This window comes from Bos mutus, chromosome 22, assembly GCF_027580195.1.
Source record: "Bos mutus isolate GX-2022 chromosome 22, NWIPB_WYAK_1.1, whole genome shotgun sequence".
NCBI classification, from domain to species: Eukaryota; Metazoa; Chordata; class Mammalia; order Artiodactyla; family Bovidae; genus Bos; species Bos mutus.
The window spans coordinates 25137839-25426196 of NC_091638.1; the positions used below are offsets into that span (position 1 = coordinate 25137839).

The 288358-nt window shown below is 36.9% G+C and overlaps 1 protein-coding gene and 1 pseudogene across 1 annotated transcript; one reads left to right on the top strand and one right to left on the bottom strand.

The window, feature by feature from the left end:
* Positions 1–46049: 46049 nt before the first annotated feature.
* CNTN6 (contactin 6) lies at positions 46050–227373 on the bottom strand. The gene is given in 22 exon segments (XM_070359703.1): positions 46050–46078; positions 46081–46149; positions 47004–47172; positions 47947–48059; positions 61002–61188; positions 62998–63113; positions 63226–63460; positions 70219–70289; positions 73036–73185; positions 73308–73466; positions 74075–74192; positions 74549–74724; positions 95740–95867; positions 126983–127133; positions 129230–129359; positions 130961–131097; positions 137304–137488; positions 160897–160999; positions 162625–162828; positions 179954–180049; positions 221069–221244; positions 227255–227373. Coding segments are annotated over 21 exon segments (2868 nt in total). The 5' UTR covers positions 221211–221244; positions 227255–227373.
* A 32708-nt stretch (positions 227374–260081) lies between these two features.
* On the top strand, positions 260082–260182 carry LOC138984832 (U6 spliceosomal RNA; annotated as a pseudogene).
* The last annotated feature ends 28176 nt before the right edge of the window (positions 260183–288358 follow it).

Consider the following 288358-nt stretch of genomic DNA (forward strand, 5'->3'; position numbering starts at 1 on the left):
TGAAATCTCAGTTTTTCCTGAAATTCAGTGTGTCTTATGAAAATCCTTAGAATATGATTATAAAATTTGTCAATTCTCAGAGATTTCAGATGAAATATTGTCTGCTCAAGTAACATTTCAATAAGGTAATTGTTCCACATACATGCATTAATATATAATATTTGTTTTTCACTTTCTGATTTATTCATGCTGTATGACAGTCTCTAGATCCATCCATGTCTCTGCGAATGGTACATCGTGAAATCTAGAAAAATGATACAGAGGAGTCAGTTTGCAAAGTAGAAATAGAGACACAAATAGAGAACAAATGCATGGTAGAAGGGGAGGTGGGATGAATTGGGAGATTGGGATTGACATATACACACTACTGGTGGCTCAGACGGTAAAGCGTCTGTCTGCAATGCTGGAGACCGGGGTTCGATCCCTGGGTCCGATCCCTGGGTTGGGAAGATCCCCTGGAGAAGGAAATGGCAACCCACTCCAGTACTCTTGCCTGGAAAATCCCATGGACAGAGGAGCCTGGTAGGCCACAGTCCATGGGGTCGCAAAGAGTCGGACAAGACTGAGCAACTTTACTACTTACTACTGTGTATAAAATAGATAACCAATGAGAAATTACTATTTAGTACAAGGACCTCAACTCAGTGTTCTGTGGTGACCCAAATGGAAGGAAATCCAAAAAAAGAGGGCATATATGTATACATGGAGCTGACTCACTTTGCTGTACAGCAGAAACTAATACAACATTGCAAAGTTCAGTTCAGTTGCTCAGTCATGTCCGACTCTTTGCAACCCCATGGACTGCAGCACACCTGTCCATCACCAACTCCCAGAGTTTACCCAAACTCATGTCCATTGAGTCAGTGATGCCATCCATCTTCTGTCGTTTCCTTCTTCTCCCACCTTCAGTCTTTCCCAGCATCAGGGTCTTTTCAAATGAATCAGTTCTTTGCATCAGGTGGCCAAAATAATGGTATATCCCAATAAAATTTTTTTAAAGTAAGTTTACTTAGTTTATTTTCTTGGGCTCCAAAATCACTGCAGATAGCGACTGCAGCTAAAATTAAAAGATGCTTGCTCCTTGGAAGAAAAGCTATGACAAACCTAGACAGCATATTAAACAGCAGAGATATCACTTTGCTGATAAAGCTATGGTTTTCCAGTAGTCATGTATGGATGTTGAGAGTTGGATGATAAAGAAGGCTGAATGTCAAAGAATTGATGGTTTTGAGCTGTGGTGATGGAGAAGTCTCTTGAGGGTCCCTTGGACTGCAAGGAGATCAAACCAGTCAATCCTAGAGGAAATCAGTCCTGAATATTCATTGGAAGGACTAATGCTGAAGCTCCAATATTTTGGCCACCTGATGCGAGAGCCGACTCATTGGAAGACCCTGATCCTGGGCAAGATTGAAGGCAGGAGGAGAAGGGACAACAGAGGACGAGGTGATTGGATAGTATCATTGACTCTATGGACATGAGTTTGAGCAAGCTCTGGGAGATGGTGAAGGACAGGGAAGCCTGGCGTGCTACAGTCCATAGGGTTGGAAAGAGTCAGACACGACTGAGTGACTGAACAACAGTTGAGTTCACATGATCTCAGTTTACACCACTGATGATTTTATTGTCTTCCTTCTCTTCAACCCTATACATTAAATTCTTTCTTTAGATCTTGCTGAAAAATAGGGTTTAAAATATAAGCATTGCACAATGTCAAAGAAGTTTTTATTGAAGTATACTTGATTTCCATTACTGTGTTAGTTTCAGAAGTAGAGCAAAATAGTTCAGTTACATATATGTATATTTTTCAGATTATTTTCCTTTATTGCTTATTTTGCTTATTACAAGATATTGAATATATTTTCCTGTGCTATACAGTAAATCCTTGTTGCTTATCTATTTTATGTGTAGTAGTTGGTATCTGTTAATTCCATTCTCCTAATTTATCTCTACCCCTTGCTTTTGCCTTTTGGTAACCATATGTTTGTTTTTTCATGCCTATAAGTTTGTTCCTGTTTTGTATATAGATTTGTTTGTATTAGGTTTTAGATTCCACATATAATTGATATAATATTTGTCATTCTATCTCTGATTTAACTTCACTTAGTATGGTATACTCTAGGTCCATCCATATTGCTGCAAATGGCAATATATCATACTTTTTGTGGCTGAGTAATATTTCAGTGTGTGTGTGTGTGTGTGTGTGTGTGAGACATTTCCTTAAACTGATCATCTGTTGATGAGCACTTGGGTTGTTTCCATGTCTTGGCTATTGTAAATAGTGCTGCTATAAAATTTGGGGTGCATATATCTTTTAGAATTAGAGTTTTCATCTCAAAGCAACTTCTTTATGGTAATGACAATTTGAAAGGAATTCTAGAAGATCGATGTGGACCACTAAAAGTGCATCTACAATGCTAATTGTTCACCCTGAAAGAGGACTAAAGAAAAATCTCATTATTAATCTTGAAATGTCAGCAATTTTGAAATACCTTGAAAATTCCAGTTTTGTGAAATTTCTGTGATTAAAAAAATCGTACTATTTTGTGAAAGTGTTAACGATGTGAATGGCCTCTTTTAAAACTCTGAGCACTTTTAGCTTTTGGCTGTCCACCCTAGTGTCCTCTAATGTCCTGTGCACATTTTAGAGGATACTTTTTCCAGTCAGTTTGGTCTTCAGTGTGATTAACTGACCTTTGTTATAAAACCTACAGCAAATCTCTGCCATCCATCTATTAAAAGACTTAAAAACAGAGAGAGAGTCCAGAAGTGAGCACATTTAGCCATTGATAGTTTCTCCTGCTGTTTAACTACTGTTAACATTACCTCAGCTCCAGGGCTGCATGGCAGCTAATTGCCTAATTTTAATTTATGCACCTGTTTATTCACCAGCTCCATGGTGATGTAGAGGGGAAGACAGGTATGATGACTAGAAATGTGCCAGCAGTACATTTTCCCTTTTGGCTTACTCTCCTGCTTTTCTTTCCTGCTGTTAGCTACTTTCATTGTCAACCTGGATCTCAGGCCACCCCACTTAGCAGGCATTCACTTAACATTTGGCCCTTGCTTGATTCAGGGTTGGCCGCGTGGGCTCAACTGTGGGAAATTATGGCCAAGACATGAATCAAAGTTGATTTTCAGCTACTTAAAACAAAAATGTTAATCATGCTACCTGTTGAAATTTTCTGACCTTGAAAATAGGGATTCTCTACCACTACATGGACAACGTATTAAAAAGCAGAGACATGACTTTTCCAACAAAGGTCTGTCTAGTCAAGGCTATGGTTTTTCCAGTGGTCATGTATGGATGTGAGAGTTGGACTATAAAGAAAGTTGAGCACTGAAGAATTGATGCTTTTGAACTGTGGTGTTGGAGAAGACTCTTGAGAGTCCCTTGGACTGCAAGGAGATCCAACCAGTCCATTCTGAAGGAGATCAGCCCTGGGTGTTCATTGGAAGGACTGATGTTGAAGCTGAAACTCCAATACTTTGGTCACCTGATGTGAAGAGCTGATTCATTTGAAAAGACCCTGATGCTGGGAAAGATTGAAGGCAGGAGGAGAAGTGGATGACAGAGGATGAGATGGTTGGATGGCATCACTGACTCAATGGACATGAGTTTGGGTAAACTCCGGGAGTTGGTGATGGACAGGGAGGCCTGGTGTGCTGCAGTTCATGGGGTCACAAGGAGCTGGACACGACTGAGCGACTGAACTGACTGACCACTACATTATACACTTTGGGCCACAGGGTTCTGCTAAGTGTCCCGGAGTTTTTTCTGGGACTGAATAGAGGCTACTGAGAGGCGAGAAAGGCAATGCGTTAATCCCACAAACAAAAGACAGACGAATAACTGAAACCTGGCTAATTTCCTAATGACAAAAGAGAAATGAAGTTTCTGGGAGTGTGAAAGTGGGCACACAGATCCACCGAGGCTGCATTTCCCACAGTCTCAGAACACAGGTTAGCCAGAGACCCACGACAAACATTCACGACACATACAGTTGTACAGGACCCGCAATCAGAAAGGCCCTGCACTTGGTTTAATGTCCTGCTGGATTCACCTTAAAATTCTTATTAATTTTTAATATTTTATTATTGGAGAATAGTTGCTTTACAATGTTGTGTTATGTTTTTTTTTTTTTGTACAACAAAGTGAATCAGCTATAAATGTACGTGTATCTCCTCCCTCTCAAGCCTCCCTCCCACCCACTCCCTTCACCCAGCCCTCTAGGTCATCACAAAGCACTGAGCTGAGCTCCTTGTGCTATGCAGCAGCTTCCCACTAGCTAGCTATCATTTTTGAACAAGCATTTTTGCTTTTTCGATTAGCCCTTGGCTCCACAAATTAAATAGCTAAATACAAAGCATGCTAAAATATCTCCAGAATGATTTAAAAAATCAGTGCTAGTTCACTCAGGTTTCCACACTGTTAGACCTTATGTAGTGGAGGGAACAGATGGCACCTGGAGGTGAAAAGACAATAAAAACAGGAACAAATACTTCCTTGCTAGCACTGACCTATGGAATTTTATGCTTATATTGGATTCCTATGAGTTGAATAGTGATATTATCTAGTGCAACACCACAAATGCGTCAAGCTTGAAGTTATGTCAGTAGAGATTTAGAAACTGAATGATGTTGAACAGTGTATTGTCCACTGAGAGGAGTCATGCCCTGCCATGTTCTCCTAATTTTTAAAATATGCCTAGACTCCATCAAGTTCTGTCATACTCTCCCAGGACCCTTTCTCCAATGACCCAATGCTCCTGCAGTAATTTCAGAACTTCCAGATACCATTTTATTCCTCACAGATTCCCTCAAGTTCCCGAAGACACATTCAAAACCCCTCAGTTCCCTCACTTTCACTTTTCACTTTCATGCATTGAAGAAGGAAATGGCAACCCACTCCAGTGTTCTTGCCTGGAGAATCCCAGGGATGGGGGAGCCGGTGGGCTGCTGTCTATGGGGTCACACAGAGTTGGACACGACTGAAGCAACTTAGCAGCAGCAGCAGCAGCAGAGGACCTCAGCTTCCCACAGGTTATGCTAAGATTCCTAAAGATCTGAAAAATTCCCTCAGTCTTCTCTGGACTCCTAGGCTCCTCTAGTCCCTTAGCATCTCCTGCCCCAAGGAACTCCCTTCCTGGACAAGCCTTGGGAAGATTCACCCCAGGTGAGGAGCCCTAGGTAGGCAACAAAATCCTCTAGCTTGTCACCAAGAGGAATTACTGCTGGAGGCCTCCTGCTGCCTCCAGAAAATGATGAGGGAGAAACTATCACTATTCCTTAGTGCCTCTTTGGTCCTGGGCTGTGGAAAGGAAAAGGTTAAGCAGCTGCTGAGTACCTGTGTGTTCTTGGAGGCTCTGTGGGCACAATGTTGGGACGTGTGTTTTTTCTGAATCTCTGAAAAATTCATTTCCATCAAGGAGTTGGAGTCAGAAGGGACTTTGGTCAGAAAATCTTTTTAGATTTTTGAGATTTCCTCCCAATATTTTGTCAATTAGGGGTATGTTAATATGTCAAAAGTAAACATTTAAAAGGCAATTTTTCTTTTGTGACTCATTTTTGTCATTCTTCATTCATAAACCTCTACTTAGAATCTCAAAGCACAGAATTCTGGGGCCCTTCTTCACCTCTGAGTGATGCCACCAGCAAATTCCAGGGCTTAATTACCTCCGATTCACCCTTAAAAGGGCCAGTTTCTATAGATCTACTCACTTGTTCAGTATTCCTTTCAACAGAGATGTTCTGAGAGCAGAGTTAGCAGCAGGAAGAAGCACTAGCAAGGGTGCCGGCACTGTCCATGGCGGCCTGGTGGTTGAGACATACCGTAGCGGTGGGCTGTGTTATCTTTCACTGAAGAGGGGCACACACAGTTAAGTGAGAACATTTAGAAGGGAAACTCAACCCAAACTGGGGGCATTTGTCTCAGTAGAGAAAGAGATGCTGAATCTGAGATTCAAAGCCTGGGAAGGAAGTCTCCCATGGAACTGAGTGGGATTGTTACAGCAGAGGGAAAGGCAACAGAAGATTCAGACTCCAGAAAGAACACAGCACCTTCATGAAACACATTATTTGTTATGTCTGGACCTTGGATGTTGGCTGGTAGGTTAGAAAAAAAAAATCGGCATGGGGTCTTTTATGTCAGTTTAAGGAAGTGTAGCTTTATGTAAAGGCAATGTGGAGAATACCAAGCACATTGCATTTTAAACCTGGGATAGAAAATATTCTCAACTCTTAAGGGACCAACTCTGAACCCAGAGTTATAATTGTAAAGATGATCAACTATAAAATAATACAGTGGACTATTTTACTCAATAATTTTCAACGTTGTACCACATGCCTCCTCTGGGACAGGGGCAATGCTAAACGTTGGGGATTACAACAGCGAACAACAGTTCTATTTCCTGTCCTTGTGTTGTCGCAATGCAGGTAGCTTCTGGACCTAGCAGGAATGGAAGAAAAATGAAGCCCTCTCAATGTCTTGGTGCTGATTGACCCAGCTGGCTGCCAGTAGCCAATTTAGCTATTCTGTATTGCACAGATCAATGGGAACCAGGGGCCCCTCTGCCTTAGTTACCATAGCTCAGAATAAAGCGAAGGACAAACGACATTCCCTGCTGCCTTTTTTCATTCTGGAGAAAAATTTCCAGTGCTGAAGAACAGCTAAATGCTTCCTTTTGTGTTTGTCTGATTGTGGACAGCAGTAACCAAAGCTGTGAAGTCAAGTCACAGAGAAACAGGTAGGTTCACCAGTGAACTAACAAAACATTCACAATGGGAGCAGGTGACATAGCACGTTTTCAACTCTAACTGCAATCTTTACATTTCACCCAATAGGAGGTCTTATCTATTCCCTGAAGTGTTCTGTCTCTTATTTCCTTTGATTTGACTTTGGAACTCAACTTCAGTGCAAGATCCATGCTACTTTCTTAATTTTCTCAGAAGATACTTCTGGGCTTACCAGAAAAACAGAACCAACAGATATATTGCAAACCAAGAGTTCTACATGTGTACGGATTTCCACTTTTGTTGTAATAGTCATAGAAATACACCAACTTTAAAAAGAGATCTCTACTTATCTAATATTGAGAAAATAATTCTAGGCATATACAGTATAATGATGCATGATATAATATCAGAGCCCTGGATTTCAAAGAAACCTTTTCAGACTTTTAAAAGAGAGAAAAATCATTACATGAATATGTAAATAGGTAGTAACTAAATCATAAATACAAAAGAGTTTCAAGACTCTGAGTTTCAAAATACTATTTTTTTATTATGCTTTTGGTGATTCCCCCAGAGCAGTCTGGATATGTGTCTAAGCGGCTGCCTTTGTGTATGTAAGACTGTGTGTGTTCTGAGTACAACCGTTTTTCAAATTCCAAAGTACTCAGCCTTTTCATTCTAAGCAGTGAGAACAGTGGGGGAAATTGTCTGACAAATTGAAGGAGAAATTTATTTCTTCTAAAAAAAAGACAGGTTACTATCCTTATACACAGAGTATATAAACTTGGATTTCAAAAACAAATTATCCACAGTTTTTTCTGCTTGAGTTACCAGGATATTGTGACAGGGAAAAAAATTGAATTGGATCTTACTGCTATTTATTAACATTCCAGATATTGAGAGAAGCACATTTTCATTCGAACCTTACTGCTCTATCTTGATTTTCTAGGGAGTGAACTTAATGTTGCATTGATAAAGGGCTTAAGTTTTCCATTTATTAAGCTGCATTTTTCCTATAGAGCAGACACATCATTATTTCAAGGAATGATTCTTTTAATAATAAGTAATACAATGATATTAATAATAATTGATATCGACTTCTGTAAAGTTAGTAATCATTTTAATTCTAATGTATCAGTCACCCAAAGTATTGAATCTTAGTTTCTGTAAAATAGGATTCTTTAAAAAATGTACTCTGAGAACATTTATATACATGTCATATAGTCCAGAGAAGTCAACTCTTTAAAAGCCATATATAAAAATATGAGCTGTTTATTATTATAAGTTAGATTCATCTCACTAAAACTTTCTATCCTTTGTTTTATTATGTCTCTTTAATAAAGACCTTTATTAAGAGAGTGTTTTCATATTGTTTATGGCTTTAACAAAAATGATTTCATAACCTACAAATATATTTTATGTCTCTCTCTTTTTATATCTGCTTTTTATTCCTATACTTTTTACTTTGTATTGGAGTATAGCCAATTAACAATATTGTGATAGTTTCAAGTAAACAGCAAGAGACTCAGCCAGACATATACATGTATCCATTCTCTCCCAAACTCCCCTCCCATCCAGTCTTCCAAATAACAGTGAACAGAGTTCCCTGTGCTATACCACAGTATCTGCTCTTTTTTTGTCTAGTGCGGTCATTTGTCATACATAAAGACATGTAGATGTTAATAGTTTATTTCATTGAGTTTTGATAGGTAGATATATGTGGCTTTACTGTCACTGAAATCAAGATACAGAGCATTTTCATTTTTCTACAAAGTTTTTTGATGATTCTTATTGGTTAGCCCTGCCACCTGCTGAGTTAACCTATAATCTAGTTTCTATTACTGTAGATTGATTTAGCTTATTCTTTAAATGTTTATATGTGGAATCATAGTGTATATACTTATTTATGTCTGGGTACTTTTTCTCAGTGTAGTGTTTAAAAAATTAATCCATATTTCATGACTGTGGCTGAGGAATTTGTTCCTTTTATTCTTGGGTAGCATCCCATTTTATGAATACAGAGCAATATTAATCTATTGTATTCATGGAAATTAGGGAAGTTTCAAACAGGGGCTCTTATAAATAATCTTCATCAACATTCTTGTACATATGCTTTCAATTTTCTTTGGTATTATTGGATCATAAGGTATTTTGCTTTTAACTATTTTAGAAACTTCCGAATGGTTTTCTAATTTGGTTGTATCATTTTACATTCCACCTTCCTTCCTTACCTAAGAGGATCAGTTCTCCACATCCTTGTCAGTTCTTATATGTCAGACTTTTTACTGTTAACCATTGTAGCGGATGTGAAGCAGCACCTCCTTTTAGTTTTAATTTGTTTATCTGTTATAGCTAGTATTGCCAAGCATCATATGAAGTGCTCATTGACAGCTCATAATCTTCTATAAAATATTTATTCACAACTGGTTTTTACCACTTTTTAAACTGGATTATTTTCTTATTATGATTGGTCTGTATCCTGGATAATAGTCCTTTGTCAGATAACTATTACAAACATTTTCCACAGTTCGGGGTTTGCTCATTTGTTTTGTTATCTGAAACATGAGCAAAGATTTTTATTTGGAAAAAGTCTGATTTATCAACACTTTTTCATTATTATAGTTTAAACAATTCTTTAAATAATCTTTGCCTGTATCACAGTTATAAAGATATTCTATATTTTCCTATAGCAGATTTATAGATTTAGCTTTTATATTTAGGTCTGTGATAAATCTAAAGTTATTTTTTCTGCAAGGGGTAAAGTAAGATTCAACTTTGGCATCAACTGCTGAAAAACATCTTTATTAATCTGTAAAATTTCAGTAACATATTAATATCAATTTACCATTTTATGTGTGTTTACTTTAGTACTCTGAATTATGTATCCTTGATTTTTTGTTTATCCTTATATGAACACCACACTCTCTAATTATTGTAGATTCACAGTGAATAATGAAATCAGCTATAATAAGTCCTTCAAGCTTGTAATATTTTTTCAAGATTGCCTTTACATTCTAGCTTTGAATTTTCATGTAATTGTTATTATAAGCTCATGCATGCCTAAAGCCTTCTGGGATTTTTATTGGGCTATCTTGATATTGTAAATCAACTTGAGGAGAATCACTATCTTCATATTGAATCTTCAAACTCATGTCCCGTAAAATCTGTATTTGTTTTGTTTGTCTATCAGTAATATTTTATATATTTTCATATAATATTTTCTATATACTTGCCTTCTTGCATGTTTCATTATATTTATTCCCAGTATTTTTGTTTCTTTTTTGATGCTATTTTAAGTAAATGGTATTTTGAAAATTTTATTCTCCAATTGTTTGCTGACTGTGTGTGTGTTTGTGTGTATGTGTGTGTATATTTTATTGACTTTGTATTCTGTGCCCATGCCAAAATTACTTACTAGTTCAATTAGTTTCTTTCTAAATTCCTTTGGATTTTTAAATGTACACTATCATGTTGTCTTCTTTCCATTGTTTATGGTTTTTATTTCTTTATCCTCTTTGTTATATTAACCAGGACCTCCAGCATGGTGTTGAATAGATGTTTCTGAGAAAACTTATGTATTTATTTATTTGATTCCTGATCTTTTTAGGAAAAAAAAATCGATTTTAAAATTGTCTATGATGTTAGATTTAGAATATTTGCAGATGTGTGCATGCTGAGTCATTTCAGACTCTTTGAATCTCTGTGGACTGTAGCCTGCCAGGCTCCTCTGTCCATGACAGGAATGAACAGGCAAGCATACTGGAGTGGATTGTCATCCCCTCCTCCAAGGGATCTTCCTGATGCAGGGATCAAACCTGCATCTCTTATGTCTCCTGCATTGGCAGGAGGGTTCTTTAACATGAGCACATCTGGGGAAGTCCATTTGCAGATGCACGATATCCTAAAGATGTTCTATTTCTTGTTTGCTGAATATTTTTATTTAGTGTGAAGAGGTACTGAATTTCATCAGTTGCTTTTCTGCATCTCTTGTAATGAGAATCTTTTCTCCTCTACTCTGTTAATGGGATGATTTCCATTGACTGACTTTTTAATACTAATTCAATTCTGCATTCCTCAGCTATAGTTTATTATCCAATGTATGTATCACAAGACTTGGCATGTTTATATTTTAAAAGATTTTTGTGTCTATGTTCATGAGTTGTATTGGATTTTTCTTTTAACATCTATATATGTTATTATAGTATGCAAAAATTTGCATATATTTATAAATTTTAGATATTTTACCTATATATTATATTAATTATATAGTAAATATAAATTATTTTATATATAAATTTCCTTTAATCCTTTATTATTATATATAATTCCCTTACCAAATGAGTGGGGAAATTTTACTCTATTGTCTGAATAAAGTTACAACTGGTATTTTGTCTTCTGTAAGTAGTTGATGAATTCACCAGTGGAGACATCTGGACTCACAGAAAAAAAAGAAGTGAAAAGTAAGCAAATGAAGTGACAGAAAGGATAATAACCAAAGAAGTTCAGGAGTTCAGAATTAAGGTCTTAGTTGCAGAAAGTTGGGGCAATCTCAAATCTCAAAATAACTTTCCATTCATTTTTAAAATTTCTGTGTCACTTTGCTCAATATCTACCTTTTAGGGAAAACAAGTATGATCACCCATGTTTAGGTCACGTGATAGTCTTTTGCCCAACCTTTAGGATCAGGAAGACAGTGACAAATCGGTGTCCCCAAAAGGAATACATTAAAAGATGGAAGGTCAGTTAGCCAAATAAATTAAAGCATTTTTACAAGGAGAAGTGGATGAAAAAGAGACACAGAGAGAGAGAGATGGTCTTTTCCAAAAGCAACTTCTGATGAGGGATAGTTTTGGGTCCCTGAAAAAGGTATACTGGCAGTAGCTGTATACCTTGAAAAGATAAGCTCCTCTTAACAACCTGTAATTTTTTTAAACCTCAAAGGAACCTACAAGAGTTTTAATTGCTTGAGTTACTGGAGTTAATCCTCCAATCACTTTCTGGCCATTGTTGTAAATAATAATCTTCATTAATGCACTGACATGGAACACTAATCTTCTAAATCACAGTATGAGGTACAAGGAAAGCATAAAGATAGTTACTCAGTAGAGAAAAAAAAAATCTCCTGACAGTTTAATACCTCATAGCAAAGATGAACCTCACACATTAAGATACTTAATTTTCACAATATGCATTGATGTTAATCTTTAAAAAAATCTTACACACTAAATGGAATTTTTAACTTTCCTTCTTAGTTCTTTCTCTCTGGGACTGTAAATTAACTTTTCCACCAAGAAACAGAACAGAGACATTTATATTCTTAGGCAATTTGGGTTGTTCAGCTTTATATGCAATGCAAATTAATGGCCCTTGTATGATGAATTAAAAAAAAACTGATGGTAATTAGAAAGGCTGTTGGTGATGTCAGCAAAGAGTGTTCTGATGTTGGAATGTAAATGTTTGAAGCTCAGATGTTACAGAAGTCATAGACTTAACTAGCCCTAAGTCCAGAATTCAGAGAAAATTCTCTCTAGCTGAGGTATTGTGGGCAAACATTGATGAATAAAGCATCAGTTAATGTCCCAGGATCATAGAATTTATGAGTGAAAGTGGGTCCTAGTGATCATTCTATGTTAAACCTCTCATATCATCAATGAGAAAATAGGTACTATAATATTAAATGATTTTTCCATTTTACTCCATTAGCTACTGGGTTGAGAACCACGAATTTCAGATGCTCTCTTCAGTATTCTTCCAACCGTACCTCTGTATGGATCATTAATTAAATAATATCCATTGAATGTTTTCAACATGATAGGCAATGTGCTGAATGGTTTATATGAATCCCTAAGCTTATCTTCCTATTAACTCTAGGAGGTGGAAGTCCTACGTCCTCCTAAATGCAGTTCTTCTCTCGGGGCCTTGTATCCACCACAAAGTCTCTCGTTCTCATTCCAGCTGACATATTTCTCTTTTTTTATTCTGACCTGTGGATGACTTCCAAGAAACTGTTGTCTGTCTGAGGATGTCATATGAGAATAGCATCCTATTTTATCCTTTTATGGGAGGATTCCTCTTTCCACCAGCCAGAGTGTCAGCTTCCTCAGGAAGGTTATTATACCTCTTGTGGTCTCCCTGATTTGATTGACAAATATCTCTTGTATAATTGATTTAGAATTTAGCATTGATCAGAAAGCCAGTTAATATCTTTCACATATTTCATATTTGGTTTAATGTGAGAGGGGTTGACCTCCCGATCAACCTCCCATTATTCCCCAGCATCCTTCCCAAGGACAGATCAGATCAGATCAGTCGCTCAGTCGTGTCCGACTCTTTGCGACCCCATGAATTGCAGCACGCCAGGCCTCCCTGTCCATCACCAACTCCCGGAGTTCATTCAGAATCCCATCCATCGAGTCAGTGATGCCATCCAACCATCTCATCCTCTGTCGTCCCCTTCTCCTCTTGCCCCCAATCCCTCCCAGCATCAGAGTCTTTTCCAATGAGTCAACTCTTTGCATGAGGTGGCCAAAGTACTGGAGTTTCAGCTTTAGCACCATTCCTTCCAAAGAAATCCCAGGGCTGATCTCCTTCAGAATGGACTGGTTGGATCTCCTTGCAGTCCAAGGCACTCTCAAGAGTCTTCTCCAACACCACAGTTCAAAAGCGTCAACAAGGAACTGACAACTCGAGGAACTTGAGGTGGTGTGGGATGAGGAAGAGGCTTCCTAGTGATAAGGATAATAGTCAAAATAAAATGTAATGGTATGATTCAAAAAAATTTGTCTAGAGATCTGGGTTATGTTGTACAAATCTCTTAATCCCTATTACCTATTTCCTCCTACAGGGACTGGGAAAGAACAGATTCTTAAGTCTAGTTTTTGTCTTACCACCAATTTTTTGTCACCTTGAAGAATTTACTTATATCACTGAATTTTTTTTGTTTTTAGATGAGAAATGAGAACAGTTGAGTTCAGCCTAGTATAGCTTTTTCTATACTGCCTGCCTCCACAAATCCAACCAGACAATACACTGAATGGCAGTCCTGGGATCATGCTGTTTTTAAATTTTTCTCTGCATCTTCACGCCTGATCCTACACTGCTTCCAACCCCACTGGCTAAGCATCACTGCTCTTTATTTTTTCATCTTGAAACACAAAGTTGAAGCAAGTTCAGTGGTCACTGGCACGGTAAGATGAAATTTTACAGGATAAGTGATTATGTTGCAGGATATTATTGGAACTTTAGATGTGAAAGCTAGAATTTAAGTAGTATTTCTTTGACAGCCATGTACTCTCATTTAATCTGTAAAATCTCTTCTGAATTGAAGCTTCTTTCAAATATCACCTTTAGATGAACTTGTGATAATCAGCACTTCATAGGAATAAGTGGCTTACCATGTGAACTTATATACATCCTAGAGCCATCAGGGAGATATAATTTGCCAAGTATATAGGAGTTCTGTTTCTAGTATAATTAAAAGCCCTTTCATTATTTTAATATATCAGAGCACAATGATCTCAGGACACAATGCAAATCTGAATCATTCTTCATGCAATGATTTGAACTGTGACAAGACAATATCTCTGTCCCATCTCTATCCCACTGTATAGAATTATACAAGTTTTAATGTCTTTTTGTTCTTTCTTTGTGATATTTAGAAAAAAATATTATGCTTGGACTTTAGTTTTGAAACTTTAAACTCCTTAGACACATGAACATTTGAACAATGAGACATTTGGTAAGCAAAGATGCTGCTAGCCAGGAAATCACCATGGAAACCACCAAAGACATGGAATATGAAGATGATCAACTTCAACTCTGAGTTAATTTTTTCTCAAGGTTGTGGCATTTTGGTTCATTGATTCATATGTTGAAGTGTCTTTTAGAGGAAATGCTGTCAGAGACAAAGTAGAATCTCCCAAGATTCATTATACAGTAAAATTTGGAACAAGTCAGACTCAAGTTCTCCAAAGTAAAATAAGATAACAAACAAAATATCCCAAGGAATCATAAATTCTTGCTAAAGCATAGTCATATAGAACCTGGAAACTGAACCACTAGGTATATCCCAAATAAACTATTGTCATAAGACTATGGTGGTTCTTTCATTTCAGGTGTTGTATTATGACAATCTAACATATAATGAATTATCAGAGTCCTCTCTACTCATTAAACAGCAGTTCATGCTTAATGTAAGCTCTAGTTTAAATTCAGCTATAGAACATTATATCTATTTTGTTTTTAAAGTAAATGAAACATAATTGGGGCAATAATTTTAAAGTTTAGAAATGAGCTATACCTTAGGAAATATAGTGAGTCCCTTTTAAAAACTGAGAAGTTGGCAGATGGAATATAATTGATGACTAAGAACATGATTGAGCTGGAAGGGACCTTGAAAAATCGTCTGGTCCAGCTGGAAGTCTTTAATTTGCCCTCCAGTAGCTAAATGTCTCAGGCTTCTAGAACAGATAGATGCCTGTTCCTTCTCAAAGTTCTCCAGGGAAGGAGTCTCAACAACTTAATTTGATAATCCGTGCCAGGATTTTATCACCTTGACAGTCTAGAAGTTCTTCTTTATATCCCATAGAAATCTCTCTTGTAGCCTGTTTTCTCTAGGTAGATTTTCAGTGAACAGAAAAACATAAAATGTTCTGTGCCCTTCTCGGAAACATTCCTCACATACCCAAGTTGTTGCATCTTAATAGTATCTCCTCTGGGCTAAATTACAACTGTCCTCTCCTGTTTTGAACACATAGGACACATTCCTGGGTCCTTTGGAATTACTTTTTCCCTGATCATGAATTTTTGAAATACGAAGTAGCTTCTACCTGTCATATGTTAAGCTCTAGGGAAAATAGTAACAGCTATGTTTTCACAGTACTGCACAGTACTTTGCAATTTCATGTGCTTTATTTCATTAGATCTACAACATCAACTGTGTTAATTAGGCAGAGAATGAAATCCTCATTTATATTTTCAGGATTATGTAAACTTAAGTGTTCATGTGGAATAAAGTACTAGTAAATAAACCCAACTGAATATATTGGGCCCGTGATGCATGCTACACACAGCTCTCTACTTTGCCATATTATTTTAGGTGTTTTCACAAGCTATTTCACATACCCATCGGGGACTATTTGTAGTTAGAAAAATTGATTTTATTGTGTTTATAGTACATGTTTTTCCTATGGCTGTGTAGCTGGTCAGTAGCAGAGTTTGTATTTAAACTCATGTCTCCTCAATTAAGGGAAGAAATATTCCTCCTTCTAAATAACTGCCTCTTCCTTGGCATTTTAATTTTTTTTTTTTTGTAGCAAGATATAAAATGCAACAAAGTAAAAATTTGCTATGATGATTATATTAGGTAATATTTCAATCAGTGATTAACAAGAACATGTTAGCCTTAGGGTTAGGGTAAGTGCTCAGTTAATGCTAGTTTTTGTTATTACTGTTATCAGCATTATATGCACAATAGAGGAATAGAACAGCTGAGTTGAAATCACTAAAAGCAATAGAAAGTGATCACATCTAAGTTCAATAACTCCACAAAAACTTTTTACAAAAAAAATACTTGCACTGCAATTCATGTTACTTTGAAAAAACTTCAGATTGACTTACAAATCTAAAAGTCAACAATGCAATATGAGATTTTCCAGAAGTTAGAGAAATCTTGATATTAAGAGTAACCAAAAGTCTGAGTGTAGTGCTGCACATAAGTTAGATAAATTATTATAGTGGACTTCAGATGCAAATGTCTACTGCTGTGAAATGTCTAATATTTCAAAATCGGTTCTTTGATTTTCTCTCAGAGAAGAGAAGAGTGAATAATTTATTCATCTCTTGACTATGAACATCGCTATGTGATGCTTTTGAATTAAAGACTTCTCACATTTAAGCCCCTTGCTTGTTAAAGTACTCAACCTAATGCCATAAGAAATTCTTGTCATTAAAGACCTGAAAAGGTATTATTTCTTTCTATTTTCCAAATGTACAACAAAGCTTTCTTTCTTAGTGTTAAAATAGATGTCATTTGTTTATGCTAAAACTACTCAGAGCAGTGAATTAATGTTTAAGTGTTCTGTATTTTAGGTCAGTTTTACTAATTGGTTGTTTTATAATCAAATCATTTAAATAGTTTTCAGTTCCCTTGGTGCTATGGACGGTTTGTGTCCACCAAATTCATATGTTGAAACCTAACACTAATTGTGATGGTTTTGGGAGATAAGGCCATTAGGACAGTGCTGGTTCCTGTCCTCCTAAAAGGGAACCTAGAGAGCTCCCTTGCCCCCTCCATTGTGTGAGGACACACTTAGAAGCCTATGAGGAAGAGAGTTCTCATGAGACATCAGGTCTCCTGGTGCCTGGACTTTGAACTCAGCTTTCAGAACTGTAAAAAATAAATTTCAACTGTTTATAAGCTATCCAAATGAAAGTATTTTATAGCAACCCAATGGACTCAAACATTTGCCAAACACCAATCCCTTCTATTCATTCCATTGTGTGAATTAGATGAGATGTTACAAATGAAAGAACTTTGAATATTCAGGCATTATCCCCACCGTATATGGAGTTTCAACAAATACAAAGCACTTTCTTACTGTGTCTTTTATCTACAGGTTCCCTATAGTTCTTAAATGTGCATATTAATTGATTGATCAGCCCTATACCCTCTTTTTTCTACCTTTTCCTTCGTTCAACATCTCTTTCTCCAAAACTCGTACACAGTTTTTAAGTCCTGAGCCAAATGTTGCCTTCTCTGAAGATCCTTACCTTTCCCAGACTGAGACAGTCACTTCTTCAATCTGTGATCTCATCCAGATGTAACAATTGCCATGCTGGAGTCCAAGTCATGGGCTTAAATATTTTTTTGTTTACTAGACTGAGTTCATTACACAGATCAAAGTACATTCCCCTCAAATGTACTCCCCAAACAGACTCGCAAATTATGAGAGCTTCTAAGGAGTCATTATAAGCTCTTACTACTGTACTGATTAATCTTCAGGAACATACATGTGAATTATTTACTTCACTGTCACTCTTTCAGTAGAGATTTTGCAAGGGGGATTGATACTCTCCTGAACTGAGTCAACTACCAATCAAAAGAAAGTAGCCAGCAATCCTCCCACCGCCCCATTCACCTCACCTCCAAGCCCTGTGCCTGCTTAGGGATCTCCTAGTACTTCCCCCGACCCTTCAGACCCACCACCCAATGCTCTTAATCACTAGGCACCAGCAAGGCTCACATGGGTTCCAGAGGTTGAGAAGGGCACAGCTTTGGTGGTCAGATGGACTTAGATTTGACTTTTGACTGCCAAATGCTTTAGGAAAAGCCTTAAACAAGTTAACCACTTCAAGTGTTTTTCCATATCTAGAAAGTGAGGATAAGAACACCAGTATGTTGAGGGAAAAAAGTGTGTGTGTGTTTGTGTGAATGAACCATTTGTAGAGGACTTGGCACGTAATAAGTTCACTAATTATTATGGGCTTTGGAATTTGAGACATAAGAAATTAAATCCTCATTCTGACTCACCCAATGATCAGCTGACTAGATAAATTTCAAGTTTTGTGTCTGTGTGCCTCTTTCTCTTAAACATACGCAGATAGACACATGCACGCATACACATGCGTTCTACGCTATGACATAAAGAGGAATGGTATCACTATACTTAAAGAATTTATTTTCTAGTGTAGACTACACTTTCAAAGGCAGCAAGGTACACCTCCTTCAATGTTTTTGCCCCACTAAAAGTAATCTATTCTAAATCCATTGAGTCTAGGCCTACTATGTAGAGATGTTTGATTAATAGGAATCAGGAGTTTCATTTATTGCAGATAAAAATAGACTTTGTTTTTACTTCTTAAATGGCTTCCAATCCTGGGTAAATATTTATTTTTACCTTTAAATGCCTTCCAATTGTGTAAGGTGTTTGTTTATTTCTTTTGAGGCTCACAACCACTAGCAAGGTAAATTTTAAAAAGCAGTAAATGTATGTTTATTTAAATTATGAAGTTCCCATAGCTCTGGTGGTTTAATAAGTTGTCTAGAGTCACAGAGCTAATAACAAAATAATAGCAGTTTTAGTTGTCATTTATTGAGATTTTGACATGAGCTAAGTAGCATCCTGAGTGTTTTATATGTATTAGTTCAGTGGTAGGAGACAGGTGTTATCTACATTTTAAAGCTAGAGGAAGTGAGGCTAATAATTGTGAAGGGTTTTTCCAAAAGAACCAGAAACAGAATTGGAAACAAAAACCAACCCCCATACCTGTGCTGCACTCTGCATCCTAATAAGCAGAGACATCCAATGGTCAGACATGTGGACTTTGGAAGGTTAGTTACCCTGGTTTGAGTCATGACTCTATTATATTACCTGAATGACTTTCACAAAGTTTATCTAATTGTCTAAACATCTGTAAGTTAAGTATATCATAATAGTCTCAATCTTGGGATCTTGGAATGATTTGACTACTAAAGGTAAAACTTTTGGTGAAGTGCATACTCTGTTCTATTCTATGACAAACCTAGATACCATATTAAAAAGCAGAGACATTACTTTGCCAAAAAAGGTCTGTCTAGTCAAAGCTGTGGTTTTCCCAGTAGTCATGTATGGATGTGAGAGTTGAACCATAAAGAAAGCTGAGTGCCAAAGAACTGATGCTTTTGAACTGTGGTGTTGGAGAAAACTCTTGAGAGTCCCTTGGACTGCAAGGAGATCCAACCAGTCCATCCTAAAGGAAGTCAGTCCTGAATATTCATTGGAAGGACTAATGCTGAAGCTGAAACTCCATCCAATACTTTGGCCACCTGATACAAAGAACTGACTCATTACAAAAGACCCTGATGTTGGGCAAGATTGAAGGCAGGAGGAGATGGGGACGGCAGAGGATGAGATGGTTGGATGGTATCACCAACTGGATGGATATGAGTTTGAGCAAGCTCCAGGAGTTGGTGATGGACAGGGAAGCCTGGTGTGCTGCAGTCCATGGGGTCACAAAGAGTTGGACACAACTGCATGACTGAACTGAACTGATACTGTGTTCTGAATAATGCTTTTATTATTAGTTCTATCTGTTGCTGCACTAGTTCACCTTCCACATTTCTTGTTCATTTTCCTTCTTAGTAGACTTTTCAATTCTTTAAATAAATAAGACAGAAAACTTGGAGTAAGAGAGACAAATGTGATGTCGTATTTCTCAAGGATGAGAGGGTGTGCTACTTTTATGCATATTTTCTTTCCGGCCCACCCAAAAGACCATTCCTTCTCTCTACAATTTCTCTAATTCTATACAGACTTAATGGACCATTAAAGCTACCTTCCTCTGAGAAACCTTACTTCTCCTGAAATAGAAAAGTGAAAGTCTGTGACAATGATAACAAATATGGAAAAGATTATGGACCATGTCTCAAAGGAAAATAACCCTTTTATTAGAAACATATTAAGGCAAAGGAAATCAATCTTGTGAGATCATGAAAATCTGGAAGAGTCTAAAGTTGATTTATTTATTTAAGATTTATACCCAGTCCACTTCCATAAAGGATTCAAAGTGGCAGCAGACTGGGCTAAACTCATTTTCTTGTAATATGTCTCAGACTGGAATTAGAAGTTTGTTTTCTAGCAGATGAAGTTAAGCTGATTATAGCAAATGAGCTATTGAAAATCAATACCATAAAACTGTTCCATTAGTACCTGTACAATCATCCCAGGATTATAAGTAATATTTATACTCTCAGACACTGACATTTTCAGGAAATGAGATGCAGAACATTTACACGGGCCACAGCCACCTGTGGTTACTTGGCTTTGATGATTAAAGCATGTTGCTAATGAGGCCAAGGTCATGGGCTCGCTCTCTCCATAGCCCAATTATCTCCTTTCTGTTCTGCAACTATGAATGGAATCATATTCCTTCAGCAGCTGCTTTACTATAATGTGCAAGGGGGTCATTGAAGTTAGAGAACACTCTTGGGTGACGACATATGCATCCCCACTGTTAGAAGGACACCACCAAAAATGTGGCACGTTGTCTGTGCCTTTTCTTTGGACAAGATTGACTGGGAGAAATGTTCTCTCTTAAATATACGCACACAGTGCACTTACAACACACACCCACATTCACATACATACACACACCTCTTTGGGTAAGGGAGGGTAATTCAGAGCAACAGTAACAAGGAGGAAACTTTTCAACTTTGCAGTCAAAAGGAGTTAAATCAAGTCCCAGTTTTCACATATAGTAGCAGCAAGGTCTTAGATAAAGTCCCTCACTTTTCAAAATGATTTTTAAAAAGTACAATATGTTTACCTTACAGAGATGGGGGAGTACTGATGATATAATATGTGTATAGCACTTGGAAGAGACACACCAATGATTTTAAAAAATCATCATTATTTAGGCATTAGTATGTACCAGGTATTTTAGTAAGTTCTTTACACATATTATCTCATTTAATCTTCATAGTTCCTTATGGCATGGGTGTCATTGTTATCCTTTTTATTCATGATGAATTAAAGTGAGATTTAGAGATTCTAAGTAATTTTCCCAGTTCCACACAATGAGAAGACAACTAATATAGAAGCTTAAGCTGATCTCACTCCAGGGTCCGCGTGTTCTTGTACTGTGCTGTATTCTTGCTGCTTTTCCTAAAACACAAGCTGCTGTGGTTATTCTAGCCTCTGTTAACTGGCCTTTAATAATGTGGTCCATTCTCTAACACAGAAATACGATTTCATCTCCTGTGGGCTGCCTGCTCCTTTAGCACAAATCCTTCAGTTGGCATCATTGCCGTCATACTTCAGGAGCCTGCTAGAGTCATTTTAGATTGTGTATTCCCTCAGGGACCTATGTGAACATAAATTCTCTATCTCCGGAGACCCTTACAAGAAATCTAATGTTAAGTATATAAAGCAAAGCAAACAAGGACCACAAATTACTTACCTCTCTATTTGTATGCATCTATTTTTACCCCTGAGGGTCCTACAAGATGGATTTCTAAAGCAGATATTCTGGGAAGCCACATAAACTCTAGGCCCTGGTTCATTATACAGCAATACCAGTGACTCGAAATTTCCACTCTTGAAGGCTAAATAAGTTACATCCATTTGATAATGTTGAAATATGCTTCCACTATTATAACCTTCATCTTTTATTCTCTGGAAGAAGAAATTATATCTTCAGAAAACCTTTTATAGAGTGGAAATCCAGAGATTACCAAGTTAACAGTGTCTGTGCTTGAGGTCTATTATTGCTGGCTTTTAAACTAAAATTTCAATTTCTGAGACAGTTTGATGAAGTGGAAAGAGCATGAATGTTGGAGGAAGTGAATACCTAAGTTTAATTCTGCTATTTACTAGCAATATACTGAAGCAATTATTCTACCTTTTTTTATTTTCTCCTTTCTTGCCTGTAAAATGAGGCTAAAAATACCTAATTCTAGTTTTGCAATGACAGTTATTACAAGTAATACAAGCAATATAATTGCTACCAAGTATCTATTGCATGTAACTATTAATTATTTTAATTAGGAATTCCTAGAGAAATATTTCTATTGATTCAGGAGCATGGGGAGATAGAACCTAGGTTAGTTTTCTCCCAAAGCAGTCTTTCATTGAACTGTAATGGTAGGAGCATCAGCCAGGGTCTGTACTCAAAATGGGAAGAATATGTCCATGGCATACTCAAAATCAGATAATTTGAGGAGGGCTTGTAAGAGGATATCCATAAAGGCATGGGGAAGTTCAGTTACTTTATCAGCTATCTATTGCTATAACCTAAACAGCATATTAAAAAGCAGAGACATTACTTTGCCAACAAAGGTCCATCTAGTCAAGGCTATGGTTTTCCCAGTAGTCATGTATGGATGTGAGAGTTGGACTATAAAGAAAGCTGAGCACCAAAGAATTGATGCTTTTGAGCTGTGATGTTGGAGAAGACTCTTGAGAGTCCTTTGGACTGCAAGGAGATCCAACCAGTCCATCCTAAAGGAGATCAGTCCTGGGTGTTCATTGGAAGGACTGATGTTGAAGCTGAAACTCCAATATTTTGGCCACCTGATGCGAAGAGCTGACTCATTGGAAAAGACCCTGATGCTGGAAAAGATTGAGGGCAGGAGGAGAAAGGGACGATAGAGGACGAGATGGTTGGCTGGCATCACTGACTCAATGGACATGAGTTTGAGTAGGCTCTGGGAGTTGGTGATGGACAGGGAGGCCTGTCGTGCTGTGGTTCATGGGGTTGCAAAGAGTCAGACACAACTGAGCGACTGAACCAAACTGAATTGAACAAAAATACCCCCAAATTTAGTGTTTATAACAACTCTCTGTTTGCTTATAACTCTGTGGGTTAGCTACTTAGGTTAGGGTAAGCTGAAAAGTCCTTCTTCTTTTCGTGCCTGAGAGTACACATTTAAGTGCAGTGATCCAGCAGACTGGATGGAATTTAAATGGTCCCAGATGACCTAATCCATGTTTCTGAAGATCAGTTCTGGTTGCTGGCTGGGTCAGGCTCTCTTTGGTCATTCATTGTCAAGAAGCCAAACTGGGCTTCCTTACATGAGCATGTCACAGATCCAGGAGGGAAAGGGCAGACTCTATAAAGCCTCTTGAAGCCACTGCTCTAGAACTTAAATAAAATCTATCTCTTATTCTGCACTCTCTTGCTTAAAGCAAGGGGAAAATCAACACGCATTAACAGGGCAGGAAAATAGATTGCAATTCTACACTGGAGTGGAGAAAAGGTCATGTTGCAAAGGGACATTTCTACAAGGACAAGAGGAAGAGTTGCAGCCGTCTCTGCATGCAATCCAACATGCCAGCTCTTGGCTGGAAGTGAAGAGGAAAGGAAGGGGTTATCAAAATTCTGAGACAGAAAAATACATAGAATCAGCTCCCTGCAGAAAAAACAGTAATGATAGAAAAAGACCTGTTTAAAGCATCTTCCTCTAATTTTCTGCCAATTTACCTGTTTGCCAGATCGAAACAGTAGCCAGAGAAAAAGAAACTCATTAACATAATTCTTATACATCATCTTCATGGAACAAAGAAAACATGGAAAACTGTGGAGAATGGATCTAGAGAAGCAAGCAGAAGATAACCTACACAGGAAGGGAAGCGATATGCCATAACAGACATAGAATATAGGTTTTGTAGTTGGCTAAATCTTTTTGAATTCTTGGTCTGACCCTTTCCCACAGGGCATTTAGGAAGCCATTTCTTCCGTCTCAGCTTTAGTTTTCAATTTGTAAAACCATTATAGGAAATCCCTTCACTGGAAGATTATTGTGAGGGATAAATTAGGTTATGTAGATAGATAGATAGGTGTGTGTGTGTGTGTGTGTGTGTGTGTGTGTGTGTGTGTTACTTAGCACAGTAAACAGTCAAAGCATGGTAAGCCACGGAAGAGTCATGTGTCAATAGTCATTAGAAAAAGCCAATGTATATTCTTTCTTGTTGCTTAGAGTTTGGGTCTTAATTTTATGGTTAATTGTTTCATTTCTCTCTTGCACTTTGCCTGAGTAGGCAAAGCCTGACTACCAGATTCCAGGGTCCATTTCAAGCCTAACAACCTACAGAACCCTTCTAGGTTGCTCACTACTGGAGTGCTGAGGGAGGAAACGATACCGCTGCAATGGTGAGGGAAGCTAGGAAGCCAGGGCCTTGTATAATCATGCTTATACAAAGTGTCACAGGTGTCTCATTTACCAGCAATTTCTTGTCTCAGCCCTTTGCTCCACATGAAGTAAATGCATAATCCCTCTGGAGTGGCAAATGCAGATACCACAGCTGACTAGAAGAATTGGCATGTGCTGAGATAGAGAATGGAATGACTTCCTTGTGAAAATTGATCCGCTAGAAGCAGCCTCTCTCCTCCAATCTATTCATCCTGCACTCCTGTCCCATGCTCTAAGGGTCTAGCCTGTACTAGATACAGATTTACTCTGTGGGGCCTGAATAGTGCTCTCAGAAAAGAAGGTCTCGACCCTGAAGATACTGAGGCAATAAGCCATTTCTGCATCCTCCCAGGGAATCATACACAATCCAGGAATTATAAAGCTCTTGGGAACTTGAATATTATCCCATCAAGAATTCCCCACATGAGTTTGGAGTGATTTTATTCAGTACCATTTTGTAGATTTCTTGCATATAATGTTTATTGTGATAAATCATTTTGGAAACATTGAATTAGACTAAGTATGTTTCTTTATTGCAAGACTTCAAGGATTCTTTAGATTGATAAAGTACCTTGTGGAACAACTAGAAGGGAAATGGTAGTTTTATGATTTACCCTAGACAATTCCTTTTGGGGAAGGGTCTCCTGGGTTTAAATACTTCACAGATCAAACTTGGAGGAATTTTTTAAAATAAAAAATCAATTGATCTCTCTCTCTCTCTGTCTTTATCTCTCCTCCTTCAATATTGTGTTCCAGATAGAAGGGACCTGTCAACAAGATATGAGTGGATTATGAGACAGATAATCTTATAGTTAATTTTGGACTATCATAGTGGGTTAAAATTCAATGAAAATTTTAAAAGAGCTTGTGGCCCTTATGCACTGAACTTGGCCAGCTCTCCAAATACAAGACATTTGTTTCAAATTGAATTATTTCCTCACAGGGATAATTGTGTCTGTTCATCCACAACCTCTCACCTTGTAGCCTCTGAGCCCAGTGATGTGTACTTTTTCTTTACATTTACTTTTTCTTTAGAAACCATCAGCTCCATTCCTATCACATGGTGGAACAAATGGCAGATCAAATGATGCAGCAGTATAATTCTAATTCTCAAGCTTATGTGGCAGTTTTAACTCTACATAGTTCTTTGTGTACAGTTTACAATTTTATTCTTTCAACACTCTGTAGAGAAGAAAGTACAACCAGAACAAAGTTCTTTAAATGCTAAATATTTATGTTAAAGTAAATACAACTATGCAACAACAAAGACATACCCCTAAGTTCCTTTGTCCTACTGATTTATTCCAATTTTTCCCTCTAAATGTGCAGTTTCTACAGTATGTTTCATTGAACTTGTCTCCTATGATTCTCTATAACACATGTCCCTCAAAAAATCACAATATACAATGACTAAAGCTCTACAAAGCCTGACAATAAAGGAACATAATTAAATTTATTTGACTGCTTATTTAAAATTGGACTTAGAACCCTATGTTGCATATCATTTAAAGGCAGTTTATTTGACAGATTTTAGAATTTATCTCTCTAAAGAATGCAGAAAAGTATCAGTGGAGACTGCAGAGAGGAAGAAAGGAAATAATACTTGCTGAACAACTACCCTCTCCTAAGTGATTTACATGCATTGGCTGATTTCATCATCATGACAGGCTTGGTGGTAGATATTAGTGTGCTTTTCTATGAGATGAGACGCAGGTTCAAGAGGTTAAGTGAACGGTTCAATATCAGCCAGCTGGAAAATGATGGAGTTGCAAATTGATCTCTCTTCTTCCTGGTTCTAGGAAGTGCATCTGATCCTCTCTAAAATAATTTTAAAGTTTCTTGCAAATTATTTCAAAGCCTGGTTTTTAGGAGATATTCCCCATTTCTCCAATTACCTAAGCTCATTATTGTACTAGCAACTACTTCTCTTATTTGTTTACACATTCCTAAGTACCTGGTTATCACTTCTTGTCTGCTGTGGCTGGTTTTGCATTCAGGATTCCTTGTATCTAAATCATGAAGAATTGATGAGCAATCGTTAGCAACAATTACAGTTATAAACATTTCCAGGGCTTTATTTATTTATTTTTTTTCATCCAACAACAGCAGAATACTCTTTGTTTTCAAATGTACAGGGGATGTTTCCAGGGCTTTAAAAGGAAATAGATACACACACATAGTAAAATCCATAATCCACAATCAATTTATAACCTGAGAATAATGCTGGTAGAACTATAATTTCTTTTGATTATCACTGTGTACAGTATATTTTCAGTATCCCATGAAACAGGTTGTATAAACTGTATTTAGCAGAACTTTGAAACCAAGTTTTTCTCTGTACTTTCATTATCATAAAGATAGCTATTTTAAAATAATAAAAATTAATGAGACAGTACTGTCTGGTGTGTGTGTATTTGTGTATAAAACATATGTATGCATGTGCATATTCAGTTGCTCACTCGTGTCAGACTTTTTGTGACCGCATGGACTGTAGCCCCCCCAGGCTCCTCCTGTTCATAGGATTTTCCCAGCAAGAATACTGAAGTGGGTTGCCATTTCCTCCATCAGGGGATCTTTCTGACCCAGGGATTGAATCCACGTCTCCTGCATTGCAGGTAGGAAATTCTTTATCACTTAGTCACTGGGAAACCCCTGTGTATGCATATATATAATTACATAATCATTTATACTTGTTCTATGTCTATATATTCATCTTTGTGTGTGTGTGTGCAGTTTTGAGTTGTTTCTACATTACCAGTTACATATAATGGATTTTGTTGTCAGGTTGTGTGAGTTTATTTCTGACTCTCCATTCACTGTATGAGCTCGGCAAATCTCTTAAACTCACGATGAGTGCTTCTGATCACTGCTCTACCACAAACTTTATGACTTACAAAAGCACAAAATAGATTCCAATGGACTAAAATCAAAGTTTTGGCAGAGCTATGCTCCTAAAGGCTCTGGAGGAAAAAAAAATTTTTTTTTGCCTTCACTGCTTTTAAAGGATACCTGCATCCATTCAGTTGTGGCTGTTTTCATTGTCAATATCAGAAATGGCCCATCAAGTTTTTCTTATGTCAAATCACTTCAAACCTGATTCTCCTTCTGCCTCTAGCTTTCATGTATAAGAATTCTTTTGATACTCTCTCTACCATACTGACTGTTCTAAGATAGCCTATCACCTAAATGATGGAGCCCACATTTCAGGATTCATGTTTGAGATCTGAGATAACAAGAGAAAATGTCTGATACGCATTGTGAGAAGGAAGAGATTAAATTTAATGTATATTATATAAAAACCTTTTATGACAAAGTTTTAGGGGAAAAAAATACATAAAGCTATTCTTAATATATGGTCAGAACCAGAGTAGTGTGGGTAATTAGAAAGTGTGTTCTTCTTATCATAATTCCCGAGAAAAGTTTATCTTGCTGGTTACAGAAGAAAAGAGACATTTTTCTTTACTTTTCTGGAAGGTGCGAGTCAATTTCATTTCATGATGCCAAAAACCATCAGTTGCATGTGGCAAAAAAAAAAAAAAAAAACGTCATAGTTGCCTGTGACAATATATTTACAAGAATTCTGAAGGTCAGCAGGAAGGATTGTCTTGGTTATGGTGGTAGAATTATGAATGTCACATATTGTCACCTTTTTTCCACTAGGTTGGTATGTTTTAAATGTAGGTATATATGAGATCACTTCATGGGAAATAGATGGGGAAACAGTTGGAAACAGTGTCAGACTTTATTTTTTTGGGCTCCAAAATCACTGCAGATGGTGACTGCAGCCATGAAATTAAAAGACGCTTACTCCTTGGAAAGAAAGTTATGATCAACCTAGATAGCATCTTGAAAAGCAGAGACATTCCTTTGCCAACAAAGGTCTGTCTAGTCAAGGCTATAGTTTTTCCTGTGGTCATGTATGGATGTGAGAGTTGGACTGTGAAGAAGGCTGAGCGCCGAAGAATTGATGCTTTTGAACCCTGGTGTTGGAGAAGACTCTTGAGAGTCCCTTGGACTGCAAGGAGATCCAACCAGTCCATCCTAAAGGAGATCAGTCCTGGGTGTTCATTGGAAGGACTGATGTTGAAGCTGAAACTCCAATATTTTGGCCACCTCATGCGAAGAGTTGACTCATTGGAAAAGACTCTGATGCTGGGAGGGATTGTGGGCAGAGGAGAAAGGGACGACAGAGGATGAGATGGCTGGCTGGCATCACCGACTCAATGGACATGAGTTTGAGTGAACTCTGGGAGTTGGTGGTGGACAGGGAGGCCTGGCATGCTGCGATTCATGGGGTTGCAAAGAGTTGGACACGACTGAGTGACTGAACTGAACTGAACTGAGATGTGAGATAAAAATAGGCATTACAAATGTAATTTAATGAAAGCTATCTAGTTTCACATTATTTTCTCTTCCATAAAAAAATGATGATGATAACTGTCTACTTGTTTTAAGGAATAAGTAGCACAGCAAAAACTCTAAGTTATGTTCTAGGAACAGAAAAATCTTTCAGGAAATATATAAGTTATAGTCATTAATTCATGATTAATTCCTTCTTTTGTAATTAAATAATATTTGTTTACTTTATTAGATACTTATTAAAATTTATTATTTGTTAACTTATTTGTTTCTAAAGAAGTCCCATTTATTGTGAGCTTCCTGAGTGCCAGCACCATGTTAGGTATTGCAGATGTAATGATTAGCCAAAAACAAGATTTCTGTCCTCGTGGAGCTTGGGTTTATTGGAAAGTATAGGAATAATTCAAAGTGACACAAATAAATTTAAGAAAAATTAAAAGCTCTAGCTAGGATGAGTGTTAGGAAAGAGTTCCATTGTTACAATGGAGAAATTTAAGAGGGTGGGTTTAACCTAATCAGAGTTAATAGAAACTAACTAGATGAAAGGAGCAAGAGCAGATGAGTAATGGCAGAAGGAAACTCCAGGAAACGATAACGACATGTGCAAAGGTCCTGAGGTGAGATGAGTACAGCTCATGGGTGAAGAGGAAATGAAGTTCCATTGTGCTAGAACACTGAACCCAAGGCTAGAGTAGCAACAAATGAGTTTAAAGAAGTTATTAGAAGTGGAGATAATTAGAAGGAAATAAGGAAGGGAAATATCTGATAAGAGTGGAAAAGCAATATATGATGGAGAAGTATTTATATGATAAAAAGGACTTCACTAACAGAAAGCTGTATCCCTACAGTCCTTTAAATTCCTGTAAGTGGATCTCCTGTTTCTACTGTTCCTCTTTTTTACTGTGGTTCCTTTCCCACACCATGAGAAATACCATGTGTCATGTGGTGTCCTGGAATCCCTATTTCTACCATGAAGTTGAGAATATGGAACGAGGAAGATATGTTGACCCATCATGAAGTAATTTTTTTGTGAACTCTGGAAAGGACCATCTTTAGCAATATTTATATGGAAAAAAAAGTGAACATTATGTCTAAACAACCAGATGATAGATTTCCTGCTGCTGCTGCTGCTAAGTCACTTCAGTCGTGTCCGACTCTGTGTGGTCCCACAGACGGCAGCCACCAGGCTCCCCGTCCCTGGGATTCTCCAGGCAAGAACACTGGAGTGGGTTGCCATTTCCTTCTCCAATGCATAAAAGTGAAAAATGAAAGTGAAGTCGCTCAGTCGTGTCCGACTCCCAGCCTGGTAGGACCGCAGCCTACCAGGCTCCTCCATCCATGGGATTCTCCAGGCAAAGTACTGGAGTGGGGTTCCATTGCCTTCTCCGGATAGATTTCCTAGACCAATGCAATTTGTTCATAAATTGGTGAATGTATGACCTTAAAAGTGCCCTTATTTCATCCTGTTTGGGAATGGCAAGAATTATCTCTCACTAAAATCTCACCTGCAGACTTTCTCAGTGGCTCAGCAGTAAAATATCTCCCTGCCAATACAGGAGGCAAGGGTTTGGTCCCTGGGTTGGGAAGAACCCCTGGAAAAGGAAATGGCAACCCACTCCAGTATTCATGCCTGGAGGAGGAGGAGGAGGCTGGCAAGCTGCAGTCTAGGGGGGCTCACAAAAGTCTGACAGAACTGAGCACACAAATACAAACAAGAACTCACCTAACTATGATTCTAGGGGTGGTGACTGCTAAGATGTAGGTGAGTTAAAAAAAAAAAATAAAGAGGAATCAATTTAAAAGAATAAATTAAACATTGATCTTGGTGATGAAGATGTCCAAATCATTTTACTTTTTGATATTAACCTGTCTTCTGGACAAAAGAGGCAAGAGTGCTTGAATTTTGTTCTTCTTGAAATGTAAGTTTACAGAAAAGTCCTGCTTATTTAATTGTCATAAAGCTAACCAAATTGTCTTAAAATTCAAATTCTAGAAAATGATTCATGTAGAACATAATTGTCATGATATCTTTAAAATGCTTGTTTATCAGCTTTTCTGAGATGAACTAATAAAAGATTCATGTTGCTAATAGACTTTTTTTTCCTTCTTATTTCAAGATGCTCTTATAAATATTAGAAAAAAAATTTACAGACAAACTAGAGTATTTAATATTATCATTCCATATTCTTGTATTTAGCTTCCTTTTAGTTCTGAAATTGGTATCTGGCAAAATGCATTCAGACTGATTCTTAAAAAAAAATAAAATAAAACTTTCTTGATTTCTTCCCTAACTCTTGTCTTCCTTGTGCTCAGCATAATACTAAGTGCTGGAGAATTCATAGTCTTCAAATAGACCGATAATTTAAAATCAAGTGCCAAATGTTGAGATAGAGATGTATGCAAGAAGCTATGCATCCACTTCTCCATAAGTGCACACACAGTCTGAGGAGGAGGAGGATGGATTATGCAGAGAGGTATCCAAGGTGGCAGTGGCTGTCACTAGAGCTGCCTACTGAAGATGCTGTTCCCCAAAGAGAGCAAGGTGTTCCATGCAGAGAATGCAGCATAAGCAAAAGTCTAAAAAAACAAACAAAAAATGTTGCCAACAGCATTTTGTTACCCTAAACTTACTAATTCAGGATTCAAAGACTCTTTTGGAATTAAATCAAAGGAAAAAAAATTAGAAGTCTATTGATTTCTCTTTGGAATTTCTTTAAACCTAAAAAATCTTTTGATTTCAATCAGTAATCAACATGTATTTTTAATTTTTTAATTGAAGTAATCAATCTTAATTGACAGAAGTGTTCTGCAAATGCAGTTCTCTAGTTAATTTTGAATCATAGTTAATGTTTCTTCTGTGTATTTTAGGGGTAAAAAAATTAAGCTTAGTAAAGTCAAGATGGTAATCTAAACAAACCTGTTTAAATGGTTGACTCAAGATCTTTTGGGGTTTAGGGTTCTTGTTGTAAAGCATCAATTATGTATCATTCATAATACTTGAGAACCACTACATTATTTAAGAATTTCTGGACATAGCAGTGCATTTTAAAGAAGAAAAATGTGAGCCTTGGGGAGTGAAGTAGCCCATTTCAAAAATAACCACAGAGGTCAAGGATTACTACAGCCTGTTAATGAAAGTGCTGACCAAGATCTCCTTAACCCTAATTTCATTGATGTGTTCTGTTGACCCAGATGTGTTCCACCCAGATGTGTCATCAGTTCAGTTCAGTCGCTCAGTCGTGTCCAACTCTTTGCCACCCCATGAACTGCAGCACGCCAGGCCTCCCTGTCCATCACCAACTCCCGGAGTTCACTCAAACTCATGTCCATCGAGTCAGTGATACCATCCAGCCATCTCATCCTCTGTCGTCCCCTTCTCCTCTGGCCCCCAATCCCTCCCAGCATCAGGGTCTTTTCCAATGAGTCAACTCTTCACATGAGATGGCCGAAGAATTGGAGTTTCAGCTTCAGCATCAGTCCTTCCAATGAACACCCAGGACTGATCTCCCTTAGGATGGACTGGTTGGATCTCCTTGCAGTCCAAGGGACTCTCAAGAGTCTTCTCCAACACCACAGTTCAAAAGCATCAATTCTTCAGTGCTCAGCTTTCTTCACAGTCCAATTCTCACATCCATACATGACCAGATGTGTCATTCAGTTCAGTTCAGTTCAGTCGCTCAGTCGTGTCTGACTCTTTGCAACCTCATGAATTACAGTATCTCTAAATTACCAAGTCCAAAGTAGAAATCTTGATATCTCCCTAACTTCTGTATTCTTAGAAATGCTCCTTCCCTAGGCTTCTCCATCTGATAAAATAACAACAACAACAAAATCCAAATCAATTACCCAATTATAGCTTGCCTACTGGTAGTTCTTGACAAGTCCATCCCCAACTGCCAACTCAGTCTAAGCCACTAGTACCCATCACAGGGGCTACTATTAGAACTTCTAGTTCTGCTCTTGACTCCTGACCATTCATTTATCACACAGTAGACAGAGTAATCTTCTTAAAGCATTTTGTTTGTTGTTCAGTCACTCAATCATGTCCAACTCTTTGTGACCCCATGGACTGAACACACCAGGCTTCCCTGTCCTCCATTACCTCCCCGAGTTTGCTCAACTTCATGTCCATTGAGTTGGTGATGCTATCTATCTCATCCTCTGCCATTCTCTTGTCCTTTCACCTTCAATCTTTCCCAGCATCAGGGTCTTTTCCAATGAGTCAACTGTTCACAACAAATGGCTAAAATATTGGAGCTTTAGCTTTAGCATCAGTCCTTTCAATAAATATTCAGGGTTGATTTCCTTTAGGATTGACTGGTTTGATCTCCTTGCAATCCAGGGGACTCTCAAGAGTCTTCTCCAATACCACAGTTCAAAAGCATCAGTTCATCAGTGCTCAGCCTTCTTTATGGTCCACTTATCACAACTGTACATGACTACTGGAGAAACCACAGCTTTGACTAGACAGACCTTTATTGGCAAAGTGATGTCTCTGCTTTTTAATATGCTGTCTTGGTTTGTCATAGCTTTTCTTTCAAGGAGCTAACCTCTTTAAATTTAATGCTTGCAGTTGCTATCCACAACGATTTTAGAGCCCAAGAAAATCAAATCTGTCACTGTTTCTACTTTTTTCCGTTTTATTTACTATGAAGTGATGGGACCAGATGCCATAATCTTAGTGGGTTTTTTTTTCTGTTGTTGTTGTTTTGTTTTCTTTTAATGTTGAGTCTCAAGCCAGTTTCAGTTCAGTTCAGTTCAGGTCATTTGCTCCATCATAAATGACCGTTTGTGACCCCATGGACTGCAGCATGCCGGACTTCCCTGTCCATCACCAACTCCAGCTTGAGCAACCAGCTTGCTCAAACTCGTGTCCATCCAGTCAGTGATACCATCCAACCATGTCATCCTCTGTAATCCCCTTCTCCTCCTGCTTTCAGTTTTTTCCAGCATCAGGGTCTTTTGGAACGAGTCAGTTATTTGCATCAGGTGGCCAAAGTATTAGAGCTTCAGCTTCAGCATCAGTCCTTCCAATGAATAGTCAGGAATGATTTCCTTTAGGATGGACTGTTTGGATCTCCTTGCAGTCCAAGGGACTCTCAAGACTCTTCTCCAACACCACAGTTCCAAAGTATCAATTTAAACCTACATATTATTTAAAACTTAAAACCAAATCCTTTCTCATGACCTGAGAAGTCCAGGATAAAGGGATTCCAGCTTATCTCTGCACATTCATGCCACTGTACACTTCTGGCTCCATCCTCAGTGGCCTTCCTTGGGCCCACTATAACACACTGAGGTCTACCCTGCTTAAAGCATTTGTAAATTTCTTTTTCAGGTTTCATTGTAAATGGAACTTTTTCTAAGTTGTTGGTCCTTGTGTCGCTCTCTATCACAGCCCCTTCTTTATTTCCTCTTAGCATTCATCTCAACTTGTAAATATTATTATTATAATTATTATTATTTGGTGGTGTATAGTGGGTGGGTGGGAAATTGGTTGGCTTATACCTGCTGCCCTCTTGTAGCACATTTATCCTTCACTATTTTTCTGCAGAGCAAAGCACAATGCATAAAACATAATAAACAGTAAGTGTTTCTTGAATGATTTGATGTATCATAAATATAGATCTAGTCAATGATTAGCTGCAAGTTTTCTGACAACAATATGAATAGCAGGGAGTATTTTTTTAATTGATAACATAATTATAAAATTTTCTTTTCACTTCATGTAAATGTTCATTTTTCTTACATTACATACATCATTCACTTGAGAGTTAAAATAGTTAATTTAAATAAGGATAATGCAATATTCTATAAAATTATATTTATTACTAAGGTCTCAAAAACAAAGAGGAAAAATTAGAAATTAACATAATTAAAATAACACAAACATAAATAAAACAGAAAGAGGCTGTTCTCATTTCTGGTACTACTTACACTTCATCTAAAACAATAAGTTCAAAGAGAGTCTTGGCCAATCAGTACCCCTTAAAATTATTTAATTTTTCAAAATTTATAGCTCTCTTATTTTGTGTATTCCTTAGAAAACACAATTCCTTGTATATTCCATTATGTATACGGAGAAGCTATTTAATTTTCATTTGACAGATATTGAAATTGAAGTTCAGAACAAATAAGAATCTTGCTTGAGGGTATCCAACTAGGGATTGCTAGTTCAATGGTGTTTCCATGATAAAATCTTATTTTCTGAGTACTTTTTTGTCACATATAACCCAAATCAAACTCAAATGCCTAAAACGTTGGACTAACCAGTTTGGAGCTGTGAGGGGGAACATGGTGAAGGAAAGAGTAGTGCTTCTCAATGAGATGACCCTATTCAGCAGCCCACTAAGTTGGCACCATATGAGAAAGTGGCATGACATCTGACTTCTAAACACTGATAACTGTTTCAGACTTTGAAGAAACTGACACTCATGACATCTAATCTGTCTGTAGATGGCTTTGATCTTGAGCTGAAGGTTAGCAACCTCTTTAAAAATGCCAAACACATTTTTAAAAAACTTCAAGTATTCAGAGATTTTGGCAACAAAGTGGGTTTAAACTTACATTGTCGCCAGAGCAGAACCTTAGAACCTATAATTTTGTGTGTGTTATTTTCTGCCAACTAAAAATACTTTCCAGGCTAGATATATAGAATTAATATTGCAGCATGACAAGATGAATACATTTCATTATAGTGTGTGGTTAAGTGTATGGACTTTCATTAATTTGGCCTCAGGGAAATAGTTACAACTTAGACCTTGGAATGATGCATAAGGCTTCTTCATACGTGAAGAACTTGACTCCTGAACTTGACTCTACACTTTTGAGAGTCACGTTTAAATAGACAAACTTATGGCATCCCACTCCAGTACTCTTGCCTGGAAAATCCCATGGACAGAGGAGCCTGGTAGGCTGCAGTCCATGGGGTCGCTAAGAGTCGGGCACAACTGAACGACTTTTCTTTGACTTTTCACTTTCATGCATTGGAGAAGGAAATGGCAACCCACTCCAGTGTTCTTGCCTGGAGAATCCCAGGGACGGGGGAGCCTGGTGGGCTGCCGTCTCTGGGGTCACACAGAGTTGGACACGGCTGAAGTGACTTAGCAGCAGCAGTAGCAGTAAGGTGCTTTTAAAACTCTATTAAAGTCTATTAAAAATCTTGTAGTAGAAGAAGAAGCTTTTGTGTAACTCCATGGTATTTTCTATGAAGTTTGCCCTTAAAATTTTATTTTAGAATAATTGTAAAAAATTAAAATATTTTATATGCAGTAAGAGGAATAAACCTATCTAGGGAAAAAAAACCTACCTAAGGAGACAAAAGAATTGTATACAGAAAATTATGACACTGATGAAAGAAATCAAAGACAACATAAACAGATGGAGAGATATTCCATGCTCCTGAGTAGGAAGAATCAAAACTGTGAAAATGACTAAACTACCAAATGCAATCTACAGGTTCAATGTGATACCTATCAAATTACCAATGGCATTTTTCACAAAACTAGATAAAAAATTTCACAATTCATATGGAAACACAAAAGACCCCGAATAGCCAAAGCAGCCTTGAGAAAGAACAATGGGGCTTGAGGACTCAACCTTCCTGACTTCAGATTATATAACAAAGCTACAGTCATCAAGATAGCATGGTACTGGCACAAAAACAGAAATATAGACCAAAGAAACATGATAGAAAGCCAAGAAATAAACGCATGGATAGGGTACCTACGGGTACCTTATTTTGACAAAGGAGGCAAGAATATACAATGGGGCAAAGACAGCTTTTTCAATAAATGATGCTGGGAAAACTGGACAGCTACATGTAAAAGAATGATATTAGAACACTTCCTAACACCATACATAGAGTTAAACTCAAAATGGATTGAAGACCTAAATGTAAGACCAGAAACTCTAAAACTCTTAGAGAAAAACATAAGCAGAACACTCGATGACGTAAATTAAAGCAAGATTTTCTATGACCCACCTCCTAGAGTAATGGAAATAAAAACAAAAGTAAACAAGTGGGACTTGATTAAACTTAAAAAGCTTTTGCACAGCAAATGAAACTATAAGCAATGTGAAAGTATAACCCTCAGAATGGGAGAAAATAATATCAAATGAAACAACTGACAAAGGATTAATTTCCAAAATATACAAACTGCTTATACATTGTAATACAGAAAAACAAACAACCCAATCAAAAAGTGGGGAAAAAACCTAAACAGACATTTCTCCAAAGAAGACATACAGATGGCTAACAAACATGTGAAAAGATGCTCAATATTGTTCATTATTAGAGAAATGCAAATCAAAACTACAATATCACCTCACACCAGTCAGAATGGCCCTCATCAAAAAGTCTACAAATAATAAATGCTGGAGAGGGTGTGGAGAAAAGGGAATGTTCTTGCACTGTTGGTGAGAATGTAAATTTATATAGCCACTATAGAAGATGGTATGAAGATTCTTAAAAAAAAAAACAAAACTAAGAATAAAACCACCATATGACCCAGTAATCCCACTCCTAGGCATATACCCCAAGGAAACCAAAATTGAAAAATACACATGTACCCCAATGTTCATTGAGCACTATTTACAATAGCTAGAACATGGAAGCGAATTATATGTCCTTCTCAGATGAATGGATAAAGAAGTGTGGTACATATATGCAATGGAATATTACTCAGCCATAAAACAGACACATTTGAATCAGTTCTAAAGAGGTGGATGAACCTACAGCATATTATACAGAGTGAAGTGAGCCCAAAAGAGAAAGGTACATGTTGTATATTAATGCATATATACGTATTCTAGAAAGATGGTACCGAAAAATTTATTTGCAGGGCAGCAATGGAGAAACAGACATAAAGAACAGACTTACGAACACGGGAAGACAGGAGGATAGGGTGAGATGTATGGAGAGAGTAACATGGACACTTACACTACCATATGTAAAATAAATAGCCAACAGGAATTTGCTGTAGGTCTCAGGGAATTCAAACAGGGTCTCTATATCAACCTAAAGGGGTGGGATAGGGAGGGAATGGGAAGGAGGTTCAAGAGGGAGGGGACATATGTACACTTCTGGTTAATTCATGTTCACAGAAAACAACAAAATTCTGTAAAGCAATTATCCTTCAAATAAAAAATAAATTTTTAAAAAATTAAAATATTTTTATACAGTCAGAGCTACATCAGCTACACGTCTTGCCAAATCATATTAATTTAACACAGAGGGCTTACTGAAAAAAGACATTCTCAAGGTAAACTTTTCCACTTGTTTAGTAGTGGTGATCTGAGTCTATTGAGCAATCTATGTTCGATTTATATACAATTTATACTCAGAAATGTATGCTTCCTTTTGATTATTCATTCAGAAATTTTTTTTTTTAAAGTAACTACTGGAGTTTAGAAATTTCCGTTGGCATGCTGGTTGTAAGAGGAATAAAAAGATAACATCCAACACTTCTGGGACTCATTTCTCAGACAGACAAATAAATTGGTATAATATAATATACACTTACCATATAGTATAGTTGGCCTTCCCTATCTGCAGGTTCCACATCCGTGGGTGTGTGTGCCACATGTGTTCATTTGCTCAGTCATGTCCAATTCTTTGCGACACCGCAGACTGTAGCCCACCAGGCTCCTCTGTCCATGGAATTTTCCAGGCAAGAATACTGAGGAGGGTTGCCATTTCCTCCTGCAGGGGATCTTCCTAACCAGGGATTGAACCCATGTCTCTTGTGTCTCCTGCATGGGCAGGTGGACTCTTTACCACTGCACCACCTGGGGAGCCCCCATCCATTGGATACGGAGGGCCAGTTTGAAAGAACTGGAGTGTTTGTGGGTTTTGGCATCCGAAGGGCATCCTAGAACCAAACAATCCTTCATTAATACTGAGAGATGACTCTACTATAATGTAACATAAAACATCCCCTAATAACATCATCCAACATAACATAATGTAATGTAATAAAAACCATTATAAGTTTTCTGAGGATATCAATTTCAGACACACAAATCCAGTATCTCAATTCTTATCAACAGATATGAAGTAAATTAATTTCTCCCCTGTCTATTGACAATGGTTTGTAGGTTCTTCAAATTGTCTTAACTAGTTACAACTCATACTTCGACACACATCTAACTTGAAATAATAAATGAGTCCAAACATTTCTGAAAATAGCTTGAGTAATGTCCATTTATTTAAGAGATTTTTAAAATAAACTTCTAAGGGCTGTACTCCATTAAGAATTTAAAAGGATAAAAATAGCTTTGTATGAGTTTGCAAGCCTGAAGATTTAGGATGACAGCACTTTCACTTTTAAATAGATAAGGAAAATGATCTGACTTAGAAAGCCAGTAATATATTCAATTATTCTTTGCTGTCAATAAAAATAGGCTGGAATTTATCTGCTCAGAGTTGGTTTAGGAGATTTTATAATTACTGCACTTAAAGGTAATAAAGATTGCCCACACCCATTATTGTTACTACCAGAAGCCCTGGAGAATATACTTGAAGTTTATTATGAGTAAATATCAGGAATAAATTCTCTTGTTATGACATTTACTTCACAAGCTGGCAACTCAAATAGATGTAGATTACCTTATGTTTGAAGTAAAATTACCTTGTCCATGCAGGCTTTTGGGCTTCCCTTATCGCTCACTTGGTAAAGAATCCGTCTGCAATGTAGGAGACCCCGGTTCGATCCCTGGGTCGGGAAGATCGGCTGGCGAAGGGATAGGCTACCCACTCCAATATTCTTGTGCTCCCTTTGTGGCTCAGCTGGTAAAGAATCTGTCTACAGTGTGGGAGACCTGGGTTTGATCCCTGGGTTGGGAAGATCCTCTGGAGAAGGGAAAGGCTACCCACTCTAGTATTGGGACCTGGATAATTCACAGAGTTGGCCATGACTGAGTGATTTTCACTTTCACTTTTCATGCAGGCTATTATGAATGCACCTAAAATTTAAGTGTTACCTTTCATATTTCTGAATTGCTGTTTTCCCCCAGGCATGGATCTGGACTCAGTCACTAATGTATGCTTTTTCAAAGTGTCATTGCAAAAAGTCATTATATTTCTTGGAAAAAAATATCTTAAACCAATTTTTAGAACTTATGAAGTGCTGTTATTTTCAAAGTCATTTATGAACATTAATTAATCAGTGTCCAGGACAGATATCTAACAAATATAGCATTTAGTTCCAGGAATAACATAAGAAACTTGCAAAGATTTCAGCTTAGCATACTGCCTAGTCTTTGACAGGGATGGGGAGCAAAACAATTTATTACATCAAGACTTATTTTCTCTCTCATTGAGCTCCAACTTACTACTTTTATTTAGAGTCATCACATTTACTTCTCTTCTGAATTTACCTTGGACAAGATATTTATCTCCCAAGATATGCCTTACTAGACTAAAAACTATGTTTTGAAAAATAGGAAAGCAATCTGACATTTCTGATATGTTTTCAAAAACTACTATATTCCAAAAATTTTACTTTATTATATTTCTTTCAGGAATATGTTATTTACCCACAAAAATCTGGAGTTCAGTTTAGCATATTATTTTAGTCAAACTTATACAAGAAAAATACTTATTTTCCTGAGGAAACTAAGAAAAAACAAATCTCCCTGACAGTTGGCTGTTTAATTCAGTCCAGAAAGCAAGCTACATGTTTCAGGCATCATTCATTCTCTCTGTCGAGGACTATACCAAGAACTATGAAGTACAAAACTATTAAAAATAATGAGAGAAACAACTTTGCCTTTCTGTAAAAGTTATGTTACTGTGTCAAGACATTAGAGAAATAGCTACTATTTATAATTTCATAAAGAAAATGAATTTTAGTATGGAAAATTAGAAACATATAGTCAACAAATGTTAAGACAACAAAACAATACAGGATTTTGATATTTTTTGTTGTTAATTCTTTCAATAACTTGTTTTAAAAGGTCCACCAGATTTCCTAGACCTGTAATTGCACTTGTATATATAAACAATAATTCCATAGAACTCAGAACATTGATGTTCAAGAAATACAGATGAAGATCTTGGCACACAATCTTTGGTCAATGGACTAAGTTAAACTTAATTTTATGGTAGTGAGATAAAGAAATATAAATATTTTAAAAAGATATAAAGAACACCCATGATTTTCAGATTTTTATTTTTTCAAAACATGTCTTAAATGACAATAATAATAAATTCATTCATATAAAGTAACCTACTCCTATGCCAAATAAGATATTTTGAAATCAAACACATAAAGCAAACTAGTATTCATACTCAACTTCATTTCATGAGTGAATATTTCATCACAAAATGCCAAAAACATAATTATCTCCCAAACATTTCATAGATTCAGTTCAGTTCAGTTCAATCGCTCAGTCTTGTCTGACTCTTTGCAACCCTATGGACTGCACCACGCCAGGCTTCCCTGTCCATCACCAACTCACAGAGCTTACTCAAATTCATGTCCTTTGAGTTGGTGATGCCATCCAACCATCTCATCCTCTGTCATTCCCTCCTCCTCCCACCTTCAATCTTTGCCAGCATCAGGGTCATTTCCAATGAGTCAGTTCTTCACATCAGGTGGCCAAAGTACTAAAGTTTCAGCTTCAGCATCAGTCCTTCCAATGAATATTCAAGACTGATTTCCTTTAGGATGGACTGGTTGGATGTCCTTGCAGTCCAAGGGACTCTCAAGAGTCTTCTCTGACATCACAGTTCAAAAGCATCAATTCTTCGGTGCTCAACTTTCTTTATAGTCCAACTCTCACATCCATACATGATTACTGGAAAAACCATAGCTTTGACTAGATGGACCTTTGTTGGTAAAGCAATGTCTCTTCTTTTTAATATGCTGCTAGGTTGGTCATAGCTTTTCTTCCAAGGAACAAGCAAGGATCTTTTAATTTCATGGCTGCATTCACCATCTGCAGTGATTTTGGAGCCTCAAAAATTAAAGTCTCTCACTGTTTCCATTGTTTCTCTATCTATTTGCCATTAAATTTTCACTACACTGTCTGAATTTTTCTTTTTTCACTGAACAGTGAAAACTATATCATAGTTTTGAGTGAAAACTATATCATAGTTTTAACAAAGTTGAGCCAGAACTTCTCTCTTTTTTAAAAAAATTTTTTAAAACTTATTGTCCTTTAGTTAAAAAATTGAAGTATATTTGATTTACAATGTAGTGTTAATTTCTGCTGTTAAGTGACTCAGTTATACATATACTGATATATACATTCTTTCTTGAAATACTGTTTCTATAATCATTTATCATAGGGTATTGACCATAGTGTTCTGTGCTTTTCAGTAGGACATTGTTGTTTATCCATTCTATATATAAAGCCTTACTTCTAGTAACCCCAAACTTTCATTCCATCTCTCCACCAGCCCCCTCTCCCTTGGCAACCACCATTTGTTCTCCTTGTCCATGATTCTTCTTCTGTTTCATAGACAAGGTTCACTTGTGTCATATTTTAGATTCAACATAAGTTGTTGTTCAGTCACTAAGTTGTGTCCAACTCTTTGTGGCTCCATGGACTGAAGCACACCAGGCTCTCTATCCTCCATGTCTTCTGCAATTTGTTTAAATCCCTATCCATTGAGTCGGTGATGATATCAAATGGTATTTTTTCTTTCACTTTCTGTCTTAACTTCACTTAGTATGATAACCTCTAGTTGCATCCAGGTTGCTGTAAATTGCATTATTTCATTATTTTTTATGGTGGTAATATTCCATTGTACCACAGCTTATTTATGCATTCACCTGTCAATGGATATTTGGGTTGTTTGCATGTCTTGACATTGTAAATAGTGCTGCTATGAACATAGGGTTACATGTATCTTTTTGTATAAAAGTTTGGTTAGGTTGTATGCCCAGGAGTAAGATTGCTGGATAATATAGTAATTCTATTTTTAGTTCTCTGAGGCACCTCCATACTGTTCTCCATAGTGGCTGTATCGATATATATTCCCACCAGCCATGTAAGATTCCCTTTTTTCCACATCAACTCCAGCACTTGTTTTTGTAGACTTTTTAATGATGGCCATTCTGATCAGTGTGAGGTGGTACGATATAATAGTTTTGATTTGCATTTCCCTAATAAAAACTGATGTTGAGCATCTTTTCATGTTCCTATTGGCCATCTGTATTTCTTCTTTGGAGAAATGTCTAGGTTTTCTGCCCATTTTTCCATTGGGTTATTTGTTGTTCATGAGTTGTATGAGTTGTTTGTATGTTCTGGAAATTAAGTCCTTGTCAGTCACATAGTTTGCAAATTTTTTTTTTTTCCTATTCTCTAGGTTGTCTTTTCATTTTGTTCATGGTTTCCTTTGCTATTCAAAAGGTCAAGATAGACCAGAACTTCTAAGGGTTCTTTGCTCTTTGGAAAAATATTCAATTTACCCATTATTTTTGAAAAGTCCAATTGAGAAAGCTCAACACAATTGTTTAGGCTAATGAAAATATGGGGGAGGGGAAACGTGAAAAGCTTTGCAGAGTGTTGTGTGAGTTATGGTTGTTAAAACCTGTTTTGTACTAAAAATGATACCACTCTGCAGCTTGATATAGAATCATAGGGTTTTAAAGGTACTTGGAGATCATGCAATCCCAATATCTCATATTACAGATGAATAAACTGAGGATGGTGTCTCCATAAATTCATTTCAAAAGTTTTAGGCATTAGAACTGAATTATTTAAAATAATTAAAAAGGGTACTATGATGGTTAATTTTATGTGTCAATGTGACTGGGCCAGAAGGTGCCCAAATAATCTTTGTGTATTTATTTGTAAGAGTGTTTCTGCATTTGAATCTGTAGATTGAGTGAAGCAGGTAACCTTTTTCAATTTGGAAAGGTCTCATCCAATTCATTAAAAGTAGAAAAGAAATAGAAAAAAGTAGGAAAGTATGGAAATAACTTAACATGTTCATAACAGTGTATAGCAAAAAGTAGGAGAGTAGAAGTATAGACATGATTTACCATGTTCACAACAGTGTATAACAGTACACGCAGTCAGTAAAGGGAGTCATTGGAAATCTTTCCTAAATGTCAAAGGCACATGTATATCACAAAGAATATTTTCCTTGAATGGACTGATGGAACCACAACTGGTTTCATTCTTTGGCACCATTTTGTGTTGAATAAGAGAATTATTCATTTTTCTTGAAGCTGCTTTAGATTTTGACATACATACAGATTGAATCTGTTTTCATAATCTATTGAACACTTAAATTAGTAACTTATTTTGCTGGGGCTTTAGTTCATAGTAGCAGATGACAGCAGCTCTGTTTGTTAACAACTTGCAGTGTTGCATGCAACATACTCAACACTTGTGTACATTATGTCCTTTAACCCTCATAATAATGATATGAGAATGTTAAAAGATGTATCCAACATCACACCAAGAGTAGAGATTCAAATCAATCTAATCAAAACTTGCACTTTTTAATATTAATGCCAAATTATATTCTGAAAAATGTAGTATGGATGGATGAAAATATAAATGATATATTACATATTGAATAATACAAACATTTAATACTCCCATGATTATGAATTAAAATCCACCTACAAATGTATGTGTTGTTGATAAGAACTGACTTAGCTTTTGGATTCATACTCAAATGACCATGCATCTAGTTCTCTTAATCAGCAAAAATGAAAATCTTATAGTATATCTCATGCTCATTATGACTATATCTCAGTCTCTACTATGGGAACCAGGACACAAATCTTATCTCTAACCAAGGTGAGAAAACCATTAAGACCATGTGCCATCACTGGTATGTGATCAATACAAATGTGTGTTGTTCAGGCAGCTGTGACTGTGCCAAATGATATTTTCAGTTGCTTGTTTATTTTGTTCCATCAAAGCACAGTCAGATCTTAAGGTGCAGGGATAATAAGGTTCATTGATTTTACTGCATGCTTGACATACTCCAGCAAGGAGCAAGTTCTGAACTGTGTAAAGTCACTGCCCATCTGCTGTTGATCAGGTATTTTAAGCAGTTCTAAAATATTTTGGAAATGAAAATGACAAAATCCAACTTTGGGGATTGTGTGATTTGAGAGTTGCAAGGAGAGTTTATATATTTTCAATGTAATTGAGATGTTGTACCATGTTAAGAAGGCAAAAAATAGTGTGTCCATTCCTCAGCTCTGCAGGACACCGAACCTAATTGACTGATAGCTAGAGTAGGCTGACAGCAGGACAAACCCCTCAAGGCTGTTTGTGAGGGAAAGAGATGGCTGCTTAGAGAGGCAGAGGTGTTCTCATTAACCTTTCCTCCTCCTATACTTCTGTCTCCAGACTGTAAGATCCCAGGAATTGAGACCACTGACTTTCCCAGGTACATCCAAGAGAAGAGTCAACCCACAGGAATCTTTCTAAAGCTTGGACAGTATAAAATTATATTTATAGTTGCAAAAAACATTGGCAAAAAAAATTGACCAAAATGTCAAAAACTTTAAGTAATTCTGTCTCTGGATTTATTTATCATATAAAAATAAGGCCACACACATTGCTAACAGTTTGTAGTAATTACCTGAGAACTGTTCATGCACCCTCTTCCTTGGGATAATTCAGAATTGATTTTAAAATTAAACTTTGCTATGAGAAATTGCTTACTGGAGCCATTAGATTATTTTTGTTGGCTACTTTTTCCCTACTTTAATTTTTCTTTGCCAGAAAGCATTTTTTCTGCTATTTTTATTACCAAACCTGATACAAAAGTGAGTTGCAAATAACATCAAGTATATATTTATGCTACTGGGTGCAAATATTTCTCTCCCAAGTTGATTCAGAGATAAAAGCACATCATGCTTTACAATAGTTGACATTTTTAAAGAATCCCTAGTATAAACAAACAATTATATTTTATTTCCAAAACTAGAGTCAAATTTTAAGTTACTGAACTAAATTGCTTAGAGCATATAAAATATGGACATCTTAGCTATGGAAAATGCAATTTCTTTCATATTGACCATCACTATCAAGAGATTTATATATACTCTCCATAGAAGCCACAGCAGTGACAACTTCATGCATTAATTCGGCACCTTCTGAATATATGTAATCATGTGTGAACACTAAAATTCCAAAGTGTTTAAAATTTCTTTATTTAATGTACCATATTAGATATTTACAAGATTTTAATAATATACATTTTTTATTTCCAAACAAGTATGCTTTTGAATGTTACCTTGTCACGGGGGCTTTTTTTTTTTTAACAGAATAATTTGCTTTTTTAAAAATGAAAGAGTTATGGTTTTATTCATCATATAAGTGGCTGAATAGCAAAACAACAAAAATTGTGATGACAACTGACAGGAAATGGATGCTAGGTTCTAAGACTGAAATGCCTCTGGAACTCAAACCTGCAAAATACAAAAATGAAACAAAATATATTGAGAAAAAGTAAAATCATTTGTTAGATTAATTCTTCATGAACCAAACACATACTATTATTTCTCTTTTAATACCACATTTATTATACTTGTTTCACTTAAATTGTGTTTAATTTTAGGAAGTGTTTTTAACCCTCTGATTTAGGATATCTGTTTTAAATATAAAAAAAAAAAGAAAAATGCCTAAAATTGGCCAAGTCTGCCTAAAGGGCAGAATAGGATTGGCCAACATGTAGTGGCTGAGTTATACTGAGTCACATCTTTGGATAGATAAGTGAGTGATTCTTCTAAAGCAGAAATAATAACTTATTATTATATACTAAATCTGACTAATTGGTGTTACCTGCTTAGGATATCATGTTGAGAGGATTTGAAAGTACTAACTCAGCCCAGTATGAATGCCGTAGTTGATTAGTGATGTCTGCCATGAAAATGGCAATGGAGATGTACCTACACGTACATCACACTTGTTCTCCCTGCTCTGAGAAGCTTGCAGGTACCCATGGAAAAACTGTCCAGTTTTGTGCCAACAGGATAAAGCATATACATACCAGTGACAGTTGTGAAGTGTTTTTTTTTTTTTTTTTGAGTTTCAAATAAGGAAACATATAAAACTGCTTGTCATATGTAAGCATGTTGGAAATTTGAGGGATTAAAGAAAATTGACTCATCACCTCTTGCTCACAATTGAAATATGGAAAAAATAGACCTTTTTTTTTTCAACAAATATTTAAACAAAAATTGGAAAGATTCATAGAACCCAGATTTCATGCTGGCAGCTGTCTTTATTCAAAATCCACAACAGCAATGGTGATTCAACTTACTTGACATTTTTGGAATCCTAATTTCCTCACTGCTGCTTCCATCCCCACCATCACTAACTGTTCTTATTTCAATCAAGTAGTCCTCTTCAAAGGGAACCAGAAGCTCAGCAGATGTGTTGTTTGTTTCCAAAATATGAGTTTTACTCTGTCTGTTTTGCCGGTACAGAATCTGAATAAAATGATGAATCGTGTTAAATGGACATGTAGCTTCTTGAAGGTGCAGAAACTCTTACAAAACACTAGCACTGTGAGCCTTATACATGCCGTAGTCCTTGGATGGGAATATCTGGTCTGCACTTTTTCTTTAAATATGTTTGTTAAGAAAAAATATTTCCTTTTTGGCCAATGCTTCTAAAATCAGTATAGAGTTATCTTTATTAATTAAATAGCTTGAGGCCATTATCTCTGGAGCTTGCTGTGGAAAGTTACTGATTAATTTGGACCCATTTCAAGTGTCTGGATACTATATGCATTTGTCAGCAGATGATGTTCTTTACCACTGATGGAAATGGTTTGTCTTGATATTTGATGATTGGATTGGATTTCTTTGTTGGATTTCTTTTATATTGCTGATAGATGATATCCTTCTGTAGCCTAAGTTCTAGAAATTCTACTTGAATATACTTTTTGATCTCATTGTCATCTCACATTTTTAATATCTAAATACACAATCATATTTTTTGAATACGGGTGAGTTGCTTGAAGAAAAAAATGTTGCATACTGTAAAGATTTATTTGTTATTGCTTCATGACACATTACTGACCTCACAGTATAAAATTTACCATGAAGAACTTAAAAGCAGTAATGCTAAATATTTTCAAAGCATTAGAACAAAGATTCCTATATTTCCACATGCATAAAATTTGTTTCTTATTTGGTTCTAACATTTATCATTACTTAGGCAGCTAAGTGATCTGTTTAAAGGAAAAACAGAATACTCACCTTGTAGCCTAACACTTCAGACTCATTTTCCATAGTTTTTACATGCTCCCAGTTTAGGCATAACTTAGAGTTTGTCAACTTCCAGGCAATGTTAGCTGGTGGTTGGCTTGGAGCTTTAAAAAGATAATCAAAGATCCAAATGAATATTAATTAGCTCATGGTTACTGTATGACCCAACAACATAAAAAGGAAAAATAAGTCCTGGATAATTAGCATAAAAGGAGGTAAAATGTTTTCAGTGTCATTTCAAATATATTAATTCTAATCAGAGGAAGTAAATTCATTCAAATTCCAGTCATTTGGAAATGTCTTTGTGACAAACATGAATTAATAATGGTATGCCGCATTTCCAGTATTAATTTAGTAATCATTTCCGTTGAATTTGTTTACTATATGTAAATAGATGGAGGGCTCCTTTATCTAATGTTTAATTTGCCCATCAATCAATGAGCCTCTCAGACAAACTCAGGTTGCAAACTTTTTACATATATCAATACAGAGGTGTACATTCCTAGTAGTCCTTTACTTTTAATCTTGTATTAATTAGGACTCATTGACTATAAATAACGCAACCAACTCAAGTTGTTTTAAACAAAATATTAGCAATAGATTGTGAAGGATATAAGGGACTCTCTTGGAATTCATGGCAAAATGCAACAGAACCTCAGAGGAACAAAAAATGTCTGAAAGCCAAGAAGTTCCTCTCTCTACCTCTCACAGTAGTGTTTGCTGCAGGCTAATCTTGCCAGGGACCACCTCTTTTTCTGTCAGTATATGCAGCAGAAATCAAGACTGCCTACCTCATCTGAGATTTGAAACCTCCTTTGTTGAGAGATAGTTCAAGTTAGAATCTCCAGGTAAAAGCTAATGATTGGCTTAATTTGGCCATATTCTATTTTACCCTAATCCATTGTGGCTAGACAGTGGGAAAGACATATGACACTCAACACAGATAGAGCCAGTAGGAACCATGAAGAGGGAAAGTGATTACAAACTGGGTGATCATCCCAAAAGGTGTCTACCCTGAATCCGAACTGTGGTTTTAGTTCCCTGAGATTAATGTTTTCTGGGAGAAGGAAGGTGTGACGTTCAAGAAGACATATTTAGAATGAGCCTTCTAAAGTAATGGATCTCATCCAACTGAAAGATTTTACATACAAGAAAACTAGAGTCCAGGTCGAAAGTCTGCTTCTTCAAAACCATATAGATAATGAGTGCTTAAGCCCAGTCAGTATCCTGGTTTCTTGACTTTTAATCTAGGTTTCTTTATTTTTTCTGCATGACAACATACTGCTTCTCAAAGATTTGAGTCCACGTGATTATTTTTGAGATTTAAGAAACTGAAGAGATTAAATATAATTCAGCTGGATAGCAGAGGCAAAGATAAAACTACCCAGAAAGATGTTTTTGGCATCTTACTTGAATTTGTGAGGCTAAATGAGCATAATATTTAACTCATTATAACATTGATGGAAATGATTTCTTTTGGAGTTTTAACTCAATGGCTATTTAGTGTCTTATGTGCCACTGGAAGAATTACAGGGTGTCACCCAACATTGCCTTATGATATATCTACTTGCCTTCTCTAAGCCCATGGAATGTCATACACCTAGTCACTTATACCTCAACTGGCACATAGTAGAGAGATAAACGTTTCACCCATGCTCCCATGGGGCTTAGTTCATATATTTTATTATGAATTTTTCCCACTGAATTATAGTTATTCATAGTTTCTTTAAATTTACTGAGAATGCATTACCAACCTCTAGCATAGTGGTTGGCATGTAGGCAGAGGCATATATATCATATATATATTGAATAAGTGACTGTGTAATAGATGGCTAAAGAAAAACCACTCAGGGTCCAATGTGATTTTCTCAGATCATGTAGATTATGCACTGGACTGTGAGCAGACCCATAGGTGATACAATGTGGCAAATCTATTCATTATGCTATCCTACAATTGAGGCTAATTGACATGGTCAAACCTACAGAAATCCATATGAATTTATAAAATGAACATGCCAGGTGAATAAACCATGTCCTAGTACATTTCTTGACAATATAAGCCAAATAATAATTAAAAGCCTGAGAGTTTTGCATGTAGTAAGAATTCAGTGAAGAGGAACTAAAGAGCCTCTCGAGAAGGTGAAAGAGGAGAGTGAAAAGTTGGCTTAAAGCTCAGCATTCAGAAAACAAAGATCATGGCATCCGGCCCATCACTTCACAACAAATAGATGGAGAAACAGTGAAAACAGTGGCAGACTTTATTTTTCTGGGCTCCAAAATGACTGCAGACGGTGACTGCAGCCATGAAATAAAAAGACGCTTACTCCTTGAAAGAAAAGTTATGACCAACCTAGATAGCATATTAAAAAGCAGAGACATTACTTTGCCAACAAAGGTCCATCTAGTCAAGGCTATGGTTTTTCCAGTAGTCATGTTCGGATGTGATTGTTGGACTATAAAGAAAGCTGAGCACCAAAGAATTAATGCTTTTGAACTGTGGTGTTGGAGAAGACTCTTGAGAGTCTCTTGGACTGCAAGGAGATCCAACCAGTCCATCCTAAAGGAAACCAGTCCTGAATGTTCATTGGAAGGACTGATGTTGAAGCTGAAACCAATACTTTGGCCACCTGATGTGAAGAGCTGACTCATTTGAAAAGACCCTGATGCTGTGAAAGATTGAGGCGGAGGAGAAGGGGACGACAGAGGATGAGATGGTTGGATGGCATCACCAACTCAATGGACATGAGTTTGAGTAAGCTCTGGGAATTGGCAATGGACAGGGAAGCCTGGCATGCTGCAGTCCTTGGAGTCGTAAAGAGTCAGACACAACTGAGCAACTGAACTGAACTGAACTGATGACAGTGACTATAGTTTTTAACTGTTTTCCCTCATCTTAATTCAAAGTGCCCTTTCTAGTCTTTCTCAATTATGAAAGAGAGAATATAAAAATACTAACGCATATATATGGAATTTAGAAAGATGGTAACAATAACCCGGTGTACGAGACAGCAAAAGAGACACTGATGTATAGAACAGTCTTATGGACTCTGTGGGAGAGGGAGAGGGTGGGAAGATTTGGGAGAATGGCATTGAAACATGTAAAATATCATGTAAGAAACGAGTTGCCAGTCCAGGTTCGATGCACGATACTGGATGCTTGGGGCTAGTGCACTGGGACGACCCAGAGGGATGGTATGGGGAGGGAGGAGGGAGGAGGGTTCAGGATGGGGAACACGTGTATACCTGTGGCGGATTCATTTTGATATTTGGCAAAACTAATACAACTATGTAAAGTTTAAAAATAAAATAAAATTAGAAAAAAAATTCTCACAAGATACCACAATTTTAATATCTAGTATACTCTTTGGCACATTTCTTTTATCTCTGGTCTTTAAAACAAAGTACTAACCTTAACAACTTCATATAATCAATACAACAAAAATAAAAATTCATGTCTTTGATATCACTGGCAGTAACAGATTCTGAAGGTATTATCTATTGCTATGCCTTTTCTATTTGTTTGCATGTTTAGATAAAAAGTACTCCTTTTATACTATGAATCCATTGATGATGCTTCAGATTGAGAGAAAGAAGAAATGGCTTCTATTAAGTATATAGTAGTGATTGTGTCTCTGAGATTGGGATATTTGCATTTGTTTCCTCATCTACCATAACAGAAGTAAGGCATTCCATGGACATAAAATGAGAAACATTATATCAGGAATGAATTCATGGAATGAATGGCTAATTGTGTGGGTTATTGGGAATGCTTTACCCTTCATGCTATCTGGAAGGTGTAAAGAATTGGATTTTGAAGTCAGAGAAACCTGAATCTGTATACAGTCTCTTCCGAGAGGCCTGGTTTTCCAATTTTGGAATGAGACTAATATATCCTAGTTTATAAGACTTTTAGCTTCCATGAAATAAAATGAGAAATGTTCCTCCTTGGTTAGTGGTACATAATAAATTGCTCAGTAATTGTTAACTCTCTTTCCTATTAGTATCCATTCTTCACTGTGGTATTATGACATAGTCAGTTTTTCAATGGTGTTCAATGTGGATTGTTTCTAATAACACAATTCCAAAGTTTGCAAATGATTCATTTCTTAAATATAATTAGGGGTATTTTCAAGATTTCCCCTTCATAATTTTCTTCTTCCTTCAGTTTTTTATGTACTTTTTGAAAGGCAGAAAAAATTGGAAAGTCTCGGTAATTATCTGGAAAGTTCTCATAGTCCAGAGCTTTTCTTATTTTGTCCATGGGTGTGACTTCAATGTCTATGCCTTTTGTCTAGTATTGAGTCGGGAAAAAAAGTTTGTTATTTCTAAAAGGTACTTCAGAAGGCCTTTAACAATTCTGGTTTCATGAGTTTGTTGTATTTACCTAAACTGGATTGTAGATATCTATGACAAAGTTGAAATTTCTATCACCTTGAAAAACCAAAATACTGTCACATGGATAATATAATACACATGCCATGTATGTTTATACCTAGTGGGTCACTGGTAAACTCAACAGCAAGCACTTTTCCAATCTTTTGAAAGAATTTTGCAGGCAATTTCCAAAGACTAAATTATTTTCTATTAATCAAATGACAGAGCAACATTAAACTAGCCCTCTGCAGCTCTAATGGCTTCCCTGTGATCAATTTTTCTGTAGATGGCATTTATATTCAACTGTAGTTCACACTGTGAACTCAATTCAAAAACAACTTCTTATGTTACACTTCTAAGTAACAGCATGGGGTTGACATTTGGGAGAGAGAGAAAGAACATAAGTGCAAGATGAAATAAAAGTTTAATGCTTCCTTTATGTCTAAATATGGATTGATTGCATTATTTACAACAAGAAAAAATTCAGTACAGAGTGCTAGTCAGTCAACATCAGGGGCCAAATTGAAGCAAAATTTGCAAACACTTTCTGTTACTGGGTCTGAATACTTCTGTCTATATAAGCAGTGCTTTTCCTCTCCCCTTTCCTCTTGAAATTGGTGTAAATATTTTTCTCCCTTTAGTTGTAAATCTAAATTTCTTTTAGTGATGTCTGTGTGAATCACAATATGCTTGCAGTGGTCCTCAGTTGTCTTTTGGAAAGACATCATTTCAGTAATCTACAATACTTAATATCAAACCACTGATATTTATTTTAAAAATCCCATATTTAAATAAAAATTTACTTTTATTTAAAAGTCTGTCATCATCACCAGCAACAATAATAACAAAGACTTCAGAAACTTTGCATATACTGTTCCTTCTATTTGGAGGTCTCTTTGTCCACTAGGTCTCTTTATTTTTTTAATGTTATGTATATCTCAGCCTCTTAATTTCTTCATAGTAGCTTTTCATAATTTATGATTATTTTATTTCACTTTTTCTTATTTTAATTTCCCTCCCCACTAAAGAGAAATTGCCTGAAGGCATATATCCTTTCTGTTTTAATCTCCTTTACTTACCTAACCCTGTTCATGGCTCATGGGAGGCACTACTTTCTTGAGTGAAAAACGGCTTTATCGTATTTCCAAAAATAAAAATAAAAAGGCTCAGTTTTCTGTTTATCCAATCAGAATAGGGAAAGATTTTGTTGGATGTGAGCTCTGCTTTCTCACAATTTAGAGTGGATGACCAAATATAAGATGGAAAACCTAAGCAGTGGCAGTGTGAATGTGTGATGCATGTAGATTACTACTTTTCAGAATTAATTTTGGTGTCATCTAAAGGGCATGGAAAATCAAGCTTAGACCCAGGGGTGGCATTTAAAATCAGAGCTGTCCTTGGTGTTTCATGAAAGCCATTTCTCATATTTTCTTTGCATGTTCTTCCATGACTCTTGAAGAAAATTTCTGCAACAAATTTATGAAAAGAAGGAAACTAGAAAGTAGATGAATTTTCCTACTTTAAGAAATGCAAAGGAAGTGAAATCACCTCTCAAGAAGAAATATAATAATATATGTTACCACATATTGAGCTCTCACTGTATGGCTGCCTCTGGGTCACCTCGCTGTACATTATATCCTTTAATGCTTAAAGAAAACTCTAGAAGAAAGTACAATCATCTCTGTTTTTCAGTTGAGAAAAGAGGTTCTGAGTCATTAAATAAATAGACTTCTCATACAGTTCATGGCTGAGCTGAGACTCACATTCAGTTATTTCACTCTGAAGTCTTTTTCTAGTTCTTTCCAAAAGTATCTCACAATAGGCCAAAGTTATGCAATCACTCAGAAAAAAAAATGCAAACATATTAAAGAGGAAATTTATAGATCAGTAGAAAAGATATTTATTTGTCTGTTTATAGGCATGATGGGGTCACTACAAACTAAGAGAGTGCATAAAATCAGATAATCAAATTTTAAATGTTAGAAGATCAGTAAGTCTGATGCTGCTAGATGAGGAATGGGAATGGAAAGTAATTTGTGGACAGACTGTGAAAGATCTCATACACCTTTCTCTAGTCTTTGTTTTCTGAAATAGAGGAGACAATGAAATTTTGAAATTAAAAGAGGATGTGATTCTGTTTCAGGAGGAAAAAATCTCAAGGCAGTTTGAGGTTTGGACTGAAGATTTGAGAGTCTGGAGAGAGGGAGACACTATTTAAATGGTTAGAGATGAACACTACACATTAGCACAATGTTCATGGGATCCAGAGATTCAGAGTCTATATTCATTGTATGCCAGTCCAACAAATGCCACAACAGAATTTTCTAAGCATACTTTTTTTTTTTTTTGGCTCTAGGAATTAAAATAACATACTTCTTGATGTGCTTTAATAATTAAGATAAGTATACTGAATATTAATACTAGGCTTAGGACTTAAATGTGCTCAGTGTTTTGTAACTGTGATTGGCAGAATAAGGGCCTCCCAAACATGTCCAGGTTCTGATTCCTCAAACCTGTAGATATCTTACTTTATATGGAAAAGGGGATGTTGCATGTATAATTATGTTGAGGATGTTGACATGGAGCAATAACCCTGGATTCTCTGGGTGGGTTCAGTGTGATGAAAATGATGCTTCTGAAGGAAAGCTCCAGGGTCAGAGGAAATGTGAAAGGCAGAAGTAGAAGGTCTGAGTCAGGGAGACTTGAAGATATCATGCTGTTGGCATTGAAGATAGAGAAAGGACCACAAGGCAAGTGGTATGTGTTGTCTCCAAAAGCCAGAAAATTCAAGGAAACAAGTGCTGTTTTAGGGCTTCCAAAAGGAGCTCAGAAGTTTACCCAAAGCTTGTTTTCCAACCAGTGAAACTCATTTTTGATTCAACCTTTAGAAGTACATAATAACAAATTTATATTGTTTTAAAACACTAGGTTGTGGTAACTTGAATAGCAACAATAGAAGACTAAAGTAGTTTCTGTTAGATTTTCCAATGACAGTGATAAAGAATGTTGAAAGAATAAAATTAGAGATTTGATTGGTATTCAAATACAAAATGGAGTCTTGTAGAACCTTATTCTCAAGTCCTTGTTGGATATTTTGATAAAAGAGTTAATGCAAACAGGCTGGTGTAAGCAAACTTTAAGAAATATTGAAAGAAGATGCTCATGAAAGAAATTAGGAATTACAAGAGGTTTTATTCATTTTTTTTTTAATGAAAAAGAAGAGGGATGCTAAACTTCACTTTATACTTTCTGACTCTCATCTCACCAGATATATTCTAGCACTGTAGCACTTGGATAAAAGTACTCCTTGTTGATGAAATTGTTTTCAAAGGATATGTCTCACACTCTTTGATGAGGCTGATCTCATGTGAACACTCAGGCAAACCACCAATAAAGTTCTTGGCATTTAATCAAAATTTCAGTCAAGCCCATTTGTAGGACCAAGTGGGTCAACTAAACACACCTCTTGCTACTGTGTCTAAAGCAAGCATTCTGCTTAAACACATAAGTAGGTTAGCATTAACTATCATATGCTTGATTTAGGATGCATGAACCATCAAATTATTAAATTCAAGGTAAAGAAAAAACTTTTATTTATTTTTTTCTAATTTTATTTTATTTTTAAACTTAACATAATTGTATTAGTTTTGCCAAATATCAAAATGAATCCGCCACAGGTATACATGTGTTCCCCATCCTGAACCCTCCTCCTCCTCCTCCTCCCCATACCATCCCTCTGGGTCGTCCCAGTGCACTAGCCCCAAGCATCCAGTATCGCATCGAACCTGGACTGGCAACTCGTTTCTTACATGATATTTTACATGTTTCAATGCCATTCTCCCAAATCTTCCCACCCTCTCCCTCTCCCACAGAGTCTATAAGACTGTTCTATACATCAGTGTCTCTTTTTGCTGTCTCATTACACCGGGTTATTGTTACCATCTTTCTAAATTCTATATATATGCATTAGTATACTGTATTTATGTTTTTCCTTCTGGCTTACTTCACTCTGTATAATAGGCTCCAGTTTCATCCACCTCATTAGAACTGATTCAAATGTATTCTTTTTAATGGCTGAGTAATACTCCATTGTGTATATGTACCACAGCTTTCTTATCCATTCATCTGCTGATGGACATCTAGGTTGCTGGTCAACCACTTGTAAAAGAATGAAACTAGACCACTTTCTAACACCATACACAAAAATAAACTCAAAGTGGATTAAAGATCTAAACGTAAGACCAGAAACTATAAAACTCCTAGAGGAGAACATAGGCAAAACACTCTCCGACATACATCACAGCAGGATCCTCTATGACCCACCTCCCAGAATATTGGAAATAAAAGCAAAAATAAACAAATGGGACCTAATTAACCTTAAAAGCTTCTGCACATCAAAGGAAACTATTAGCAAGGTGAAAAGACAGCCTTCAGAATGGGAGAAAATAATAGCAAATGAAACAACCGACAAACAAACTAATCTCAAAATATACAAGCAACTCCTACAGCTCAACTCCAGAAAATAAACGACCCAATCAAAAAATGGGCAAACAACTAAATAGACATTTCTCCAAAGAAGACATACAGATGGCTAACAAACACATGAAAAGATGCTCAACATCACTCATTATCAGAGAAATGCAAATCAAAACCACTATGAGGTACCATTTCACACCAGTCAGAATGGCTGCCATCCAAAAGTCTACAAATAATAAATGCTGGAGAGGGTGTGGAGAAAAGGGAACCCTCTTACACTGTTGGTGGGAATGCAAACTAGTACAGCCACTATGGAGAACAGTGTGGAGATTCCTTAAAAAACTGGAAATAGAACTGCCTTATGATCCAGCAATCCCACTGCTGGGCATACACACTGAGGAAACCAGAAGGGAAAGAGACACGTGTACCCCAATGTTCATCGCAGCACTGTTTATAATAGCCAGCACAAAACTTTTATTTTTAAGGTGATATATGTGTGTAATCTGTATGCAGGTCAGGAGGTAACAGTTAAAACTGGACATGGAACAACAGACTGGTTCCAAATAGGGAAAAGAGTACATCAAGGCTGAATATTGTCACCCTGCTTATTTAACTTATATGCAGAGTACATCATGAGAAATGCTGGGCTGGATGAAGCACAAGCTTGAATCAAGATTGCTGGGAGAAATATCAATAAACCTCACATATGCAAATGATACCACACGTATGGAAGAAAGCGAAGAAGAACCAAACAGCCTCTTGATGAAAGTGAAAGAGGAGAGTGAAAATGTTGGCTTAAAGCTCAAAACTCAGAAAAATAAGATCATGGTATCTGATCCCATCACTTCATGGCAAATAAATGGGGAAACTGTGACAGACTTTATTTTGGGGGGAACTCCAAAATCACTGCAGATGGTGACTGCAGCCATGAAATTAAAAGACGCTTACTCCTTGGAAGAAATTTATGACCAACCTAGACAGCATATTAAAAAGCAGAGACATGACTTTGCCAACAAAGGTCCATCTAGTCAAGGCTATGGTCTTTCCAGTAGTCATGTATGGTTGTGAGAATTGGACTATAAAGAGAGCTGAATGCCGAAGAACTGATGCTTTTGAACTGTGGTGTTGGAGAAGACTCTTGAGGGTCCCTTGAACAGCAAGGAGATCCAACCAGTCCATCCTAAAGGAGATCAGTCCTGAATATTCATTGGAAGGACTGATGCTGAAGCTGAAACTCCAATACTTTGGCCACTTGATGCGAAGAACTGACTCACTTGAAAAGCCCCTGATGCTGGGAAAAGATGTAGGGCAGGAGGAGAAGGGGACGACAGAGGGTGAGATGGTTGGATGGCATCACCGACTCAATGGACATGAATTTGGGTAAACTCTGGGAGTTGGTAATGGACAGGGAAGCCTGGGGTGCCGTGGTTCATGGGGTTGCAAAGAGTGGGACATGACTGAGTGACTGAACTGACTAATATGTGTGTGTGTGTGTGTGTGTGTGTATTTATATAGGTGGCTCTCTGTGTATCTCTGGGTTCAACATTAGCAGATTCAAACAATTTAAGATTGAAAATATTTGAAAAAATTCAGGAAGTTTTAAAAAACAAAATTTTAATTTGCTGTATGCTATTAATAATAATTTACATAGCATTTACATTGTATTAATATTTGCAACTATCTATGTAACATTTCAGAGAAGGCAATGGCACCCCACTCCAGAACTCTTGCCTGGAAAATCCCATGGATGGAGGAGCCTGGAAGGCTGCAGTCCGTGGGGTCTCTGAGGGTCGGACACGACTGAACGACTTCACTTTCACTTTTCACTTTCATGCATTGGAGAAGGAAATGGCAACCCACTCCAGTGTTCTTGCCTGGAGAATCCCAGGGACGGGGTAGCCTGGTCGGCTGCTGTCTATGGGGTCGCACAGAGTCGGACACGACTGAAGTGACTTAGCACCAGCATGTAACAATTACATTGTTTTATGTATATATAAGTAATCTAGAGGTGATTTAAATATACAGAGGCTGTGTTAATATGTGGATAATATGCAAATTCTATGATATTTTATGCAAGGCACGTAAGCATCTGTAGATGCTCCTGGAACCAATCCCCATTGGATACTAAAGGACAATTGTATATGTATGTGTATATAGATGTATGTACATGATCTTAAATGTATACTATGTGTATATCTAGATCTTTTTGCTAATTAGTTTATTGTTTGAGTCTCAGCCCACCTTAAACTGGCCAATGGAATTAAAGTAATACAAGATGGTTGGCTTGAGTATTGTGTCACCAACTACACTAGAAAGCCTGTTAGTTTGTCACAGATCTGTCAGGTAAGAGAGGTTTATTTGATACTACATTTCCACATTTCTAATTACCCTTGATTCTGCCTGAGATAGAAGCTGAATTATACACAAGAGTTTTGTGAGTTTGGCATCTCTCAATCAGCTATAAAGAAATGTCTGGGCAAACCTCTGATTGATTGGAGATTTCCATCAGATTTTCAGATTAACTGAAAGAGACTAGACTCCATAAGGGCCATAGAAGCAAATAGTTCATACAGGTATACAGCAATGACTTCACCAACCCAGTCAATATAGAGTAAATCAGGAAGACAAATTGAACCACATCTTTAGCTAGTCAGTTCTAGAAAATTACATATGACTTAGTCTACATCAAAGTAGAGGATTGAAGGAGAACTGGTTTAAGAGTTGTTGATCCACACAAACTCTTCCATTAAAATGGACTGATAGTGGAGGGTTTTGTTCGTCTCTTTGTTTCCTGCTTAGCAGTTTCACAGCACTTTGTATTTTCCAGTGTGCTCCTATAATCACAACCTCATTTGTGCCTTACTGGTAATTTGAGAAAACAGTGAGGGCAGAAGACGTTTTCATTTAACAGTTTAGAAAATTAAAGCAGAAAATGAAATGCTTTATCCTGTACCAGGTCATGAGTCAGTGAAGTACATAGAATTAGAACACAAGTCTCTAGCTACTGGCTGGTGTTATGGACACAAGTGGATAATATATCCTATAATCGAAGACTTATTAACTGAGATGATTCCCAAGTTCATTTTGGACATGACCAACTTATCTATATGGAAAAGAACTTTGATTTTCAAACTTTTTAAACCATCTATTCATTCCCAATACACAGGACACAAAGAATACAGTATTTAATGGCTTGTTCTGTTTTTTCCTGTTTGTTAGTAGCAGTGCGTTCATGTCTTAGTCATTTTCCAAATTTCAGCAACTATATTTGTTACTCTTTTTCATTGGAATTAAGAGACCAAAGAGTGTGTTTCAAAAAGCCTGTTTACACAAATAGTTTATGTTTATCTACAATATATAAGAAATACATAAGTATTATTCACTTATAAAAAGAATAAATTGCAGTTCTTACTAAGCCGTATCTGATCAGACAATTCCCTGTTTACTACTTTGACTCATATTATGGAATGTTTGTGCAGCACCAGACTCATTCATAGGACAAATGCAGCAATAGTCAACTATTAATCCTTTATTCAGTAGGTCCTATCTTTGTGAAAAATATTTAGTTTATTGTTAAGAGAGAGAAAAAGAGCAGAAGAGTTAATTCTTGGATTTCAGAGGCTTTCCAGTAATTTGCAGTGATATAATATCATAGAAGGAAAGATCTAGGTATCTGACAGTGCAGGAATCACATCAAGACTCAAATGGTAAGACAAACAAAAACAAACAAAAAACCTATTTAATAAGCATTTACTAAAGTATGTGTGGGACACTTTCTATTATGTATCTCTTTCAATCTTGAACAAGGCCCAGTGAGAAAATCAGTACTATTTATTCTTCACTTTACAGATGAGGATATTGAAACTAAAAGATTAAATTAACCACTTAACATCCCCAGAATGGGAGGTCAGATTTTGAACCCAAGTTGGAAGAGGACATCAAAGACATTGTATTCTTTGTCTTTCATCTATATATATTAAAATATTTTCTCTTTTGCAACTCCAGAAAGATCAGAACAGTTCATTTTGGTTGTTATCAGAAAGTTTCAACAACTATCCAGATTTATAGGCCAAATCCACTGATCAAATAAAGCAATCAGTAAAATGATGAGGTGGGATGAATGACATGGAAATTGAGCAATAAAATACTTCTTATTGGAGGTGAATTGTGGTCCCTACAGTGTGATGTATACTTACGGGACTTCTTGGTGGTAACGTTGACTGGAGGGCTTGAGGGCCCTGTCCCGGCAGTGTTATAAGCTCTCACAGAAGCAAAGTAGACGGTGTTAGCTTTCAGGCCTGTGATATTTTTGGTTGTGATGTTTCCACTGACCCTGATTTTGCCAATCATGGATTCTTTGGAATCATCTGTCCAGTATAAAACCTGCTCATTAAAAACATAAAATAAGCAATTTATTGTTTCCTAATAACTGCCAGCCACAGTGGTGTATGGGAAGAAGTCAGGAGTGCAAATGAGAGGATATTTTTCAATTAAAATGGTTATACAATGAAAACAAAATAATCAAAGTCCAAAATTTATATGGAAGAAATTTAAAAAAATATGAAATCACAATGGAAATGAGAAAACCTATTTTTTATCACAATAAAATATTTCATGAAATATCTAAAAGGTAACAGCTTTATCCCCCCCACCAAAAAAAAAGTAAAAAGTGAAAGTGTTAGTCACCCAGTCATGTCTGACTCTTTGCAACCCCATGGACTGTAGCCCACTAGGCTCCTCTGTCCATGGGATTCTCCAGGCAAGAATACTGGAATGGGTAGCCATTCTCTTCTCCAGGGGATCTTCCCGACACAGGGATCGAACCCAAGTCTTCAGCTTTGCAAGCAGATTCTTTACTGTCTGAGCCATCAGAGCTGAAGCCTCAGGTATACAGTAGTAAGTTAGAACAAAATAAGAGTCATACTTTCAATGAAAGACTCACATTATGATGTTTTGCTATTGACATTTCTTCCAGAGTTCTTTGAGTCACAGATGAATTATTAATTCAGCATATACTGATCCCTTCCTATACATTAGCACTGTTTTAAGCAAATTGGAAAAGACAAGAAAGCATAAGGCATGCCTTTGCACCACTTATAATCTAGTTAAGATGTTAGAGCACATATGTGAAAAGAAAGCAGAGGATGCATCTGCCGAAAATCATATGGAAATAAATGCTATAAGACTTTGAAGACACATAAAACCAGAAAATTATCAGATAAGAGTTCAAAGAGCAGGGGAGAGTAGAGATGATCTTTGAGAAATAAATAGGGTTCACTTAAGAGGTATGGCCTTCTAGGACTGGAGTGGTAGAGGCACCTACAGAAAGTAGAACTTTCTGTTTGGACAACATGGTTCTTATAAAAGGAGAAAAAAGAATAAAGGCAAAATCCTACTTTCATTCTAACACCAAAACAAAGAAAACCTTGTTACTCATTTTTGAATCATTAGATTTGCAAGTCAAAGAAGAGTAATTGATTAATAAGTCCCATCTATTAACTTTGTGAGAATGAAAGACTGTAAGTTTGAAATGATTTGTTTCACTCTATATAGACTATAAAGGCAGATTAGGAGAATGCAAGCTTTATCTTGTCACATAATTGCCTTTTCCAAGATGACTAACTTTTTTCAAGTAATGCTCCAGTTCAGGATTAGGTTTCCCGGTAAGATTCGTCTATGGTTTAACATCACTAAAGATTAAATGCTTATTTCTCCCCAAGAAACAAACATGACTGTAGCTTGGATAATTAAACAAGATAATCACCTGATGACTTTTAAAATTCTACCATTTGTTAATTTACTTGCTTAGGATCACCTGGAAAGATCCTCTTCATTAATTCCCCTCTGTAGCTTTAGACCCACACTATCTTATATTCAGGGTTTCCTGGGTTGGCTCAGTGGTAAAGAATCCACCTGCAATGCAAGAGATGCAGGAGACACAAGTTCTTTCCCTGGGTCAGGAAGATCACTTGGAGGAATAAATAGCACCTCACTCCAGTATTCTTGCCTGGGAAATCCCATGCACAGATGAGCCTGGTGGGCTACAGTCCATGGGGTCACACAGAGTCAGACACAACTGAGCACAGAATAGCGCAACTTATATTAAGGACTAGATTGGTAGTATAGGATTGTTGAACAGAGCTATTGCTAGCTGGCATATTCAGAGTGCAGAGTGAAATTATTGTGGATTACCTCATAGCCCAGAACTCTTCCAGTGTTTCTATTCCAGGCAATAGCATTCCATGAAACCTCCATTTCTGAAGCAGAAAAGCTTTGAACAGAAGTTCCCCTTGGGGCCAGTTGAGGTTCTACCATCCAGAGAAAGACACAACCATCTTAAGCAGAGTGGTTCATAGAAAACAAATGCAAAATATACATACAGTCTCAAAGAGGACAATTCCAGTATTGACTACAACTTACCATCTTCCCCAGAGTAGATAATGGATGCAGTACTCAGGGGTCCTTCTCCTTCCTTATTATATACACCCACTTTGACTTCAAAGGGAGAGAGAGGGATGATGTTTTCATTTCTGTAAATAAACCTTGATGACTCTACAGATGGTACTCTTTCCTTGGTCCAGGTTGTCGAGCCTACTGGCCGCAGCATGACGATGTATCCAAAGTCCTCTCCATTCTGTAGTTCTTCTGGAATTGACTTGGGCAGAAGTGATCAGTCACTGAGTATTTACAAAAATATTTTGTATAGCTATTATAATATTGATTGATTATTTGGCATATCTTTTATAGAGATAAGATGGATATTTACACTGATTAATGAAGTTATTTAAAAAATAAAATTTCTATTGGGAATGCCAATTAGAAAAATGATCCCAATAGAAGATACTCAAATAAATGAAAAATTTAAATGGAAATGTAAAACAGGTTTTACATGCTTATATCACCTTCCCTCCCTGCTGCTACCTCTTGGCAACCACAAGTCTGATCTCTATGTCTGTGAGTCTGTTTATGTTTTGTAGATAGGTTTATTTGTGCCATATTTTAGATTCCACATGTAAGTGATATCATGATAGTTGAATTTCCCTTTTTGAACTACTTCACTTAGTATGATAATCCCTAGTTGCATCATGTTGCTGCAATGGGCATTATTTTGTTCCTTTTATGGTTGAGTATTATTTCATTATATATATATATATATATATACACACATACACAAAGAAGATGCATACACACACACACACACACACACACATACTCGCCACATATTCTTTATCCATCAGAATCTCTGAATGCTTTAAGTCCTCTCCATTATGGAATTTGAATATGATACATAGGTGTTTGGGGGCAATAATAAATAAACTTAGAGCAAGCAATAAGTAGAAAACGTACAGTAGCAGGACGCTGAGGCAGTGGAAGCTAAGAAAAAATTGAGGCTGTAAATTATACAGAGAAGAGACAGAATTTAGCTGTTAGTCAAGTAGAAAACTGGATGTAAAGTAAATGGGAAGAACTGAAGGACGAACAGGAGGGACTGTTGGAGCTGGGGCTGGATTATCAGAGTCGCTGACAGCACTGGACAATTTTTCAGTTCTTCATTTAATCTGTCTGCTTAGCTACTGAGACTGTTTTCCATTCTCAGTATTTCTCAAGTAGCTTTAAAATCAGTTCAGTTCAGTTTAGTCACTCAGTGGTGTCCAACTCTTTGCCACCCCATGGGCTGCAGCACATCAGGCTTCCCTGTCCATCACCAACTCTTGGAGCTCACTCAAACTCATGTCCATCGAGTTGGTGATGCCATCCAACCATCTCATCCTCTGTCATCCCCTTCTCCTCCTGCCTTCAATCTTTCCCACCATCAGCGTCTTTTCCAGTGAGTCAGTTCTTCACATCAGGTGGCCAGAGTATTGGAGCTTCAGCTGCAGAATCGGTTCCCTCCAAAGAATATTCAGGGCTCATCAAGAGGCTCCCACTTTCTGCCTTTAGAGTGGTATCATCTGCATATGAGGTTGTTGATATTTCTCCCAGCAATCTTGATTTGAGCTTATGCTTCATCCAGCCCATCATTTCACATGATGTACTCTGCCCATATAAGTTAAATAAGCAGGGTGACAATATACAGCTTTGATATACTCCTTTCCCAATTTGGAACCAGTCTGTTGTTCCATGTCCAGTTCTAACTGTTGCTTCTTGACCTGTATACAGATTTCTCAGGAGGCAGGTAAGGTGGTATGGTATTCACATCTCTTTTAAGAATTTTCCACAGTTTTTTGTGATTCACACAGTCAAAGGATTTGGTGTAGTCAAACAGAAGTAGATATTTTTCTGGAATTCTCTTGCTTTTTTAATGATCCAACAGATGTTGGCAATTTGATCTTTAAAATAAATCCATATTAGTCAAGATGACCTGATCTCTACTTCTTACCATGTAGAACAATCTAACAAATACAGACAGTGAAAAGTGGAAGAAATACACAGTCCTGAAATCTTAGAAAATAAAATGCTTTCTTGTGTTAACACTTCTCTTTCACAGATAGATCAGAATTAAAACAGTTAATTTTGAGTGGTATGGAAGTGATTTATAAGAGTTTAAGACACTTGCTAGAGTATTTGACTTGTTTTGGATGCTTCTCTAATCTCAGATTTAGGACTTCTGCTTTTGTTAGCTAAGTACAATTAATGTTTCACATGGCATTCCCTCAAGAAAGATCTGCATCCGACATATTCAGTTTAGAAGGGAAAAGAGACTTCTTTAGGTTCTTCCTTTCATCCTTTTCATATTGGCTGATCCAATGATGGAGAAATATACAGAGCTATTTAAGGTGGGCAGAAAGATAATTTTCTCCTTTAAACAAAGAAAGTATTCAACAGTATACAAAAATTCAGACATTCCACTGGTAATGAAATCTCTTAAAGCTGATAAAGGCTAAAAATATAATTTTTCACCACTGTGTCTGTAGGAAATAAATTTTTAGTATAGACGAAGAGTCAACAAAGCTATGGCCTTTGAACCAAACCTGATCTATAGCCTGGTTTTGAAAATAAAGTGTTTTGGAAACACAGTCACACCTGTGTTATGTATAATGATATACGGCTTTTGAATGACAATGGCAAGGTTGAACAGTTATAAAAAAAGACCATACATCCTGTAAGACTGAATAGTTTCACTGACCTTTTAGAAAAAAGTGTACCAACTGCCAGTTTAGGTGTTTATCTTTTACTGTACAGTGTTTTATAGTCACATTTTATGTGAGATATTTACCACAAGCATCTCAAAGTTGGGAGTACTTTGGAGTATAAATGAAGATAAGATGCGAAGATATGAGTAAAAATACTTTAGAAAAGGAGTTAGCAGTTATTCCATCTCTAAGATTAGATATCATGTCTGCTGCTGCTGCTGCTGCTAAGTCACTTCAGTCATGTCCAACTCTGTGTGACCCCATAGACAGCAGCCCACCAGGCTTCCCTGTCCCTGGGATGCTCCAGGCAAGAATACTGGAGTGGGTTGCCATTTCCTTCTCCAATGCATGAAAGTGAAAAGTCAAAGTGAAGTCGCTCAGTCGTGTTCGACTCTGTGCGACCCCATGGACTGCTGCCTACCAGGCTCCTCCGTCCATGGGATTTTCCAGGCAAGAGTACTGGAGTGGGGTGCCATTGCCTTCTCCGGGTATCATGTCTAGGTTAGTGCAAACAAAACAAACCAAAATAGAAATATACACAAAATACACAAAACTTTGGTATAGAAGAAAACATAGGTCTATTATACTACAGTGTAATTATAAACCACAATGATGGAGTCAAACTGAGTTTAGAACAGTGATTGGACCTGGATTAGTGCTAAAAGTTCAAGGGGGTACTTCTTCATCCACAATGAATGACTTTGGCCTTCAGTGGTCTCTTTGTACTCCCAAGTTCTTTTTCAAAACCTTGTTCAGATATGCTATGATGATATGCTACTGACCTCCTCTCAGACTGAGTTAAGACTGTCCTGTTGGGTTCTGAGCATTCAGACCTTTTCTTAAAAATTTATTTTTGTACCCTGACTGCTTGGAACAGTGTGATTACTCATTAATTACACGTTCATTGAATTAAAAACATTACTACATTCCTGGTGGCTCAAACTAATGTGTTCATCTCCTCCTAAGTATACATACCTGATTCCTTGAAGAAGTTCAGGCACCAGAAGAATTTGGCTCAGTAACTGCATGTACATGATGCCAAATGTGAATGATAAATGGGAATTTGCATCCATTTATACAGTTTCTGTTAGTATCTGCATATTTGATATCCCAAGAAAAATACACAAAGGGATTGATTTTAATTGAATTTTTTAAAAATTTAGGTCAGAAAAAAATTTTTGTAAAGTGATAGATTCTCAAATATTGGGGAATCTAGGGTCTCTTGCAGCAACACAAAAGCAGCAATATAGAACACATAAGAGAATAGGACTGGTGGTGGTGAATGTATTTCAGGCAGGAGGCCAGATTTGGCCTGTAGGTGAAGGTCTTCAGAACCCAGCTTAAGAAAAAGAACACTATAAATCATGGAAAGATTTTTTGTTGTTAATATCATCTCTATTTAAGAATAGTATACATAGAATTTCCCATTATCCCCATGTATAGACTGAGTAAAAACCACAATTTACCTACCTTCAGTAATTTCTGACCATGGAGGAAAAAAATAGGTGAAGTCAGACCACTGATGAAATACTCATATGACTTTCAAAGAATGTTGAAACCTATATAACCTACTCACCATTCCATAAAAACAATCCTTTTAGACCACTCGAGAGTCAGTGTTTTTTGTGGGAAACTTGTTTGGTAGACAGGAATTATTTTAACTTAATATTCAAAGCAAATACAGAACTCCCACCTTCCCTGAACCTTAACTTTGCATAGGGACCATTGGAATTCTAATTCAGGACAAAGTGAAAGAGAATGGAATGAAAGTCCTGTGGTCAGATGCTTCTCTGTCCATCAGTCTCACGTTTCTAAGTCTGTTTTCTGGATGTGGCATCATGACCACCTAACATTGTCATGGAGTAAATGACATGAAATGTCCAGCACAGCATCTAAAATCCTGTAAGTTCTCGACAAGTGAGTTACCCCTGTGTCAGGCCTCTTAGGATCCCATCGCTCTCCCAGGGCCACACCTGGCTCCTGGCTCTGTCTGTCCCAACTTTTAGAAAACATCTATGTGTCTCCATGTTCTCTCATATGAAGAGAGCTTAATACTACTATTCTTTCTGTAATGGAATTTTGTGAGGAATAAAATGAACCCTGTATATAGAATGTTTTATACTACTGCAGAATCATTTACAGATGCAATGTATTACTACTCTTCTACAATGGTATTTCTCAACCTCAGCGCTCTTGACATCTGGGGGCATGTATTTTCTTGTCATGAGTGGGGGTGGGTACTATCCTGTGCATTGCAGGATGTTCATCAGCATTCTTGCCTCAGATACAACCCTCCCCTCAGTTGTAAAAAACCATACGTGTCCTCAGATATTGTAAAATATCTCCTGAGGCATGAATCACCCCTGACCTCTTAATGAGAGCCCCTCTAATGTATCAGACATCACAATTTTTAACTAAAACATCCATGGCCATCATGTTCTTAGGTGTAATGTTAAAATGTCCAAAGAAGTAGATGTTATGGCTATGAAAATTATCATCACTGTGTCAAAAGCAAGTACACGGGGCAATGACATAGCAAGGCTCTTTTATCAATTATACCTGAGGCTCAAAGCTGATAATAAAGGCATGAAATGCAATGCATTCCAAAGAATACAAACCATTTATATGTAGGACTCCTTGGCACAACTTAGCCTATGAAAAATAAAAGTGAAAGTCGCTCAGTCGTGTCCAACTCTTAGCGACCCCATGGACTGTATAGCCCATGGAATTCTCCAGGCCAGAATATTGGAGTGAGTAGCCGTTCCCTTCTCCAGGGGATCTTCCAAACCCAGGATTGAACCCAGGTCTCCTGCATTGCAGGTGGATTCTTTACTAGCTGAGCCACAAGGGAATGACCCAAGAGAAATGCACAGAAAGGGAGTGCTGATTTAAGGGAGAGACTAGTGGGGAGATATTTCTTTTGAGACAATTGTAGAAAAAGCTGTGTATTCCCAGCCCCTACCCAAGAGAAGTAAAGGGGCTACTTCTTACCTCTTGCCTAACCAAGTGACAAGGCTTCAGGAAAAAAAAAAAAAACTCATGGAATGTGGGGGATATGGGGAATTTGTCTGGAATTTGGGGGATGTGGGTTCTTTTAACTGACAAATGCCTGAGAAACTTCCAAAGAGGAGAGAGACCTGGACAGTGTATTGTAGCAGAGTAAAGACAGGCCAAGTGGGGACTCATTGCACCTCCACAGAACATGGAACAAAGGTGTATGTTTGCTGAGAGCAGATTTGAAGCCCATGTAGGAAGCTGTCTGTGAGCACCATTAAAAGGGGCTGTCCGCAAACAGTGTCTAGAGGAGAGAGACAACCTATAACCGAAAATCTGGCCATGGATCACCAGACTCCAGTAACTGAGGAGACCTTCCAACAGCCTGCGCCAAGAGATGACAACTAGAAGGCCCCAGTGGGGCACCTCCTGGACCTTCCCCACCACCACCACCAAAAAAAATCATGGCAAAACAAACAACTGCTCTCTGAAATGTCAGTTAGAGTATACCAAAGTCAAATTACAAATGACCATCAATCAGGACCATTTCTGTCCATTACCTCTTCTCCCAATCCTAATTCACAATAACTCTGGAGGAATTATCTTGGGAAAGGAGAAATTGAATAGCAGAATGAAGGAAAGGGGAGAACTAAATATGTATTCTCTTTCACACTATTGAATTCCTTCCCTAAGGCAGACCTGAGCATCTGGAAATGAGAAACTTTAGATTGGTTGAAAGTCCAAATTTTATGATAATAAAAAACAGGTTTAAAAAATTTTAAAGTACAAAAATCAACCTACCTGTTAATAGTGATGATTACAAAAGCTATGCCGTCTGCCTAAGCTTTCATCTACATGCAGGGAAGAACAAATTGGAAGGATTTAAAGAGCAATGATAGGGAAAAAATTATTTTTTACCTGCATTCTGCTGAGCCTAACTCATGAATATTTTAGAGGTAATAAATAAAATAATTTCTAGTTCATCAACTAGTAACAAAAATGCTACTGACCCACCATCAGCAGACACTGGGCTATGTTTCATATTTGGGAAAGAATTGTATTGAGTTAGTCAACACAATTGCTGGGGGAAAAATACTCTTTAATTGGGGGAAAAATACAAAAAATTTCCAATACCTCCTCTAAATTATGCATCATCAGGAGTCTCTCATACCATGTATTTTTATATACTCAATAGTGATCAAATAAATCTTCTTTGTTTTTCAATATTCTTCTTGGCCAGCTAAATCTTTTTCCCTCAAAATAACTGAGTTGGATAGAAAATTACCTCCCAAGTAATGATGAGTTCAGACCGACTTCCTCCTCCTCCATTGATGTTTGTTGGTGCCACGGCAGGGACTAAAAGCAACCAAGAGAAATGTAGGATGGCAATTATTAAAGTATTTTTTCATCATGAAGAATTTTATTTTTGGATTTCACCTTAAAAAAATCTCACGCAGGCACATTATGAGAGAGTCTTCATTTTTAATGAACATAAATTATGTTTACAAATATCCAAATTTCTAAGAGAGAGGACACAGTGTTTGATACATGAGCACCCTGGCTCCAAAATCGAGTAACATCATGTGTTTGATATTATTATGCATCATCTACTAATTGGCAAAATGATGTTCCATTCAGATGGTAACAGCAACACTGCTGATTTAGTGCCTAATTATACAGTTGTGCTGTAAACAAATTACTGAGGCAGTCTATTAACTAATTTTTTTCCAATAAACAAACTAAAATAATTTTTCTTTTTGTTAGTCATCAGGATATTTTAACGATTAAAAATGAGTCCTTAAAATATATCAATTAAAATACTCTTGGTTTATAATTTCATGTTTGAATCTCAAATCTCTCACTACAGAATAGGACCTTTCCTCTAATTTTTCACAGTCAATGTAAGAAGATGTTCTCTGATCAAGGACATGATTGAGAGAATTACCTGGGTTTAACTTCAGTACCCTAAGACTCAGTGGTAGAATAATACAGAGACTGATCATGTTTACAAATTAGGAAAATAAACATCCTTCAATTATACCTTTGTAAGGACTAGTACAATGAAATATAAACATTTCAAGGTAAATTGTAGAATTGATGACAACTGTGAGCATGAGTGGAGTAGTGTAGTGTATAATCAGAATGAAGTTTTACTTTATACATGTTGAAGTGTTAAAAAGCACTTTTCCTGAAATAATAACAAATGTATGCTAAATCTGTGATAAGGATACTTTTTAAAGGTTGAATTATATGCAATTATTTATATTCAATCATTTTAAATTAAAATATGCAATGTTTAATTTCTCATTTAAAATTTTTCTTCTACCATGGGTACCATTCAGATAAATCTAAACTTCTTATTTTATTTATTCCCATTTCATACATATTTAACTCCATAAGTGATATACGGATATAATAATCTCCTTTCCTTTTTAAATAGTAACACCAAACATTACCCACTTTCATATTCACATTAACCCTAACTTTGCCTATTTTGATCTTCAGAATTTATTCAGATGATTGCCCTTGCACCCAAACTCTATTTTCTAAGTCTTCCAATGCCTTTGGCCAAGTGCAGTGTGAATCAGAATAGATTCTATAGTTGCAAGGATAGCTTTACAGTGACATACTTTAGGGCAATCGAATAGTTCAGATGTATAAGAAAATTATTTTAAATTATGCTTAACTCTTTCAAAGTCATCAGTATTCTGGGTAATAGAAGTTCCTTCTTTTATTCAGTTTTCAAACGAACCATACTAATACTAAAACCATATTGAGAGGAATTATTTTTGATGATACCATCCCTCAAAAAAAAGTCACACTTCAGTATGATTTGGAGATTCAGGAAAATCATTATAAATACCAAGTTTCATTATGCTACTGAAATGAGAGTATTAGTGATTAACAGAAAGTGACATTAAAAACTTTATTGTAAACCTTTAGAGTCAGCATCAACACTGCCCAGAGCTTCCATAATACAAATCAGCTTTAAACAATTTAAACTGAAGCTAGTATCCAGAGTCATGAGGCACATGTCTAGATTCATATAAGGTTGTTCTGTGATAGGGCTTGGGAATTTCTGTGTTTAGGCATTTCACTATGTCAGGCCTTTTCTCATTTAGTTTATGGACTACTGTTATGGTGAATGCTGGAGCTTAAGTCTGGATGTCTGCTTTCTAATACTGACTGTCCAAGATCATCAGCTACATCCTGGCCTTTCTTTTCTTCTATTAAAGACTCACCTCTTAGCTCTAAATTTTTTTAGAATTATTTAATTTATGTTATCACTATCGAATGTATTATTTTCCAGCCCCAGTTCTATAATAAAATGACTTACATTACCTTTAGTTTAAAAAGTGATTTATTGACATCTGACAGTTGCGCACACTTTTTTGGAAGTAATTTGTGTGTGTTAAACCAAGCCAGCAACAGCATGATCCTTCATAGGTGACTGGATAAGAATATGAACTTTTCTGGCTAGATTCATTGAGATGATCAAATATTACCTTGGATGTGAAAGTTTGAGTGGAACAAAGAATATCCATTGAAAAGAGTTTAAGGTGTGATTTCTGAGGCAGGTTCTACTGTATTCTTCTGTTCAGCAAACCACTTGATGCTCAATTAGTGCTTCTATTAAATGAGTTTAACATTCACCTCATTTCCATGTGGAAAATTTGATGCTATCACTCATTGAAGCTGCAAAGCTAGGTCAGAGTTGAAAAATAAGTGGAAATGTGTGGCTGACTGCACCAACAGATTCGTAGTTAATTCTTGGCTACAATATTTAATGAAACAATTGGTAACTTATTTACATTTACAAATCTACAGATTCTCTATTGGATTTTGGCTAGAAAATAGATAAGATGAGAGGACTGCTTTTGAAAAATTCTTATTTTTGACATGCCTTCTTAATCATCTTGTTTTGAATTCACTTTTTGGAGAAAATACACATTGCTCTGTGCACATAAAAATGGAAAATAAGAGCCACTGGTTTACTGCTTCTGATTGTGGACCAAAAATGCTACATGACTTCTCACTTATTATTTTTAGTAACTATATCATAAACAATCTTCTTCATCTTTAGAAGACATTGATATCTTACCTGATGATTTGGTTCTTAACAATTCTGATGGCTTGCTTGGTTCTCCAATCCCAATGCTGTTCCCAGCAACTACACGAAATTCATATTCAACCCAAGGATTCAAACCAACCACTGTTGCATTGAATGTCTTACCATTGAGAATTTCTGGAACTGAGAAGAAGGTTATGCTTTAGGCAACTAAATTGGCACTAACTGAAAAAAAATCAACTATTTAATCAAAACAAAACAAAATATCTGTTTTAGAAAGTCATCCAAAATCATGCATCACTTACCCGTAGAAACAGCCTGCCAACCCACAGAAAATGGTGTCCGAGCCTGAATACTAAATATTTGAATGGGGCTGTTATTATCTGAGCCTGGTCTCCAGCTTAGTTGACAAGTAGTACTGGAAATATGTTTCACTCTTACATCCTCTGGGGGCCCTGGGGGACCTTGAAAAATATGTTTTATGATGACTATATTAGAAATTGTTAAATTTGTGGATTTGGAACAAAGATATTTGATCTGTCATGCTTAGAAAATAAAATATCGAACATAATGTATTTTAGCACATTACTTGTGATAAAAACCCTATTAATTCAGCTTACATGGTGAGAGATTAATTTAGAAATGCTTCCTTTGAAGATTAGAAAATGCCAGTCATGGGATTGTTGAATATCATCCAATAGAGAGCTAATCTCAAAAACTGAGAACCATTCTCACCCATTCCTCTCTCCAAAGCTAACTCAAATAAATGCAACTGATATGGAGAACTTCAAAAACAAGAGTGGTTTATTATGAATAGAAAGCACATCTAAGTTTTAGGGGCCAATACTGCTAGCTAAGTCTGATCATTCCTTATAAAGAAACAAAACCTACTCAATTCAATGTTCATATCTGTAGTCACACCCTGGGGTGCTGGAGTTTAGGAAAAAAACATTGTGCTATTTATTTTACTGCTTTATCATAATGTGGTTACTCAAAGATCTACCATGTACATATTAATGTCTTTGATTGTGAATAAACAGTGCTGTCATCTATTTTCACCATTTATGCTTACCTCTCACAATGATATCACCATCAGCAGATAAACTCTCAAGAGTTGTTTTTACTGTGCATAGATATTTTCCTGAATGATTTAACTGAATATTCCTTATCATCAAATCCCCAACAGATTCCTGTAGATAGAAAGGGAAAAAGGGATAAAAACATAATGACACCCAGCAGGTCTCATTTTTTTTTAAAGCTGGATAAATATGAAATATGAGGCACCTCTGAGATTAGGAGATATACCAGTATCATTATAGTTTTTCATACTTGACCCCTTTCATTACCCCCTTAATTATAATTGCATCTAGAACACAAGCACTTCTATGAAAGATATAAAACAAAATAAAAACAGATGCAGCTTTGTAAACAGACAGTGAGTGATTATCCATGCAAATAAATATGGGGACAATAATTAAGAACAAGGTTGATTCATGTAAAAGGCTTGATTCACTTTATTAAGCACTTAAAAATTTCAGCAACTTACTCCTCCAATCCTCTCAAAATGAGCCATTCCTTTTTTAAAGTCTATGACGTCTCCATTGAAAGACCATACAAATACAACGTCAACGGAGGGGTCACGGGACACTTGGCAAGGTAGGACTATACTCTCGCCAACTGTAACGTCCATTGTGGAAGGCGGAACGGTAATAACAGTCCTCTCTGTTGAGAAAAAAATTATTGTTTTAAAACGTTATAAAATGCTAGCATATGGCTATAAAATACATATTTTGAATCATTTTGCTATTGTTTGAAATTATATAAGTCCAACATGAAAGCTCTACTATACTCAATAAGAAAAATTATATTCCCACTTTTCAAATATTTCTACATTATTAAATATAACCTATTACTTGTAAGAAAATTCAAGACACATTCTCATTTATACTTAATATTAAAATAAGTAGAAACCAGGGACCTCAAAAGACAACATTCACTACATAGAGAGTGTACCACACCATTTTTATTATTATTTTGTTCTGAAATTCCAGGCAAAACCCACAAAATGGTTAAAACTCTAATTATTCGGTTAATTTCATATACTAGAAACAATTGTGTTCCTAAGTTCATAATTACAATAGTTCATATTATATTAAAATTTATAATCATAAGTTTATATTTGCCAATGTGAATACTACATATTTATTCTATTTCTGACATAGTTGTGATAAAAAAATTTCTATTTTAAAGTACAACATGAATAGGACAGAGGTGACTTTTTTATTTTTCATCCAGATTTTTTAATTTTAGAGTTACACATCTATCATAAAAAAAATTTGCTTCTAAAAATATGTGTCACAATATCAGTCCTTGCTCTACAAGTTCTATGATGTCATTGACCAGTTTCAAAGGACAATTTGAAAGGACACAAACAAATTTCCAGTTGGACTCAGGAATCCTATATTTCTGTGGTTAAAATAGACTCATAGTGATATCATTTTTTACACATTTTATACCAAACTACATAGTTTTGCTTTTAGAGCACTAAGAATTTACCAAAATGGCAACTAAATAACCATAAAGAAAAAAAAAAAGAACTTGGACACACATTTACATGTAGATATGCACTAGCTTACCAAAGTAAACTATATTCTAAGGGATTAATATTTAAGAATTAGGAATTTTGGCAAATTATATTTTAAAAATATTGTACATGAAGTTTCAAAACAGTTTTAAAGCAAAATGAAATTGGGACCCTGGAAAATCTCTTTCTCTAAAGATCACTCATAAGATAAAATTTAACCTTGTAGGAGGTAGGCTGAAATCTCTCCTTTCATTCTGGCTTCTCTGTATTGCTCAAGAAATCAAAGTAGCACTGAAGTTGAATGTGTATGTTCATACGATGAGTTTGCCACTGTATTTTATCAATAGAATGTTTAAGTATTGTTCTAATATTTTAAAAGTGGTGACTGTTTTCTTAACAATAAAAAAATAGGAAGAAATAATCATAGGCTTTAAGGTACACATAAATAAAAGCATCATGGAAAAATAAAAACACATATTATATTTCTGAATATGACGGAGGAAAATCTAACCCAGTCTACATCAGATGCATCTTCTTTTTTTTTAATTGTTTTTATTTTAATTGGAAGATAATTACTTTACAATATTTTTTTTTTTTTTTTTAAATTTTATTTTATTTTTAAACTTTACATAATTGTATTAGTTTTGCCAAATATCAAAATGAATCCATCACAGGTATACATGTGCTCCCCATCCTGAACCGTCCTCCCTCCTCCCTCCCCATACCATCCCTCTGGGTCGTCCCAGTGCACTAGCCCCAAGCATCCAGTATCGTGCATTGAACCTGGACTGGCATCTCATTTCATACATGATATTTTACATGTTTCAATGCATCTTCTTATTTTTGTATATTAAAGATACTCTTTCCCTTATTATGTTAGATGCATGCACTTTTTACTCTATTTCTGGGGAAACATTTCTAGAATGATTTTTAGGGCTAAATCCATTCTTAATCCCAAGCCTTCTTCATGGGTCTCCCCCAAAGAAAAGATAAACAATATCACAGTTTCAATAATACTTTTTAAAACTAGGGAATATTTTCCTTCTTATAGTATCTTTAAAAAAATATTTCACTAACATCTTATTTACATTCATAGGAGGATGAGGTGGATAATTCAATGTGCTGGTAGAATAAAACTGCTCTGATTTAAAGTTTTAGATCATGCAATTAAAAATAATTTTCAAGCATTAAAATGAAAGCCTCTCCTTCTAATTATGGCACTACAAAGTGACAAAATTAGACAAATCATTCCCTATATACATAGCTCACCAGAAGTATATTAATGATGACTAAAACTCCATGAATAAGAAATAATTTATTACAATGTTCACATATTTTCACTAATTAATTCACTTATTAAGTAATATTTATTGAGCAACCACCAAATTCCAGCTGTCTGCTAAGTAAAGGAAATAAAATGAAACATTAAAAAACTAAGATCATGGCATCTGTTCTCATCACTTCATGTCAAATAGATGGGGAAACAATGGAAACAGTGACAAACTATTTTCTTGGGCACCAAAATCACTGTGGATGGTGACCAGAGCCATGAAATTAAAGACACTTGCTCCTTGGAAGAAAAGTTATGACAAACCTAGATAGCATAATAAAAAGCAGAGAAATTACTTTGCCAACAATGATCCATAGAGTCAAATACTCTTTTCCAATAGTCATGTGTGTATGTGAGAGTTGGACCATAAAGAAGGCTGAGCACTGAAGAATTGCTGCTTTTTGTGATTTTGGAGAAGACTCTTGAGAGTCCCTTGGTCTGCAAGAAGATCAAACCAGTCAATCCTAAAGAAAATCAGCCCTGAATATTCATTGGAAGGACTGATGCTGAAGCTGAAGCTCCAATACTTTGGCCAACTGATGTGAAGACATGACTTATTAGAAAAGACCCTGATGCTGGGAAAGATCAAAGGCAGGAGAAGGGGATGACAGAAGATAAGACGGTTGTATGGCATCACCAACTCAATGGACATGAGTTTAAGCAACCTCCAGGAGATGGTGAAGGACAGGGAAGCTGGTGTGCTGCAGTCCATGGGGTTGCAAAGAGCTGGGCACGACTGAGTGACTGAACAACAACAACAATGAAAAGAGAAGGAATTAAAGCACAAAATAAATATGATGCAATGTGTGCCTTAGAGGTTTATATCTAAAGCAACAAGCTGATATTAAACAACTGATATTAAACAACTCATACTTAGAAATACGTAGGTATAACTATGATGAAAAGTGAGAATGTTAGTTACTAAGAGTTGAGTCCAACTCCTTGTGACCCTATGGACTGTAGCCTACCAGGCTCCTCTCTCCATGGGATTTTCCAGGCAAGAATACTGGTGTGGGTAACCATTCCCTTTTCAAGGGGACTTTCCTAACCCAGGGATTGAACTGGGGTCTCCTGCATTGCAGACAGATTCTTCACTATCTGAACCACCAGGAAAGCCCTGTAACTGTGGTAAGTGCCATATATTAGAAATAAATAATTCTATTAAAATAGTGAATGCTGAAGGATGATTTTTTTAAGAAAGAGTTGTTTTAGTTGACAGTAAAAGGCAAATGGATTTCCAGGTAGTGGAGTGGGAAAGAATCTGCTTGCCAATGCAGGAGGCTCAAGAGTCAATCTTAGTGTGAGGAAGATCTGAAGTAGGAAATGACAACGCACTGCAGTATTCTTGGGATAACAAAGGATTGGACATGACTGAGCACACACACAAAGAAGGCAAATAGGAGTTAGCTAAGTAAACAAAATTGGCCGGAAGAAGTAACTTTATTCACCATGCAGGCAGGAGCATTTACAAAAAATCTGTGTAAAGAACAAATATAGCATGTGAATACAAGGCAGCCATTTTGCTAGAAAGCAGTGTTGGAGAGTGAACAAGGAGTGAAACTGAAAATTATGATAGACTCAAAATGTATGCTTTAGATGTTCTTATGGACAGCTACATAATATGTGGATTTTTTTTTAAATAGGGAAAAAGCAGTTTGCTAAATATGGAGAACTTTGATTTAAAACTAATATATGTATTACCTATAAAATGTAACAGAGTAATAGTGATACATGAGTAACAACATAAGCATACAAATTGCAAAAAATATATTTTTAGTTCAATTTTATATAATTCATTAAATAATAATACTTTATTAATAAAGTTAAATCCCGATTGATCATGAGGGTTTTCTCACTTTTCTGTAAATCTATTTATTAGGTCATCAGAATTTACATTTTTAGTAATTTTATTTTAAGTGATTGACATCAGTTGTTCATGGCAAATATAAAACAACAAATGCTTTCTGAAATTTTTCTTTTAAAATTTGCAATCATGTTTCTGTTGATGCACTTGTTATAGAACGCTTGAGAGTATTTTATAGGTGTGACTAAATTGGAATAAACTTCCAATGAATTATTTTGAAATGTTGAATCTTAGACTGTCTAAAGATAATGATTCTCAAGGAACAATTTTTCTCTAAAAAGACTTAACTCTTCATACAAAGCCATTCTTCTTAAGTCTGGATTTAATTTTAGATGTTAATCTAAACAGTGAAACTTATATTCTTTGGACACAACCTGTAACTTGTGAAGGTTTCACAAGAAACTGAAAGTGGCTTAGTGGTTTGTGTATAATCCAAAATGTTTAGGCATTCTACTGCTATATCTTCAATTATGAAGAAACACTCATTAATATTTGGTTTACCTGAAACTTAGTATAAAAGTAGTATTTTTCCCATTGGGCAAATTAATATTTAAATTTGAATGTCTATTTCTAAGCCTCTGGATATTAGCTTTCTAGTGTTGCACACATTTTCAAAATCATGTATGCTAAACTTTGAAAACTTCATGTCACTATGATATGCTTTATTGCAATGTCCATATTTAGGCTTTTGCTTCATAATACTTTACTGACAAAATTTACTGGCTTGGCCCTGACGGAGCCTGTCCTGGTGCTCGGAATGAAGAGTTAATATTTGTACAGATGACATTTGACATCCTCTGAGGACAGATAGGGTAGCTGACCTCTCACCGTGGATCTTGACATTGACTCTTTATCATTATCTTGCTCCCCTGAAGCCCTTGCTGTCATCCTCTGATTTTTCCACAGCTGCTGCCATCATCACCTTTATCAATTTGGCCCCAGGTCCTGATGTGCCACCCTCCTCTGGGCCTCAGCTCTCAGCACTCACTCCCATGAGGCACATGGGTGTACATGATACCACCTGTTGTGCAAAAATATTGACTGCATGGTGCACAGACCTGAACCCGTTTGTGCACAAGTAGCTGCTGCTGAGCCGTAAAAACTTGTTTGTGCTTCTACCCAGCATATCTCCTCTGCTCAAGTGCATGCTCCACTGTCCCTGTAGATTTTTCACTTACAAAGTGTAAGTTCAGAAACAAAGTGATCAAGGATTTCAAGATAGTGACAATAGAGCATTAGACCAAACATGAGGCAAAACTCAGCATGGGATCCTGTGTGACTGGGCTGCACAAGGCTGAAACCAGCCCTGGATGCCCTGTTAAAAAATTGCTGATAAAATGAGAAGCCTTGGAAGTACAAAGCAGAGGGAATAAATGGCATAGAGACATACCAGTTTCTGTACGGTGAAAAAAAAAGTGGATTATATTTAAAAGAAGAAGCTTCTATGTAGGCAGACTTGTTATCCAAAACAGGGAATGCATGATTATCTGAGCACAGTTTCCCTGTGAGTACCCTCCTGTGGGGGTGAGGGGGAGCATGGACAAGAACGCTTATAACTACTGTATTCTGTCCTCACACCACATGCGGACCTGCCCTAATCCTGTGTAGGTGGCTCTCCAACACCCACAAGACTGCTAATTGCTATCTAAAGAGCTCCCTTCTGCAACCGCCACAGTTCTATCTCTGAACTAGAAGTGAATATCCCACAGAGACAAAGTCACACTTGCAGAGAATGGAAGAATGGTTCTCAAGCAGAAGAAACATAAACAATTTTTATGCTATTTTAGGGAAAGAACAAGGAGTAGTTTTAGTTCATTAACAAGTTCAGACTCCTCCTTTGCATACACTTTAACTTCTTAAGAAACTAACATTGGAGGAAAAAAAAGAAAAAAAGCTATTCAAATCACTCTGGAGGAGTGGAGGGATTTACATACACACTTCTAGTGTACTCTTTTCCTGGGAACGCATACATTCTGGTAGAGTAGGTGCAGTAAGCTGAAGCTCATTATTAACACTGAAATACTTCTTGGTATTTGTGGAAAAGTAAGATAATTAGGGCATGAATTATAATGAATTAAAAAAGAAGGATGTCAACTGTGCTAGACTGTATCATTTGTAAAACTTTGAAATTCTTTAAAGCTCTTTTTCTGAAACAAAATAGGAGGATAGTAATTCCTTTTCATTTCACATAATTATATTTTTCCTGCCTATTCCTTAAGTATTTATAGAAATTCTGCTCTAGTAGTTTAAAAATTTAGCATGAATTTCCTGGAGACTGTGTTCAAAATGTGAATTTCTCTGCTTCCACAAGAATTACTGATTCAGCAGGGTTGCAGGAAGGATCTAGAAATGGATTTTTAACAGGTTGCTTCTTCAGTTGATTTTGATGTGGTCAGTCCAGGTCCATGCTTTGAGAAATATTGCCTTAGGTTTTGAAAATTGAACTTGAATTTTCTATTTTAGGAAAGTCCAAGCTATGTAAACTATATTGTCATAAAGTCACCAATGCTTTGGTTTCAGGAGAAAAAGTCATATCCAGTAAAATGTTACTGATTAGTGATGCTTCAAAAATAAACCAAGATGAACTTCTCAGGCTATTCAACTATAATTAATTCTGTGTACTTTGTTTGCTTTTAGAGTTCCGTAGCACATTTTAGCATATTAAAAGCTCTGAATATTCCTGCATTAAAGAATCTTTTAAAAATTTATTTAATTCTAGATTTCCTGCACTTACTAGATATGGAACATTTTTAATTCATGCAACACCTCTTAATATATCTTGAAATATAAAGAATTCTAAGAAATAAAGTTTGGAAATATGACTTTCATGGTTAAAGAGAGTTGAAATACACACACATATACATGTATATGTATACATGTATGTATATGTATATATGTATACATGTATATGTATGTGTATTTAGCATTCATTATGCATATATAAATATATATTTATGAGAAAATCATGTAAAATTTAACTCTGAAAAATTTTGGAGTAATTGTTAATATTTAAGATGAGAAAATTGGTTTATTGTTATGCTAAAAAGATCCTCTTATCATTTAAAATACATTCTGCAATATTCATAAATGGAATTATAGTATTTATGATTTGCCTTGAGATATTTGGGTGGATTTGGGGAAAGTAGGTGAGGGTATAGGTGAAACAAAGTTGGATATGAGTTGATAATGACCAACCCTGATTGATTTGTGCACAGTGTTCCTTATACTACCTTCTTTACTGTTTTGCATGTTTCTAATTTTCAGTAACAATAAAAGAAAGACAGAAAGAAAATGATGGGGATAATGATTATTTACATACAGAATAGGGAGGCAACTTTTCCATTCAGCTTTGAGTGATGACTGACCATTTTTTGAAGGTTATTTTAAATATGAATGGCATGAGTTAATGAAGAGTTCATAAAATAACAGAATTTTAATATTTACTCTTTTCAATCTATTTCAATGAGATTTGTATCATATGAAAATAGCTTGATATAACAATCCTACCCTTAAGAGGTGTAAAAAAAGACTTAATAAAATCCATAATGCTTTTGATGAACTTTACTCAAATTCACATTGTCAAAATAGACAGTGATATTTCCAGAACACATCTTTAGTTAAGAGCACCTCAGGAGACATGAAAACTATCATCAAAGTATCTCAGAATTGTTTAGCATGATTTCTTTAAATATAAGTGTGGCTTGTTCCTATATGAATGGCAAAACACACTACTACATATCATGATCCTCAGGTATATTTTTACAAGCCAGGGATGGCAATCCATCATGTATTGGTCTTTTGAGCATCTAGGAAATATTACTTTAGGTCAGTATTTATTTGTTTCCTTTGTAGTTTTAACTCAGTGAAAATCTCCGTCTCTGAGTAATAGTCTTTCAGTGTCATTGTTCAGAATAATAATGGCTCAGGAGGTTCTGAAATTATCAACTTCTCTCAAAACACTGACATACCTTAAGAAAATCACCAAATCTTTCTCCCTCTGTAAACATGTGATTCTGCCTTTACTTGTCTATGACATTATTGAAAATGTTGCTAAGATACCAATATAAAGAAAACTAGCATATAAATAGCACTTAAAACAGGTGATGAAATTCTCTGGTATTTTCTTTTATTAGTTAACTTGTGAAGACTAGAAATTAAAACTTTAAATTTGGATCCTCTTTCTAATTGCTCAGAATCTCAGTTAGTCTCATATGAATATATTAACTCTTCCAATTGCTTTTAATTTCTTCTTCCATTTATGTTCTTTTCTGAAGATTTTAGTGATGAATTTTCTGAGATTTTGTTTGTGTGAAAGCATCTCTGTTTGTCTTCATTAAAGAGAATATCTGTACTTGGAATAGAATTTTATTGTATCATCTGAAAGACGGTTAGAAAGGTCTTTCTACTATCTTCTTGAGTCCTTTAATTTTCTTGTTATGATAACTGTCAATGTCTTTGCTAGTTTTTTTTTTTTTTTTAATTGGAATGATTTTTCCTCGCCTTTGGTTTCACTACTATGTGCTTATTTAACTTTTCTTTTGTGTTTATCCTAGTGAGGCTCATATGATTTCCTGAATAGATGACTGCTGTCATTTAAAGTTTTTTTTTTAATCTCTGGCAAATATTTCTTCAAATTCTCCATCTCTCATTTTATTTCTCCCCTCTCTGCTCCTTTTAGAACCAAGATTTCACGTGTTAGAGCTATTTACCATAAGCAATATGTTTCTTATGTTCTTTTTTGTCTTTCCTATTGCTTTATTTTTCCATTCTGGATATTTTCTATTCATATATCCTCCTCTTTACTAATCTTCTTTGAAATATCTATTCGGCTATTAAATCGATCTATTTTGTTCTTAATTTTAGCCTTTGTACTTTTCACTTCTAGAGCTTCCAATTAATTTTGAATACATACCATTTCTCTTCTGAAATTCTCCATCTGGTTCTCTTTTTGAAAAACATACTAATCACAATTGGGGCTTCCCTGGTGGTTCAGCCATAAAGAATCTGTCTGCCAATACAGGAGACACAGGTTTGATCCCTGGGTGTGGAAGAGCCCCTTTGAGAAGGAAATGGCAACCCACTCCAGCGTTCTTGCCGGGAAATCTCATGGACAGAGGAGCCTGGTGGGCTAGAGTACATGGGGTCACAAAGCGTTGGACAAGATTTAATAACTAAAATGACAGATAATCACAATTATTTTAAAATCCTTGTGTAACAACTTCTACCTTTCTATCAGTTGTAATGTCTTGTTATTTTCTGATATTTCTCTGGGTTTGGGTCCTTTGGTCCTGGCTCCAGCTATTGATAATAACATTTATGAAATATCAGGCACTGTGGCTCAAAATGTAAATATTTTCATTTTGTTACAATTTTCCCAAGAAGACTTACTTTTTAAGCAGGCATTCGGAAAAAGAGCAGAATCTAGTCAGGAATTGATCAATCTGAGTCTGCAGTCAGTGACTTTAAGTCTTGGACAATTTTATTCTGTTGTTATTACTAGGGCATGGTCCCTTAGGGGTAAGACTGAATTGCTTAGCTGACCTCATTCTGTTTGGTTGATTCTGAGCTCAGCTTTTTGTCTTTCTGGCACTGTGAGACTACCAAAATTTCTTGTTGAAATTTTTATTTAAAAAAATATTTTTTACAATATTTGTAATTGAAATTGGTGTGACAAAGCTACTTTAACTAGTCAGGACAGAAGTTTATCCATGTTATTAATGTTTTATAATAGATTATATGTAGTCTTAGGAATATTTAGGACATCTAACAGCTTGAGCAGTGTGATGATTCATGTCATTTGGAGAAAGAAATGAGTGCTCCTTAGGACAGATGTAGAAACTCTTAATGAGTTTAAAACTATACTAATTGTTTATTCAACATTTAATTCAAAACCATTAAATTAGTACAGAACCCATAAATTCTTCCAGGTATACATCAGAATGGGACTGAGCAAATAAAACAACACTGAACTGAGGAGCCTTTAGAAGTGTGAAGTTACTCAGTCCTGTCTGACTCTTTGTGACCCCGTGGACTGTAAACTACCACACTCCTCCATCCATGAGATTTTCCAAGCAAGGGTACTGTAGTGGGTTGACATTTCTTTCTCCAGAGGATCTTCCTGACCCAGGGATCGAACCCGGGTCTCCCACATTGTAGGCAGACACTTTACCATCTGAGCCACCAAGGAAGTCCTAGGATCTCCGTAAAAGAAGCAAAAATGTCATCTACAATTTAATATGAATATTCAAGCTTCTAGAAGGAAGACAAAGATGGAATTGAGACTCATGTTTTTGAGACTATGGTGCATCCCTTAACTTTAATATTGTTATCATTTTGGGCCAGATAATTTTTTGTTGCATGTACGGGTCAGTCGATTCAGACGGAAGTGGGGAGACTGTTCTGTGCATTACAGAATATCTAGCAGCATCTTTGGCCTCTATGTACTAGATGTTAGTAGATCCTTCAGTTCTGACTATCAGAAGTGTCTCTTCACATTGTCCTATATCCCCAGCAGGTAAAATGAACTTGGTTGTCATCAAGAGACATACTTTGGGAAAGTGACAATAATGGTTTAATGGTTTAATATTTGATAATTGAAGTGGTGGAAAGTGGTTAGATTCTTTGCATATCTTGATTGTTGAGGCCATTTTTGGAAAATGAGTTAGAATGACTACAAGAATTTGGCTTGAGCAACTGTCATTATAAGTTGTCATTCATAAAGTGGTAGGAGAAGCAAGTTTGGGGAGTGAGAATTAGGAGGTCAGTGTTAGGATGTAGCAAACTGATAAGCGAATATGATAAATTGCTCGTTGGATTTTGGAATTAAGAAAAATGCTTACATTGGTTTATCATTTTGGGAATTAGCTTATCGATGTTATTTTAGATGATGAGACTAGATGAGTTACCAAGTGAATGGTAGTATATTCCAAATTAAGAAAATTGATAAGAGGAAATTGGAAAAGAGTGACTCAAGAGATTAAAGGAAAATCTGACAAATACTGTGTCTTGGCAACGAAGTGAGATATATATGAAGAAGAATATGATCAGTAGTCTGATAGAGTAAGAAAGATGAAGACTGAGAACTGACCACTGGACTAAACAGTGTGGAGGCTACTAGTCACCCTGTTAAGAGAAATTCTGATGCCTGGTTGCATGGATTCAAAACAGAATGGACAAGAAGGATTGAAAAACGCAAGCTCATACAGACAAATTTTTAAAAGAGCTTTGGTATAAAGGGCAAAAGTCCAATATGGCAATAGCCATAGGGGGAATCATGGTCAGAAAATGACTATTTTTAAAATTATGTGAGTATGGTGGTGTGAATGATACCTCAGAGGGGATAATAGAGATGAAAAAGACAAAGTGAAGGAGAGGGACAAGAAAGGGGTGGGGAGGGAGAAAAAGAGGGAGAGAGACGGAGGGAGGTTTGAAAGAGAGAGGTTGAATGAGAGAGAAAGGGAGAAAGAGAGAGAGAGAATATCCCTGAACGTGAGAAGGAATTAATTTATTGTACAAGTGGGGAATTAATCTATTGTATAAGTGGAAGAGGTGAGTTCATGACCCATATCTCCCAAATTGTGCTTTCCAGTTTACTTGATAAATTTTGTTTGAGCAAAACATAGCTAAAACTTGACTTTTTCTAAATATTAGATGAGAAAAATAGAATCACAGTAAAAATATGATGTTATACTGGTAATGATAATTGATTATATAGTATTTATTTCAAGTTCTTCATAAACATTTAATAAATGATGCCAAAGAAATTTATCTTCTAAGATACAAATCCACCAAAACAGAGATCAAGAGTGGAGACAAAATTTGAGAAACTGTAATGAAGTTGAATGATTTCTAATTGACTTACTATAAAGGTCAGTCACAGGCTGGCAGTGGGAAGACAGAGGGGAAAACTTATTTAGCATGTCTTTATGTATTCATTCATTTGGGAATTTATGAATAGGATGTTATTTGGTCTCTAGAGTAGTTTCTCATCTAAGAAGAAGACCAGCAAATTACTTTGCTGAGAAAATATAAAACAGAGGGTCTTTGAACTGCCTATCACCAAGCCCAGTTGAGGGTGAGGAAAATCCTACTGAAAATAAGGGAATTAAGGAAATATGTACACAGTGAGAGCTGAGATTTGTGTGTTGTAACCCTATTCAGCTCCGAGAGTGCTGTCTGCTTGGCCTTTGCTCTCCAGACAGGAAACCTGGGAGGGACGTGAGGGACGGTTGTCCTAGGAGTCTGATAAGCCTAAAGAGAAGATACTCCAATATTTTTCTTCAGTTCAGTCCAGTTCAGTTCAGTCGCTCAGTCGTGTCTGACTCTTTGCGACCCCATGAATCACAGCACGCCAGGCCTCCCTGTCCAGATCATCTAAATATGAAGTTAAATCATTCAAAATTCCCACTCTTGATTAGAGCTTTCTGTAGGATTTTTAGTGATCTAAATATGAACAGACAACAGTTCCACGATGTATCTTCAAACACCTCTTAATAAAGGATAGGACGTAAAACAAAGAGCAAACAAAGTGTTTGGGAAAAGAGAGACCTTTCAGAAAAAACAAAGAAAAGAGAAAAAACTACAAGCAATACTTCCAGAGGAAAGGAAGAAAAGACCAAGATATTACTTAAAAGAATAGACAGAAAATAAAAAGACACTTAGAAAAAAATTTTTTTAAAAAGCAAAAATACAAAAGAAAATCTGGAAGGTAAAGTTGAGAAAATATCCTAGAAGGTAGAGCAAAAACAGCTATAAAATGGATGTGAGGATATAGAAACATTATGTATAACATGTATATATAAAACATATAAACATGTAGATAGACTCAGTTTCTCAGTTCAGTCACTCAGTCATGTCTGACTCGTTGAAGCCCCATGAATTGCAGCACGCCTATCTAAATATATATATTAAAATACAATAAATTCTACACATAGATGAGTAGATACATACACACATGCATACATATATTCATAAACTTGAATGCCAGTCTAGGAAATCTATTATAAATGGGCATTTCAGAAAAAGAAATGGAGTAAATTATTACTCAGAAAAATATCCCAGGCCCAAAGAGCTATGAGCTTCCAGGATGACAAAGTGCACCAAATGCCCTGTAAAAAAGGCTGAAAATAGATTTACACCAATCATCATGTAATTGTGGGACACTTGGGAAAAAAGGACCTCTAGACAGAGAGAGTGAGAAAAGATGTCACAAACAACAGGTCAGAAATCAAAATGGTTTCAGCTTTTACAGCAGAGCAAGATTTCCAAATTATGAAAAATCATGATTTCCAATCCAGGATTCTGTTTCCAATTAAAGCATCAATCAAATGTAAGCTTAGTGTAAAGACCTTTTCAAAAATGAAAGATCTAAAAAAAATACACTTTTATTGATTTCTTTCTCAAAAATCCATTGGAAGATGCAGTCTATTCAAACGAGGAAGTGTGTCAGGAGAAAGGCATGGTGCTTAGGCAACCAGGCTCTCCGACAGACAGAAAGGCAGATCAATATCAAAGTAAGAGAGTAGAGATAGGATTGAGGAATGAATTGTTGTCAGGTCCGTAGAAAACTAAGCAAACAAACAAGAAAATTACTAACTTTAGGGAAAGCAAACACAGGGAAATGAAAGCTAATATTCTGAAATAAACCCTACAGAGAAAACTAACAAACAAGGAAATTGGTGTGATGGAGTCTAATTCCCTACCTCTAGCAAGACAGAAATGGAGGAGTATTTAATCTTTTTTTAATATACTTTTCCTCTTTGTACCAATACTTGCAGTAGGCTTGGTTGCTTTATATCCTCTTAGCCAATGCAAAATGATCTGCTCAGACATGTGTTTTGCAGATTAAAATCTATTTGCAGCATTTCATATTTATATTGTATTCTACCACAGGCAGAGTATAATTTAATTCCAATGCACAAAGTAACCATGGTCAATATATTATAGTTTCCCTGCAGTTACCATTACCCATTTATCTTCCACTTCAATATTTAAATGATTTGGAGCAAATATTAAAAGACTACCCTGAACCCCTGAGTAAAAGAAACAAATGAAGAACCATCTGGAGAAAGTAATTGTCTTAAATTTAAGTTGTCTAAATGAAAAAACAGGTCTAAGTATCATGCAAGGTAACACTGAAAAATTCCCTAGCAAGTAATATAAAAGTAATATAAAATGTAAACACAGATCTTCTGTATTAACAAGTAATCAAAACAGGGCCTTACATGTGTTTGAAAAGAGCATGCACCGTAGATTCTGCTTAATGAATTAAATATACCAACAACTCACTTTCAAAGTGGTTAATACATAATAGGCAATGACTATTTATGGGATCATATTTATATTTCCTATAAATAGATAATGTTCACTCAGTCCTCCAACTGTAACTTTATTCTGGGTTGTAGTAAAAAACCAGGTTGAAGTGTTCTGTAGATTTATAAGAGATGAAATTAGAAAATTTTAATTTTGCCTGGCTATAGGACCTAATAGAAAATGTTGCCTTCTGAATGTTTATGTTAGGTTTGCATGCGTGCATGCTAAGTCGCTTCAGTTGTGTCCAACTCTGTGACGTTATAGACCATAGCCCACCAGGCTCCTCTGTCCATGGGATTCTCCAGGCAAGAATACTGAAGGGGGTTGCCATGCCCTCCTCCAGGGCACCTTCCCCACCCAGGGGTTGAATCTCTGTCTCTTGTACTGGCAGGCATGTTCTTTACCACTAGTGCCACCTGGGAAGCCCTATGTTAGATTTAGGGAAGATGAAGTAAGAAAATAAAATCCAGAAGAGGAAAATTAGAGTCAATTAATTCCGTTGATTATTTTTCCCCTCTGCACTCCCTTACCCCCTTTCCTACCCTATTCCTTTTCTTGACTTGAATGAATTTGCTAATAACTCTTTCTTTGAGTATTCAGGATCCATAGACTGAAAAGCTTGCATCTGGATGTTTTGTTTTGTTTTTTTAATGTTGTAATGCCACACATTTTTCCTTTAAAAAAAAGGCACTAGAGCTTGAATGACCACTGTACTAGTTTAGAAATAGAATATCCAAGGAACAAAGAAGTCTATTCACTACTTTAGCCTTAGAACGGAATCACTGAAAAAAAAAGACTGAACTTCCGATTGTTAACCAAATACTTCGGGCACAGTGTGAATAAATTTGAGAGGGAAAATGGAGGCAAAGTTATTTAACATTCAAGATTTTTTTTTTTTTTTTTTTACTGCACAGACTAAACCCACTGTTGGTAAAGCTTTGCTTAGTTTTGCTTATTTTTAATAAAGAGAAGGTAAATGGCTAGTGGTTTAAGTCAAGTGAGGGAAGCCAGATACCAAAGAGTGAGTATGTACTGTATGATTGCATTTATATGGCGTATATGGCAGAAAAAAATCATGACAGTTGTTGCTTCTAGGAATAGGGTGGGGCCAGGGAGGGGCATGAGGGAACAATATGTGAAAGTGAAAGTGTTAGTAATTCAGCTGTGTTCTACTCTTTGCGACCCCATGGGCTGTAGCCTGCCAGGCTCCTCTGTCCATGGAATTCTGCAGGCAAAATGCTGAGGTGGGTTGCCATTCCTTTCTCCAGGGAATCTTCCCAACCCAGAGATTGAATCCAGGTTTCCAGTATTGCAGGCAGATTCTCTACTGTCTGAGCCACCAGGCAGGCTGATAATGTATTTTGGTAGACTTTGGGGTTGCAGGGGTGTATGCATTTGCCAAAATTCAGAAAATGTACACTTAAGACTTTCTTTACATATGTAAAGTTATCAAATATTGAACTATATTTAATTAATTAAAATGAAGTATTTAGAGGGAAGTACTAATATCTGCAAATTACTATATCTTTTTCTAAACTTTAAACAATGCCATGTGAAATTATCTCATGTAATTATTATTACATAACTTTACTGGAATGTAAAAAAGAAGGATAAAAAGAGTTCTGCCACTTAATATCAATAACACAAGGACCTTGTCAAGTAATTTTAGCCCTCTATACCTCAATCTCTAATGATCACTTGCTTCAAAGGGTTGTTCTGAGGGTTCAGTGAGATGACATACATCAAGGACCTGTGACAATGCCTGGAGCAGAGTATGTACTTGATAAAAAATATTAATGATGATAATAAATAATACAACATTAATAACAGCAAAAACACACTCTTTAGGATCTCATGCTAGTTTTTAATTGAACTAATATATCTAATTTCAAAGTCTCTGCTTTTCACCACTTTAAGAAGTGTTATATGCTCATCTATTTGACCTCTTTAATTGGCACAAACCACAAGCTATACATCCCCTATTTTTACTAAGAGTAAATAAAACAATGCAAAATTTTAACGAATAGTAGGTTTGGTGACAATTTTCTTGAATAATCAAAAATGCGCAAACTTATAATTCATTAATTATAATTAATATACGATGTCCATCCTATAATGTATAATATATATTTAAAAGAAAAAAAGCTGCTTAACATACCTGGAGTGATATGTGCTTGATTTTTAAAAGACTGTGAACTAAATTGGTATGAAGGCCGAAATATTATTGACATTATTGGGTTTCCTTACATGAATGCTTTTTGGTTTTTTTCTCCTTTATTCTTGAAGAAATTAAGGTCTCAAGAACTCACTCGGCATTATTTCAGTGTTGGAGGGGGAATGAAAATTTCATATCTAGACAGTGTAAAAATTCACTATATATTTTTTCACCTTAATAATACTTCCACTAAAAATTTTTAAGTCAAAGTCTTCTTTATATTAAATCTTTTAATTCATTCTTTGCATAAAATTGGGATGTAGAGTTAAACATTTGGGGAAAGACATTAGCAGTACTCGGAGAATTCAACCACTACAAAATAGTGGATATATTCCATTGTGTCTTGTCACCTCTGTGAAATTGTATTTTTGGTTTACTCAGGAAAGCTGGGCTTCTAGATACAGCTGAGTTAAACACCTCAGATCTTTTAAACTGCCATGGACAGCCACAAAGCCTCCAATTATCTGCCTATCTTAGTATTTCTCTTAGTAAATGTAAAATCACATTAGTGAACACCCTCTTCTGCTGGAGAAAATGGATAGGCCACTCTCCGTGCTGGTATAATAAAGACTTCTATCACAAAGAATAAACAACTAAATGAGCAGCAATAAACTTAATTTGCACATTAGATATGCTTTTCCAAGTTCCGACATTTCAGTTGAAAATAATGCTGAAGCAATGAGGCCTATAATTGAACATCCAAAACTTCTCCAGTGGGGAAACAAAAACAAATGTTGCCTGCAAACAAGATCATTCCTAGAGCCTGCTGTTTCTGTGCTTTTTAATAATTTTCCAAATGCCAGATAAAATAATTTTCCCTTTTATGTGAATTTCATATACCTCTTAGTGTATGTACACATTGTAATTTTACTAGTCCTCAAAACAAAGACATTTAAAGTCTCTTTCCTTTCAATTTCCTGTTTGTGCCCATGGAACATGTCCTCAAATTACCCTGGGCATCTTCTGAGGCTCTGGCAAGGCTGGTGCTAATTGCACTTCCAATGTTTGAATGGCAAATTGCTTTATCCTGCTGCATTAGTGAAATAGAAATTTCCAACATACAGTGCAGATAACTTCAGAATCCTCTTAACACAGATAAGCCATATCAGCTAAAAACTAAGCTGAAAAATATCTTACTCTTGTAACTATTATCTTTTTACATGTTATCTAGCAACAACATTTCTTGCATGACTGAGGCTGATAAGTAAATTCAAAGAAAGATGATTGTTTTATCAGTTTTACTGAAATTTCTCATTTGCTCTTTACCACCATATTATCAGAAAGGTCACTGTAAGCTGATCTTGATTTGAGAGACAAAATTATATTTGATGCTGTAATGACAATAAATGAACACTATAGACAGGAAAATACAAACACATACACATATACAGGCACACACACACACACACACACACACATATGCAAGCACAGAGAGAAATATTAAATCGTCATCACAAACAGCCAGATGGCTGCTCTTAATAGTCAAGAAAATGACTGAATCAATGCATACTATTACGTTTCCTTCTCAGATTACATCTTCAACTCTATAGGTTGTAAAATAATAATTTTTGGCAGTAATACCTTCAACATTCCTACATGAAAGGGAATTAGAGATAGCAGCCTCATTAAGAGGAAATGCCAATGACAGACTTATCTTAAAACTATTTTGTATAAGAATCCCACAGTGTATGCATTACAGATCAGCAATAAAGCAAAGTTGCTAAATATGCTTTTATATCTTGTGTTTATGTAGTTTTTGTAAATGTGTTATGTATATGTGTTTATTTTTATTACATTAATGGCTACTATCAATGGCAAAGAAGCGAAAAATCCCCAAATCCCCTTGAAATGGGATGTGGATATTTCATGAAGGCTAAAAATAACAAACACATATTCTTTCCCACCATGGGATATAAATAACTGAAAATAATGATATTCATGCATATTGATATAAGCCTTTTGCATATGTAAATCATCTGGAATTGTACTGAAAATACAAGAACAGTGAGTTCTGTCCATGAAGTATTTTAGATTTTCATGTAGCTTCCTATTTGTCCCCCTTTGCAGAGTGTGGAGTTCTCTGTGCGTTTAAATCATGTAACTACAAACACTAAAATTGGAAAAGTGAAAGCATTTAGAAGTTTATTATTTGCCTTTGAAGTGCTCTACTGTGAAGTAGTCTAACAAGTATAAATCCTGAAAAATTGAAAACTTTCAGATTTTAGAGCAGAGAAGTCAGGATAGAAATTATCTCTGAGAACCAAGGGGGATAAGGTGAGATCCTGTCACTCAATCAATAAATATTTAGTGAACACATACAGTTCCCAGGGCTGTTCCCAGGGCTGTGATAACCTTGCCTTCTTCATTTCTTTTCTAGAAGAAGGGAAAGATAAGGAGAAAATACATGTGAATAAGTGAATCATATCATTTGTAGGAAGATGAAATATGCTACAGAAGAAGGAAAAGTGGAAAAGATGAAGATGAGCAGGAATGCAGGTTGAGATCATTTTGTTTTAATATCTCCAGCAAAGGACATTAGAAGTAAGCAAAACTATGTCAGCTTTTTAACTGAGAAATCTTATTTAATTATTTTCTTACTCACAGAGATTAGAGTATCTGGGGATTATGGTATGTTTTATGGAAAATCCCCAAATACCTATCAACTTGTTTCTGTCCTAAGAATCAGGAACCTCCATGGCTATGTTTCACTTCTGAAGTATCCACATGCTATCTTTAGAACTAAGCGGATGTTTCTGAGTTTCTCATATTTATGTGAATCTTCTCACTTGATTTTTCTTCCATTGATTAGTAATGTACAATATTGTGGTGCCAAAGGCAAAAGAAAATATTGAGGAAGAAAAACTATCTGTGTTGCTTAATCTATTTATAATTTTTTTTTTTTAGTCTTTAGGGTGAAAGGATCTCATCATTGTATTTAAGCAGCAAACTGTTGGTCCCGCTTACCCATCACCAGTAGTCCACCAAAACTTTTGAGAAACTACATTTTCACTACTGATGTGTTCTGTCTTTAATATTTCACGTTTTAATTCCTACTGGATTTCTCCATACCTAGAAAAATTAACTGCATGTCTTTCCAGCATATATTAATCTTCTATTGTAATGTAGTGAATGAATACCACTCATAGCATCTAAATTGGAAATAAGGTAATCTCTTTTTCTTCCCTTGATGGACATGTTATTTCTTCAAACATAAAGCATTCACACTTTTTAGTACATGAGTATTACCAAAAAGCTGCTGGGGAAATTCCCTATCATTAAATATAATTATAGCACATTCCTTGAAACATTAAGTCCATATCAGTCTTAAAAACCTGATGACAATACAGTATTAAAGAAGTGAAGTTTTTCAAAATATGCCACACTGGTTGGATTTTTACACAAGTTCTATCATTTACATTTCCCCTGAGTGTTTCAGACAATTGTTGGCATAATATAATAGGCTTGAGATAAAGTTGACAGAAATATCTTCTAGGGATAAAAGTGGGTGTTTATTTTCCTTTAGACATTTTAAAGGATAATTGGTGGGTAATAGCTAACTACTTTTTGTTGAACTTATTTATTTCTAATAGAAATAATGATAAAACACCAATTGCTGAATTTAATCATTTGGGCTTAATAAGCTGCTCAGACTCCTCTATCAAGACAGTCATTTTGATCATCCAGGAGGCAATGAAATGATAAAGTGACCTGGCTTCCCCTAAACATACTAGTTTTATGAGCTGAGATTCAATAAAGTAGCAGAGATGGAGAATAGAAGCGTCTAATCCTAATTGTGTCCCCTGGTGATATATGGAGATACATTTGGACTGATACTAGTTTAAAAGTTTCAAGAATAGATTGTGCACTTTTACCATCTGAAATTGGGTGAACATATCCGTTTACTGTGATGGGAATCTAATAATGATTCACATGTCACCAATATTTTATTTTTTTATCTTTGTAAAAAACTGCTTATTAAGGCGAATGCAAGAAAGTCTGCATTTTGCTCGTTATAGTTAAGTACCCAGAGTTATAGAAACAAATGAATCGACTATGTGCTTGGCAGCCTTACATCCAGGTAAAATTTTTATACAAATTGAGAGTTTCTGAAAGAAACCTCACTAACATCATCAAAATATTCATAAATTCCTCTCATGGAGGCATTTGTGGAAATCCGCATATTTTAAGTGGAGGTTTTAGTTTTGTCTTATTACCCACTGGACAGCTTTTGAACTGTCAAGCTATTCACATCTACCATTCTGTTCCACTGGCAAAGTGAGCATGCTATTAATAAATATAAGGGTACTACTCAAATAAGCTGTGAAACCAAATATTTCACATATGCAATATGATGCAGGGTTGACAGTGATAGAGGTCAGGTATGCAAATGTATCTCCAGTGTTCATCGAGCACAAACAAAGATAGTAAAATACCTTTTATGATGAGGCTGCCAGTGTTCTTTGCAACACCAAACTGATTTGTAGCTATGCAAGTATATAATCCAGCATCCAACCTGGTAACATTATATATTTTGAGGCTGCCGTCCTCCAAGAGAAACACTCTAAAAAGAAAATTTATAATTAATATAAGTAAGGTTCTGTAAAACTGGTAAGCTTTAACCTCTTACTTTCATTTTAAAGCATTTCTAAAACCATGGCTGTATTTGATAATATGAATATATCCCTTTCCTATTATTCTGCTTTTAATTGTGAGTAATCTCTGAATCTGCATATTAGAAAAAATGACAGTTGCTTTTATTCTGACACAGTATTGACAATTATTTATGCTGTCACTTGAATTATCATTGGTGATACCAATGCACATTAAAAATCAAATGAGTGCTTGATGCTGCAATGCCCATTTGCTTGATTAAAAACAAATGCAACTATTCACTGTGCATTTTGAAAAGTCAACTCTCTGCTGAAAATTGAAGTTGGTATTAGAGACATGCAAGCTGATTTTCACACTGTTAACTCTGTGGCTTTATAAACCGGCTTTTACTTAGGACTTTCAGCTACCAAACAATAGGTTCTCAACCATGACGATATTTGCCTGTGCTAGTGAGCTAAAGGAACTATCCACATGGTCCCATAGCTAAAGGCCTCAGGCCCATCTTGTTATGTGGCCTAGTCCATCAAAAGGAGAAAGGAGTAAAATGAATGAAGACTTCAAAAAGTCAGACTGAATTAAATATTCCTAAAATACATGTAATCATATAGTATACAATGGAGGGATAGCTATTTAAGAACTTTCAGCCTTTCATAAAATGGTTCCTATGAAATTTTCTCTGAAACTCAGAAATAGTCAAAAGCAAACATCAGAACATTGTTGTAATCAAGGGAAACCCTAAGATTGGTTTCTTGGCAAAATCATCACCAAGTATTTTAATAAGGAGACAAAATGAAACAAAAAACATGTACCCAATTTTGTGTTATAAATTTAAATTTATGATCTTTTAAAAATACAGACTGCTATATTCAAAATGGATAACCAACAAGGAAGGACATATTATGATAACCAACAAGGAAGGACATATTGTATAATACATGAAACTCTACCCATTGTTATATGTCAGCCTGAATGGGAGGGGAGTTTGTGTCACCCGAAATTACCACAACATTGTTAATTGGCTATGCCCAAATACAAAATAAAAAGTTGAAAGTTTGTAAAAAACAAAACAAAACTGTAAAAGCACTAGCTAGGTAGTCAGTATTGCATAAAAATAAATAGTGAAAATTCATTTGTAATGACAGTGGTTTTAAAGGAAAGAAAGGAATGTGGCATGCATATCACATCTATTAAAAATAGCAAAACCATATTTGTTTCATTGCAAACATATCATTGTTTCTAATATGTTTATTACAGGAAATGTAGCTAATGTAATTAATTACCCAATTTGAAACACAGAGAATATTAGCCAAGTACAATTTGTACCAAACCAGCTTCTGATGTTAGTTTATATTTAGTGATAGTCCCATATTCTATTGCCAAGTGAGTGAAAGGATCCACTTCTGGGTTTAGAATGTTCCATGACACATAATCAGAAGTTTTTAAGTCATTATCTTGGAGTATTCCCCATTAGCAAACATTTGATATTTAATTTCTGAAATGTCTAGATTTCTTGATCCCAATTTATGTTAACAGTTGAATCATACTGTTAATGAACAGTAACAAAGATATTCCAGTATGTAGCAAGGGTCTGGCCCCAAACAATTCCTTATCTGATTCAATTAGAAGAAATCGATGTGAGATACATGTGGGTGCATCATTTACCTCTAGAATTTAGGAAAAACTAAGAATTTTAAGCAACATAGAAACATTAAATTTTTGCCAAAATAATTTTAAATGTTAAAAATATATACCTGCTGATAGCTAAAGGCCAACAACTTCCCAACTAGTACTGTCAATGCTTGTATGTTGTATAATGTTTCACTTAACTTGCAGAAAAGGAAAATTCATATAAACTGTGGTTTATTATTACCTGAGTATACCATTCTTTTAACTCATTGTGTATGTTCAGTAGTTTGTTAAATTGAACTGAAATTGTCATCATTGAAACAGATTATTTCTTTAGATATCTTAGAAAATCAATAGACATTTCTCAAGCTTGGGATAATAAGAAGGCATACTAAGACTAGGAAAAGTTAAAATCTGTACAAATCTAAGCAGCTAATAAGTGTCAAAGAGTGAATTGAACATTGCAACTGAGTGCTCATTTTCTTTCAAAAATCATTGCTTTGCCTCACTTGCAGTAAATAATTGTGCATGTTGAATATGACATTCAAGAAATATCTGTTGAGCCATCATTAGATGCCCTTAAGATAATCTTAGGTGTTTATGCCTCAAAATGTAGTCTCATCCCAGACCTACTGAATCAAACTTTGCATATTAACATGATTTTCAGTAATTTATAAGCACAATAACGTTTGAGAACATTGTTCAAGTCATTATAATAAAGATTTCAGTCTGTGTTATTGACTATGCCAAAGCCTTTGACTGTGTGGATCACAATAAACACTGGAGAATTCTGAAAGAGATGGGAATACCACACCACCTGACCTGCCTCTTGAGAAACCTGTATGTAGGCCAGAAAGCAACAGTTAGAACTGGACATGGAACAACAGACTGGTTCCAAAAGGAAAAGGAGTACGTCAAGGCTGTATATTGGCACCCTTTTATTTAACTTATATGCAGAGTACATCATGAGAAACGCTGGGCTGGAAGAAGCACAAGCTGGAATCAAGATTGCCGAGAAAAATATCAATAACCTCAGATATGCAGATGACACCACCTTTATGGCAGAAAGTCAAGAGGAACTAAAGAGCCTCTTGATGAAAGTGAAAGTGGAGAGTGAAAAAGTTGGCTTAAAGCTCAACATTCAGAAAACAAAGATCATGGCATCTGGTTCCATCACTTCATGGCAAATCGATGGGGAAACAGTGGAAACAGTGGCTGACTTTATTTTTTGGGGCTCCAAAATCACTGCAGATGGTGATTGCAGCCATGAAATTAAAAGACACTTACTCCTTGGAAGGAAAGTTCTGACCAACCTAGATAGCATATTAAAAAGCAGAGACATTACTTTGCCAACAAAGGTCCATCTAGTCAAGGCTATGGTTTTTCCTGTGGTCACGTATGGATGTGAGAGTTGGACTGTGAAGAAGGCTGAGCACCAAAGAATTGATGCTTTTGAACTGTGGTGTTGGAGAAGACTCTTGAGAGTCCCTTGGACTGCAAGGAGAGCCAACCAGTCCATCCTAAAGGAGATCAGTCCTGGGTATTCATTGGAAGGACTGATGTTGAAGCTGAAACTCCAATATTTTGGCCATCTGATGTGAAGAGCTGACTCATTTGAAAAGACCCTGATGTTGGGAAAGATTGAAGGCTGAAAAGAAGGGATGACAGAGGATGAGATGGTAAGATGGCATCACCGACTCAATGGACATGAGTTTGGGTAAACTCTGAGAGTTGGTGATGGACAGGGAGGCTTGGCGTGCTGTGGTTCATGGGATCGCAAAGAGTCGGACACAACTGAGCGACTAAGCTGAACTGAAGAATCCATTTTGTTTTCATAAGGTCAGTATGCAAAAAGGACTTCCCTGGTGGCTGAAATCTTAAAGAGTCTGTCTGCAATACAGGAGACACGGGTTCAATCCCTGGGTAGGGAAGATCCCCTGGAGAAGAGAATGGCTACCCACTCCGGTATTCTTGCCTGGAGAATTCCATGGACAGAGGAGCCTTGCAGGCTATAGTTCATGGGATCACAATGAGTCGGACACGACTGAGACTAAACACACACACAATATGCAAAAATGTACAAAAGAATAAAAAGTCTTAGATTTAAATGTTTTATAAAAACATTTTAGGAAACCAAACTAGTTTTTATGAAACCAAACTAGTTTTATGAAACCAAACTAGTAAACAAACCAATTTGTCATTTATAAAAAATATATAATTAAGAGTGTAATTCTCCCTAATTACCTAGGATATAGAAAGCCAGAGATTTACCATAATTTGAGAATTTAATGTGATAAGTAAGTGGTATGAATATTTCAGATAATTTTTTCATTAATAAGAGATTTAAAATACAGTAAGAAAATTCAATCTTTAATAATGTAGATATACTCAAACTACCTAATCATAGCCTTAAATTTATGCAGAATAATTTTAAAAAAACTATTAAAGAAAAGTGAGAATTTCCCATCTGTCACATATCAAAACATGGCTTAGTATAAACGATTAAAAAAAAGAAAGAACACCCAGTTGACGTCAAACTGTATTAAGCAAACTGAACAATTGACATTTTCAGATAAGGAAGGATGCACATGTTAAAATTAACTGGAACATTTTAATTGATGGTTTTGGTAACATTGATAAAGATAAAGGCTGGCTTTCTATCCTTCTTTTGGATTATTCTAAAAGATACTTCAAAATGCTATCTGGAGGGCTGTAAAGAACATATTAATAAAGTACATTAAAATATTCTATCTTTATTTACATAAGCCTCTCTGGCATTTAAAAACAAAGCACAACTACAAGTGTAGATATGCTTGGTTATCTAAAAACTGGGAAAACATTCTGGTGGTAAAAATGGAAATTTGCATAAATAATTATCAAAGAGAATATAAGCCACAGAGAAGAAAGCAAAAGATATTGAAGTGATTGATTACATATAATTCATGTATATTTTTAAATTAGAACTTAAGGCTGAGATTACATTGCTAACAGATAATAGATTATAAAAGCATGTATGAAAATATCAAAGTACGATGGAATATGGTAAGGCTTCTAAAAATTTAGTAGCAATTTATAGAGCATTTATAGAGATTGTTTTGCTTCTAAATTTATTCAGCAAATATTCATTAAACATCTATTGTGTTCCAGGTACTGTGTTAAATATTACAATAGGTATGTGAAAAATAGATAATGTCAATATCAAGGATATTATTTTGCAGAACTAAACTCATTGGTCAAAACACAAACAGCTTGTGAACTATTACTGTATGGTGTCTGCACAAGTCCTCTACTAAGCATATGTACGCCTTCTGTGCTCAGTCATGTCCAACTCTTTGCAACCCCATGGACTGTAGCCCACTAGGCTCCTCTGTCCGTGGGATTTCTCAGGCAAGAATACTGGAGCAGGTTGCCATTTCCTCCTCCAGGGGTTCTTCCCAACCAAAGGATCGGACACATGTCTCTTAAGTCTCCTGCACTAGCAGGCGGATTCTTTAACCGCTAGTGCCACTCAGGAAGCCCTAAAAATGTCAGCTTATTGAATCATTAAGTAAACCTCTGTGCTCACTATTCGTATCATCCCCATTTTACAAGTCAGGAAAGGGAGGCATGGAAAGAAGGGGGTACATCAATGTACCTGCTAGGTAGTATAGATTCCAACCATGTCTGTCTCTCTAGACTAGGAAGTACTTGTTTTAGCAAGTGCTCTTTCACTGTAAGTTTACAAAGTATAGTTACTAATAAGGCCAAATCTTTATTTAGGTTTTTCTGTAACATCTTATGGAAAATCCAAATACACCCTGGCCAACCTAATAGTTTCTAAAAGTACAAATTTGAGTGTACACACACACACACACACACACACACACACACACATGTATATGATAATCTTTAATATTTGGAGAGACAGTGCAAATACTGTGAAATGTAGTGAATAAGAGGAGGGGTATGATAGAGAAAGTTACATAGTTTACTCCAGATTCCCTAGGAAACAAAAGTAAGAGTGAAGCAGGTATATACATGTACACATACATAGGCTTCCCAGGTGGTGCTAATGGTAAAAAACCTACCTGCCAATGCAGGAGATGCAAGAACACAGGTTTGATCTCTGGGTCTGGGTTGGAAAGATCCCCAGGAGACGGAAATGGCACCCTATCCAGTATTCTTGTATGGAAAATTCCAAGTGGAGAGTAGTCTGGTGGGCCACAGTCCATGAAGATATATATAGTATTTACATAACATTCTCTTTAATATTGGAGGTTTTCAATTTGACTCCCCAAATGTAATGGAATATTTAATGTGTGTGCATATATGCACATTTTCTCAGGACTTTAAGCTTTTCTGAAATAGTAAAAGCAAGTTTGATATCCTTTACCATGGGGGAGTTTTAACCAAAAACCTAAGGCAATGATGATGGCAATACTAATACTAAGGACTAGTTTTCTTCTCTCACACTGTCCTATGCAATAATGGTGTTATAAGTAGTAGTATTATTTAGCAAACGTGGAGTGGGGGTCAACTGCTTATGACTGATTCTCAGTTCAGTTCAGTCACTCAGTCATATCCCACTCTTTGCAACCCCATACTGCAGCATGCCAGGCCTCCCTGTCCATCACCAACTCCCAGAGTTTACCCAAACTCATGTCCTTGAGTCGGTGATGCCATCCAACCATCTCATCCTCTGTCTTCCCCTTCTCCTCCCACCTTCAATCATTCCAGCATAAGAGCTTTTCAAATGAGTCAGCTCTTCCCATCAGGTGGCCAAAATATTGGAGTTTCAGCTTCAACATCAGTCCTTCCAATGACTATTCAGGACTGATTTCCTTTAGGATGGACTGGCTCAATCTTTTTGCAGTTCAAGAAACTCTCAAGAGTCTTCTCCAACACCACAGTTCAAAAGGATTGAGTCTTTGACGCTCAGCTTTCTTTACAGTCCAACTCTCACATCCATACATGACTACTGCAAAAAACACAGCTTTGACTAGACAAACCTTTGTTGGCAAAGTAGTCTTTGCTTTTTAATATGCTGTCTAGGTTGGTCATAGCTTTTCTTCCAAAGTGTAAGCTTTTAATTTCATGGCTGCAGTAACCATCTGCAGTGATTTTGAAGGCCCCTCCAAAAAAAAAATTTATCACTGTTTCCACTGTTTCCCCATCTATTTATCAGCAAGTGATAAGACCAGATGCCATGATCTTAGTTTTCTGAATGTTGAGCCTTAAGCCAACTTTTTCACTCTCCTCTTTCACTTTCATCAAGGGGCTCTTTAGTTCTTCTTCACTTTCTGCCATAAGGCTGGTGTCATCTGCATATCTGTGGTTATTGATATTTCTCCTGGAAAACTTGATTCCAGCTTGTGCTTCATGCAGCCCAGTGTTTCTCATGATGTACTCTGCATATAATTTAAATAAGCAGGGTGTCAATTGCAGCCTTGATGTACTGCTTTCCCTATTTGGAACTAGTCTGTTGTTCCATGTCCATTTCTAACTGTTGCTTCTTGACCTGCATACAGATTTCTCAGAAGGCAGGTCAGGTGGTGTGGTATTCCCATCTCTTGAAGAATTTTCCACAGTTTATTGTGATCTACACAATCAAAGGCTTTGGCATAGTCAATAAAAGAGAAATAGATGTTTTTCTGGAACCCTTGCTTTTTCGATGATCCAGCAGATGTTGGAAATTTGATCCCTGGTTCCTCTGCCTTTTCTAAAACCAGCTTGAACATCTGGAAGTTCATGATTCATGTACTGTTGAAGCCTGGCTTGGAGAATTTTGAGCATTACTTTACTAGCATGTGAGATGAGTGCAATTGTGCAGTAGTTTGAGCACTCTTTGGCATTGCCTTTCTTTGGGACTGGGATAAAAACTGACCTTTTCCAGTCCTGTGGCCACTGCTGTTTTCCAAACTTGCTGGCACATTGAGTGCAGCACTTTCACAGCATCATCTTTCAGGATTTGAAATAACTCCACTGGAATTCTATCACCTCCACTAGCTTTGTTCGTAGTGATGCTTTCTAAGGCCCACTGACTTCACATTGCAGGATGTCTGGCTCTAGGTGACTGGTCACACTGTGAGTATCTGGGTCGTGAAGCTCTTTTTTGTACAGTTCTTCTGTGTATTCTTGCTACTTCTCTTAATATCTTCTGCTTCTTTTAGGTCCATACAATTTCTGTCCTTTATTGAGCCCATCTTTGCATGAAATGTTCCTTTGGTATCTCTAATTTTCTTGAAGAGATCTCTAGTCTTTCCCATTCTATTGGTTTCCTCTATTTCTTTGCATTGATCACTGAGGAAGGCTTTCTTATCTCTCCCTGCTATCCTTTGGAACTCTGCATTCAAATGGGTATATCTTTCCTTTTCTCCTTTGCTTTCACTTCTCTTCTTTTCTCAGCTATTTGTAAGATGTCCTCAGACAGCCTTTTTAATTTTTTGCATTCCTTTTTCTTGGGAATGGTCTTGATCCCTGTCTCCTGTATAATGTCATAAACCTCTGTCCAAAGTTCATCAGGCACTCTGTCTATCAGATGTAGTCCCTTAAATCTATTTCTCACTTCCACTGAATTTAACTCAGATAACCATTATATCTGCTACTGTGGGCAAGAGTCCTTAGACTAAATGGAGTAGCTATGATAGTCAACAAAAGACTCTGAAATGCAGTACTTGGATACAATCTCAAAGACGACAGAACTATCTCTATTCGTTTCCAAGGCAAACGATTTAATATCATGGTAATCCAAATCTATGCCCCGACCAGTAATGCTGAAGAAGCTGATTTTGAACAGTTCTATGAAGACCTACAAGACCTTCTAGAACTAACATGCCCAAAAGATGTCCTTTTCATTATAGGGGACTGGAATGCAAAAGTAGGAAGTCAAGAAACACCTGGAGTAATAGGCAAATTTGGCCTTGGAGTACAGAATGAAGCAGGGCAAAGGCTAATAGAGTTTTGCCAAGAGAATGCACTGGTTATAGCAAACACCCTCTTCCTAAAATACAAGAGAAAACTCTACACATGGACTTCCAAATGGTCAACATCGAAATCAGATTGATTATATTCTTTGCAGCCAAAGATGAAGAAGCTCTATACAGTCAGCAAAAACAAGACCGGGGTTGATTGTGGCTCAGATCATGAACACCTTATTGCCAAATTCAGACTTAAATTGAATAAAGTAGGGAAAACCACTAGACCATTCAGGTATGACCTAAATCAAATCCCTTATGATTATACTGTGGAAGTGACTGAATCTGAGCCATCATATTTAATATTTGTATTACTGAGTCCAAGTTATTCAACTATGCAAGTTGTCAGCTTTCTCATCTGTAACATGGGAATATTAATATTATCTGTGTCACTGAATCTTGAGATGAAAATCAGGTAAACTGTTTAGCATGCTTAGCAATATGCCCTACTCCTAGTTAGCCATCAGTAGGTCTATAATGAACTAATTTTTCATTCTTCTAAACAATGTAAGCACTTTTGCAATTCCATGAACAGGAACAGCAGGGAAAGGACAAAGTGTTTTGTCACAATTCAACAAAGAGACCTGAGAGGTATATGATAGACTTTTTAAAAGGAGCCTAATGACAGATTGTCCCCAGCATTTCACTGACTAAGACTCTACACTGAATTCATACCACTTCATGTCTGTACTTGTGGAATCATTTTTTTTCTGATCTGCAGTGTTCTCGTTTTTATTTTGGGTACGGACATAGACTTCTTGTAAGAACTGGATTAATTAAGTGCTACCTATTAATTTTATTTTTCGCTGATACCAGTTTTGGTCTTTGCTTTCCTACATGACTCAGACCAGTGTTTTTGAATCTCATTTTGGTTCTTACTCCTGCCTGACATCTTAAAAAAAACCCTTTCCTCTGACTGACTCAGTGGGATGGTTTGTGACTTTAAGAGATAATTATCAGTCCCTGAATTATCTTGCTTTTGGCATCACTAAGTTCTAATACTTAACTGATGGTGTATGTATGTTTCCTCCTTAACTCTTTCTCTGTGATCATTTCACAGTTCAGTGATAACACTGTTCCTCTCCAGTGTCTATTCTCAAATATCCACTTAATTAGAATAGTTCACCTGTTCATGCAATCAAATTGAGAAATTTCCCCCAAATTACCAAAGCTTAGTAGTCTATTTAGATGATTAAATCACAAATTAAGGCATTTACATTTAAAATGTTCTGTAATAATTAGAATTTGAAGACATTTACATGTATAGATGTATTATGATCATTCAACAATAGAATAATTAATAGTTATAATGTGTAATACCTCACATTATTCTTCTAATTGCATTAGAGCATTAATAAAAAGGTAGAAATTCAGAACTATAAGCTGTATCTGACAGTCAAATGACATTGGGGGATTTTATATTGGCATAGAAAAATAGAAAATGTAGAAAAACTGAGCCACCAACATTTGCAAACACTTTAAGGTTAACTGATAAATTGAAGGCAGACTACATAGTGTGATAGAACGCCCAACATTTCAATCTTCCCACATCATGGGATGTTAGTAGCACAAAGGGAAAACAAAAGTAATAGATGCCTTAACTTGTTGCCTTCTACTTTTACATCCTTTGCTGTCTACTTTTGAGCTATTGTGAATAAAACATCAGGAACATAGACTATGATGTCACGTGAACGCGTAGGAGTCTTTTATCTGGAACACATGTCAAATGTTTTGTTATTCTAAGGAATTAGTCTAAAGACTAGTGTTGAATGTTTTTCCTCTTGCTTTCCCGAGCTGTATGAGATCAGTTCAATTCAGTCGCTCAGTTGTGTCCAACTCTTTGCGACCCCATGAATTGCAGCATGCCAGGCCTCCCTGTCCATCACCAACTCCCAGAGTTCACTCAGACTCACGTCCACTGAGTCAGTGATGCCATCCAGCCATCTCATCTTCTGTCGTCCCCTTCTCCTCCTGCCCCCAATCCCTCCCAGCATCAGAGTCTTTTCCAATAAGTCAGCTCTTCGCATGAGATGGCCAAAGTACTGGAGTTTCAGCTTTAGCTTCGGTCTTTCCAAAGAAATCCCAGGGCTGATCTCCTTTAGAATGGACTGGTTGGATCTCTAGTCCAAGGGACTCTCAAGAGTCTTCTCCAACACCACAGTTCGAAACTTGTTCATTATAAACTTCATAAATACAATAGATATTAGCATTCACATCCAGTTTATCACTACATCAAATCTAAAGCATGCCCAATCTTTGATTTACCTACATATAGAAAAAACAGATCTATATTTTCTATGCATATGGTAGATACCCTATGCATAGAAAATGAGGAAGTCTCTGCTTTTTTTGTTTAGTATTAACCATAGCCTATCACAAAATTTTAGGACACAGAAGACTAGTAATTGCTAAATTTCTTAAACTCAGAGAAATTAGGACATTGGGCAATTATAATTTCATATTGCTGAAACTAGAGCAATACTGCTATTTTTATAGTTAGATTATTAACTGGAGTATTGCTTCCAGTTCTGTCTAAAGATAATACTGTAGACCATGAAATTTTAATTGACTGTCTAATTTTACTGATATCTAGAAAATGTAAAATAGATTGGATTAAAATGAGATAAGAAGTAGAAAAGTATGTATAAATTTTGACTCTGCACAATTTAGGTTTTAGGTAAAATGTCCCACTGGAATCCATTTAAGATCAAATATTGATATTAGTTTTAATAATTTTAGCACCTGATTAGCATAGGTAAGGTGCAATATCTATGCTAATCTTACTGCCATTTAAAAAGTTATCTTTTAAAAATTACTTATTTTAACAAGCTACAAAAAGTAATATACAAACAAGTAAATACCAATGCTTCCTCATTTAAATCAAAATAAAGGTTTTCTTTTTCATCTTTTTTATGTCAGTAACTTTGAACATCTCTAATGGTATTTATACACAGAAAATATGTCACACCTCTGTCCAAGATAAATCAATGGATTATTAAAATGTATTTTATGATCCTTATAAAATCATCAGAGTAGTAAAAAACCCAACAGGTAACCTGAAAAAAGAGATAAAAGGATAGAGACAGAATAAAAATGCAGTGCTATGTCCAACCAGAGATGATCAAATAGGCACAGAAAATAAAATCTAGTCTCTCTTAAATGGCATAGATCATATTCTGTGAAGCACAATACACTTATTATTGTTAATTAATTCTAAACAAGGGAAAATACATACCAGAAAATTCAGCAAAATTTGTGGAAGGAATTCTTAAATATGTTATCGTATCTTTTATTTTTTCTGCCTTTTAGGTAAGAGCACAAATATTCTTTTCAATAAAGAGTTAAGTTCAAAAGAGAAAACAAATGGTCTCAATTTGCAGATATTTCTGTTTTTTTTTTTTTTTTTAATTAATTGCTTTACTTATTTTTGGTCACCCCACATGGCTTGTGGGATCTTAGTTACCCAGCCAGAGACTGAACCTGGGCCCTCAGCAGTGAGATCACAGAGTTCCCAAAAATCTTTCTTAGAGTACATCCTTTAGAGACTTGCCAGATGAAAGCCTAGAGGTCTCTTCCCCAGGCATCTAGTAGAAGATTTGTACTCCATTGCTTCCTTTCCTGGTGGCTCAGTGAAAAGAATCTGCCTGCCATGCAGGAAATATGGATTCAATCCCTGATCTGGGAAGGTCCCCTGGAGAAGGAAATGGCAACCCACTCCAGTATTCTTGCCTGAAAAACCCCCATGGACAGAGGAACCTGTTGCATTAAAGTACATGGGGTCTCAAAGAATCAGACATGGCTGAGGGCCTGAACAACAACCACAACCCCTTGTCTGAATCCGATTTATCTTCCCAAGCCTACTTTCATTTTCACTGTTTCAGACACAGCTTATGCATCTCCCCAGGGTCTCTTAGTGCCATTGGCTGCCAAAAGTCCAGATAATGCAACCTCACTGGCAAAGGGGCAGCCAGCACATAAATCCCATTTTCTTTCCTTTCAAAAACTGTTTATCCCCAAGTAATTTCTGCATGGAGACAGTCTATGTGAGCCAGCTGATGCCAGCCTGCCTGTTGTGTATTTATGTGGGTTAAAGTGAGCCACTGGTCTGCACTGCTGCCTAAATTTACTTGCTTCACTCTTACTTTTGTATCCTAGGGAATCTGAAGTAAAATATGTAAGTTTCTCTATCATACCCCTCCTCTTATTCACTATATTTCACAGTACTCTGTCTCACCAAATATTAAAGATTAGCAATTTTGTCCCAAATAAATAAAATGATATGAGGAATTCCATGGTAGTCCAGTGGTTAGAATTCTGCACTTCCACTTAAGGGGCACAGGTTCAGTTTGGTCTTTGGTCAGACAGAAACTAAGATATCTTATTTAAAAACTAAAAAATAAATAACTTACTTAGCCATTGCCAGGATGCAGGTCTTTGCATCTTGATTTCTACTGAATCATTATCTGAATCATTATGTTACCTTATATTTTGAATTTTCCTTTATTTAAAATTGAGAGAAAGATAGACTTCCTATGTAGGAATCTACATCCTTCATGCTACCAAGAAATGCCTAGTCTCCCTCATTATCAGCATTCTCCACCTGAGGGGTACATTTGTTACAACTGATATAGTCACCCAAAGACCATAGTTTACCTTAGAGTTCACCCTTGGTGTTGTACATTCTGTTTGTTTAGAAGCATATATAATAACATGTATCCATTATTATAATGAGCTTTCCTGATGGCTCAGCATTAAAGAATCTGTCTGAAATGTAGGAGATATGGGTAGACGCAGGTTTAATCCTGGGTCAGGAAGATCCCCTGGAGAAGGAAATGGCAACACACTCCAGTTTTCTTGCCAGGATAATTCCATGAACAGAGGAGCCTAGAGGGCTATAGTCTATGGGGTCGCAGAAGAATTGGACATGACTGAGCACCCATGCACACACCTTATTATAATATCATACAGAATATTTCCACTGAACTAAAAATTCTTTGTATTCTACCTATTTTTTCCTTCCTCCACCTATTTGTTCATCCCTCCTTGACAACCATGGATTTTTGTACTGTCTCCAAAGTTTTGCCTTTTCCAGAATGTCAAATAGTTATTATCACACAGTATATAAATTTTCAGATTGGCTATCTCCCTAGGTAATATGTATTTAAGATCCTTCCATGTATTTCCATGACTTGTTAGCGTGTTTCTTTTTAACACTGAATAGTAAAGTAATGCTCAAAATTCTCCAAGCCAGGCTTCAGCAATACGTGAACCATGAACTTCCAAATGTTCAAGCTGATTTTAGAAAAGGCAGAGGAACCAGAGAGCAAATTGCCAATATCCGCTGGAACATCAAAAGAGCAAGAGAGTCCCAGAAAAACATCTATTTCTGCTTTATTGACTATTCCAAAGCCTTTGACTGTGTGGATCACAATAAACTGTGGAAAATTCTTCAAAAGATGGGAATACCACACCACCTGACCTGCCTCTTGAGAAATGTGTATGCAGGTCAGGAAGCAACAGTTAGAACTGGACATGGAACAATAGACTGATTCCAAATAGGAAAAGGAGTACATCAAGGCTGTATACTGTCACCCTGCTTATTTAACTTATATGCAGAGTACATCATGAGAAACGCTGGACTGGAAGAAGCACAAGCTGGAATCAAGATTGCCAGGAGAAATATCAATAACCTCAGATATGCAGATGACACCACCCTCATGGCAGAAAGTGAAGAGAAACTCAAAAGCCTCTTGATGAAAGTGAAAGTGGAGAGTGAAAAAGTTGGCTTAAAGCTCAACATTCAGAAAACGAAGATCATGGCATCCGGTCCCATCACTTCATGGGAAATAGATGGGGAAACAGTGGAAACAGTGTCAGACTTTATTTTTGGGGGCTCCAAAATCACTGCAGATGGTGACTGCAGCCATGAAATTAAAAGACGCTTACTCCTTGGAAAGAAAGTTATGACCAACCTAGATAGCATATTCAAAAGCAGAGACATTACTTGGCCATCTAGTCAAGGCTATGGTTTTTCCAGTGGTCATGTATGGATGTGAGAGTTGGACTGTGAAGAAAGCTGAGCACAAAGAATTGATGCTTTTGAACTGTGGTGTTGGAGAAGACTCTTGAGAGTCCCTTGGACTGCAAGGAGATCCAACCAGTCCATTCTGAAGGAGATCAGCCCTGGGATTTCTTTGGAAGGAATGATGCTAAAGCTGAAACTCCAGTCCTTTGGCCACCTCATGCGAAGAGTTGACTCATTGGAAAAGACTCTGATGTTGGGATGGATTGGGTGCAGGAGGAGAAGAGGACCACAGAGGATGAGATGGCTGGATGGCATCACTGACTCAATGGACCTGAGTCTCAGTGAACTCCAGGAGCTGGTGATGGACAGGGAGGCCTGGTGTGCTGCGATGCATGGGGTTGCAAAGAGTCGGACACGACTTAGTGACTGAACTGAACTGAATATTCTATTGCCTGGATATACAACAGTTTATTAGCCATTTGCTTACTTAAGAATATCTTGGTTGCTTCCAATTTGGGCAATTATGAATAAAGTTGCTATAAATTATATAGTGTGCAGGATTTTGTGTGGACATATTTTCAAATCCTTTGAGTAAACGTTAAGGAGTACAATATCTGAGTTGTATAATAAGAGTAATTTTAATTTTATAAGAAACCGCCCAACACTCTTTCAAAGTGGCTGTACTATGTTGCATTCCCATCAACAGTGAACGACAGTTCCCATTCCTCCATATCCTTGCCAGCATTGGTGTTAGTGTCCCAGATTTTGGTCATTCTAATAGGTGTTTAGTGGTATCTTGTTTTAATTTATATTTTCCTGATGACATATGCTATGGAACATCTTTTCAAATGTGTATCTACCATCTGTGTATCTTGTATGCTGAGGAGTATGTTAAGGTCTTTTGCCCATTTTATAATAGAGTTGCTTTCCTATCCTTGAGTTTAAAGAGTTCTTTGCAAATTTCAGATACAAATCTTTTATTAGATATATATTCTGAAAATATTTTTTCCCAGACTGTGGCTGGACTTCCTATTATGTTGGCATTGTCTTTTACAGAACAGAAGCTTTTTCCCTTTTTTTATTTTAATGAAGTCCAAGTTATTATGTCTTTTCTTCACCGATCTGCCTTTGATATTGTATCTAAAAGGTCATGGCCTTTCCCAAGGTCATCTAGATTTTCCCCTATGATATCTTTTCCCAAAAGTCTACAAATAATAAATGCTGGAGAGGGTGTGGAGAAAAGGAACCCTCTTACACTGTTGGTGGGAATGCAAATTAGTACAGCCACTATGGAGAACAGTGTGGAGATTCCTTAAAAAACTGGAAATAGAACTGCCTTATGATCCAGCAATCCCACTGCTGGGCATACACACTGAGGAAACCAGAAGGGAAAGAGACACGTGTACCCCAATGTTCATCGCAGCACTGTTTATAATAGCCAGAACATGGAAGCAACCTAGATGTCCATCAGCAGATGAATGGATAAGAAAGCTGTGGTACATATACACAATGGAGTATTACTCAGCCATTAAAAAGAATGCATTTGAATCAGTTCTAATGAGGTGGATGAAACTGGAGACTATTATACAGAGTGAAGTAAGCCAGAAGGAAAAACATAAATACAGTATACTAACGCATGTATATGGAATTTAGAAAGATGGTAAGATAACCCTGTTACGAGACAGCAAAAGAGACACTGATGTATAGAACAGTCTTATGGACTCTGTGGGAGAGGGTGGGAAGATTTGGGAGAATGTCATTGAAGCATGTGAAGTGTCATGTATGAAACGAGATGCCAGTCCAGGTTCAGTGCACGATGCTGGATGCTTGGGGCTGGTGCGCTGGGAAGGCCCAGGGGGATGGTATGGGGAGGTTGGGAGGGAGGAGGGTTCAGGATGGGGGGCATGTGATTTTTTTAATTTAAAAAAAAAAAAAAAAGAATTATGTTCAGTAAAACATATTAAAAGAAAAAAATAAAAAAAAAAAAAAAAAAAGAATTTTACAGTTTTGTTTTCTACATTTAAGTCTGTGATTTATTCTGAGTTTTTTTTTTTCTTTTGTGAAGGGTATAAGGTCTGTGTCTAAATTTTTTTGCATGTGGTTGTCCAATTGCTTCAGCACCATTTGTTGAAAATAATATCTTTATTTTACTGCTTCTGCTCCTTTCTCATAATTTTCTTTCTAGACAAGCTTTCACTCTCTAAATAGATTGTAAAAGTAAGCTTTTTTTTAAATTGAAGTGTAATTGCTTTATAATGTTGTGTTAGTTAAAGCTAAGTTTTTTGCTTCAAGTGGCACAGAGATTTTAAGACCATGACCTCTAAAATCAGCTTGGTTTTCCTTTGTGTTCTGACTCTTTCCTGTTGGCTTTGTTACTTTGGAAGCACTTGTTTTCTATGAAAATTTATATGTAAATGGGAATAGCAGTAGTTATAACATCAGTTTGTTTTGTGAATTAAAAATTTTAAGTGCATTTTTTAAAATGCTGAGTTAGGCCTAGAAGATAATGACTACCACCAAATGGTAGCTGTTATTCTTTTTTTGTATTTTTCAAGAAGTCCTATAATTCATAGAAAGAAAAGTGAAAGTGAAGTCGCTCAGTCATGTCCTACTTTTTGGTTCCCCATGGACTACCAGGAGGAGCCTACCAGGCTCCTTGGTCCAAGGGATTTTCCAGGCAAGAGTACTGAAGTGGGTTGCCATTTCCTTCTCCAGGGGATCTTCCCCACCCAGGGATTGACCCAAGTCTCCCGCATTGCAGGCAGACACTTTACCCTCTGAGCTACCAGGGATGCATATATATATATATATGAGAGACCACACTTTAATCATTATTTAATATAGTTCCAATCATGAAATTGAAGTTTTAATAAAATACTTCATACAAAAATTAATTAGTATGTTAATATAGACCCTATTGAGGGGTTTCTAATTCTTTAGTTTATTTACAGAAAATACTGTGATAATATTCTTTGCATTTTATTAGTCTCTTCCCTATCTCCAGACAAGTATTAGTGTTTCTTTGATCTCTTGTATTGATTAACATCATACACAGTGTGTTTAAATTTATATGTAATGGAATGTGAGTAGAGCAGGACAAGTAAACAAGTAAAAATAAAAACCTACATGGCATGGCATCAGAATTGGTAGCATAAATAAATTAAATATATTTTTTTCAGAAAATACATTTTTCTCAGGTGCCTAGGGGAAAAACAGGTCATGCATGCCATTTAATTTTTTAACCACTCTTAGTGGACAAGAGGAATATATATTTTAAACAGATTAAATAGCTAAAGATATGTTTCTCATGAACTGATTAATCAAAGATGATTTAAGTGTCATTATAGAGTTAACTGAAAGCATTTAACTAGCCAAAAGATTGTTCAGAGGTGTTACCTAGGGAGATTAAACATGAAATCAAACACATTTTAATTTGCATAGAAATAAAAACATCACTGCCACCAGTGTCTAAGTTTTTTTAAAAATTTCTGAGTTCTGTAGTTGTATTTTATGCCTAATGCATAATTACTGGTGTGAAGAGCCAAATGTTTCAAAGTTAAATGTTTGGTTCAGTTGTTCTAAACTCCAAAGCAAATCAGGCTTCATGTATTCAGACCTTAGAATTCAACAAAATGTGACTCTGTGTTTAATATACAGAAATAATGTAAGCAACAACTTTGCAGTGGCTCACAGACAACACAAATACAGATTTAGGGTGACTGAATTGTGATATAAATTAGGAGATGGCAGATAAGAGTCTTTGCTAAATAATGTAATTATTTGCAGTCATGATGTGTCTTTATTTCAATGGCATGCCAAAGAGTGTGCTGCTAGGCTGATTCCCATAAAATGTGAAGGAAATGTGATTTAAAATTAGCAAAATAGCATCAGATGGAAAGCTTAGCTAAATTAATCCAATGAAAGAGGCCTAAGAGGAATATTTAGCTGTTCAGTAGAAGGAGGGAAAGATAAAGAAAAGTGTCTCCATTTGCTGCAGTATTTTAGGATGCCTGAGAAAACACAGAAGGGAATTAATACAGATTCATATGCTAACATGCCTTACAGCCCAAGCAAATCAAAAGAAAAGACAGGAAATTATAAAGTTGGCAAACAACAAAAAAGTTGTGAAAATAGGACTTAAAAGAAATGTTTTAAAAAGGATGCTCCCCAAATAACTAGAGAAGAACGGATTGAAAGGACAATGGGAGAAAGAGCTGTGCATAACAGAATGGAGAAGTTTGAACATTGTGAGGACATTTTGGCTACACTTTCATTACATTTATGATGATGAGCCTATTGTGTGATTTTCCTCGGGCTTTAAAATTTTGCAAATGTAAAGTTATATCTGCAGCCTACTTTGAGATAGATAGATGAGATTCAAACACAGCCAGATGAACTTAAACTAGTAAGTTTATTCCTGAGGTCCTTGGTTTCCCTCAGATATAAAAAGGAAATTGGGCTGAAACATTCATGATTATTACCTTTTTCACTCCAGCTTTATAATTCAGGGATTACAGAATATGTGTATCTGGGAAAGTCTTCCCCTCACTATCTTAAACATGGGTAGTTTTGAAAGTGGTGGATGCTAGTGGGATTTCCAATTTTAGATCCACTTTGGCTACTGAATTATTGTATTCCTCAGAAACTTTACAAAACTAAGTTTACAAACAGACTGAGCAGGGGGAGGGTCAACTGGATGTGCTTCCTTGTCTGCTGACTCTAATTCCTTCTTAATTGTAACATAATTTCATGCCTAGATCAAGTCCTTTATGGAGCTTAGGAAGTTTATCCTTGTGTGTTGAATTTTCATATCCCTGACTATATGTCAACAAAAATTATAGTTCATGTTACATTGAAAATCCAAGGGCTTCCTGGTGGTTCAGTGGTTAGGAATCCACCTGCCAATGCAGGGAACATGGGTTTGATCCCTGGACTGGGAAGATCCCACAGTCCACGGGATAACTAAGCCCATCCATCACAACTACTGAGCCTACGTCCTAAAGCCTGCACACCGTAACTACTGAAGCCTGTGTTCCCTAGTACCCGTGTTCTGCAACAAGAGAAGCTACTGAGATGAGAAGCCCACGCACCATGACTAGAGAGTAGCTCCTGCTTGCTGCAGCTAGAGAAAACACACGCACAGCAATGAAGACCTAGCTCAGCCCTAAATAAATAAATTTTTTTTTCAAAAAAAAAAAAAATAGTCATTTGAACATTGTAGATGTAGGATGCTAAGCCATTAAGTAAACTGATTTATTTTATTATATTGATGTGAATTAAGACTCCATCTTTCAGTATGTTGACAACAAATGGATTTATTCTAATACCTTTTATAGATATAATGATGGAATTTGTACATGTCACAGTTTTCAGAAGAGCTTTTGTCTAACTTGAAAAAAATGAGGAACAAATAACGTGTACAGTATGACAGTCTGCCTTTAGAGCCACAGATGGACACTATGTTACATCAGAAAGCTAATTAAAAACCTACAGCGTGGTGTTTAAGATTACACATGGCTTTGCAATCAGAGCTTCCTGGAATGCTTTTCTGTCATTTACTGTCTCTGTGACTGTGGACATGATGCCTAACTTCTCTAAACCTTAGTTTTAACCATCTAAAAAATATGAATAAATGATACCCCCCATAGGCATCATGTGAAAATTAAGTGGTATTGTATCTAACATCTCAACACATCATCTGTCAATTGTAGGTAGGATATTACTGGATATTATTATTATAATTAGGTATGATAAGGCTCAGATTCAACTATGGCAAGGGTAAATTGCTGACTGAATTGGTTAATTTAATCTGAGAAGGAATGAAACTGTATGTTATTAAGTATACTGAAGAATCCCTGGAATCCTCAAAGAACCGACTGTTGGATAACTCATAAAATAATTTGATTCTCTACTTAGAGAAATCATGGATGAAATACATCCTGTATTGAGGAAGGAAAGTCTGTATCTATATCTTCAAAATGGTATCAAGTATGAAGCTAACTATGGGTTACGACAGCCACACAGAAAATCTGCTCCTCCCACATTCCTCATCTGGGAAATTTTCCATCTACCCTTCAAGTGCCGGGTCAGTTACCTCTAACCTGCTGAGGCCTTTCTCTACTCCTGTGAGCTGCATTCGTGAGTCTCCACCCCATCCTGTCTGTAGTGACACACGCCCCACTGCACTGGAGCTGTTGACCTGCCTGCTTCCCTCATGAGACTCTGAACTCATTCAAATTTATAAACCTAGAAACTTCTACATGGCCTGTCAAATTGGTTTGCAACTGTGCTTATAAATAAATGAGTAGCTTGACAAGTCACACTTGAGAATCAGATTTGTCAGTCTAAATCAGGAATTCTCCAACTCTGCTCTCAAGAGATCCAGGAGATTCTTAGGGCACTCCTTGGGTTGCTTGTGGCTGGAAAGTGGGGAGGGTGTTGAGGAGGCTCTGATTCTCTCTCCAGGACATTAGCCGGATTTGTTCAATTTTATCTGTTTTATTAAATGAGCTTGTGTATAAATTTCATTTGGAAATTTTTTTAAATTCTATAGTGGAAATTTTTTTAAAAATAAAGGAAATAGGGAAACTGATTTTAAAAAATGCTCTGACAGCCTCATTCTTCATTTTGAAAATATTAATGTGACTAACTGCCATTTAATTAGTTTGTTTTTTCTTTCTTCAACTGGATCATAATTTCTACCAAGACAAAAATTCTGTTTCTATTTCTATTTATTTACTTTCCTTGGGCCCACTGGTATCTCTAAGAAGGTGTAGTTGTAACAAACAGCTTAACAAACCTGTCAAGCAACCATTTTCTTAACCTAAGGAGCATTATACTTTAAGCCTATCAAGTCAGCACTTCTTTCTTCCAAAGTCAAACCAAGAACAAAAGGTGATTTGTATACATTGCACTAATAACTGACCTATTCTGTCTTTAAAATTATTGCTGCTGAATATTTATGAAAACTTTGGAAGTTATAAATGTCACTCAGAAATTAGAAGCTAGCACATAAGTAAGTTGACATCATTTGAAGGCTAATTGTATTCATATTTTCAAATGAATGAGCTGAGCATTGAGATAAGATGAGGAGCTGAGCATGTTGGTACAGAAAGCAGAGTTCTTAGAGTAAAGAAAAATGAAACAAAATTTTTATTTTTTAAATGATTTGTTTGCAGCAAAGCAGATTTTCTCGTGCTGCTATTGAACAGTCTCAGCTTTACTTGGGAACAGAGTGAATTTGCAAAAATGCAGATTGCTCAACCCTGCTTCATGCCTATGGACTCAAAATCTTGAATGCAACCCTGGGATTCTGCATTTTTCCACAACGTTCTTGGTGCATAATCATGCATGATCTTGAAATCTTAGGCACGATAATCTTATGCATGATAGTGAAAGCTACTGATCTAGCCTATGAATTCATAGCAACTCTACAACAAAGCTTATATGCATATTCAGTGATAGCTTCTCGTACAAGAATTTATAGGATGCTATTTATTTCTGGAACTTCTTTGCCATATTTACTCTTGGCTTAAATCCGCATGATGTTATTACCCATCGTTAAAACATTTTAAATAGGGAACTAAAGCAATGGTAGTCTAAGCAAGACAGTAGTGTAAAATAAAACAGTGCATACCCAGCTGGACAGGTTGGGTTTAAAGGCAGACTTTACATCTTTAATGAACTGGAGCTTTTTCAGACCATGGCAGGCAGGTGGTTCTATAAGCATTGTGCTAAAGGGTCAGTGCTCCAGGCCAGTGGAGGCCAGTGGGGATGAAGGAAAGAGGACTGGATGGCAAGAGGGAAAATATAGGGCAAGACTGACATGGGCACACATAGGATTTTAGCTTGTTACATCTTTGCGTGACATAGGCAAGAGTATCAGATGGCTTTTGACATCTTCAGCATGTATTCCCTCGGAAAGGCTCACCTTAACAAGGCTCTCAGGAGTTGAATATGAACAATTTAAAATTTTATTACAAAGAAGCACACAGAAGGGAGATTGTAATAAGCCTGGCATTATGCAGACTGTCATTCTTCCTTAAACATGTGAACATATGGTTCATTTGCCTATTTGATACTCATGTTACCTGATGTACTAAGCAGTATTACATTAAGTAGTTGATGATACAAAATAAAATTAGATTTGTTTGCTTGTTCTATTCGGAAGCTCTGCAAGGAGTAAGGGATAGGAAAGCCTACTTACCAGTTGCTGCATTTTGGCTGAAGTTGTATTTTAAAAAGTGTGCAGAGGGGATATTTTAAGAATAAACTATTGGGAATAAAAGTTTAAAAGAAAGGAAGAATAATGGTGATTTAGAAAGCAGTTACTGAAAGATACATGCATACTATGTGCTCAGTCACTCAGTCATTTCCAACTCTTTATCATCCCATGGACTGTAGCCTGCCAGGCTTCTCTGTCCATGGAATTTTCCAGACATGAATACTGGAGTAGGTAGCCATTCCTTTTTCCAAGGAATATTTCTCACCCAGGGATCAAACCCATGTCTCTTGCATCTCCTGCATAGGCAGACAAATTTTTAACAATGTGTCACTGGAGAAGATATATAGAAAAGGGTCAAAAAGGGAGGGAGCATCATATAAGTGGCTTCCTCACAATCAGGCAGGCAGACTCTCACAGGCTGATTTACAAGGTAAGATGCTTGTGACAAGGCTCCAAGGAGAAAGTGGAGTGATGACAAAGTGTTGGCAACAGGTTCTGTCAGTGTTTGTAACTCGGGAACTACTTTGTCCTTCCTGGTGGCTTAGCAAGAAAAAGAATGAAAACAGACTCACTTTTAATTCTGTTCCTTTTCTATGTCACTATACTAAGGACTTTCAAATAGGTTTTCCCAAGGGCACCTTTTTATCCATGAAGAGAAGATCAAGTGACTTGCTCAATAATGATCAATTCTCTCTTGACACAGAGAATGTCATCTCATCCTTCTTCCTCCTCATCTCCTTTCTCTCATATCTGCTTCCCCTCTCTACTCCTTCCTTGACCTCTTTCAGCTCTCCTCAGACTCCTAAAAATCTCTATTGTGTCTAGGAAAGAGGTCTTAGGAGTTGAAGTGTCATGCAGATGGAAATGGCGTGGGCCTACCAGATTGCAGCAAAACTATTGAATAAGCATCACTACTAGATTCCATACCAACTTATGGGTTCATAACTTGTCACAGGACGCAGGCATTTTGTGAAATGCTCAGAGCCATAAAGGTTTTAATGGTGTCATTACTGTAGGAGAAATCACAAAATCCATGATCTCATAAGATCTTTTTGAAGTATGTGCGTGTGTGTGCATGTGTGTGTATACACACACACACACACACACACATATGTATCTGAGTGGAAAGAGGTCATGGAATTGTTTCCAAAAGGTCCAATGGTCCTCTTGTTTTAAGTCTATGGACTGTGACCACATCCTGAAACCAGTTGTTTGGGGGTAGGGGCAGAATCTCTAAGTCTGAATGAGTTTGATTCCCTGTGAATTTCAAAGTGTCCTTTGTTTTCAGCTTTTTGAGATTATCAGGGTAAAACTAGTACAAACGTAACTGTATACTCTGCGGCTGAAGGTATATTCAGATACACCTTAGAAATGTATCTGAATATGAAAAAAAACCTGCTTTGTTTTTTTGAAAAATATGAAAAGCATGTATATTGACTGGCTCATGGACAGGCTTAAAATAATTATTTGCATTATTAATGGCAATTTAACATATAGCTGGATTTTACTTCATCTTATGAAATGAGAGAAATATGGTAGATGTTTTTAGGAAAATGAAGAAGCAGGATGGTGTGTTACTTATTAATTCAATTATTATTCTTGTGATAATAGGGGAAAAAATCGGTCCATCTCTTTGTTTTTGTTGTTCAGAGAGTATATATCCACTCTGACAAAATCTCAGGTGATTTAGGCATCTTTTTGTATGCTGCCTGTCAGAGGACAACTTTGAGCTGTTGGTCCAGAAAGTTCACATTTCCTACGTCTTCTATTAAATTCAAGAGGTGATCCCTGCACAGGTAGCCAGCAGTCACTGGGGATAAGGAGATAAATCTAGGCCTTTGATTTCTGTCAGTTCACTTGCTAAGTGGATCCACAAGGCAAAAAAGAAGTGATTAATCAAACTTAGCAGATGTGGAATTGATTCCCTCAGTTGCCTCAGAATGCCTTGCAGAGATAAGCTTCATCTGTATTCATCTTGACTTCCTGTGGTGAAGTCTTTGGTTTTTCCCTTGGCTGGTGGAGGTAAGAATGTGTAACTTGGATTTGCATAAAGGTTGGAATAACAGCAATACATGCAGCTAATGGTAACAGAGTGTAGACAGATCATCCATCCTTTTCACTCATTCTGTGTCATTTGAGTCACACAGTTCCAAGAGTGAGACAACTATTATTTTCTCCAATTTTTTTTTAATGAATTAACTGAGGACCAGTTAAATTAAAGGACATACTAGAATTATCAGCTAAGTGAGAAATAGAGTTCAGAACAGAAATCAGATCTTCTGACTCCAAATAATTGAAAAGGAAAACACTTTCTAAAGGAGGGATATTATGCATCATGTAGTCGGCTACTTAAAACTTATCCACAGCACCTAGCATAGAATTTGAGGTATAATTGTTGCTCATTAAATACTTACAGAATGAATGAATGAACACATTTTGGACCTATTAATTATTAAATACATTTTTGGTTTAACTGTAAAAAATCTCTTAATTCAGGTAGCACAAAATAAAGTGAATTTTTGCTTTCATTCATTTAGCAAAGTAGAAAATAAGCATTGGACATCTGTGGTATTCCAGGTTTGTGCTGGGTGCTAGGTCCATAATGGTGAGTTAATGAATGGCGCCTAGTACTCAATGATGCTTAAGTCTAGATACTGGGGACCTCTGTAATCTCTGAATCCATCTAAGTAGGTCACTTTAGCTAATTTGACAACTCACAGCAATCACCATGTTTGGCACAATCATTCAGTCACCTGAACAAATTAGCAAAGCATGTACAAAATTTTGAGTATGATAGAATCTGCAATTTTGACCTTCCAGGTTAATGTTTTGCATTGATTTCTAAAATATAATCTCTATTCTGGCAGTCACTATGTGGGTAGCATGTCAAGTATTTCTGTTAGTTTTTTTTTAATTATTTCACTTTAAATAAATATAAGAACAGTGACCTTAATTAAAAAAAAAAAAAGAGTAAGCTAGTGATTTTACCCAAGGTCAGGCCCCTTATCAATGATAGAAGTGGAACCCTATTTTCTGATTCCCAGCAAGGGCTCTTAATAATACACTCGTTTCTTGCTGAGGAATATACCATTGCTTCTCTTCAATTTCAGTGCTGTTTCTAAATGATTGGTAGCTCCAGAAAGAATGAAGTAGATCGAGTATGACTATACATTTCTAGCAGGAAATCAGGCAGCCTTAGGGTTCTGCCTATTTTTAGTTGGAAGAAAACTTTTCTTCTCTGACAGCTAGCCATAAATAGAGACACTGTTAAACATGGAACTCTTAAAATAGTCAAGACTTCAAATGTGACACATAGGCCAATAAGAAATACAAACCATATTCAGAAATATTGCTTGATCTGAATTATCAACACATAAAATTCAGTAAAAATCGTGTGACAGTAGGCTTCAAAAAATAAAGAGTTTGAGTATGTTCTCCATTATTTGTAGAAAGGAAAAGTTCTGGAAACAGAGAAGGCAGATTGGGCATCAGGTCTAAGTTTTACATTAGCTGTAAGCTGTATGCTGTTTCAATTCATGTAATACTGGAAGAAATTTTCAAAAAATATATATTGCCACCATTTTCTTTTAAAGTAAGCCACAGAGTAAGGTTACTTTGGATAGATTTCTTTAGAATCCTTTCAATCATCTCTAGATAGATAGCTACACTTTATTGGAAGTAAGTATAGTGACAATGAAATTTCAAAGTAGACAGAATGGTATAGAAGTTTTAAAACAGAGACTGAAAACATGCATTTCCCCATATAGGTATTTCCAAGGTCAAGAACTAAAAACTGTTCCTACTTGAAGTCATTTAAACTGTTTTCTAGATTTGACCCTTTTAATCTTCCTGTGTATACAGTTATATCATGCTTTAACAGAAGTATGAAAGGATAGGAATTATGTATATTATTTAGATATAATATTCAAGCTGATGTGGCATTAAAAAAGTGTGTACTAAGATTCATTATTCTGTATTTGAGTTTGTGATCTGGTCCTATAAAATTTGGAAAATGGACTAGGTCTCTATCTCCTAGTGTAATTAATTTCATTAGGTTTGGAAATTATGGCTAACCCTGTGGTACACACATATTAATATATACACACACGTGTGAGCACACTCAATGTTCAAATGTATACACAGACTATAAGTCAAATAACTTTTATTCATATATTACAAATGTTATAAGAAATAGTGTGTGGCATTAGATACTCTTTTAATATTCTCCTCACCAAAGTATTCTTGCAATGTGGTAGCTATTTATAAGCTGAATGCAGTTACTTTGCTAAGACCTGGGATTTGTCCTGGCATCACTGATTTGAGAAGGAGAAAAGATCATGGGGAAAAGATTCAGTTACCCTCTAATGGCTCAGATCAAACCTATAGAAGAAAAAATTAAGCTTAGACCTGAATGGGCTTGAAGAGACCACTTTGCTCTCTGTTGTCTTTTAGGAAGATGCGATGCTTCTAATCCATTTTACATATAGAAGCCTAACAAGGACATGTGACTTACTCCAAATTATGGTACAATTAGGACTGAGTAGAGGCTGAGCTATGTCTTCATTGTATCATACCACCTCTACAGTAGTAAATAGTTAATGCCCTTTCCTTCCTCCTCCTTTCCTTCCTCTCTTCCTTCTTTCCTTTCTTTTTTTTTAAAAAATATTTTTCTATTGGAATATAATTGCTTTCCTGTGTTGTGTTAATTTCTGCTGTACAGCAGTATGAATGTGAATCAGCCATAAGTAAATATATATCCCCTCCTTCTTGAACCTCCCTCCCACCCCCACATTCCACCCGAACTAGGCTCCCTGTGCTACGCAGCAGCTTTCCACTGCTTGCCTGTTTTACACACGGTAGCGTTATCTATGCCACTGCTACTCTCTGAATGCATCCCGCCTCTGCTTCCCCTGCAGTGTCCACAGTCCATTCTCTATGTCTGCATCTCCCTTTCTTCCCTGGAAGTTGCTTCATCTGTACCATCTGTACCAATTTTTTATAGATTCTACATGTATGCATCAATATATGATGTTTGTTTTTCTTTTTCTGACTTCATTCTAGTTTTTACCTGCAGCCTATTTGAAAATTCCCATGATAAGACTACAGAAAGGCCATGAAGTCAACACCAATAGAAGCATAGGTGCTGCATTTCTCAATAAGCTACATGAAGTCTTGGTCTTCATGAAACCAGTCTTCTCAGAAGACAATAGAAGCAAGGACAGGATAGGAAGCCTGCAGAGACACAAAGTCTCACAGAGCTGGCTGTGTGTGACCTTTGCAAAATACTGCTTAAGGTCATCTATACCTGGCAGAGATACACCTCTGTAATTATTGTACTCTACTGGGGCTTGATTTTTTTCAACTTTTTAGGATGCATATTCAGAAGATAATTTTGTTTGTTTTCTTTTGTTGAAACATGTAATGAAATTCTAAACCAGCGAGTGAATAGAAGCATGAAAGATGGGTCTGTACATAAAAATCACATGGACCATTCTTTTAATCCCAGTGAGACAAGAATGAATCTGACGTAACTATTAGTAACTGTTCTGGAGCCAAAAAGCTCCCAAATTCATCCTCTATACAAATAAAATATAAATCTGAAAAGCTGTTTTAAAAAGCAGTTTCCCTTGTACCCTACAAAGCTTTCTCTCTCTCTCTCTCATTTTCTTACCTTCATCCAAATCTTGCTCTTTAGGTGAAAACTTACAGACCTTTAAAGGTTATGGAGGGTAAACAGTAGTCATTCTTGCTCTTTAGGTGAAAACTTACAGTCACTTTAGTAAATGAAGCAGAGCTAATCAATTTATCCCAATGCTCAGTACAGAGCCTGTGTGTGAGGCTATGGGATTCTCCTGAGTTTTCCTGTTCTATAGCAGTGCATTTAAACCTTGATTAGGGTTGAGGAGTCAAAGAGAAAACATTTAAAGAGGATGCACATCCAGATCTGTTGGGAGTGCTTGTAGCAGTCTCCCAAGTAGTCTAGAAGGGAAGGAGACCAACTGGGGCAAGCACCAGCTTTCCTTTCATCTTTTACACCTTTCTTTTGATAGCATCTGTTCTTATGTGTTGAGGCATTTCCTCTCAGAATAGCCATTCTGTGAAGCTGGTAATGCCTCACATATTCATCCTTTTGGAAACATTCATTCATTCTGCAGATATTTACTGAGTTTCGGTTCTATGCCAAGGCACAGGGCATACAAGAATAAATTTGACAGGATCCCTATCCTGGGAAAAGCTTCAGTTCTGGGCTACAGAGTCCCTGGGAGACAGAAGAGGAAAAGAAAGAGTGCCTTCGAAAGAGCTTTCTCTTTCTTATCAGAAGAGAGTGTGCAAGGCTTCAGTGAGAGATATAACAGTGGGAGCATTCTACACAATCATTATTATTACACTGCTTATTTGCTTGTTTTAACCAAAGAGGAGAGTGAAAAAGTTGGCTTAAAGCTCAACGTTCAGAAAACGAAGATCATGGCATCTGGTCCCATCACTTCATGGGAAATAGATGGGGAAACAGTGGAAACAGTGGCAGACTTTATTTTGGGGGTCTCCAAAATCATTGCAGAAGGTGACTGCAGCCATGAAATTAAAAGATGCTTATTCCTTGGAAGGAAAGTTATGACCAACCTAGACAGCATATTACAAAGCAGAAACATTACTTTGCCAACAAAGGTCCATCTAGTCAAGGCTATGGTTTTTCCAGTGGTCATGTATGGATGTGAGAGTTGGACTGTGAAGAAAGCTGAGTACCAAAGAATTAAATCTTTTGAACTGTGGTGTTGGAGAAGACTCTTGAGAGTCCCTTGGACTGCAAGGAGAGCAAACCAGTCCATCCTAAAGGAGATCAGTCCTGGGTATTCATTGGAAGGACTGATGCTGAAGCTGAAACTCCAATACTTTGGCCACCTCATGCGAAGAGTTGACTCATTGGAAAAAACCCTGATGCTGGGAGGGATTTGGGGCAGGAGGAGGAGGGGACGACAGAGGATGAGATGGCTGGATGGCATCACCGACTCAATGGACATGAGTTTGAGTGAACTCCGGGAGTTGGTGATGGACAGGGAGGCCTGGCGTGCTGCAATTCATAGGTTCGCAAAAAGTCGGATACAACTGAGCGACTGAACTGAACTGAACCTACTTTTCTCTCTTCCTGACCAAAAATGCAGTCTGAGATCAGAAATGACAAAACGGTGTCCCTTTAACCAACCCATGGATGTTTTTTCTGGCCCAGAAGTTTCAATGCCAAAATTTAGATTTCTAGCTTTTTCTGAAATGTTAAAAGTTCTACCCATAAAACAACATTTGACTGAATTCAGATTTGTGACTATACCTTTTAGGCATAGAACTCACTCTCCACTCCTTCACAGGCTTTTGAGATTGACAGATTGCCATTTTTTGTCACGACCATTGAGCTGTCTTTTCTTTTACCTGGCGTATCTTGTTATTTACGTTACCTGCCCGGTATGTATATGAGTTTGTGGCACATATGATGCTGAAGAAGTTCCCATGAAACCATTTTCATACCATCAGCACCATGGCAATTAGCAATTCATAGTAGCACCGTATTGTGTATCTGACCACATAGAAACACATGTGGGTCCTTAAATTTGAGTTAGAACTTTAGTCAAATCAACTCTGAATATACAAGGTTCTATAGCACAATAGAATGAAATGTGTTACAAGTAGAGAAAAACACCTGTTTTGTGCTGTCAAAACTCTCCCAGAGAACTTGCCAGTGCTAATCTGGGATTTCTCAATCACATCCATAATAGGAGGAAACCTCTCTTCTTTCTCTACGGGAACCTCTCTACATTTTTTTTCATGTGGTGAATTCATTTTGTCATGGAGTAAACACCTGTGTGACTACTTAAAAACCACAACACCAGGTGTGTGAGTATGAATGTCTCTCTCCTTTGTGTAATGCTCTTCTCACTGATTTCTCAGCAGGCTGGGTCAGGAAAAAAGCTTCAAACTGAATATAGAAAAAGGTCTTTAAGGGTTTCTTAAAATATATCTATTACAAGCACATGCGCTGAAAATATTACAGTCAAATTATACAAACAGTTCATAGCCTTGTAAATTCCTTTTGTTTATACCATCATGTGAAAATGTTCAGATCTCCAGTACACAGTTGCAAGCTTACTGTAAGAGAGAGAATTTCAGAAAACCTAGTAAACCCTAAAATCTGGTAGATATTATATTACAAAATATTTAAAATATTGAAACAAAGGAGATTTGTTTACCTTTTGCTTTGTCTCAGGCTCTCTATTCCTCTTTTCCAGGAAATAGTGGCCCTGGGGAAAGCATTTGGTTTGCATTCAATCACAATATCCCCACCAACTTGAACAACTGAATACTTTTTAAGGGGATTTTTGGAGAAATCAGGAGCTGAGGCTAAAAACAAAATCACAGAATTATTCAATTACTCATCTAATCAATATGTTGTAACCGAAGAACTGATGCAGTATCTTAGATAGAATCTAATATCTATAAAATAAAAACTCTTTTGAAGCTACTTCACTCAAGGTGTTTTGGAGCTAATTGTAGACTTGGCATTTTGGAGTCACTGTTTCCATTTGTAAAATGAAGATGGCAATAGATATTACCTCAGTCAGTTAGTCTGGGTCTTGAACGAGGTAGCATTCAGTAAAGAAGGTTAAGTACCAACTGGCACAGATTATTTGCTCAGTAAATGTAGATTATTTTTGTTTTGGTAATGGTCATTGAGATAAAAAGCAAGCTAGAGTTAGGGAGGAAGCAAGTTACAAAAGGTCACATTTTTATTGTATTTATAATAAAGAAGGTGAAGATGGTTTCACGAGAGAGAGCGCACACAATGAAATACCTTTTAAATAAATCAAAAGCAGTATATTATTATTTCAGATTTCCTTAGGCATACCATTAACTGGAAAAATGGAAATAGTTTGCCTTCAGTTGAAGCAGGCAAGCTTAGTAGAAACTTTAACAACAACGACAGAGAAAAAAAAAAAAAAAAACTGTCGGTTTCAACTCTGTCCTCACTAGATAAATCTTGAACAAATACCAGTTCATAAGGGTAATAAATAATTAGACTGCCTGGGGATGCATCCAAGTCTTCCTAGCTGCCTGCCTGTGGGAACCTACGTGTCCAGTTCTCATTCCTGGCATAAAGTCTATATGAATTTCTTTCAGATATGCCATGTTGTCTTGTATGGCTTCTCTGCCCTTCCACTGACCTATACATGCTTTTTATTCTGAAACATGTTTAAAGAGAAAGTCTTCAATTTAGGTTATATTCAGCTGATAGCACCTACTCAATTCTTGACTGTAATAATCACGATATTTTAAAATTTAGTGCTTTTTTTCCCCTCTGTAGAACTATAGGTTCTATAAAGATCACTTTGATATTGACAGTTCTGTTTTCAGGGTTTAATACACAATAAATATTCAATAAATGATGATTTAATGAAGAAACAAATGAATCAATGTCCATCACCCACAGACTTATGAAACTTTGCTGTTTTACTTGATTCTTCCTCTCATCTTCTGTATTTATACTGTTAAGGAAATCTCAGGATGAAAGACATCACTGAGTCATTTATGGTGACAACTCCACCAGCTGACTGTCCCAGAATATGATCCTCAAACCTTCCCTTGAGGTCTGGGTGGTCACGTGACAGGGTTCTAGCTAATTACATAAAAGGAGTTTGATGTAAGGACCCAGGGAAATTTTGCTTTTCTAATGATAGGGGCTGTCCCCTCTCTCTTCTTTGGGTTTCAGTATGGACTTGATTTCTGTAGCTACAGCACTCATCCTGGATCCAGGAGGCTACAACCATGAGGAAAAAGTTTAAAGATCATCAAGTCACATTGCTCTTGCTCAGCTACCCACCCACCTCCCAACCCCCCACGAAGTTCTTGTGCATGTGTGTGTGCTAAGTCGCTTCAGTCATATCCGACCCTTTAGGGACCCCATGGACTGTAGCCTGCCAGGCTTCTCTGTCTATGGGATTCTCCAGGCAAGAATACTGGAGGGGGTTGCCATGCCCTCCCCTAGGGGCTCCTCCTGACCCTTGGATTGAACCCACATTGGCAGAGAGATTCTTTAACACTAAGCCACCTAGAGAGGCTAAAGTTCTTGTTGAAATAAAATACATCCTTGTTTAAGTCTGTAAATTGAGGTTTTCTTTTCTTATTTGTAGCTGAAAACATTTCTAATAGATGCTTTTTGAATTGTATTCAAAATCTCATGCTGGGATCAACTTTGGGGGAGCCACCTCTGGTTTGGTTTCACCCAATAGTGGGTTCCTCCAAGCCCTGATGTGTTACCACATCACCCAAAGCCGAGTAATAATTCTCACTTTGCATATTTTAGAAGCTAATTTAGATATTTCTCATTATTTCAAGAAAAAGCAATTTCTAATTTACAGAAAAATTGGATTCATATTACATATAATCATAGCTTGCTAAAATGTCAGTTTGAATTTTTTGGCTATAAATGAATGACTTACCTAATACTCTCAATTCTGCATTTGCATAAATTATCTGATATTTGTTTTCTGCAGCACACTGGTAGATACCAGAATCTGACACATTCAGCATAGTTATGATGAGTGTCCCATTTTCTATTTGAATTCTTTCCTAATAAAAGAAAAGTCACATAAAGATGCTAGTGCGTTAATGTAAGCATGCTCTTAACATTTGTGCATATCTATGAGCTGTTGGGGTATGAGACCTGTTGCTTATGAAAATGAAATTAATATACTTCAAGATTCTGGGCAGTCTTCTGGACTTTAAAAAACAATGGAAATGTTCTTAACATAATTTTAGTGGTTAGTTTATTTTATGTTACCTCATTTCTTTAAAAATTGGCATTGTTCTGCATAGAAGGTATGAGATGGTTGGATGGGATCACTGACTCAATGGACATGAATTTGAGTAAACTCTGGGAGTTGGTGATGGACAGGGAGGCCTGGCGTGCTGCAGTCCATGGAATCTCAAAGAGTCAGACACAACTGAGCAACTTAACTAACTACCTTTCTGTTATGTGGTATATAAAATAATTTGGAATACTCTACCATTTCAGTTTTTTCAGAAAACATAGTCGAGAATAGTGTTAGACATGGATAGAGTGACTAGCAAATTTCCATGGTTTTCCATCATAAAGTCTTAAAAAATTAAAATATGATGACTCAATAATTTTCTAATTGAGTAAGTAAGTTTAAGGAGCTAAATTCTTTTCTGCAGTGTACTATAAAGTATGTTTAAACATACTTAAACATACAAAGTCTGTTGCAGAGTCCAATTTTGGGTACAATTTTGAGTGTATTGAATAAAATAGTTTAATAAGGTAAATATAACTTTAAATATTTCATGGTACCTATCACCATCCTCTAAAGATAGTAAAAGTAGGCTGGAGGACACAGGGAATGTTGTTTGCAAAAGGGATGAATGGATTAAATTCCAATAAAGCTGAAACAAAGAACAGCCTTCTATTCAGGTTCTAAACAACAGATGTTCTTTGTGTCTCTAACTGAGCCTGTAAGTGCAAGTAGAGTGGTGAGCTGACACAATTATTAGGATAATTTGACGGGAAAAATAAACTTGTCTCATTTTCTATATATTGTAAAGTGTGCTTTAATTTGAAAAATGTGGATAACTGCCTCAGTTTTCCACTTTTCTAGGTTTAGAGACAGCTATTAGCTTTCATAAAAACCAAGTTTCTGGATGATGACTGAGAGCTTGGGTTCTGAAATCAGGCAGATTATGTTTAGAATACCAATGCTAACACTTACTAGCTGCTTTGTGACCTTGGACAAATAGACTTTAGCCCTCTGAAACAATTTTTTTTCACTATACAAATAATAATCTTATCTTTCCCGTAAAATTGTCATGAAGATGCCATTAGATAATGTATGGAAAATATTTAACACAGGGCCTGGCTCATATGAGAGTTCAGTGAATGTTGTTGATGATAATGATATCATCTGAATATGGATCAATCACTGACTAAGTGCAACTTTGTACAAGTTGTGTTTTCTACCCATAAATTTCTCATTTGAATAATAGGAATAATTTTAATAGTCACTTTGAGTTTAAGTATTAAATAAATTAGGATATGTAAAGATTATACTACATTTCCTGGCACCTACTAAACATTCCAGAAACATACATTGTTGCTCTTAGTGATAAAATTTCCCTAGCAGAGTAGGTGGAAGTTTAACATCACCGTAGCTACTTACGTCCAGATTGAGGCGTTCACCATTCTTTAACCAGGTATACCAAGGGTCTGGCTTTCCACTGGCTTTGCATTCCCAAAATAAGCTGTCGTAGATAGACAAGTATGTATCTTGGATTTTTTGTTCCCATTCTGGAGGGGCTGTTTCAAAAAGAGGCAAGAGCAACTATTTAGCAAATTTGTTAGCCAAAACATTATGCTGCATTTCAAGGACTATAGAAATCAGAAGGACTGCACTCATGATTTGAGGGAGGGAAAATGCAGGACCCCCAAAGTGGGACAATAGAAACTCTGTTGTAAATATCAGTGGACCTTTTGCATAAGATTGATATTTGCCATCTATCACTTTGCTGCACATGTATAACAATTTTGGAGCTGTGGGAACAAGGCGAAAGGATAATTCTGTATTAAATATTAGTATATAGGTCAAGTTAGAAAACGTATATCAAATCTGAACTCTCTGTGGGCAAAAGGCCATTAAGTATATTTAGATTGAACTAACCAAAATAATTGTATCTGTATCCAATATAATAACAATTCAATAGTCTGAAGCATAAATCAGATATCAGCCTCATCACATTTTAGTAGGTTTTAAGCAAGTTTTCCCCTGTGTATAAGTCTTGACAGGGAATGATAACTTTTAGAGTTGTATGCAGGTTAAGCATATAACTTTAATTCTAGGCATGAGTTTTCCAAACGTTATTTTCTAATCTGAGAAAGTTCAACATAGTTCTGAAGCAAAAAGCAACTGATATAATTGATGTTGAAATGCTATTTAAATATAAGGTAGTATTATCCTTACTAACATTCATGGAAACAGATGTGTATAAAATAAATTTTTTGAAATTATGATTTCTTCTATAATGATGATAGAAAACTCTCTGAATTTGCCATTTAATCCCTCTCCTTTGTTTAGGTCTCTCCTAGATAAGTTGGAGTGGATGAGCTTCCTGTATAATTGCACTTAATTCTCCCTCCAAATTTTATAGTGGGTTTTTTGTATAGGTGTTAGGTAATCTTATCAAGAAGTTGCTGTTCAGTTGCTTGATTTTGTCTATCTCTTTGAGACTCCATGGACTACAGCACTCTACACTTCCCTGTCCTTTGCTAGCTCCCAGAGTTCACTCAAATTCATGTCCATTGAGTTGGTGATGCTATCTACTCATCTCATCCTCTGATGCCTTCTTCTCCTTCTGACTTCAATCTTTCCCAGCTTACAATGAGACATAGTTAGAAAATAGAGAAGCCTGATTTTGTACACAGAAAGTAGTCACATGTTTGTGTTTGGGAGTGCTGGCCAAGGGTAAGTTCTCAGGAAAAGGGAGAATCAACAGGAAAGGAGAGAGTCAATGCAAGAATGAGTTATTGAGTTGACCACCAAGTGGAGCTAGTGGTAAAGAACCTGCCTACCAATGCAGGAGACATGAGATGTGGGTTCCATCCCTGGGTTGGGAAGATTCCCTGGAGGAGGGCATGGCAACCCACTCCAGTATTCTTGCCTGGAGAATTCCATGGACAGAGGAGCCTGGTGGGCTAGGGTCCATAGGTTCACAAAGAGTCAGACACAACTGAGCACGCAGAGATGATTGTTACCCATCCTCTGTGCATGTATAAGGAATCTCTATAACTGCCTGGCCAGGAAAGAAAGAGGAAACATTTATTCATTGGCTCTAGTCCATAGTCATTCAAGGGCAGTTCAGGTATTAACTGGAGAAGGCAATGGCACCCCACTCCAGTACTCTTGCCTAGAAAATTCCACAGACAGAGGAGCCTGGTAGGCTGTAGTCCATGGGGTTGTGAAGAGTCGGACAAGACTGAAAGACTTCACTTTCACTTTTCACTTTCACGCACTGGAGAAGGAAATGGCAACCCACTCCAGTGTTCTTGCCTGGAGAATCCCAGGGACTGCGGAGCCTGATGGGCTGCCGTCTATGGGGTCGCACAGAGTCAGGCATGACTGACGTAACTTAGCAGCAGCAGCAGCAGGTATTAACTGTTAGAACGTTCAGGTTGTGTGTGCTTAAATTTTGAGTAGGTTCTAGAAGGGGCCAAAGAAAACTGGAGCAGGAAACAAAATGGCCTGTTGTGCCACCGGAGATAAGAGTCTGTCAGGCTACACCTGCAAAATACAGTGGCAGAGGAGGTCACTGCAGCACTGGTTGGAGCAAGTGGTACTGAGAGTCTTTGAAATGATGTACAAGTATATCTGACTTTCAAGGTTTCTCCGCTGTAATCTTGCACTAAAAGAGAAGTTCCTTCGGGGAGCTAGTCAAGGAAAACAAGAAATCATGATGTCCCATTGTGGTGAAAAGTAAGCCAAGATGAACTCCTGTGGAAATCAGGGGAACCTCCAGTTACAGAACACGCTTTTTACAACCTTGAGGGATAATGGATGACACCCCTTAGAAGAACTGAATGTATTGATTAAATGGAATCATGTTTCTATTTAATATTTTAAAATTTTATAGTTTGTAGATACTTGTTTAGAAATTGCCCTATTATACATTTGATCTGGGAGAAAAAATGAACACACACATAAAATCCACATAGCTTACAGGAGTTTCAGATATATATATATATGGTTTGTTGCTTAGTGCAATAGCTATAACTTTAAGCTTTATTTATTTTTTTAATGTGTACATTTTTAGGATTCCAAAGAATAAACTTTTAAGTCTTCAACTACATGTAGGTCCAACTAAGTCAGAACTACCTGAAGAAAAAAAAAAAAAAACTTAGTATTTCAAGTCTACCATATAGGCTTGGGTATTGTTACTTATTTCACCCTCTCAATGGTCGTGTAATCACTTAACTCCTCTGAATATGCTCCATTATTTACAATGATAGTAATGCTTTATAAACATATTTTGGAGGTTGTGTATTTGTGCTCAATCACTCAATCACGTCCAACTCTTTGTGACCCCATGGACTCTAGCCTGACAAGCTACTCCATCCATGGAATTTTCCAGGCAAGAATACTAGAGTGGGTTGCCAGAGGAGGACCCAATATAAATGGATAGAATTCTGAAGTTTAACTTAAGCATAGCAACATAATGGACTGAGAGTCTTGAAATTTTCGGGTATTTTTCGATTCTCAAGAAATTGAATCAATTCTCTTCTCCTTTGAAAATATGTGTGCTATGTTGCTTCAATTATGTCTGATTCTTTGCAGGCTTCTCTGTTGATGGGATTCTCCAGGCCAGAATATTGGAGTGGGATGCCATGCCCTCCTCCAGGAGATCTTCCCTGCTCAGAGTTTGAACCTGGGTCTCTTATCTCTCTTGCATTGGCAGGCAGATTCGTTTCCACTAGCACCACCTAGGAAGCCCTTTGGGAGCATATTGAAAACTAAATAGGTGAACAAGAAGCATTATTTTGTCTTATTGACCAATTACCCATTATTCACCCTCAAAGACCATTTGGACTTCCTAAATGGCTAGTTTGATTGTGATAATAGGTCATGTGGGGCTGCCCTGGTAACTCAGTTGTAAAGAATCTGCCTGCAGTGCAGGAGACCCTAGTTCAATTCCTGAGTTGGGAAGATCCACTGGAGAAGGAATCCACTCCAGTATTCTTGGGCCTCCCTCATGGCTCAGCTGGTAAAGAATCCACCTGCAATGTGGGAGACCTGGGTTTGATCCCTGGTTTGGGAAGATCCCCTGGAGAAGGGAATGGCTACCCACTCCAGTATTCTGGCCTGGAGAATTCCATGGACTGTATAGTCCATGGAGTAGCAAAGAGTTTGATACGACGGAATGACTTTCACTTTCACTTCCATACATCTTGTGAATAGACTTAGATGACCAGGTTGAAGAGCTATGGTAGACTGGGCAGAATCTCATTTCAGAAGATTGTTCAAGGTTCTAATCTCAGATCTAGCAACATTATTTGCGATCTTCTTCAATTCATCAAAGGTTAATTACCTATAATATCACTGAAAATTATTTCTACACTTTATTTCTATAAAAATTATGTGAATATTTGTAAAATCTTCTATGTAAGCTAGCAGTCACTTTATTAATGTGAGAGAAAGTACTTTATTATTGATTTCCAGTTTATAGAGACCTCAATTTTATGGTTAAGTTTTTTATCTATATATTTGTCCATTTAGTAGAAAAATGACATACCTATTAGCCAAAGCTGGTGTAATATTGTGCTGCTCCTAAAAAAACTCCCAGTTACATCCTCACAATTTTATTTACAAAAGAATGCCAGAGTCCAGAGATTTTGAATTAAAAAATAGGAGCTATCAAAAGAATATGTGTATAAACTCAATTGACGGCTTCTGAAGTGGCTCAGTGGTAAAGAATCTGCGGGCCAATGAAGGAAATGCAAGAGAGAAGGGTTCGATCCCTGGATCAGGAAGACCCTGTGAGAAGGAAATGCCATCCACTCCAGTATTTTTCCTGGAGAATTCCATGGACAGAAGAGCCAGGCAGGCTACTGTCCATGGATTACAAAGAGTTGGACATGACTGCGTGACTGAGAACACATGTATAAACTTAATTAGCATACCTTCTAGGTAATTACCATACCTTAGACCTTTTAGTTATTGAAATATATGGGTTTTTTCCCAATTACTTTATTATTGATTATAAATGTGTCACATAGAAACATGTCACATAGAAAATGACTTTTGGCCATGTATAAATACAGTTTTTAAAGTCCTCTAGTATAGAGGACATGGAACAACAGACTGGTTCCAAATAGGAAAAGGAGTACGTCAAGGCTGTATATTGTCACCCTGTTTATTTAAACTTATATGCAGAGTACATCATGAGAAATGCTGGGCTGGAAGAAGCACAAGCTGGAATCAAGATTGCCTGGGGAAATATCAATAACCTCAGATATGCAGATGATACCACCCTTATGGAAGAAAGTAAAGAGGAACTAAAAAGCCTTTGATGAAAGTGAAAGTGGAGAGTGAAAAAGTTGGCTTAAAGCTCAACATTCAGAAAACTAAGATCAAGGCATGTGGTCCCATCACTTCATGGGAAATGGATGGAGAAACAGTGGAAACAGTGTCAGACTTTATTTTTTGGGGTTCCAAAATCACTGCAAATGGTGACTGCATCCATAAAATTAAAAAACACTTACTCATTGGAAGGAAAGTTATGACCAACCTAGATAGCATATTGAAAAGCAAAGACATTACTTTGCCAACAAAAGGTCCATCTAGTCAAGGCTATGGTTTTTCCAGTGGTCATGTATGGATGTGAGAGTTGGACTGTGAAGAAAGCTGAGTGCTGAAGAATTGATGCTTTTGAACTGTTGTGTTGGAGAAGACTCTTGAGAGTCCCTTGGACTGCGAGGAGATCCAACCAGTCCATCCTAAAGGAGATCAGTCCTGGGTGTTCTCTGAAAGGAATGATGCTAAAGCTGAAACTCCAGTACTTTGGCCACCTCATATGAAGAGTTGACTCATTGGAAAAGACTCTGATGCTGGGAGGGATTGGGGGCAGGAGGAGAAGGGGACAACAGAGGATGAGATGGCTGGATGGCATCACTGACTCGATGGACGTGAGTCTGAGTGAACTCCGGGAGTTGGTGATGGACAGGGAGGCCTGGCGTGCTGCACTGCATGGGGTCGCAAAGAGTCAGACACGACTGAGCAACTGAACTGAACTGAACTGAGTACAGAGGTGTTAAATATAGCTAAGTTAAGAGTATTTTAAAAGCCGCAAACATTTTGACAATCCTGAGGTATATTTTATGGTTTATTTGATGTCAAAAAAAAGTGAACTTCATGCAAGTGTGTATTTTGGCCTAGAGGAAAGAAGGCACAAGGACAAACATTAGAAAATATATGTTTTTATCATCTCTCTTAAGTCCATGAAAGATTCTGATAACTGAGGCAAATATATTTTTAAATGAAGTAATGAGTTTATTTTTCTCTTATCTACATATCTGTAGACAATCTTGGGAAACATAAACAAGTACTGAAAACTACTGTAAGTATTATACTTCTCCTGTCATTTTCTTCTTTTTAATTTCTGCTTGGGATTATCATTAAGATTGTCACAGGCTGCTGCTGAACATATTAAGGGAAATATATTGAATTCCATTTTACTTTGTGTTATAAACTTCTATGGCTTTTAACACGACACTGCTCATATTTCAAAGGAAATTTTAATAAACAATAACATGCATAGACTATGCTGAAATTAAAGCCATATTTTAAAAATGGTCATTCCCATCGGCTAATCATTGAATTAAGCATCCTTACCTGGAAATGTGTCTTCTCTCTTTCTCCTATGACACTTGCCCACAACATGCTAAACACTTTCACTATTCACTATGAAGGATATCACCAAATATTCCATATACTTTTTGAAATTCTATTAGCTCACCATAGAAAATGAGTTGACCCTTTGCAAGGTTTCTTCCTCGAAGGTTACTTGCAATACACTCATAGAAGCCTTCATCTTCCTGTTGAAAGTTCGGGATTTCAAGGATAGCTTGGGATTTGCTGTATTTGACTTTCCCCGGCAATGGGCTTCCATCCAACCTCCTCCAACTAATATCAGGGACGGGACTAAACAGTTACACCTCATTAGAATAGAAGATGGTTTAGTCTTTATGACAGCAAGATAAAATAAGAATTCCTTAAGCTTAACTCTCAAGGAAAAATATCAGTCAATCTACTACCTGTGACTAGTTTTCAGATTATGCAGTCATTCGCCATACACTCATCCAGCAATTTTAATAGTTTATTAAGTGCTTGCCATGAGCAAGTCACAGTAGTAAGATCAGGGAATAAATTGATGACTAAACATGTTTTCCCTCCTCATGTTGCTCACAGACTAGTGGGGAAAACAGACAATAAACACAATATAAAAATCAGATTTGTAAATGCAATAACTGAAACAAAGGAAAGAGCATGCAGAGATAGTAACAGGATTGTATCAATTTAAATATGAAGGTCTGGAAATTCTGTGAGGATGTAACATTTAAGAGGAGGCAATTTCTTTCTGTATTTACAGATTCTAAGGCAAAAACTCAGATTCCTTTATAGCTAAATTGGTACTAATACGTAGTTGAAGACATTCATGACTGGTGAGCTAGATTATCAAGAAATCAGTACTATATAACAGACCCAAATGAACTGGGAGTATAGGATCTGCTATCCTCAAAAGAATGTATTATTTATACATTTTTTTAATGACATAAAAAAATCTTTGCATTGTACTTTGTCTCTTTTCAGAAAGAATGTGTAAACAATTCCTTTATTATAGGAATTTAGCTTAATATCTTATATGTAATATATTTCATCTGATTACCTTTTTAAGCAGCAAAAAAAATACATTTTATAATATATGAATCTAAGTGTCAAACAATAGAGATGAATTTAGAAATTCATGGTTAAGAAGGCCTTACTTGTACAGATATAGTAGAATGCAATGCAAATGTAGGCTATAAATAAAGTTCTAACCAGAAAATATTCCCTAATAAACTAATCATTTGAAAAATCAACCCCAATCTATTAGCACTAACATCTTCCTTTCTTATTTTCAAGTAATTTTTCATTCTTTTATAGATTTTCAAGTGGTTAAATAATTTCTGGTCTAAATGTTTTCAGCTTAATAATAGTAAAAATCATTTTGCAAAACCAAATTATAAACTTTGTAGAAGATGCAGGACTTTTTCCAAGTCCACAAAAATAATGCAGGAGAACCACCAATCATATACAAAGTGGTTGACAAATAAAGATCTATAGAATCTGAGCCGTAACAACCACAGATAATTGGTGTTGATTCAGTAGAGGCTTCAAATAAAGCAACAAAATTGTGGAAGCCTCAAGAATTTTTCATTGGCCAACAATGAGGATCCTGATGTGCAAATCAAAGATATACACTGTGTAGAAAGTCATAAATGTGATCACACATATTTCACAGAAAGAATATTCACCAATCAATGTTTGATTTGTCTATTTTTCTCAGAATTAGCATACAGTGACAAATACAACTTGAATTTTAATTAAATACAAAAATAATAATTTTAATAAGTTTTGTTTTTGTCCTTTGAAAAAGCCTTGACACTATAACTTTAGGTTGATATTTTAGTAAAACAGCATATTCCTGCCAACAAGTAACCTCAGGTAGCTAGTTTTCTTATTCACTCATTTTATTAAATACAGAGCTACAAGTTCTAAATAATTATTCTAAAACAAAGTTCTAAAAGAAAGTTTATTCACTGATAAAGAACTTCACCAAGTCTGAGGCAGTGTTATCCAATTTTCAAAAATACATACAGTGCGTATGTGAACATGAAAATTTAGTATCTACAGGTGGTGAGGATATAAATGCCTTTTATTTTCCTTTTTCTGCTTATCTCAATTTTTCCATTATTTTTCTACAGTAAGGATGTATGACCCTTATAATAGAAAAATTCTAAGAAAATGTATTTACAAAGAGAAAAATAAATAGAGGCTCTGATATTTATCTGAATCCATGATTCTTTATCTTTTTATGATAGTGTATCTCTGAGGTTTATGAAAAATACATGCAAAACATTCAACTAAAAAAGGTTTTAACCTAAAACATTAAGAAAAAAAAAAATCAGTAAAGGCTGAATATTTTTCCATTGTTATATCATGTTCTTTATTTTAACTGTGAAGATAGGAGTCAATTTTTAACCTATTTATCTAAATCTCTGAACCAGTAATTGAACAGTATACTTTAATTACAATACCAAGAGTAAGGGACCTTTAAATACTTCTCAGTATGGTACTTCTATATAGCCATTAGACAGACATAAAAATGATATTCTGTGAAAGTGGCATGTAAGACCAAAAACTGAGCAGTATAATCCTTGTAAAAAATCATGACTGTGAAATATATTTTAAGAACAATGCTTTATAGGGTCAGAACTATACTAGAAGGCAAAAAAATGTAAAGCAGACATGAGACTGAAGAGATATTTAAGCTTCTCACTTAAAGAACATCCTCTAGATAGATGCTTGTTTTTCTTACCTCAGTTATGTTTAGAGTGATACACCTTGCCTAATAAACCACTCAACTATGGAGAAAGTTGTAAGTTTCAGTGTACTGGTTTCTAACATAAGAGTTTCCAATTTTGAAGAAGGATTTAAGAATTAGACTCCTGTATTCTCAGTCTGCATTGGACATGTGTTTGTTTTTGTGTGTGCATTTTAATTTTCTTTGGGAAACCCAGTGCATCCTATCTTTAGTCCATCTGATTTGAATTGGATGGACTGCACCTCTGGGGACTTCCCAGGTGGCTCAGTGGTAATGAGTCTGCCTGTCAATGCAGGAGACATGTTAAGTTTTTTTATCCCTTAACATTCAATGTTAAGTTTTTTTATCCCTGGATTGGGAAGATCCCCTAGAACAGGAAATGGCAACCCACCCCAGTATTCTTGGCTAGAAAATTCTGTCAACAGAGGAGCATGACAGGTTGTACAGTCTGTGAGACTGCAAAGAGTCAGACACAGCTAAGCATGCATACGTGCACATCTGGATGCAGGAGTGAGCACAAAACTCAGGTCTTACCATTAGAAATTGGTGTATTGTGGCCACCATTGTGGGTCAACTATGGTAACTAAGACATCACAATCAGAAACAAGTAGATCAATTCTGGGACTGCCTTTGAAAGAGCTATTAAAAACAGGATCTTTTGTCGCTAGGTTTTCTCAGATGTTGGATGTATACTTGGCACTTCTAGGCAACAATTTCCAACAAAATGGAGACACTGTGTTTGAAAACCAAAGCTAACATAAAGAAAGGTAACTTGGAATTCTTCACATGCCTATATTAAAGCGTGTCAATGCCAAAAAAGAAACCTCAAATATATCTGTTAAGCAATAGTCATTTTTTTTGCCTTATGCCTGTTTGCGTAGTTTTCCTGCTACTTTCATTTTTAAAAAGACTTGAGAAATGGGCTGAATGCCTGGGTTAAAAATCTGTTAAGATATTTTCTATCTGTGTGATTGAATTGTATGACATGGTATTAGCAGATTTCTTTAGGATATTATATATATTTTTAAATTTTATTTTATTTTTAAACTTTACAATATTGTATTAGTTTTGCCAAATATCGAAATGAATCCGCCACAGGTATACCTGTGTTCCCCATCCTGAACCCTCCTCCCTCCTCCCTCCCCATACCCTCCCTCTGGGTCGTCCCAGTGCACCAGCCCCAAGCATCCAGTATCGTGCATCGAACCTGAACTGGCGACTTGTTTCATACATGATATTATACATGTTTCAATGCCATTCTCTCAAATCTCCCCACCCTCTTCAGAGCAACTAAACTATCAAAAATAGTCACTAAAACATTTATTTTTTTTTAATTGAGTCTTATCAAGTGCATTTTATGGCTGCATTTCTTGTTAAAATTTCTAATGGGAGAAAAATCAAATTTTATATGATTTTGCAGATACTAATTCAATGTTAAGTTTTTTTTTTTTCAGATTTGTTATGTCACTACAAAATATGAATGTCAGGAGCCTCCTGATTACTACTGATCATGTGAGCTGTAGTGTCAGGGAGAATAACTGTAAAGCATAGATTACATAAAAATGCACGTTCGTTTTAATGAAAAGTTCCCATTTAGTCTGGGCACGTCTTATGAAGACAGTAAATGATGTAAATGTTGTAGATTTTTAAAGAACGAATCACGTGACAGTGGTGACTTATGTTTTATTGGTACAAAATAAGGATTATAGTCGGGGAGACAGCATGTCTCTGAGAAACTGTTCCAAAGAGGTAGGCGGAAAGATCAGTATATATGTGATTTTGGTGAAGGGAGAGTATGTTCAGTAAAGCACATACTTTTTGCAAAAGGCTTTTGCTAGTCATGAGGAGCAGTCATCATCGTGATGAATTTTAGGGCTTTTCTAGATATCAGAGGATATAAGAATTGGGCTCATAAAATCAGCTCCTGAAATTTTCTAACTATCTGAAGACCTGTTCTGCCAGTTTTTCCCAGAGCACAGGTTACCTCGTTTCTGCTCCCTACCCTGAACTCCTTTCAGGGGATGTTGAAAGTCAGTAGCTACAGCAACACATTATTTAATCCTTATAGAGGCAGATGGCAAGTGCCAAAGGCAAGTGCAATTAGTAGTTAACAATTAATTGCTTTAGATTTCACACCCTCTCTCTTTTCTGAAGCCATCCCAAGTGGACGGTGTGTGGGAAGAACTAAAGTCAACAAAAGATGAAATTATATTAGTAGTGAGTTCAATTTCAAATGCAAGCTAAATTTTCCAAGATATACCATTCTATGTAAGCAATGAAATACTAATACTGGTACTACTGTTAATAGCAAAGCTATTAGAATACTATATAGAGAGTACAGAGCAGAGTGTAATTCTTAAACTTACCAGCTATATTGTATTGTACATTTATAACATAAATTTTCTCATTTATTAGAATAGGGCTTGCTGTCCTAGTTACTCAGTCACGTCCAACTCTTTGCAACCCCATGGACTGTAGCCTGCCAGACTCCTATACACATGGGGATTCTCTAGGCCAGAATACTGGAGTGGGTTGCCATGCCCTCTTTCAGGGGATCTTCCCAACCCAGGGATCAAACCCAGATCTCCCTCACTGCAGGCAGATTCTTTACTGTCTGAGCCACCAGGGAAGCCCAAGAATACAGGGTGGGTAGCCTATCCCTTCTCCAGTATATCTTCTCAACGCAGGAATTTAACCAGGGTCTCCTGCTTTGCAGGCAGAATCTTTACCTGCTGAGCTACTCAGGAAGCCGAGAATAGGGCTTAATACTAGTATATACTTCACAGGATTATAGTGAAGATTAAATGGTATTAATATAATACATTTCACACATTTAACACCATCGAAAACACATTAAACAGTATTTTTGTGTTAATGACTTTAAAAATAATTTTAAATTATTATTGTTATCATTTCAAGATAAGAATCCTAGCTTATGTTTATTTGTTTTCTATTCTCCTTTAAGAACTCTGTATGACTAGGCATTTAACATAAACTGATTTATGAATCATGCATAAACTAAAATCAGATCTCCATACTGTACATGAAATGGGTGCACAAACACGGATATATGTCTCTAGAAGTAAATGTCTTGCTTCTGCCTGTTTGATAGACTGACTGCTAAGGAGATAATAACTCTGATTATAGCCATCACGTTCCTTTCCTTATCATGAGAGCAGGGATCTTGCAAGTGAGCTATAGCATGCTTTGTTGTAAAATACTTTTATTTTTAGCTTGACAAATCATCTAAGACCATTGTGGTATGGAGGAAAGTAATTAGACAACTTTCACCAAAGAGGAAAAAAAATGCATTGTGAGAAAGCTAAGCATTTATTTATGAATAGTAATAACCATTAATTGAGTGCTTACTATGTACCAGGCTTGTGACAGATGGTGTCCATATGTCATCTCAGTTTAATATTCAGCTGGAAGCTGCTAACAATCCTAATTACCTTTTTGAAATGGTACTCACGTTTAGACAGGTAATTTCTGCTAAATTATTACCTGCCAATTCTCTTCCACTTAGAGTTCCAGTACAGGCTAATTTATTGTGATCCACCTTCCAATTCTGAGTTGCCACCCATTCAGTTATTAGCACTAGTAGACTCCTTTTCCTTCTGTGGCTTCAACATTCTTTTTAAGACCTATCTAGCTTATCTATATTGATGATATCAGTGATGCAGTATTCCCTGGCAGTTCATTTTAATTTAAAATAAGTGGTCTATTTAAAATCCAAAGTTAGTATATTAATGTATGAAGAGTTCAGTGGAACAAGGAGATCTTTGAAGGGTCTTCAGAATGAGGATTCTTATTAAATCACTTGAAGCTCTGCCATTAAAGGGTTAAGTCAAAATGCATGGTACCACCATCATCCTGTAACTTCAGGTATCAGCCATTTCTGGTAAAATTTCCCTTTCAGCTCCAAATCCACCCCCTCCACACACACTTTTTTTTTTTTTTTAATCTTTACAAATGTGGTCAGACTCTAGCTTGAATACAAATCTCAGTAAAGAAAACCAGTTTGAAGTAACTCTCTCATTCAAAGTTTCCTCACAGCACAAATGAGACACTCATGAACTGTGTACTTCAGAAAACTTTACAGTAGCCTTTTCTTATTTTGTATCTATATTTTCCTGCAACATGAGCCTGCACAGTTCTAAAAGACTGCTGCTGCTGCTGCTGAGTCGCTTCAGTCGTGTCCGACTCTGTGCGACCCCATAGACAGCAGCCCACCAGGCCCCGCTGTCCCTGGGATTCTTCAGGAAAGAACACTGGAGTGGGTTGCCATTTCCTCTTCCAATGCATGAAAGTGAAAAGTGAAAGTGAAGTCGCTCAGTCGTATCCGACTCTTAGTGACCCTATGGACTGCAGCCTACCAGGCTCCTCTATCCATGGGATTTTCCAGGCAAGAGTACTGGAGTGGGGTGCCATTACTAGGTCATAAAAGCAAATTTTCTTTCTCCTTCCTTCCTTTCCTCCCTTTCTCTCTCTCTTTCCTTCTTTCTCTCTGCTTCTCTTTCTTCCTTACTTATTTCCTTTCCCTCTCTCTTTTTCTTTCTTCCCTCTCCCTTTTATTTATCTTTCTTCCCTCTTCCTCTGGTTTTGTGCTTCTTAAATAAGCATTGCCATGAGGACTTTTACTTCTTACTCTCTTGTCATTGTGCTTTTACAGAGTGAGCATCCTATTAATTTTATCTGGAGACAGAGAATATATTTGTTAACCATCCGTCCTAATTCAACCTGAATTGGAAATTAAATTAAAGCTCTTCACACACTTATAGAAACTCTGCTTCACTTCTATACTTTTACCCCATAAATAGAATTTTCATTACTAGTGCTATTTGAGAAAGCTTATATTTTTCCCTTGGATTTCTTAAACCTCATTATCCACAGCTTAAATCCAGGCTATACCAAGTTTTAAGTAGAAACTGGTACAGAGAACCAGTTTCCTAAGATGCTTATATTTGGGATTATTCTTAACTTGAACCTCATTTCAAAAAATCCTGTCTGTGGCCATTTTTAATCGAAGAGTGGGAAGCAGAATAACAAAACCAGCACAGAGTGCCTCTGTTCAATTTTCAGACTGTTCAACTAGCTGCTTTCATTTCCTCAACTTGAAATATTCATACAAAGAGCTTGGGATATAAGATTGTCCTATGGGGATACAATATGGATAAATTCATGAGTTCTGTAGCAAAGCAATCTCACTATTATGGAAAAAAGGATATTTTTTTCTTTTTTCTCTGTGTGATCTAAATGTAGTCATGATCCTGTTCTCCTGGTCAGTGTCTATACCAGGTTTCCCTCGGGGAAAAAACATTATCGTGTGCATGCATTTTTCTGGTATTTGACACTAGACTTGTTGCAGCCAGGTGAAAAGCCCACAGATAGTTTGGTCTTAATAGCAGTGGTAGCAAAAGAGTACTTGCATGTAGGACACAGGCAAGTTTTGTGTAAATGAGTGCAAATTACCTCACATCTCTGAGCCTCAGCTTTCTCCTTATAACTAGAGATAGCAATGGGTACATAAAAGACTGCTTGAAAGGATAAAATGCGGATATATATTATGAGAATAAATTCTGAAATATAAAGTTAGAACCTATAATAAAGTTTGCTAAATTGTCTCAGTACTATGATCATCCACACAGGGATAGTGAGATTCTATTGTCCCAAGTCCCTAAGACTTTTATGGCCACTTTCTACTCCACAGTGTAAGCACTAATTGGTACATGAAACGTAAAACAGGAGCCCATAATTTCAAGGTATATTAGGGATGAAAATAACACTGTACATAGCAGGAAAAAAAAAAAAGAAAACTATCCCTTGGTCGATAGTGTCTCCATAATGTTTTATGAATACATAATATTAATCCTAAATAAATACTTCACCAAGTATATGAGTGCTATGTTGCCCTACAGGAGAGGAAATTATACTTTGGTCAAGGTGGGTTCTGGAGGCTCACGTTCCTTCAAAATTATGTTGAGAGTTAGAATTCCTTAGAAATTATAGGGCTTGACTTTAGCTCAGCTCATAATCATAAATGTTCACCTAAAGAAATTAAGGAGACATTATATATGGTTTGTTATATTTAATCATTTTATTATTAATATATCTAACATTTATTGATCACATTCTACACCAGGCACTGTGCTAAGTGCTTCACTGAAACTATATGATAATATCTTAAGACACAAGACTGTTGCTATTAACATTTTGCAGATAAGGAGATGGGAATAGAATAGGTTGGTAACAGGCCCAATATCACACAGTGAATTACAAAAAAAAAAAAATGATTTGAACTAAAGTCTCTTTCCATAGTGATTGAGCTCTAAACTACCATGCTTTGCTGCTCCTGCATGAGCTAAACAGCTACAGCATGAAAATCATCTTTTTGGTCAATATATTGTTGTTTAGAAACATATCCCTTACCTAATTAACTAGTGTATTTTATAATCAGGGGGTAGAGATTCTTTTGTCCGGGGGCCAGAAGATGAAATCAGAGTTGTTTTTGTTTTAACATATTGAGATGCCTCCATATTCCAATAAAATTTCTAGAGATGGGTTCCAAGGTTAACAGGAAAAATGGAAGTAACTTCTTTTCCTTCAGTTCAGTTCCAACTTGGATTTGAAATCTTTCTCTTCTGCAATTGCCAGTTACTTAAAAAGTAAGATTTCTAAGTCTGCTGAGAAAGGTGATGGTAGACTGAGATGGAAAGGATAAAGAGTTACTTGCAGAAATATATATATATATTCTGCTTGGATGATTTTTAGGGCCTTTAGATTAATTTGATTTTTGAAACAGCAATGTAAAAATCCAATTTTGGCTTTTGAAATAGAAAAAAAAAGTGAAAGGAATGTTTGACTTTTTGGAATCAGTATGTAAGATCAAAAGAGACCCAACTTGTAATTTGGTCCATTTGAAAATGGACCCTCTGCAGTTGTTCTCGAGGAGAATTTGCCAAGACATATCAGAAACTTTAGCTTTTACATTCCTGTTATTTAATAATTTAATTTTCTAAAATTATACTGAAGAGGTTTGCATGCAGATGGACAAAATACGGCCCCAAGAATATTCATTTCATCATTATTTATGACAACAAAAAATGTAAACAAAATAGAAGGAAAATAAATGTCCACAGAAGATATTAAGAAGAGGTGGCAAGAATAAGCAGAAGAAATGTACAAAAAAAGATCTTCACAACCCAGATAATCATGAAGGTGTGATCACTCCCACTCACCTAGAGCCGGACATCCTGGAATGTGAAGTCAGGTGGGCCTTACTTAGGAAGCATCACTACGAACAAAGCTAGTGGAGTTGATGGAATTCCAGTTGAGTGAGTTCAAATTCTAAAGGATGATGCTGTGAAAGTGCTGCACTCAATATGCCAGCAAATTTGGAAAACTCAGCAGTGGCCACAGGACTGGAAAAGGTCAGTTTTCATTCCAATCCCAAAGAAAGGCAATGCCAAATAATGCTCAAACTACCACACAATTGCACTCATCTCACACGCTAGTAAAGTAATGCTCAAAATTCTCCAAGCCAGGCTTCAGCAATATGTGAACCATGAAATTCCTGATGTTCAAGCTGGTTTTAGAGAAGGCAGAAGAACCACAGATCAAATTGTCAACATCCGTTGGATCATCGAAAAAGCAAGAGAGTTCCAGAAAAACATCTATTTCTGCTTTACTGACTATGCCAAAGCCTTTGACTGTGTGGATCACCACAAACTGTGGAAAATTCTGAGAGAGATGGGAATACCAGACCACCTGACCTGCCTTTTGAGAAACCTGTATGCAGGTCAGGAAGCAACAGTTAGAACTGGACATGTAACAGTGGACTGGTTCCAAATAGGAAAAGGAGTACATCAAGGCTGTATATTGGCACCCTGCTTATTTAACTTATATGCAGAGTACATCATGAGAAATGCTGGGCTGGAAGAAGCACAAGCTGGAATCAAGATTGCCGGGAGAAATATCAATAACCTCAGATATGGAGATGACACCACCCTTATGGCAGATAGTGAAGAATTAAAGAGCCTCTTGATGAAAGTGAAAGAGGAGAGTGAAAAAGTTGGCTTAAAGCTCAACATTCAGAAAACTAAGATTATGGCATCCGGTCCTATCATTTCATGGAAAATAGATGGGGAAACATTGTCAGACTTTATTTTTCTGGGCTCCAAAATCACCGTAGATGGTGATTGTAGCCATGAAGTTAAAAGACACTTGTTCCTTGGAAGGAAAGTTCTGACCAACCTAGACAGTATATTAAAAAGTAGAAACATTACTTTGCCAACAAAGGTTGGTCTAATCAAGGCTATGGTTTTTCCAGTAGTCATGTATGGATGTGAGAGTTCGACTATAAAGAAAGCTGAGCGCTGAAGAATTGATGCTTTTGAACTGTGGTGTTGGAGAAGACTCTTGAGAGTCCCTTGGACTGCAAGGAGATCCAACCCGTCCATCCTAAAGGAGATCAGTCCTGGGTGTTCTTTGGACAGACTGATGTTGGAGCTGAAACTCCAATACTTCGGCCAACTGATGCGGAGAGCTGACTCATTTGAAAAGACTGATGCTGGGAAAGATTGAGGGCAGGAAGAGAAGGGGATGACAGAGGATGAGATGGTTGGATGGGATCACTGACACAATAGACATGGGTTTGGGTAGACTCCGGGAGTTGGTGATGGACAGGGGGGCCTGGTGTGCTCTGGTTCATGGGGTCACAAAGAGTCAGACACAACCAAATGACTGAACTGAACTGAAAATCCACCAGTAAGAGACTGGCTGAAAATACACATTTGAATGCCCCACTGTCATTCCATATGAAGGTACAGAAAATTGTTTAATTGGAAACGTATTCATAATATATACTTTAAAAATTTTTTTTTTTTTATTCTTCCAATTTTATTTTATTTTTAAACTTTACATAATTGTATTAGTTTTGCCAAATATCAAAATGAATCTGCCACAGGTATACATGTGTTCCCCATCCCGAACCCTCCTCCCTCCTCCCTCCCCATACCATCCCTCTGGGCCGTCCCAGTGCACCAGCCCCAAGCATCCAGCATCATGCATCGAACCTGGACTGGCAACTCGTTTCCTACATGATATTTTACATGTTTCAATTCTCCCAAATCTTCCCACCCTCTCCCTCTCCCACAGAGTCCATAAGACTGTTCTATACATCAGTGTCTCTTTTGCTGTCTCGGGCCATATATGTGCGTTAGTATACTGTATTTATGTTTTTCCTTCTGGCTTACTTCACTCTGTATAATAGGCTCCAGTTTCATCCACCTCATTAGAACTGATTCAAATGTATTCTTTTTAATGGCTGAGTAATACTCCATTGTGTATATGTACCACAGCTTTCTTATCCATTCATCTGCTGATGGACATCTAGGTTGCTTCCATGTCTTGGCTATTATAAACAGTGCTATGATGAACATTGGGGTACACGTGTCTCTTTCCCTCTGGTTTCCTCAGTGTGTATGCCCAGCAGTGGGGTTGCTGGATCATAAGGCAGTTCTATTTCCAGTTTTTTATCCACACTGTTCTCCATAGTGGCTGTACTAGTTTGCATTCCACCAACAGTGTAAGAGGGTTCCCTTTCTCCACACCCTCTCCAGCATTTAATTTGTAGACTTTTTGGATCGCAGCCATTCTGACTGGTGTGAAATGGTACCTTAGTGGTTTTGATTTGCATTTCTCTGATAATGAGTGATGTTGAGCATCTTTTCATGTGTTTGTTAGCCATCTGTATGTCTTTTTTTGGAGAAATGTCTATTTAGTTGTTTGGCCCCATTTTTGATTGGGGTCGTTTATTTTTCTGGAGTTGAGCTGTAAATATTTTGAGATTTAAAGTGTTTTACAAAGAATATGCTGAAATGATTTGAGTATGAAAAGAAAGCAGTGTTGGATTATAACCCAAAAGTGAAATAAATATCCACTATGTGATACTGATATAAATAAAAGATTGAATAAATTGATAAACGATGATGGAGAAGTGAAAAATCTCCCATGAGGAAGAATTCTAAATAAATTACATAGGTTCACACCTTAGAAGAAGTAAATCATGACCTTTTACTCATTAGGTATGAACCATAAACTTTGACCCTTCCAAAGACTCAATAATGGAAAAAGAGAAAAATGAGTAGGTTTACAGTGGAGAACACTGACAAAACTTCTTCTGCCAAGTGATGAAGGCCAGCATTAGCAGCCATAGATCATATTGATAGAGTCATAACCTTGATATGATGGGTGAAAATGGCACTTTACTTTTGTGGTCTTTTTGCTCAAAACCCATAACCTCAGGTTAAAGTTAAGGAAAACAGCAGACAAATTCCAGTAGAGGGTCATCCCACAATAAAAGTGACCACTACTCCTCAAAACTCTCAGGGTTATCAAAAACAATAACTGTCTGAGACATTGTTAATTACAGCCAAGAAGACCCCAGGGAGACAAGAAAACTCAATATGGTAGCTGGGATAGAATGTTAGAATTAAAAAGGATATCAAGTAAAACCAAGAAAATTTGAATAAAGTATGGCTTTAGTTAATAAAGACATATTTGTGTTTGTTCATTATTTGTAACATAAGTACCATCTTAATTTAAAGTATTAATAATAGGAAAACTGTGTGGTATTATATGGGATTTTACCATACTGTCAGCTGACTTTTCTGTTCTAAAGCCATTATTTTAAAATTTTGGGGGGAAAGGGGTATTAATGAAGTAGGAGAGAAAGAGGCAAGAATCTTCTATTTCTCAGAGACACACAAAAAAATTCCTTCAAAAACAGTCTCTTATTAGTTCTACCAAAGAAATTGAGAGTAACTCTTTCCAGTCTCAATTTAAAAAGGAGTAACCTGGAGCGAAGATAATCAGGCAAGTTCCCAGAGAGAGTATTCTTGAATCTTCCTTCATTGAACGTTTGTAAGGAAAGAACAGATTCTAGGGAAAAAAAATGTGTGATCCATATTGTTATATCAATCCTATATTCAGTAGCCTGTGAACTCCCTGGGGTCTTTCTATTATCTTTATATCCCCAGGGCCTAGCCCAGCATCTGCTGTCAGAATTCCTCCTGACTGAGTGAAGACATAAAGGAATTAACTACTGAATAAGATATTCAATGCATATTTACTAAGTTAATAGATACTGGAGCTTAATTTGCCAAGTGAGTGAATGAGGGGATGTCAATAATCCTCATCAAGAATAAATACGTTATTTTAAAATGCTAAATCCATTGTTTTGAGCAAGTCCTTGAGGATTGTATTAGCAAAGAAATATAATGCAGAAATCCCTTCTCTCCCTCCTGTGTATTCCTTTTTACCTTCTCAGTCAAAGCACCACTGACAATTACAGTACCACAGTTTATTAATTGTTATTATGTATTGATTGCCTATTATAAGCTAGGGATTATGATAAGGGAGTGGTGACATTTACAATTATTTAAGCATCTGCCCGCAATGCAGGAGACCCGGGTTCAATCCCTGGGTTGGGAAGATCCCCTGGAGAAGCAAATGGCAACCCACTCCAGTACTCTTGCCTGGAAAATTCCACAGACTGAGGAGCCTGGTAGGCTACAGTCCATGGGGTCACAAAGAGTTGGACACAACTGAGTGACTTCACTTTCACTTTCACTTTACATTAATCCTATTCTCTCTATAGTCCACCTGCCTACCTATCTATTCATCCATCTAGTTTTTGCCTTTGTTTTACAGATAGGAAACTGATCCTAGTGGTCCAGCTATTGACAGGGGAAAGAAAAGGAAGATAGCACTAAGTCGTGTTCAACTCTTGCGATCCCATAAACTGTAGCCTACCAGGTTTTTCTCTCCATGGGATTCTCCAGACAGAATACTGGAGTGTGTTGTCATTTCCTTCTCCAGGGGAACTTGACAGGGGGACTGAGTATTTAAACCCTGATCTCTTCAAAGCCTATACACTTTCTAGAACACCATGTTTCCTTGAAATGTTAGTGAATCCACTGATAAAACTTTCAGCCCTATGATGAATGTGTGTTTATGTGTTCCTTTGTTGAGGATTGCTGTCTTTCAGTTTTTCAAAGATTGGCTTGAATGCTTGTCAGTTCTCATATTTGCATGGAATTTACCATATCATCTCATGCAAACCAATAGAAAATCATGATAAAATACAAAGCAGTTAGAAAGAATCTGAAGAGTACCTTCAGTATACTACATTGTGGGACAAAAAGGACAGGCTACTCATAGGAAAATAATTTACTCTCTATCCATTTAACTTAATGAGGAAATGTTTTATTTTTATTTTTTTCTTTCTCTTTTTTAAAAAATTTATTTATTTATTGGAGGCTAATTACTTTACAATATTGTATTGGTTTTGCCATACATTGACATGGATCCGCCATGGGTATACATGTATTCCTGACATTCAAATGGGAAATTTTTAAGATGTCTCTCTGAATTTTTTTAAAGCAAGTGTTAAAATCCTGAAAACCCTGAATTCACCTAGATGAATATTAACATATTATTGGCCAGAGATGTATTAATACCGCAGGCATTAGTTTCTGCTAAAAACTAATAATGTGTTAAAATGCTACTGTCATTCTGAGCATCCTGAGCAATCTTTCTGTGGTATGCTCTTCAGTGATGTCCAGTGATGTCCAGTGATGAACAGTGATGTTCAGATATGTGTAAAAGAAAGCAAAGTCAAATAGCTGCTCTTTCATCTGAAAGTTCTGAAATGGATAACAACATCTTGGTGAGACTTCATATTTACTGTTTAACATTAATAGCTAAGCTGGGGTATCTTTTCCTTCATAAATTAGAAAAAAATGAATAAGATATACCTGTATACATAAATATCATTGTCTATACATAAATATATCCCTCTGTGTGAAGGCTTCATAACACACAGGAACTTTGAGTAAAGCGACTAATTTTATTTGCATTCCAGAGCATTGACAGCAAAGTTATTAAGAAAAAAAAGAGAAAAGTATATATGTTTGGTTGTTTATGAGAGTGTTAGAAGAGTTATGATTATATCAGTTTAACTTCTTTACTAAGAATAAAGGCATGTATTTTCTTGAAAGGAGACACAGAGATTTATCAGTAAATCATACTATATTTGAATAGCACCTATCCAAGGAGTTTCTCAGGGTATTTCACAATACAATTAATTTGCAGCTTAGATAATTAAGAGTCTGCCATGTTAAACAAATGAGACAAAACTGAGAATTGAAAGCTGTGATCATGTCAGCTCTGAAACTCCAACATAGAAAGTGAGATACATGTCCCCAAAGTCATAATAATTAAAGTTCAAGCAGGTATCTGAAGTTTTGTCTCAATTATTCTATATTCACATTAGCCCATGGTGGTTTAAGATAGTTAGGGTCTTTGAGTAAACACTCTAGCCAGCCTTTCATAGATCTCATTCTCCACACTCTCTGCCTGCATGACTGCAGTAGCCCCCTAGGTTGGTTGGTATGTGTTCTGTATTCTTCCTAAACATCTATCCTAGATTTTTATAAATAGTAGCTATTACCATTGCCACATATAAACCAGTGGGGTGTATTCTCCGCAATGGCCCTGATTGATTTTTAGAGAGAGTTTTTTCTTCTCATTCAAAAATAATGAATTTTGAAAAGGTTATCTTTTGAATTATCAAAAACTTTAATATATAAAATTAAACTTGTTATTTGCTGCAATATTAGTAATTGCAGATTACTATCCATAATTTTACTATCCATAATTACTATCCATAATGAAATATCCATAATTTCATTCTCAGATAACATCTTTTTTACATTTTTGCTGAAAATTTTCAAGCCTTTTAAAGGAAAACATTTACAGAACTGAGGGCTAACTGCATCTGCACATGGAGAATTAATTTGTATATTAAAAAGATAATTTGATGTAAGTATCAAATGGCTAAAAGCATGAGTTTTGGAGTCAGAATCAATGATTTTTAATTTGAATTGCAAATTTAAAACTTACATATATCAATTATTTCATCTCTCAAACTTCACCTTTTTACTTTCAAAATTAGCCTTAAAAAAAAAAAAAAATCTGGAATTTAGCACTGTTGGATTAACTGGACCTGCATTTACTCTCCTGCCAGAAACCATTAGAAAACTGGACAAATATAATGGGAAACAAACCTGATTCCAGGGAAGTAACAATGGGCAGCATAAAACTATGATCCCTAAAGGATGGGAAATGTACAAAGTAAGCCATGGATATCCCAGGTTTTTACCTCCAGGCACTTTCCAGAACACTGAATGAAGAAGCAAGCATAAATAAGACAAGACTACATTCATCACTGAGTTAGGAGACACAAGGTGCCTTGAAGTGGCTGGGATTGCAGAGCAGAGTATCAGAGACAATGGGACTAGAAAAAGAAAGTGCTCCAGAAATCTGCATAAGAATGAGAAATGAGGCTGGGCAAAGAACAATTTTCAGGGCACAAACAGGGCTAAAAGATGTTAGAGTTCTAACATGCTAGAGAAGAGAGATAGTAAACATTTAGAGCATTTGATAGGAAGAAACATCTTAGAAATAAACTAGCCTTAGACTAACATCTACTCCATACTCAAGGAAGTTTAAAAATAAGCTACAGAAAGGTCAAGCAGATTCACTACAACTTAATTCCTATCAATAAAATCCAATACTTGAAAAAATACACAACAATCCAGCTTTTAACAACATAATATTTATTATATCTCTAATTAAATTAAATTATTAGATAGCCTGAAAAGCATAAAAAAATAGGAATCATGATTAAAAGCAAAAACAGTCAACAGAAACAGATCCATAAATTACTGAGATTTTAAACTTAGCTAACACGGACATTCATATATCAATAGGTCTTCTGAATAAATGGCTAGGGGTTATAGGTAAAGAAACTGCAGACCTCAATCTCTAATTAAGAGAGTCTCTAGGGAAACCTGAAGATAACGGAAAACAGAAAGAAAAACAAGAGGGAGTTTCAGCCTCTGAAACCACAGCTATGGCAAACAGTAAACACAGCCTAACTCCTTGCCAGATAAACATAGAAGTTTACACTAAAATCCAGAGTAAAATCACTTACTTTTACCTATTACATCCTACTAGGTTTTTAACAACAACAAAAATATATAAAAGGCCAATTAAAATGTACATTCTGCCGAGAAAAGCAAACAGTGGAACCAAACTCAAATACGGCAAATATTTTTAAATTATCACATTGGGAATTTGAAACTATTAAAATTAATATGTTAAGGGCTCTAATGGAAAAAGCAGACAGCATGAAAGAACAGAGGATTGATGTAGCAGGAAAACAAAAGAAATTCTAAGAAAGGATCAAAAGGAAGAGATAGATATAAAAACACTGTAATGTAAATGAGAATGTCTTTGATAGGTTTACCAGTAGACTGAGCATGAGGAAAGAGTAAGTGAATGAGAAGAAATGTCAATGGAAAAATCCCAAATTAAAATGTGAAGAGAAAGAAAGAAAGAATGGAATATCCAGGAACTGGGGGAACTACAAATGGTGAAACAGATGTCTAATGGGAACACCAGAAGGAGAGCAAAGAGAGAAATGAACAGAATAAATATTTGAAGTAAGAATGACTGGAAATTTTCCAAAATTAGTGACAGTTACCAAACCACAGACCTAGGAAGCTCAGAGGCCAATTAGCAAGATAAATTCCAAAATAATCTGCCCATTCAAGAGAAGGAATATTCCCAGGATAAAGGGAATTATTTCCTAGCTACTTAGGAAATATTTCCACAAATATTTCATGAAAACCAGTCTGTATTTCAGGAACTGTTTAAAGTCCTTTTAAAAAAATGGTGAATATGATGTGGGAATGACTTATGTTATTTTGTGTGTGTGTGTGTGTGTGTTCCTCTTTCTTATTCACCTACTAATTTCCTTACCCCCCCTCTACTTCAACTCCTTTCTCATTAACTAAAATATATAAACCTTAGTTTAATGAATGTATAATTTATAGCATAAACAGTAGTCAGTAATTAGTTAGCAAAAGTGTTTAGAAACATTGATGTATAGAACAGTCTTTTGGACTTTGTGGGAGAGGGAGAGGGTGGGATGATTTGGGAGAATGGCATTGAAGTATGTATAATATCATATATGAAATGAGTCGCCAGTCCAGGTTTGATGCACAATACTGGATGCTTGGGGCTGGTGCACTGGGATGACCCAGAGGGATGGTACGGGGAGGGAGGAGGGAGGAGGGTTCAGGATGGGGAACACGTGTATACCTGTGGCGGATTCATGTTGATGTATGGCAAAACCAATACAATATTGTAAAGTTAAATAAAATAAAATTAAAAACAAAAAACATTGTTGATAAGAGAAAGAACTCTTGATTTTATTCCTCACTGAACCAATTAGCTTTTTCAGTTTGGGGTGTATCCAACTTACTACAGAGAAGTGTTGTACCTCAGAAGGTGAATGAGGAGATTTAAAAGGATTTGTGCAAAGCAGTCCCAACATTGTTTGGAACATATTGGTTTGAAAAAAATATAACAAAATCAAGTATTGCATGCAATATTTTTATAAAGAGTTGTCAGAGAACATGATTTATAATTATCATTCAATAGTTTGTAAAACACTTGGCAATAGACCTGCAAATAGATATTTATCATTTAAAAGGGGGGTTGATTTTGCTCTTTTCAGATTGTTAATTATGTTTATCAATTAATTAATTTTCTAGGGAGTGCATTGTTTGTGTGTATGTTAATGCTGCAAATTCAGAAAAGTCAGTAGAGTATTTGGTAAATGTCCACTGCAGAGGGCACAGGCAGTAAAAAGTCTTTTTTGTTAGTAGCTAACATTTTCAGGAGAAGGCAATGGCAACCCACTCCAGCACTCTTGCCTGGCAAATCCCACGGACGGAGGAGCCTGGTAGGCTGCAGTCCATGGGGTCGCTAAGGAGTTGGACAGGACTGAGCGACTTCACTTTCATGCACTGGAGAAGGCAATGGCAACCCACTCCAGTGTTCTTGCCTGGAGAATCCCAGGGACGGGGGAGCCTGGTGGGCTGCTGTCTCTGGGGTCGCACAGAGTTGGACACGACTGAAGCGACTTAGCAGCAGCAGCAGCTAACATTTGCATAATATTTTCCAAATATATAAAGGATTTTCATCTACATTCTGTTCATCTGAAGAAATGAAAACTATGTCTGCACTTCAGTTACACAGAATACATGTTTCTTACGCAGAACGTTTTAACACTATCATTATGTCCTTGTGGATGCTTCAGACTTTCCATTTTAACACTGAGGCATTTCAATTCCATTTTAACAATAGCTTTGATAAATATAATCTCAAGAATGATTAACTTTGTCAGATAAAATGTTATGGGACATACTCCACTAAATCAATTATTTCCTTGACGATTTTCTAAGAGGTACAGTGAAGCAATTCTCATCATTTTCCCATTCTTCCTTAATTTTATTTCATGTGCATCAGCTCTTTTATATACAAACTTAACAATGAACATACACTTTATCATTGAGGGATTTTTATTTTGTACATCATATTTGCCATATTTTTACATATCTTTACACTGTAATCTTCAAAACAATACAGGAGATAGATATCATTTTAATCTTTTTTGCATGAGGATATGGAAATTCATAACAGTTAAGAAGGATGCTTGCCGATTGTTAGACAACTCTTGAGAAAATTGAGAGTTCAATCTGCCTCCTCTAACTTGGAGAGCAGTTATCTTAACCATTTACTCAAAAGTTTCTAAGTTCAGAATTTAAAATCAGGTGAGACTAAATTTTAAGTGTCCTTTCTTTCCTTATCAAAAGCATGAAGTTGAACCAGTTACTTATATCCTTTGATCCTCATCATCTTCCTCAAATATAATAAAAATATGAGGTACCCTGCACAACTAAGAGGATTAGGCATATCATATAAATTCTTAGCTATAAATGATTAGCACATGAAATTTATTTACATGAGATTCTTGAGAACTAGCATCAATATTTTTCATTTATTAATTATGTGAGTATTTTTTAAATTACAGTAATCTATATTTCCTGATGCTAAACATGATAGAATAAACTATTAATATTCTTTTCAGATACTATTTTTCATTGGTTTTCTTTTATAAATAAATCAACAAATTTTCAAAGTATTTTGCTGTTATTTTATGGTGTTTTATATACTTTAATTTCTGAGAAAGCTTGAAAATGGTGAAAGTTCATCATATCTTTCAAGGCAAATAAACAAAAACTGACAAAACTCCCAATTGTCAGTCTCTTAAAATAATTTAAACAATCTATAATTATTTATTGAACAAATACTATGGGGCCAGATGTGTAAAATTCAACAGTCCATGAGCTGAGAATTTCCAGGTATTCAAGCTAGATTTAGAAAAGGCAGAGGAACCAGAGATCAAATTGCCAACATCCATTGGATCATAGAAAAAGCAAGAGAATTCCAGAAAAACATCTACTTCTGCTTTATTGACTACACTAAGCTTTTGACTGTGTGGATCACAACAAACTGTGGAAAATTCTTATAGAGATGGGAATACCAGACCACCTTCCTTGCTCTTGAGAATTCTGTATGCAGGTCAAAAAGAAACAGTTAGAACTCAACATGGAACAATGGACTGGTTTCAAATTTGGAAAGGAGTACATTAAGACTGTATATTGTCACCCTGCTTATTTAATTTTTAATGCAGAGAACATGATGCAAAATACTGGGGGGTTGGATGAAGCTCAAGCTGAAATCAAGATTGCTGGGAGAAATATCAATAACCTCAGACATGCAGATGACACCATCCTTATAGCAAAAAGTGAAGAAGAACTAAAGAGCCTCTTGATGAAAGTAAAAGAGAGAGTGAAAAATCTGGCTTAAAATTCAACACTCAAAAATGAAGATCATGGCAACTGGTCCCATCATTTCATGGCAAATAGATGGGGAAACAATGGAAACAGAGGCAGACTTTATTTTGGGGGCTCCAAAATCACTGCAGATGGTGACTTGCAACCTTGAAATTAAAAGATGCTTGCTCCTTGGGAGAAAAGCTATGACCAACCTAGACAGCACATTAAGAAGCAGAGACGCTACTTTGCCAACAGAGGTCCATCTAGTCAAAGCTATGGTTTTTCTAGCAACCATGAAGAAAGGTGAACACTGAAGAACTGATGCTTTTGCACTCTGTGTTTTTGGAGAAGACTCTTGAGAGTCTCTTGAAGTGTAAGAAGACCAAACCAGTTATCCTAGAGGATATCCTGAATATTCATTGGAAGGACTGATGCTGAAGCTGAAATTCCAATACTTTGGCCACCTGATGCGAAGAACGGACTCATTGGAAAAGACCCTGATGCTGGAAAAGATTGAAGGCAGGAGGAGAAGGGAACAACAGAGGATGAGATGGTTGGATGGCATCACCGACTCAATGGACATGAGTTTGAGCAAGCTCCCGAAGTTGGTGATGGGACAAGGAATCCTGGCATGCTTCAGTCCGTGGTCTTGCAAAGACTCAGACACAACTGAGCAACTGAACTGACAGTCAATTCTGATTCTTTGCGACCCTGTGGACTGTAGCCTGCCAGGCTCCTCTGTCCACAGGATTCTCTAGGCAAGAATAGTGGAGTGGGTTGCAATTTCCTCTTCCAGTGGATCTTCCCAGTCCAGGGATTGAACCCATATCTCCTGCTGCTCTTGCATTGCAGGCAGATTCTTTACCACTCAGCCACTAGGGAAACAGAGCCAAATAATGCTGATTACAAAATATTTAGTAACCAGCATTATTTGGATTGGGCTTCCGCTCTGGCTCAGTGGTGAAGAATCCCATCTGCAATCCAGGAAATGTAGAAGATATTGGTTCCATCCCTGGGTGTGGAAGATCCGCTGGAGGAGGAAATGGCAACTTGTTCCAGTATTCTTGCTGGCAAATTCCATGGACAGAGAAGCCTGGCAGTCTACACTCCTTAGTGCTGTAAAGAGTCGGACACCACTGAGCATGCACACAGAAACGAACAAACATTATTTGGATTGCTTGGCATATTTGCTTAATAATAGGATGAAGACTTTTAAGGATGTTTCCCATAGTTTTGAATGTAAATCATTATTTCTGAATATGAGGCCCACATGAGGAATAGATTCTGGATTTATAGGAAGCACTTAAAAGTGGTGCTGAGAGTAAAGTCTCTTACTATTCAAAGTATATTCTATAGGCAAGAAGAATCACTATTACCTAGGAGTTTGTTGGAAATGAAGAAATCAGATAGCACACCAAATCTATTGAATCTCAATTTAGCTATCCCCCAGATAATTCATATATATATTAATATTTTAAAGTGGAATTTTATCACTTTGTTACTTGGTTACTGGTGTTTATGGGTGTCAAAATGAAGTTTTAATATTGCTAAAATGCAGTTCTGAACATTCCATGAAAAAAATATATATATATGTAGCTGGATTTAAAGCTTTCCAAACTTATTGCTTATAAACACTTATCTGAGTAGTAAAGCAAAATGCTTCCCCTACCAGGACAGGTTTGGCTCAATTCTAATTATCCACTATGAACAATGGCCTTTAATTTGCCTTATTTTGGAAACTAGCTGTGCAGGTTTTTCATTTACAAGAGTTGTTGATTAATTAAGCAAGGAGACACTCCAGGTAATATATTTCTGGATGTACAAGAAAATAGAGTAAAGGATACATCAAAAATTTAGTGACCTGCTTGCCATCTTATGCTAGCTCACTTATCACTTTGCAATGTGCTGCCTAAGTGGCTGACACTGTGCTTAAACTAGAGTAAATATTGGCCCATTTGGCAGAATCATCTCCCCAATCATTTTTAGAGCATTAATATTAGACATGTTTATTTAAAGTCCAATCAGAAAGTTCCCCTTTTGCCCAGCTTTTAAAATGTTTGCTGATTTACCTATAGGGCAACATTTGAATACCAAAATATTTGTTTGTTTGTATTAATTAAAACAATTAGAAAAAGAAAAAACAACCTTACTTTCCAAGGGCAAAGCATTCCAGTTTTACAGATGAATCCTTTGCAGCTTGAATAGTTTCAGGAAAACGCACTTCAATCTTCGGTTCATATTCCCCCATCACACCTGTTAAATACCAAAAGAGCTAGCAGCATTTCTAAAGAACAGAGATTTTCTATGAAGCAAATGCTTTAGTTATCAAAATGTGATTATTCTGTTCTTTAGTTAACAATATTTTTCTATACTGATGGTGAATGATGGAGAGCATCACTTCATGATGCTGTTTAAAAAAATTAGTTCATTTCTCTCTCCCCTAAAAAAGAAATACCTAAGATATAATACCAAAATATCAGAATAAATGCATTCCAAATTTCCCTGTATTCCACAAGAGCATCTTAAAAATAAAATAAATTCTTTTATAAAATAAAAATACTTCCTTTTTTAGAACTTAATCATTCTAAACATTCGAAGAGGCTGTGGTTGAAAAGACAGAGTACTACTTCATTCAAATAAATTGGTAAATTTTGTTTTTTCTATTTCCTTGACATGTGATATTTCTTGAGTGACTACTTTTAGAAGATATTTTTTTTAGTATTATGTATGATGCTTTTGTATATTTTTACCATAAATGTATTGAAAAGAATAGAGGAGATGGAATAATGAAGGAATTAAGAAGAGAAGTTAAGAAAGTAGGTAGATAGGGAGGAAAAAGGCCAATATGATAGTTTCTATGCATATTACTGGCTTAGGAGCTCTTGTGATCATGAACAGAGCACTCACTGAAGGGGAGAAATTGGACTTCAGAATAAGTCCAGTGGTTGATGAATTCTAAATTAAGACCATGCAAATATATTTGAATAGTTAGTGATTATAAAAGCTCTGTCATAAGAACTCCCTGTATGGAGCTAATTCCATGATTCTGCTAGCCATCATTAAATTATATTCCTGCTTTTCTTGAACTTAGAGAGGAGAAAAACTCTATAGACGTATTACAAGTCCAGAATCTGATCAGAAAACGCATCAACAGATATTTCCATCTTTACATTTACCACTGTGAATATTTAATTAAAGAATCAACTAGAGGATTCTTCTACTTTGATGACTTTCTTAGGTTTTCTAGCTCTAAATCTTGTACCAGCTATGGCTTGACTAAACTCCAAAATCATCAGAGACCAATCTAAATTATGTTTCTTGGAGAAATATAATTAGTATGAATTTTGTGTTTCATTTTTCTTTGGAATGCTCATTATTAATGTTGACTTGATTTACTTTCCTTGGATGTGAATTGTTTTCCTGCCTTGCCAACTAGGAAATAAAAGGGTGAACAAAAGAGACAAATACGGAAAAGAAAGTGGTGTTAAAGAAAAGCTGTATCATATGCTCATCAAAACTATATTAGGTGAATGAATCATTTTGTCAGCATTCACACATTCACACACACATAACTACTCTCTCAAACATTGTTTCTTTTTTAATAAAATATTTCTTAAACAAAGAAAGGATCTGTTTCAGATCCAGAGAGGAAGTGGCATAGCATTCTCAGAATCATCTGTACTATACCATGGGGATTAATTATATAGTTTTCTATTATTTTTGACAATATGTGATTTTTCATCATATTTGTGAATTAAACCTCAACTCCTAGATATTATGGCTCCACTGAAACAGAGGAAAGCAGAAAGTTCTACAGATATCCCCAAGTTTCAAAATTCACAGACAAAATTTATCCCTAAGATAACTCATCATCTTACCATCAGTGCGCTGTACTAACGGAGTGGGTGGTCCTTGAACACTTCTCTGGGCTTCTTTGTTTGTTATGAAGCAAGTGTAGTTGCCAACATCTGATGGCTCCACTTTGGCAATGTACAAGTTCCCTGTCTCTTGTGATACAAACCGTCTGTTGTCCTCTTGAACATATAAGGGGTTATCATTGAAAGTCCATGCATAAGATAAATCTGTAAACAGAATAAAATAAGTATTATCCTTACTGTATTCATTCTTATCTGAAAGTTCTGTGCCCTACTTCTCCATAAATAGAATACAACTGTGCCCCTCTTTGTCCAGTTTGTGCCTGTCATCCTGATGTAATTGTTTTATTTGTTTTTAATTCAGTATTTCCCAATTTGGATAATGTGGTTTTCCTGTCCATCACTGGCTTTGTGTAATTAAAGATGTGATGGTGAGATGTCAAGGGAACAAGTAGATGAACTTATTAAGGAAAGCTATATGGTATAAAATATTATGGGCTCAAAATGTACACTGAATTTCTACATCAGTGCTCATATTAAAGCTGTGCTTCTCAATATGTAATCAGAAGGATGCTCATATTAATCATGTTTAAGGGTGTTTGCTAAAAATTTTACTTCAAGGTGTAAGTTCAGGGACCCTACCACTTGGAATCATTCATTCAATTATTACACAATTTCTGAACATCTCTTTTGTGACCATTTTTGGACTTAGAACACATCAAAGCAAAACCTGTGCCTTATAAAACTTCACCTAGTAAACTGATTACAACTAGTGTGGATAATCTCAGTGTGGGCTGATATGTACTTTGGCAGAAGCATCGGAACCCAGATGAGGAGCTTAGAATGATCTGTGGTCAGAAAAGTCTTCTGAAAAGAAATCCATGCTCAATCTAGTAGGATGAATGGGAGCTATCCAGGCAACAGATTAACAAACCTTGCTCAGAGAACAAAAGCGTGAAGATGAAAGAGAACATATCATTTTTGCTGAACATCAATCAACCTCTGGAAATCTTATATATAAATATGAATATAAATATATAGAGGCGTATATAACTGATATAATTATCATGCTATAAAATGCACAAATCCTAAGTGTTCAGTTCAGTTAATTGTAACAATCTAAGCACTATGAAATCACCAGCCTAAAATAAATTATGGAACATTCTCATCTTTAGAAATTCTATTATGTCCTTATTTGTCAACCTCTACTGTTGTAACAACTACCAGAGTTCTATCATCATAGGTTATTGAATTTCATAAAAGCAGAATCAAACAGAATGCACTTCTTTTTGAACTTTTATACTGGAATCTAGTTGCTTAACAATGTTGTGTTAGTTGCAGGTGTACAGTAGAGTGATTCAGTTATACATGTAGCTATTCTTGTTATTTCAGAGTATTGAACAGAGTTACCTGTACTATATAGCAGGTCCTTGTTGATTATCTATTTTAAATATAGCAGTGTGTGCATATCAGCCTCCAACTCCCAATGTACTGCTTTGTGTCTGGTTTGTTTAATGTATCTTAATGTCCCCTATGTAGTTGTGACTATCAGTACTTCTTTTCTTTCTCTTGCTGAATGGAATTCCATTTTTATGAATATACCACAATATGTTTGGCTGCTTTCCTGTTGAAGATTATTAGAATTGTTTCCATTTGGGGACCATTATATTGGGTTGGCCAAAAAGTTAGTTTGGGTTTTTCCATACAATGTTATGGAAAGACCTCAATGACATTTTTGGCCAATCCAATGCATTAGGCTCATATAAACATTATTTTTTAAGACTGTCTGTGGACATTTTCACTTTTCTTTGTTAAGTCCCTAGACGTGAACTATAGGGTAGATGTATGTTTTACTTAATTAAAAATAAAAAAAAAACAACTACAAAAGAATTTTCCAGTTACACTAGTTGATATCTCTATCTGCAATATATGAGAGTTAGCATTGGTATACATCTCTGAGAAAACTATGTTGTCATTTTTTAAATTTTATCTAGATATCGTCGAACAAGGGGGTTGCAGCTGGCACTAGTGGTAAAGAATCTGTCTTCCAATGCAGGAGATGCCAGAGATGAGGGTTCGATCCCTGAGTCGGGAAGATCCCCTGGAGGAGGGCATGGCAAGCCTTCTTGCCTGGAGAATCCCATGGGCAGAGGAGGCTGGCGGGCCACAGTCCATGGGGTCACAAAGAATCAGAAATGACTGAAGTCACTTAGCCAGCATGCATCATTGAGCAAAGGAAAATAGTCTCATGTATTAAGGTTTTGTAAGTGTGGTACTAATAAGGTTAAGAAATTGTATGTATTGTGAAAACTAGATACAAATGAACTTATGTCAAGGAAAGTGGAAGAACTTAACTGGTTCAAAAATGACCCCTTCCCCAAACATGTGGAAGATATAGGTGCTGGGGTGAAAAGGGGAAATATACTAATGATGGTTAAAATGTCTTCAATTGTAGATGAACGTGGACATCACACATTTGGAAGTCACAGTCACAGGAGAACAGTTAAAGCACCTGGGAGCCTCTTGTCCAGACAGAGGTCACAGTTCATGTTTGTCATCCATACTTATGTTAAAACTAGTGCAGAAGCAAGACACGGCAGAGACAAAAAAGAAAAAATTGAAAGCTAATTATTTCTATAATGTTCTAGCAGTCCTCTTCAGATAGAAGCAGACAACCTGAAACATTCTTCACGAATAGAACTGATTTAAAATTCTCTAGAGGGATGATGAAGCAATATGAATTGAAAGCTATTTTGACCTTAAATCTGATCCATATACAAAAGCTCTTGAGAAAATGCATGTGCGCTCTATTGTTTTAATCGTGTCTGACCTTAAAGATTAAATCGTGTTTTAATCTTTGTGACTTATAAACTATAACCTGCCAGGCTCCTCTGTCCGTGGGACTCTCCAGGCAAGAATACTGGAGTGGGTTGTCATGACCTCCTCCAGGGGATCTTCCCTGGAGGTCTTCCCAACCCAGGGAAGACCCAAACCCAGGTCTCTTAAGTCTCCTGTATTTCCTGCATTGCAGGTGGATTCTTTACTCACTAAGCCACCTGGGAAGGTGCTTGAGAAAGTGGAAATGTGTGAATTTTGGCATCTTTATCTTCCCTTTCAAACTAGGAAAAAAAAACCAGATAACACATTAACAATATACTTAGGGAACCAGATTCTTTTTAAAGAATGAAAGAAAAGAAGATAGAAAGGAGACAGAAGAAAATAATGAGTTTACAAAAAACAGACTAAATTAAATCACTTGTGTATTAAATTATATATTGTATTTGCAATGTATTAAATTCTGACAATTCATAAATTATTTCAGTAAGAATAAATTCATCTAAATAGCCAGAACTCTGGTATCATTCTCAGGAATGAAGAAGATGTGACAGAAATATATAACAAAGAGGATGAACAGCAACAAAAATGCCACTTAAGCATGAAATATAAAAATTCACAAAGTGTCATTAAGCCTATAAAATTAGTGTTCAAGAAGAAAAACAATCTAAGACATGTTATTACATGAAAAGTATATTGTAAATAAAAATGTTTAGTATGATCTCATAAAAATTATGCATTTACATGTATGAGAACTTATGTGTGTGTGTGTTTCTGCAAATTTTTAAATTTAAAAATCTAGGCATGTATACAGTGGCTTTCTCAAGAGAAGGGAAAGAAACACAGAAGACTTCTCTATGTAATTTGTGCCTGCCATATTTGAATATTTAATTATTATGTAATTGTGCAAATGGGAAAAATAAACAACAGGATGAATAATGTGCCAGGAAAACTAAAGACAAGAATGGGTTATCATTTATTAAAAAAAAAAAAAGATGGACAGTATTATTCTTTTAATGTTCTTTATTCTTACTCTGAACTAGTCAGACTGGAGTATTATGCTTTATTCAGAGCACATTAGGAAACTTGTTAAAGTGCAGATAGCTAATCCTACCCTAGCAATTTGTTTTATTAACATCTGAGTGAAGTACCATGGAATCTGTATTTTCAACAGCCTACAAATATCTTGCAGTTGAATTGTAATACTATGTTCAGAGTACCCATTATTGAGAGGGAACTGAAATCTCAAGTATATTGAGATAGATAGCCAAAATGTAGCCAAGTCCAGAAGTTAATACCAAAGAAAGTGGTAAGAACTTAGATTTTGACCCTGGAGGGCAGAAATGGAGAAAAATAACTGAGTTGTTTTCATAGGTCAAATGGCTATGACATTCACAAAGGGTTAAAAAAAAAAAAAGTTCTCTCCATTGATGTCCAGAAGGCAAAAGTAGGACTTGTGGACATTATAGTATGCTGTTTGACTACATTAAGATACAGTGAAGATCAGTCCAAACTTTAGAGCTATACCAGCAGAAGACTTTGGAGATAATGAGTTTTCAATCATTAGAGATGATCGAGTAGAGAATGGATGAGAATTGCTTGAGGTGTTGCAAAAGAAGTTTATTTTTGCAGTGGATAGGAAGCTAAACCCATGTCTCTATGAATGGTTTACTCCACTCTCAACATTCCTTCGAGTTTTCTGAGTCTATGCTTTTAGTTTACTGTCTGAGACACCAGGGAAGCCCTTAAGGTCAACTATGCATAAATAAAATTCGCTTCTTTTTAAAATATGTTTTGACATTCTTGTCCCATTCCCAGGTATTGAATCTTTGTGTGTGTGTGTGTGTGTGTGTGTTTTCTTGGCAAGTCCTTACTAGAGTCTTGTATCATTTCATATAGGCTCTTGTGTCTGAGTTTTTTTTGCTGATGTCCTTTGCTACTTCACTTCTAAGCCTGTTGCTCTGTCTTCACCAGAGAGATGCTCAAAGGGTTTTGTTTGAAACTGGAGAGCCACCTAGATAGTAAAATTTTTTTCAGTATAAAGAGGAGGGAAAAAATGTAGTTCAGGTTTCCCTGTTGTCAGTGACTCCATCTTTCGAACCTTCTGTGAAATAAAGACAAATCTTGAGCAAATTCCCAGGGCTCTGTTCAGCTTAGGTATCTTTCATCGATGCCTCTGTGGGAAGAGGAATAAGTTCTAGCCCTCTGAAATCCAAAGCAACTCCTTTCGCTCAACAGAAATTACACATTGCCACTGGTGCTCAGGAAATCTTTGTATACTTTTACCCTATAATCTTGGGGCCAGAGACTATAATTTTCACCTCTCCCTAGGGGAATTCATTTTTACCTTACTACTAAAGCTTTCTAATCTGTTCCTACATGTAGTGTATCCTTCTTCAGTAGTGGGATATTTAGAAGCTACTTGAAGAATGTGTTCAGAAATAAGGAAGATGACATAAGGAATAATTTTGAAAAAATAGAAGCACTTGTTTCATACTTGTTTCATCATTCCTACAGTTTGTTTTGTGAGGTTAATTGGCTATTGCAAATATGCCTGCTACTACATATCCTTCCCTATAGGAAGGATACTGGAGCTAGGGGTATAAATGTAATTTCCCCAAATTATACTGTGAACATGTACAAAGGGATAGAACTTGAACCTTTGTCCTTCTAATGTCTAATCCTTCTTTCTTGCCATCAGACTTCCAAAATCCCAGCTCCCTGCATATCTGAGCCCTCTCACATCTAGGCCAGTTGTTCTTCACATTCCCTCCCCTATCATATTGCCCATCATGGGTTCGAATTCCTCAGAATCTTGTAGAATAAATGATTAACCTGCTATTCAAAATTACTCCAACAAGCTTATAGCTACTATTAACAGGGAAGAGAACACACCTGCAAAACCTGTAGTTAGTAATTCTCCTCTCTATGAAGGTCTCTCTAGAGCAGAGATTTTAAAACTTCAATGTGTATCACTATCACCTGGAGGACTTGGAAAACCATAAACTAATGAGTTTCTCAATCATTAGGTCTGAGGAGGGCCCAGAAAATTTGCATTGATAACAGATTCCCAGCGGGTGTTGGTAGTGAGGCAATTCTGCTTTGAAAATCATTGCTGGTAAAATTCAGTCTTCTCTGGGAGATCACACTAGGGAAGGCTTGATAGAATGGTGGTCACCTTGTATAGTTCCCTTCAGGTGGTGTGTAGGAAGTAGAAGAGTGTGTTCCTCGACTCACAGATTCATGGCATGTCTGGAATGGTAGGGACCTGAAATTTCTTCCAGCCCAACCCCCTCAGTTTACGGGCAAATAAGCAGAAAGGAAGACGACAGTAGCTCTGAGACTAGACTCCAGGTGTCCTTTTGCACCCTTCTGGGAACTAGTGAAGGTGCAAAGTTGCAAGCCCTTCCTGTCACCATTATTTTTCATCCTGCCCTGCTGCCTTCTCCCCACTGCCTGCCTTTTCCCATTCATCCAAACAGCCAGCCTGCAATGGGGGCCTTTATCTTTTTTTTTTTTCCCATCATCAGCCACTGCTGTGCTTAATTTGTATATTTTTTAATGGGGAAAGAAGAAAAATACCTTGCAAATTGGAAGTTTAAAATCCTTCCCATTTGGCTTTTCTTAATTAAATGTATAATTCATGAGCCACTTAAGTTGAAATCGCTGAATTTTTAAATATTTTCTCCACCATCTATGACATTTATCTGTTATTAATGATTGTGATGTATTTTCCCTGTGATGATTCAGCATGAACATTAGAACTGAAGGATAATTGGTCTTCACTGAGCCATTGTCTGTAGTTTCACACTGACACCATCCTCTATAATTTTATTATTATTAGAAATGGAAGATCTGCAGTAAGCAATTGAATACTATCGGCTGCTCTGCCAAGCATACAAAAAATCCTATTTTCCCCAGAGCCTGATTATGTTTTGACATCTTTTATAGCCCTATATCTTGTACTCTGATATTGAAAATACAAACACAAAGATACATGCAAGTATACCCATTATATGGGATGTAATTTTTATTAGAGGGGAAGCATCTCATGGGAAAGAAACCCATAAAAATAAACACCGACACTGAGAACTTCTACTGGCGCTATAGAAAGGGTCTCAAAATTGGTAGCATGTTTCTTGAGGTAGAAAATAAATGAGCAGAATAAAGAATCTGAAGCACAGTGCTCAGATTTAGTGGATAAATCCCCCCTTTGGAATATTCCGATATGAGTGTACTTTACTGCAAACCTTGTGTAGTGCTCCAGGGTTAAATGTGACTGGCTCTTAGGTGGTAAATCATGGTTATGCTAGCTCAGTGGTAAAGACCTAATCCAAGAAGAATAATTTCTTTTCTGGGTTGAAGTCATTGATATTGGTGCTGAGCAAGTTTATGATGCAAGCCAGAAAACTGGCCCGACACCTTTATAATCACTCCTAGTTGAGTTCCCATTTGTTCCACAATTACTGCTTGACCACCTAGACTTTATTAGATGCCTTTAGATTTACAACACCTCCTGTTTGGAATCATGGAGATGATTGCCTTTGTGCCCTACAAACAACCACTAAGTAAAGGCCCTCTGAGTTTCTAGGATTTGTTGTTAATGTTTAGTTGCTCAGTCATGTCCAACTCTTTTGTGATTCCATGGACTGTAGCCTGCCAGGCTCCTCTGTCCATGAGATTTCCCAGGCAAGAGTATTGGAGTGGGTTGCCATTTTCTTCTCCAGGACAGACAGCCACTAAGTAAAGGCCCTCTGAGTTCCTATGGTTACTAGCTTCCAATGAATCCTAGGACAGCTTTGGTACTGGTAAATCCTTCCTGAAGAAGGAATGAAAATCCAGGAAACTTCTGAATAAATTTCAAGGTATGCTCCAATTCTAAGGAAGCCAGGGTGAGTCATGGGGCAAAATACAGAAGGACTAGACTTGTTTCCTCCTCAGTTTCCATCCTCCATGGGTGAGCTTAAAATAGTGAACGTAAGACCTGGGCAATACCAGTGGATCTCCACCAGAGGTGAGTTTGATCATCTAGGGATATTTGTCAGTGTCTAGAGCCATTTTCCAAAGGAGGCAATGGCACCCCACTCCAGTACTCTTGCCTGGAAAATCCCATGGGCAGAGGAGCTTGGTAGGCTTCAGTCCATGGGGTCACTAAGAGTTGGACATGACTGAGCGACTTCACTTTCACCTTTCATTTTCATGCATTGGAGAAGGAAATGGCAACCCACTCCAGTGTTCTTGCCTGGAGAATCCCAGGGACGGGGGAGCCTGGTGGGCTGTCATCTCTGGGGTCACAAGAGTTGGACACAACTGAAGCGACTTAGCAGCAGCAGCAGCAGCAGAGCCATTTTCTCATTCTTACAAGTGGAGAGTGAGTGCTACTCACATCAAGTGGGTACAGGCCAAGGATGCCATTAATATCTTAACAATGCACAGGATAAGCCTTGTGAAAAGAAATATCTTGTCCTAAGTTGTCAATAGTACCAATATTGAGAAACTCTGGGTTAAATAAGTGGTAATAGGCTGTATTTGGCCACCTGATGCGAAGAACTGACTCATTTGAAAAGACCCTGATGCTGGGAAAGATTGAAGGCAGAAGGAGAAGGGGACGACAGAGGATGAGATGGCTGGATGACATCACTGACTCAGTGGAAATGCGTTTGAGTAAATTCTGGGAGTTGGTGATGGACAGGGAGGCCTGGCATGCTGCGATTCTTGGGGTCGCAAAGAGTCGGACACAACTGAGTAATTGAACTGAACTGTGGTCAGATTATGCCAGACAAAATTAGGCAGGGGAAAAACTGCAGTGATATTTAGATACAATCCTTTGAATTCCAGACACACAATCTTGGCCAAGTTAGCACTAACCTCTTTAACACAGTTGCTCTATTTTAAATTGGAGAAATTTTTCTTGAAAGTATTACATGAGCTGGGGTATACCAAAGGCTGAGCTGAGCTCTCAGTGTATGAAAGTGAAATTATTAATCACTCAGTCGTGTCCAACTCTATGTGACCTCAGGGCCTGTAAGCCTTCCAGGCTTCTCTCCCCATGGAATTCTCAAGGCAAGAATACTGGACGGGGTAGCTATTCCTTCTCCAGGGAATCTTCATGACCCAGGGATCAAACCTGGGTCACTTGTATTGCAGGCGGATTCTTTACTGTCTGAATCACCAGGGAAACCCAAACTCCCAGTGTATAGTAGGTACTCATACATTTCCAACTGTGTGGTGTTAAATACTATTTACATAAGATGACTTCCAAATTTAGTTCTTCAGACCAGAACTTTCTGCCTACACATATCAGTTCAGCTGCCTATTGGAAGTTTTTGGTCTGAAGTTAGACATTTGTAAGTTAACATGTTTTAAAACAAATCCCTGATTTCCCTCACCCCAAAACCTGCTCCCCCTTTATTGACCTTATCCCTGTACATGGAACTTCATTCTTCCAACTGCTCAGTTTGGAGTTATCTTTTACACATGTCTTTATCTTAAAATCTACATTTAATCTTTCAGGAAGTTATTGCAGCTATACGCTCTAAATTTATCCTGAATATGGCTACTTTCCACCTGCCCACTGCTCTCATCCTGGCTTGAGTCACTATTAACTCTAACCTGAATCACTGTAATCACTTTTTAAGTGGTTGTATGCTGACTATCATGTAGTGCATTTTAATTTCACTCAAAGGAAAATCCAAAGGCTGCAAAACAATTTGAGAGTAGTGCCTACATCTTCATCTACCCTCCTGTTTGCTCAGCTTTCTTCAGCCACACACGCCTCATTCCTGTTCTTCCATCATGTGGGACACAGTCCTACCCAGGACCTTTGTGCGTGCTGCTTCTACTCCCCAAACTGCTTTTCTCAGTGTCTCACTCATTCCTCTAGTTCTTTTCTCAAATGTCAGCGAAGGCTTCTTTGGTCTCTTAGTAGAAGACATCAGCAACACCCATCCACTCCCTATGCTCTTTATTTTTCTCCCATGCTTTTATCATCACTGGCCATACTTATATTTTCTATTATAATTTTTACTGTAAGATTCATGGAGTGAAGGACTTTGTTGCTTTGTTCTCCACCATATCCCTAAACCTCGGTAAAATGAGTGGCCCTTAGTAAGTACATAATAAATATTCCTTGAGTGAATATATGGTAGAAGTTCAATAATGATGGTTATTATCACTATTATTATGCCAACAGGAAACTGTTGGGCATATTTACCTAAAAATTTTACCCACTCAAGCAACATTCACAAGGAATATTGCCACTGCCAATTTGACCTACCTTCACCATTGTGATATATTTAGAAGTAGCAAAAACAAAAACAACAAAAAAACTAATTGGTAGGAAGAAGATATGAAAATTTAGCATGTTTTCTCAATAGGACAATATGATTGTCCTCTTTATTCTTGAACACAATTTTGAGACTTTGCTGAGAATGATTTTCAATTTAGTTTGAATCGTCAATATTTTTATTGACGCAAATACAGATGCTGTGCTCAAACAGTAGTGTTATCTTTCTACTACAGACATAGATGCTCCTAACTACTGGCATAAATCCAATTGTTCAACAAACCTAAAAGTTGTATCTGAGGAAAGAATGGAACATTTCCTCTAAAACAAATTTTAAACCTACGATTTTTATGAGCCCAGGATTGAGAGTTTTATATCCAGAAAATAAAGAGAAAGAATGTTGCTTTACTTTCAATATGATAAAACTGTGATTTCACAGTGAAGGTGATTTTAATTATTTTAGACAACATGCATCATTTCTATACCCTGTCATTTTTAAACAAAATTTCATGTGAGGCCAGACTCATTCACTGCACTCATGAAGATCTATTGACTGCTTATTTTCAGATTCATGCAATAGCTTTTGCTTCAAGAGTTTTATGTTCATTTTAAAAATTCAGAGGAAACTCCATTTTCAGTCCTGTTGCAAACTGACTTGTGCAGAATCTTTGTTACAGGTGATGAAGGATGTTAACAAAAGCTCACCCTTGAGCTGAGTGAGATCTCAAGAGGTAAAGACCTTTCTGCATAGCAGTTCAAAGGCCATTCCAAAGCTGTGACCCCCTCCCCCATATGAATAAGTAAAATAAATGTTATATTGCCATTTTTTGTCACATGAATATGTGTTTCTAGGAATGACCTTAGAATTCTCTAAAGACATTGTGGAGGAAAGAAAAGGGTTTTATTTAGTTGAGTATCCAAATTTTAGTTCTGCCAAGAACCAAGAAGCTAAGTAAGAGAATTGTATTTTACTGAGGTGTATATCCAAATTAAGGATAAAACATATAGCAGATAATGGAAGGGATTTTTAAATATTGTGTGAAGATAAATGAAGTCATAGACTACCAGCGAGAGAGTTTAGGAGAAAGGAAAATGAGGTCTAATGGGGAATGAAATGTTTCAATCCAGTGTGTTCTTTCCACCACACCTTCATTATAACTGACATTTCTCTGAAGTATTTTGAAGTCATATTTTAGGAGAACAGAAAGGAAGAATGAGTCCGTCTCTTCTGGCATATATTCAGTCACATTCAAGGAGCTTATCTCTGCTAAGGAAGTAGAATTATGGAAGAAAATACGCTTCTCTCCACAGAGTAAAGCAAATGGTTCCCGTTGTGTTTCCAAAAATCACATTTCTAAGAGATACAGCAGAACGTGCCAATTTTGTGTTCTGGTATTATTGCCTAGGCTTCTCTTCTTTTCCACTGTGGGTACCTTTCTGCTAAAATAAACTTTATCTGTAAATCCTCCCTTCCTGGGTCTGCATTTGTTGTTGCCTTAAAAATTGTCCATAAGAATGTCTACTGAGATATCCTGTCATTTATTTGAAAGAAAGGACATCCATATAACAGCATTGCTTCGGTTTGGCTTATGCTGATTATTCTACTATTTCATTGAGTCGTGACCAATTATTTTCATGGGAAATCCATTTACACACTTTCTTTTGTTTGTTTGTTAGTTTGGGTCCTGGAGTTATTCTTTGTTGGGTAAATGTCTAGTGTTCAGCCTAGTTGGTATTTTTCTTACTGTCCCAAAGTTTTTTTAAAAACAATATATAAAACAGACTGAAATATATTTGACAGGCCTTGTTAAGAAAAAAAATGCAAGTTTTTTGTGAACACATTAGAGAGAAAGCATGAAGAATTCAGGATGTTCTGATTTCACATTTAATATGATTTTTCACTTGTTACTGAACACCTTGAGGGATTCACTGCTGTGGACTAGGTACATAGACCATACATACCAGGTACACATACAACAGAACCAAATTTTTCAAAAAATGATATGAGAATTTCAGCTCATATGGCCTTCTAGAACTATGGAGTCTATAGCACCTTTCTCTATGAGAAGCTTTATTAACATTTACAGCGAGTCTTTGCTATTCACATACTGGATATAAGAATAAATTTGGCCTTGCCAACATTTACTCCATCTTGCCCTGCTGACTTTGTCTGTCCCAGTTGGTATACTTCTAGGGCATGTCTTTATGACTGCCAGGTGTGCAGGCAAATATGGAGCCTTTAGAGAGATGGAAATAAAGGAAGGAAAGTGAATTATGGCTGACAGAATTCTAAAATACCCCCCACTGACCCTTGCCCACCATCTGAGTATGATGGGATTTATGAATATGGTGAGCCCTCATGATTATGTTAGAATAGATGGCACACTTGACTTGGAAAAGTGGCTTTATCTTTGATGGTGCTGACCTATTCAGATGAGCCCTTTCTGGGACTGGATAGGGTTAGAGAGATTTGAATTATTACAGGGAACTGATGCAAAGGAGATTCGCTGTTGCTGGTTTTGAAAATGTAGAGGCCTGTGGCAAGAAGTGTGGGCAGCTTCTATAAAATGAGAGTGGCCCTTGACAGCTGACCAGAAAGGACATGGGGACCTTAGGCCTACAACTCTAAGGAAATGAATTCACCCAACCACCTGAATGAGCTTAGAATTATATATATATATAATATATATATATTATATATATAATAAAAATACAATATATTTATTGTTTTTATGTATAAATAACAACATATATTATTATTTGTATATTTATAAAATACAGTATAATATATATATTATATATTATATTTATATATATATAAAATACAAGGAAAATTACAGACAAAGATAGACAATGTCTGTATGTAGAGTTGGCCCACTTTCAACTAGCTGTCCACTAATGCAATTTAAAGCTTATCTGACAAATACATTCCTTTTCTTTCTTGAGGTTTTTCTTTGCACAATTCACCCTCACAAAAAGGTGAGGAAAAAAGAAGAATGAATTGTTTTAATGACGTAAAGACACTCTTAGGGCTTTTAGCAAACTTGGAGGTGTAAGATTCTTGAAACTAATAAATAAATTGAGGTTGAAGAATTAACCACAGAGTTTATCCACTGGCAATTTTTGAAGTCAGAAAGTTCTGGGTTGGAATCTTGTCTTTATTTACTAATTAAAAATTGATTTAGTCTGAGTCTCAGTGTTCTTATTTTAAAATTATTATTCTTAATTATTGGAATACTGGGAATGAGAAAATAAATGGAAAGCCTTATAGTGCTTGCTGAGGGTAACAATTCAACAACTGGTAGTTATTATTGCCATTATTAACATTTAATGAATCAAGTACTCTATTAATACTTTAAAGAATTAATAATTCTTTGTATAATTGAGGCAAATGGTGTCAATAATCCCCTCAGTTTTGATCTGAGAGAGATATGAAGGAAAAATGAATAGTATTCCAGCATTCCTGTCATTGTAGATATGAGAAAGCCATGGCTCTTAGAAGAAAATCCTTGTAATACCTGGATGAAGTCAATATTGATAAATGCCTTTGGAATCCTGCTAGAGCATTATATATTGCAAAACAGAATTTGGTATCAGTCAAATTTGTCATAATTTGTATGCAACAGGTACTCATTATTCAGTTATAACAGACTTAATTTCAGGTAGGTTTTGTATATCTGTGAGTTAATTTCATGACATTAAACAGGCACTGTTAAAATGAAAGTTTTACATACTTGAAAAGTTTGATGCGTGAGGCAGGGTGCTCAGGGCTGGTGCACTGGGATGACCCTGAGGGATGGGATGGGGACGGGGGTGGGAAGGAGGGTCAGGATGGGGAACACATGTACACCCATGGCTGATTCATGTGAATGTATGGCAAAACCCACCACAATATTGTAGTGTAATTAGCCTCCAATTAAAATTAAAAAAAAAAAAAAGATCAACATATACTTCTTCACTGGTAGGTGACAAGGTGACCAGGGAAATCTTCTCCTACTTTACTGCCTTTTAAAAATATAATGACATTCATTTAGAAATATTTTACATGTCTGCTGTTCCTATTTAGAGTAAAAAAGTTGAGACTAGTTGAACTAGTTGAAAAAGTTGAACTTTTTCAAACAAAGTTGAAACTAGTCTATGATTCTGTCAAGTCTCTTTGACCAATGTCAGAGTATAAAATGACGTAGACCGACAGTACAAACAAACATGATTTGCATGATTTGTCTTAGATTATGGTACTGGAAAATAACCTTCCTATTGTTAAAAAATGGAGCCCCTGGTGGCTCAGATGGTAAAGAGTCTGCCTGCAGTGCGGGAGACTCAGGTTCGATCTCTGTGTCGGGAAGATCTCCTGGAGATGGAAATGGCAACCCACTCCATTAGTCTTGCCTGGAGAATCCAATGGACGGAGGAGCTTGGCAGGCTACAGTCCATGGGGTCGCAAAGAGTTGGACACGACTGAGCGACTTCACTTTCACTTCTTTTTTAATTGTTAAAAAATAAGCACTATCAAATTTTTGTGTGCTCTGGAATAATATCATTTTATCAGGTAACGTTGAAAGTATTGTAACTCTTTCCTAATATTGCTAGTGAGCAAAGTGACATACCACTCTGTAATAATATTGAATAAAAATATTTCTAACTTCCAATTAGGGTTTGTATGTTTGTTTTTTTTCTTTTTGTGTTAGCATTTCACAAGATTGTATGACACTGAAAGTAATGGCAAAAATAACTTCAAGTTTGTGAAGGATCATAAATAATATTTGTTTTAATATTAGAAGAAAAGTTGTTTTCACTTATTTCTTAAAATTTGTCCATCTGTTTCCAAAAATCCTCGTGTTCTAAAGTGGAAATCAATTATAAGAGACATTGGTGGTTAGGATCTATCCAGGGTCTGGGACCCAGACTGCATGGATTTGATGTCTGGCTTCATGATTACAAGATTCATGACACTGGACCATTTACTTACCCTCTCTGTATCTTAGTATTCTCATCCATAAAACAAGAAACATCATAGTATCTCCCTCGACTAGTAGTTCTACAGAATTAAAAATCTAAAACATATAAAGTATTTAGATCTGTACTGTGTAAGTACTTGCTATTATTATTAAATTAACTATAACAGTACTTCAAAAAACTAAGATCATGGCATCTGGTCCCATCACTTCATGGCAAATAGATGGGGAAACAATGGAAACAGTGACATACTTTATTATCATATAGTGATTTGGGGCTCCAAAATCACTGCTGATGGTGACTACAGCCATGAAATTAAAAGATGCTTGCTCCTTGGAAGAAAAGCTATGACCAACCTAGATAGCATATTAAAAAGCAGAGATATTACTTTGTCAACAAAGGTCTGTCTAGTCAAAGCTATGATTTTTCTAGTAGTCATGTATGGATGTGAGAGTTGGACTAGAAAGCTGAGCACCGAAGAGTTGATGCTTTTAAACTGTGGTGTTGGAGAAGACTCTTGAGAGTCCCTTGACTGCAAGAAGATCCAACTAGTCCATCATAAAGGAAATCAGTCCTGAATATTCATTGGAAGGACTAATGCTAAAGCTGAAATTCCAATACTTTAGCCACCTGATGCTAAGAATGGACTCCTTGGAAAAGACCCTGATGCTGAGAAAAATTGAAGGCAGGAGGAGAAGGGGAGGACAGAGGGCGAAATGTTTGGATGGCATCACTGACTTGATGGACATGAGTTTGAGCAGGCTTCAGGAGTTGGTAATGGACAGGGAAGCCTGGCATGCTGCAGTCCATGGGGTTGCAAAGAGTCAGACACGACTGAGCAACTGAACTGAACTGAACTATAACATGGTGTGGCTTTCCCCTCATAGCTCAGTTGGTAAAGGATCCATCTGCAATGCAGGAGACCCTGGTTCAATTTCTGGGTCGGGAAGATCCCCTGGAGAAGAGATAGGCTACCCACTCCAGTATTCTTGGGCTCCCCTTGTGGCTCAGCTGGAAGAATCCTCCTGCAATGTGGGAGACCTAGGTTGGATGTCTGTGTTGTGAAGATTCCCTGGAGACAGGAAAGGCTACCCACTCCAGTATTCTGGCCTGGAGAATTCCAGGGGCTGTATCCTCCATGAGGTCGCAAAGAGTAGGACACGACTAAGAGGCTTTCACTTTTATAACATAGTATGATATCGGATCGTACTAACTGAAATGAATTTATGGATATTTTTACACTGACTTCCTCCAGGATCACAGCTGGCTGAGAATCTACCAAATTGTACCAAACTCTCCAGATTTTAAGAAATTGCAAACCAGTGGGGTGAGAATCAGTGGGTGCTTTAGATCCCTGGCAACTGGATAGTTCACCAGTTAATCCAGATTCTTCCAAAGCAGAGAATAGCATTTACTGCTTGATTTTCACCATCATCAGGAGATAACCTGATTTGGTGTCCCGTAACATTTTCTTCCAATTAAAGGGGCAACTTTCCTCTTCCAATAGTTAGCATGAGGTTTCCAGAACAGCTGTTGAAATTTGCTTCTCCATGGAACCCAATAATTAAAATAAAATAACAGTCCTAGCTTTCTTTTTAAAATAAAAACCTGGCTGTTAAATTAATTGGTTTACATTCATTAGCTTGGGCTTCCCTGGTGGCTCAGATGGTAAAAGCATCTGCCCGCAATGCGGGAGACCAGGGTTCGATCCCTGGGTCAGGAAGAACCCCTGGAGAAGGGAATGGAAACCCACTCCGGTACTCTTACCTGGAAAATTTTATGGATGGAGGCATGAGTCGGACACGTGTCGCAAAGAGTCGGACACGACTGAGCAACTTCACTTTTCACAGTTTCATTAGCTCATTTAACACTCGTGACTGTCCTATAGTATAGGCATCAGTTAGTATCTCTACTTTACAGCTGAGTAAATTGAGCCTAAAAAGGTTAAACAAATCGTTCTTTGCCATGTAGGTTAACCACAGATTACAGCTGTGATCATTTCACTGCAAAGCCCCAACGCTCACACGTGTGTACAGGGCCATACTGCGTCTCTTTAAGGACATATCTGTTGAATGAGTGATTGAATATGTTTTTAGAAGAAAAGACTTGGATTAGGACTTGATGCAGCAGGATGAGCCAGAAAAACTTTCATAGTCCCTTAGATTTGATGGAGGGCTACCACTGGCACTAAGGACTACTATGCCTACTTTATCCCCTGAGTGGCCGAATTAATGGTGTGACCGAAAGTAACCATACCTCCAAAGTGTGGCGGTGGACCACAGAGAAGCACCACGCCTTGACCTTCTCGGACGGACACTGTGCTTCTTGTTTTCGTTTCGAAGTCTTCGATATCTTGAAAAACAGAAAAGCAGATTTAGAACTAATTGCTTTGCAGAACAAAATTTTAAGAAGAAAAAACTGGCAACAGCAATGAACACTCACACTTGTCCGACCAAAAGATTTAGTTGATAATCAATTGATGTACACTGGTTTTACCTCTCAAAATTTTGTCTTTCCTTTTTTTATTTTAGTACAACTATGCAGAATATATGATAAAGACATTTATTAACATAACTCACTATCTGTTTTATTCTCCCAGGCAGCCTGAAGCTCAACAGGAAATCTTTTAAACACAGCACATATTTACTTTTCTGCCCAAGGAAGGCATGATTTAAAAGAGGTATGTGGCAAGTTTGCTGCAATCTTCTATCATTTTAGATTAATGGTAACCATTTTGATATGGGGATGAAGCCTGTGAGAGCTTAGCTTGGAATGTTGTGAGGGAAAGAATAATAGGTGACTGAACCAAGAAAAAAGGTAAATCTAATTTCTCTTGATCTACTCCTTCACAAAGCAGCTTCGTGGTCCTGTTTGGAGTGTTGTAATTTCCTACAACACCGAAGAATCCTAGACATTCAGTGTTGGAAGAGAGCTTACTAACTGTCTTATTAAGCTATCCATCTGAGTTATAAATCATTCAACATTCCTAGAAAATGGTCACCCAGCCTCTAGAGTCGGACACGACTGAAGCGACTTAGCAGCAGCCTCTAGAAAGGGCTAAACTGTATAACTTGTCTGAACCTTAGTTTCTTTGCCTGGAAAATCACTTGTATTCATTCATTCAGTCAGTCAGTCAGTGATTTAACAAATTTGTATTGAATACCTACTAAAAGATAGGAAGGGTATTAAGGGTAAACGATGTATTAGTAAATAAAGCAGACATAGACTGTTGCTCTTATTATATTCACTAAAGGTAAAAGTAGAAGACCAATTACAAAACATATAACAAAACATATATATATATATATATACACACACACACACATACATATAAATATGATTTACATGTTGTAATAATTGTTGTAGAGACTGCTAATTGTCTACCAAAATCTACTGCCCTTTCTTTCACAGTAATAAGTTTATAGGTTTATAGAGTAAATATTACACTTTTCTAACCAAAGATACTTTTCCAGACATCTTTTGCAGCTGAATAGAAAAAGTTGAAACTCACATTTAACTTTCACCTATTATGTTTGAGAAGAAATATCCAAAAATATTTGTTGTTCTCCATCTACACACCAAGTGTTAATACCATCTAGATGGCCAATGGTGTGAGAAATATATGGTATTTCTCATACTCTTTATCTCTCCAAGTATTATTTCCCAAATGAGTATTCTTTTTGTGCACTTTGCTTCCTTTTCATGAATGACAATTAAAAAAAATAAATCACTAGACCTGATATGTAAATTTCATATATATATATATATATATATATATATATATATATATGCTATGCTAAGTCACTTCAGCCGTGTCCCCACTCTGTGCGACCCCCATAGACGGCAGCCCACCAGGCTTCCCGTCCCTGGGATTCTCCAGGCAAGAACACTGGAGTGGGTTGCCATTTCCTTCTCCAATGCATGAAAGTGAAAAGTAAAAGCAAAGTCGCTCAGTCGTGTCCGACCCTCAGCGACCCCATGGACTGCAGCCTACCAGGCTCCTCCATCCATGGGATTTTCCAGGCAAGAGTACTGGAGCGGGGTGCCATTGCCTTCTCCGATATATATATATATATATAGAAGGACATGTGTAAGATGGCAGAGTAGAAGGATGTGCACTCATTTGCTGCAAGAACTCCAAAATTACAACTCACTATTGAACAACCATTGAGTGGAAAATGTTGGATCCCACCAAAAAAAATAACCCATGTACAAGGGCAAAGAAGAAGCCCCAGCAAGGCAGTAGCAGGGATGAAATCGCATTTAGAATCAAACCCCTTACCCACCAGAGATACTCAGAGGTCTCAAACTAACCTTGTGGGCACCAGGACCCAGAGACCCTGTAGAGACTGAACCAGAACTGTGGCAAAACAAGTGGAAGTGATGGAATTCCAGTTAAGCTGTTTCAAATCCTAAAAGATGATGCTGTGCAAGTGCTGCACTCTATATGCCAGCAAATTTGGAAAACTCAGCAGTGGCCATGGGACTGGAAAATGTCAGTTTTCATTCCAATCCCAAAGAAAGGCAATGCTAAAGAATGTTCAAACTACTGCACAGTTACAATCATCTCACATGCTAGTAAAGTAATGCTCAAAATTCTTCAGGCCAGTCTTCAATAGTATGTGAACTGTGAACTTCCAGATGTTCAAGCTGGATTTAGAAAAGGCAGAGGAACCAGAGATCAAATTGCCAACATCTGCTGGATCATCAAAAAAGCAAGAGTTCCATAAAAACATCTGCTGCTGCTGCTGCTGCTAAGTTGCTTCAGTCGTGTCCGACTCTGTGCCACCCCATAGACGGCAGCCCAACAGGCTCCCCCATCCCTGGGATTCTCCAGGCAAGGACACTGGAGTGGGTTGCCATTTCCTTCTCCAATGCCTGAAAGTGAAAAGTGAAAGTGAAGTCACTCAGTCGTGTCCGACTCTTATCGATCCCATTGACTACAGCCCACCAGGCTCCTCCGTCCATGGGATTTTCCAGGCAAGAGTACTGGAGTGGGGTGCCATTGCCTTCTCCAATAAAAACATCTACCACACAATTGCACTCATCTCACACGCTAGTAAAGTAATACTCAAAATTCTCCAAGCCAGGCTTCAGCAATACGTGAACCATGAACCTCCTGATGTTCAAGCTGGTTTTAGAAAAGGCAGAGGAACCAGAGATCAAATTGCCAACATCCGCTGGATCATGGAAAAAGCAAGAGAGTTCCAGAAAAACATCTATTTCTGCTTTATTGACTATGCCAAAGCCTTTGACTGTGTGGATCACAATAAACTGTGGAAAATTCTTCAAGAAATGGGAATGCCAGACCACCTGACCTGCCTCCTGACAGTTAGAACTGGACATGGAACAACAGACTGGTTCCAAATAGGGAAAGGAGTACATCAAGGCTGTATATTGTCACCCTGATTATTTAATTTATATGCAGAATACATCATGTGAGATGCCGGTCTGGATGAAGCACAACCTGGAATCAAGATTGCTGGGAGAAATATCAATGACCTCAGATATGCAGATGACACCACCCTTATGGCAGAAGGTGAAGAAGAATTAAAAACCTATTGATGGCTTAAAACAACATTCAGAAAACAAAGATCAAGTCATCCAATCCCATCTCTTCATGGCAAATAGATGGGGAAACAGTGGGAACAGTGACAGTTTTTATTTTGGGGGGCTCCAAAATCACTGCAGATGGTGACTGCAGTCACAAAATTAAAAGACTCTTGCTCCCTGGAAGAAAAACTATGACCAATCTAGATAGTATATTAAAAAGCAGAGACATTACTTTGCCAACAAAGGTTCATCTAGTCAAAACTGTGTTTTTTGCAGTAGTCATGTATGGATGTGAGAGTTGGACTATAAAGCTGACCACCAAAGGATTGATCCTTTTGAACTGTGGTGTTGGAGAAGACTCTTGAGACTCCCTTGGACACAAGGAGATCCAACCAGTCAACCCTAAAGGAGATCAGTCCTAAATATTCATTGGAAGGACTGATGTTGAAGCTGAAACTCCAATACGTTGGCCACCTGATGTGAAGAACTGACTCACTGGAAAAGACTCTGATGCTGGGAAAGATTGAAGGTGGGAAAAGTGGATGACAGAGGATAAGATGGTTGGATGGGGAGTTGTCGATGGACAGGGAAGTCTGGCATGTTGTGGTCCATGGAGTCACAGAGAGTCAGACATGACTGAGCAACTGAACTGAACTGATGTAATGTATATATGTAATTTCATATATATGTATATATGTAGAGATTTAGTTGGGAAGAAGTAGACTATATCTTGGACAAATATTTTCATTATTAAAAGTAGAGCATATATATGTATTTCAAATCCTGAAAGATGATGCTGTGAAAGTGCTGCACTCAATCTGCCAGCAAATTTGGAAAACTCAGCAGTGGCCACAGGACTGGAAAAGGTCAGTTTTCATTCCAATCCCAAAGAAAGGCAATGCCAAAGAATGCTCAAACTACCACACAATTGCACTCATCTCACACGCTAGTAAAGTAATGCTCAAAATTCTCCAAGCCAGGCTTCAGCAATACGTGAACCATGAACTTCCTGATGTTCAAGCTGGTTTTAGAAAAGGCAGAGGAACCAGAGATGAAATTGCCAACATCCGCTGGATCATGGAAAAAGCAAGAGAGTTCCAGAAAAACATCTATTTCTGCTTTATTGACTATGCCAAAGCCTTTGACTGTGTGGATCACAATAAACTGTGGAAAATTCTGAAAGAGATGGGAATACCAGACCACCTGACCTGCCTCCTGAAAAATCTGTATGCAGGTCAAGAAAGAACAGTTAGAACTGGACATGGAACAACAGACTGGTTCCAAATAGGAAAAGGAGTTCGTCAAGGCTGTATATTGTCACCCTACTTATTTAACTTATATGCAGAGTTACATTATGAGAAATGCTAGGCTGGAAGAAGCACAAGCTAGAATCAAGATTGCCGGGGAAATATCAATAACCTCAGATATGCAGATGACACCAGCCTTATGGCAGAAAGTGAAGAGGAACTAAAAAGCCTCTTGATGAAAGTGAAAGTGGAGAGTGAAAAAGTTGGCTTAAAGCTCAACATTCAGAAAACTAAGATCATGGCATCTGGTCCCATCACTTCATGGCAAATAGATAGGGAAACAGTGGAAATAGTATCAGACTTTATTTTTGGGGGCTCCAAAATCACTGCAGATGGTGACTGCAACCATGAAATTAAAAGACACTTACTCATTGGAAGGAAAGTTATGACCAATCTAGATAGCATTTTAAAAAGCAGAGACATTACTTTGCCAACAAAGGTCCATCTAGTCAAGGCTATGGTTTTTCCTGTGGTCACATATGGATGTGAGAGTTGGACTGTGAAGAAGGCTGAGTGCCAAAGAATTGATGCTTTTGAACTGTGGTGTTGGAGAAGACTCTTGAGAGTCCCTTGGACTGCAAGGAGATCCAACCAGTCCATTCTGAAGGAGATCAGCCCTGGGATTTCTTTGGAAGGAATGATGCTGAAGCTGAAACTCCAGTACTTTGGCCACCTCATGCGAAGAGGTGGCTCACTGGAAAAGACTCTGATGCTGGGAGGGATTGGGGGCAGGAGGAGAAGGGGACGACAGAGGATGAGATGGCTGGATGGCATTACTGACTTGATGGACATGAGTCTGAGTGAACTCCAGAAACTGGTGATGGACAGGGAGGCCTGGTGTGCTGCAATTCATGGGGTTGCAAAGAGTCAGACATGACTGAGCGACTGAACTGAACTGAACTGAACTGATACATATATATACATACATATGTATGCTCTACTTTTAATAATGAAAATATTTGTCCAAGATATAGTCTGCTTCTTCCCAACTAAATCTCTTTCCTTTCATCTTCAGCAGTCATTAGCTTTATACCTGCTTAGGATCTAGAAAGCTAAAGTTTCTCAGTCATGTCCAATTCTTGTGACCCCATGGTCTATGCAGTCCATTGAATTCTCTAGGCTAGAATACTGGAGTGGGTAGCCTTTCCCTTTTCCAGGAAATCTTCCCAACCCAAGGATCAAACCCAGGTCTTCCACATTGCAGGCACATTCTTTACCAGCTGAGCCACAAGGGAAGTCCAAGAATACTGATGTGGGTAGCCCATCCCTTCTCCAGTGGATCTTCCCAACCCAGGAATTGAACCAGGGTCTCCTGCATTGCAGGTGGATTCTTTACCAACTGAGCTATCAGGAAACTAGAGTGCCTTGCATATTTCTTCTAGAGGATTTTTAAACAAATATGCCCCCCTTTCTTCTTTGGCTATAGTATAACTGTCAGCCCATAACATTTTGGTACACTTAATGTCAATTACTGACTAGACTTGTTTGCATCATTTTACCTACTCAAAGAGTCGGACATGACTGAGGGACTTCACTTTCACTTTTCACTTTCAGGCAGTGGAGAAGGAAATGGCAACCCACTCCAGTGTTCTTGCCTGGAGAATCCCAGGGACGGGGGAGCCTGGTGGGCTGCTGTCTGTGGGGTCACACAGAGTCGGACACGACTGAAGCAACTTAGCAGCAGCAGCATTAAGAATCAGGCTAACAAACTGCATTTAAAACCAAAAACTAATATATTGATTGTTTCTATTTCTAGCAGTGATAACAAGTGAGAATTTTAATGGTTTTTTTTTTTCCCCTCATTACTATTATCATTGAAAGGTCTCATTAAATTGTCATGACTTTTTAATGGTCATAAAAACAAAAGCTGTCACAAAGGAGTAGAGAGAAATTGAATGATTGTATGAAATTAACAAGCTTTCAATTACATTCTCTCAGTGTCCCATTGTCAGTGTTCCATGCTCACACTACCATCAATCATGTTTTCAGTGTTAATCAGAAGCCATTATAACACGCTGTTGATAAGACCATGGGTACTTTAATATATTCTGTGTTAACTTCCACTTAAATAACATCCACTTGTAACATAATTTCTTCATGCCTTTTATGATTACAATGGGGTTTCTATTAGCTAACATAAAAGGAAATCAACTTCTTTTGAAAGCCACCCAAGTTCTGTTAGCAATCAAAACACAATCATTTTAAAATAGTACTAGTTCACAGGTTTTAATTAATAATTCAGATTTTAAAACTGTTTAATAGCACAGAGATCATAGACAAGATCTAATTTTACCTTAAGTGACATTTCATGTGAATATACTTTGAACAAAATCTGTTTTAAGTATCCAACCTGTATTTCAAGTACATTTCTGCCAGCCAGCAACATAATATAATTCACATAATTTTGAAGCAATGTACAGTGAAGGTAGCCATACAAACCCAGTGATATTTTCTTTTCTCTGTAAGACCTTTATAAACTCCAGATCTATTCTTCTATAAGGAGAAGCCAGAGAGAACCACCCTGTTCTGTTTTTGTCCTATCCATTTTTTGCTTAAGAAAAAAATAGCTTAATGTGAGATCATTCCCTGAGATGGTCTCAAATTTTGTATTATTTGGAGAAATTCCCATAAACCACAAAGGTGACCTGCCCAGGCTGTCCTGGTACTCAAGGCACAAGTCCTGCCGTGCTGGTTGCTATTAAAGACCCCAATTGCCGAGGTTGCTCTCATTAAGCCATTCTGATGACCAGGGCTTATCGGATCCTGTGGTTTTATTGCTGGTTTTGGAGGAAGCATTTGGCAGGAGCATAAGCAAAAATGCAGTCACAAACAAGGCTCTGTTCCAAAGGCCAGCAGGAAGTGCCTGAGAATGGCCCATAAAATGAGCTTTAAAGAATTACTGGGCCATATGCTCTCTCCTGGAGCAACCAAGGTGCAGTGGAGGGAAAAGGGCCACCAAAACGTACTTAAAATTAAGTCCAAGCAATGCTAAGCGTTGCAATGCCTAATTGTAAGGAGAATACATCTTTGCAGCTGCCACATGTAGGAATGAATCTCAGCCCAATTAAAGCAAGAAAACTGTGTATTGGCTGCCAAGACCTGAGGATCACAGTCAGAGGATATGTTTGGCGGTGCCAGCCCCCATCACAGAAGGAGGCCAGTGGTTTGCCAACTCTCATAACTGAGAGGAAGTCTGTGGGTACCCAGGGTTTGTTGACCCCGATCAAGAGAACAGCACCTGAAAAGATAGAGACAGGAAAAATCTTCACCAGGAAAAGGTCCATGCTTCAAGCAGGACATAGAGTAGTTGAGTTGTTCAAAGTAAAAATAAAACTATTTATTGAATCTTTGTTGATTGGCAATGCATGAATGACTTTGTTACAGTGTTTTAAATATTCTTTATTTTTCCTTTATTCTTTCATATATCAAGAATAACTGCTGCTGCTGCTAAGTTGCTTCAGTCGTGTCTGACTCTGTGCAACCCCATAGACGGCAAGAATAACTACTATGTACCAAACACTCAGTGAAGCAGTTTCCTTGAATCTTCATGATGACCCTGGAATGTAGATACCAATATCACATGCATTTAACAAAGGAGAATATTGAGGTCCATAGTGGATTAGCAACTGACTGAAGACCACACAATTTTTACTTGTCAAGGCAGAACTGAAAAGGAGATAGTCTGGTTCCAGGACTCACTCTCGCAAGCAACATGTTATTCTGTTGTTCTCTCCAGATGTTAACTGGGATGTCCCTGCCCCTTGCAACATATAAACTGGCATAAACTGCCACTCCAAGCTCAAACAAACCAACACAAAAGCTCAATGCCTTTCCAAAGAGTTCTGCAAATTCTTGGGTTGGTGTGGGGAGTGCTGTGTTGTCAGGCTTTAGAAATAGCTCCTTGGTGGCTCAGATGGTAAAGAATCTGCCTGCCAATGCAGGAGACCTGGGTTCAGTCCCTGAGTTGAGAAGATCCTAATCCTAGCCCTAACCCCAGGAGAAGGAAATGGCAACCCACTTCAGTGTTCTTGCCTGGAGAATTTCATGGACAGAGAAGCCCACTGGGCTGCAGTCCATGGGGTTGCAAAGAGTTGAACATGTCTGAGTGACTAACACTTTGACTTCTTCACTTTTCCTTTCTGATATCCTTACTCCTATGCATCTTTTCTTTTTTCCCTTCACATGTGTTCTTGATTTGTCTGCATCCACCTGTCCCTGCAAAGCAGGAACTCAGCCACTTGTCTTGGCCTACATACAGATATACACACCTGCTAACACACACACACAGACACACAAATTTGGAGTGCCACCATTACCACACTTTGTGCCTCTATTGTCGAGCTTATTGATTTAGTAATATGTGACCCAAACACCTTAAAATCCAATATAAGATATTTACTTCTTAAAAGTTATTTAGTTCCTTCCTTCTATAACTTATCTCTATTCTTTCTGTCTTTTCTATAATGTTCCCACTACAGTCCTCCTTTTGAAGAGCAATGGAAAACTAAATCTCCCCATTTTCCTCTGCAAAGAAGTCCACCTCCCTCCAGCTCCGCCTACGAAACTCAGAAATTGATGGATCTATCCTACTTCACAGTGCTTGTAAGTAAAGGAAATAAAATTTAATTCCAAATATCGTTGCTCTAGAGGACATTTGCTTAACCACTTAACTGCCTCTCTAACTAGCATCTAATCCAAGACACAGACCGTATGATCTGCCCCCAGACCAGCGCTCATTTTCTCTCTTCCAACACCTCAACAGCAATGTTGATCACTTTGAGGACACAAAATCTGATTTTCAGCTCTAAGATTTCCTTTACTCTGCTCCTGGGTCTCCATCAATCAAATATTGTTTTCCCCCTTTGCAAATCCTCTGAAGAAGCCTCAGCATTAAGAGCTGGTGCTGAAGTAAACAGGACCAAGGAGCACATGTTCACCTTCATGATACAGCTCCCACATTGGAGGTACATGTTCTTGTTTTTGCCCACGGAAAAACATTTTCCTGTACCAGAAGCTGGTACTTTGCCCAGTGAAAGGGAACTGGTGAAAATTATCAAGAATAATTCTCTAGTTCTGCATTAGTTCTGCTGAATTCCCAGATACAACATGTGTAGCTTTTGTAATCAAAATACTCTTTATGGATCTCAAGACATTGCAGTAAGGTGATTCTGAATTTATATCTCTATTAACTTGTCCCTTGGAAGAGGGCTGCTCATGGAGAACACCAAAATTGTTACTATTTCTTATTTCTTGGGTGGTTTTGAATAAGCTGAAATTCTTGGTACTGTAATTAATTCTCCCAGGTCTTTATTAAGTAGCATACAAAAATATGTCTACTTAGACCAGTTTCATTTTCCACCATCATTTTCAAGATGATTTCCACCACATTTTCAGTTACAGAGTTTGCAATATTACTATGTTTCCTAGTACAACTCAGTAACATGACATAACCTAATAAAGCACAATACTACTGTCAAATTCTGTAAAAGGGGCAATAGTTAAGTCTTGATATTGGGCATAAATTTCGAATTGTTATATGCAAGCAGGAAGAAAAGAGATACTCTAAGAGAGTCTGGTGTCAAATCCATTTACAAACCATGTTAAATTTCTCTTTTTTGGTATAAAGGGCTTTTTATAAAACTTCAGAAATAAATGGAGAGAGCAAGTGAGCTGCTCTTTGGTTTTCTGAGAATAACTAATCTAATGAGAACCATTTCCTTATTTTTTTTTTTAAGAAAAAAATATAGAATAATAGTGAGGAGGGGGCTAAAAGATTTTTTTCCTATTGGCTTAGCATCAAGATTTTCAGAGAGAAAAGTGTTTAATAAACAGAACAAGGAAACAACTATGAAATAATTGGTCTATTATAATATACATTCAAGACTGGATTTGAATTTCTATCAATGGACTCATTTTTTATGACTAATGATGGTAAAAGCAGGGTAAGCTATGACTGAAAAAAAAAAATTTCTAAACATGACTTGTCCATCTTGCTTTCTAAATTTGCGCATTCCCTATAGTTAAAACTAGGTGAATGAAAGAGAAGCAGAAGTGAAGGATGGAGCAATATAAGTTTGATAGCATAGGACAGACTGAGATGTCAGGTTACTGAAGAGTGCAGATCTTCAGTGTTTCTGAAAAGAAAAGAAGAAGTTTAAGTAGGCATTCAAAGATTAAACATCCCACTAAGGAATTATGCACCAGATAATTGGTGATGGAACAAAATGATCAAGAACACAGGTTGAGGATCAGAGAGTATAAGTTCAAGTGGATAATGGTATCCACTATGTGTCAGCTGTTGATGCAGGGCAGATTCTATAGTTTCTTTCTATCTCAGTTCTCACCACTTTAAATAGAGCTACTGGTAATTCACTGGAGGTTCAGTGGTTAGCAGATGGCACTTTCATTGCCATGGCTCGGGTTCAGTCCTTGGTAAAGAAATTAAGATCCCACAGCTGCAAGGCCAAAAATAAATAAATAAATGAATGAAATGGAGCTCCCAACAGCCCCTGTGTCAGAGAAATAGAGATGTAATATCTCTAAAACTTTTTAAAGATGCTAGGTACTAAATAAATGTTATTGGGAACTGTGTATTGTTAATGATCAACAAAAGAAGGATGTTTAGAAATTTTAAATGGGTTTCATTTTCTGTTCTCATCTCAATGGCTGATGATGTCATAAAATGTATTTTCTTAAAGACTGAGTATGGAACTCCCTTTTCTGCTCAGCCAGTGGCCAGCTCAAATGCTCAGTGAATTAATGAAAGAAAAAAAGGCTGAAACTCAAAGCATATGCATTTTATTCCAAGCACAGCCACATCACATTGTATTTTACTATAGAGAATGTTTCGCCAACTTGACAAGAGTGTTAGATGGCAGGTCATTGCACCTCTCTGCTCAGAAAGCTACACAGCCCAACTGGAGGCAGAAGTAAACCTCTCGGCCTGGTGAGTGAGTAGCCAGAAAAATCCTAGGCTGTTCTGCTTTTTCTTGGTCTTGGATTGTGCCTTTTGGCAAATGCTCACTTTCCTGCCTTTTATTCCACAAGAAGGACGATGCCAGTACATTTTTAGTCAGTAATCTCTAATCTCTAAAGAGATTTACTAAGGCTACTTGTGTTCCTTGATTAATGAATTTTACAAGTGTTGCTCAAGTGAAAAAAGAGGAGTATTTGGAAGAGGTCAGTCTTCAGGTGAATAAAGAATGCACCATGTAGCATTGGAGAAGACTCCTGAGAGTCCCTTGGACTGCAAGGAGATCCAACCAGTCCATCCTAAAGGAAATCAGTTCTGAATCGTTGGAAGGACTGATGCTGAAGCTGAAACTCCAATATTTTGGTGACCTAATGTGAAGAACTGACTCATTGGAAAAGACCCCAATGCTGGGAAAGATTGAAGGTGGGAGGAGAAGAGGAGACAGAGGATGAGATGATTGGATGGCATCACTGACTCAATGGACATGAGTTTGAGTAGGCTCCAGGAGTTGGTTGGTGATGGACAGGGAAGCCTGGTGTGCTGTGGTCCTTATTGTTGCAAAGAGGTGGACACGATTGTGCGACTGAACTCAACTGATAGCATGTGGGAAGAAATGGACTCAGATGTGTGTGTGTGTGTGAGAGAGAGAGAGAGAGAGAGAGAGAGAAAGAGAGAGAGAGAGAGATCAAGGTTATCTTTTTTCCAGATTGAACATTTGAAGATTTTGCTAAGGAGCCATGAATGGCAGCGAGGAAGTATTCCATTTTGACCATCAAAGTAGCTAATCTGAAAAATGCTGGGGTTTAACTGGATTTCAGTTAAAAATTTGAATGCATCCACTAAGCTTGGAGGGGCACAGTGAAAGGGGCTTTCCAGCACAATGGAAGGAAATTTTTATTTATTGACATAGTTCACAGTTACTGAAACTTGATACACACCATAACATTTAATCTTCACAGTGTCCTTGAGATATAGCTACTATGACACAAAGTTCAGAAAGGTTAATTAACTTACCCAAGGCTGAACAGCTAGAAGAGGTCCAGAAAGGGACTCCTACCTAATTCTGACTCCAGAAGCATTTTCAGCTCTTCAGGATACCACTCTGGTCATACCATGGAGGGAGAGGGGAAAACCAGAGGAAGGGGAGAAGGGACAAAGAGGAAGGCAAAGCAGAATTTCTTTTTATCCAAAAGTCTTCCTGCCTTTTTGGAAAGAAAGTCCTAGCCTGGTACAAAAGTCCTCACACATGGTAGCAAAAAAGCCAAACTGATCACTGGCCTCCCAGAGGTCTGAGGGAGTTCAGGCAGAGCTTCAGATGTAATTAGCTCCTGTGCCAGATCATCAGCTAAGAGGGCTGGAGGTACTAGTTTGGGTGGAAAATATGGTGAACCTATGTCCTTTCAGGAGCAATCTCACTCTTCTCTCCCTTTTGATCTATTTTTGTGATGCTCATTACAGTAAACGGGAGCGATTTCCTTGAAGTATGGCTCCAGGATCCTTGGTAAGAGGGGTAAATATGAACAGCTACACCAACCAGAATCCTCTTCTACACATAATACACATAATATGCCCTTTTATTCATCATGATGGTTTAATCAGAAAGTTCGATTTCAAAATTTGCAACCTATGTAGAATATAAAAGGTAGAGTTTTCAAGGAAATGGGGCAGAACTCCTAGCAAAAATGTGTTACTACTCCTGCTTACACATAGAGTATGAAATGAAATCTTTTCAAAGACCTCCGACACACTTAAGCTCTGAGTTTACCAGAGTTTTTATTCTATGGATTTCAATTTGCAAGAACTTCCACAACTAAAATTAGGGAGATTGACTTTATGGTTGTTGCTAAATACTTTTTTTTTCCTATTAAATTGTTTTACTCTGAGCAAGGTCTTTGGAGTCACAGATGTAATCTGCATTTTCTTTGCAGCTTTCATCAGCTCAGCCCTCAGGGGAATTGAGGTTCACTGATAAGGACTTTTGCATGCATTGTCATTTAGAGACAGAAAGGGAGAGACCAGAGAGAGAGCAGAAGCCAGAGCCAGAGTGTGCACCTAATTTAAATAAAATCCCATTGTTTTCCCAAGCACTTTCACTTCCTTCATCTTTGTAACTACTTATAGTAACCTTGACAGGGTAACAGGGAAGATATTAGTAAAATATGGGATAGATATACTTGGTTGTATGGTTGATGCACTTAAGTGTTATACAAACAAATATATATATATATATATATATATATTTTTTAAAAGCTGTGCATTGCTCTTTAAAAATTTCTTCTTATCACAAATGACACTAATTTTCTGGATACAGTGGTCATAAATATGTACTTTTAAACATATTTACTAAAAATATAAAATCAATTTGATTGGGAAAAATAAATAATAGTATATGTGGTGCCTGAATATTTTTCAGACCCCATAGTTAATGTATAGATGCCTGAAGTTTCAGCTCAGTTCAGTAGCTCAGTCATGTCCAACTCTTTGCAACTCCATGGACTGCTACACACCAGTCCATCGCTAACTCCCAGAGTTGACTCAAACTCCTGTCCTGAAGTTTGGGAATGATTTAAGAAAACGGGCCATTTGAGCTCCAGAGGATATGACAGATCAGGAGACAGGACACTTTTAAGAGAACCAGAGGTGCTTTGTATTAGGAGTGAACAGGGATGGGATTGGGAGGTAGAGGGGAGAGAGAAACAGAGACAAAACGGAAGTCAGCTTACAGAATTCTAAAGGTCTTTCAGAAAAAGTCTACTCAACCTAAAGTAATTTATGTTCTTGTGTCAATACATCTTTCCTCCATCAGATTTTATAAGTGTTTTGTTACAAACCAAAGACAATGTGAGTGTGTTTTTATCAAGTGCATTATGTGGCAGACAGAACAGCTCCATCCACTCTTGGATTAAAATCAGGGTGAGGAAAAGAAGGAAAACTGTATGAGGCTGTGCAGAGATAGAGGTGGAGCTGGACATGATGGTTGGGATGAATGACTGTCCACTGGGACGCACATGAATCTGAACACTGATTCTCCTAGAGAAGAGTGAGTAGATTTTATCCAGATTTGAAGAGTCACAAAGCGCCTACTGGTAGTAGTTTCATATAAATGAAATTGGTCTGGGTTATAGTACTTCTTTCTGACAAAGTTGAAATTGTTGCTTTCAGTCTCAGACTCATTCTGCTGAATCTCTCAGGTTCCCTTTAAGTATCTGCATCTCATAGACAAGTGCTCAAGAAGTAATGGTTGATTTAACACATAAAAAATAAGCGAATTGCTTGTGTTTCATTATAACTTATCATAAGAATCTCTTAAATGTAGAGTTTACTCATTAGTTCATGTATCATGAAAATACTTATAAACCCTGCCGCTGCTAAGTTGCTTCAGTCGTGTCCGACTCTTAGCAACCCCATGGACTTCAGCCTACCAGGCTCCTCCATCCATGGGATTTTCCAGACAAGAGTACTAGAGTGGGGTGCCATTACCCAACTGCAATTGTGTGTATGATTTCCTTGTGAAAAATGAGTAAATGGGCTTGTTTTTGTATTCCCAATGCATAGTACAGTGCTGGCACACAGTATGAACTCAGAGAAATAAAAGTAACTTTAAATCACTTACTAAATTATTTAAGCCTCTTAAGGGTTAAAGTTGGAGTTAGGGTTATGTTTTCCCTGGTGGCTCAGACGGTTAAAGAATCTGCCTGCAATGCAGGAGACCAGGATTCGATCCCTGGGTTGGGAACATCCCCTAGAGAAGGGAATGGCCACCCACTGGAGTATTCTTGCCTGGAGAGTTCCATGGACAGAGGAGCCTGGCGGGCTATAGTCCATGGGGTCCCAAAGAGTCAGACATGACTGAGCTACTAACATACATACCAGGGTTAGGTTAGGTTATGCTCCTTCTTTCCACTTCATCTGTTGTTCAGGAAAACTCAGTGAATACTTTTCTTTCATGTTTCTCAGAACATAAGCTTTCTCCCCTTTAGAGTCCTTTGCCCTTTTGTTTCCTCTGCTTGAAAAATTCCTCCAGATCCCCACACTGCTCTATTCTTTCTGACATTCAAATTTCTGACTACATGCTGCTTTCTTAGGGAAACCTCTCTTGGACAAACAATTTAAAATAGCATCTCCCTATCACTCTCTACTTTTTTCCCTAAAGGTCTAATCACTGTCAGAAACAGTGATTGGTTTAATTTATTTCAATTTTTCCAAATTAGACTATAAGGAGAATAGGGACCTTGTCTTCCTGCTGTAACTAGGTCAGTGCTCACAAAAAGCAGGTATTAAACAAGTAGATGTTTAATGCATTAATAAATAATTATAACTCTAAAGTGAATTGTGAATGCAAGATAACTACCTGTAGAGGCAACCATATTTTCTTCCAGAATTAAAGAGAGGATAAGACCAATTTTTGTTGGATTATTGAAGATTTCAGAGAGAAAAGGCTAGAATTTATTCTGAAAAATGACATGGTAGCCAGACTCTAAAACAGCCCCCCAGTGAACTTCCTCTGGTACCTTCCCGCCACATTATACTAGGATTGGTCTACGTGCCCAGTGTTATGGCAGAAATGATGGCTCATTGCCTCTGAAGTTTGGTTATAAAAGATCATGGCCCGGGAGAGAGAAATCCAAACCTGAGGGGAAGTTTATTTGTTTTATATAAAATGAAAGAGTGGTCACATAGTTGAAAGATAGTGTTTGGGCTTTGAATCTAGATAAGCCTGTGTTTTAATTTAGTTCTTAGATTTATAAAGTGTGAGAGACTAAAAAGTTTACTTTTCCGCTATTTTTATAGTGTCCCTTAGTATCTCATACCTAAAGGATATTCAGCAATCATTTGTTGGAAAGAAGAATGGATAGGTAAATCAAATCTATAAAATGGTTTTTAAAATAATTATGTTATTTGATTATCATGAGAATAAATGGAATGCTATAACCAGTTTAAATACTATGTCAAATAGCCCTCAATAAGTTATATGTTTACCTAATAAGTATGTACTATTATTATGCATATTTTGCATTGTTGTCGTTTAGTCACTCAGTCCTGTCTGACTGTTTGCAACCTCATGGACTGTAGCCTGCGAGGTTCCTCTGTTCATGGAATTCTCCTGGCAAGAATCCTGGAGTGGGTTGCCATTTCATTCTCCAGGAGGTCTCCCTGACTCAACCATTGAACCTACACCTCCTTCATTGGCAGGAAGATTCTTTACCACTGAACCAGCAGGGAAGCCACATGTGAAATGCTAAATGTAAAAGCTTAAGAAAACTTGCCAAAAGGTCACTGAACTAGTAATTAATTGCTGGAGTTAAGTTTCAAAGCCCAAGGAGCTATAGTTTTTTACCACGATGATCTAGTTGATGTAGTACATTCTAATTTCTGCTGCGATCGTAGTCTGTTCATTGTCTGATCTAGATGTTTGCATGGCAGGGCCAGAAGTTTACTTAAAGCATTCTAAATGAAAAGTAGGGACTGATATAAAGCTATCAGGAGAAATCTCATGCAAACAAATATAGGAAGCATGTCTGAGAACAGGAAGGCCATCAGACAGTTGTTCCCTTCCTCCATCTCTCTATTTCTTTATTCCTGGTAAATCATCAGGGTCCTGGCCATCTCTGCTTTCTTTGAGCTTCTGTCCCATTCTCGTCTCTGCAGATCAGTCTCCTTGTATTTACTTATAGTTCATGCAGCCATAAAATATCAAGACTATATATTGCTTTGCCTTAACATAGCTACTCTATATACTTCTCAGCTCCTGAATCTACAGTGAAGTTGGCTTGTGTCTCTTACTTGAAATTTTTGAGATGTTGAATGTCAGATGTCTGTGACTATAGAAAAGAAGTTACCCATCCAGCAACTAGGCTTACTCTTTTATAAGACAGGTAGAAACTGTAATTATCATCTTCAGCATAATGATTAATCAAGGAGATCACTGTCCAATTGCCTCAATTAGGTATTTAAGAGTAGAGTAAGTACAGTCCAATCACTTTTTCAGTAATCAGAAGCAACTGAAAAATTACCTATTTACTTAGAAATACTAGGGCCAGGTATGTGGAAAACATAAAATTTCCAATTGCTATCTTTGAACTTTTATGTATCCTCTTACCTTATTAGATAAGTCTCTATGACCTTTTTAATTAAAACTGTCATAGATGTAAATACCAAACCAAATTTCTTGAATTTTCTCACATTATGACTGTCACTTATAAAACCAAAAGTGATGTAATTCTTTTGAGGCATGACTGTAAGCCACTGTAGATGCCCCCATATTCCCTCAGCCCCTCTAGGAAGCCACCTGACACTTCAGGAGGTAATTACAGGTGATGACTTGCTACCTTCAGCACCTGGGTCTCTGCCTGAAACTGCTCTATGGACTTATTTATTCCTTAAGCATAGTATGACTTGCAACCCAGGTATGCCAGCTGGGCATTTAATGTCCTCAGGAGTGACTCTTAACCTAGGAGGTAAGAGAATTGGTAGGTAAGTACTCCAGCTTCCTTGCCCTGTGATGGGGCAATCGTGTGGTGTGTTCTACACAGCTTCTCAGAGGGATCTACTGTACTGATAACCTACACTCTAGCTTCCTTTTTATGGGTTTTCTCTCTTTCCTTTATAGTTCCCTTCTCCTTCACCACGCTGCCTGAAATTGCCTTCATCCAAATCCTCGTCATGAATTCTAATGTTGAAGAAAGTCAAGTAAACAGACAGAATATACTATGGACATTTAAAACAACCTTTATCCACTAATTTATTAAGCAACTACTCTTTGCCAAGCACTGCTCCAGAAGCTGAAAATGCAGCAATGAGCTAAACAGGCAAAGAGAGTCATTTCCTGTGGGAAACCCATATTTCTCTCTTGTCTCTCTCTTTTTTTTAATGGCACACATGGAGGTTCCTCCAGCTTCACATTAAGTTTGAACAGCCAGTATTTTTATTTCTTCATAAAGCAGAGAATATGATGCCTTACAGAAACAAATCAATTTTTGTTTTTCTTTCAGTGAATTATTACCTAAAACATCAAACAAGGTGAATTTATTGTTGTTACCACTATTAAAATGTTGAAGAGAGGCAGAGAAATTCACAATGGTATTCAGCAGCCCAAACATGCCACAACATCAAACATCTGCCCTGAATCCATCTTTGGGACTGCACAGTTAATGGTATAAAATATTAAGACTCACCTCTGGACCATAAGAGGTGGTGTGCTGCATAGTAAGTACAGATGGATCCTCTGATGCTTTGAGTTTGAACCCCCATGTGGAAGCCACAGGCAGGCAAGGCAATTGGCTCGCCAAAGCAAAAAATGTTTTTGATATTCTGTTTTTGAAAAGTTCTCTTGCTTGTCATCACAAAGTCACTTAAAATCAGGGAGTCAATTTTGTATTCAAGAGGTTCTCTTTCTATCAGCAAATGGTTTATAGGCACTTTCACTAAATCGCTTCTCTAAAAGAAATAGTCAGGATGTAATCTGCATTGGATTAAGGATATCCCTGCCTAAAGACAAAGGAATGGCGTAGATAACCAACCCACTAAGATCCCATTATGCCTCAAAATCTGTGAAAATTTCTTCACATTTTTTGCTTCACATTCAAAGCAGTTTTGGTTGAGATCACTGAAAGACAGACTTTCTTTATTCATCTAAAGAAAGCATAACTTTTTATATACTTTCACATACAAAGAATCTGCCTGCAATATGGGAGACCGGGGTTCGACCCCTGGGTCAAAGGGAGATCCCCTGGAGAAGGGAATGACAACCCACTCCAGTATTCTTGCCTGGAGAATCCTGTGGACAGAGGAGCCTAGCGGGCTACAATCCATGGGGTCGCAATGAGTTGGACACGACTGAGTGACTTACACTTTCACATACATCATATACTTTCATATGTGTGTTTGCATATATATATATATTTAACTGTATACTATGCATTTTATGTATTATGCTATTTATGATTTTATATATTAATACATCTATATATGCATGTCTCTAGTAATTCAATAGATCCTCAAAATAACTTTTAATATAGATATAGAGCTAATGCTGCTCTAATTTAATGAGATAATGAGGGCTCAAAATGGAACTTGCTCAAACTCATACATCTTGTCATAGAACCAGTTTATTTATCTCCAAATTCCTGCCTCTTTCCAATATTTCATGCTGACTTTACATATCTTGCATTTAGTCTTCTACACTTTTTCCATACCAGTAAGTTCATAACTAAATTTTCTCCAGATAAAAATGTAAACACTTAAATTTAAATAATAATAACCATGCAGGGTCCTGTGAATGATAAACAAAATACTATGCCATATTTCATTTTATTAAATTAAAAAAATAAACCTCTTTCATACATGGAAACATCTCACAGAAATAGATTTTTGTAGCATTTTCATTCCTATTGATTAATAAGAAAAGCATTATGGAATAAGTGTTTAGAAAGTTTGGGTCCCAGGACAAGCCTGACTTCAAATGTTCCTGTACCATGTCTTAGAAAATTACATGATCTTTGTCAGCTTCTGCTTACTTATCTGTAAAATGGGTTTATAATTGTCCCTACCCCTTAGTTTTGCTAAATGGTCTGAGATTTTGCATGGTTAGCTATCGCCATTGGCAGAATGCATCTAAAAAAAAAAAAAAAGATGCTAAATCTCTTCAAGGACTCAGGAAACTATGATGACCCATGAGCTAAATCTAGCCTCCTGCCTGTTTTTATAAATAAAGTGTTACTGAAACATGGCAACATTCATTTGTTTACATATGGCTGCTTTCAACCTGAAACAGCAAAGACCTTGGCTTATAAACCAAAAGTATTTACTGCATGGTTCTTTACACATAGAAAAGTTGTGCTAACCCTTGGTCTTACCTCTTCACCAACACTCATTCAGACTAGTATCTTGATCAAGCCTGGCTGATCTGCATGTGACACAGCTAAGAACAGGATCTGAGAAAGGAAATTGAAAGTGCCCTCAAACAAAGGTGACTGCCCCATGGAACAGATAAAAGTCAAACCTAAGAGTTTCAAGATGAACTGGAGATATCAATCCTCAGGCATCCAGGAATATTAGAAGACTGGTACTAGGGGGAAAAGTTGAGAAAGTTGACTTTCAAAAGCCATGATCCCCAAACACAAATGAAACTTCTTTTATTTGAAAAACTAAGCTGCTTCAACCCACAGTTTTTTATTAAAAGTATTTATGAGTACCCTTCCAGTCCTTCACACATAAACCATGCAACACCCATACCCGGCCCCTGAACGTTCAAGCTTTGTGACGCGTATGAAGCAAGATTTACCTGCATTACAACAGTGAAAGGGAAATAAATTGGGTGATTTCATTACTTTCTGTTCAATGAAATCCTTATTTTATTGCTGAGCTTTGACACATTTTCCAGAACCTCAACTATCTTTTCTCTCGCCCACTAAGAAGCAGCAGCAGCACCAAAAAATCATCTGGACATCTGGATATTGCATTCAATAATTTATTGGAATCTCAGTCACACTGCTACAATGAAAGTAGGAAAGATAAAAAGGACTTCACCCACACTACAAATAAAGGAGTTGGAATAATAGTCTTTTCTGTTTCTGGTTTTTTTTTTTTTTTTTGCTCTCTTCAAAATATTAAATTTTATCAATCATAATCTAACAGCTCTGGGACCAGAACACACTTTGTTGTTAACAATATCTCAATCACACATATTGCTTTTCCAATACAACTTGCAGGGGACTGATTTGTGATAAAGCTGATATAGGAAATGCAGAGGGGGACAGACATATAGCCAAATAAGTCAGGTTAAAATGAAATTGATGGAATGGACTCAAAGGCAACTCCTCACTCACTTTCTCCAGTTTTGATGCAGCATTTGGTGTTAATAGCTGCCTTTGAAACCTTTGTATTTGACCTATTCATAGGTAGAATAAAGCACCAAAAACTACTAACATCTGGGCAGTGCTGCCATTTTAAGTTTGTCTTTAGGTGATAAACAAGCTTTCTCTAGAGGAGAAATGTCACCCTGTGGTACAGCTTTGGGCTTTGTATAAGGGTTTGCTGTGTCACCAGCCAGTGATACATCCTACCAGGAGGGGTGGGATGAGGGTAGAGGAGAATTATTTAGGGTAATTGGAGACTTTACTCTTAATTACTGCATTGTACTGCCTCCAAAGCAAATAACCACTTGCATTGTAAGTGGAAAATGAGCTCTGTCAACTGTGGATTATTTAATAAACGAAAATGAGAAAACATGGCAGGATAGAGGAGAGAAAGCAAAGCTAGGTGTTAACCTCAAGCTCTTTACAAAAATAAATTCTAGATGAACCGCAGATCTAGATATAATAAATGAAATTACGAGGGTATGTAAGGGGAATAGTTTTATAATTCTAGGCTTGAGAAAATGTTTTAGCATGTGTCACAAAACAAACCAGATGTAAAGGAAATCAGCGCTATATTAAATTACAAAGAAATCAATTTTACTGTTGCAATTTCTGTTATATAAAAATATGACGAAGTTAAAAGTTGAAAATTTTAAAAAGCTGGTAATAGAAAAAATAATAACATACTTAGAATAAATAATTTCTGGAAATTAGTAAGAAAAATCTGAACCCCCTTGTATAAAACTAAGCAAAGATCATGCAAAAGAATTTTGAATTTCTAATAACTGTATAAAATGTTCAATTTATTAATAAAACATGACATCAAAATTAAAACAACAAAAATTGTCACTTATCAGATGCTAAATGCAAATTTTAGCAACATGTAATATTGACAGAGAAGGAGGAAACTGCATACTCAGTGATGCTGCAAATATAATCTTGTATAACTGTTTTTCAAGGGTTGTTAATCAAGATGTATTCATATCTAAAATGTAAAACTTATTTTCCCCAGCAATTCCACTTTCTAATATCTACTGTAAGGATATAATTGGTCCAATGAATAAAGGAATATATAATAGTCATTATATCACTGTCTAATGAAGTTTAACTAAGCCCATTAACAGTTAATTATTTAACATAATATGATAAAGTTCATATAATCAGCCACTATGTAGCTATTTCAAGTGTGCATATATCTGTTTATATTCCTTGAGGCCTAACAATTGGGATTATTTTGAATTTATTTTGGGGCCAGTTTCTTTCATTTGAAAATTTCATTCTTGGTGTCTTTAACCACTTTTATGGCTTCAAGTAATATTTATATTGGATTTGCCAGGTGGTGCAGTGGTAAAGAATCATCCTGCCAAGGCAGGAGATGTGGGTTCAATCCCTGGGTTGGGAAAACCTCCTGGATAGGAAATGATAGTCCTCTCCAGTATTCTTAGCTGGAGAATTTCATGGATAGAGGAGCCTGGCAGGCTTCAGTCCATGGAGACAGAGTCAGACACAACTAAGCAACTGAGCATGTGCGTGCACACACACACACACACACACACACAATACTTATATGCAATACAGACCTTTGTATCTAAATATATGACATCTCCTAAATGAAACTTTTGATTCCTTCCTCAAAGTATTTCTTCAAGTCTTCCTCAGAAAAACACAGCTATCCTTTTATCATCTTTGATATCATCTTTTAACTTATATGCAGAGTACATCATGAGAAACGCTGGACTGGAAGAAACACAAGCTGGAATCAAGATTGCCAGGAAAAATATCAATAACCTCAGATATGCAGGTGACACCACCCTTATGGCAGAAAGTGAAGAGGAACTCAAAAGCCTCTTGTGAAAGTGAAAGTGGAGAGTGAAAAAGTTGGCTTAAAGCTCAACATTCAGAAAACGAAGATCATGGAATCTGGTCCCACCACTTCATGGGAAATAGATGGGGAAACAGTGGAAACAGTGTCAGACTTTATTTTGGGGGGCTCCAAAATCACTACAGATGGTGACTGCAGCCATCCAGGTTCGATGCACGATACTGGATGCTTGGGGCTAGTGCACTGGGACGACCCAGAGGGATGGTATGGGGGAGGAGGAGGGAGGATGGTTCAGGATGGTGAACACATGTATACCTGTGGTGGATTCATTTTGATATTTGGCAAAACTAATACAATATTGTAAAGTTAAATAAAATAAAATTAAAAAAATAAAAAAATAAAACAAAAGACGCTTACTCCTTGGAAGGAAAGTTATGACCAACCTAGATAGCATATTCAAAAGCAGAGACATTACTTTGCCAACAAAGGTTCGTCTAGTCAAGGCTATGGTTTTTCCTGTGGTCACGTATGGATGTGAGAGTTGGACTGTGAAGAAGGCTGAGCGCCAAAGAATTGATGCTTTTGAACTGTGGTGTTGGAGAAGACTCTTGAGAGTCTGTTGAACTGCAAGGAGATCCAACCAGTCCATTTTGAAGGAGATCAGCCCTGGGATTCTTTGGAAGGAATGATGCTAAAGCTGAAACTCCAGTCCTTTGGCCACCTCATGCGAAGAGTTGACTCACTGGAAAAGACTCTGATGCTGGGAGGGATTGAGGGCAGGAGGAAAAGGGGACGACAGAGGATGAGATGGCTGGATGGCATCACTCACTCGATGGACGTGAGTCTGAGTGAACTCCGGGAGTTGGTGATGGACAGGGAGGCCTGGCGTGCTGGGATTCATGGGGTCGAAAAGAGTCGGACACGACTGAGCGACTGATCTGATCTGATCTCCCTCAAAATCTGTATCCCATCTAGCAGCAAATGTTATTAACAATCCATATTCCTCAATAGTATCTCCTCTTTCCTCATTTTCCATTGCTACCCTCTCATTCATGTTTTTTCTCCTTTAACATCTGAAGGACTGTATAGCCTCCCAGACTGTTTCACCACTTGCACAATTATAGTCTTTAATACATTATCACACATATTAGCCAAAGAAACTTAATTAAAAATTAAATTATATAATCTACTAAATCGTATAATAGATTAAATTAGATAATAAAATCTATTTCTTAAAATTGAGGTCCTATTTTTCTTGGAATACTATTCAAAATCCAAAACAGTGTTTCTTAAGGTCTCATTAGTGCAGGCCAGTACTCCTGAGTTAAGAGAATAAATAATAATATAAATATTCATTTTCTTGATTTCAAAAATATAAGAGTAAATGATATGGCGGCACAGTGCTGGGCTGGATTAGGGAGAGGTGGTATGAGGACTGATGCTGAAGAGGTTTTGCCAGCTGACAGAATAAAAGAGAATGCTTGAAACAGATTAGTTGGAGTAGAATATCTGCATCAAATCCATTTCTATTCATGTCTCTAAATAAAATCTCAGTGGTTCAATGGGGGAAAAGGCAGAAATTAAGCATTCTGACTTTCCAAATTTATCCATGCAATACCTACTTCCAACCAGGAGTCTGTTGATTAATTGCCCTGAGAAGATTCCTTAGGCCCAACTTATGCCAAACACCAACAAGATTTAGAATGACCCTACTTGGAGCTTCTCAGAGACATAGTTTACCAGTTCAATCACTCAGTCATGTCCGACTCTTTGCAACCCCATGGACTATATAGCATGCCAGGCCTCCCTGTCCATCACCAACTCCCGGAGTTTACTCAAACTCATGTCCGTCAAGTCAGTGATGCCATCCAGCCATCTCATCCTCTGTCGTCCCCTTCTCCTCCTGCCCCCAATCCCTCCCAGCATCAGAGACTTTTCTAATGAGTCAACTCTTTGCATGAGGTAGCCAAAGTATTGGAGTTTCAGCTTCAACATCAGTCCTTCCAATGAACACCCAGGGCTGATCTCCTTCAGAATGGACTGGTTGGATCTCCTTGCAGTCCATGGGACTCTCAAGAGTCTTCTCCAACACTACAGTTCGAAAACATCAATTCTTCGGTGCTCAGCTTTTTTAACAGTCCAACTCTCACATCCATACATGACCACTGGAAAAACCATAGCCTTGACTAGACGAATCTTTGTTGGCAAAGTAATAACTTTCCTTCCAAGGAGTAAGTGTCTTTTAATTTTGTGGCTGCAATCACCATCTGCAGTGATTTTGGAGCCCCCCAAAATAAAGTCTGACATTGTTTCCACTGTTTCGCCATCTATTTCCCATGAAGTGATGGGACCAGATGACATGATCATTGTTTTCTGAATGTTGAACTTTAAGCCAACTTTTTCACTCTCCTCTTTCACTTTCACAAGAGGCTTTTGAGTTCCTCTTCACTTTCTGCCATAAGGGTGGTATCATCTGCAGATCTGAGGTTATTGATATTTCTCCCAGCAATCTTGATTCCAGCTTGTGCTTCTTTCAGCCCAACATTTCTCATGATGTACTCTGCATATAAGTTAAATAAGCAGGGTGACAATATATAGCCTTGACATATTCCTTTTCCTATTTGGAGCCAGTCTGTTGTTCCATGCGCAGGAGCGGCCAAGAGGAGCTATCCCACTTGATATTAGTGGTTACAAATTAAAAGTGAGACCAGGTGTCACGGTTGGACTTTTCTTTAGTGAAATTTTTAGTTTGGATTCAGCATGCTTAGGTTTTCAGCAGATGAATAAAATGAAGGAAGAAATGAGCAGTTGAGTCAAGGTGACTGGAAAAAAATGGTTTGAATGCTAAATCAGGGGATTTAGTCTATTTAAAAAGGAAATGACATGAAGTCAGAGAGGGACAGGGGGTGTTTGTTAGGATTAATATATTATAGGTTCCAGTGAACCAAAGTATTGTTGGAGTCCCTGGACATAGGGGCAGTGAGCTAGATAGTTAAAAAGCGGTGTTCCAGAGTTGGGGAGGTTGAAAATTAGATATGAGAGAAGCTTTGCATTTTAGACAGGTAAACAAGGTTTTGGAGTCAGCTTGACAAGGTGGCATCTAGCTAAGGTAGAGTGATGAACAAGATTAGTAGAAGATAAGAAATCAAGGAACTGATAAATCAGATTATTGAATACTGAATGTTGAATATAAGGAAAGATGACAGAAATATTTTGGTGAGATTAAGAATAAGCCAGGAGGTTAAAGTCTTCAAGAATTGATGAGATGAGCTGGAATGATAACATGAAGACGACATAGGTAGCATAATCTAATCGCCATGATTAAAGCAACTTAGGCATTGTATATGAGAGAGGAAGATTGTCCAGAAGTGGCATTGAGGGAAAAGTGGAACTCTCCTCATTCACGAGATGGGTAGTAAGAGGGCATGGGACACACTGCTATATTTAAAATAGACAGCTAACAAGGACCTACTGCATAGCACAGGGAACTCTATGCAATACTCGTAATAACCTAAATGGGAAAGAATTTGTAAAAGAATAGATACAGGTCTATGTACATCCTGCTGTGCACCTGAAACTAACAACATTGTTAGTCAACTATACTCCAATATAAAATTAATAAAAAAAAAAAAAAAAAAGAGAGCATGGGCAAAAACAGTCACCAGTTTGGAGGAATACAAGAGAAGCAGCATCCTCAGATGAAAGCCAGTTTCAACTGAAGCAACGCAGGGAGGAGTAAGTTAGAGCAAAGTATAAGGATTCAACTGATTACTGACTTGGTTTCACATGGTCCAGGGAATAATTTTAGCAGCTGAGGAGGTTGGGAAATGGGGTCAGATATGAGAACAAACAGAGTTATGTGTAGATGAGGGTCTGGGCAGTGATTGGTGACCTTAGAACTCAAGGCTTATTACAATGTCCTATGTCCACAATAGTGAAGGTCCAATACATAAGAGATGGTAATGTCAAGGCAGATGTGGCAAGGATGTGTGTTTGGGTATGTGTTTGTGAAGGGTCTTGTCAAAACACCCTCTCTGCATCTGCTGTGAGTATGTAAAGTTAAGGGGAAGGGAGAGTTTTATCCAGAGTGTCTGCAGACAGAGAGGTGGAGGGTAGAGATGAGATAACTTGGACCATGGACAGTAAGATGCTTCTTTAGGACTCCTGCCAATGAGGATGTTTGTGTTCAGAGCCTGATTTCTATTGTCAGTCAGAGCCAGGCTTAAGGTCTTGGCCCTCCCACACACCCATGATGGGAATTTAAGCAAGCCCAGGAACTGCTTTTCCCAGTGCTTGGCTTATTGGATACATATTAACTTTTATTAATATTAATGTTTATATTAATAATTATAGGACCCTCAACCTGCTAGACTTGCCAAGAAGAAATATCATAAATTTTGATGTTTGACTCAGCCAGATTTCACACCTTTTAAAATGAAAACACTAGGTTTATTAATACGTTCTAAATAAATACTGAGAACAGTACAAAGACAAAAAAAAACAGAAAGCTGAGAGGCAACTGGCATGGGGTACAGCCCCCTAGCACAATTGTTTACGTTTGATTGCTCTTGCTTAAAACTGATGAAATAATTAAAATAAATCCTTTGTACTCAAAGGATAGTAAGATAAATTCTAGTAGCTCATATGGATGGGATTTCTGGAAGAATTAAATGAGGGTTATGTAATCTCCATTCATAAAACAAAATTGGCTTATGCAAAACAACTCATTAATACTTATGTGGAAGTAGATCTCTCAACTTAAGGATTCACAAAAAGGAAGGGGAGGGTAATCACCCTGCAATTGACTTGTTAAGTCATGCCTATAAATCTATACTCTTCCTCATTTGAATTTTCTGATGTAATGAGTAGAAATTTCTGACAGGAGATTATAGTTCAAAACCTTATTGCTTTGGTTAATGGTCAGACACATTTTTTTTTTCTTGTTCTATATTCCTATGACATTGATATTGTTTTTTTTTTTAAATTTATAGTTATATTTGAGCAGATGCACAAACACAGATAATAGAGTTTACTTTGCTCACTGCTTCTACCTGTGTTTGGCACATTGTAGGAGCTCAATAAATATGCATTCCTTGAATGTATAAATAAATATGTTGAATGGCCATCTTAGAGTCTGGAAATACAGATGAACAGTTGCTTTTCCTCTGAATTTATGTAAGCCATAACAGAGCTGCCTTCTTGCATCACCTTGGGTAGACCCCGATATGGTGCTCTTAGATTGTTTTAGACACTAATGTAAGTCTTATTCTGAAAGTGTGTTTCCTACTCAGTATGGTTTTGAGGCCAGCAACAAATGTATCACCCGGAAGTTAGCTAGAACTTAAACTATTGGGCCCCCATTTAGATTTCTTGAATCATAATTTACATTTAGTAAGATTCCCAAATGATTTTTATGCATATTAGCATTTTGTAAGCACTAGTTGAATGATTAAGGAAGTGGGTTTAAACATCAGAATCTCTTGTATCACATCTCACCTATACTGTTTTCTAATTACCCTAAGCATATTGCTTCATTTCTTGTCTAAAATTGGGATTATAATAGTAGCTTCTGTTACATGGTAGTTTGAAGGATTAAACTAAATTATACTCTTTAGCTAGAAAGAACTGTTGAAAAGATTGGTGATTCCTTTTAGGAGCATATATGCTAGCATCCCAGAGAAGGCGATGGCACCCCACTCCAGTACTCTTGCCTGGAAAATCCCATGGACAGAGGAGCCTGGTAGGCTGCAGTCCATGGGGTTGTGAAGAGTCGGACACGACTAAGTGACTTCACTTTCACTTTTCACTTTCGTGCATTGGAGAAGGAAATGGCAACCCACTCCAGTGTTCTTGCCTGGAGAATCCCAGGGACGGGGGAGCCTGGTGGGCTGCCGTCTCTGGGGTCGCACAGAGTCGGAGACGACTGAAGCGACTTAGCATGCTGGCATCCATCATAGCAGATGTACTCAACATCACAAAACTAGAAATGCTTACATGCCTCATTTTTATAAATGTCCACTATTTCCTCATTTCTACAAGAACGAAGAAGGGGGTGACATAAATGTAACACCACCAGTTCTGGAACCAGAACAATTTTCTTCCTATACCATTGATCTAGGAAGTCTGAGAAAGTGAAAGTAAACAGAGGAATGTCTAGGAAAAATATTCTAACCTAGTTTTCTGATAGAGGTAGGCAGGACCTCTGGAATGAGTTATGCTTTGTGACCCTTCCACCAAGAAAAGTCACACAATCTACTGCCTGTGCAGAGCACATATAGATGGTATTGCAACAGCTATAGCCAGAGGTTGGTGAGAACTGCAGATAGACAATGACTGGGCTCCAGGAGTAGTAAACTAGGCACATAATTTGCGAAGCCTCTTCACTAATGTTATGGAAGAGGCTTGAGGAGCAGCTAACAAATATGAGCTATTATTTTTGAGATATCATGCAAGAAACCGCCATAAGAAAACCAACGTTGTAAGCATTTGAACAGGTTTGTGAGGGGAATGTCGTTCACTGAATCACCCACTTTGCTCTTGAGGATTCACAAGAGAAACTTCTCTCAGGTTCTAGAATCAGAGGAATTATGCTTACAGAAACGATTGACATGTTTTTGTCCCCTGAAAGATATGAACCCTTTTTTGCCTTTACCACTGGAAAGCTCAAGTTTAGTGATTGGATAGAACTTTATGGTATGAGTTTTTATTTCTTTTTTATTTTATTTGGGATTTTATTCTCCTTGAGTTTAGCTTACAAATCGAACCTCATATTTAATATGTATCATCAACTGAATCACACCCAGATATTAGAACTTATTGTAAGACTACCATAATTAAGAGTTTGGCATTTGCACAAGGATAGAAAATACACCAATGGAAAATAGAGAAAGCCTAAAGCAGTCCCAGGCATACTTGATCATCTTCAGCGGTGGCAGTGTAGAACACCGAAGCAAGGGCTGCATTTTTCATATATTGGTTAGCTCAATAGGATCCGTGTAAAATATACAGATATATTGAACCTACCTTACCCCATGCTAACAAACAAGTAAATAACTTCCAGGTGCACTGCAATTTTAAATATGAAGGTCAAGCCAATAAATTAAAGTAATAATATAGGTGAGTGTCTTCATTTAATCAAGGTAGGAAAGCATTTCTTAAACTTTTACACAAAAAGCATCATTACATATAGGGAACAATTGATAAATTAGACTGTATTAAATTTGAAAATTTCTATTTATCAAGACATGTTTAAGAGAGTTAAAGGCAAGCCACAAAGTAGGAAAAGCTATTCCTCCACATAAAAGCAACAGTGTGCTCATAGCTAGAACCAATCACTAAGAAAAAGATGGCTTAATAGAAAAATGAGTTAAATGTTTCCTTCTAAAAGGGAGAGGATTTGCATAAAGCCAATACACATACGAAAGGTGCTCAAGTTCATTAGTTACCAAGAAATGTAAATCAAACCCAAATGAGATAACTTAGCAGATCCTCTTCAAATACTGAAATTTTAAAAAAGACTGACAAAATAGTTGACAAAAGATAGTGTCAACTGTGGTCAAAAAACATTGCTGGTAAGAGGATAAATTAATAAAACCACTAGAGACAACAGTTGACATTATCTTTTAAAGTTGTAAATACGCATACCCAAATGCCCTATAATTCTACACTATGGTATATACAACAGAGAAATGTGTACACAAATGTACCAAAGATATAAACATGATTATTCATAAAGAATTATTCATCTTTCCTTCTAGAAACAATCCACATTTCCATTAAAATGAGCAGTCATTCAGTAATCATAGTATACTTGAATAATAAAATATTATATAGCAGTGGAAATGAATGATCTACAATTGCCCACAACAACATGAATAAATCTCATAAATACTGTCGACTGCAAAGCCAGACTCAAAGGAATATATATAGTGTGGTTTTATTCAAATCAAATTGAAAAAGACAATATTTAACTATATATTTACAAGTCAAGATAGTGGAGAGGAGAGAGGAAGTAGAAACTGGAAAGGTATAGTAGGGAAAGGGCTTCTGGGGTTGCCGATTTTCTGTCTCTGGATCTGGCTTAGTAATGTTTCACTGTTCTTATATGTTTTGTAATTTTCTGTATGTGTTTGCTTCTTGGAAAAGATTGCATATAAATTAGTATGTTAAAACAAAACGAACGTTTCCAGAGGTTGACACCAAATCCTCTTTATCATTCGAATTTACTTTTTAAACACTTGATTTGGGTCTGCTATTTCAATAACATATTAAAACTCCTAGAAAATAATTCATTTGATTCTTTAGTACAAATAAAAATGTGGCTGTGAGTCCTGACTAAATCCATAAATTTCAAAAGCAAAATCTCTATGGGTTATGTTCAAAAGTTCCTCAAAATCATTTGTCAAGTAGCATAAGAATAATAAATAAGCCCTTTGGCTTTGGGTTTCTTTCTCTATTTTACAAACCAGGAACTCTCAATTTTGATTAGATGAATATCTTACTTTGTAACATTTTCTTCTCAAACCCCAGCTCTTTACCTGTGCAGCTTGAATGTGCACTTTTGTTCAAATGGACCAAAAAAGACTAGGTCTTACCAAATATGGGAAGTAAGAGAAAACCTGCCTTTTGAAAAAGCGTAATTTCTGATAAGATACATACATACATAGATGTCCAACAGTGATGAAGAAGAAAAAAATGAGGCTAAGACATTGAATAATCCAGTTTCCTGTTGATTTAGTTAAGAAAATAAAAATAATACTAGCTTGCTGTAATTCAGTTATGCAACTACTCTGAGTCCAATTGTTTAAGGCTTAAGTTATTTTTAAAAGCAAAGATAAACTCTTCTCCTTTTTACAATACCTATTGATGGTTTTATATTAAGATAAATTGAGAATATTAACTTCATTGGAACAATTTTTAGTGCTATTTCCAAAATGATCATGAAAAACCAATACTAATTTATCTGATTTATTTTATTTAATAAGTTAAAGAAAAATATGTCAACTTACTTTGTTTAGTTATTTTCCTGATGTAAAAAATAAAGGTTAAAAACCATCTAGCATTTTCAATTATAATTAGATATGCATTTCCCACTTGACACATACTTCAAAATTATCAGAGCCTTTACAATTTCCAAATGCATTTTCAAGTGTTATCTTTAAAACTCCTTCTCCCAGATCTTAATTTATTTTTCAGATATAAATGCACTTTGCCACCATATCATCAGGATCATGTATAACTGTTTTTATACATGAAAAAAATTTAGACATTTTGAATTCATCAGTACCAAAGGAAGCTTTTAAAATTTATTTCTAAATGTGAGGGGTTTCTTTTGTTTGTTTGTTTGTTTTGTGCTTGTACAGATACTGGGCAAAATACAGAAATAAAAATACACATTCCCTTCCCTTGTGGTTCAGCTGATAAAGAATCTGCCTGCAATGTGGGAGACCTAAGTTCGAACCCTGGGTTGGGAAGATCCCCTGGAGAAGAGCATGGCAACCCACTCCAGCATTCAGGCTTGGAGAATTCCATTGAGTGTATAGTCCATGGGGTCGGAAAGAGTCAGACATGACTGAATGACTTTCACTTTCACTTTTTCAAATAATATACAGGTACCTTTGGAGTTCCTACTCTAAAGAATCAAAGACCTTTATATCATTACTTTTACCTGGAGATCTTTTCTGTTGTTCTGATTATGGTTTTTGGATTTATATGGATTCTGTTTTACTTTCTTTACCTACAAATATGTATGTGTGTGTATATATATATATATATATTTAAAAGTTATTTTGAGATGGAGATGTGAAAAATACTAGGTCTGTGATAGGTTAATGACCAGGTGATGTGTTTGCCCCATTTTGAATTTCTTTAATTTCTCAACCTGCAAAACATGATTTGGTACAGGTTACAGGTAGAGAATAAAGATGAACAGCATTGCAGGTATAAAACCCTTGGCATTTCTCTGGGAAAGAAAAAATTTACAATGATTGTAAATGCTCACATCTTTATAGCCCTTTAAAATGAAATATTATCACGTGTTAACCTAGAGCCATCTAAAATTAAACCCTGTGACATGAAGCAAGAATTCTTTAACTTCATCCTACAAGTGTGAGAAGTGAGGTTTGGAGCATCCCTAAACGTGTGCCTGCGTGTGAAGTCACTTCAGTTGTGTCTGACTCTTTGCAACCCCATGGACTGTAGCTCACCAGGTTCCTCTGTCCATGGGATTCTCCAGGCAAGAATACTGGAATGGGTTGCCATGCCCTCCTCCTAGGGATATTCCCAAGCCAGGGAACGAACCCACGTTTCAAGTCTCATGCACTGGCAGGCGGATTCTTTACCCCTAGAAGCCCTAAATATGTATATGGTGGTTTTAAAAATGAAATAAAGATCATTAATATATCAGATCAATATTTTTAAGGAAAAAGTATTAGTATTTTCAAACAACAGTTTATAAACAACTTCAAAATCTGCAACATCATTCAAAGCATTTCCACTGTTCTTAGGATAAGTACTGAAGTACCAAACTTGGTCTATTCACAGTTACATAGCCAGACCTCTCCCAGGCTCTCAGTCAACAACTCACAACAATATACCAGGTGCCCTTACCCACTGCTCTACATATAATAATGCATATTTGGTCATTATAATAAACCTATATAAAGAGAGTGGGCTTCCCAGGTGGTACTTTTGGTACAGAACCCACCTGCCATTGCAGGAGACATAAGAGAATGGGTTCCATCCCTGGGTCACGAAGATCCCCTGGAGAAGGGAATAGCACCCTGCTTCAGTATTTTTGCCTGGAGGACCCCATAGATTGGAGCCTGGTGGGCTACAGTCCCTAAAGTCACAAAGAATTGGACATAACTGAAGCAACTCAGCACACACATGTGCAGAAAGTGGGTACTATTGACATCACTATTTTACACATGAATTCACACCTGTGTACACTGTCACACTGAGTGAGAATATTTTTGAAACATAGTTCATCCCTGGTGCCTCTGCCTAAAAGCTTCATGATATGATAGAATTTTGCTGTTTTTTCTGGCATCTCGCAGTATCGCCCAATCATTCCATTATTCGTAGATTAAGCTTGGAAATAAAGGGTCTCTGAAATTTGGATATACCTGGCTCCAATTTATGGTTCAGCCTTGTCCTAGAAAACCAATTATTTCTGAATCATGGCTTGTCATGTTCCTACCTGGTTTTTCCCATTCCCCTCACGTTTTCTCTAATACTTGAAGCTTATTTGCATTTGCATTCCTCTTGTTCTCCTGTGGACCTGAACATTCTCCTCCCCTATTTTCTTTATCTGGAACACGATTTAATATTTCAAGGCTCAGTTCAAGCCCCACTGTCTTTGGAAGGCTTCCCTTGCCCTTTGTCCAATCCAGACAAACTTGACTACTTTCTCTTCTGGTCTGTCTTATAGATTACATCTAACCCTCTCACATCACCTGATGCTGTTTTTGTGGAGGTGCTGTGTGGTAAAGAATCTGCCTGCAGTGGAGCCACAGGAGACATGGATTTCATCCCTGAATTGGAAAGATTCCCTGGAAGAGGACTTGGCAATCCACTCCAGTATTCTTGCCTGGAGATTCCCATGGACAGAGGCATCTGGCGGGCTACAATCTGTAGGGTCGCAAAGAGTCAGACACAACTGAAGCAACTTAGCATGCACGCACATGTGGGCATTAAGAACATGGACTCCGGGTTCCAACTGCCTGGGTTTGAATACTGACTCTGTCGCTTATTATGTGTGTGATTTGAGGCAAGCTGGTTAATTCTTCTACAGCCTCAATCTGGTCATCCGAAAAAGGGATTATAGCAACTTCAGAGTGTTATTGTGAGGCTCATTGAAGTTAATTTACATAAAGAGCTTGGAACGATACCTGCTATATAATATGTATTATGCAAATGCTACCAATTTCTTTCTTTCCTTTTTTTCTTGCTCTCAAGTTTTCACCTGTCTGCTCTGTGAATACAGGGAGTAGCTATTTCTTATCTACCATTTGATCTTTAGTCCCTAGCACAGTGCTTGATGCATATAAATAAGGTGTTTTCTGGTTGCTTGGCTGATGAATAAATAAATGGCCATTAATTTATTCAACCAGTCTAGCATCAGTCTTGTAAAACTAGGAGATTTCAGCAATAATAGAACAAACTTATTTAAAATGGTATCTGTGATTAAATATTAAATAGAGGAGGACCAAAAAGTCTATTCATAAGTAACTTTTATCCCAGTGTTTCTCTGTTCATTGGTAGAGGTATATATTATGAGTCTCAAAAAAAAAAAAAAATACAGCTCAGTGAAATCAGAGGTTTCTTTCAAAATCCTCTACCTTTTCTTTACTCAAGGATGACATTTTAAACAGCAATGACAGATGCAATGTTCTCTCACACCAATACAGAGTAATTCATTAACATACATATGAAAGGAAGAAGTCTACATTCAACCTTTACCACTAAAGTCCTTGAGAAATAAAAGAAATTCAAAGCAGCTGCATGTGCGGCTTGTATAAAGTCAAACTGGTTTGTATAGAACAGTCTTATGGACTCTGTTGGAGAGGGAAAGGGTGGGAAGATTTGGGAGAATGGCATTGAAACATGTATAATATCATGTATGAAACGAGTTGCCAGTCCAGGTTCGATGCACGATACTGGATGCTTGGGGCTGGTGCACTGGGACGACCCAGAAGGATGGTATGGGGAGGGAAGAAGGAGGAGGGTTCAGGATGGGAAACACATGTATACCTGTGGTGGATTCATTTCGATATTTGGCAAAACTAATACAATATTGTAAAGTTTAAAAATAAAGTAAAATTAAAAAAAAAAAAAAGAATGCCAGGGTGATAACAGAAGCTTTTGGTGACTAGACACTCAATGAATTTGCTTTAGGTTTGAGGTTGCTTGGAGGAAAATAGAAAAGAGCTTAAATAAGAATGTACCTGATAATTTGGAATGACAGAATCTTTGGAAGAACTGAAGGAAACTTTTGCAATTAAATAATTCAAAGCATACCCTTAATAAGTCTACAGAGATAACTAACTTGCCTGAGTAACATAGCAATTTAAAGACAGATTAGATTTAGGAGGATATTTTATAACGGAGTTTTTTGGGTTTTGTTTTTAAATATTTGGGCTGTATTCCTGCATGGTTTTGTGGTGGGATGATTCAAGTTAAGGCAACTCTAACAGGCTGGAGTCTAAAATAAACTCCAAGGGGGATTTTGAATTGCTGAACATCAGGAAAGAAGTTGGAAACACAAGCAATCAATTATGTAGACAAATTTACCTACAGAGCCTCTCCCATGGATGAGTTAGGTTCTGAAGAGTGGTTCATAGTTCATTTGTTCTGAAGGTCAAAGTGGCGGTATACGACTGCCAACTGGTGGGAAGCAGAGTTGTTGACACAATTTTATTCTGATGTATAGTTTTGCTCTTACCTATGGAAATTCATATGATTAGAGATTCTGGACCCAATTTGTCTGTCAATAAGATCAAATATCTTATATGTTTAGTGTCTGTCTTACTTTGGTTTCCTTAGAAGCAAAGGCTGACACAGAGGTTCAACTACATTGATTTATTGAGGAAACACTTGAAGGAGAAATGGAGGGATCAGAACTGGATAGGGCACAGGAACGGGCTACGCAAAAAGGGGTCTCAGCTGTTGTCTGGCTCCAGCCCGAGCCCATGGGGAGCTCTAGGGCATGGGTTGAAGAAAAGCGGTAGCTGTGGGCATTAACAGCTGAGCTCATTGTCCAGTAAAGGGGATTTGAACTCAGCACCAATGGGATCTACCACCAGGCCCATGTGAAGGTTACTGTCCTTCAGAAATGGCTTATTATTTCAACAGTGATTATGTCAAAGGCCTATTAAATTAACAATGAAAGCCCATTTGATCTGTTTGAGCACTGTTTGAATTGAACTGAATACCTTAATACAAAAGACATGAGTTTTAGAATCTGAATTTTTATTTTTTTTAATGGAAGAATATAATTGTTTTACAATGTTGTATTGGTTTCTGCTGTAGAATCTGAACTTTTATACTAAAGTTACAACTGATTCTTTAACAATATACTTTCTAAAAAGTCCCAATCTCAGTGAGCCTCAGGCTTCTAATCTGTAAAATGGAAATGATAGAATCATCCTCTTATGGTTATTCCACAGTTCAAGAAAGGTAATATATGTCAAACACTTAAAAGCCTTGAAAACAACTGGTCTGGAGGAAGTTTTGAAATGTAAACTAGATTTTTCTATGAGTAACTGTAGCAGTTTGAAATATATGGATGTTTGGCCAATTTGGGGGAGGAAATGAAAATATCAAAAGAAGAATTAGAGTTACCATTTCCTGAGTGCTTATAATGGACCAGGGGTTTCACATCATTACTCAGTTAATTCCTGTCACTGTCCTTTGGATTCTGCTGCAATTCTCACTGTATACATTTCATAAATAGGCTTAATATTTTAAAAGGTGGCCTAATTTCCTGCTGCTGGATATTTTACAGAGATAGAATTTGAACTCAGGTCTGTTTGTAGCGAAAATTTTAGCATGTGACCACCATTGTTATGATTTTAAGAAAGGTACAAAAGCCTTTCTAGTAAATAGGCAATGCTGAAAATTTGTGAAGATAGTGATGAGAACTCAGATTAAGTAATTTATATAAGAAAGAAAGAATAAGAAAGAATTTGTACATGAAGTCTTCTGGGCTGTAAGTTATTAACACCTTTTGATTTATTTTTAAGATCTTTATGCACATTTGTTCAAAATAGACCATTCGGAGTTGCGTAATAGCAGTGACAAAGCTAAAAGTGGTATTTTTCACATTTTTAAAATAAATTCTTTACTACTTGGAATGAACAACTGGTTTAAGTAAGCTGGCAAGAGTACTTATGAGATCTAGGAAAGGAGAAGGGATACTTTATAGGTGATTAAAAAGTATTGGTTATTTTTAGGGTTGATTCAAGTCAGCAGAGATAAACTCAACCAAATCTCTCCATGGAAACAACAGGAAACATTTCAGGCAAGACACTGTTATAGTTACTGGACAGAAAAGGCAGAATGATCTGATTCTTTCTTGTTTGTTTGTTTGTTTGTTTTGTTTTTTCAAGTTTAAGACTTGAAACCTAAGACCCTTTAAGTCTGCAGGAGAAAGATCAGCTAATGGATGCATAAATCAGCTATTTCTGCATAAATAGTAATAGAAATGCTTTTAGGGAACAACAGTCATATACTTTCAACTCCCAAAAAAGAAAACTTTATGAAGAGACAGGAAAGTCAGCAAGAATAGAAGAACTGACTTTCCTCATTCATCCAAATGAAAGCATAAATTTTTTTTCTGAATTTTAAATATTTCCTCTTTTTTTTTTAGCAAATAGAAGTTACATTTTAACTTACAAAAACTTCCAGTTACACATTTTTAAAGCAGAAAAAAAAGTAAAAAAAATAATTTGGAAATTAAAAATACAAATTTTTAAGGGGGAACAAAGAGAAGGAAATATATGGCCATATAAAGCACAGTGCATTAACTTTCATCATAGGTATTCAGTTATTTTCAAGAAGGGGTAGAATCCATAACTCTGGAGAAACACCAGGTGTAGCAAATAAATATGCTCTATGGGATTCCCTTTACCAGAAAATCAAATTTATTAAATTTATTTTTATGCAATCTGACCATGTATCTCCTAGGGTCATCTTCTATTCAAGTGAAAAAAAAATTATTTTGGCAGAGTCATTCAAAGCCTGTGGAGCAATTGTTTACTTCTGTAAAATAAGTCTTCATTAATATTTGGCTCGCTATTGTTTTTCCAAGTGATGGTCTTAGCTGAAATGTAGAAATCAAGTATTGTGATTATCTTTACCGAAAGTTTCAAATGGGGCTCCCCTGGTGGTTCAGACAGTAAAGAATCCACCTGCAATGCAGGAGATCTGAGTTCGATCCCTAGGTTGGGAACAGTCACCAGCATTTGTTTATATTCCATTTAGCCCTGTAAAATTTTGCATTATCTTTTGTTTTCTGAAGACATATATATATTCAGATACACTTAGCAATGCTTGTGTATATGTATACATGTGTGTATGTGTGTATATAGAGGACCACATACATGTATGTACATGTGTGTATATTTATAATCACATGCACATTTATACACACATACTTATATACATATGTATTTATTTCTGAGTGTATTTACATACATATTCAGAAACAAGGCCATTCGCAGAATGGTTGACCAAAGGGAGCTTTGTGTAGAGCTAGTTATCTTTGGAACACAAGACTTTCAATGAGAAACAGACCTAATTATTAATTTATATAATGGTGGCGGTGGTGGTAGTTTAGTTGCTAAGTCGTGTCTGACTCTTGGGACACCATGGAGTGTAGGCTGCTAGACTCCTCTGTCCATGGGATCTCCTAGGAAAGAATACTGGAGTGGGTTGCCATTTCATACTCCAAATTTATATATCTACTGATGATTAAAGTAGTTCTGTTAGGGGAAGCACACTGATTGAAACCACCCACCCTGGTCAGACGCCATAGTAATCATTTCCATGAGTTGTTTTATGACAAGAGGTCCTGGTAAGGAACATGGGACTAATAAGCCTCCACCACCTGGAAGAGTTTGGGAAAGGTCAAAATGAGACACCACACGTCCGACCACCTCCCGGAATCCTTCTCTCTGGCATTCATCTTGGCTGAACAAGGCATGCACCACCAGGAAGGACTCTTGGGTTAGAATGATTGGCTAAAGACAACCTGGAAACTAATCCCATCACCATAAAACCTGAGACTACAAGCCATGTGACAGAGCTGTTCTGGGTTCCCTTACCCTGCTGCTCTCCGCTCGGGTGCCCTTTCCCAATAAACTCTCTTGCTTTGTCAGCACATGTGTCTCCTCTGACAGTTCATTTCCGAGTGTTAGAAGGAGCCCAGTTTCGGGCCCTAGAAGGGGTCCTCCTTCCTGCAACAGTTCTACAAGTTGGGCTTTGGATGTATATTTTGTTCTGTAGATTTCAAAATAGATACTTTTTCAAAATAACAGAAGTATAGACCTATTCATCAGGTTCCAAAGAGTAGCTTCTCACTCTTTGGTCCCTGGTACATCCTCTGAGGAGGGCGTGAGTGGGAGTCGCATGGCAGAGGGGGTATAAAGGGAAAGATGTAAGGCTTCTGCTTTGTCCACATCAACAAATGTAATTACTTTCAAACAAGGCTTTCCCTGGATCCAATATGAAACATTTCAGTCCCTGGAAACACTATATATAAACACTATAAGGAGCAGTATGTCTATTGTTCATCTGCTAATGTCCCCAAATGTCACCAAGGTAATTATTTGGATGACATTTATGTGACGCAGTTGGACATTGTTACAGTTAATATAAAGTCTGCCTTTGGCAACCACTTTATTTCCACCTGCATCAAACTGTAGATGCATGATCACTTTTCCTGGGAGAAAGCTTTCCTCCCCCAAAAAACATCTTTGCTTTCTTTTATTCATGTGCCCTTCACATTAATGCCCAATGCAAAAGAAGAAGGAAAAAAGGATATATATATATATATATATATATATATATTTTTATCTGAATATGTATATCTAGAACTTTCAGAGATGTTTCTAAATATAATTCACAAAATACAATAATACTGATATTTCCTGTTTTTTTTTTTTTTTTGAAACAGATTCAACTATTCCCAGGAGTCTGAATTCACAAAATGCACACTGTTAAAGCTTTTTACCTCTATAAATTCATATTTGCTCTCAAAGAGCATGTGATTGGCAAAGTTCGCTTTTTTCTACTATGGTTATAATAAGAATATATTTTCAGAAACACAAAGATTATAGATTTTTCCCACAAACTCACATGCAAATTGGAGCTTTGCCTTCTGACTCAGAATTGTTCCCAGAGAATTGGTGGCCAGGCACTGGTATGTGCCAATATCTTGATCTGTGCGAGGGCTGCTGATTGCCAAACTGCCTCCATCCAGCCTGTAGTGATAGCTCATGGTAAAATCAATATCTGCGCCATTGTGCTTCCACCTTCAAAGGAAAAAAAAAAATCAAATTATGCCTCCAAAATCAGAGTTGACCACTACTGATTTAAACAACATACATTTGCAATTCTTGAGACTGTTAAAATAAAACAAAACATGATTACATATGGGCACATCCTACCAGTTTCACTGAAGATTATTGTCTTCGTGAGCTCCATAATATCAATAACTAGATTATTTGAAAGATCTTCTACTCTTTACAAATTACAAACACTCACCAAAACCTGTACAGTAAGGCAACAGAACTCTTGACATAAGAAAAAAAAAGTAGACATTCAGTCAATAACCCTGGCCATCCTATTCCTTTAACAACTTTTCAAATAATATATACCATACCTGAACACCCACACTGATACTGCAAAATTGAATGTCAAAAATGATTTAGACATGAAGTCCAAGAAGAATATATTAGAATGGCACAAAGAAAGTCAGCAAAGATTTTACAATGCCAATTTGAGGTTGATAACAAAACAAAAATAACCTGACTACTTTAGAACTTTATTGTCTCTGATAGTTTCTTACTTGGAAAATTAATCATGCTGAAAATATTTCAACAGTACTTAGAAATGCCAAACTAAAATTATACCTTAACAAAACAAATGCAGTTTGAGAGGTTTTCATTTTAGGCTGCAAAAAATTTCTCGGCTTACCTAGTAGTCAACAATCTTTTAGAACATTAATTAAGTATCAGAAAATCCTAACAGTTATATTTATTTTCATAGAAGTATTAGATGATTTTGAAATTACGTTTTATCATTTTAAGATGAATGAATACCCATTTGTTATCTTTAATGGACCCACTTCCCCCAGCTTGCAACCCCTTACTTCCATCAAAATAGTCAGACATTTTGAAATCAGACTATTACACATTCAAACATATACATTTCTAGGGCACTAGCTTTGTGTAGTAATATAAACCATTTAAGAAAAGAGATATATTTTAAAACATTGAGTTAAGATAATCAGTCAGAAAAACAAGTGAATACCTCTTCCTGTGAAATAAAGACAGTTTGTAAATCTTGTTTCTTTAGGGTTTATGAGAGCTCTGCAGATTCTTCCCTTCATGCTAAGGTCATATTAAAAATAGTTTTGTGCGGGTAGCTAATTGTAAGGAAGGAATGACATTTTATAGAATTATTCCAAATGTCATTGACTTTTTTAGAATTCTGAAACATCCCATGGAAAAAGTCTAGCAAATGTCTACAGCAGTAGAAGAGAAATACAGACTAAGGGTATCTTCTACCCTGTTAAAGATGAGAAATGATGGATATCAAATCATACAGAGGACTTGAACCAACTCTGTCACTTTTAAATTACTTAGCCAATTCTTGTGCACCTCAACTTCTTTTTAATAAAAGGAAGCTGGAAGACAACAGTCAAAAATAGTACATTTCGTTTGCCTGAACTATCTACCAATTTTTTTTTCTAGAGAAATTTATTTGGTCTCTAGTTCTCAATATTAGAAGAAAATGGAGAAAACTACTATTTTTTTAGGCCTATCTGAAGCCTTAAATATTCTCCTTGCCAGTGCTATAATGCTGTCTTTCATAATTTGTTTACAGGGCATGGTCTTTGAACCTTTGTGTTCCCTTGCTTTTTCAATGCAAAGGATATACCGCACTTAGTTTGCCAGCTTTCTTTAATTTTGAAATCAATCACTGAAATAACTGCTGTCATCATTACATGCTCCTAATTAAGCTCGGTAATTGTTTTTCAACACAAATTCAAAGTTGTTGGCTTAGCTGCAGCAAATGAATTTTTCACACTCTCCCCATAATCATTCTAATCACTATGGTACAATGATTATTAAACTGTGCATATAGATCAGGGGTTCAACTCATGGTGTGGGCTTTGTTCTAATTAATATGTTTAAATAAATTGAGAAATAGTATTAATGAATTCAAGTGATTGTCATACAAGTGTTACTGATAGAATGCCATGCCCAGGAGAATTATCTCATGATGCAAACTAGGAAATATGCTATAGAAGATTATTTTAAGCATCTGCCTTAATATCATATTAATTCCATGAAACATAATGGATTTGAACTAAAATCTTGACCTTTTCCTGGGGAACATCCTTCACTATTAAGTAGTTAAGCCCTGTGTCAAGAATATAATGTCTGGGGCTATATTTGTCTGCTAGTCTGTGATAATGTATGTGTGTGTGAGAGTGTTTTTTTCAAAACTGAGCCTTGCTTTAGAGTTACATGGAGTGCGATTTCTGGACCCATTCCTAGACACATGAAGAACTCCAAAGTTGAAATTTGTAACGTCTCTCTGGGTGATTCTAATGTGCACTAAATTTAGTTCCATTGACCTCATAGAAAGAGTCTTAGGCCTAGCTTTGATATCCCTTTGTTCTGTATGCTTAGCCAAGTCATTTCTCCAAAAGTCATATCCATTGATTATAAAATTTGCACAATAAAAATATCCTGCTTTGTCACAGAAAGTTGTTAAGTAGATCCAGGGAGGAAATGAATAAAAAGCAGAGTAAGGCAGAGTAACACCCTTTGTGATTTTTACTCACAGGCCTAGAGCTTCTCCAAACTTAAGAATGTCTTTGTGACTGGAATAGATTAAATCACAGAAAGGAACCTTCTCCAGTGACCAGGTTCAGAGGACACGTGCTGGAAATTCTCTCTGACATTCAAAGAACTTTTTCTGACAGAGGGTATCCTATGTAAAAATAATTTATGTGTGTGTCATTTCATTTTCCCAAATAAAATATATATTCTGAGCTCTAGAACTAAGCTCATCACCTATCTCATCACTATATCCTTGACTTATTAAGTATAAGCAATTCTACCCAAGTACTATTTTTTTTCCAAGTACTATTTTTGAGTAGCCCATTTTCCTTCCTTTAACAAAGCTGCATGGTTAGATGTTAATTTTCATGTGTTTCCTGGTCTTTAAAAGAATAGAAAGCGATCCTTTCCACTGGAAAACTTTGCCTACCATATATCTTGTCTTCACTGATATTCTGTCCGTGAAAGTATTGAATCCAACTGAAAGTGACTTTAGACAAGATTCTTTTAAACTGTTTCCAAAGTTCTGCTTTCAATGTTGCTTAGTTTCTCTTATGAGACTTCATTTTCTAAAGGGAATTTACTAAAAGGAATAAAATACACCTTAAAATCAACCACACCCTCACTTTGTGGATGAGGGATACAACGAAAGGAGAAAGACATGATTATTCCAGGGTTATATATGTAACGATAGAGCTGTGACTAGAAATGATAACTCTTGGTTCTAAGCCAATGGGTTTTTAGTACAGCTTCACACTATACCCAAGTAATTTCAAATAATGTTAAACTCCCAATCATAAAGTGTCCATCTATTTCACACACACACACACAAACACTCAGACACACAATCCAAAATGAATACAGTCATGAGGATTTTTTAAAAATAAATTTTAAGTTCGAAAGGGTCATATTAAAACTAAAATTCACATTTTGTTGCTAATGTGCATTGTCCGAAATACCTCTGCCCTTTACTTTATTATCAAGAAAACTGGGATTCAGTCTGACATTTAAGCATTAAAAAAATTTTTTTTTTCCTCATTATCTTTTAAAAGCATCTTGAGTATTTTATACCATGATAGTAGAAATAAGCTACACCTGGTTAAGGGGACTGGAAATAAGACGTTGATTGCCTGTCTTTAGCCTCCTTATTTACAAGCGTTACAACAGAAGCCATTTCACAACATTGAAATTTACAATCTCTTCATTCAGTGTATTTCTTCACAAGTATTATTAGCAAATTGTTTTGAGAACCACTCTATTATATCTTTCCATGTGTTATAAGTCAATAGAAATTTTTATATAAGTACATGACTAATCGATGATCTGTCTTACCTATACTTAACAATTGTTTCTGATTGTATAGGGACTTACATGTTTTTCCTCTTCTCTAATAAATTCTATCAATCTTTAGGAACAATCAAATTAGTTCTCAAAAATAAAATTGCAACTTGAAGTATTAGGTGATCTCAAAAATGTTAGTCACATTTTTGTATATTTAGCCAAGTTTTAATTTAAATAACACAGCTTTTTACTTAAGGAAACAACCATGAACTAGATGGACCAGTTTATAAACTAAGTAATCTTCATCTGCTAGATGAACTTCATTGGTTGAGGTGTTCTAAAGATAGAAAAGCCTTAATAAAGCCTAAATAATAAGACACAGTTTTCAGCTCTTTTGTTGTAAAAAATAATACTGAAGTTATTTTGACAAGAGACACAAGATAGAAAGTTGTCTTTAACCTTTTGTATTTAAGTCATTTAGCTAATTAATTAGATAATTATAAGATCACAGTAATTATATATATAAATATGGTATTTTTAATGGAACATATAAATCAGGAAAAGACAGGTTTTTTTTGTTGTTTGTTTTGTTTTTTACTAAAATGGACTGAATTTGTTGCTTTTTGTTTGTGATGATTTACAATGCAGGAGACGTAAGAATTGTAGGTTCAATCCCTAGATCAGGAAGATTCCCCTGGAGGAGGGCATGGCAATCCACTCCTGTATTCTTGCCTGGAGAATCCCATGGACAGAGGAACCTGGTGGGCTACACAGTCCATGGGGTCACAAAGAGCTGGACACAATTGAAATGACTTAGCACTATGAAATGACTTAGTATGCACACACTAAAAATTAAGACTTAAAAAAATGCTTTTAAACCCTAAAGCCACAATAGTCATTTTAATATTATTCTACTTTTTCTATATTCACACTGCACATGCAATTCTTGCCAACACAATATCTTTTAGATTTACACAAGTATAATGCATATATGCATATATTTGTGAAGTCCACCCACAATGTGAATCAGATTCTGCCTCTACTGTAATATTCTAAGAACAGAAACACTGCAGACCATTCTTTCTTATTATTTCAGAGGTAATATGTGAGGAACAAATATATATATTTCTAGTTGCCCAGAATAAAAATTGCTTTTCTGCCTTAGATGGTCCATAGCTGTCTTCAACATATTTTTTCTAAAACCAATTCTTTTGGGGTGATGGAATGTATCAGTGGAATCACAGAAATTGGTCTGATGAAAAATGTTTCAATCTGGATTAATTCCTTTTAGAGAAACATGTTCATAGTCATTGTATACGGGGCAACTGAGGCAGTAACCGCATATTGTGGGGAAGGGAGTACAAAATGAATTTGTGCTTTACAATCTCTTTCAAATTGGGGAAACAAATCTTCTCCTGTCCTCTTATTTTTTTTTCTTTCTTCCTCTATTCCTTTCTTCATTCTTTTTTTCTCCCTTCCTTCCTTTTTCTTCCATTCTTTTTCAATTCTCACTGTAACATAGACCCAATCTCAAGAATAACTGCTCTAAGCAAATCTAACCAGTAAGTTATAAGAGTGGTTGCTGGAGGATGAGGGTGGGATAATTATCACTTGGCAAGTGGCATGAGGGGATACTTTAGGGTACCAAAAATGTCTACCTTCATTTGAGTGGTGGACACACAGCTGAATGTGCTGTGCTGTGCTTAGTCGCTCAGTCCTGTACGACTCTTTGCGACCCCATGGACTGCAGCCTGCTAGGCTCCTCTGTCCACGGGAATTCTCCAGGCAAGAATACTGGAGTGGGTTGCCATGCCGTTCTCCAACACAGCTGTGTACCTATGTAAAAATTCGTTGAGCTGTACACTTCAAATTAGGTCATTTTATGGTGTGTATGGGCTTTGGTGACAGCTCAGTGGTAAAGAATCCACCTACCAATGCAAGAGACATGGGTTTAACCCCTGGGTCAGGAAGATCCCTTGGATTAGGAAATGGCAACCCACTCCATTATCCTTGCCTGGTAAATCCAAGGACAGAGGAGCCTGGTAGACTACTACAGAGGAGTCCATGGATTTGCAAAGAGTTGGACACAACTTAGCCACTAAGTAACAACAACAATAAATTGTGTGTATACTTTACCCTGAACACAAAGGAAAAAAAACCAGCATGGTGCTCAGAAGTAGAAATTTACCTATAATGGGGTAATGGGTAACCATTAGCAGCACAATTCAGGATTATTTCAGATTTTGACAAATCCAAAGGAAAAATAGCATCTTGTGGTTCTTGGGTAAAAATAGGAGGGCTCAAGCCACCATCACCTGGAAAAAGAAAAGAAAAATTACACCATGTGGAAAATACTTGACCCTGTTTTGAATGCAAACAGTATTAGACATCAAATAAATAGATATTTTTAAAACTATTTCATCTTGAAACAATCTCAAACATATGAAAAGTTTCAAGAATGGTACAAAGAATTTTCGTCCTATACCATTTAAAGAGTAGCTTTGCAAGCATGCCACATTATCGTAAATGAATTAGTGTCTATTTTTTTGTAAAGGACACAATAAAATGATCAAAATCAAGGAATTGACATTGTTTCAATGCTAGCATCTGTCAGTCCCCTTTCTCTGTTTTTCTTGATAAAATCCTTTATAGCAAAAAGATCCAGCAGAGAATCATAGATTTCATTTATTGTTTTCTCTTTTTAGTGTCCTTGAAGGTATTAATTGAACACTTTCTGTTTTCACTTGATTTTCCTCACCTGGTAACTTCAAAAATTACAAGGCACTGATTTGGTTAGGTTTCACTCAATTTAGGCTTGTCTAAGGGACAACAGGATCAGGGTCCTTGTAGGAGCTGTATGCTGAAAATATGGGTAATAAAAAGGGTCTATAAAGATTTTTTTGTTTGTTTGTTTAAAGATAATTAAAGCACTGTAAAAACTGGCTCTTATTTTTAAAAATTATCACCATGAAAAGAAAACACTCCCCACCATCCAGAGTATATTGATCACATTGTCTTGCCCTCCTGTCCCTCCATTCCCCTCCCAAAAAGGGTGTTTCCCTGTGTCTGCTGTTTAATTATGATTAGATTCAGGAATGTTGTGTGCTTCAGATAAGCATCCTATCAGATAGTCCAGGACTTCTGCTTCTCTCATTTCTGCTGAAGTTAACTTTGATCACTGGTTAAGGTACTCCCTGCGAAACCTCGCCACTATGAAATTACCTCCCCCTCCCCTTATAATTAGTAAGCATTTTGTGGTTACAGACTTTGAGACAATGTAAATATACTGTTCCTTATTGAGAATTTAATTTTTATTTATATATTTCTATCAGTATGATCTACTCTTTCAGTGTGAATCCATAGCTTCTTATTTTATTAAATAAGGAATTTTTTATTAAATAAAGGAAGTTATTTATTATTACATAAAGGAAGTTATAGTTCATGACTATTGGATGCCCAAAGTTTCACTGATTTGGCCAACAGGAGCCTATTCAAGCTGGTTTCTTCATCTTTTTGACATGTGCCTGTTATTCTTTGTTCTCTTCCTTACTTTCTGGTACAAGAAAGTGTTTCAGAATCATCTTACAGTTTTCCTGTTCCAGCCATCAAAGTGGTCTTTTTTTCTAAGAAAATTTCATTTTTTTTAAATTAGAGAATGGTATTTAGAAGCCATGATTTGGATGCTAAGTGTACTCATTGAGGTGTTTTTGCTCTGAGGACCTTTCAATATGTGCGTGTGTGTGTGTGTGTTTGTGTGTAGATTTTATATATTATATGTATATGAATGCATGTAAGTATATATATGTATAATTTTACATACATGAATTGTTGTTGTTTAGTTGCTAAGTCATGCCAGACTCTTTTGCAACCCCATGGACTGTAGCCTGCCAGGCTCCTCTGTCCATGGATTTCCCAGGCAAGAATACTGGAGCGGGCTTGGGTTGCCGTGTCCTTCACCAGGGGATCTTCCCAGCCCAGGGATCAAACCTACGTTTATTGCATTGATAGGTGGATGCTTAACCGCTGAGCCACCACTGCTGCCACCAGGGAAGCCCATACACATGCACATATATACACACAGATGGATAGATAGATAGAAGCACGTGTGTATGTATTTAGAGTCCACACCAGAATCTTGTGGTAATTCATAGAGGGTTTGTTCTAGGTTTATTTTTTTTCTGTCTATATTTTTAACTTTCTATTCCAGCCGTGAGAACCCTGGTTTCCACTGTTCTCAATGTATTTATGCATTTGTTCAATCTCTCTATATGTAACAACTGCCCGTTACTGTCACCAGCTTCTCCCCTTTATGGAGCTCCTCCTCACCCTTTACAGATTGTGATACCTGCTGCAAGTTTTACTCCCATACCTGCCCTGACACCACTTGTTGAGTTGTCTCTTGCCTCCTTTATCTCACTCAGGTTCTGCCTCTGACACTGTGTGCTTTGGTCATATTCCAAGTCATTTGGAATATGACTTTGGTCATATTCCAAAGTGGATAACTTTCACATCCTTGTGTAGGATCTAACACCTCACACTGGAATGTCCTTTCGTTGTGGGGATTCAGTCCTTACTTTGCTTGACCCCAATACCAGATTGCAGGTTTCTACTTTTACCACCCTGTCTTGGCAATGGGACCCTCTTCAGGCTTCCCAGACTCTGATATTTACTGTTAGACCAGCCCACTAAGGGTGTGCCCTTTTCACTTTACTTGGGCTCTGCCACTCCACAGGGCCACTCCTGCACTATCCCTTTGCCCTGCGTGCATGCCTATCTCACTCCTCTCAGTATCTAACATGTGGGCTGCTATTGTGCTTATCATCCACATTCATGTGGATGCTCGCATTACCTATCTCCACTTCAGGACATTTCAGAAAGAAAAGTATGTGGGAAAGGAAGAGGAAGCATTCAGTACTCATGGTTTAAGAGAAAGTCTGTGTTTTTTTTAATGTCCAAATGAACACATAAAGCAAAAACATCATCATATTAAGATTTAATTTAAGGGCATCCAGTCCAGAACTCTACTAGTTGTACTTGAGGGTCATGTAGGAGCATACTAATTTCCTCTGATACCTACTGCAGCTTGCGATAATCTCAAATTTGGTAGATATTTTAAAGACCATTCAGGCCAGACTTCTTGGTTTGGAAAGATAATAGAACTAATGGTTTATATAATGTGCCCTTAAATCAAATGGGCTTTAGTGGATTTGCAAAATTTGCAGTATCTTCATTGATAAAATAGAATATGTGTATCAGATGGTTATTTTGAGATGTGATGACATGATACTTATAAAGTTTATCACATTGTGCCTGGTACAAGTGAATAATAGTCATCAGACTAAGAAAATTACCATCATTATTGTCATCATCATCCATATTATTATTGCACACAAGAAAACTAAAACCCGGGAAGTTGAATCATCTTTTCCAAATTCATCATCAGCTTTGAGAGATAGAAAGAAATCAAACTTAGGCATTTTGATTCTCTCCTCACTTTTTTCACCATTCACTTAGATCCATATCTTTCTTCCAAAATATTTGCACCCAGGTATAATAAATTAAATCTGTAACTTTATCTTAAATTTGTAATTTTATTATATTCCATTATTTACCTAAAATAGCAGACAGATGGGGGTTTTCATTCCAGCCTAGTTAGTTCCTGTCCTGTGAAAGTCACTCAGTCGTGCCTGACTCTTTGCAATCCCATGGACTGTAGCTTTCCAGGCTACTCTGTTTATGGAATTCTCCAGGCCAGAATACTGGAGTGGGTAGCCATTCTCTTCTTCAGGGAATCTTCCCAACCCAGGGACTGAACCCAGGTCTCCCACATTGCAGGTGGATTCTTTACTGTCTGATCCACCAGGGAAATGCTAGTTAGTTACTAGCTATATAATGCTGGATAAGTTACTTAACTCTGAACTACAAAGTAGCAATACTAAGTCTTCACTGTTGTGTTACTATAAAAGTTGATTGGGAAAGAGTGAGTTAAAACAGACTTTTCTTATTCTAGTGCTCAATGAAATGAGCAAGGAATTATAAAAATGAGTAAATAACAAACAGAAATCAGCAAGGTCTGGGCCACAATACTTGTTAACTCATCTTATGACCCTTAAAGTGAGATTTCTGCTCTGAACCATCCTCTTTCTACAGTAGGGGAAATACTAGGAAAGCAGTTTGATTCAGGAGGATTTGGGGATTAGATCTTTACCAATGATACTGTTGTTCCTACCACCAATTTCAGTTAAAGTTTGTGGACTTATAAAGTGGTAGTTTCTTGCCTTTCACACTGTGCGTCATCTGCTTGTACTAGGATAATGATGTCTGAACAACTTGAAGCTGAAGATCACCTCTAATGTGGGCTATAAAATAATGGGCAATGCACAATGCACATGCAAGGAAACTGGCTTAAGTCCCTTATTGGATTACCTAGAATTGGCCATAAACCCTTGCTGAACATTCTGCTAGTATAAGCCACCAGAGAGAAGCAGGCTATTAGCACCCAGCATTGAGGGATTTGATGCACACTGGGAAAGGCAAGCAGCCACCCTAGCTTCAATGGGCCAAATATTTGATCACATAATGCTTTCTATATAAAGATTGATGATCAACAGGAGAAATTGTGAAATAAAAAATTCGCATTTCATGGCAAGACAAAACAATTTAAGAATTTTTTTTCTCTCTCTCCCCTTTGGCCTCCTCTCTCTCCTGCTAGTGCACTGTGTATCTGCATTAGCATTGAGCAAAACTCCTCCATCAGCAGAAATACCTGCTCAACCATAAAGAGCAATGTTCTCCCAGCACCCACAAGACAGCTGCTTAAAGGTAACATTCGTTCTTGATCTTGTAAGGGGCCACATCACCCACCAAAATGATGCTTAGATGCGGGTTATGTAAGCTGTCAATAATGCAGCGTTTGATGAGCACCTTTCAGTCTCAAAAAGCTTGTACAACTCTACCTTGACTTCTAGTGGCAGAACAGTTCTCACAGCCTTCTGAGGTGGTCTTCCCAGGTTATAATCCTCAACTTAGGCTCAAATAAAATTCCCTTTTTTTTTTTTTGGTTTGAAGTATCAACAAGAAAAGGGATAATTTCCAATGCCGTTGACTTATAAATAATCAAAATAAACAAAGAAATGATAGGAAAAAAATATGTGGAATAAGAAGGGCTTGTCCAGGCTCAGAGAGGCAAAAGGATTTTCAACTTCTTAATCTTTTCCCCAACTGTTGTGAGATTTAGGCTGAAGCAACAAAATTCTGAGAATTCTCTTAACAACCTCAAATTCTGGAGATAAGTAGATTTATATAGACATGCATTGTTATTATTTAGTCGATGGGTCTTGTCCAACTCTGTGTGACCCCATGAACTGTAGCCTGCCAGGCTTCTCTCTCTATGGGGTTTCCCAGGCAAGAATACTGGAGTGGGTTGCCATTTCCTTCTTTAGGGATCTTCATCCCAAGATTGAATTCATATCTACTGCAATGGGACGTAGATTTTTTTTTTACCACTGAGCTACCAGGGAAACCCATGTACATGCATAGGGTATTTTAATTTTTTTCTCTTCTGTTTGAAGGGCTCCTTTCTCCAGCCCTTTACTCCAGAGCTCCTGGAGAAAAAAAGAGTGAAGCAGAGAAGCATGAATAGTAAAGCTGACTCTATCTCACAAGCCAATAGCTTCATGCCTATATACTCACTTTGTAAAATCTCTGAAGCCCAACTGAAAAATGATGCATTTCTCCAATCAAGTCCACCTATGACTCTTCCACCAATAATCTTGCTAGAAACCATTAAAGATAATCTTAAAATAGAGAGAAGCACCCACATGGTTTAATAAAGGCTGAACTTCCCACAATATTCCCTCGAGGTACAAAGTATGAGTACTCATGATATGTGGGTATCTGGCCTCCAAAATGGAACTCAGAGGAAGAAAACAAACAGGTCCCTAATATGTTGAGAAGAAAGTTAAAAAAAAATCCCTCTGTGTAAGGAATAAATGAATGGTCAGTACATAGTTCTTCAAGTATGAGCATATGAAAATAAATGGAATAGTAAGTAGGAAAATACATTGCAACAATAAAAGTCAAACATACAGCATGCCAAAGATAGACAGTATATCCAATGTAGCAGAAAATATAACTCAAGATTCAAGGGGTCGCAAAGAGTCAGACACGACTGAGTGACTGAACTGAACTGACTGAGCCTTAGGAAATTTCTCAAAATTGTTTCATGCTGTAGAGTAAGAACATAAATTCAAAAAGCATAACTCAATGTCAAGATGAAAAAAAGAAACTATAGAATCAGATAAATTAGGATGTAACTTATACATAAAAGATCCAACCCAAACGGCATTATTAAAGAATGAATAAACCAACTAAGATGGGCAAAAAACAAACAAACAGATACCTCCTAAAAGTCAAATTACTGACAAAAAGAAGATTAGAGATAACTGTAATGAAAAAACACAGATAAAACAATTGAAGAGAAGGTAACATATAAAAAAGATAGATAAAAGATGATCTAACATAAAGAATCTTGATGTCACTGAGAAATACAATCAAACGAATCTTTTGAAAGCTATCAAGAAAATTCCAAATAGAAAAAATATACCAAATTCCAGAGACATTTTGGATAGAACACTTTACACCAAAGCATGTGTTAGTTGCATGTGTTAGTTAAGTGACTTATCTTCAAACTTAAAGACTTTTCAAGAACACCATGCTGAAAAACAAAATTACTTAAAAGAGTGAAAGAGAAAATCATATTAATCTCAGATTTTGTAACAGTATAGCATTCTATGCCAGAAGACAGTGAGGGAAAAGCTACAGTATTCTGAATAAAAGAGTGACATGACTATTATCATCCACTGACATATCTTTCAAATCTAATGGCATTCAACACACTTTACCATCAAAAAAGAAACAAATACACAAAAACCCTGGGAATATAACATAAATGACTACTTTTGAAGAAATTACTTAATAATGAATTTCATCCAACTAAAAATAAACCAATATACAGATATCAAGAATGGAGGCAGAATAGTATGCACACTGAGTACGTTCAAATATTAAACTACTTAAGAAACATGTTGGTTTTAGTTATAGAACAGAATATGAATGCCATAAACTTGGATAATATTAAAATAACAGTATAAATATAAAAAGAGGGATGGGTAAAGGAATATGGTCTGAAGTGTGTGAGTGATAATATCGTCTTCTTTCATAATTTCAAAATTAGAGAACATATGTGTGTATGTATATATATATATATATTTTTAAATGCATAAGCATTTTGATCTCAGTATTATTCAGTGTGTCTTTTATCTTTGCAGGAAAGTTTTAGGGGAAAAAAGTGTATCTATGTTGTTTCAAACCGTTTATTGAATATTCAAAATTCTCAATTTTTCTTTGTTTTATTTTTACTTTTATTGGACTAAACAAAAATTGGATATGGTACATGTGTGCTCAGTTGTGTCTTATTCTTTGTGATCCCATGGACTGTAGCCCACCAGGCTCCTCTATGGAATTTTCCAGGAAAGAATACTGGAGTGGGTAGCCATTTCCTATTCAGCGTATCTTCTTACCGTCTGAGCCACCAGGGAAGCCCACTATCCTTATGTCAAAGTAATACCTATGGCATGGTCCCCTTTTATAAAAATAGCTTTTGTTTCTACACATATATCTCTCTACACATTAATCTACAATCTCTGTATTTACACGCCTAGAAAAACAGCTGCAATTTCAACAAATTTTCATACTTTATTTTGGGGAAAGTTTTTTTTTTAAGGGGAAATATTTTATTTTCCTTAATATTTTATAATTTGAATGTTTAAAATAAGCATGTATTTATGTTTAAACATTTTTTTAAATGAAAGAAGGATACTAGAAGCAAATATATTGAGATTGGTAATCTGATTTTTGATAGTACAGTATGACTCTTTCTGTTTAATTCTGTGTGTGCTTAGTTGCTCAGTCATGTCCAACTTTTTGTGACCCCATGGATGGTAGCCTGCCATGTTCCTCTGTCCACAGGGATTCTCCAGACAAGAATAATAGAGTGGGCTGCCATGCCCTCCTCCATGGGATCTTCCTAACCCAGGGATCATACCCTGGTCTCCCAAATTGTAGGCAGATTCTTTACCAACTGAGCCACCAAGGATGCCCAAGAATACTGGAGTGGGCAGCCTGTCCCTTCTCCAGGACATCTTCCAGGCCCAGGAATCAAACTGGGGTCTCCTGCATTGCAGGCAGATTCTTTTAACAGCTGAACTACCAGGGAAGCCCTGTTTTATTCTAGATCTTTAGAATTTAAAATTTTTCAACCACTCTCCTTTCCCCGCAAAAAATATTTTGCCATGCACAAAATAGGCAGACAAGTGTTAACTTATCTTCCTTTACCTTCACTCAGAGAAAAGCTCTGTTCAATCTTCATTTAATCTATATTAGGGGGATATCTTGACTTAATAATATTTTGTATTTTGGAGAGTAATTTGTAGTTTTCCAAGGACTATTACATATTCCAAGTAACAAATTACATTTCCGTGATACCTTTTGTGAGGCATTCATTTACATTCTTATTTGACATTTTTTTTTTAACTTTACAATATTGTATTGGTTTTGCCATATATCAAAATGAATCCGGCACAGGTATACATGTGTTCCCCATCCTGAACCCTTCTCCCTCCTCCCTCCCCATACCATCCCTCTGGGTCGTCCCAGTGCACCAGCCCCAAGCATCCAGTATCATGCATTGAACCTGGACTGGCGACTCGTTTCATATATGATATTATACATGTTTCAATGCCATTCTCCCAAGTCATCCCACCCTCTCCCTCTCCCACAGAGTCCAAACATTTTCTAACAAACTTTAGTTCATTTTGAAAGACACAAAAGCCTGGTCTTGGTGAATTATCATCAGTCTTTTTTTTTTTTTAAGAACTTGAATTGATACCAGTAAAAAGTTTAGCATTTGTCAACTAGTTGTTCGGTTGCCTTTGGTAAATCACTAGATTTTTTTCATATTGCATTGAAATAATAAAATAATAGTGGACTTTTGTTGTTTTGCTTACATGCTCAGAAAGGAAGGACACTGTGAGCTTTCTATACAAGAAGAGCTGAAAACATGTGACAATATGGTATCAAAAGCAAGATATCAAACTCCTTTTTCTTTAAAAATGCACTGGAGGTTAGGAAAAGTTGGTATTTTGAGCAATAAGTGATAAAATAACCTGCTGTTGTAAAATTACCTATAATACTATAAGAAATGTTTTACTACTTGTTAATAAAGCAAGAACTTTGCAATAGATGAACACTGAAAAATAAATACTTTTAAGTATCAACTAAAAGTAAATTATAAAATGTTACTGAAAAATCCTTGTAGGATTCTGCCCCATTTTTATTCCTCTTTTATCTTCTGTGGAGTTAAAAAATAAAAAAGTTAATCCTATGATCTGGCTCCAATACTGAATCAAACTACTGAAGTCTAAAGTTCATTGTCACCCTCCCTGAATTTAGAAACTTTTGATTATATCTAGGACAGTCACATCTTGTCATTTCTGAGCAGTCCATGACCATCCTCGTGGAGAAGAAGCTTTTAACTGATAGGAATAGGCCCTTCATTTAATTCACCCCATTCTCCTGGCTGTGAATGACTAGACCAAAGGTGAATATGTCCTGCTGGGCTGTGGTACTTCTCTCTCTTAGGAATTGGGAAATAAAATGAAGAGACTTATAGTTTCTGATTGTTACTTGAATGGAGAGGAGGTTGTTCAGGATTGTTAGTTTCCATCTTCCATAAAACTCGTTAAGAGTTAAAAGAATACTAGTCTATACAGTGACAAAGATTGAGACAGGCAGACAAATGGGCAGGCAGATGGTAGAATGATGGAGAAAATAAATAAATGAGTACAGAGTTACTTTATTCCCCAAGCTTATTGATCCTTTGTTGAGGGATCTGCCTCTGTGTTCTATCAGCAAACTGTACAGTTTCTGTTTTTTACAATGGACAAAATGTTGGGAAAGACAGATTCAAATAAACAATGTTTATGACCAGTGTTCTATTGCTTTTCTTCTCTCCAGAACTTCCAAAGGGCAGATAACCTGGGCAGGCAACCATTTGTTTACAGGAGTAGTTATTAGGGGCAACTTTAAGCATATGAGAAGACCTGTCTTTAAGAGATCACAAAACTAAAAGGTGTATTTTCCTTGAATTTACTTGAATTTCATTTTGAGGACTTGGGAAAATTTCAGGATTCACAGAGGGCTAAGACCTGAACACTCTAAGATCATGTCCAGATAGAAAGTTTCTGGGATCTCTCTTTGTGCTATAATCCCAACTCTACAAATAGATTTCCTCACCCAGGTTCCTGGCACCCTCAAAATGTCTTCTACTACAAAAGCTCAGTTTTTGAAATAATGTTCCAATTCCATAGAAACAGAACAAAACAAAACAAAAAAGGAGCTTTCCTGATGGCTAAATGGTCAAGAATCTGCCTGCCAATGCGGGAGACAGGGGTTCGATCCCTGGTCCAGGTCGCATGAGGTGGCCAAAGTACTGGAGTTTCAGCTTCAGCATCATTCCTTCCAAAGAAATCCCAGGGCTGATCTCCTTCAGAATGGACTGGTTGGATCTCCTTGCAGTCCAAGGGACTCTCAAGAGTCTTCTCCAACACCACAGTTCAAAAGCATCAATTCTTCGGCGCTCAGCCTTCTTCACAGTCCAACTCTCACAGCCATACATGACCACAGGAAAAACCATAGCCTTGACTAGACGGACCTTTGTTGGCAAAGTAATGTTTCTGCTTTTGAATATGCTATCTAGGTTGGTCATAACTTTCCTTCCAAGGAGTAAGCGTCTTTTAATTTCATGGCTGCAGTCGCCATCTGCAGTGATTTTGGAGCCCCCAAAAATAAAGTCTGACACTGTTTCCACTGTTTGTCCATCTATTTGCCATGAAGTGATGGGACCGGATGCCATGATCTTCGTTTTCTGAATGTTGAGCTTTAAGCCAACTTTTTCACTTTCCACTTTCACTTTGATCAAGAGGCTTTTTAGTTCCTCTTCACTTTCTGCCATAAGGGTGGTGTCATCTGCATATCTGAGGTTATTGATATTTCTCCCAGCAATCTTGATTCCAGCTTGTGTTTCTTCCAGTCCAGCGTTTCTCATGATGTACTCTGCATATAAGTTAAAAAAGCAGGGTGCCAATATACAGCCTTGATGTACTCCTTTTCCTATTTGGAACCAGTCTGTTGTTCCATGTCCAGTTCTAACTGTTGCTTCCTGACCTGCATACAGATTTCTCAAGAAGCAGGTCAAGTGGTCTGGTGTTCCCAACTCTTTCAGAATTTTCCACAGTTGATTGTGATCCACACAGTCAAAGGCTTTGGCATAGTCAATAAAGCAGAAATAGATGTTTTTCTGGAACTCGCTTGCTTTTTCCATGATCCACTGATGTTGGCAATTTGATCTCTGGTTCCTCTGCCTTTTCTAAAACCAGCTTGAGCATCAGGAAGTTCACAGTTCACGTATTGCTGAAGCCTGGCTTGGAGAATTTTGAGCATTACTTTACTAGTGTGTGAGATGACTGCAATTGTGTGGTAGTTTGAGCATTCTTTGGCATTGCCTTTCTTTGGGATTAGAATGAAAACTGACCTTTTCCAGTCCTGTGGCCACTGCTGAGTTTTCCAAATTTGCTGGCATATTGAGTGCAGCACTTTCACAGCATTATCTTTCAGGATTTGAAATAGCTCAACTGGAATTCCGTCACCTCCACTACTTTGTTCACAGTGATGCTTTCTAAGGCCTACTTGACTTCTCATTCCAGGATGTCTGGCTCTAGGTCAGCAATCACACCATCGTGATTATCTGGTTTGTAAAGATCTTTTTTGTACAGTTCTTCTGTGTATTCTTGCCATCTCTTCTTAAAATCTTCTGCTTCTGTTAGGTCCATACCATTTCTGACCTTTATGGAGCCCATCTTTGCATGAAATGTTCTCTTGGTATCTCCAATTTTCTTGAAGAGATCTCTAGTCTTTCCCATTCTGTTGTTTTCCTCTATTTCTTTGCATTGATCGCTGAGGAAGGCTTTCTTATCTCTTCTTGCTATTCTTTGGAACTCTGCATTCAGATGTTTATATCTTTCCTTTTCTCCTTTGCTTTTCGCTTCTCTTCTTTTCACAGCTATTTGTAAGGCCTCCCCAGACAGCCATTTTGCTTTTTTGCATTTCTTTTCCATGGGGATGGTCTTGATCCCTGTGTCCTGTACAATGTCACAAACCTCATTCCATAGTTCATCAGGCACTCTATCTGTCAGATCTAGGCCCTTAAATCTATTTCTCACTTCCACTGTATAATCATAAGGGATTTGATTTAGGTCATACCTGAATGGTCTAGTGGTTTTCCCTACTTTCTTCAATTTATGTCTGAATTTGGTAATAAGGAGTTCATGATCTGAGCCACAGTCAGCTTCTGGTCTTGTTTTTATTGACTGGATAGAGCTTCTCTATCTTTGGCTGCAAAGAACATAATCAATCTGATTTCGGTGTTGACCATCTGGTGATGTCCATGTGTAGAGTCTTCTCTTGTGTTATTGGAAGAGGGTGTTTTCTATGACCAGTGCATTTTCTTGGCAAAACTATGTCTTTGCCCTGCTTCATTCCGTATTCCAAGGCCAAATTTGCCTGTTACTCCAGGTGTTTCTTGACTTCCTACTTTTGCATTCCAGTCCCCTATAATGAAAAGGACATCTTTTTTGGGTGTTAGTTCTAAAAGATCTTGTAGGTCTTCATAGAACCGTTCAACTTCAGCTTTTTCAGTGTTACTGGTTGGGGCATAGACTTGGATTACTGTGATACTGAATGGTTTGCCTTGGAAACGAACAGAGATCATTCTGTCATTTTTGAGATTGCATCCAAGTACTGCATTTCGGACTCTCTTGTTGACCATGATGGCTACTCCATTTCTTCTGAGGGATTCCTGCCCCCAGTAGTAGATATAATGGTCATCTGAGTTAAATTCACCCATTCCAGTCCATTTCAGTTCGCTGATTCCTAGAATATCGACATTCACTCTTGCCATCTCTTGTTTGACCACTTCCAATTTGCCTTGATTCATGGACCTGACATTCCAGGTTCCTATGCAATATTGCTCTTTACAGCATCAGACCTTGCTTCTATCACCATTCACATCCACAGCTGGGTATTGTTTTTGCTTTGGCTCCATCCCTTCATTCTTTCTGGAGTTATTTCTCTACTGATCTCCAGTAGCATATTGGCCACCTACTGACCTGGGGAGTTCCTCTTTCAGTATCCTATCATTTTGCCTTTTCATACTGTTCATGGTGTTCTCAAGGCAAGAATACTGAAGTGGTTTGCCATTCCCTTCTCCAGTAGGTTTTATATAAGGTAGATATATCAGGGTTAATTTTTAGTGGGGGAAAAAAAAAAAAAAACAGAAAAAAAATAATCAATTATATTGGAGAATAAAGAGGATAAAGGTAGAATTAAAAATATAGTTATGAGGTTATCACAATAGTCCAATAAGAGAGATACATCTTAAACTAAGGTAGTGAGAGTAAGAATGAAAAACAACAATTTTTTTTTAAAATGTGATTTGTCAACTTACTGAATTTGGGAAAATGGTAAAAGAGAAAGAAAACATTAAAAATTGCCCAGAGATATAATATTTTTCAAAATAAAGGGAAAAAAAAATAGTTCAGATTTGCAGATGTTGATTTTCTGGCTCCTTGGGGTCATAGGTTTAATTGTCTAATAAATAGTTGGATATAGTCTAATAAGTAGATGGGTCTTCCCTGGTAGCTCAATGCAGGAAACCTGGGTTCAATTCTTGGGTCAAGAAGATCCTTTGGAGAAGGAAACAGCAATCCACTCCAGTTATTGCCTGGAAAATCCCATGGACAGAAGAGCCTGGAGGGCTACAGTCCATGGGGTCACAAAGAGTCAGCCATGACTGAGTGACTAACACTAACAAACTGATGTGGCTTGGTAGTGAAGGCTGGGGTGCAGAGACAGATTTTTCTTTTTTCTTTTTTTCTTTTTTGGCTCACCAGTCTTTAAATTCTAGTATAAAGAGAATTTTATTCTAGTAGTGGTTTTAGAATGGCAATATTCAATACATTCTACAGATATATTTGAAGATTGTTTCAAAAATGTAGGTTATGGTGTTTATTGCAGCATTGTTTACAATAGACAAGACATCAAAACAACCTAAATATCCATCAGTGGATGAATAGATTTAAAAATAGATTAAAAAGTATATATATGGAATATATATATGTATATGGAATGCTTCCCAAGTGACTCATATGGTAAAAAATCTGCCTGCAATGCAGGATGCACAGGTCCAATCCCCAAGTTGGAAGATCCCCTGGAGAAGGGAACGGATGCCCACTTCAATATTTTTGTCTCAGAAATCCCATGAGCAGAGGAGCCTAGTGGGCTATAGCCCATGGGATTGCAAGAACAAGACACATCTGAGCAAATGAACACATAACATATATGAGATATTTTTCAGTCATAAAGGAGAAGGGAATGCTGCATGTGTAACAACATGTATGAACCTTGATTGTAAAGAGTCTGCCTGCAATGCAAGAGACCCAGTTTCAATCCCTGGGTTGCAAAGGTCCTCTGAAGAAGGGAATGGCAACCCACTCCAGCTACAGTCCATAGGGTCACACAGAGTTGGACATGACTGAATGAGACTAAGCAAGCTCTTATGAGTAGTACATTAAAAAAGTTTTACTATGTGAGGTGATGAATGTATTAACTAACTTTTTGGGATGATCATTTCATAATAAATACATAGAACAAGTCAGTACATTGTATAACTTAAACTTACACAACATTTATATCTCAATTTATGCAATGTCAATTATATCTCAGTAAAGTAGTGGGGGAAAGTATACGGTCAAATTAGCATTAACTTTAAACAGTAATTAAATTCAAGCCATACTTTGACTTTGACATTTATTTTACACCTGGATAATCAGTGACTCCTTATTCAAGTAAACATTAAAGTTCTAAAGAGGAGGAGTCTGACGAGGAGGTAAAGAATCTACCTGCAGTGCAGGAGACTTGTATTTGATCCCTGCATCCGGAAGATAACTGGAGAAGGGTATGGCAGCCCACTCCACTATTCTTGCCTGGAGAATTCCATGGACAGAGGAGCCTGGTGGGCTTCAGTCTATGAAGTCACACAGAGTCAGATATGACTGAGTGACTAAGAAGACTGAAGAGTAGTCATGCTTAATGTTTCCTGCAATGGACATTTGATAAAACAATCCTTATTTGACAGTCTACTCTGAACATAATGGAATCATTCTCGTTATTTGTTTTAAGTTACTCTAATATAATGACCTAATGGTATATACATGGCTTAACATTGGAGACCTACAGTATTTCAGTCCACTCAGACTGATTTGAAAGTTAAGCATTAAACCTGATTGGAAAGTATATGACATATTGGAAATGGCACACAGATAATAAAGTAAATCATAATAAGAGTGCCTTACCATATATTTCACATTCTGTTGATCTCTTCATTTTAAATCCAAACCAAAATAAATTCTATATCATCCCTTGTTTTGATACTACTAGCACACAGTGATAAAGATCCAACATAAGTAAAGTCAGCCACACTTATTAGCTCTGATTATGTGTCAAAATTTTGTTATGCACTGACAACGCAAACATAAATAAATGCACTGCACCCAAAAAGTTTACAACCCAATAAGAGTAGTTTTGTTATATATAAGAGCCAGAGACAAAGTTGAACTATTATTGGAATTATTCTATTCTTATTCTGACTTAAAAACTAGTTGCAACCTAAAAGTTGAGAGTTATGTTTTAGGACTTCAAGCCTGGGAGACAGCATCAAGGAAACCCGAGAGAACTGTTCACTGTAGGGAGTGGCTGCAACCTAACTGTTGTTGGATCGTGGGTATTTTTCTCCTTCTTGAGTCCCCTTGGGCTCACATTGGAGGGCTGGAATCACTGATGACCATGACAGTTTTGTCTACTGATATGGCAGGAACTATTCCCTTTCTCACTTATATAAACTCTGTCACTTAGATTTCAATATTCCCATTGTAAGAATATAGAAATAGAGGCTTGAGGAACTTTAACTTTCTTAATAGCAAGCAGCTAAAGCATGTTGGGATTCAATTTTGAATTTATGCAATCTGACTCCAGAACACTTACTCTAAGTCACTATGAGGTATACTCCAGGAAGAGACATAAAAGCAATTAACTAATTGCAATAGTACAGGATATGTGTTTTACCAAAAGCATAAATATAATTTTAAGAAAATCCAGAGAAGGAATTCCTTCTACCTAGAGGTTATGGACAAGTGACAAAAGATGCAATATTTGAACTAAATATAGAAGAATGAGAATGTCTTTGAAAGATAAGGAAATAAATAGTAAGGAAACTCTGTAAGTATAACTTGAATAAAGATATGAAAATACTTGTCATTCAAAATATGTAACTGGTCTTGAAAGGAGGAGAGTAATGAAATATAAGGATGCAATTGTAGGTTTAGAACAGTTTTGAAAGATCTTCAATAATATGACAGAGGTTTGAACCTGATGTGTAAAAGTCAGAAAACATAGGAGTGTCTTCAGTTATAAGCAGAAGCATGACATGCTTAGATGTATAACTAACTGGGGGAAGGTAGGGAAAGAGAAACCAGAGGTCAGAAAATTTATTTATCAAACATTTGAAAAATTGGGCCTTGTCAGTACTAATGAACAGAATGAGAATAAAATGAGCTATTTTCAAGTGTTTAGAGGCAGTACCAACAGAATGGTATAACTGATTGGATATGAGAGATGAAGAGAACATTGAAGATTACTCTGAGCTAGCTATTGTGGGTGAATGCAAAAATACATGTTAGTTGAAGTCATTAACTGTTAAAGGGGTATGGCGAAGAAGAAAGACTAAGGGCAGTGAAGATGAAAGGAGATGAGAAAGTAGATACAAGTTTAATTCATTTTCCTTTCTTTTATTGAATAAACATTCATTTAGACACAATTTTTTATGAGTTACTAGCTACATACTCCATGTTTTCTGTAATCATGCAGATGTGAATGGAAGTTTGAATGATTAAATAAACGAAGCGTCCATTCACTGCAGAAAATCATTTTACAAGGCAGTCAAAGTGGCTTTAGAGAATAAAATTATACAAGAAATTTTGCATATATTTAGATTCATGTTTTGGAATTTTAAGGCATTCTTCCTTGACAATTGAGTGATGCCCTTCAGGAGGTGACAGAAGAGGGATCTAGATCATTGGTCTTAGAAAGGTTTTTTCCCACAATGAAAGGAAGGAAGACAGGGTAAACAGAGATAGAAAATGTACTGATGCAAGTGGGGTTTAATCTGTTAAAATAATCTTCTGAAGTTTTTTCTTACTTTCTTGGGGAGGAGAAAGGAAAATCATTAGCTAAGACAGATGATGGGACAGGAAGTATAGAAGGTTTTGAGAAGAGATGATAATATGTAAAATGATCATCAGGAGAATGAAAAAGTGAATAGGCAAGAGGTATGTGTTGTGATAGGACAAACCAGGAATATTTGTGAAAGATTTCAAAATGGACATGAAAAGAATACTGGGTGTCCTCTTCACTGAACTTTTTTGGATTAATGTTGCCTTTTGGTGTCTCTTATCGATTTGATGACAATGTAAGGAAGTGAAAACTATTAAGAATGCAAATGATTCTAACCATTGAAATGCAAATGACTCATGTTCAGTGGAATGCTATTTTTTTTTCCCCCTTTTTTCCCTTATGGATAAAACAGGTTTTTCTTTTGGCCTTTTTTGGAATAGCTTTCCTGAGTTATAATTCATACACCATAAGATTTAGCCATGATAAACACATTTGCATATATTTATGAGTTAATTTTGGGGGCTTCCCAGCTGGCACTAATGGTAAAGAACCTGTCTGCTAACGCAGGAGACAAAAGAGATGTGGGTTCAGTCCCTGGGTCGGAAAGATCCCCTGAAGGAGGGCATGGCAACCAACACCAGTATTCTTGCCTGGAAAATTCCATGGACAGAGGAGCTTGGCAGGCTACTGTCCATTCCTCAGTTTGTGGACCCCTATCTCCAACTTCAAAGCCAACAACAGTACACTGAATCCTTCTCCTATCAAGTCACTCCAGCTATTCTTCCCTAGTCACATTTTCCTGACTCATGTCTGTCTCCTGCTTTTAAGGATGCTTATTATTTCACTGGGTGCATCCAGATAATCCAAGATAATCTCCCTATTAAGATCAGATGATTAGCAATCTTAATTCTATTTTCTACCTTAATCCCCTTTCACCATGTATTCTAACATATTTACACAATCCAGGAAATAGGGCATGGACATTTTTGGAGCCATTATCTATCCATCACACCCATCATATGGGAGGCTAAGAAAGGAGAGTTTTTAATAGAGAACATAGTTAAAGTTAAGATTGTCATCTGTTAGAGAGTAATAATGAAAAATAAGAATGACAACAAAGTGTTGATCATTAGAATGTCTCTTGTTTCTTCTTTAGGAGAAATTTCATTTTCAAAGTCAAGATGGATTGAGACATTAAAGGACAAGTTTAAAATAAATTCAGAACTGAAAGAAAACTGTGGCATTGTATATATCATACTACAAAGATATCAGATGGCAAAAAGAGAAATAGAGCGCTGAGCAGAGATAACAGCAGGGCCTAGAACTCTTGGTACATGTGTGCTTCAGTTTTGATTATTTATATTTTTAGGATGAAAGGACACGTTTATTTGTAGGCTGAGGGGCCAACTGAGAGGCAAACTTAGATTCCATCTTTTGAACTTCTGGGCCTTTGACCCTGTTACTTGCCCAATTTAGAGCATTTCAACATTAACCTTTGAAAAATAACAGCATGCTGTCAAGTACACAAAGCACCAAAAAGCACATTTCTAAAATGTCCCTGAGTGAAGATGTGAGAAAACCCCTTGAAACCCATTATTATCATGGAGATATTACAGTGGCCTCCTTGTTTGCTCTCTTAGATAAGATTGTGTCTGCCTAAATGGCACTGATTCCGTTTATATAACAATAACAAACAAAAAAAAGAATATTTGGAAAAAAGAAAAATAAATAGCTGAGAGAAGCACTGTAAAAATCTGTGGATAACGTAGTACTCCAAATGTATATCATTTGCTGATAACACATGATTTTGCTAACAGTGTCACAACAAAGCATGCCAATCTATCAGTCCTGCTTGTGCTTATAACCAGCATGAATATCTGAATGAAATCAGTGGGTTTGGGGTTAAGGGTCACCCAAGTGGCCTCCTTTGGAAAGTTAAAACAGTACTTCATTCCCACATGTGTCATCTATGCCTTTCTGCTGTTCCACTTCAAATTCTCTCTCTAATTCCAGTCACGTACTTTTTCTGCCCTCTGTGCCATGCAAAAATGCCACCAAATTTGTCAGAAAAGATTTGCCCTTTGTGAAACTAGCCTGATTAAGTTTTATCAGCTCATCTCTCTCTGGATGTTTGGTAACCTCATTCCTTATTACTGTCTTAGAGATCTTGCCTACAGCCAAGGGCAGATCTGTTCATTTATAATTTCCTGATTCTTTTTCTGTTCTTTTCTCACAGATTGGGGTGAGGTATTTGTGTTTTCATTTTGCTTCTCTCTCCCTGTAACTGAAACATTTTTGCTAAGCTCTCCTCATTTTGGTTGAAAATTTACTTAGAAATAGATCTATATTTTTTTCCAGTTTATCACAATGACTGTTTCTTATAAATTTAAAATTATTGGTTGATAAAAACCTCTCATGCATTTCCTAGACTTTCCAAAGTGATCTTTCTTATCATGAAGTGCCCCTTAGAGCAGATGAATATTTATTCTCTTTATTTTTCTCTTGCTACATCGGTTTAAGCTTCATAAACACCATAATTACACTAGAGCAAACTTGAATATGAAATAAGAAAATGAAATAGCATCCCCTGATCCATTAAGCTATATTGTCTTCCTCCCAATATAAAGATTAAATGACAGGGATAGTTTATAGAAATGACAAACATGAGTTCAATTTATTTTTTCAAACTCATAATCAACAAAAGATTTTTTTTTTTCATTTATGAGTAGGGAAACTGGCTGATTCCTTATATGAGAAACATTTGAAATTTTCTGTTTATTCTTTCAAGGTACAACCAGTTCTGAAGTTCTGAATTTTACCTCTTTTTTTTTTTTTTTCCCCTCCAGTGTTTAAACATAAACAGTTTATCCTGTGATGCTGTATTGACTTTGTAAACCTTTCACAATGATGAGAATGTATCAGGCATTTTCTTCTCCTCTTTTATATTCATGTTTTCCCCTTTCTTTATGTTATTTACCAACTTGTTTCCATGTTCTTCAACATATGTGAAACATTAGCCAAGAGAAATACATCAGATATCTCATTGACAGGTACTGGTATGGATATGTAGGAAAAAATTTGATTTGATTTACTCAACCTGCATTGTTTAAAGTTTTAATTTTATGCCATTATGTAAATAATAGGTGATCGTTATAATGGGGCTTCCCAGGTGACTCAGTGGTAAAAGTCTGCCTGCCAATGCAGGAGACATAAGAGACATGGGTTGATCCCTGGGTCAAGAAGATCCCCTGGCAGAGGGAATAGCAACCTGCTCCAGTATTCAGATGGTAAATGAGGGAGACCTGGGTTGGGAAGGTTTATCCCTGGGTTGGGAAGATCAAGGAGGGCATGGTAATCCACTCCAGTATTCTTGCCTGGAGAATCCCATAGACAGAGGATCCTGGGTCTCCAAGAGTCAGACATGACTAAGGGACTAAGCACCAGTATTCTTGCCTGGGAACTCTCATGGACAGAGAAGCGTGGCGGGCTAGAGTCCATCGGGCGGAAAGAATCAGACACAACTGACTGAACATGCATGCTCATTTTAGAATATTTGCAAGACTCAAATATGAAAAGAATAAATACCCAATTATGCTTTTGGAAACTATTATTAGGATAGTGGTACCTATAATTCCAGGATGTTTTGCTATACTATGCTGTTAATTTTTAATATCTGCTATTATTCAGTTAAAAATATGACACAAGCATTTCCCCTGCTGTTAATTAGCACTTACAAATTTAATTTTTTAATAGAAATATACTTGTTGAAAGTTTCATAATAATCCATCATATGACTGGTATATCTAATTGAAAATACATTGTTCTATATTTTGGACTTCTACTATAAAAACTGAAATAAGAAATGCCTTTCCTATATTTATGATTATTCATATTATGATTATTAGCCTAATTTTCTAGAATTTGAATTAATGAATATAAGAGAATTAATGTTGGAATTGTTCTTATAATTATTGTTAGTTTTCATCTAATTTAGTCTTATAAAATCAGAGAATGCTTTCCAGTACAAATTTTATCCCAAGTAGGATTTGAAGGATGATGACGATGATATTTTTGAAAATTTATTTACTGTTACATGTATTAACTTTGGCATTTATTGTCTTATTTACTTTTTAACACAACTCTGTGAAGAAAATGCAAATTTTCCTCCATTTTACACAGGGTAGAATTTTGACACTCAGTCTAACATCAGAAGGCATGAGGAGTATGAGAGTTAGGGATGGGAAGATTATTTAAAAAGAAGAAAGAGTAAGTGAATGCAAATGACCTGAGTTGTGAGAAATCAAGAATTTGAGAACTCACGTAATTCTTGTTAAGGAAAGAGTTGACAAGAAATGAGATGAGAGAAATAGATATCCAAAGTAACATCAAGAGGGCCCCTTTAGCCACCTTAAAGGAGGCTTTGGGGAGCCATAAACGTAATTTAAGTTCGTGATTGCGTTTTCAGTTTGAAAAACATGTCCAAATTCTCCATGAAAATGTGCCAGGAAGCAGTAGCTGCCATGCTTGTATTTAAGAAGCTTAACAGAGAGTCCAGATTTGAAGTGCTCTCCTGATAAAAATGTCAAAAGAAAAAAAATGCTCAACCTACAAGTTATGTTTTATTTGGCAGATTGTCTGAGGACTACTCTGAAAAAGTAAGGGAAGAGCCAGGATACACAGGGGTTTTTGCAACAAAGACCAGGTGGTCGAAGCATCAACAGATTACTGCTAATTAAAGAAAACCAGAAATCTCAAGTTAATGAATTTAGCACTGTTTTTCCTGTATGGGGACATGCAGGAGTCTGGGCTCATTGAAATCACTCCTTTGATATGCACCCTGACTATCTAGGGCTAGTGTCCTATTCTTTCCCATCCTGAGTCCCCTCAGGGTACACGGTTGTGGGTGGCTGCAGTGACTGAGGGCTTGGAAAAGGGCAGCCAGTTGTCTCCAACAAGTGTTCCCTCAGGGCTCACCATGGGGGTGGCTGTAGTGGCTTGATGGCTACAGCATCCTTTGTTTACTGATATGGTAGGCAAGGTATTTATTTCAATTACAAGAAGGAACTAGACTTAGGGCAAATTGTTCCTTATTTGCCTTTCAGACCTCAAACAGTCCAGATGTCTGACTTCTGATGCCATGATTTTAGCTGTTTCGTTTGCTGCTTTTGTGGTATTTTGTCTGACCAGTGACCAAACAGCATCACATATACTGTTAGACTCAGTTCACATAGTAATGACAGAATGTTCTTCCACAAAGGGGCTGGATTAAAAATATGTGTTTTATTTTTTTCTAGACAAAGAAATGAAAACAAAATCCTATTCTAGATCTTTATCCATAAAACATAGAAATCTTAACTTTCTATGCTGATTCTAAAGCTAAGCAGAGAGACTGACTTTTAGCAAACATTGCTATTGTTGCTATTGCATAATGGTTATTACCTATTTTATCATTTCTTTTATTTGTTTCTTCTAGAGGTAGCATGGGAGAAGCTGACTGTTTTATAAACTTTTCGCAAACACTGATAATTTACAAATGTGAAGGACTTTTGTTGACAAGAGCACAAATGACAACCAAAAACTAATGGAGAACTCACTTTTTTTTTTTTAATTTAACAAGTATTTATTTTCCCGTCATCTGACCACATGCTCAGAATCTGGATTTTGAAAATTTGGTAAGCAAAGATACACCACAATCTTCTCGATGTCCTCTGTTCAATATCGTATGCACTAACCAAATGTGGCTATTTAAATTCACTACAATTAAACATTCAGTTCCTCAATCACACTAGAGAACTCACTTTTGAGTCATAATTTAGCTCTTAATCACAATGCTTGGGGCTGCTCTGGTGGCTCAGTGGTAAAGAATCCACCTACCAGTGCAGGAGAGGTAGGTGACATGGGTTCCCCCCCAGGTTTAGAAGATCCCCTGGAGTAGGAAATGGCAACCCACTCCAGTATTCTTGCCTAGGAAATCCCATGGAAAAAGGAGCCTGGCAGGTAACAGTTCATGGGGTTACAAAGAGTCAGAAAGGACTGAGTGACTGAACGTGCACACAATGCTTAGCAATGTTTTTCTCTACTACATTTGAACAATTTATCACCTCCTCACCACTAAACAATGGAACCAAAACAAATGAGCAGAAGAGATAAGAAGGTTTTTTTTTTTTTTGAACTATATTTAATAGTATTTTCCACATTTTGTAAACGGCCATTTTGGAATACCATCTTCATGTTTCATAGGGCCTTCATCACAAATTTCCAATAACTGAGAGGTTCCAACCAACAAATTTATTCTCTCACAGTTCAAAAGCCTTAACATCTAAAATGAAGGTGTCATTAGGATTCATCCATTCTGGGGAGTCTGAGGTTTCCAGAAATGATCCTATGGCTTCATCTTAGCTTCAAGTGCTTGTTAGCCATCCTTGGTGTTCCTTGGCATCACTTCAGTTTCTGTGTCCATCTTCACCTCACCACCTTCTAAGGGGACTTCAGTCTTTGGATTTAGAGCCCAATCAAAATCTGTTATGAGTTTATCTCAATATCCTTAATTATATTTTCAAAGATCCTATTGCCAAATATAATCCCATTCTCAGTTAGTAGGTGGACATAAACGTTGTGAAGGACACTGTTCAACCCACACACTTTCCTCAGCATATTTTTGCAATGTTTCTTTTATTAAAGCAGTTCCAAATTTCTCAGACACTTCTTCATTAAAATAAGAATAGTTCCTTAAGAGACAAGAGGCAATCTAATACTCAATGTTTTCCAAGCTTAGTTGAAGGCAATTTTTTTAAGAGCATCTCATGAAATAAGAATTTTTTCATAGACAGTTTTTTTGGGAAATGTTGGGGAAGACAAGCCTCAAATACTTCATAGAAAAAAGCTCATTCCTTTTTCTTCCTTTCAGTTTCTCCTGTATTCTGGTGTAAATTTTAGTATATATAGACTATGCATCTCAAGAAGCCTAGTAGAAATAGCAAAATTTGCCCGTTTTCGCCTTTTCTCTGATTTTCTGCAATCCCTGTAGTAGAAGTGAAATAATTGCTTTTCAATATGAGTTAATTGTTTCTTTGCATAAGTAGGCAGGATGGGATGATTTCCTAGAATAATGATAGCTAATATATAATCAGCAGGGCTTCCCTGGTGGACAAGGGGTAAAGAATCTGCCTGCCAATGCAGGAGATGTGGATTCGATCCCTGGGTCAGGAAGATCACCTGGAAAAGGAACTGGCAACCCACCCCGATATTCTTGCCTGGGAAATCGGATGGACAGAGGAGCCTGGTAGGCTACAGTCCAAGCAGTCACAAAGAGTCAGACAAAACTTAGCGACTAAACAGTAACAAACATATAATTAGCATGCATTGCAGAATAGGCACTGTATGAAATATTTTAAAGCATTTTAATCCTGATAACAACCCTGTAGATACTGATATTATGTCCACTTGACAGACAAGAAGGATGATGTTCAGGGGACTGTGACTTGCCTATGATCACACAGTTGATAAAATAAGAAGCACACAATCTTTGTCACTTTGTGTTCTTCCTTTCCATATAAGCAAACATTTCTCCATGTCATTATGTTGTGTGTATGTGCTGAAGGAAGTACAGTATACATTTGACTTGCATCACTAAGTGCTGTAGATTCTGTTTTTTATTTATTTACTTATTTAACTTTATAAGCTCCTTTTAAGTTTCATTAAAAACACATGATTGATTTGGAGATAAAAATGTCCACTTAGGCATAACCTTTTGGAACAATTTGGCTTTAACAATTCAAATAACAGCACTCCGTGCAAATCACAGATGCTGATTAGCAAGGTTTCAGAGCTGTGCTTGGAATTGCTGGCACCTCTATTACTATTACATCCAGAAAAGAGATGAGGTTAGAGATAAAATGGTCTAATTAACCAGGAGCTGCTTCAGTATCCTCAGTGAGCACCCACAGAGTAATCAGACACAGAATCCTTGCCTTTCGGTTGGTCCAGAGATGATGCTTAGATGTATATCAAGAACAGCCAATTGTGTCTGTAACCTGAAAGAACTAGTTGAAAGATTCTCTCAGGCAAACATTGGCAGTAAAGAGGGGATTGTCTGAATAAACTCTTATCTCAGAGAAAATGCTCTTGTATCTCAAGAGTTTGAGAGAACCTGACAGATACAGAAATGCCAACAAAATTAATAATAACATTTATAATTTGAATACTCTTGTTTTCTCATCACTGTCCTATGGGTTTCTTCGCCGTCAGGGATAGGCTATTGATAGACATATAGAAACTGTCCTGGGTTGGACAGAATGTTTCATGTATGTCCTTCGTTTTGGTTATTTTTATTTACTTTTGAATCCTCAGAACTTCCAGCAACCCATATGATTATTGCTAGATACTTGTTTGGTGAATAAATAAGTAAATGGACAACACAAATAGGAATTGAATAATATAATTGATCGATTTCCTATAAACCCATTGCTGAACCCTTTATTAAGTTATAAAGGATTTAACCTGTTTTTGTTTTAACTGTATGTTTTTTAAATGAATGCGTACTGAGAGCTTGGTCCTGGACTAAGGGCTTTGCATGCTGTTGCTGTTTAATTACTAAATCATGTCCGACTCTTTCGCCACCCAAGGACTGTAGCCTGCCAATCTCCTCTGTCTGTGGGATTTCCTATGTAAGAATACTGGAGTGGATTGCCATTTCCTTCTCCAGGAGATCTTTCCAATCCAGGAATTGAACCCATGTGTCCTGTGTAGGCAGGCAAATTCTTTACCACTGAGTCACCAGGGAAGCCCAAGGCCTCTGCATACACGATGAGAGTTTATCCTCATCATACTGTTAGGGGAAGCACACTGACTGAAACCGCCCACCCTGGCCAGGCACCATAGTAACCATTTGCATGAGTTGTTTTACAAAAGTCCTGATAAGGAACACCATGGAACTAATAAGCCACCATCAACAGGTTGAGTTCAGGAAAGGTCAAAAAAGTGGCACCACCTGTTCAACTACGTCTCAGAATCTTTCTCGATGCATCCATCTGGGCTGAATAAGGCATGGACTTGTTCACCAGGGGATCTTCCCTGGTGGCTCAGATGGTAAAGTGTCTGCCTACAATGTGGGAGACCTGGGTTCAATCCCTGGGTCGGGAAGATCTCCTGGAGAAGGAAATGGCAACCCACTCCAGTATTCTTACCTGGAAAATCCCATGGATGGAGGAACCTGGTTAGGCTACAGTCCATGGGGTCGCAAAGAGTTGTACATCACTGAGCGACTTCACTTGTTCACCAGGAAGGACTCTGAGTCAGAATGATTGGTTAAAGACAATCTGGAAACTAATCCCATCACCATAAAACCCAAGACTTCAAGCCATGTGGCAGAGCAGTTCTCCTGAGTTCCCTTACCCTACTGCTCTCCACTTGGGCTCCCCTTCCCAGCAGAATCTCTTGCTTTGTCACCACATGTGTCTCCTGGGACAATTCATTTCCGAGTGTTAGACGAGCCCACTTTCAGGCCCTGGAAGGGGTCCCCCTTCCTGCAACAATACCTTTGCTCTTTCAACGACAAATACTTATTGCGTGCTTCCTCTGGCCAGTCACTTTTGGAAGCATAGCATACAGCAGAAAACAAAACAAATAAACAAAACCCTTTCTTCTCTGGGGTTTGAAAAGAAGAAAGCAATATAACTATTTGCCTGGAGTCAGAAGTAGTCTACTTCCAGGGTAAACTCAGGTACTTAATTGCAGTGCCATGATTTCTAATAAAAGCCTCTACACCAACCACTACACTAAGGGTTTTCAGCACCAAATTCCTGTGGTGATCACTACACTAAATAAAGAAAGAAGATACATGTTCTCTAGATGATTGTTCAGGCTGAGCAAATGCCAAATGCTGTTAAGCAATGCCTATTTCTAAAAAGAATTCTTTCTCATTGAAGGAGATAATTCCATAAGCACAGGCACATTAATTTGGAGTTTTTCATCAACAATAATGAGAATGGGCAATAAGAATGAACTTAACCTTTCATTCTGTATTTTTGTTTTATGACAAAGAGAGGACTTTTTCAAGCTGGGAGGAAAAAGGAAATACTTGCTGCTGAGTCTTGTGTGAGCTTTAGTGCTGCTCATGAAAAAAAAAAAAAAAAACTTTGGCTGTTAAAATAGTGGGCATAGGTTCTTGGGTGGAATATAGGACCTTAAAGTGATAAATCCCCAAGCAACATGGAAATATGATTACACTAAAGATGAGATTAGTAAAATCCAATATACAGTGACTGAGATCAACCAGCTTACAATATAGCTCCAGGGGTTGTCTATAAATATGTACCTGAAAAGATCGGAGAATATCCAGGTTACTCAAGGGATAAAGCAACAACAGGAAAGTAGGTTGGGTCTGACCAAAGCTAAGAGTTTTAATCTGGTAAGTGTTACTATGAATAACTAAAAATCCTCTTAATAACCTACAACACCGAGAAAAGAAAAACAAAAAAAAATAAGAATTTGGAAGTTTTTGTTTTTTTTTTTCACCCTCTCCGCCATCATCGTGGGCCTGGAGGGCGCCTCAGAAGCTCGGGGGTGGCGTGGGTGGTAAGGACGTGGTGGGGGGCGGGGTGGTGTCGGGGGACATGAGGGGGGTTGTGGGGGGCGTAGCGGGTGGGGGTAGGGGTGGGCATGCCAAAGTGCCAGCTCCTCACGCGGCAGGGAGAAGCTACGGCTCTTTCTCTACTGCCCTGGGCCGACCATGCTAGGAGGAGGCCTAGCGGGCGGTTGGCATCAGCACAGGGGCCCAGCCTCCAGCAGACACCTAGCCACACTGCACATGCTCAGAGTGCCCCTCCAGTCTGAAAGTGTTTTTAGACTACTCTTTAGGCAGGAGAGATTCTAGTAAGTCCACAAAAAGAATAAAATATTAATGGTTATGTGCATTTAATGGATATACCATCCAGTGTTGTGTTGTTGTTGTTGTTTAGGCACTAAGCCATGTCCGACTCCTTGTGACCCTCATGGACTGCAGCAAACCAGGCTCCCCTGTCCTTCACTATCCCCATAGTTTGCTCAAATTTATGTTCATTGAGTCTGTGATGCTATTCAACCATCTCATCCTATGTCATCCCCTTCTCTTGCCCTCAAACTTTCCCAGCATTAGGGTCTTTTCCAAAGAGTCAGCTCTTTGCATCAGGTGGCCAAAGTATTGTCAGCAAAGTGATGTCTCAGCTTTTAATACACAGTCTATGTTTGTCATAGCTTTTCTTCCAACGAGCAAGAGTCATTTAATTTCATGGATGCAGTCACCATCCACAGTGATTCTGGAGCCCAAGAAAATAAAGCCTGTCCCTGTTTCCATTGTTTCCCCATTTGTGCTGATGTGCTCAGTCGTGGCTGTCTCTTTGCCACCCCATGGACTGTAGCCCGCCACGTTCCTCTGTCCATGGAATTTTCCAGGCAAGAATACTGGAGTGGGTTGCCATTTCCTTCTCCAGGGTGTTTCCCCATTTATTTGCCATGAAATGATGGGACTGGATCATCTTTGCTGTTTGAACGTTGAGTTTTAAGCCAGCTTTTTCACTCTCCTCTTTCACCTTCATCAAGAGGCTCTTTAGTTTCGCTTTGCTTTCTGCCATAGGGTTGTATCATCTGCATATCTGAGGTTATTGATATTTCTCCCAGCAATCTTGATTCCAGCTTGCGCTTCATCCAGCCTGACATTTCTTATGATGTAGTCTACATGTAAGTTAAATAAGTAGGGCAACAATATACAGCCTTGATGTACTCCTTTCCCAATTTTAAACCAGTGCATCGGTCCACGTCCAGTTCTAACTGTTGCTTCTCAACTTGCATACAGATATCTTAGGAGGCAAGTAAGGTGGTCTGGTATTCTCATCTCTTTAACAATTTTCCAGTTTGTTGTGATCCACACAGTCAAAGCCAATAAAGCAGAAGTAGCTATTTTTCTGGAATTCTCTTGCATTTTCTATGATCCAATGGATGTTAGCAATTTGATCTCTGGTTCCTCTGTTTTTTCTAAATCCAGCTTGTACACCTGGAATTTCTTCATTCACATACTGCTAAAGTCTAGCTTGAAGGATTTTGAGCATAACCTTGCTAGCATATGAAATAAGTGCAATTGTAAGGTAAGTTGAACATTCTTTGGCATTGCCATTCTTTGGGACTGGAATGAATACTGACCTTTTCCAGTCCTGTGGCTACCGCTGAGTTTTTCCAAATTTGCTGCCATATTGAGTGTAGCACTTTCACAGCATCATCTTTTAGGATTTGAAATAGCTCAACTGGAATTCCATCACCTCCACTAGCTTTGTTTGTAGTGATGGTTCCTAAGGCCCACTTGACTTCGCATTCCAGGATGTCTGGCTCTAGGTCAGCGATCACACCATCGTGGTTATCTGGGTCATGAAGATCTTTTTTGTATAGTTCTTCTGTGTATTCTTGCCACCTCATCTTAATATCTTCTGCTTCTGTTAGGTCCATATGATCTCTGTCCTTTATTGTGCTCATCTTTGCATGAAATATTCCCTTGGTATCTCTAATTTTCTTGAAGAGATCTCTAGTCTTTCCCATTCTATTGTTTTTCTCTATTTCTTTGCACTGATCACTGAAGAAGGCTTTCTTATCTCTCCTTTCTATTCTTTAGAACTCTACATTCAAATGGGTGTATCTTTCCTTTTCTCCTTTGCCTTTCATGTCTTTTCTTTTCTCAGCTATTTGTAAGGCCTCCTCAGACAGCCATTTTGCCTTTTTGCATTTCGTTTTCTTGGGAATGGTCTTGATCCCTGTCTCCTGTACAATGTCACGAACCTCCATCCATAGTTCTTCAGGCACTCTATCAGATCTAATCTCTTGAATCTATTTGTCACTTTCATTGTATAATCATAAGGGGTTGATTTAGGTCATACTTGAATGGTCTAGTCATTTTCCCTGCTGCTGCTGCTAAGTCATTTCAGTTGTGTCCAACTCTGTGAGACCCCATAGATGGCAGCCCACCAGGCTTCCCTGTCCCTGGGATTCTCCAGGGAAGAACACTGGAGTGGGTTGTCATTTCCTTCTCCAATGTATGAAAGTGAAAAGTGAAAGTGATGTTGCTCAGTCGTGTCTGAATCTTAGTGACCCCATGGACTGCAGCCTATCAAGCTTCTCCGTCCATGGGATTTTCCATGCAAGAGTACTGGAATGGGTTTCCAGTGGTTTTCCCTACTTTCTTCAATTTAAGTCTGAATTTGGCAATAAGGAGTTCATGATCTGAGCCTTAGTCAGTTCCCAAGCTTGTTTTTGCTGACTGTTTAGAGCTTCTCCATCTTTGGCTGCAAAGAATATAATCAATCTGATTTTGGTATTGATCATCTGGTGATATCCATGTGTAGAGTCTTGTGTTGTTGGAAGAGGATGTTTACTATGATCAGTGTGTTAAAACTCTGTTAGCCTTTGACCTGCTTCATTTTGTACTCTAAGGCCAAATTTGCCTGTTACTCCAAATATCTCTTGACTTCCTACTTTTGCATTCCAGCCCCCTATAATGAAAAGGACATCTTTTTGGGGTGTTAGTTCTAGAAGGTCTTGTAGTCTTCATAGAAGTGTTCAACTTCAGCTCTTCAGCATTACTGGTCAGGGTATAGACTTGGATTACAGTGATAGTGAATGGTTTACCTTGGAAATGAACAAAGATCATTCTGTCATTTTTGAGGTCGCATCCAGGTACTGCATTTCAGACTCTTTTGTTGACTATGATGGCTACTCCATTTCTTCTGAGGGATTCCTGCCCGCAGTAGTAGATATAATGGTCATCTGAGTTAAAGTCACCCATTCCAGTCCATTTTAGTTCTTTGATTCCTAAAATTTTGATTTCACTCTTGTCATCTCCTGTTTGACCACTTCCAAATGCTTTGATTCATGGACCTAACATTTCAGGTTCCTATGCAGTATTGTTCTTTACAGCATCGGACTTTACTTCCATCACTAGTCACATCCACAACTGGGTGTTGTTTTTGCTTTAGCTTCATCTCTTCATTCTTTCTGAAGTTATTTCTCCACTGATCTCCAGTAGCATATTGGTCACCTACCAACCTGAGGATTTCATCTTTCAGTGTCCTATCTTTTTGTCTTTTCATACTGTTCATGGTGTTCTCAAGGCAAGAATACTGAAGTGGTTTGCCATTCCCTTCTCTGTATATTCATAAGGGATTTGATATAGGTCATACTTGAATTGCCTAGTGGTTTTCCCTACTTTCTTCAATTTAAGTCTGAATTTTGCATTAAGACATTTGTGGTCTGAGCCACAGTCAGCTCCCGGTCTTGTTTCATAGAGCTTCTCCATCTTTGGCTGCAAAGAATATAATTAATCTTATTTCAATATTGACCATCTGGTGAGGTCCATGTGTAGAGTTGTCTCTTGTGTTGTTGGAAGAGGGTGTTTGCTAAGAGCAAATGCCTTCTCTTGGCAAAACTTTGTTAGATTCCTAACCAAGGAATTCCGCTGAGGGTGATATTGGGACAGTCTGAATTTGCAGTTAGTATCAGAAGTGAGGGTGATCTTGGCAACTCCTGAACTTTGCAAAGGAAGAAAGAAAGAAAGTGAAGTCTATCAATCGTATCTGACTCTTTGCTACCCCGTGGACTGTAGCCTACCAGGTTGCTCCGTCCATGGGATTTTTCCAGGCAAGAATATTGGAGTGGGTTGCCATTTCCTTGTCCAGGAGGTCAGGAAGACCTTTGCCTGGTTCAAGACCCAGGCATTGAACCCAGGTCTCCTGCATTGTAGGCAGACACTTTACCATTTGAGCCACCAGGGAACTTTGCAAACATGTTATTTATTTCTCAAAGCAAACTCATGTGGTATAAGATCACATAGCTGAGAATAGAACATAAGCAAAATATTCTCTGACATAAATGATTACAATAGTTTCTTAGATCTCTTTCCCAAGGCAAAAGAAATACAAGCAAAATAAACAACTGGGACTAAGTTAAACTTTAAAACTTTTGAACAGCAAAGAAAATGGTAAACAAAGCAAAAGACAACCTATGAATTGGGAGAACATATTACCAAATGATGTTACCAAGAAGGGCTTAATTTTTAAAAGGACAAATAGCTCATCACATAATGCAATTAAAAAAAAACCTGAACATAGGCAGAAGACCTAAACAGACATTTCTCCAAAGAAGACATACAGATGGTTAACAGGCACATGAAAGATGATCAACATTGCTATTTATTAGATAAATGCAAAATAAAATTACAATGAGATACCACCTCACACTGGTCAGAATGGCCATCATTAAAAAATCTACAAACTGTAAATGCTGGAGAGTGTGTGGAGGAAAAAGAACTCTCCTCCACTATTGGTGGGAATGTAAACCAGTGCAGCCATGGTGTTTGGGGACCGTCATTTTTCTAAAAGATTGCATATCCTATCCCTCTAAAATATTGGTAATGTTATAAAGACATCTTATGGAGATTTAAATCTTGAAGTGGCCTGGAGGCTCTATATTCACTCAGAGTTTGTTGATCTTAAATTGACTCAAGAGCATTTCTGGGTTAATTGTTCTTTCTCCTTTTTATAATTTCCCCTGGGTCTGAGAGAATAAGGGAGGAAATCAGAAATGCAATGGGTCATACGCACTTCGGCAAATGAAGTAAAGTTGTCCTGATACAGAGAAGATTACCATAGAGCCTGTATAAGGGTTACATAGATGTTTTGAGACAATCCATTTTTTTCTTCCTTTTTTAATTTAAAAAAGACATGAGAAAATACTTGGGATAATGGAAATGTTTTATATCTTGTTTTGAGTTGCAGTTTTTATGGTGACTACAAATATTAAAACTCATTACTGAGTACTAGATCATTGTATTTTATTGAACATTAAATATACTTTAATCTTTAAAATGAGTGCTGTGAGAAGTGCAAATAATGATTTAAACCTGGGGTTTGCAGGGTTGACTGATTCATATATAACTAAGGTTGAACAAATAGAGCACTAACCTTATTGTACTTTATATAACAGACGAAACTCTGTTGGAAAATCACGTATTTATTAATTGAAAAATTCAGAAGAAAATGAATGTCAAGAGACAAAACTGACTTTACAGATATTGCAACTGGAAGAAGAGCAGCGCTCAAGGAAAAAGTATCCAAGAACATGCATGAATTGCTTACCATGTGCCTGATACCGTATTGCCATTTCAAATTTGTTATTTCATTGATTGGTTATACCAACCCTATGAAGAACCCACTACTAAAAATCTAGTTTTACCTTGTCGAGAAACGTAAATCTTGATAGGTTATGCGACCTACCCAAGGTTCCAAGGCTAAAAATGGTAAAGTTAAATCTTGAGGCTCTATTTCTGATGTCAAAAGTCTGTATTCTTGACAACCAAGGCTTATTACTTCCATTCAGTCATTGTTTTGATTAAGTTAGGCTAGTTTAATTATGCACGATGTGTAATTAAATGGAAACTTGAGTCACATTGACCACTCTACTTCTAATATATAAAAATTAGTTGTAACAACAACATAGCCAAACCTGAATAATCTTTGTAATTTGGTTAAATGGCAGCATTTTAATGGCTCAATATGACCAGCAGGTGGCAATGGTATTCCATGAAGTCAATACAGCAACTTCAGGGGAATTAATGTGCATATCACTTCATGTCAAATAGATGGAAAGCACAGAAACAGTGACTAATTTTATTTTCTTAGGCTCCAAAATCATTGAAGATGGTAACTGGAGCCACAAAATTAAAAGACACTTGCTCCTTGGAAGAAAAACTATGACCAACCTAGATAGTATATTAAAAAGCAGAGACATCACTTTGCTGACAAAGGTCTGAATAAAGTCAAAGTTATGGCTTTTCCAGTAGTCATGTATGGATGTGAGAGTTGGACCATAAAGAAGGCTGAGTGCTGAAGAACTGATGCTTTTGAACTGTGGTGCTGGACACTCTTGAGAGTCTCTTGGACAGCAAGAAGATCAAACCAGTCAATCCTAAAGGAAATCAACCCTGAATATTCATTGGAAGGGCTGATGCTGAAGTTCCAATACTTTGGCCATCAGATGTGAAGAGTCGACTCATTGGAAATTACCTCGATTCTGGGAAAGATTGAGAGCAAGAGGAGAACAGGGCAACAGAGGATGAGATAATTGGATGGTATCACCAACTCAGTGGACATCGTAAGTTTGAGCAAACTCAGGAAGATAGTGAAGGACAAGAAAGCCTGGTGTGCTGCAGCTCATGGGGGCCGTAAAGAGTCGAACACGACTTAGTGACCAAACAACAATGTATATAAAAAATACAAGGCTGCAGAAAAAAGGAGAGGAGCAGCTTTCTGTGATCTCAACCCTAGATATTTATGCACTTGACCCATTAAGGGTACACAATTTTTGAGCCGTTTGCATACCTAGGCTAGTTTAATTGCGTTCTGCATAAGGTAAGCAAAAGAAGCAATAATGAACACACTGAAGAGACAGTGCTTCTAAGCTATCTAAATGAGAAAGAGAAAGAAAAATAAATATTATTTGAGGGAATCTTTGACGCTTCTTTTACAGTTGTGTTTTTGGTGTGTGCACGTGTTTATTTGCATATATATATGTATATATGCACATGTACATACGTCATTGCTGTCATGTTGTTAGTGTTGCTCATGAAACCCAACAACCTGTGTGCTTGGTGACAAAAAGGAATGCTTTTGGATTTAAGCCAAATCTTTCTACCTCTGGAAGAGTAAAGCATCTTCTGAAACTAGTATGCAACTAACAATGAACATTTGACTACACCATTGCAAATGCTGTATTCTATGATCCAGTTTCCTAAAACCAGCCTGGTGGACAAAGCAAAGATTCCTGGACCGAGATATTTATGTAAGGTTTTGAAAGACAGTAGTAGTTTTCCAGGAGGACAAGGTAAATATGAATATTTTAGGAAGAGGCACTAGCAACTAAAGCAGGTGTAGAAAAGTAAAAAACACGGTGTCTTTGTGAAGTATAAACACTTCGGCAAAGTGAGAATTTGTAATACTTTAAAAGAAAGAATCAGAGAAAGGCTTTTGGTCATGCGAGGAATTTGGATTTTATTCTCTAAGGAACTTTCAGATGAGTTTGCCCATTATGGAAATATGAGACTTCTGAAAAAAGGTAGAGGAGGCCTGATGTGAAAGTATCAAAGAGAGGTGGCAGATTGCAGAATTATTTGGGACACAGACTCTATACTACTACAGAAAACTCCAATAAACTGGAATTCAAAGTGGTGCTCTGTTTATCTGCAGTTGTGATTAAAATATGAATTCTGAAAGACAGTGGTTTTCCGAAAAATCATGATTTAGTGTTAACTTCCTTTCCTCACACTGATAATGCATAATATCAAAAACCATGTCCTGAAATGGTTGAAAATGATGAAGTGAAGGTAATACATATTTTTAAAAATAATAAAAGGAAGATAAGAAAAGTGATGGGTAATGACTTTTGAACTTGTATAATGTGTTCCTACCACCTGTGTCATGAGTTGCATTGGGCAGACTGACCCTAGAGTCTGAGTGGTTGGGCAGGAAAAGGGAGTCCCGAGGTAGTTAATCTAGTGCAAAAGGTAACTGGCAACATATGGCTGGAGATGGCATATGGCTGGTCTAGAGCATATATTATATATCGTTGTTGTTGTTCAGTCACTAAGCGAGTTCCAACTATCTGCGACCCCATGAACTGCAGCATGTCAGGCTTCTCTGTCCTTCACTATCTCCCTGAGCTTGCTCAAACTCATGTCCATGGAGTGAGTGATGCCATCCAATCATCTCATTCTCTGTAGACCCCTTCTCCTCTTTCCTTCAATTTTTCTTAGCATGAGGGTTTTTTCCAATGCGTCAGCTCTTTGCATCATGTGGCCAAAATATTAGAGCTTCAGTTTCAACATCAGTCCATCCAATGATTATTTAGGGTTGATTTCCTTTAGGATTATCTGGTTTGATCTCCTTGCAGTCCAAGGGACCCTCAAGGGTCTTCTCCAGTGCCACAGTTCAAAAGCATTCGTTTGGGGGGCCCAGTGTTCTTTATGGTCCAAATCTCACATCTATACGTGACTACTGGAAAAACCATAGTTTTGAGTATATGGACTTTTGTAGGCAAAGTGATGTCTCTGCTTTTTAATACACTGCCTAGGTTTGCCATAGCTTTTTATCCAAGGAACAAGCATCTTTTAATTTTGTGGCTGCAGTCACTGTCTCCTTTGATTTTGGAGCCAAAGAGAATGAAATCTGACACTGTTTCCACATTTTCTCCATCTTACATATAGTTTATGTCAAATCTCCCTCAAGCAGCACCCTCTGAGGAATATTCCTTATGCCATTCTGCTATCTCCTATAGCTTAGATTTTGCTCTACTAGAGCTATAATCAGGAAGTTCCTGAGTCCCTAAAGATTGTTTAAACGTTTCTGTGGAATGCTTCTATTTTGTAAATAGCCACTCTGCCTTTGTTCAAGTTGTGATCTAGTGCATCACCTGTCAAACAACTCACCAGTGCATGTTCCTTAAAGCCTGTTTGCAATCCTCCAAGGATAGGGCTTCCCTTGTGGCTCAGCTGTTAAAGAATTTGCCTGCAATGTGGGAGACCTGGGTTCTATCCCTGGGTTGGGAAGATACCCTGGAGAAGGGAAAAACTACCCACTCCAGTACTCTGGCCTAGAGAGTTCTACTGACTATATAGTCTATGGGGTCACAAAGAGGTAGACACGACTTAGCAACTTCCACTTTTCACAAGGATAGGAAAAGCAAGGTAGTCTCAAAGGAAGAGAAGAGACACTGTGATAAAGATGAGTCTGAGTTTGTATCATAATTTTGCCACTGATTGTGTGACATGTAATAAAATGTTTTAACACTCTGAAGCTCCATTTGTTTACCTGTCAAGTAATGGGTGGGCTTCCCAGGTGGTGTAGTGGTAAACAACCCACTTGCCATACAGGAGACAAAAGAAATGTGATTCAATCCCTGAGTTGGGAAGATCCCCTAGAGGAGGAAATGTCAACCCTGTCCAATATTCTTGAGGGGAGATTCCCATGAACAGAGGAGCCTGGTGGGCTACAGTCCATGGGGTTGTAAAGAGACAGATATGACTGAGCACGTGCGTGGAAATTGATGGATAGAACATATCCTGAGTGTCAATTTATAGCAAAGTGGCCTTCCTTGTTTTCTGTTGGCTTGCAGACATTATCATTGAATCACAGAATTCTTTTCCAAGGAGTTCAGACATAGACTCAAAAGACTTATTGCAGTTGTTGCTAATAGTAGGTACCTGCAGCTAAATGATTGGAGTTAACATAGAGGAGAGCAATGTACCAACATTTCAGGTTTAGATAATCTGAATTTCCTGGCTCTTGAAACATGAAGTCATATATCCCGTTCAGTTCAGTTCAGTCGCTCAGTCGTGTCCAACTCTTTGCAACCCCATGAATTGCAGCACGCCAGGCCGCCCTTTCCATCACCAACTCCCGAAGTTCACTCAGACTCACATCCATCGAGTCAGTGATGTCATCCAGCCATCTCATCCTCTGTTGTCCCCTTCTCCTCCTGCCCCCAATCCCTCCCAGCATCAGAGTCTTTTCCAATGAGTCAACTCTTTGCATGAGGTGGCCAAAGTACTGGAGTTTCAGCTTCAGCATCATTCCTTCCAAAGAAATCCCAGGGCTGATCTCCTTCAGAATGGACTGGGTGGATCTCCTTGCAGTCCAAGGGACTCTCAAGAGTCTTTTCCAACACCACAGTTCAAAAGCATCAATTCTTCGGCTCTCAGCCTTCTTCACAGTCCAACTCTCACATCCATACATGACCACTGGAAAAACCATAGCCTTGACTAGATGAACCTTTGTTGGCAAAGTAATGTCTCTGCTTTTTAAAATGCTATCTAGGTTTGTAATAACTTTCCTTCCAAGGAGTAAGCGTCTTTTAATTTCAGGGCTGCAAGCACCATCTGCAGTGATTTTGGAGCCCCAAAAAATAAAGTCTGACACTGTTTCCACTGTTTCCCCATCTATTTCCCATGAAGTGATGGGACCAGATGCCATGATCTTCATTTTATGAATGTTGAGCTTTAAGCCAACTTTTTCACTGTCCACTTTCACTTTGATCAAGAGGCTTTTGAGTTCCTCTTCACTTTCTGCCATAAGGGTGGTGTAATCTGCATATATCCAATCCTCAAGCAAATACTAAGTGCCAGGATGTACAAATAAGCGTGGCAGGCGCTTCCAAGGATGCAGAAATTAACTGGACACGTCCTGACCTCAAAGAACCTAGAGGTTAACAGATATGATGCTGCTAGATGATGCTTATACATACATTTATACTAAACAAGGTAGACAGTGATAACCTTAGTGAAGGATGTTGAAACAAGATTGTGTGTGTGTGTGTGTGTGTGTGTGTATCTTAGGGGAGAGGAAGGAAAGAGTTCATAGGAAACTGTGATTCAGATACAGTTTGTTTCTTATGGCAAAAATCATATAGGTGAGGTAAGGCACAAGGCTGTTCTGAAATCATTGGTGATCATTCATAATAGATTCAGGTGTAATATATCAATGCTAGCTACATCTGTTTCTATGGCATTCATCCTGTGCTGAGTCTTGTCTTTTTCAGCAAATGTGTTTTCAGCCTCTTTCTACTTACCTGTGGACATCTACATGTGAAAGGTGATGGTCCTGCCAGATCTATGAAACGATAAATGATTTAACTTATACTTTGGCCACCTGATGCAAAGAGCTGACTCACTGGAAAAGACCCTGAAGCTGGGAAAGATTGAGGGCAGGAGGAGAAGGGGACGACAGAGGATGAAATGGTTGGATGGCATCATCAACTTGATGGACATGGGTTTGGGTGGACTCCGGGAGTTGGTGATGGACAGGGAGGCCTGACATGCTGAGGTTCATGGGGTCACAAAGAGTCAGACACGACTTAGCTACTGAACTGAACTGAAGACTATTCTAGACAGATGAGCAATCACATGTACAGAAAAAAAACAAGCAAACAAACAAAAAACAGCCTTGTCCTAAGCACCAGGGAATTAGGTCATTAAAGGAAAACTGATTTTGAAGATTTTAAATAGAAAAACAGTGGCAACAATTTCCCGTCATATTTCTCAGTGGAGGCTTGGAAGTCCATTGTTCTTTAAGAGATAATTGAATGTTCCCTTTTTCTATATTTAAATTGAGAATTTTTTCACTATATTTTGGGAAATTATTTATCTTGATCATTGAGAGAATTCATTGTTCAGATTATGATGTGCAGTCATTTGTCATATTTTTATTTTTTGGGGTTTTTGGAATAAGCATTTAAAACATTTTAAATACTTATTTAACAAAAATCTAGGTCTCAGAGACTATAGAAAAACCAAATGGAAAATGGAGTGGGCATTCTGTGTATCTAGAACTGGCATATAGGTGTGTATGTAAACACATTATGCTTTCTATAAAAGATCAAATGAAAATTGTGCCCATGGAGAAGGACTTCTGTGCAGCAGACATGCATTCTAATTATTTCATCCTTATTGCCTTCTATACAGCTGAAAGGAATGCAAGGTGGGGGTGAAGGTAGGAAAGAAAAAAAAAAAGTGTTATGTATAAATGTAACCAATGTTGGTTAGCAAAAAGTGCTTTATTACACATCAGGTACTTTTTTTTTTTTTTTAAGCTTTCTTCATTCCCAGTGGAAGGCTTTCACTGTAGGGGGCAATCAGCCATAGGGGTTGACCGGTGGGAAGCCTATGAACTGTAAAAACAACAACAAAGGCTTTTACAAATCATTCTATGTGGATAAAATAGGTACAAAACCCTCACCTTCGGGGTGTTTATGAGGACACACTGGTCTTACCTCTTTACCTCCTATTTCCCATAATTGGCTTCACTCCTCAACTTCTCTTTTTCTCTTAGGAAACATGAAATGGACCTTTATAGATGACAAGATTTCTTTCATATTTGTATCTGGGTAGGGAGAATGGGGAGATATCATATCGAAAAGGGCAGCTTATCATACCTCTTTCCCCCCCCTGTTTATTAAAAAGAATGAGTGCAACTGAGGGACTTCTGCTGAGAGTAACAAGCACTTTACCACTGCAAAAGGGGCTCCGGCTGTAAAAGGTCTCCAACCAACTAAATTGAGTGGCACTCCTCACCACAGCCACGTTCAAGTTGTCTTTTCCAAGCAGACAGCTAAATTAGGAGTTAAGAGATGCCCGCGTAGCTTTTCATGATGTAAATCAAAGATGAAAGAACCCTAACTCGCAGGAAATGTTAAAGAAAGAAACACCTAAGCGAAAAGCAGAGTAGCTAAATGACTTGCGTTTGGATTTTATTTTGCTGATCAATCCACAGGACTTCATATTTTGGTCATTCTAAATTAAAGATATTTTTGTGAAAATTTCCCAAAACGATCAACATGAAACAGGTCATTTTCTCTCCTAGGTAATTTTTGGAGAGTCATTGAAATTTGTGAAACCATGTGTGGAAATCAAGTTTATATTCACATGAATATCCCCAGGTATGTAATGTCTTCCTATATAAACATGGATCTACAACTCTTTTTTCAAAGGACAGGTAACCCTTTAGTAACATCAACCATCACTGTGGTTCAGTGCTAACACCCCTCTGGATGTAATTCAAAATGACATTTTTTACAAATTCATGTAAATAGCTTTTTTTTTTTTTGAGATTTTACCATCTTGTACTATCTTTCATTTTCTTCAATATACTACTTACGTATATGCAAAATCTTACCTTCTGTGTTAAACAATTGTCATTTCCATCAAAACAGTCCATCCTATTCTCTTTTATAGTTCTCATTATTTAGTTCAGTGTCTTGAATTTGGTACATGAATCAATAAATATTTATTAAATGAAAGCAATCAAACCCTAAAATTTACTGATAGGACTACATCTGTCTCTAGGAACTAAAAAAACAGTAATGATTAAGAAAAAACATTACATAGTTCATAATCTGTGCAAGGCACTGTTTTTATTAATTTATATAGTCATAAAACTTCATGAGATATCATTATTAATATCTCGGTGTTACAGTTAAGAACAGTGAGATAGATTAAGTAATGTATTCAAGCTGATAGTGGCAGAGCAAGAATTTGAAACAATGGAGCCTTCAGGCTGTGCTCTTAATTACTATGCTATATATAGCTTTCCTAACAGATTATATTTATTGTGTAGTTGTAAGTGCTTTACATGTACTAATTCATTTGTATCATGAATTCTATTTATAGAAGCCGGCTGTATGCCAGGATGGGATATATTAGCACTTTCACTAGACTTTAGTAAACATAGGCTGAGAATTTCATACTTCCATGGTTTTATTCTTATGCAGTGATTATCCAAATGTGGATTGGAAAACCAAGGAGTTCCCAACTTCCTTTTTAGAGCACTTACATAGTCAGAGCTCGTCTAGATATCAAAGAAAGTGTTCTATAGTTCTGTTCTTTTTCTCTTCACCTACTTTATAAAAATTTTTTTAAACACATGATATTCATTATGGAAGATATAAGAATCCCTGAGTGTAACAACTACAGCAAATAAATACAAAATTTAAAAAAAATCAAATCATAAAGCTGCTTCTTAAATCTGACAATTTTAAGGAGAATGGGTTTTGCTGCACCCATATCCTACTGAACTGGATCTGCTGCTGCTGCTAAGTCGCTTCAGTCATGTCCAACTCTGTGCAACTGGATCTGGTAACTACTAAACCATCTGAAATCCCTTATTAGATAAAGATTTAACAAGAATAGATTATTCCATAAATTTCAAGAATGATTTGTTACTCTCTAACTTCTCTTAATGAAATGCTGATACTTTAATTGATATACATTTTATTTTTTTTACCATCTCCAGTAAAGCTGCTGTTTGCTCTAATCTGTATCAAAGTTATATTAAGGTAATGCTAAAATAAGTACTAGTTGTTCCTAATGCTATAAACACAACCAACAAATTCTTATATAGTGGTTTTAATTTTTACGTTCCCATGTGATTCCCTAATTTGAATTTCTAGTGAAAAATACCAGGAATGAAAATATTCTAATAAAAAATACTAATTTCATAAGACTTGCTGTTCACACATATACTTACTTCCTAGGCTATGTAAGTTTCATTCAGTCTGCAGTTAGCTGTTTAACCATTTCCTAGGACCTCTGTGAAAGCCATGACTTTATTTTAAGATGTTCATATAGAGAAGCATCATTATATTCTAGTGAAATCACTACATTATGGTATACTAGGTATATTATGACTAGTTCCAAATATGAGCTCTGGTTTTTTTATTTTAACATGAATTTTTTTGTGTCCTTCAAATATGGTATTGCTTTTATATAAACTATATGTAACTGTCCTACACATAAACATCAGAGTTAGTAGGTAGATATCCACCATTAAGTTAAAGTGTGGCATCTTTATGATATACACTTATCTCAAACCATATTCTTCTAAAGTAAACATCATTAATTTTTTGGTAACAGTCAAAGCAAATAATTAATAATAGAAATTTTCAATCTATTGTATAAACATCATCTTCCTGGAAATTTCTGGATTAGACCTAGATTCAGTGATATACACTATCTCTTCTACCACACTTCTCTACTATACCTTCAGCAAAATTATTTGCATTCACAGAATAGGAAAAGTGTGGTGGAAAGACTCTATAAACATGACCCCCAATGACCCTGTCTTCTGGTAGGCACCATTGGATCTCCCCTTGCTCTTGAATGTAGGTTTGACCTATGGCTTGCTTCTAACCAGCAGAGGGAGTGAACTGTCATTTCCATGATTAGGGTCATAAGATCATAACTCAAATTTTTCTAGAAAATTGTCTCAATTGCATAGTCATTTTGCAGATTTTAAACAAAGGAAGTGGCTGTTTGGAGATGCCCATGTGGTAAGGAACTGAGGGCATCCTCTGGTCAATAGCCAGAGAGTGGCTGAAACTCTCAATCTAACAATGTTCAATAAACTGAATTCTGTCAACAATCATATGGCTTTCTAAGCATATTCCTTCCCAGTTGGGTTTTCAGATAAAAACTCAGTCATGGATGATACCTTATTTGCCACTTTCAAATGAGTCCTGGAAGCAAAGAACCCAGACGAGCTGTAGCAAGACTACTGAACCATAGATTTGTAATATAATTGATGTTGTTGTTTTAAGCCTGTAGGTTTATGGTATTATTGTACCATAATATTATTATACCAGTGTTATAATGCAGCATCAGAAAATTAATGTAGTGAGTCAAACAACTGTTTTCTTTGAACCCAGAAACACAGTTAGGGCTTTGATTTTAAGAGGTACTGATCTTATTACAAATTTAAAAATAAATAAATAATATGAAAATATGGGAGTGAGTCTAGAATGCCTAGAAAGTAAATGACACTTAGAATTACAAAATATGGCATCCAGTTGTATACAGTATATTAAGAATACTGGCCCTTGTGGGACAGGGCCAGTATTAGTTAACTATTTCATACTTAGCTAATGCTGAAGGAAAAAATATAATCATGACCAAGAGCCTGGTTATACCAGCTTTTTAGAAACCCACTTCTTTTTTATTTAAATTTTTACTTATATATTTTTCATACATTTAAAGCTTCCAATTGACCAATAATAAGTACTAAGTTATTATTTCTCTTTGGATAAGAGAAATTGTCTTCTAATAGAATAATTGTCACTTTTTATCTTCAGACTCACAGCTACATTACCTCCTTTCACTGATTTTTATTTCACTATATTGTTTTTTCTGATGATAATCTTGATATTAGCATGATTATGTTTTTCTGAGAACTATAAGTTTCAGTATGAGTTTAGCATTATATGTTGAAATTTAAATTCTATCCCTATTTATATAGAATATTTTGTCTTGGTCTTTTACAAAAAAAGAAAAAAATCACAACTTTAGCTCACACATGAAGAGAAAAAAAGACACCATACCTGTGAAAATTATAACAATAATTTTCAGCACATTAAGTCAACAATACAATTAAAATAAGATAATTATTTGAGACAATATATTTTATGCATTGGATGTGGACTTCTACAGAGCTGATCTTTAGTTGCATCTTATGAAAAGTTATAGAATGAATTTATCCAAGATTTCTTTTAAAGGAAGAAATTAAATTGCCCATGCAACACCATTACATATGCAACAAAAAATATTCACAGATGCATGATAAACCTTTCAATTGGATTACACTTTTATAGCTAGAACTGAAATATAATTTTATGCCACAAGCATCCAGGCATATTTTATCAATTTTCTGTTCTTTTACCCATATGAAATGTGTGATATATGATATAAATATACACACACTTTGTATATGAGTTACATTTTTAAAGTCTAAAACAAAAAAAGCCAGAGAAAATGGCAATAGAAGATGAGCAAAGGCTTGCCTTTATCTGAATGCTGTGTTTTACACTAAGCGTGAATACTTTCACTATAACCACATATTTGTCATTCTGCTCAGGCTGAATATACTATTTTAAATTAGAAAAAGTTCAACAAGATTTGCCCAAAATGAACTATCTAGCAACTATAGTTCTATAGTGACTTCGGAAAATAGAACAACCTGTCTTTCATGATTCACTTCTCTAAAACTCTAGAAACAAACTATGTGGGAAAGTCCATTCACTGAAGCACCTTCTTGAGAATTGGAAAAGGAAGATGGTCATTGCCAGACTAACTGTGATAGGAGAAATATAATTACTAAAAGTTGATACATAGAAATGCTAAATTAGTTTTGTCTCTCTGGAATATTGGGATAAAACAATGAGTTGATTCTTTTACCTTTCCTAAACAAAGGTCTTAGAAATGGTAAATGAGGCATTAGTAGAATGGATGAATATTAAAATGTCTTGAAGTCATTCACTATATACTGAGTGCCTCAAAAGTATAAAGCTCTGAAAAGCAAAGGAAAACAATCTTTGTGAGTGATTGCCATGAAGATAGGAGTGAGATGTTGGTGGCGTTGTCAGGGTTATGGCTCACAGTGGGCAGAGAGGATATATTGCTCTGGAATGTGCAGAAGGATACAAACTCATGGAATAAGTACACATTAAGCATTCTATTCAGTAGTCTTTTGTAAACGTTATTACTGTTTGGATTCTTTATAAAGAATAAGCCTGACTGAGCAGAATAAAATGCTCTCAAATATCAATTTTCGACACCCATGAATAGCCTAGCTGTTTAAGTCATGAGCCATTAAATTGACACAAACAGATCACAAGGACAGAGCACCCAATGTGCAAGGCACACACCTAGCAAAAAGTAAGTCACCTTGTAAATGCAAAACTGTATAAATATAATGCCCAGACACACACATACATCAAACCTCAAAGCTATATATATATATATATATATATATGTATGTATATATGTATATAAACACACACACACACATATATATAAAGCTTCCTAGGTTGCTGAGTGGGTAAAGAATCTGCCTGCCTGCAATGCAGGAGACACAAGAGACATGGGTTCAATCACTGGTTTGGGAAGATCCCCTGAAGGAGGAAATGACAACTCACTCCAGTATTCTTGCCTGAAGAATTCCACGGACAGAGGAGCTTGGAGGGCTATAGTCCGTCGGTCGCTAAAGAGTCGGACAGGACTGAAGCAACTGAGCATGCACACACACAAATTTTCTGTCTCAAAAAAAATGTAGCCCAAAAGTTTAGATGTTTATATTAACAGAGCACTTAAAAAAAACACAAAAGAAAAATAAACTCTATATTTCTTGTTGTAAAAATTTGTGTTTATATTGATTACTTTTTTTTTAAAACAAGATGAAGCCTCAAAGAAATGAAGATTTGCAATGATCAATCAGCAGCTTACATGATTTGATGATGCATGTATAATCACAATATTTGAGAAGTTATTTCCTCCTAATATGACCTCTGTATAGGAATTGCAACTCCAAGTTTTTCTCCCCTTCTTTGGATATGGGTAAGTGAGTGTGTGGGGAATGTGTTTTATTCACTGTGCATCTCTGGAGAAAATCAGGTCACCTTCAATGATCTTATCAGTCAAAGAAAATAGGACTGCTTCACAAAGCTATTAAAATGGAAGAGAATTAAAATGTATAAAAAGCTTTCAGACGCCAGGATCAAAGGGAAAAAGGTCACAGACTAGTCAAGGATTGTTGCCTTTGCTGAAATTCATGATTTTGATTAACATGAAGTTGTAAATGGCTATAACATTGTAAGCAGTTGTAATAAAATAAAGTAGGAAACAAAGACCAAGGACATTACAGAATCGTAGAAGAAAGTGTCAAAAGGATACTTCTAACAAGTGGAAAAACTAAACAAGATGAGCATTATGATTATATGCTTTTCAATAATTTACTTGTGATCCACAAAATGCTTTAGCATGTACCAGGCAATTTAATCCTCACAAGTGAGAGAGGTATTGTTCCCCATACTTCAAGAATATGAAGGCAAAGTTTAAGATAGTAATAAATTTCTGCAAATTCAAAGAACTAGTAAGGCAGCAGACTACTGTTTTCTTCTAAGTCTCTAAAACAACAACAGAACACTGTAAAATGTCCATAAATATCATTCAACTAATCAGCCTGCACTTTTCTATTTTTCCCTAATTCCAAATCTAATATTCTTTCCAGTCGGTTGACTCATCCCTTAACAAGTGATTCATCTATGCAAAACCGTTTCTATTTTATTTGAAACATTGCTAACAGAAAAGTAAATAAAACATATAGTAGGAGGCTATTTTAAAAATAGAATAAACAGGAGTGGTATCTTAGGGTTTCAAAGTCAAACTATCAATAGGATTGAAAAAAACGGATTCATCTATTTTGGATGGGACTAATAAGATTACCAAAATGCTGTTACACAACAGATTACATCTTAATTACACATAAAATAGTTGAGCACTTCTTATGTGTTAACACAGAGAATCAGATCCTTACACCAAATTATTGTGTTTTTTTCTAATCCTTGATTACTATAATTTCCTGTTAATTCTCATTCTTTTTCATCTTTCCATCTATTTACCATGGAGGAGTCAATGTAGTCATATCAGGGTACAAATTTGTTCGTATCTTGGTTGATCCACTTTTCTACCCTATTTCCTTCTTCCAGCTACAAAATCTTAAATGACTACGTTCTTGAGGAACAAAGGAAAATCCTTTAATGATTTATAGAAGAACCTACAAAGTCCTGCTAGTATTGGTCCTTGCCTCTCCTTGTTCCCTCATCTGCTCTTCCTCTTGTTATTGTCTGCATTACTCTACTGTTGACCTTAAGCTATCACGTTTCCTCCCACCTATTTTCCTTTTTTGTATATCTTTGCTCATGTCACAAATGCCTCTTCTCTACTCTAACTGATGGTCAGTTACTATTCAGATTTTAGAAAGTCAGTTCCTCAAGGTAGTCTTCTTTGGAAGTCTTTGAGCTACCACAGCACCACGAGGTCCTTGGGGAACCCTGAAGGCAGTCTTCTTTGAATTCCCCAAACCAAGTGGGGTTTCCTGTCACAGGTTCTTAAAGTCACATGTCTTTTAGAGCACTAGTCACAAATGTGTGAGTGTGTGTGTGTATGTGTGTGCACACATGTGTAAGAATAAGCCATCACTGCACTTCAAACTTTGTAAGGATTGGGCCATGTTAGTTTTGCTCAGTACTTTATTTATAGCACAGAGCTTGGTGTCTTAACTCAGTTTTATTCATTGTCTTCCTCCTATTTGTTCTTCACTGATTTAGGCTTTGGGGATATTGAAATGAGCAGTATAAGATGTGAATGGTAGAAGACATTCAACATAGTTGTTAAAGGGTTGGCTGCAATTTCATGGACTCCAAAGTCCACACAAATAGTTACTAATTATACTTCCTACCACAATGATAATCTGGAAAGAAAAAAAAAGTGAGAGAAGGATTTAGTGGATGCCATTACCATTGCGCAAACTAGAGTCGCATTTATGACAGAAAACCTGACAGGAGAATGTCTGTATCTATGATAGGAAATCTAGAAAGTTTATGCAATACAGCTAAATAATTTAGTTTGGGGTACAGTACATGGGGTTGCAAGGAGTTGGACACGACTGAATGACTGAACTGAACCAAAAGTCCATTCTAATGCATATGGGATTCAATCTGAAAGTGTGTCCTTTATATTTTTGTATTTAAAGAAACAATTCTCATTGTTTCTCAGAGGGCATTCTGCAGGCTCCCATGCCAATTAAAAGACATTTAGTAAAGTGGGTGCCTCTGAAGAGATGTACAAATTTGTTAGCTTTACCTCTGGCGGTAGCTAAATGAACAGGAAATTCTTAGGGAGAAAAAAATGAAGCCTTTGCAAAACGGAATGTATTGTTTGGGTACCAGAGAAACGCCTCAAGCTGAGATCTTCAGAGAAGACCCATTTTATAAAGGGTTATATTAAATTAAGTAAGTGTTTAGAATCTCTGGGGAAAGGCACTATGGAGATAGTTGAATGAGCACAAAGTTAAGTAGCAGTGAATGTAGAATTTCCTATTACTAGTGTTTTCTCCAGTGGATTTTTGGAAGCCTTTTGAGAGGCAGAAATATTATATGCATCAGAAAATCACAGACTATCATAGAAAGGGATTAAGAATTCATAAGTCAATTCCATCAATTTACAAATAAAGAAACTGAAGTCTAGAAAAGTAACACAATTTTTCTGGTGTTAGAGAGCCAATAGTGGCGTATCTGAGATTAGAATACTGGTCTAATCCATTATTCTAGGTTCCTTCCACAAGGGCAATGTTAGGAAATTGGCACTTCCAGAGATGGTTTTGCTTGTAATCCAATTTCCATGTCTTTGCAGACCCTATCAATGCATTCATTTTGTCAACCAGAAATTAAAATGAAAGTGAAAATATTATAAATTGAGCAGTAAAAGATAATCCCAGCAGAAACTCACATGAAGACAGTGTGATAAAATGGAACAACTTTGGGTTTGGGATAAATCTGGATTCAAATCCCAACTCTGTCACATACTAGCTGTGTGAAATTGGACATCTGTTTACCTTCTTTTCATTAGTTTCCTCTCTCTAACAATGGGGATAATAATACCTATTTCCTTTTAGAGTTTTCTGATAATTAAACGAAATCACTTATGTAAAGCATTTAGCACAATATTGGGCATATGTTTGCAAGCTCAATAAGAGGAGTTATTTTTTACTGGAGCATTCACATTCAAGTCTATTTGAACTGCCAGATAATATAAGAGCATTTAGCATAAGGGATGGATTTCCAAGTGAAGAAGCCAGAAATTAGACAGTAATAAACAGAACTGGACTGATTAAATCCTACTTCAAAGAAGTAAGATGATAATATAGATATAAATGGCAACCCACTCTAGTATTCTTGCTTGGAAAATTCCATAGACTGATGGTCCTGGCAGAGTATAGATGTGGTTGCAAAGAGTCGGACATGACTGAATACATACAGACATACACATGTGCACACACGCACACACACACACACATAACCACAGCCTTTAAGTATAGTGAGGATGCTAAACTCCTCCAGAATGCAATAGGGTATTTCTTAAAGATGTCCTTTCTTTAAGGTTTCCCTGGAATATGTCACAGCTGGCAGACAGGCCAGAAGGAAAACAACATCTCCAGATAGGAAGACAAGTAGGTTAAATGAGCAGTGGTACTGAGTCAGTTCAAGTGTGATATAAATAGTGCTGAGTTCTGTCTCTATTTTGCAAGCAGAGACCTTAGCCTGAACCCATCTGCTTCTGGAGAAAGATCTTCCAGTAGGAAGACATGTACCTTATGTGAAATGGGCAGAGATTCCTTTCTCTGATGATGAATAGCCAAGTGAGACACTAACGGACTAGCAGACTAGAGGGCAGATGCCTCTAAATCATTTTTAAAAAGAGACAGCTTGCCTCTTGACAGGTCTGTAGATAGAAACTTGCCTTCTCTCCAAAGTGTATAAGAGTTTCTTATGGAGAAATGTGACTGTTCTTTTTGATCTTTTGGGACAGAGTTCGTTCCATATTTTAGTGTGATGCTTAATATTTCCAAAGTATGGGTTAAGGTGTGAAATACAAATCACACACGTACACACATAAATAAGAGGACTGCAGTGTGTCTCCTCTCTTCACAAGAATTCCCAAACACTGTTGGAAATGGTACACTGAAGTGGGCACAGAGCACTGAATTATGCAGAACAAGCAATAATACCCATTTGTTTGCAGTGTTGAAAGCAACCTACCTAAGCCTCAGTTTCTTCATCTAAAACTTTTACTGTACGGATTAAATGAGATACTAAGTAGTCTAGAAGCTGACACATCATAGCTTAATTATTGTTAGTTCCCCTCTTATCTTCCTCATTCCTAACACAGTTTTCAAGTTGAAAACCTCTTTCAATTTTTAGTTGTTATTACCAGTAGTATTTGCAGAAGCCAGGATAGCCTTGGTTTGTTTTTTTTTTTTTTTTGAGACTCTCAGAAACTAATAGAAGAGTGAATTTGGGTTCAAAAAAGTGAAAAATACTATTTTAGGTACCCCTGAGAAAGAAGGTGCGTAGTTCAAAGAGAAAGAAGTATGAAGGTTGTATAGTTACTCTTCCCAGAAGGCGTGAGGGAAGTGAGTTTGATGAGAGAAACCCTGAAGTAGATGTCAGTCTCTATGCAGAGATGATCCAGCAGGAGATGGGTAGGGGTCCCCAGGTCAGAAAACACAACAGCTGTAGTAGGTTTGTTGTGATTAAAGTAGAGGCTTTTCTGGAAAGCAGAGTATAGCTAATAGTTGCTCAACGTCAGGAATGCTCTCAAGAGTATACAAAAGTTACTCCCATTTACAGATACTTGCTCCCCAGTGGGCTCTTTGAGTCTGGAGATATTTTTTGATTGTCCTGACTTGGATGGGTGTTGTAACTGACATCTAGTGGACAGAGGGCAAGAATACTGCTAAATATTCTCTAAGACAGAGGACAGTTCCATACAGCAAAGAATTATCTGCCCCCAAATCTGATTAATTAGTGGGTCAATAGGTTGACGGTGAGAAACTCTGGTTTGCAAAGTTTCTAAATCAGAGGAGATTAAGTTATTTGTAGTCAAAATTTTGAAGAAAAATTTTGGTGCATGGTTCCTCTCATGTCTTTCTGGCACCTATAATTGCTCCTTCATTTAGAGTTTGATCTGTGGTCAAAATAACCCAGTTATTCACTTACTGTAATTGAGATAGAGCAAGACCCCATGTTCATTCTCACTTTGAATATTTGATTCAGTTCAGTTCAGTCGCTCAGTCGTGTTCGACTCTTTGCAACCCCATGAACTGCAGCACGCCAGGCCTCCCTGTCCATCACCAACTCCCGATTTGATTCAGAGCAGTAGAAAAAAGCCATCCAAAGCCCAAGGATAAAAGAAAGACAAAGTACACATCCCAGGTAACTGAGTTTTAAGATCTGGTCCTTAGAATTACACCTAAAGATACTATGTAGCAGTGAGTGGTGTTGACTATTGCTGCTACTTCAATTGTTAGCACTGTTAACCCTAAATGTAAATGAAGAAACAATTAACAAGCCAACTCTCAGTACTACTCTTACTGTGATACCCACTAGTTATCATTTATTGAGCACTGTGCTAACCACTTTGCATTTCTGCATATCTCTAAAAATGAATAGTGAAATGTAAAGCTCATTTGATGAACGAAATGTTAAACCTATTGTAAAGTGAAGAGACAGAGCTTGGAAAGGTATGAAAATTACCAGGAGTCATTTGTCTACTTAAAGGGCAGCGATAGGGTTGGTATCCAGGTACGTCCTTCCCCAAAGCCCATGTTTTAGGTGTTAGGAACATAGCCGTATATCTGAGGAAGGACTAAGGAAAAGAGAAAAGCGTTGCAAAAGTTGTAGGAAGTTTTCACACTATTTGATTCTCTGTGTTCCTTGTACTTGGATAATACAAGTGATACAGCAAAGAAATATTTTTAGTTTTATATAAATATTTTAAGTTTCACTTTGAGTATTTTGATATTCACTAAGATCTCAATCTATATCTTCCTGAGATATCAAATTCTTGAAATCAAGACTCTAGAGATCAAGTGTTTTCACTCCCTAATAAATTTGCAATATAAATACTCATCCTGGGTTTTAGAGTCAGTTCTACTACTTTTGATATTTCTATTGTTAAGACTACTTTATCCTTTTTTATCTACATAATGGAATGAATAACATTTTTCCTTTCGACTTCATAATTCTTTAATGATTAATTGCGATAGAAAAATTGAAGAATGCTCAAACTACCGCACAATTGCACTCATCTCACATGCTAGTAAAGTAATGCTCAAAATTCTTCAAGCCAGGCTTCAGCAATATGTGAACTGTGAACTTCCTGATGTTCAAGCTGGTTTTAGAAAAGGCAGAGGAACCAGACATCAAATTGCCAACATCCATTAGATCATGGAAAAAGCAAGAGAGTTCCAGAAAAACATCTATTTCTGCTTTATTGACTATGCCAAAGCCTTTGACTATGTGGATCACAATATACCGTGGAAAATTCTGAAAGAGATGGGAATACCAGACCACCTGACCTGCCTCTTGAGAAATGTGTATGCAGGTCAAGAAGGAACAGTTAGAACTGGACATGGAACAACAGACTGGTTCCAAATAGGAAAAGGAGTCCGTCAAGGCTGTATATTGTTACCCTGCTTATTTAACTTATATGCAGAGTACATCATGAGAAATGCTGGACTGAAAGAAACACAAGCTGGAATCAAGATTACCAGGAGAAATATAGATAACCTCAGATATGCAGATGACACCACCCTTATGGCAGAAAGTGAAGAGGAACTCAAAAGCCTCTTGATGAAAGTGAAAGTGGAGAGTGAAAAAGTTGGCTTAAAGCTCAACATTCAGAAAACGAAGATCATGGCATCCGGTCCCATCACTTCATGGGAAATAGATGGGCAAACAGTGGAAACAGTGTCAGACTTTATTTTGGGGGCTCCAAAATCACTGCAGATGGTGACTGCAGCCATGAAATTAAAAGACGCTTACTCCTTGGAAGGAAAGTTATGACCAAACTAGATAGCATATTCAAAAGCAGAGACATTACTTTGCCAACAAAGGTCCATCTAGTCAAGGGCTATGGTTTTTCCTGTTGTCATATATGGATGTGAGAGTTGGACTGTGTAGAAGGCTGAGCGCCAAAGAATTGATGCTTTTGAACTGTGGTGTTGGAGAAGACTCTTGAGAGTCCCTTGGACTGCAGGGAGATCCAACCAGTCCATTCTGAAGGAGATCAGCCCTGGGATTTCTTTGGAAGGAATGATGCTGAAGCTGAAACTCCAGTCCTTTGGCCACCTCATGTGAAGAGTTGACTCATTGGAAAAGACTCTGATGCTGGGAGGGATTGAGGGCAGGAGGAGAAGGGGACGACAGAGGATGAGATGGCTGGATGGCATCACTGATTCGATGGACGTGAGTCTGAGTGAACTCTGGGAGTTGGTGATGGACAGGGAGGCCTGGCGTGCTGCCATTCATGGGGTCGCAAAGAGTCGGACATGACTGAGCAACTGAACTGAACTGAACTGAAAATTGAAGAACTTTGAATAATATACGTGAATAAGAATATTATAAGTACCCTTTTATAATAGAACTTAAGATGACTATAACCTATGCCATGTATATAACTTGAGAGGTCTAAGAAAATACACAAAAGAGTTAAGTATTTGATAATTTATCAAATCAAAATCTTTGGTGATGTTTAGAAATTTAGAATGGTCAAGGTTTATCAAATAAAGTGGAAAGTTTTGGGTCAATTTTCTGACCAGTTTGGAGGGGAAAATGCCTCACCTTGTCAAGTCATCTATTTAACTAGTAAAACCCTTAAAATCTATTTAAAAACTCCTGAAAATCTATTTATTTAAAAAATAATGTAAACCCACTTGAAAATTTAGAAAGTACAATTAAGAAATAAAATTCACTGAAATTCTACTGCTCAGAATGACTTTTCAAACTCAACTCTGAAACTTGACCATACAGCTCTTTCATATTATTTTTAGCCTCTTTTAAATATGGTCTATGCTAAAGAAATATGAATAATTCTCATCATTATCTGCAACATCCCTGAATAGCTAAATATCCAGTCAAAATCTGGATCATCACATAAGCACTGAGGATTAAAGTTGGACATGGACAGAATATAGTGAGCTGAGAGTGTGAATTCTAAATTCAATCTATGCTAAAATGCAACTTGTTACTTATCTGCCATGTTTCCTTGAGCAAGTCATTTACGATCTACAATTTTTATTTCCTTATCTACGAAATGGGAATAGTAACAATGCATGGGGCTTCTCTGGTGGCTTAGATGGTAAAGAATCGGCCTGCAGTGCAGGAGATTTGGGTTTGATCCTGGATCAGGAAGATCCCTTGGAGATAAGAATGGCATCCCACTTCAGTATCCTTACCTAGAGAATTCCATGGACAGAGGAGCCTGGCATCTAGACAGTGTATGGGGTTGCAAAGAGTTTGACATGACAGAGTAACTGAACATGCATGCAAAGAAGATGTGTGAAAATACCCTATATTCTTCATAGCACTGTATATGTTTCTATTAGAAAGTGACATCTCTGTAGCCTTATTACAGATTGATGCTTTTCCACACCTGTTTGCACTTTTCTTTCTTTGGGTAAAAGCACTAAAAATCATGGTCAAATCAATAATAAGTCAACTCAGAGGCAGAGTGATTTAAAGCTCTTTCAGTCCTTAGTTCCTGCGTGTGAAATACCACATGCCCTCATTTTAAAGCATGGAACTTGAGGAAATAGGGCCAAGGTTAACTTTGGGGGACAGAGAAAGGTTTAAAAGAAGTTAGGGTAATTAAGAAGGGCTGGAGAGAAAAGCTGCTAGGAGAAAGGATCAGTGCTCTTCCATGGGAGCTGTAAGAATAACAGCCAAGACCCACTCCACTCCCTCCACTGCTTATTTAACTTGTATGTGGAGTACATCATGTAACATGCCAGGCTGGATGAAGCACAAGCTGGAATCAAGATTGCTGGGAGAAATATCAATAACCTCTGATATGCAGATGACACCACCCTTATGGCACAAAGTGAAGAAGAACTAAAGAGCCTCTTGATGACAGTGAAAGAGGAGAGTGAAAAAGTTGGCTTAAACCTCAACACTGAAAAAACTAAGATCATGGCATCTGGTCCCATCACTTCATGGCAAATAGATGGGGAAACAATGGAAACAGTGACAGACTTTATTTCCTTGGGCACCAAAATCACTGTAGATGGTGACTGCAGCCCTGAAATTAAAAGATGCTTACTCCTTGGAAAAATAGCTATAACCAAACAAGACAGCATATTAAAAAGGAGAGACATTACTTTGCCAATAAAGATCCATTTAGTCAAAGCTATAGTTTTTCCAATGGTTATGTATGGATGTGAGAGTTGGACTATAAAGAAAGCTGAGCTCTGAAATTGATGTTTTTGAACTGTCGTGTTGGAGAAGACTCTTGAGAGTCCCTTGGACTACAAGGAGATCCAACCAGTCCATCCTAAAGGAAATCAGTCCTGAATATTCATTAGAAGGATTGATGCTGAAGCTGAAACTCCAGTACTTTGGTCACCTGATGCAAAGAACTGACTCATTGGAAAAGACCCTTATGCTGGGCAAGGTTGAAGGTGGGAAGAAAAGGGGATAACATAGGATGAGATGGTTGGATGGCATCACCAACTTGATGGACATGAGTTTGAGCAAGCTCTGGGAGTTGGTGATGGACAGGAAGCCTGGCATGCTGCAGTCCATGGGTTCACAAAGAGTCAGACATGACTGAACTATTTAACTGAACTGAATATGGGCTCAGAAGGTTGATTTTTAGCCCCTAAGTTACTGAACCATCTATACATCTGAGAGTTGGAAAAAACATGAATATTAATGGAATAATTGGCAACCACATTGATGAATGGAGAAAAAAGTTACAACTTTTTTTTTACAATATATGAGAATTTTTCATGAAGAATTATTTTATTCTTCAGTAAATAGTCAACAAAATGGCTGGAACAAATGTGTAGGGTATAGCAAACACTGAAAAATCATGAAGGATCAGATTTAGTTGATGCTAAAATGTCACGTGTGTAAGAAACCCAAGGTTTACTGATGTGGTTAAGGGTTAATCTTTCCAACAGTGAAAATAGAAAGGCTCAGAATGTGCTAGATGTTATTATTCATTTAAGTCTTTCATCTCACTATTATTTTCATATAAATTTGATAAATTATAGACAGATTTCAAAAGTTAAGGTCAAATCTTTAAAAATCTGATATTAAAAAAATTACTAAGTACCTGATCAGCAAGATAAAAGTGAATCATCTAAATCTCCATATGTATGTATTTATATATAAAATGAGTTATCCAAATATAGAAATAGCAGAATTTTCAACTCAAGCCTTCATAAAAATTCTGCTGTCAGCCAGAATATGGAAGAAGCCTAGATGTCCATCAACAGATGAATGGATAAAAAAGTTTGGCACATATATACAATGGAATATTATTCATGCATAAAAAGGAGCGAATTTAAGCAGTTGAACTGAGGTAGATAAGCCTAGAACCTGTTATGGAGTGAAGTCAGAAAGAGAAAAACAAAAATCATATACTAATGCATATATACAAAATCTAGAAAAGTGGTACTGATGAATGTATTTGCAGGGCAGGAATAGAGTTGCAGACATAGAGAACAGACTTGTGGGCACATTGTGGGAAGAAGAGGGTGGAATGAATTGAGCAAGTAGCATTGAAATATATATATTACCATAGGTAACACATATAGCTAGTGGGAAGTTGCTATATAAAACAAGGAGCTCATCCTGGTGTTCTGTGAGGACCTAGGGGGTGGGACAGTGGTGGGTGGGTGGGAGGGCGGCTCAAGAGGGAGGGATTACATGCATACATATGGCTGATTCATTTTGCTGTACAGCAGAAATCAACATAACATTGTAAAGCAATGATCCTCCAATTAAAAAACAACAGCAACTCTGCAGTTCTTAAGAATAGTATCAATGAAAGTCAAATGGCTGGTGTTTTAAACACAAACCAAGTAAGAAATAGTAAACATCACTAGTTATAAGGGATTTTATTACTTATATCATCTTAAGAATTCCTGCCTAATAAATTCTCTTTTAACTTTGTTACTTTAAAAAAAAATTATCATTTAAATGGTAGTTTTTAAACAGTCCATTTGTTTCATTAATGTATGTGGCTTTTCTGTGTGCCATTTGTATTTGTCTTCCTATGGCCAGACACTTCTGTTCTTGTCTTACAAAACTATGGACTGAATGTCTATTTGCTTAGTCCTGAAGAAGTATTGCTTATACAATATTAGATTCAATTTTTTCCAGAGAGAAACTGAATAATTTAAGGAAGTGAACATGAAGGTAGTCACATTTATTGGCAGAGAGCCAGATTAAAGGCCTCCTGTAGGCATTTAACTATTATATTATTGGGGTCTAATGAGCCACTTTCTCCCACTGTATTAATTACTCTTGAGAAATAAACTTGAGACTAAAATTATCAGATACTTTTCCTGTCACTATTTTCACATAATGTCAACTGACAAATGTAGTTATATTATTCTCAAAACTTCTTTCAAAGTAATTGATTCTTAAAACTTGAATCAAGCTATTTCTACAGTTTATTCCAATCAAGGAAAAAAAAAAACAAACTGTTTTGTCAGTGTTTTGGCATAACATGCCATTTTATAAATGGAGTAGCCTTAAATTGGATCTGGAGAAAATGTACTGTCCTCCAAATAGTCAGGAGTCTGTGATAAGGGGGACAATGAAAAGTATGTATGATTGCCTGAATTTTACTCAATTTCAAAAACATAATTTCTGCTGAATTGAGAACCAGAGTAATTGAACTACCTGAGAAAGAAAACCACAAGAATGGAATATGCACTGTGACCAAGATTTCCTCAAAGAGGATGATGTATCACACAGCAAATCCATGAAAATTGGCAGGTGTAATGTACCTGCTTTGCTCAAGGATCCCAGAAGCACATAATGGATATTCCTTTGGGTTGGAGTGTGATGAATATTGAGCATATCACAACCCACACTCTGCCTATGGTCCTGTTCAGATTTATTGTTAGCATAATAGCACCTTTAGGAATGAAACACCAGTCTATATTTTTAAGTCAAGTGACATTTTTGCAATTTCTAATAGAGATGGTCCAATTTAGAAATGCTGAAAACCATATTTTTATGCAATGCTTACTGATAAAGGTAGCTGTGTGATTATCAAATCTTTTTCAAAAGTAACTCACCTTCAAACCCTAAGTGAAATTGTGTTCAAAGACTGATAACAATGTAGAAAAACCTTGTTTTGTCAGCATTGGAAGGAAATGATTGTTATGCAGACAAAATATTCTTTGGGCAATGTAGGCCCATACTAGAAAGGAATGTGGGAAATTGTGTTTTTAACTTGAAGTCTTTGAAGAAGAGGCTCAAGTTTTCTATGAAGCTGAGGACTTCATGTAATTTTTCTTTTTGTGTGCTTAGTTGCTCAGTTGTGTCCAACTCTTTGCAACCCCATTCTTCAGGCAAGAATACTGGAATGGGTTGCCATGCCCCCCTCCAGGGGATCTTCTCAACCCGGGGATCAAATCCAGGTCTCTGCATTTGAGATGGACTCTTTACCATCTGAACCACCCTTTTAGGGGGTACTTTAATAGTGACTTTCTAGGTGGTGCTAGTGGTAAAGAACACGACTTCCAATGCAGGAGACACAAGAGACACAGGTTCAATCCCTGGGCCAGGAAGATCCCCTGGAGGAAAGCATAGCAACCCACTACAGTATACTTGCCTGGAGAATCCTGTGGACAGAGGAGCCTGAAGGGCTGTATTCCATGGGATCGCAAAGAGTCGAACACAACTGAAGCAATTCAGCACACATCCACAACTGTTATGCCACAAATGGAAAATAACATAGGGGGATTAATATATAATTTTTTCTACCTAAAACTTTCCTGAGATTTAAAATCAAACTCATTACCATGACCAGCAAGACACTATACAGTCTGACTTTTGTCAATCCCTTTCATCTCAATCTGTCCATTACATGAGAGCCATGATTCTTTCTTAGACTTCCCCAAATATCAAAATTGTCCTTCACTCAGGGCCTCTGCACTTGCTGTTCAGGTGCCCAGCACTTCTCCAAATCTTTCTATGGCTGGCTTTTTCCATTACTTCCACCTCAAATCAGTCACCTCCATGAAAGACCATCCCTTAGGACCCTATAAATGGTGTCAGCACCTAGTCATACCACTGGCCTTACTCTCATCAGTCTTTTTTTTTTTTTTACTATCTTCAATGGATTTTTTACTGTCTGAATTAACATTTATTACTTGTCCACTTTCTTTCTACGTCTAGTAGAATAGAGGCTCTATGTAGACTAAGCTATTTCCAGTTGTATATATGACTGCATCTTTCCTACCTAGAACACTGCCTAATGCACAGTAAAGACTCAAAAAATATTTTAAAATAAATGAATAGTTGGCTGACCTCTCAAAGTAAGCCCCTAAGACCACTTAAATGTAACCCAATATTCAAAAATACTTTTAGAATCTTATTGGATATTATTAGAATCTACTTTTGGGCATAAGTGGTTTAATTACAACATGTAATTTGGTCTCAGATAGGTACTTTTTTCTTTTAAGACAAATCATGGAACTTGCCTGGTGATCCTGTGGTTAAGAGGCCACACTTTTACTGAAGGGAGCATGGGTTTGCTTGCTGGTCAGGGAACTAGACCCCACATGCCATGCAGCATGGCCAAAATATTTTTTAATTTAATAAATAAATAAATCATGATATAAAGTGAACACATGAATCGAATCCTAGTTTGCAAAGCTAACTAATACAGTTTGCTTAGACTGGCAACCCACTCCAGTGTTCTTGCCTGGAGAATCCCAGGGACGGGGGAGCCTGGTGGGCTGCCGTCTATGGGGTTGCACAGAGTCGGACACGACTGAAGTGACTTAGTAGTAGAAGTAGACGCACAATCTACACAGGCATAATTTTAGTACTGTTAGTTGCAGAAGTAGCACATTAAACATACAGCCAATGTTATTTTAATATTATTGGGTAGCAGATACCCAGTGACACTGGGTTATAAATAATCTAAACATTTAAAATCTTTTATGCTGTATTTTACCTCAGGATATATTTGTTCATTCCTTTTCCAGTTTGAGGGTCATCATTCAAGTAAATCTTCGATATCTCTGCTCGATTTTTATAGTGGCCTCCTAAGACTTCTCCCTATTTAAGGGCATCCGCGACATCCTTTCTAAGGCATAGCTTATTGACAGCGACTCCTGTGCAGACAAACGTTCATAAGGCACAGCTGATTTTGTCATTACTCTGTGTCAAGACCTTCACGGATCCCATTTCCTATGAAGTTCAAACTGTCTAATCAAGCATTCAAATTCAATTTCCTTTAACAAATATTGAAAGTTCTCCAATTAATTCCATCTCACCTGTGTCATGAGCCATGTCTTCCTTTGCTCTCCTTCATGTATCCTTCATTTAAGTCAGACTGCACTACTAGTGAGACCTCTGCAGTTTTTGTTGTTTTTTTTTAAATCCCCAAGTCTCCCCTCATCTGATTGTTTTCATCTGCATTGTCTTTCTTGAGATTGATTTCCTCTTAAATGAAAGTATATCCAATGTTTCTCAGCTGTTCCTCAATGTTTCTCCAATGTGACCTCCACTCTGAATAAACCCCCAAACAGCCAAAATTCTTTCTCCTTAGCTCTTAAGAGGACTTTTATCATTTCCACACCCTTCACTTAAAAGAGATAATTTTCTCAAATATATAGTTATTCTGAGAAATATACATTTGCCCTTGCTGAAAATAAGATAATAATCATGGAATGCCTAGTTGTAAAGGGAA